General features: G+C 40.6%; 3 protein-coding genes and 2 pseudogenes across 5 annotated transcripts; 4 read left to right on the top strand and 1 right to left on the bottom strand.

Moving 5' to 3' along the window:
- Positions 1-55,262: 55,262 nt before the first annotated feature.
- Positions 55,263-166,851, top strand: MTMR8 (myotubularin related protein 8). The gene is made up of 14 exons (XM_001097351.4): positions 55,263-55,347; positions 87,820-87,942; positions 91,053-91,215; positions 92,464-92,621; positions 97,314-97,442; positions 98,614-98,748; positions 102,376-102,508; positions 103,840-103,949; positions 110,248-110,373; positions 111,505-111,554; positions 113,879-114,079; positions 117,037-117,165; positions 160,000-160,126; positions 162,031-166,851. The coding sequence occupies exons 1-14, from the start codon at positions 55,324-55,326 to the stop codon at positions 162,553-162,555; spliced, it is 2,133 nt and encodes a 710-aa protein (XP_001097351.1). The 5' UTR covers positions 55,263-55,323; the 3' UTR covers positions 162,556-166,851.
- Positions 72,785-73,786, bottom strand: LOC708140 (small ribosomal subunit protein uS2 pseudogene; annotated as a pseudogene). Its single transcript, XR_013413231.1, has one exon. The product of XR_013413231.1 is annotated as a small ribosomal subunit protein uS2 pseudogene (transcript).
- Positions 133,884-137,917, top strand: LOC144338784 (importin subunit alpha-3 pseudogene; annotated as a pseudogene).
- A 37,749-nt stretch (positions 166,852-204,600) lies between the features above and the next one.
- ASB12 (ankyrin repeat and SOCS box containing 12) lies at positions 204,601-211,059 on the top strand. The gene is made up of 3 exons (XM_001097027.5): positions 204,601-204,776; positions 209,584-210,430; positions 210,788-211,059. Exons 2-3 carry the CDS (start codon positions 209,608-209,610, stop codon positions 210,919-210,921), a joined length of 957 nt encoding a protein of 318 aa, XP_001097027.2. The 5' UTR covers positions 204,601-204,776; positions 209,584-209,607; the 3' UTR covers positions 210,922-211,059.
- A 15,675-nt stretch (positions 211,060-226,734) lies between these two features.
- AMER1 (APC membrane recruitment protein 1) lies at positions 226,735-248,571 on the top strand. Of its 2 annotated transcripts, none has more exons than XM_077989674.1 (2): positions 226,735-226,905; positions 240,350-248,571. In XM_077989674.1, exon 2 carries the CDS (start codon positions 240,448-240,450, stop codon positions 243,850-243,852), a length of 3,405 nt encoding a protein of 1,134 aa, XP_077845800.1. In that variant the 5' UTR covers positions 226,735-226,905; positions 240,350-240,447; the 3' UTR covers positions 243,853-248,571. The 2 variants fall into 2 exon arrangements, with proteins under 2 accessions (XP_077845800.1, XP_001096922.3); XM_001096922.5 differs by lacking the exon at positions 226,735-226,905 and adding an exon at positions 227,386-227,614.
- The last annotated feature ends 39,787 nt before the right edge of the window (positions 248,572-288,358 follow it).

Raw genomic sequence — 288,358 nt, 5'->3', positions numbered from 1 at the left:
AATAGTTTCCAAATCCTGGAGAAATCAGATAGAGAGAAAAAATATGCTCCAAATTTTGTTCATAGGAGCACACTAAATTGGTAAAAGTTGTCAATAGCTCTAAAGAAAAGTTTCAAGACTAGAAAACAAAACAAAGGATCAGCAACATTTTTAGTGAAAAGTCAAAAAGATTAGTCCAGTCCATGCCACTAATTCCTGTTTTGCTTGATATTCACAAAAATTTTAGCTTCTCCATGAATCCTGAAAGTGTTTCCTCTATTCTCATGTCATAATCTCCAAACTTATCAGAAACCTGCATTCAAGAGCACTTGTTAAGAACTTTATAGCTAATTATAAAATCACCTTCTAAAGAGGACAAAACAACATGACAATTGTCCATGGATAACAAAAATTTTAGGGCAACCATACTCAAAGATACAACTGAAAAGGAAATGTGTTACTTCTGTGACACACAATAATTCTAACATAACAATTATGATTATTACTGATAATGAACACTAAATCATATCAGAATTACAGGAGTTTCCCATAATTTTGGAAAACATACCAATAACATATTTATACAAATACACCCCAAAGAAAACCAAACACAATTTCATATTTGACAATGCTTCCTGTATACTTTTTGCGCCAAATAAGCCAAATTATGTCATTTTTGAACTTTAGGGAACCTAATATCTTAAAGAATTAATTAGGTCCACAAATACATAATTTATCATTTCATTTTGGAAACCTTGTCAAATATAAAAGGTTTAAAACACTTGATATTACAAAATAGAATAACAGGTCATTGTAAAATACGTCATTCTAAATGAATTACCAAAGTGATAACTCAAGGGTTTGAAAAAAAAAAAAAAAGGGAAAAACCGTTATTTGTTGTGAGAGGAGACTTGATTTTCAAAATAACTCCTAATAATAACAGCATGAAGCCAAATAAATTTGTTTCTCAAAATTTTACAAATGATCTATAGCATTTTAATTTTTGACCATCAGATATACCCTCCATAAGCCTTTATAACTTTTATTAAGGACTTGGTTAATGCTTCAAGAAAACCTTGTTAATCTGACACAGGGGCCCATATGCTGGTCTTGCATCAGTGTGTCTTTGAAATCAATGATTAATTTATAGAGAAACTGAATTTATTTTCTCTTTCAAAATCAGCCCTTACAATCTCCCATGTCCAACTTTTCCATGATAGTCTCTGGGCCTTGAGTTGACACAGCTTCAATTTTTGGCCTGTATCTCAGGGATACAGTTTATTTTGATTGGTATCTTCTATGGGGCCTGAAGATGAGACTTTAGTTGCTCTCAGTGTTTAAGATCTAGCAAGACTTGGTGCCCTTTTTACACCCAGGAGTCAAAGCCCTGTAACTCAATGTCACAAGGACATTAAAAGCACATACAGGAAGATACATGAATGTAATAACATTAATGTAAAAAAAAATTAAATCTCAGTTTTTTATCCCTAAGCAAACAAACTTAATAATAATGGCATAGAAATTATTTTGATAAAACATACAATTTATTAGGCCAGTTACCAAAAGGCAAAATGAAAGACCTTCTGCAGTGCAGAGAATATTATGTTGGATGAAAACATTTCCTTTAGACCTTTAAGAAAATGTACCTTTTAAAACGGGAGTGAGAGAAAGCTGAAAAACAGTGAGATGCAATAAAAGTTGAACTTTGGGTTAAAAGAAATTAATATATCTTATAATTTATAATGAGTAAATCAACCTCTTAAGAAAATTTCATTGTTCTAACAAAAAATTTAGTGTATAAGTGTTTTCGTTTTACATCAAGCCCAATCTCTAAAAGAGCATTATATTTTTTCTTTAGTTATATACAACTTGACCATATAAAAGGTTTTTTTTTTTTAATCCTCTTTTATGACTTACACAGACCACTCATGACAGGCTGGAACTTTCAGGTTTGTCCTGAATATCACTCTTTCTAAAACAACTAGTCATTTTATTTTAGGTCTGAATTTTCTATACAAGATTCTTTCTCATATAAAATTATTTCTCGTTAAACTTTCTTACCACAGAAAACCTCTATTTTTATAACTTTCTTTACATCTCTTATTTCCTGCTTCCTTTTCCTTGTTTTATATATAACCTTTAAATAAGCTTCAAACTACACAAAACTTTTCATCTTTTAAAAAAGTACACACTTTTTTTAGCAAGAATGTTTTCCTACAATATATTTTTATTGGAAAATACTCAAATAATGCAATGTCTACTATTTAATTTCATATAGCTTTGTATTCTAAATTATGAGAAGTGGGGGGCGGAGCAAGATGGCCGAATAGGAACAGCTCCAGTCTCCAACTCCCAGCGCGAGCGACACAGAAGACTGGTGATTTCTGCATTTTCAACTGAGGTACTGGGTTCATCTCACTGGGGAGTGCCAGACGATCGGTGCTGGTCAGCTGCTGCAGCCCGACCAGCGAGAGCTGAAGCAGGGCGAGGCATTGCCTCACCTGGGAAGCGCAAGGGGGAAGGGAATCCCTTTTCCTAGCCAGGGGAACTGAGACACACAACACCTGGAAAATCGGGTAACTCCCACACCAATACTGCGCTTTAAGCAAACAGGCACACCAGGAGATCATATCCCACACCTGGCCGGGAGGGTCCCACACCCACGGAGCCTCCATCATTGCTAGCATAGCAGTCTGTGATCTCGCGGCAAGGCAGCAGCGAGGCTGCGGGAGGGGCACCCGCCATTGCTGAGGCTTAAGTAGGTAAACAAAGCTGCTGGGAAGCTCAAACTGGGTGGAGCTCACAGCAGCTCAAGGAAACCTGCCTGTCTCTGTAGACTCCACCTCTGGGGACAGGGCAATAACAAACGCAGCCGAAACCTCTGCAGATGCAAACGACTCTGTCTGACAGCTTTGAAGAGAGCAGTGGATCTCCCAACACGGAGGTTGAGATCTGAGAAGGGACAGACTCCCTGCTCAAGTGGGTCCCTGAACCCTGAGTAGCCTAACTGGGAGACATCCCCCACTAGGGGCAGTCTGACACCCCACACCTCACAGGGTGGAGTACACCCCTGAAAGGAAGCTTCCAAAGCAAGAATCAGACAGGTACACTCGCTGTTCAGAAATATTCTATCTTCTGCAGCCTCTGCTGCTGATACCCAGGCAAACAGGGTCTGGAGTGGACCTCAAGCAATCTCCAACAGACCTACAGCTGAGGGTCCTGATTGTTAGAAGGAAAACTATCAAACAGGAAGGACACCTACACCAAAACCCCATCAGTACATCACCATCATCAAAGACCAGAGGCAGATAAAACCACAAAGATGGGGAAAAAGCAGGGCAGAGGAGCTGGAAATTCAAAAAATAAGAGCGCATCTCCCCCGGCAAAGGAGCGCAGCTCATCGCCAGCAACGGATCAAAGCTGGACGGAGAATGACTTTGACGAGATGAGAGAAGAAGGCTTCAGTCCATCAAATTTCTCAGAGCTAAAGGAGGAATTACGTACCCAGCACAAAGAAACTAAAAATCTTGAAAAAAAGGTGGAAGAATTGATGGCTAGAGTATTTAATGCAGAGAAGGTCATAAACGAAATGAAAGAGATGAAAACCATGACACGAGAAATACGTGACAAATGCACAAGCTTCAGTAACCGACTCGATCGACTGGAAGAAAGAGTATCTGCGATTGAGGATCAAATGAATGAAATGAAGCAAGAAGAGAAACCAACAGAAAAAAGAAGAAAAAGAAATGAACAAAGCCTGCAGGAAGTATGGGATTATGTAAAAAGACCAAATCTACGTCTGATTGGGGTGCCTGAAAGTGAGGGGGAAAATGGAACCAAGTTGGAAAACACTCTTCAGGATATCATCCAGGAGAACTTCCCCAACCTAGTAGGGCAGGCCAACATTCAAATCCAGGAAATACAGAGAACGCCACAAAGATATTCCTCGAGAAGAGCAACTCCAAGACACATAATTGCCAGATTCACCAAAGTTGAAATGAAGGAAAAAATCTTAAGGGCAGCCAGAGAGAAAGGTCGGGTTACCCACAAAGGGAAGCCCATCAGACTAACAGCAGATCTCTCAGCAGAAACTCTACAAGCCAGAAGAGAGTGGGGGCCAATATTCAACATTCTTCAAGAAAAGAATTTTAAACCCAGAATTTCATATCCAGCCAAACTAAGTTTCATAAGTGAAGGAGAAATAAAATCCTTTACAGATAAGCAAATGCTTAGAGATTTTGTCACCACTAGGCCGGCCTTACAAGAGACCCTGAAGGAAGCACTAAACATGGAAAGGAACAACCGGTACCAGCCATTGCAAAAATATGCCAAAATGTAAAGACCATCGAGGCTAGGAAGAAACTGCATCAACTAACGAGCAAAATAACCAGTTAATATCATAATGACAGGATCAAGTTCACACATAACAATCTTAACCTTAAATGCAAATGGACTAAATGCTCCAATTAAAAGACACAGACTGGCAAACTGGATAAAGAGTCAAGACCCATCAGTCTGCTGTATTCAGGAGACCCATCTCACACGCAGAGACATAAATAGGCTCAAAATAAAGGGATGGAGGAAGATTTACCAAGCAAATGGAGAACAAAAAAAAGCAGGGGTTGCAATACTAGTCTCTGATAAAACAGACTTTAAACCATCAAAGATCAAAAGAGACAAAGAAGGCCATTACATAATGGTAAAGGGATCAATTGAACAGGAAGAGCTAACTATCCTAAATATATATGCACCCAATACAGGAGCACCCAGATTCATCAAGCAAGTCCTTAGAGACTTACAAAGAGACTTAGACTCCCATACAATAATAATGGGAGACTTCAACACTCCACTGTCAACATTAGACAGATCAACGAGACAGAAAGTTAACAAGGATATCCAGGAATTGAACTCATCTCTGCAGCAAGCAGACCTAATAGACATCTATAGAACTCTCCACCCCAAATCAACAGAATATACATTCTTCTCAGCACCACATCGTACTTACTCCAAAATCGACCACGTAATTGGAAGTAAAACACTCCTCAGCAAATGTACAAGAACAGAAATTATAACAAACTGTCTCTCAGACCACAGTGCAATCAAACTAGAACTCAGGACTAAGAAACTCAATCCAAACCGCTCAACTACATGGAAACTGAACAACCTGCTCCTGAATGACTACTGGGTACATAACGAAATGAAGGCAGAAATAAAGATGTTCTTTGAAACCAATGAGAACAAAGATACAACATACCAGAATCTCTGGGACACATTTAAAGCAGTGTGTAGAGGGAAATTTATAGCACTAAACGCCCACAAGAGAAAGCAGGAAAGATCTAAAATTGACACTCTAACATCACAATTAAAAGAACTAGAGAAGCAAGAGCAAACACATTCAAAAGCTAGCAGAAGGCAAGAAATAACTAAGATCAGAGCAGAACTGAAGGAGATAGAGACACAAAAAACTCTCCAAAAAATCAATGAATCCAGGAGTTGGTTTTTTGAAAAGATCAACAAAATTGACAGACCACTAGCAAGACTAATAAAGAAGAAAAGAGAGAAGAATCAAATAGATGCAATTAAAAATGATAAAGGGGATATCACCACCAACCCCACAGAAATACAAACTACCATCAGAGAATACTATAAACACCTCTACGCAAATAAACTGGAAAATCTAGAAGAAATGGATAATTTCCTGGACACTTACACTCTTCCAAGACTAAACCAGGAAGAAGTTGAATCCCTGAATAGACCAATAGCAGGCTTTGAAATTGAGGCAATAATTAATAGCCTACCAACCAAAAAAAGTCCAGGACCAGATGGATTCACAGCTGTATTCTACCAGAGGTACAAGGAGGAGTTGGTACCATTACTTCTGAAACTATTCCAATCAATAAAAAAGAGGGAATCCTCCCTAACTCATTCTATAAGGCCAACATCATCCTGATACCAAAGCCTGGCAGAGACACAACAAAAAAAGAGAATTTTAGACCAATATCCCTGATGAACATCGATGCAAAAATCCTCAATAAAATACTGGCAAACCGGATTCAGCAACACATCAAAAAGCTTATCCACCATGATCAAGTGGGCTTCATCCCTGGGATGCAAGGCTGTTTCAACATTCGCAAATCAATAAACATAATCCAGCATATAAAGAGAACCAAAGACAAGAACCGCATGATTATCTCAATAGATGCAGAAAAGGCTTTTGAAAAATTCAACAGCCCTTCATGCTAAAAACGCTCAATGAATTCGGTATTGATGGAATGTACCTCAAAATAATAAGAGCTATTTATGACAAACCCACAGCCAATATCATACTGAATGGGAAAAAACTGGAAAAATTCCCTTTGAAAACTGGCACAAGACAGGGATGCCCTCTCTCACCACTCCTATTCAACATAGTGTTGGAAGTTCTGGCTAGGGCAATTAGGCAAGAGAAAGAAATCAAGGGTATTCAGTTAGGAAAAGAAGAAGTCAAATTGTCCCTCTTTGCAGATGACATGATTGTATACTTAGAAAACCCCATTGTCTCAGCCCAAAATCTCCTTAAGCTGATAAGCAACTTCAGCAAAGTCTCAGGATACAAAATTAATGTGCAAAAATCACAAGCATTCTTATACACCAGTAACAGACAAACAGAGAGCCAAATCATGAAGGAACTTCCATTCACAATTGCTTCAAAGAGAATCAAATACCTAGGAATCCAACTTACAAGGGATGTAAAGGACCTCTTCAAGGAGAACTACAAACCACTGCTCAGTGAAATAAAAGAGGACACAGACAAATGGAAGAACATACCATGCTCATGGATAGGAAGAAACAATATCGTGAAAATGGCCATACTGCCCAAGGTAATTTATAGATTCAATGTCATCCCCATCAAGCTACCAATGAGTTTCTTCACAGAATTGGAAAAAACTGCTTTAAAGTTCATATGGAACCAAAAAAGAGCCAGCATCTCCAAGACAATCCTAAGTCAAAAGAACAAAGCTGGAGGCATCACGCTACCTGACTTGAAACTATACTACAAGGCTCCAGTAACCAAAACAGCATGGTACTGGTACCAAAACAGAGATATAGACCAATGGAACAGAACAGAGCCCTCAGAAATAATACCACACATCTACAGCCATCTGATCTTTGACAAACCTGAGAGAAACCAGAAATGGGGAAAGGATTCCCTATTTAATAAATGGTGCTGGGAAAATTGGCTAGCCATAAGTAGAAAGCTGAAACTGGATCCTTTCCTTACTCCTTATATGAAAATTAATTCAAGATGGATTAGAGACTTAAATGTTAGACCTAATACCATAAAAATCCTCGAGGAAAACCTGGGTAGTACCATTCAGCACATAGGCATGGGCAAAGACTTCATGTCTAAAACACCAAAAGCAATGGCAGCAAAAGCCAAAATTGACAAATGGGATCTCATTAAACTAAAGAGCTTCTGCACAGCAAAAGAAACTACCATCAGAGTGAACAGGCAACCTACAGAATGGGAGAAAATTTTTGCAATCTACTCATCTGACAAAGGGCTAATATCCAGAACCTACAAAGAACTCAAACAAATTTACAAGAAAAAAACAAACAACCCCATCAAAAAGTCCACAAAGGATATGAACAGACATTTCTCAAAAGAAGACATTCATACAGCCAACAGACACATGAAAAAATGCTCATCATCACTGGCCATCAGAGAAATGCAAATCAAAACCACAATGAGATACCATCTCACACCAGTTAGAATGGCGATCATTAAAAAGGCAGGAAACAACAGGTGCTGGAGAGGCTGTGGAGAAATAGCAACACTTTTACACTGTTGGTGGGATTGTAAACTAGTTCAACCATTATGGAAAACAGTATGGCGATTCCTCAAGGATCTAGAACTAGATGTACCATATGACCCAGCCATCCCATTACTGGGTATATACCCAAAGGATTATAAATTATGCTGCTATAAAGACACATGCACACGTATGTTTATTGCAGCACTATTCACAATAGCAAAGACTTGGAATCAACCCAAATGTCCATCAGTGACAGATTGGATTAAGAAAATGTGGCACATATATACCATGGAATACTATGCAGCCATAAAAAAGGATGAGTTTGTGTCCTTTGTAGGGACATGGATGCAGCTGGAAACCATCATTCTTAGCAAACTATCACAAGAACAGAAAACCAAACACCGCATGTTCTCACTCATAGGTGGGAACTGAACAGTGAGATCACTTGGACTCAGGAAGGGAAACATCACACACCGGGGCCTATCATGGGGAGGGGGGAGGGGGGAGGGATTGCATTGGGAGTTATACCTGATGTAAATGACGAGTTGATGGGTGCAGCACACCAACATGGCACAAGTATACATATGTAACAAACCTGCACGTTATGCACATGTACCCTACAACTTAAAGTATAATAATAAATAAATTTAAAAAAATAAATAAATAAAAAATAAATCATGAGAAGTTTGTCTACAAGTATTTATCCCATTACATTTACTTATTTTATTTTAATTGTTTACCTACATTATTTATGAAAACTGTGATAGTCGTCATTTAAAGTTATTGAACCGCCATTGCAAAATTATAACTGAGACAGAGAAAAAGATTTCACCTAACTGACTCTATCTTTCTTTTAACCTCCAAGCTGTCCTTGTTCATTCTTGGGCATAGGCTGAACTAACTTTGGGAGGAACTTAGTAAACCTGCTTATTGCCAGTGAACTAGACTGTCTAAAACCACAGGATTAGAAGTGATAATAATCTTACTAAATTCAAGATGCAACTTTTTTCATTAAACCAATATCAGTCTTATAAACCAATGTCACTCTTATTTATTAAAATTACACAAGCAAAGATTATTCTGTTTAAGGTTGGGTTTATAATTTTGTAATCCCTATGCCAAATTTTGACAACTTGCAGTATTTGGCAGGAATAAGTATGAAATTGCTTGATTAATAAATGTAAACAAAAGGTATGCTGGCAATTCTTAAGACATTTCTAATATTACTTTACCAATAATTTTAAAGCTAGCTTATTTAATAAAGATTTAACTTAAGTTACATAAACTTGAAAAAGCATTTGACTAATCTTTTCTTTTTTCTTGGCAAAGTATTTGATTCAAGTGCTTTTATTTTCTTAAGCCAATTCATTAGAGCTCTTCATATATTTTCAGTAGTGAAACACTTTGTACACAAAACATAAATACATAGATGTATTAGGCATGCTGATAGAAGTACATCTTATAGATTTCCAAAACCTCCTCTTTTTTTCCTGTTTTAAACTTGCAAACTCTTGATACCTTGTTTCCTTACCCTGGCAGTTGTCAGCTACATAGCCCTAAATCTGCATATTAAAGGAAACAATTCTGGTGAAAATCAGATAGCAAAATTTACATTATAAGGTACAAAGACACTGTCTGGTGAGCTAGAGGGAAATGAAAAGGGATTTAATTGCCAATTGAACATAAAATTATAGTAGTCTATTACACACACATATGCATACACATATACATACACACATAAACACACACAAAGATACTGTAGCTTTTACTTCAGTGCTTTAGCCATGAGATAAATACAAATTCACTAGCTTGTAAAAAAAAAAAATGTTAGATCCAAACAGTGGTTTTCATTTAAGTAGAAAATAACAGCAGATTTAAAGTAGGCAGAAAAGAAAAATAGGGAAAATTGGGACCTACAAACTCTATAGTCTGCAGGTCAGCCTTGGGACTCTTTTACTTTAATGTAAATATGCACCAAAACCATATTACTTCTATTTTACTCTGGCAAGTAGAGTTGCCATAAAACCTACAGAGTGCTCAAAAGGGGGTCATTCTCCTTATTTTCAGATTATTCATTTCCCACTTTTTTTTTTTTTCTTAGAAGGAGAAACTGAGCTATGGCCTAGGGGTTTTGTGTTGTGGATCAATATGTGCTGCTTGTGGGCAGGACTCCACAGTTGGTCACAGCTGAGTCAATTCCACCCTCTTACATGTCTCAGTTTCACTCCAGAGGTCTATAACCTCTTGTAGCAAGATGAGCCACAGACAAAACTCCTCAGACACCGAGTTAAAGAAGGAAGGGGTTAATTCGGCCAGGGGCATTGGCAAGACTCCTGTCTCAAGAGCCGAGCTCCCCAAGTGAGCAATTCCTGTCCCTTTTAAGGGCTCACAACTCTAAGGGGGTGTGTGTGACAGGGTCGTGATTGATTGAACAAGCAGGGGGTATGTGACTGGGGGCTGCATGCACTGGTAATTAGATCGGAACGAAACAGGATAGGGATTTTCACAGTGCTTTTCTATACAATGTCTGTAATCTATAGACAACATAACTGATTAGGTCAGGGGTCAATCTTTAACTACCAGGCCCAGGGTGTGGCGCCAGGCTGCCTGCTTGTGGATTTCATTTCTGCCTTTTAGTTTTGAATTTTTTTTTCTTTGGAGGCAGAAATTGGGCATAAGACAATATGAGGAGTGGTCTCCTCCCTTATTCCCCACTTTGAGACTCTCACTCAATAGTGGGAGTTCTCACTTTCATTTTTGCTCTCATGTCTTCTTGCAAGACAGATCGATAGTGATTCATATAGTACACTTGTGCTGAAGCATTTTGGTGAACTAAGGTAGTGATGAAGCTTTTATCATTTGAAGAAGTAAAGTAGCAAACAAGGGAGCAGAAAGCAGGTTCCTATTACTAGTATAACTCTTATAAGAATTTTAAATCCTCCTAGCATTGGGAACCATTTTCTAAACATGGCCCCAGGATCAAATCCATGCCACACTTGCATGGGCACATGTGCCAGCTTTGTCATATCTCTAACTATATCTTCAACTACTTGCCCTTGATTATCTACATGTAGGCAGCAATTAGTAAGGTTAAATTTCCTACAGACCTCTCCTTCAGGTGCTAGCAAGTAGTGGAGAGCTAATCTATTTTGATAGATAGCATTTCTCATCTGAGTTTCTTGCTGGCCAGAATTGTCAAGGCTCTGCCAGTTTTATTAGTGATTATTTCTAAGACAGCTTGTAACCATATGATTTGGTTGATCATGTAAATAGGGGTCCGGTGTCCTCACGAGCCATCTTGTGCCTCAGTAGCAGGCCCATAATATTGTATGATTCTCTCAGGGGGCCATTTATCATTTTTTCAATTTCCTATAGCTATGCTTCTCTTTTCGGGGGAAGCATAGACAGGGAAGCCCAGGAGTTTGCCTGTTTTTATGGGCAGTAGGAAGAAAGATGGTTTAATAGTGCCAATAACACAACTACCTGCCTACTAGTCAGGTAATTTGGCATAAACTCTATGCCTACATATCCAGTATAATCCAGTTGGGGCTGTCCAGTCCCTGTGGGACTCCAGATGGGTCCACACAGTTTGCAACTTTGGGAATTTAGTAAATGGATTTCTCTCTGTGTGATTTGAACTCCACCAAGTGACTGTTTTTGTGGTACCATTATACAGTTTCTGTCTCAGACAACTATGTTGTCCTGCAGGGTGCGTGAATTCTTTTCCTTCTCTACTACGCAGTATTGTCCAATAATTGAGGCTTTTAGGACCCAGAAATTATCGGGGTGATTCTTTTGAGCCAGGAATTCATCAGGAACTGGGTCTGTAGGTACTAATTCTCAGGCTTCCCATGGCCTTTGATCTCCTATTACAGTTCCTCTACCTACATAACATGAAGTGACATTGAGAGACTGGGCTACATGCTCAACTAATTGCAAAAACAAATTTCTTGTTTTTCCTGGAATTTCTGGTACTGGCATATTTAGTTCATCATAGAAAGCTTGAAACACTGACTCAGGAGAGCATTTATAAACTTCTCCTTGAACCAAGATATTTACTCTAGGATCCAGTCTGGCCCATCGATTCCTAAGACCACATGCTCCTCTTTTTTCCAGCGAGGATCAAAGGGATTGGTTATTACTAGCTCTAAGGGGTTACATTGTCCCTTAGTACAGGAAGGGCCATTTTTTCTTTCATTTTTTCTTTTCTGAAGGTGGATCCTTTTCAGTTTTTTTTTTAATCCAACTGGCCTAAATGACACAAGACCAGTATTTACATTTATTTCTAGAAAGTCCTAATTTATGACAGGTGTACTTATTTTTTGCCATATAACCTCTTTTCTAATTAAGAGAACCACACCTTATTCCCAACTTATTAGTATTAATGACAGCACAGGCATCAAATTTTAAGGTGACTTGTTTGGGCACCCCTTTTTCTTCTGTTTTGGCTAACATGTTACTTGTATCATTTATGAGTCCCCACCAGTCCTCAGTCCTTAATCTTATTTTAAAGACTGTGGTCATGGGAGGCTCAGATGGGTCATAACAGACATCAGGTTGGTCATTTCCTGGGTTACATACTTTGTATAGAATAACATTATACAAACAAGTTCTTTTTAGAGTTCCAGTACACTTACAATAACCATAAAATAATGGGACCATAGCAACCTTTTGTCCTACCTCAGTGACTTCATGTATACACTGGGAACAGTCCTCAGTCTGAGGAAGGTCAGTTGAAGTCCTTACTGTAAAAGTCTAAATTTTAAGGAAAATGATTCCCGCAATGAATTTTCTCATGCTTTGGCCATGCGTGGACCAGTCAGCTTCCGGGTGTGACTGGAGTAGGGCTTGTCGTCTTCTTCAGAGTCACTTTGCAGGGGTTGGTGAAGCTGCTCCCGTCATGTACCACTCACAGTCTAATGATGTTTAAGGATAGTCTCGGAAGATAGCCCTGCTAGAATAAACTGAGTCCAACACCTCTACACAGTTATGTTTAACTGGGCTCTCTGATACCAGGAGCAAGGTGGTGGGGTTTAGGGTGTTGCAAACTTCAATGGTTATGTGGGGATTTTCACATAGCAAGCTTTGGTACTTGGTTAATCTAGTGTTTGTTAACCAATGATGTCCTTTGGTAGTCATTAAAGTTACCACAGCATGGGGAGCCTTTATATTCAGGTTTTGCCTAAGGGTTAGTTTTTCTGCTTCTTGTGCTAACAGGGCTGTTGCTGCTGGGGCCCTTAGACCTGGGGGCCAGTCTTTGGAAACCCTGTCTAGTTGTTTTGAGAGATAGGCCACTGGCCTTGGCCAGGGCCCCACATTCTGGGTTAAAACTCCAACTGCCATTTTTTTTTCTTTCTGATACATAGAGTGTAAAGAATTTTGTCAGGTCAGGTAGCCTTGGGGCTGGGGCCGACATGAGTTTTTCTTTTAACTCATGAAAAGTTTATTGCTTTTGGTTGTAATAGATGTAGTTTATCTAATCTACATTTTTATTAACTGTCACTTACCAAAATATTGACTCAAATCCTGCGGCTATCTGATTTCAAGCTTTAAATTGATCTGGTATTTCTCATGGGACTCCAATTGCGCATAAATAGACATAAGAGTCGAAAGACCCATGAGGGGCTTCTCTCGCTTTACAATGTCTTATTTTTTTTTCCTTCCAGTTGATGAAATGCCAAGATGAAAGGGATAGCCAATTGGACTAAAATACAAGTGCCACTCCAGTTATTTGACAGAGTGCCCAGTAAAGGTCCACCACAATACCACCACACATCCGCTTGGGGATGAACACAGGCTGACTGATTGATAAGCTCTTGACAATACTTAAGCTCACTGCATCCTTTCAGGTCTCCAAGGAATGCTAAGTTTCCTCCCTGTCATGAGAGACACGAAGTGAACTTAGTGTTGGGAGACAGAGGCTGGATGGCCCTCAGGGGCTGACCCACAGGGTGCTGGATTTTGGGATATAGCAGAGAGAACTTGGCACGACTTATTACTCCAGGCTGTAGAATCCTGGAAAAGAGCTACCATGCAGCCCACACCTGGTCGACTGGAGGACCACCTTAGTGGAAAGGGGACAATTTGGGTCTCTGGCCTGCCATGTGCACAAGCATAAAAATTGCTTTTGTTTAACGTGCAGATGGAATATTTGATTCATTTTAACCAGGCATTTGCATCTTGGTGTCTTGCCTTAATTGCTGAAGTTTTTTTAAGTCTTTAACTTCTATGATCCTCTAGTAAAATGAATGTATGGTTTTAGAAAATTACAAAAACTGGTTGGGGCAGTCCATCCTTGCTCTTTAGTGGTCCACAGAACCTTGGACTAACTATGGCATGAAAGCTCTACATCGGGGGGCAAGACTTCTGGTTGGCACTGGGGTCTTTATCAAAATCTCCCTGGATTAAATGGTCCTAGTTTACTAAGGCCCAGTCTGAGGAGAATCAAGAGGGACAGAAGTACTTTTCTGAAGTAGAAAGCTGTCTTTGACTTAGTAAGTCCTCACAGAGTATAACAAGGCAAGTATTAAATGCAATAGTTTGAGGCAAAATGACTTGGTTATGTTAATAAGTAGATGGTCAGCAATAGAATGAGGAAAGAAGAAAGAGTAAGAGAATAGATGAAGGGTTAAATTTTTCTTAGCTTTAGTTTGGTAGGGTTTTCCCTGGGACTATGGCCCACAACTCTGGAGGGGGTGGCGCTTTCTTGACTCGGGTGTGATGAGTCCATCCTTTTTTTTTTTTTTTTTTTTTTTTTTCTGTATGAACAGCAGTCTTGGTGATTAGCAGCACAAGGTAGGGTCCTACCCAGACTGGCCCAAGTTTTTCTTCTTTTCACCCTTTGATGAGAATGTGATCTTCAGGCTGGTGCAGGCTTATCAGAAATTCTAGGGGTGGTACATGTGCTAAAAGACTTTTTGTTTTTGAGAGAAAGGAAAGTGGAAGATAAACCAAGTATATAATTTTTAAGAAATTGACCTTTTGTTTTAAATGTAGGGACCTTGGGAGTGGACTTATAGTCCTTAGTGCCTGAGAAATTTCCTTTAGCACCTATTTTTATTAGTTTTTAAACCAAAGAAAGCCAAATACCATTGTACATTTAACAATGCTTCTCGTATGACTTTTATACCAGATAAGCTAAATTTTATCTTTATATTAGTGTGTTATTAATGTTAAACCTAATTTTAAAAAATTTGTAGACATATTTATCTAATTTTTAATGTTTGACCATAAGGTAAGATTTTATAGACTCTTTTTAACCTTTTATAATTTTTGCTAAAGAACAGGTTGGTGCTTTAAGAAAAACCTGTTGAACTAAACTAGTTCAACCATTATGGAAAACAGTATGGCGATTCCTCAAGGATCTAGAACTAGATGTACCATATGACCCAGCCATCCCATTACTGGGGATATACCCAAAGGATTATAAATCATGCTGCTATAAAGACACATGCACATGTATGTTTATTGCGGCACTATTCACAATAGCAAAGACTTGGAATCAACCCAAATGTCCATCAGTAACAGACTGGATTAAGAAAATGTGGCACATATACACCATGGAATACTATGCAGCCATAAAAAAGGATGAGTTTGTGTCCTTTGTAGGGACATGGATGCAGCTGGAAACCGTCATTCTTAGCAAACTATCACAAGAACAGAAAACCAAACACCGCATGTTCTCACTCATAGGTGGGAACTGAACAATGAGATCACTTGGACTCGGGAAGGGGAACATCACACACCAGGGCCTATCATGGGGAGGGGGGAGGGGGGAGGGATTGCATTTGGAGTTATACCTGATGTAAATGACGAGTTGATGGGTGCTGACGAGTTGATGGGTGCAGCACACCAACATGGCACAAGTATACATATGTAACAAACCTGCACGTTATGCACATGTACCCTAGAACTTAAAGTATAATAATAATAATAAATAAAAATAAATAAATAAATAAATAAATAAGTCAAAAAATAACAGATGCTGGTGAAGTTGCAGAGAAAAAGGAACACTTATACACTGTTGGTGTGAGTATAAATTAGTTCAACCATTGTGGAAAGCAGTATGTTGATTTCTCAGAAACCTAAAAGCAGAACTACCATTTGACCCAGCAATTCCATGACTCTATATATATCCAAAGGAATATGAATTTTTCTGTCATAAAGACACATGTTCATTGTAGCACTATTCACAATAGCAAAGACATGTAATCAGCATAATGCCCATCAATGGTAGACTGCATAAAGAAAATGTGCCACATATACACCGTGGAATACTGTGCAACCATAAAAAAGAACAAGATCCTGTCCTTTGCAGGAACATGGATGGAGCTGGAGGCCATCAATCTTAGCAAACTAACTCAGAGACAGAAAACCAAATACCACATGTTCTCACTTGTGTGTGGGAGCTAAGTGATAAGAACACATGGACACAAAGAGGGGAACAACAGACACCGGGGCCCACCTGAGGATGAGGGTGGGAGGAGGGAGATGAGTAGAAAAAATAACTATTGGGTACTAGACCTAGTACCTGGGTAATAATCTGTACAGCCAACCCTTGTGATACGAGTTTACCTATATAGCAAACCCTCACATTTACCCCTGAACCTAAAATAAAAGTTAAAAAAAAAAAAAAAGAAAATCCTGTTATGGTTTTACTTTAATGTAGAGTTCACAGAAAAACTGGATGATACTTCTTTAACTTTAGCTAATATGTTTACACACAGAATTTTCTTTAAAATTAACATTTTAAAACTTGCTTAAACCTTCAAAACAATAATTTTGTAAACTTTTTAATGTAGGTAAAAATGTAGATTCTTATGCCTCCTTATAATCCTTTTACCAAAGGTATATTTTACTTTTCTTATACACCTTGCACATAAACTTTTTTTTTCAATAGTTTTACATTCAGGAGGCCTAGTTACTTTTAAATTATACAACTTTTTGCATAAATTCTTTTTTATAACATTTTTCTCTTTCATGACTTTCACAAACAATTCTTTGACATGCCTCAACTTTCTGACTTATTACAAATATTTCTTTCTTTAAACAACCAGTTAGTTTATTTCCCGACAAGAATTGCCATATAATAAATACTCTTTTTATATAAATTGCGCCCCCTCCCCCCTTTTTTTCCATTTTTTTTTTCCTTAGGATACTTCTGAACTGGTGAGGTGTGTTCACAATGAGGTTTCCTCTAAAAATTATTTTTTTTTTACTTTTTTTTTCTTAGCAAAGCCATTGCCGCTACAGATTGAATGCATTTGGGCCATCTGCAGGTTACTGGGTTAAGGATTTTTGATAGCAAGGCCTCAGCGCTTTTGGGATATGTCCTTGTTTACACTGACAACAAAGTGGTATTGGAGTGTTATAGGGTTACGGAGAATAACTTCAATTATCAATTATAGGTTTTTAATTTACCTTGGCTTTTAAAGGGATAGGGTACACTTTTTTTTCTTAACTACTTGTATATATATATCTCTCTCTTTTTCCTTGATTCCCTCTTTGTCTGTCTCTTCCTCTCTGTCTCTTCCTCTCTCTATTTGCCATTTTTTCCTCTCTGTCTCTTTATTTTCTCTCTCTCTGCTGGTCTTTCCTTGCCTCTGCCAGCCGCTTATGCTGCTGTTCTCTCAACCACTGTGTGTTGGGGGTGGGGGGTCTAAAACCAGCTGTAACCAAGTGTCTATGTACAGGAACTGGTCTGGGTTCCCTGGCTTACTACCTTGGCCATACCTTTGAAACAAGGGGCCTGTCCAAGCTTCCTTCTAATGGCCAACCTGCCTCTAAGGCTGGCCAGTCTATCTTACACAACGTTTTAAGTTTTCCTAGTGTCATAGTACTCCACAGTCTCCTTTAAATTCTTTTTTGAAATTTTTCAACATAATTCCTAGTACGGTGGGCTTATTTGTGCCTGACCTACACTTCTTTGAGATGAAACACCATGTTCACACCACACGCACACCATAAAACAAAGAATGGGTTAAAAGGGCACACACACACTTTAGCAGTTTGCAACAAACCAAAATCAAAACCAAAATCAGAGTATCCAGAAACCCAAGCCAGGTCAAAACCAAAACCAAAGTATCAAGCAATCCAAGTCAAGTCAAAAACAAAACCCAAAGTGCCGGTATAGGCACACTGTGGGTGATCAGGTCATGCTTCCACTCAAATGGAGTGGGCAAGTTCCCAAGACAAGTCCTGTCAAGCAATTCAAACCAAGTCAAAACCAAAACCAAAGTGCCGATAAAGGCACACCATGGGTGATCCAGCCATGCTTCCACTCAAATGGAGTGGGCAAGTTCCCAAGACTGGTCCTGTCAAGCAATTCAAACCAAGTCAAAACCAAAACCAAAGTACTGATAAAGGCACACCATGGGTGATCAGGCCATACTTCCACTCAAATGGAGTGGGCAAGTTTCAAAGACTAGTTTTACCAAGTTTTAGATGTCCAGACTCCAAGTGCCGGTTCCTTCCCAGTGTTCAGCCACTGCCTTGATCCTCCATGGGGACCTGACACACACCGCTCTGGCAAGGCATCCCACCAGGGCAAATGCCTACCTGTGAGTACTTTCAGGATCCACGTAGCTCAGGCTGATCGGAATCCCCCGCAGGGATGTTCCACAGGGCAGGCTGAAGCTGCCTAAGGAGCTACCTCAACCATCCAGCAATCATCTCACTTATGGTCAGGGAACCAAGAAATGTAGCAGGACTGTTTGGGTGAAGGAAAAGGGACAAGATGGAGGAAGGTGAACAAGATGGAGCAGTCCCTGTTGTTTCCGGGTTCTTCATCACAGATTTTCCTGCGCCCGGGAAAATAACCAAATCAACTGAGCATGTGCAGAATGACGTCAAGCCGGGGACACCGAAATTCAAGAAGCCACTCCTACACAAATGCCCCGAACTCCTCCCCTTCCAGCTCCCAGGCATAAAAGTCCGCCGCCGGCCGGAGCCAGGGTGACTTCTTCAGTCCCCGCATTTGTGGACCGGAGAACATCACCCGAGAGCGCCGGTGCGACTTCCCTGGCCCCCCACACCTGAGGACCAGAGAACTTCGCCTGAGAGTGTGTGTATATTTGCAATAAAAGACTGCCACTTTCTTATGTACTTTGGCCTCATGTTTAATTACTTAGCCTCAACCATCCAGCAGTCATCTCACTTACGGTCAGGGAACCAAGAAATGTAGCAGGACGAGCTGCAGACAAAACTCCTCAGACACCTAGTTAAAGAAGGAAGGGGTTTATTCGGCCAGGGGCATTGGCAAGACTCCTGTCTCAAGAGTCGAGCTCCCCAAGTGAGCAATTCCTGTCCCTTTTAAGGGCTCACAACTCTAAGGGGGTGTGTGTGACAGGATCGTGATTGATCGATCAAGCAGGGGGTACATGACTAGGGGCTGCATGCCCCAGTAATTAGATTGGAACAAAGCAGGGTAGGGATTTTCACAGTGCTTTTCTATGTAATGTCTGTAATCTATAGACAACATAACTGATTAGGTCAGGGGTCAATCTTTAACTACCAGGCCCAGGGTGTGGTACGGGGCTGTCTGCTTGTGGATTTCATTTCTGCCTTTTAGTTTTGAATTTTTGTTTCTTTGGAGGCAGAAGTTGGGCATAAGACAATATGAGGGGTGGTCTCCTCCCTTACTCTGAGAGGGCTCAAAATGCCAGATGATCAACACTTATATGCGTTTTCCAGATGAGACATTTTTAAAATTAATTTTTCTTGGGGATTTCCCTACAGGGTCACTGTATGTCATGGGGGTCAACCTCCTAGAAACTCCAACAAGGCTCCTGATCACCCAAGGGTGCCTTTCAGCTGGGAAGAACAAATGCCCTTTCTCTTTGGAGCTGCGAAAATCTCAGCCTATCATTAACGTATGAAAACAACAGTTCAGTTCCTCATGCAAATGTGCACAGACAAATTGAATTAAGATTAATTCTGAGAGAAAAATCACTAGAGAAGACCCTTTAGAATGCATTTCTGAACAAGAATTAGGATCCTTAAACAACAACTTCCTAGGAGAGAAAAGGGGAAAAAAAAAAAACCCAGCTAAGACCACTTCCTGTAAACTGTGCTCAGTCACCCAAAACTTTGTAGCTATTGTGTGCCATCATACATGCCAAGGTCAAATCCTCTCACAATGCAAAAACCGAAAAGGTCAGGTCATGTAATACAGGAAAACAGAGGTTTAAGCCTAAAAATAATCTGAATTCTTCAAAGGGGTTCAAGTCATTAGAAGCCCTTTCTAGATTTTTTGGTACTGCAGATGGCAAAGGTGGAAAGAGGTATAGGGTGAAAGAAAAGTAAATTAAAATGACAATTATGGAATTATTTTAAGACAGGAAGCAAACACCGAAACCAAACACATGGTTTTTTGTTTTCTCCTTTTTTTTTTTTTTTTCTTTTGCAGCTGCAAGGGATTTTAGCCAAACTAGACAGGACTTTTTACGCACAATTTGGAATTCTCACTCGGATTTGACCAAGTCAGGCAGAGTTGGTCAAATCTGATGGGAGAAACACTGGAACAAACAACAACAAAACCCAACTATATGATCACTGAGTGCTCTAATGGTAAAGAGAAATTAAGATCAACTGGTTGTTAAACTTAACTTTAGCCAAGACAACCCCCAATTCAATTACTTACCTAGGGATGGGTCTCAGGCTGAAGACTGCACTCTACCACCTGAGAAGCAGAAAAAGAACCCTCATCTTCCCTGTTGGAAGTGAGCTCAAACTCCATAAAGGAGTTAACTGCCTTCCATTGTCATGGAAGCAGGAAAAACTTGTCTTTTTTGTGTTGGAAGCAAGTAACACTCCAAAAAGGAAGTGGAGTTGTACTGCAAAATAAACTTTAGATCTTGACCAAATCTGAGGAGAACAGGGGTTCTCTGGAGGGTGTTCTCTCAGACCTCAGCAAAATTTCCTATTGGTTTGAGCCATAAAGTTAGCTCATGCTGGTACCAAGCACTGATAGGAGATTTGTCAAAGGTCAGGGGCATCTCCACTCCAAATCCCTTCATGGTAACCAAATGTGAACCTGAAAATTTGAGACAGGGCTCAGTTAATTTAGAAAGCTTATTTTACCAAGGTTGAAGATGTGTTCCCGTGACAAAGCCTCCAAAGGAGGCAATCAGATATGCATTTGTCTCAGTGAGCAGCAGAGGGATGACTTTAAAGAGAAAGGGAGTCAGGTTTGCCCTAAGCAGTTCCCAGCTTGAGTTTTCCTTTTAGCTTAGTGATTTTGGGTGCCGAAGATACTTTCCTTTCACAAACTTTTTTTTTTTTTTTTTTTTTTTTTTGAGACAAGGCCTCTCTCTGTCAATCAGCTGGAGTGCAGTGGCACAATTAGCCCACTATAACTTCAAACTCCTGTGCTCCAAGGATTCTCCTGCCTCAGCTTCCTGAGTAACTGGGACTGCAGGTGTGTGTCACCATACCCGGCTAATTTTAAATTTTCTTTGGTAGAGATGGGGGTATCAATATGTTGCTCAGGCTGGTCTCGAACTCCTAGGCTCAAGCCATCCTTCTGCCTCAGCCTCCCAAAGTGTTGGGATTACAGACATGAGCCACCACACCCAGCTAAATCGTGCTTTGTCATTAACAAATGGCCATTCTGTTTCCCTCTAGGCCACAAGGATGAGGCTGTTTGCTGCTGCTCCTCAGAGGTGTCCCAACACTTTACACAAAAGGCAGCACTTCATTCTATCCCTCCCCTATCACCTCAATATCAATTAAAGCCTTTGCTGTAATTGGAGCTTTAAATCCAAGGTTTCTAGATTCTGTTGTCAACCACACGGGAGTTTAGTCTGCCTCCTTCCCCCTACCTGATACTGTAAACAAAAAACGAAATTTTAAGCCCTGCCCTACTCATCTGAATTTCCACCTCCTCTTGGCTAAGGGTATTTCAGAGTTAACCTAAAAATCTAGCTCAGGCCATGATGGAAGAGGGGATTGGACATGCCTCATTATACCCCTCCAGCATTAACATTAACACAGACCTTAAGTATAATTAAAAAAAATTACAATCTATTTTCCCTGGAGTCTGCTACCTGAAGGCTTCATCTGTATGATAAAACCTTGGTCTCCATAACCCCTTATCTTAACCCAGATATTCCTATCTACTGATAATAACTCTTTCAGCCAATCAGAATATGTTTAAATCTATCTATGACTTGGAAGCCTCTGCTTCAAGTTATCCTACCCTTCCAGATCAAACCAATGTAAATCTTACATGTAGTAATTGTTGTCTCATGTCTCCCTAAATTGTACAAAAGCAAGCTGTACCCCAACTACATTAGGCACATGTTGTCAGGTCCTCCTGAGGTTATGTCATGGGTGCATCCTTAAACTTGACAAACTTTCTTAGCTGACTGAGACTTGACTCCAATATTTTGGATTTACAATACCTAGAGCATTTTTACATTTTCCAAAGTACTTCGTTTCCATTCATTCATTTTATCCCCATACCAACCCTGCAGGGACGAACATTTTCATATTCTAGGTGAAGAACCAGAGGCTAGGAGAGGTGATGTGGCTAGGATTTGGATTTCAAGCCTTTTCACTCAGTTGTAAATGCCATTGTAGACAATTTGATGTGAAAACAAACATATAAATAAGTGAATATGCAACTTGTAGAACTCTTAATTAGCAAAGAGTATGTATCTTTAGTGGGGTAATGTGTAAGTATTAGCAGCAGCGAATCCATATGCGTCTGCAGCAACCTCAATTCTTGCCTCCTCAGAAGAAATAATTCAACTGAGGGGTAAAAAAGACAGAAGAAGAGACAAAGGCAAGTTTTATAGCAGGAGTGAAAGTTTATTAAAATGTTTTAGGGCAGGAATAAAAGGAAGTGAAATACCCTCAAAGAGGGCTGAGTGGGTGACCTGAGAGATCAAGTGTGTGCAGTTTGACCTTTGACTTGGGTCTTTATATGTTGGCATGCTTCCAGAGGGTTTTGTTTCTTCTTCCCTAATTCTTCCCATGAAGTGGGCTGTCCACATACACAGTAGCCTGCCAGCACTTGGGAGGGGTCACATGTGCAGCAGATTTACTAAAGTTGTACGCATGCTCACTTGTGGCATTTTTCCCGTATAAGTCAAGTGTTCCTAGAAGAAGTTCATCTGCCATTTTGCCTGTTAGTGCACATGCTTGAGCCCACTCACGCAACTCCTGAGATGTTATTGAAAAGCTGCTGATCACCAAGTTCAGATGTTCTTATCTATTGGGAGACTGTCTTTTCCTGGTGCTGGCTATGATCAATTATTATTTTAGAGAGACAGTTATCAATCGCTTGACCATCACCTGATGGTTGCCTGACATTCTTGGTTGGAAAAAGGGGCCCTCTCCTGCCCTGCTTTTGAGATACCTGTTTTATATTATTTTCATGTCTGACACTAATAGCTCCATCTGGACTCACCAACCACTCCTGTGGCCCCACCCAGAAACAACTCTGTGCAAGAGGACAGCTTTGACATTCTATGATTTCACCTCCAACCTAACCAATAAGCACTCCCCATACCCTCGCCTTCTGCCAACCAAACTGTATTTGAAAATCCCCTAACCTCCCAGACTTCGATGAGATTAATTTGAGTAATTACCCCATCTCCTGTGTGGTATGGCTGACTTCCCATCAATTAAACTTCATTTACTGCAATTCCATGGTCTTTGTTTGTGCAGCAAGTAGAAAGAACTCGTCTGGTGGTTACAGACATGGACTTGAGATCGTTAAAGAATGAAGGGAGGAGCAGAGACAGGCAATCAGAAAGAATCAATTCTTAGAACACCATGGGAGAAACTGAAATGCATGTCCTGGAAACAGTGAGGAGTTTGATGTGGCTGGACTGCAGAATGCTACAGAGAAAAAGTGGGTGCCAAGGCAGCAGAGGAAGGTAAGAGCAGCTTCTGAAGGGACCTGAATTCCATTATGGGCACCCAAAACACCATGGGTTAATGGTGGATGGAGAGAGGAGATGGGTCCTCTCAGTGAGACTCAAGCTTTTCTATTCTGGCCTTTACCCCTCCTATTACAGCCTTCCCTGATACTTTTTAGACATAGGATAGCCTCATCGGTTTCTCTTCATATTCAGTTCAAGCTTATTTGTACAAACAACATTCAGTCTCCAGCGAACGAATTCACAATAGAAACAGGCTAGGGCCATTTTCTGGTCCAGTAGTGAAGTACTTCTTTCTTGCTGGAAAAGGCAGAATTTCTCCTGGGTGGCCACCACCTGGGCTCCTTTCCCTTTCCCAGCCTACCAGCTGTGAGCCTCAGTCAGCCTTAGGCCCAATTAAGTTTCTTGTTCAATGGGGCATCTGGTTGCTTTAGCTTGAGCTCTAATGATTTGGCTGGGCCCCTCCAGTGAACTGGCAAGGTCCGTTTTCTTCAGTGGCTCTATTTTTGTCTCTTTGAGAGATCCAGGCTTCAAATACTAATGTAGAAGTCTCAATTATCTTAAGAATTCATCTTCCTGTCTCTCCAGCTCACCTCCCTCTCCCTCCAGGGATCTGTGTCATGCCATATTGATGCTCTGTCCAAGATGAGGACTCTAGTGAAGGCACTTTCACATTAAATTATTTCTCCGGCTCATTGTCTCACCACTGTTTTGAGCTCTTTTCTTAACAACACCAGTGTGAAAAAATCTTAGGGGTTTAGTTAACTAGGAGCTCAATATGAGTCAGAAGTGTGATGTGGCTGCCAAAAAAATTAATACAATTTAATCAGAAAACAGGGCCCAGAAGGAAAGTGGCAAGAGCTTTACGCTGATTTGCTGCTCCACCCTGGGAGGCAGTGCCTGCTGCTTCACCGCCATGATTAAGGATGCTGCAGATGGAAAGAAAAAAGGGCACTGTCCTGGGAGACTGCAATGACACTGGCCTCCTGTTGGTTTCTCACCAGACCAAGAATGCGCCTGCCTTAAAGGGCTTTGAATAGGCCGTTCTCTATGCCTAAAACACTTCCTGCAGTTTTTGACATGGCTCACTCCCTTACTTCCTTAAGCCTGTGTACAGATACATTTTCTCCAGAGAGGCTGCCTCAAACCCCCTATTTAAAATAGTTCCTCCCATCATTGTCTATCTTCTCTTATACTGCATTATCTTTATAGCACTTATAATCTTCTAATTCAAATTATCTGTTTATCCCAGTAGAACGTACGCTTATCATAGGGTTTTGTGTGTTTTGTCCACTGTTGTGTCTACAACAATACTTGACAAATATTGAAGCCAGCTGGAAATTTACCTAGGAAGCCTCTTTTTAGGCTTTCTTGACATTTTCACTAATCACTTAGCCAATGCCTGAATTGGTATGTATTGGATAAATTGATGAATGTATTGGCAATGATGTTGCAGGGGGGTTTAAACATTGGATGGGGATTTGCCTACACCCACACCACCCAGTACGGTAGTTATTAGATACATGTGACTATTGAGCACTTGGAATGAGGCTTGTCTGAGTTGTGATGTGTTGCAAACGTAAAATATACACCAGATTTTGAAGCTTCGGCATAAAAACATGTAAAATATTTCTGTAATCATGTTTTTATTGATTATATATTTAAATAATAATTTGAATGTACTAGGTTAAATAAAATATATTCCTAAATTTAAGTTCACCTGCTTCTTTTTTCTTTTTAAATGTGTCCACTAGAAAATTTAGAATTATGTATGTAACCAGCATCATATCTGTATTAAGTAGCACTGCTTTGGAGATTTTGACCACCTCCATGTTTAAACTGTGACCTTTACAAGCTTGTGTGTGTGTGTGTGTGGTAGAGGTAGTTCTTTGTAATTTACACAGAAGAGGGTTCTTCATAATCACTGCTACTAGGGACTGGTGACAGCAGGGTCAAATAAGTACTATGATTTATTACTCTACCTCATCTTTCTCACTTGTGCCATTTGTCATCTAAGCTTGTCACAGAGCTGATAGCCACAAGCCAGAATAAATAGCTACATTTTTTTAACCTTCTTTCTTACTCCTGCCCACCTATGTTTCCCTGATGGTGACATTAAAGCACACGTAAATGGCACAAAGGTGAGCTACAAATTGGAAGAAGAATATCTAGCCACAAGCACTCCGAACCATCCACACCCTGCAAAATCTGCCACTTCAGAAAATATATCTCTGCCTCATGAGTAATTTTATGCCTGTAACCAACTCCTGCAGCAGATCCTTATGCTGGGTTATCCCAAAAAGGCAATAGAAAAGTAAGAGACGTTTTCTAATTACCCTCTAGGAAATTAGAAAGTTGGGAACTAAAGCTCATGTGTGGGTGAAAAGTTAAACAAGAATAAAGAACAGTCATCCAAGAAATGATGGGAAAAAAGTGATTAAGAGGCAAACAAATGACCCAGAAAGTTGGTGCTCTAGGAGTTCAAATAAGGGATAGCTCCAAGGGCTAAGACAGTCAGAGAAAGCTTTTTGGAGGGGGTAGTACTTGAGCTATTCCTTGAAGAACTTGTGTGATGTTTCAAGATCCAGGATTTCCAGAGCTTGAAGGACCTTACATGACATAGTGCACTTCTCATTGTACAGATAAGAAAACTGAGGCCCAGAGAGAAATAAAATCACAGGAAAATGTTAAGATTAGTACTAAGATTTTTTTCATGTTTCTCGACTTCAAACTATACCACAGGGCTACCATAACCAAAAGAACATGATACCAGGACAAATACAGACAAATAGACCAATGGAACAGAATAGAGAGCCCAGAAATAAGGCCACACACTTATGGCCATCTGATCTGTTATGAAATCAATGAAGAAAAGCAATGAAGAAAAGACTGCATATTCAGTAAATAATGCTGGGATAACTGACTAGCCATATGCAGCAGATTAAAACTGGACGCTTTCTTACACCATATGCAAAAATTAACTCAAGATAGATGAAAGACTTAAATGTAGAACCCAAAAGTATAAAAACCCTGGAAGACAACTTAGGCAATACCATTTTGAACATAGAAACTGGCAAAGATTGCATGACAAAAACACCAAAAGCAATCACAACGAAAGCAAAAATTGACAAATATCTCATTAAACTTAAGATATTCTGCACAGCAAAAAAAAAAAAAAAACACTATTAGCAGAGTAAAGAGACAACCTACAGAATGGGAGAAAAATTTCATGAACTATGCATCTGATAAAGGTCCAATATCCAGCATCTACAAGGAACTTAAACAAATTTACAATAAAAAATACCAAACAACTCCATTGAAAGGTGGGTAATGGACATGAACATAGACTTTTCATATGCATATGATTGAGAAGCATATGAAAAAAATCCCGATACCACTGATCATTAGAGAAATGCAGCTTGAAACCATGATGAGATACCATCTCACACCAGTCAGAATGGCTATTATAAACATTTCAAAATAACAGATGCTGGCTAGGTTGTAGAGAAAAAGGAATGCTTATAAACCACTGGTGGGAGTGTAAATTAGTTCAGTCATTGTGGAAAGCAGTGTGGCAATTCTTTAAATAGGTAAAAACAGAACTACCATTATTCCCAGCCATTCTATTACTGGGCATATACCCAAAGGAACATAAATAATTCTACCATAATACATATGCATGTGTATGTTCATTGCAACACTATTTACAATAGCAAAGACATGTAATCAACCCAAACACCCATCAATAGCAGATTAGGTAGAGAAACTGTGGTACATATACACCATGGAATACTATGCAGCCATAAAAAGAATACAATCCTGTTTTTTGCAGGAACGTAGTTGGAGCTAGAGGACATTATCCTTAGCAAACTAACACAGAAACAGAAAATTAAATACCGCATGTTTTCACTTATAAGTGGGAGCTAAGTGATGAGAGCACATGTGCACATAGAGGGGAACAACACACTGGGGCCTATCAGGGAGTGGAAGGTGAGAGGAGGGGTAGTATCAGAAAAAAATAACTATTTGGGGGTTTGCCAACATGGTTAACTAAAAGCAGCTAGTGTGCACAGCTCTCAAAGAGAGGAATGCAAGGGGCGACTAGATATAGTAACGTTAACTGAAACATCCAGGTGCATGCACTGGGACTAATCAAGAGAACAACTCGGCTGGGAGTGGTGGCTCATGCCTGTAATCCCAGCACTGTGGCAGATGGAGGCGGGTGGATCACCAGGTCAGTTGGAGACCAGCCTGGCCAAGATGGTGAAACCTCATCTCTACTAAAAATACAAAAATTAGCCAGGCATGGTTGCAGGCCTGTAATCTCAGCTACTCAGAGGCTGAGGCAGGAGAATCGCTTGAATCCGGGAGGTGGAGGTTGCAGTGAGCTGAGATTGCACTACTGCACTCTAGCCTGGGCAACAGAGCAAGACTCTGTCTCAAAAAAAAAAAAAAAAAAAAAAGAGAAAAGAAAAGAAAAAAGAAAACAACTTGACCCACAGGGAATGGAGAAACACAAGGCAAGATGACAGCCTACCCAGAAGTGACATAGAACCAGAAGAACCTCCCCCATTCAGAAAAGCAGTGAGTAATTGTGCAACCCCAGAAACCTATGCTTCTCCCATGGATCTCTGCAAACCTAGGGTCAGAAGATCTCCTTGGAAGCCACTCCATTAAGGCCTTCAGTCTGATACACACAGCTACATGGAGTGTCAGCAGGGCAGCCACTCAGGCACACATAGAGATCTGGGAGCCTTAGATACCCAGGGTTTCTGGACTTCTCAGCAAAAGTAGCTGCAACTCCAGTAGAGCCAGAAGTTAAACCCCTGTACATACCACTAGGAAAGGAGTTGAGACCAAGGGCCTGAGTAGCAACAGTTTTCAGGTCCCACTTTCATGGCACCTCACAAGATAAGACCCACTGGCTTGGAATCCCAGCCAGCCACTGGTAGGAGTGATGCAACTCCCTGAAACAGAGCTCCCAGGGGGAGAGGCAGGACACCATCTTTGCTATTTGGGCTACTTAGCCATTTCAGCCTTAGGACTTTGGAGAGTCCAAGCCACCTGGGGACACAACCGGTTCCCCAGCACACCACAGCTGCTCTATGAAAACGTGACCAGACTGCTTGTTAAAGCAGGTCCCCAACCCTGTTCCTTATCGCTGGGTGGGACCTCCCAACCAAGGTCTCCAGCCGTCCCCGCCAGTTGTCTCTGGCTTGCAGAGATTTCAAACCTCCCTGGGATGAAGCTTCCAGTGGGAGGGACAGGACACTATTTTTACTGTTTGAGTAATTTAGCCATTCCAGCCTTAGGACTTTGAAGAGTCCAAGATGAACTGGGGCTAACACAGACCCCCAGCACAGCACAGGTGTTCTATGAAAATGTGGCCAGACTGCTTTTTAAAGTTCCCCATCTTGTTCCTCATCACTGGGTGGGACCTCCCAACTAAGGTCTCTAGCTACCCCCAGTGGTGTTCTCCAGCTGACAGAGGTTTCAAACCTCCCTGGAATGAAGCTCCAAGAGTAAGGAGTGGGCTGCCATCTTTGCTGTTTGGGTGACTTAGCTGTTTCAGTCTTTGGACTTTGGAGAGTCCAAGGTGTCCGAGGGCTGGAGCAGAGTCCCAGCACAGCACAGCTCCTCTATGAAAATGTGACCAGACTGCTTTTTAAAGCAGGTTCCTGATCTCATTCCTCTTCACTGGGTGAGACCTCCCAACCAAGTTCTCCAGCTACACCTGCTAGTGTTCTCTAGCCAGGAAAGGTTTCCAATCACCCTGGGATAGAGCTCCCAGAAGAAGGGGTGGGCCACCATCTTTGCTGTTTGGGTGACTTAGCTGTTCCAGCCTTTGGGCTTTGGAGTCTCTGATATGACCAGGGGCTGAAGCAGACCCCTAGTATAGCACAGTTACCCCCACAGAAATGTAGCCAGACTGGTTTTTAAAAGCGGGTCCTTGATCCCATTCTTTCTCACTGGGTAAGATCTTTCAACTGGGGTCTCCAGCCACCTCCTACAAGTGTGTTCAAGCCAGCAGCAGGTGCATACCTCCCTGGGACTGAGCTTGCAGAGGGAGGAGCAGGCTGTTGTCTTTACTATTTTACAGCCTTCACTGTTGATATACCTCTATGTACTGGAAAATACACTAGCATACCATAGCAGCTCTATGGAAAATTGGCCAGACTGTTACGTGAGTGCCCATTTCTATAACTCCTCATCAGGCAGGTCCTCCAGGCCTGGGTCTCCAACCAGTCCCCACCAGAGCTGTGGAGCCAGTAGCAGCTCTGCAACTTCCTGGACAGAGTCTCCAGGGGCAACTGAAAGCCTTTCTGCCACCACCTATGCAGTGGAATTGCCCTTGCTATCCTCGGACTAATGAAGGTGCTAAGAACCTAAGTCCACACCTGCAATAAGCTGTAGTTGAGCCAAGGAGAGAAGGCCAGTCCATCTCCCACAGGTCTCACCCACCCCCACTACTTGTCACCAGACAGGAAACCCCCAGTTTGGGCACAGAACACAGACCCTCTATCCTCGGCTGATTGCAGTGAGTGATGATTTACCTGCATCTCTCTGGGGTGGTGTCTCCAGGACACAAGCAAAAGACTCTTAGCTATAACCACCACTAAGGTCCCTTCCTCTGCTGCCTCCAGGTTTGGAAAGGAACATAAGCACTGATATCACCCCAGAGCTGCAGTGGGCAGCCCTGGAGCGCCATGCTACAATCTACAGCCAGCACACAAGGGGGAGAGGAATCCATACTTTCAGAGCATTCAGAAGGAACATGGCTGCAACGGTGAGGAAACTTAGGGAAAGCACACAACTGAGCAAAAGTCTATCAACTGACCAATACACCTAAGTGCCACCCCAAAGCTTCAACACCAGAAATACCTTGCTAACATATCCCCCACTGAAACCAAAGACAATAAATCAGCTTCAAATAAAGATGCTTCACAAAGAATCAGCCCTGTGAAAACATCCAGAAAAGAAGTCTATTGACTGGAATTAATCAACACTACAATTAAATGAACACACACACACACATACACACACACACACACACACACACACACACACACACACAGAGAGAGAGAAATGAGAAAGAACTCCAGTAACTCAAATGGAAAGAGTGTTGTATGTCCTCCAAGCAACTGCACCAGTTCTCCAAGAAGAATTCTTAACTAGACTGAGCTGGCTAAAATAACAGAACTATAATTGAGAATATGGATGAGAACAAAGATTATCAAGATTCAGGAGAATGGAAAAATGCAATCCAAGGAAACTAATAACCACCATAAAATGTTACAGGAGGTGAAGGACAAAGTAGCCAGGATAAAAAAGAACCTAATGGATCTGACAGTGCTGAATAACACAATACGAGAGTTTCACGATGCAGTCACGAGTATTAACAGCAGAATAAACCAAGCTGAGAGAAAAATCTCAGAACTTGAAGACTGGCTCCCTGAAAGAAGACAGTTAGACAAAAAAAATTTTTTTTAAAGGAATGAACAAAACCTTCAAGAAGTACAGGATTATGTAAAGAGGCCAAATCTGAGAATCATTAGCATACCTGAAAAGGAAGGGAAGAAAGCAAGCAACTTGAAAACATATTTCAAAATATCATCTGTGAAAACTTCCTCAACCTTGTGAGAGAGGCCAATAGCCAAATTCAGAAAATACAGAGAACTCCTGCAAGATTCTACACAAGAAGGCCATCACCAAGACACGCAATCCTCAGATTTTTCAAGGCCAAAATGAAAAAAAGAATGTTAAAGGAAGCTAGAGAGAAAGGGAAGTTTACCTACAAAGAAAACCCCATCAGGCTAACAGCAGACTTCTCAGATGAAATACTCCAATTCAGAAGAGACTGGGGGCCTATATTCAATATTCTTAAAGCCAGCATAGTAACCAGGTAACAACACAATGACAGGGTCAAATCCAAACATATCAATACTAACCTTGAATGTCAACAGGATAAATGCCCCCACAAAGTGGCAAGCTGGATAAAAACAGCAAGACCCAAAGGTATGCTGTCTTTAAGAGACCCATCACACATGTAATGACACCCATAAGCTCAAAATAAAAAGATGGAGGAAAATCTATGAAGCAAATGGAAAACAGAAAAAAACAAGAGTTGCAATCCTAATTTCAGACAAAACAGAGTTTAAAACAACAAAGATCAAAAAGCAAAGAAGGGCATTACATAAAAGTATAGGGTTCAATTCAACAAGAAAGCCTAACTATCATACATATATATATAATATATATAAATATATAAAATATATATATAATATATATATGAAGCAAGAATGAGTCAACCCTAAAACTAACAGAAGACAAGAAATAACCTAAATCAGAAATGAACTGAAGGAAATTGAAACACACACAAAAAAATTCTAAATATATATATACACACACATATTTAGGATAGTTAGGCTTTCTCGTTGAATATATATATATATGTCCAACACAGAAGCACCCAGATTCATAAAGCAAGTATTTAGAGACCTGTAAAGAGAAATAGATTCCCACACAATAATAGTGGGATACTTCAACATTCCACTGCCAATATTAGATAGATCACTGAGGCAGAAAATTAACAAAGATAAACAGGACCTGAACTCAAATGTATTAGTCCATTCTTACACTGCTATAAAGACACACCTGAGACTGGGTAATTCATAAAGAAAAGAGCTTTAATGGACTCAGAGTTCCACATGGCTTGGGAGGCCTCAGGAAACTTATAATCATGGCAAAAGATGAAGGGGAAGCAAGGCACATCTTCACATGGCCAGAGCAGGAGGAAGAGAGAAAGCAAACGGGGACATGCTACACACTTTCAAATTACCAGATCTTGTGAGAACTCTATCATGAGAACAGCAAGGGGAAGTCCACTCTCCATGATTCAATCACCTTCCACCAGGCCCCTCCTCCAACACTGGGAAATACAATCCAACATGAGATTTGTGTGGGAACACAGAGCCAAATCATATCATTCTGCCCCTGGCTCCTCCCAAATCTCATGTCCTTCTCATATTTGAAAACACAATCATGCCTTCCCAACAGTCCCCCAAAATCTTAACTCATTCCAGCATTAACTCAAAAGTCCAAGTCCAAAGTCCCATCTGAGACAAAGCAAGTCCTTTGTGCTTATGAGCCTGTAAATTAAAAAACAAGTTAGTTACTTCCATGATACAATGGAGGTACAGGCATTGGGTAAATGTTCCTGTTTCAAAAGAGAGCAATTGGCCAAAACAAAGGGGCCAAAGGCCCCATGCAAATTTGAAACTCAGCAGGGCAATCATTAAATCTCAAAGCTCCAAAATAATCTCATTTGACTTCATGTCTCATATCCTCGCCACGCTGATGCAAGGGGTGCGCTTCCAAGGCCTTGGGCATCAACATTAGACCAGATGAATCTGATAGACCTCTACAGAACTCTCCAATTAAGAACAGCAGAATACATACTCTTCTCATTGCCACATGGCACATAATCTAAAATTGACCACCTACTTAGACATCAAGCAATCCTCAGCAAATGCAAAAGAACCTAAATTATATCAAACACTCTCTCAGACCACAGAACAATCAAAATAGAAGTCAAGACTAAGATATTGCTAAAAACCATGCAATTATATAAAAATTAAACAACATGTTCCAGAATGGCTCTTGGGTAAATAATGAAATTAAGGAAGAAATCAAGAAGTTTTTGGAAATTAATGAAAACAAAGATACAACATACTACTATCTCTGGGAAACAGCTAAGGTAGTATTAAAAGGAACATTCATAGCACTAAATGTCCACATCAAAAAGTTAGAAAGATCTAAAATTAACAACCTAGCATCACAACTAAAAGCACTAGAGGCGCAAGAATGAATCAACCCCAAAGCTAAAAGAAGACAAGAAATAACCTAAATCGGGGGGGCGGAGCAAGATGGCCGAATAGGAACAGCTCCAGTCTCCAACTCCCAGTGCGAACGACACAGAAGACCAGTGATTTCTGCATTTTCAACTGAGGTACTGGGTTCATCTCACTGGGGAGTGCCAGATGATCGGTGCTGGTCAGCTGCTGCAGCCCGACCAGCGAGAGCTGAAGCAGGGCGAGGCATTGCCTCACCTGGGAAGCACAAGGGGGAAGGGAATCCCTTTTCCTAGCCAGGGGAACTGAGACACACAACACCTGGAAAATCGGGTAACTCCCACCCCAATACTGTGCTTTAAGCAAACAGGCACACCAGGAGATCATATCCCACACCTGGCCGGGAGGGTCCCACACCCACGGAGCCTCCCTCATTGCTAGCACAGCAGTCTGTGATCTCGCGGCAAGGCAGCAGCGAGGCTGCGGGAGGGGCACCCGCCATTGCTGAGGCTTAAGTAGGTAAACAAAGCTGCTGGGAAGCTCGAACTGGGTGGAGCTCACAGCAGCTCAAGGAAACCTGCCTGTCTCTGTAGACTCCACCTCTGGGGACAGGGCAATAACAAACGCAGCCGAAACCTCTGCAGATGCAAACGACTCTGTCTGACAGCTTTGAAGAGAGCAGTGGATCTCCCAACACGGAGGTTGAGATCTGAGAAGGGACAGACTCCCTGCTCAAGTGGGTCCCTGACCCCTGAGTAGCCTAACGGGGAGACATCCCCCACTGGGGCAGTCTGACACCCCACACCTCACAGGGTGGAGTACACCCCTGAGAGGAAGCTTCCAAAGCAAGAATCAGACAGGTACACTCGCTGTTCAGAAATATTCTATCTTCTGCAGCCTCTGCTGCTGATACCCAGGCAAACAGGGTCTGGAGTGGACCTCAAGCAATCTCCAACAGACCTACAGCTGAGGGTCCTGACTGTTAGAAGGAAAACTATCAAACAGGAAGGACACCTACACCAAAATCCCATCAGTACATCACCATCATCAAAGACCAGAGGCAGATAAAACCACAAAGATGGGGAAAAAGCAGGGCAGAGGAGCTGGAAATTCAAAAAATAAGAGCGCATCTCCCCCGGCAAAGGAGCGCAGCTCATCGCCAGCAACGGATCAAAGCTGGTCGGAGAATGACTTTGACGAGTTGAGAGAAGAAGGCTTCAGTCCATCAAATTTCTCAGAGCTAAAGAAGGAATTACGTACCCAGCGCAAAGAAACTAAAAATCTTGAAAAAAAGGTGGAAGAATTGATGGCTAGAGTATTTAATGCAGAGAAGGTCATAAACGAAATGAAAGAGATGAAAACCATGACACGAGAAATACGTGACAAATGCACAAGCTTCAGTAACCGACTCGATCGACTGGAAGAAAGAGTATCTGCGATTGAGGATCAAATGAATGAAATGAAGCAAGAAGAGAAACCAAAAGAAAAAAGAAGAAAAAGAAATGAACAAAGCCTGCAAGAAGTATGGGATTATGTAAAAAGACCAAATCTACGTCTGATAGGTGTGCCTGAAAGTGAGGGGGAAAATGGAACCAAGTTGGAAAACACTCTTCAGGATATCATCCAGGAGAACTTCCCCAACCTAGTAGGGCAGGCCAACATTCAAATCCAGGAAATACAGAGAACGCCACAAAGATACTCCTCGAGAAGAGCAACTCCAAGACACATAATTGCCAGATTCACCAAAGTTGAAATGAAGGAAAAAATCTTAAGGGCAGCCAGAGAGAAAGGTCGGGTTACCCACAAAGGGAAACCCATCAGACTAACAGCAGATCTCTCGGCAGAAACTCTCCAAGCCAGAAGAGAGTGGGGGCCAATATTCAACATTCTTTTTTTTTTTTTTTTTTTTTTTGAGACGGAGTCTCGCTCTGTCGCCCAGGCTGGAGTGCAGTGGCGCAATCTCGGCTCACTGCAAGCTCCACCTCCCGGGTTCATGCCATTCCCCTGCCTCAGCCTCCCGAGTAGCTGGGACTACAGGCGCCCGCCCCTGCGCCTGGCTAATTTTTTCTATTTTTAGTAGAGACGGGGTTTCACCATGGTCTCGATCTCCTGACCTTGTGATCCGCCCACCTCGGCCTCCCAAAGTGCTGGGATTACAGGCGTGAGCCACAACCCCGGCCACATTCTTAAAGAAAAGAATTTTAAACCCAGAATTTCATATCCAGCCAAACTAAGTTTCATAAGTGAAGGAGAAATAAAATCCTTTACCGATAAGCAAATGCTTAGAGATTTTGTCACCACTAGGCCTGCCTTACAAGAGACCCTGAAGGAAGCACTAAACATGGAAAGGAACAACCGGTACCAGCCATTGCAAAAACATGCCAAAATGTAAAGACCATCGAGGCTAGGAAGAAACTGCATCAACTAACGAGCAAAATAACCAGTTAATATCATAATGGCAGGATCAAGTTCACACATAACAATCTTAACCATAAATGTAAATGGACTAAATGCTCCAATTAAAAGACACAGACTGGCAAACTGGATAAAGAGTCAAGACCCATCAGTCTGCTGTATTCAGGAGACCCATCTCACACGCAGAGACATAAATAGGCTCAAAATAAAGGGATGGAGGAAGATTTACCAAGCAAATGGAGAACCAAAAAAAGCAGGGGTTGCAATACTAGTCTCTGATAAAACAGACTTTAAATCATCAAAGATCCAAAGAGACAAAGAAGGCCATTACATAATGGTAAAGGGATCAATTCAACAGGAAGAGCTAACTATCCTAAATATATATGCACCCAATACAGGAGCACCCAGATTCATCAAGCAAGTCCTTAGAGACTTACAAAGAGACTTAGACTCCCATACAATAATAATGGGAGACTTCAACACTCCACTGTCAACATCAGACAGATCAACGAGACAGAAAGTTAACAAGGATATCCAGGAATTGAACTCATCTCTGCAGCAAGCAGACCTAATAGACATCTATAGAACTCTCCACCCCAAATCAACAGAATATACATTCTTCTCAGCACCACATCGTACTTACTCCAAAATCGACCACGTAATTGGAAGTAAAACACTCCTCAGCAAATGTACAAGAACAGAAATTATAACAAACTGTCTCTCAGACCACAGTGCAATCAAACTAGAACTCAGGACTAAGAAACTCAATCCAAACCGCTCAACTACATGGAAACTGAACAATCTGCTCCTGAATGACTACTGGGTACATAACGAAATGAAGACACAAATAAAGATGTTCTTTGAAACCAATGAGAACAAAGATACAACATACCAGAATCTCTGGGACACATTTAAAGCAGTGTGTAGAGGGAAATTTATAGCACTAAATGCCCACAAGAGAAAGCAGGAAAGATCTAAAATTGACACTCTAACATCGCAATTAAAAGAACTAGAGAAGCAAGAGCAAACACATTTGAAAGCTAGCAGAAGGCTAGAAATAACTAAGATCAGAGCAGAACTGAAGGAGATAGAGACACAAAAAATTCTCCAAAAAATCAATGAATCCAGGAGTTGGTTTTTTGAAAAGATCAACAAAATTGACAGACCACTAGCAAGACTAATAAAGAAGAAAAGAGAGAAGAATCAAATCGACACAATTAAAAATGATAAAGGGGATATCACCACCGACCCCACAGAAATACAAACTACCATCAGAGAATACTATAAACACCTCTACGCAAATAAACTGGAAAATCTAGAAGAAATGGATAATTTCCTGGACACTTACACTCTTCCAAGACTAAACCAGGAAGAAGTTGAATCCTTGAATAGACCAATAGCAGGCTCTGAAATTGAGGCAACAATTAATAGCCTACCAACCAAAAAAAGTCCAGGACCAGATGGATTCACAGCTGAATTCTACCAGAGGTACAAGGAGGAGTTGGTACCATTCCTTCTGAAACTATTCCAATCAATAGAAAAAGAGGGAATCCTCCCTAACTCATTTTATGAGGCCAACATCATCCTGATACCAAAGCCTCGCAGAGACACAACAAAAAAAGAGAATTTTAGACCAATATCCCTGATGAACATTGATACAAAAATCCTCAATAAAATACTGGCAAACCGGATTCAGCAACACATCAAAAAGCTTATCCACCATGATCAAATGGGCTTCATCCCTGGGACGCAAGGCTGGTTCAACATTCGCAAATCAATAAACATAATCCAGCATATAAACGGAACCAAAGACAAGAAACACATGATTATCTCAATTGATGCAGAAAAGGCTTTTGACAAAATTCAACAGCCCTTCATGCTAAAAACGCTCAATAAATTCGGTATTGATGGAACGTACCTCAAAATAAGAAGAGCTATTTATGACAAACCCACAGCCAATATCATACTGAATGGGCAAAAACTGGAAAAATTCCCTTTGAAAACTGGCACAAGACAGGGATGCCCTCTCTCACCACTCCTATTCAACATAGTGTTGGAAGTTCTGGCTAGGGCAATTAGGCAAGAGAAAGAAATCAAGGGTATTCAGTTAGGAAAAGAAGAAGTCAAATTGTCCCTCTTTGCAGATGACATGATTGTATACTTAGAAAACCCCATTGTCTCAGCCCAAAATCTCCTTAAGCTGATAAGCAACTTCAGCAAAGTCTCAGGATACAAAATTAATGTGCAAAAATCACAAGCATTCTTATACACCAGTAACAGACAAACAGAGAGCCAAATCAGGAATGAACTTCCATTCACAATTGCTTCAAAGAGAATAAAATACCTAGGAATCCAACTTACAAGGGATGAAAAGGACCTCTTCCACGAGAACTACAAACCACTGCTCAGTGAAATAAAAGAGGACACAATGAAATGGAAGAACATACCATGCTCATGGATAGGAAGAATCAATATCGTGAAAATGGTCATACTGCCCAAGGTAATTTATAGATTCAATGCCATCCCCATCAAGCTACCAATGAGTTTCTTCACAGAATTGGAAAAAACTGCTTTAAAGTTCATATGGAACCAAAAAAGAGCCCGCATCTCCAAGACAATCCTAAGTCAAAAGAACAAAGCTGGAGGCATCACGCTCCCTGACTTCAAACTATACTACAAGGCTACAGTAACCAAAACAGCATGGTACTGGTACCAAAACAGAGATATAGACCAATGGAACAGAACAGAGTCCTCAGAAATAATACCACACATCTACAGCCATCTGATCTTTGACAAACCTGAGAGAAACAAGAAATGGGGAAAGGATTCCCTATTTAATAAATGGTGCTGGGAAAATTGGCTAGCCATAAGTAGAAAGCTGAAACTGGATCCTTTCCTTACTCCCTATACGAAAATTAATTCAAGATGGATTAGAGACTTAAATGTTAGACCTAATACCATAAAAACCCTAGAGGAAAACCTAGGTAGTACCATTCAGGACATAGGCATGGGCAAAGACTTCATGTCTAAAACACCAAAAGCAATGGCAGCAAAAGCCAAAATTGACAAATGGGATCTCATTAAACTAAAGAGCTTCTGCACAGCAAAAGAAACTACCATCAGATTGAACAGGCAACCTACAGAATGGGAGAAAATTTTTGCAATCTACTCATCTGACAAAGGGCTAATATCCAGAACCTACAAAGAATTCAAACAAATTTACAAGAAAAAAACAAACAACCCCATCAAAAAGTGGGCAAAGGATATGAACAGACATTTCTCAAAAGAAGACATTCATACAGCCAACAGACACATGAAAAAATGCTCATCATCACTGGCCATCAGAGAAATGCAAATCAAAACCACAATGAGATACCATCTCACACCAGTTAGAATGGCGATCATTAAAATGTCAGGAAACAACAGGTGCTGGAGAGGAGGTGGAGAAATAGGAACACTTTTACACTGTTGGTGGGATTGTAAACTAGTTCAACCATTATGGAAAACAGTATGGCGATTCCTCAAGGATCTAGAACTAGATGTACCATATGACCCAGCCATCCCATTACTGGGTATATACCCAAAGGATTATAAATTATGCTGCTATAAAGACACATGCACACGTATGTTTATTGCAGCACTATTCACAATAGCAAAGACTTGGAATCAACCCAAATGTCCATCAGTGACAGATTGGATTAAGAAAATGTGGCACATATACACCATGGAATACTATGCAGCCATAAAAAAGGATGAGTTTGTGTCCTTTGTAGGGACATGGATGCAGCTGGAAACCATCATTCTTAGCAAACTATCACAAGAACAGAAAACCAAACACCGCATGTTCTCACTCATAGGTGGGAACTGAACAGTGAGATCACTTGGACTTAGGAAGGGGAACATCACACACCGGGGCCTATCATGGGGAGGGGGGAAGGGGGAGGGATTGCATTGGGAGTTATATCTGATGTAAATGAAGAGTTGATGGGTGCAGCACACCAACATGGCACAAGTATACATATGTAACAAACCTGCACGTTATGCACATGTACCCTACAACTTAAAGTATAATAATAATAAATAAATTTTAAAAAAAAAGAAATAACCTAAATCAGAAATGAACTGAAGGAAATTGAAACACACACACACAAATTCTAAAGATCAATAAATTCAGGAGTTTTTAAAAAATTAACGAAATATATATGCCACTTGGTAGAGTAATTAGGAATAAAAGAGAGAAGAGCCAAATAAACACAATTAGAAATGACAAGGGGAATGTTATCACTGACCCCAAAGAAATAAAAGTAATCATCAGAAACTACTGTGAACTCTTCTATGCACACAAACTAGACACCTAGAAGAGACACAGATACATTCCTGGACACACACACACACCCTCCCAAGACTGAGCCAGGAAGAGATATGTTTCCTGAAGAGATTGAAAATGTGCCCCACAATTGAATCAGTAATAAATAGCCTACCAACCAAAAAAAGCCCAGAACCTGATGAAATCACAGCCAAATTCTACTAGATGTACAAGGAAGAGATGACACCATTCCTACTGAAACTATGCAAAAAATTGAGAAGGTTACACTCCTCTCCAACTCATTCTTTGAGGCCAGCATCATCCTGATACCAAAAACTGGCAGAGACGCAATAAAAAAGAAAAAAAACAAAAACTTTAGGTCAATATCCCTGATGAACATCAATGCAAATATCCTGAACAAAATACTTGAAAATCGAATCCAGTGGCACATCACAAAGCTAATCCACCATAATCAAGTAGACTTTATCCCTGAGATGCAAGGTTGGATCAACATAGGCAGGTCAATAAATGTGATTCATCACATAAACAGAGTTAGAGGCAAAACCCCACGATTATCTCAATAGGTGCAGAAAAGCCTGTTGATAAAATTCAACACACTTTCAGGTTAAAAATTGTCAATACACCAGTTATTGAAGCAACATATCTCAAAGTAATAAGAGTCATCAAGGACATACCAACAGCCAATATCACACTGAATGGTCAAAAACTGGAAGCATTGCCTCTGGAAAACCAGCACAATATAAGGATGCCCTCTTTCACCACTCCTATTCAACATTGTATTGGAAGTTCTAGCCAGAGCAGTCAGGCAAGAGAAAGAAAAAAAGGGCATCCAAATAAGAAGAGAAGAAGTGAAACCATCCCTGCTTGCAGATGACATGATTCCATGTCTAGAAAATCACATAGTCTTGGCCCAAAAGCTCCTTCGGCTGATAAACAACTTCAGCAAAGTTTCAGGATGCAAAATCAATGTACAAAAATCTCTAGCATTCCTATACAACCACAATAACCCAGCCAAGAGCCAAAACAGGAAGAAAATTCCATTCACAGTAGCCATGAAAATAATAAAATATTTAGAAATACAGCTAACCAGGGAGGTAAAAGTGAACCCAGAAATATAGCTGCATATCTATTACCATCTGATCAAAGCTGACAAAAAGAAGCTATGAGGAAAAGACTCCTGATTCAATAAATGGTGCTGGGTTACCTATCTAGCCATATGCAGAAGGTAGAAACTGAACCCCTTCCTTACAACACATACAAAAAACAACACAAGATGGATTAAAGATTTAAATGAAGAACCCCAAACTTTGAAATCCCTGGAAGACAACCTACATATCCTGGACATAGGAATGGACAATGATTTCATGACACAGACATCAAAAGCAACCATATAAAAAGCAAAAAATGACAAATGGGATGTAATTAAACTTAACAGCATCTGCACAGCAAAAGAAACTATCAACAGAGTAAACAGACAACCTACTGAATGAAAGCAAATATTTGCGAATTAGGCATTCGAGAAAGGTCTAATATCCAGTTTCTGTAAGGAACTTAAGTAAATTTATAAGAGAAAAACAAGCAACCACGTTAAAAAGTGGGCAAACAACAAGGACAGACACTTTTCAAAAGAAGACATACATGCGGCCAACAACCACATATAAAAAAAGCTGAACATCACTGATCGTTACAGAATGATTTGCAAATCAAAACCACAATGAGATACCATCTCACACCAGTCAGAACGGCTATTACTAAAAAGCCAAAAAAATAACAGATGCTGGTGAGTTTGTGGAGAAAAGGGAACACTTATACACTGCTGGTGGGAGTATAAATTGGTTCAACTATTGTGGAAAGCAGTATGGTGATTCCTCAAAGAGCTAAAAGTGGAAGTACCATTTGACTCAGCAATCCCATTGTTGGTTATATACCCAGAGGAATTTAAATCATCCTGCCATACAGACACATGTATGAGAATCTTTATTGCAGCACTATTCACAATAACAAAGACATGGGATCAATCTAAATGCCTATTAATGACAGACTGGTTAAAGAAAATGTGGTTCATATATACCATGGAATACTATGCATTCATAGGAAAGAAGATTATGTCATTGCGGGAACATGGATGGAGATGAAGGCTATTATTCTTAGCAAACTAATGCAGAAACAGAAAACCAAATACTGCACGTTCTCACTTATAAGTGGGAGCTAAATGAAGAGAACTCATGAACATAAAGAAGGGAACAACAGACTCTGGATTCTACTTGAGAGTAGAGGGTGGGAGGAGGGAGAGGAACAGAAAATGTAACTATTGTGTACTGGGCTTAATACATGTGTGATGAAAGGATACTAGGCTTAGTACCCAGATGACAAAATAATCTGTGCAACAATCCCCCATAGCCTCAAATTTATTTATATAACACACCTGCATGTGTACCCCTGAACCTAAAATAAGTTAAATTTTTTTTAAAAAAACAAAAGAACTAAGGATTTTGGGTTCCCAGTCCACTGCTCTGCTTACCAGGTGTTGAGAAGTGGGGTGATATGGTTTAGATCTGTGTCCCCAGAAAAACTCATGTGGAATTGTAGTCCCCAATGTTGGATGTGGGCCCTGGTGAGATGCAATTGGATCATGGGGGTGGATTTCTCATTAATGTTTTAGCGCCATCCCCCTTGGTATTGTCCTCATGACAGTGAGTGAGTTTTCATAAGATCTGGTCACATAAAAGTGTGTGGCACCTCTCCCGTTACTCTCGCTTGTTCTTGCTCTGGCCTTGTGAACTGCCTGTTTCCCCTTTGCCTTTCACCATGATTGTAAGTTTCTGGTTGCTTCCACAGAAGCTGAGCAGATGCCAGAACCATGCCTCCTGTGCAGCCTATGGAGCCATGAGTGAATTTAACCTCTTTCCTTGATCAATTACCCACTCTCAGGTATTTCTTTTCTTTTCTTTTCTTTTTTTATACTTTAAGTTCTAGGGTACATGTGCACAACGGGCAGGTTTGACACATAGGTATACACGTGCCATGTTAGTTTGCTGCACCCGTCAACTCGTCATTTACATTAGGTATTTCTCCCAATGCTATCCCTCCCCCAGTTCCACACCCCCCAACAGGCCCCAGTGTGTGATGTTCCCCATCCTGTGTCCAAGTGTTGTCATTGTTCAATTCCCACCTGTGAGTGAGAACGTGCAGTGTTTGGTTTTCTGTCTTTGTGATAGTTTGCTGAGAATGATGGTTTCCAGCTTCATCCATGTCCCTGCAAAGGACACGAACTCATCCTTTTTTATGGCTGCATAGTATTCCATGGTATATATGTGCCACATTTTCTTAATCCAATCTATCATTGATGGACATTTGGGCTGGTTCCAAGTCTTTGCTATTGCGAATAGTGCCACGATAAACATACATGTGCATGTGTCTTTACAGTAGCATGATTTATAATCCTTTGGGTATATACCCAGTAATGGGGTAGCTGGGTCAAATGGTATTTCTAGTTCTAGATTGTTGAGGAATTGCCACACTGTCTTCCACAATGGTTGAACTAATTTATAGTCCCACCAACAGTGTAAAAGCATTCCTATTTCTCCAAGTCCTCTCCAACATCTGTTGTTTCCTGATTTTTATTGCCATTCTAACTGGCATGAGATGGTATCTCATTGTGGTTTTGATTTGCATTTCTCTGATGACCAGTGATGATGAGCATTTTTTTCATGTCTATTGGCTGCATAAATGTCTTCTTTTGAGAAGTGTCTGTTCATATCCTTTGTCCACTTTTTGATGGGATTGCTTGTTTTTTTCTCATAAATTTGTTTAAGTTTTTTGTAGATTCTGGATATTAGCCCTTTGTCAGATGGGTAGACTGCAAAAGTTTTCTCCCATTCTGTAGGTTGTCTGTTCACTCGAATGGTAATTTCTTTTGCCGTGCAGAAGCTCTTTAATTAGACCCCATTTGTCTATTCTGGCTTTTGTCGCAGTTGCTTTTGGTGTTTTAGTCATGAAGTCCTTGCCCATACCTATGTCCTGAATGGTATTGCCTAGGTTTTCTTCTCACGTTTTTATGGTTTTAGGTCTAACATTTAAGTCTTTAATTCATCTTGAATTAATTTTTGTGTAAGGTGTAAGGAATGGATCCAGTTTCAGCTTTCTACATATGGCTAGCCAGTTTTCCCAGCACCATTTATTAAATAGGGAATCCTTTCTCCATTTCTTGTTTTTGTCAGGTTTGTCAAAAATCAGATGGTTGTAGATGTGTGGTGCTATTTCTGAGGACTCTGTTCTGTTCCATTGGTTTATCTCTCTGTTTTGATACCAGTACCATGCTGTTTTGGTTACTGTAGCCTTGTAGTATAGTTTGAAGTCAGGGAGCGTGATGCCTCCAGCTTTGTTCTTTTGACTTTGGATTGTCTTGGCAATGCGGGCTCTTTTTTGGTTCCATATGAACTTTAAAGTAGTTTTTTTCCAATTCTGTGAAGAAAGTCATTGATATCTTGATGGGGATGGCATTGAATCTATAAATTACCTTGAGCAGTATGGCCATTTTCAAGATATTGATTCTTCTTATCCATGAGCATGGAATGTTCTTCCATTTGTTTATATCCTCTTTTATTTTGTTGTGCAGTGGTTTGTAGTTGTCCTTGAAGAGGTCCTTCACATCCCTTGTAAGTTGGATTCCTAGGTATTTTATTCTCTTTGTAGCAATTGTGAATGTGAGTTCACTCATGATTTGGCTGTCTGTTTGTCTGCTATTGGTATATAGGAATGCTTGTGATTTTTGCACATTGATTTTTGTATCCTGAGTTTCAAGTATTTCTTTATAGTAATGCAAGAACAGACTAATACAGAAAATTGGCAGCAGGAGTGGGGCATTGCTATAAAAATACTTGAACATGTGGAAGCAGCTTTGGAATTGGTTAAGAGGCCAAGAGTTTGGAGGGCTCAGAAGAAAACAGAAAGATGAGGGAAAGTTTGGAACTTCCTAGAGATTGGCCAAATGATTCTGACCAAAATGCTGATAGTAATATGTAAGTCCAGGTTGATGAGGTCTCAGATGAAAATAAGGAACTTATTTGGAACTGGAGCAAAGGTTACTTTTTATGCCTAAGAAATGAACTTGGCTGTATTGTTTTCCCATCCTCGGGATTTCTGGAACTTTGAACTTTAGAGTGACAATTTAGGGTATCTGGTAGAAAAAAATTCTAGCCAGCAAAGTGTTCAAGATGTGTCCTGGTTACTTCTAACATCCTATCATCATATGTGTGAGTGAAGAAATGATCTAAAGTCAGAACTTATATGTAAAGGTGAAGCAGAGTGTAAAGCAGATTAAAAAATTTGCAGCCTGGCCATGTGGTAGAAAAGAAAAGCCAATTTTCATGGAAGTAATTGAAGCAGGCTACAGAAATTTGCATAAGTAAAAAGGAGCCAAGTGCTAATAGCCAACACAATGGGGAAAAGGCCTCAAAGACATTTCAGAGACCTTTGCAGCAGTCCCTCTCATCACAGGCCCAGAGGACTAGGAGAACTACATGATTTTGTATGCCAGGTCTACAGCCCCCAATGCTCTACTTAACCTTAGGACACTGCTTTCTGCATTCTGGCCACTCTAGCTCCAGCTCAAAAATGCCCAGGCACAGCTCAGGGCTGCAGCTTTGGAGGGTACAAGCCATAACCTTGGTGGCTTCCACGTAGTGTTAAGCCTCCTGCTGCACAGAGTGAAAGAGTTAGGGCTAGGAAGCCTTTGCCTAGATTTCAGAAGATGTTCAAAACAGCCTAGGTGCCCAGGCAGAAGATTCCTGCAGGGTTGGAACCCCCACAAAGAACCTCTACTAGGGCAATGCAGAGGGGATATGTGGCATTGGAGCCCCCACACAGAGTACCCACTGTGGCTTCGCCTAGTGGAGCTGTGAGAGGAGGGTCACAATCTTCCAGTCCCAGAATGGTTGGTCCGTTATCAACTTGCACTCTGCACCTTTAAAAGCCACAGGCACTCAAACCAGCCCATGAAAGCATCTGTGGAGGCTTAACCCTGCAAAGCCACAGGGGTGGAGCTGCTCAAGTCCTTGGGAGCCCACTTCTCACACCAGTATGCCCTGGATTTGGAACCTAGAGTCAAAGAATATTACTTTGGAACTTTAAGATTTACTGACTGCCCTACTGGGTTTCAAACTCGCATGGGGCCTGTAGACCCTTTCTTTTGGCCAATTTCTCCCTTTTGGAATAAGAATATTTACCCAATTCTTATATCCCCATTGCATCTTGTAAGTAAATAACTTGTTTTTGATTTTACAGGCTCATAGGTGGAAGGGACTTCCCTTGTCTCAGATGAGACTTTGAACTTTGAGTTAATGCTGGAATGAGTTAAGACTTTGGGGGACATGTGGGAAGGCATAATTGTATTTCACAATGTTAAATGAATATGAGATTTGGGGGCCAGGAGTGGAATGATATTGTTTGGATCTGTGTCCCTACCAAATCTGATGCCAAATTGTAATCCTTAATGTTTGATGTGGGGCCTAGTGGGTGGTGATTGGATGATGGGGCTGGATTTCTCCTGAATGGTTGATCACCGTTTCTCTCAATATTGTCCTTACAATAGTCAGCGAGTTCTCATGCGATATGGTCATTTAAAAGTGTGTTGCACCTCTGCGCTCAAACTTTTTTGCTCCTGCTTCAACCATGTGAAGTGTCTGCTACCCCTTTGCCTTCTGTCATGATTGCAAGTTTTCTTAGTTCTCTCTACAAGCCAAGCAGGTGCCAGCATCATGCTTCCTCTACAGCCTGTGGAACCATGAGCCAATTAATCCTCTTTCTCTCATAAATTACCCAGTCTCACATATTTATTTATAGAAATGCAAGAATAGACTAATACAGAAGAGGTAGTATTCCAGGGGCACACAATTTTTAAATAATGGACCAGATCCCAAACCCTTGAAGAAACTACTCACTCTCCAACCCATACCTCTTCCCAACACAAACACACACACACACACCCCTCCAAACCTGGTCTGGAATCTTCTATTTTCCTGAAGAACATATTAATTTAGTAGGTGAAACACATAACACTGAATTCAAACTACAGGTCAAACACCAATTATTTTTTATTTAGTTATAAATGGGCCACATGCTGCTGAATGGCCTCTCTGATATAACCTGCCATCTCAAAAGCTTCGAAGTTGAGAGGCCCTCCTTCTGTTCCTTTTCGTCCAATCACCACAAGACATACAGACTCAATCTGAACTACCGTCACTGCCCTGCTGCCCTGACTCTGGCCTTTGGTGCGCAGGTCCATGGTGTTGTTGCCTTCAGTGTACAGATTGTCCCGAATCAACAAGCATTTGGTTCCTGCAAGGGTGACTCCTTGGAGAAACAACTTCTCTCTCCCCTCTCTTGCCAGTAAAATCTGAATTTCTTCCTGGGTCAACTGGAACAAGTTGCCTTCAGAGTAAGATGCTAATAACCAGGGTGGGGAATTGGTGATAATTGCTGCATCACAGCACGTACCAGTTGGTAGAAAGAGAGTGAGGCAGTCCTGCCAGACCTCTTCACTGATATCCTGTATCCACTGCATGATTCAGGTAAGCTGTCTCTAGCAAGTTGGTCTTCAAAGGAAACTTGTTAGCACTTGGCTCAAGAAGTCTGATAAGCTGAGACTGAAATAAACTAAAAATACAGTCTATTTCTCATGGCCTTTCCCCAGAAGCAAGGTAGAGGAGGTCTTGGTGACTTGAATAAAGTTGTGCCTCAGTTGCTATCTGCTGTGATTTATCAAGTTATCTCAAGAATAGGAGTGAGGTCACAAAGGTTCTGTGACTTTTTAAAGAGTCATAATCAACTACATCATTGGTGATCTCTTCCAGTACCTTTCTGAGGCTGTATCTATAGCTATAAAGATAGTGGGTGCAAAGTGTACTTACTTACTTCCCTGGTGTACCATGGGAAAAATACCAACCCCCAACAGTAGGAAAGGCTTTAGTAGAACATAACTGAGTTGAAGGCTTAGATGTGAAATAGGACAGGTGAGAGTTACTGCAGCAATTAGTATCTCATATGTTGGTTAATCTTACTGAGACCTGAGCTTTAGGTACAAAGTCAAAAAGCCCACAGGATTGTCAGTTCACAACTTCTTTTGAGATGATCACAATAGCTTCTTACTTGGTTTCCTTGCCTCCAGACTTCTTTCCTTTAGTTTACCCTCTGACCTACATTAGCTGTTAGTCATTCATTTGGTTATTTATCAAACATTTACTATTTGCCAAGAACTTGTCTAGGCAGTAGGGTACAGTAGTGAACAGAACAGAGACAAACTGCTGCCCTCATGGAGCTGACATTCTACAGGGAAGAAACAAATAATAGATGCTACTAGTATCTCTTTCAATGAAAATATTTTTATTAGCCTAGTAGTTTTTTCTTCCAGATTTTCTCTCTTATTGCCAGGCTTTCTCTACTCCTATGGGGGTACATTCTGACTTGTGGTTCTTCTGTAACCTTTGGCAAGTCAGTGTGTGCATCAGTTTACTCTGAAATGACACCAACTTGCATTAAAAAGGGAATGTTATGAGAAATCACTAATATTAATGGTGGGAAAAATTTGAGCTACTACTAAAAATATTTGTTTTTTTTTAATTCAACAAATATTTATTGAGTACCTACTATGGGTTAGGACTATTCCAGACTTTGGAAATCCAACAGTGAACAAAAAGTCCCTGCCCTCATAGAGATGACATACTAGAGAGAGAGGTAATAAATGACAAATACATCTATAATATATCAGGTAGTATTGATAACTATGAAGGAAAAAAGTTAGGAGTGTAGAGAATGTTGGAGAAGAATTAGTGATAGTTTTATTTTATATATGGTGTTCAGGTAGGTAAGGATTGATACAGAGACATTTGATCAGAGACCTGAAAGAGATGAAGGAGTAAACATATAAATATCTGAGGGAAAAGCATTCCAGGCAAAGGAAATAACAAACATAAAGGCCCTGAGGCAGAAGTATGTCTGGTATATTTAAGAAACAGCAAGGAAACCAATATGACTTGAGGAGACAGAAAAAAGAGTGATAGAAGATATAATAGATATAATAAGAGTTGTACTGGGCTTAGATATTATGTAGGGATTTACAGAATATGGTTAATATTTGGCTTTTACTCTAAGATGGGGAGCTAGTAGACAGTTTTAAACCAAGGAATTATACCATTCTAGATTCTAGATTCTAGTCCCATAGAAGATGCTATGTAGATTATAGGTTCTAGGGGTACCAAGGCCAAAACATGCAGACCAGCTAGAGGCTGTGGCAGCAATCCAGGCAAGAGATAACAGAGGCTTGGGGCCAGGCACAGTGGCTCATGCTTATAATTCCAGTACTTTGTGAGGTGGAGGTGGGAGGATTGCTGGAGACCAGGAGTTGGAAACCAGCCTAGGCAACATAGAAAGACATCGTCTCTACTAAAAAAAATTAAAAAGAAAAAAATTTAGCCAGGTATGGTGGTACACCTGTAGTCCCAGCTACTTGGGAGGCTGAGACAGGAGGATCACTTGGGCCTGGGAGTTGGAGGCTGCAGTGAGCTATGATCACACCACTGCACTCCAGCCTGGGTGACAGAGACATTGTCTCAAAAAATAATAAAATAAAATAAAATAAAATAGAGGCTTGGGCCAGGATACAGGAGTGAGAAGTGATTGAATTAGGAGACAATTTTGAAGGGAGAACTCATGGGATTTGATGATGAATCAGGTATGGGATATGAGAGAAAGGATGCCTCCAAGACTCTTGTCCTGAATGACTGTGCTATGTTTTAATGTTTGTGTCTCCTTCAAAATTCGTATTGAACCTTTATCCCCAATGCAACAGTATTAAGAACTAATGATTAAGGAGCATTTAGAAGGTAATTAGGCCATGAGGGCTGTAGTCTTATGGATAGGATTAGTGCCTTATAAAAGGGCTGGATGGAACTAGCCATGTGTGTATCTCCTGCTATGTGAGTATACAGCGTTCATCTCTCCAGAGAGCATTTAAGATGCCATCTTGGAAGTAAAGACAGCCCTTCTTACCAGACACTGAAGCTACTGGCTCCTTAAGCTTGATTTGCCAGCCTTCAGAACTGTGATAAGTACATTTCTGTTCTGTACAAATTATCCAGTCTAGAGTATTTGGTTTTAGCAGCACAAATGCACCAGGATAAACTGGAAGGATAAAGTTGCAATTTCCTGAGATGAGTAATACTGTGTAAAGAGCAGGCTTGAGGATTCAGGTAGAAATCAAAAATTCTTTAATCCATCTTGAATTAATTTTTGTATAAGGTGTAAGGAAGGGATCCAGTTTCAGTTTTTTACATATGGCTAGCCAGTTTTCCCAGCACCATTTATTAAATAGGGAATCCTTTCCCTGTTTCTTATTTTTGTGCGGTTCGTCAAAGATCAGATGGTTGTAGACATGTGGTATTATTTTTGAGGGCTTTGTTCTGTTCCATTGGTCTATATCTCTGTTTTGGTACCAGTACCACGTTGTTTTGGTTACTGTAGCCTTGTAGTATAGTTTGAAGTCAGGTAGCATGATGCCTCCAGCTTTGTTCTTTTGGCTTAGGATTGTCTTAAATGTTAGACCTAAAACCATAAAAACTCTACAAAAAAACCTAGGCAATACCATTCAGGACATAGGCATGGGCAAAGACTTCATGTCTAAAACACCAAAAGCAATGGCAACAAAAGCCAAAATTGACAAATGGGACCTAATTAAACTAAAGAGCTTCTGCACAGCTAAAGAAACTACCATCAGAGTGAACAGGCAACCTAGGAATGGCAGAAAATTTTTGCAATCTACTCATCTGACAAAGGGCTAATATCCAGAATCTACAAAGAACTCAAACAAATTTACAAGAAAACAAACAAATAACCCCATCAAAAAGTGGGCGAAGGATATGAACAGATGCTTTTCAAAAGAAGACATTTATGCAGCCAACAGACACATGAAAAAATACTTATCATCACTGGTCATCAGAGAAATGCAAATCAAAACCATAATGAGATACCATCTCACACCAGTTAGAATGGCGATCATTAAAAAATCAAGAAACAATAGGTGCTGGAGAGGATGTGGAGAAATAGGAACACTTTTACACTGTTGGTGGGACTGTAAATTAGTTCAACCATTGTGGAAGACAGTGTGGCGATTCCTCAAGGATCTAGAACTAGAAACACCGTATGACCCAGCCATCCCATTACTGGGTATATACCCAAAGGATTATAAATCATGCTGCTATAAAGACATATGCACACGTATGTTCATTAAGGCACTATTCACAATAGCAAAGACTTGGAATCAACCCAAATGTCCATCAGTGACAGACTGGATTAAGAAAATGTGGCACATATACACCATAGAATACTATGCAGCCATATAAAAGGATGAGTTCACGTCCTTTGTAGGGACATGGATGAAGCTGGAAACCATCATTGTCAGCAAACTATAGCAAGAACAGAAAACTGAACACCGCATGTTGTCTCTCATAGGTGGGAATTGCACAATGGGAACACTTGGACACAGGAAGGGGAACATCACATACTGAGGCCTGTCGTGGGGTTGGGGGAGGGGGGAGGGATAGCATTAGGAGATACATCTAATATAAATGATGAGTTAATGGGTACAGCACACCAACATGGCACATGTATACATATGTAACAAACTTGCACGTTGTGCACATGTACCCTAGAACTTAAAGTATAATAATAATAAAATAAAGTAAAATAAAAGAGTCAAAAAATCTGTTTTGGATGTAATAAGTTTGAGATGTCTTTAAGATATCTAAGGAGACATGTCAGTAGGCTGCTGAATATTATGTAAGTTTTGAGTTCAGAGGACAGATAAAGATTAGAGATAAAATTTTGGGAGTTGTCCACAAATAGATGCTATTTAAAGCCATGGCACTGGATGACAGCACCCAAGGAATAAGAGTAAATAAAGAAGAGGATAATTCTGAGCTCTGGCAGCATTACAACATATAGAGATAGGTAAAATGAAGTGAAACAGCAAAAGAGATTGGGAATGAGAAGTCAGTGACGTAGGAGAGAGAGTGGTATCCCTATCCCTGGAGCCAAGTGAACAAAATGTATTCAATGAGAAGGGAGTGATCAAATACTGCTGAGAGGACAAAAAGAGATCTGAGGATGACCAATGGACTTTGCAATGGGGAGAATATTGGTGACCTTGACAAGAATAGTTTGGTGGAGTGGTGGAAGAAATGCCTGATTAGAGAGATTTAAAGTGAAAATAGGACAGGAATAGAAGAGAATGGATTTAGATAAATCTTTTGAAGAGTTCTGCTATAAAGTATAAGAGGAATGGGAGGATGGCAGGTTGGGGACAGAAATGTGGGTCCAAAAAGATTTTTTTTAAGATTGGAAATTCTATGGCATGCTTTCATGCTGATGGCAGTGATCCAGTAAAGTGGAAACATTTAGTAATAAAGGCAAGGAAACAATTGAGCAGGATAAAGAGAATGAAATTGAGTGGACAAGTGGAAGGGTTGCCTTCGGGATGCTGAGGAAGAGTTCGTTAATTGAAGACAGATTATATGAGCTCACATGCAAGGCATCAAGCAAATTTGGTTGTGGGATGATGTGGAAGTTCCCTTCTTATAGTTTCTATTTTATCAGCAAACTAGGAAGCAAGGTAAGCATTTGAGAGAGAAAACAGAGATATTTGATGATAAAGTTGAGGAAAGGAAGGAACCTATCAATATTCATTGTGTCTTTACAATGTTCCCGGAACCTCACATACATTACATTTTGAGTTCCCACAAGAAATTTATGAGAATAGGTTTATAGATGAGAAAACTAAGGCACAGAGAGTTTGTGTAATTTGCCCAGGGCCATGTATTATTAGCATATTGCTAAGCCAAAATTTGAACCTGGTCTGACTAGAGTCCACACACCCTTTCCATTATCCTAAACAGCATCGAAATAAGGTTTTGAGTCTGAGTAACAGGGTATATGGTGGTGCAATTAGTAGGGATAGGAAAAAATTGAGAAAGAGCAAGTGGTAGAGGTAGGAAAATGCAAGGGGGTTGTGAGAGAGTGTGAAAGATGAGTTTGTTTTGGGCCAGGATGCCTTTAATGTGCTAGCAGGAACACGCAAGTAGAACTTTCAGAGGGCAATTGGAAGTTCTAAATTTGAACTCACGAAAAAGGTCATGGTACTTGAGATATGAAGTTGGGAATCCCCTACTGAGGGTGCATTAGCCCCTTTTCACACTGCTATAAATAAATACCTGAGACTGGGTAATTTATAAAGAAAAGAGGTTTAATTGGCTCACTGTTCTGCAGGCTGTACAGGAAGCATAGTAGCTTCTGGTTCTGGGGAGGCCTCAGGAAACTTCCAGTCATGGTGGAAGGCAAATGGGGAGTGAGGCACTTCACATGGCCAGAGCAGGAGGAAAGTGGGCAGGGGATGGTGCCACACACTTCTTAGCCATAAGATCTCGTGAGAACTCACTCACTATGGCAATAACAATACCAAAGAGGCTGGTGTTAAACCATTCAGAACAAACCACCCCCATGATCCAATCACCTCTCACCAAGTCCCACTTCCAACATTAGGGATTCCAATTAGCCATGAGATTTGGTGGGGACACAGATCCAGGCCATATCCGGGAGTAAGGGTTTAACTTGTGGAAGAGATCACGATAACCAAAAGAAAGAAAACAGAAGAGGAATGAGGGTAGAAGCCAGGAAAATGGCTTTAAAAAAGGAGAAAGGAGCTGGGAAGGAGTCAGAGAAGGAACAGCTGGGGATGCAGGCAGTGAGTTTGCTTTATAATAAAGGTCAAGAGAAGAAAGAATGTCAAAAAGGAATATGAATCAATAGTTTTAAATGCTGTAAGACAAACAGAAAATTAGCACTGAGAAGAGCTGTTTGGAATCAGCAGCTGGAATTGAGGATGATGTGAAAGAGCCAATTGAGTGGAGTGGTAGGGAGGAGTGAGTTTGTTATGGAGAAGTGAAGGTGATGATAAGTAGACTATTCTTTTGAGATATTTGGCAGTGAAAGGGCTGAAAATGATGGAACGATGGTACAAGGGAGAATAGTGTCATGGATCGAGGGAAGGGCCTTCAGGCTAGAGAAAAAGGCAGAATATGATAAACGGATAGTTTTGCTAGCAAATGTTATAAGAACTCAAAGAAGAACAAAATTATTTTGTAGGGGCAGTGAGACTGCAAACCATAACACTGCAATAGTAGAGCTAGAAATTACCCTGAGATAGTGGACAATACCCTCACTGTAACCTTGGTCAACTTAAGACTCAGAGAGGTGGAGTGATTTCCCCAAGGTCACATAGCAAGTTAGTGGCAGACCTGAGAGGAGTAGAACCCAGATTTCCCAACTCTCAGATTGTTCTTTTTCCCATCACAAGTCTGACTTGGAGCACACCACTGAGGGTCTGCACCTATTTACCCCTCATCTGATAACTGGTCAAGTGGGCCCTTCCTTGGTCCTCTTCCCATATCTATGATGGCAAAAGTGATGAGGTTACTGTAGTATTTCAGATTTTAACTAGGTTGATGGCAGCAGACACATAAAGGAGAGACACAGAGGAGGATATACCTTTCCATATTTCAAAAAATATTCTCTGGTGACTTCCCCAAGGTCTCACATCTAGGAAGCTCTTCAGAAACCCAATTGCCAGCATGGGGCAGCCTGTGTTACCACTGCAGGATGCTATCATTGTAATATTAGAGTAAAGGACTGACATCCGTGTTCAGAGCCCTTATAGCATCAAGGAGTGTGAGAAGGGTGGCAGTACTCGAATCTGGGACTTAAAGACTGGGCCAAACGTTGAACCTGAACCAGAATAATCAATTCCCCGAAGAAAAGGGCACTTGCCAGGAAGCAAGATGGCGGAAACGGCTGCGGTCAAAGTGTCGCGATAGGAGCTGCCGCCGAGGATCAGGTGACGAGAGTTTGAGATACGACCGGGAGGGCGGGGTAGAAACCCGGGTTGGGCCAGGGGGTGGCTAGAGCGGTGGCGGCGGCATCCGGAGTAGCACTGAGATCTTCCGGTGGCGGGAACTGCGGTCATGGATCATATTACGGTACCCAAGGTAAGGAGAAGAGTTAAGCGAGGCTGACAGCTGCGAGCTTCCTCTTGGTGCTCACCTGGGAGCCCAGACACACCTCCTCAGCCTTCTCAGCCGTTTTTGACGCGTCTTTCCCGTGCGGGGTCCTGGGTTCCCTTTCTGGGTCCACACCCCTTTTCAACCAAACACCCCTTCTCAGGATCCGCTTGCGGGCGTCGGCGGCCGGGAAAGAGGTGGTCTGCGCCCCCGCGCCCGGTGCACACCAGTTCTGGCCCTCTGACTCCAGCTCCTCCCTAGCCTTGACCTCACACCCACCCTTATCTCAGCTTTTTATACTAGCCGCACTTGTAACCGCCATTCGCGAATACCCCATATGGCACTGCCTCCTGCAGAGTTACTTCCTTTATCCAGCGTTTCTTCACCATCCTCTTGGCTCCTCCAGCCACTAACCTTCCCCAGGGGCTGCCCAGACCCCCACTCTCGCCCCAGCTCCACGGCATGCCTGTGAGGGTTTGTGGGGCTACAGCATCTCTTCGGCCAAAGCTGGGCAATAGAAAATGAAGGGGACTAGGGCAGAGTGGATCTGGCCCTGCTCAGCCGGTAGGAGAAACCCAAGAGGTTTATCTAGCCAGTTGTCGCCTGTTTTTAGCCAGCCCCGAGTTAAAGTTGCTTCTGCTACTTTTTCCTCTCATCTTTCCAGTTCCTACTCCCTCCTTTCCCAACACCAGCCCCTTTCTGTTTCAAATCCACTTCCCTTCCTTCTCCTCTTTGGGGCTGGGGAACAGTAAAAAGTTCACAACTAGTCTGTCGTTATTTTTTCCTGTTGATCGTAACACACGTGGCCCAGGCTAATTAAAGTCCTGGTAAAAAATCCAGCGTGTTTTTAATGGAAAGAACATGGATTTTGAAGCCAGAAGACTTGAATTAAAGTGCTGCCCACTGCACCCCCACCAACTACTAGCTAATGACTTTGGACAAATTTAACCTCTCTGAGCCTTAGCTTTGATAGGGGTTTTCTCTGCGTCCCTACCCAAATCTCATCTTGTAGCTTCCATAATTCTCACGTGTTGTGGGAGGGACCCGGTGGGAGATGGTTGAATCATGGGGGCAGGGCTTTCACGCGCTGTTCTTGTGATAGTGAATGGGTCTCATGAGATCTGATGGTTTTAAAAACGGGAGTTTCTCTGCACAGGCTCTCTCTTTGCCTGCTGCCATCCACGTAAGATGTGACTTGCTCCTCCTTGCCTTCTGCCATAATTGTGAGGCTTCCCCAGCCATGTGGAACTGTTAAGTCCAATAAACCTGCAATAAATTGCCCAGTTTCGGGTATGTCTTTATCAGCAGCCTGAAAACGGACTGATACACCTACCAAATGAGGATAATGAAATTTGCCTGACTCACTTCACAAGATGGGTGTGGGATTAAATAAGAGGATGTGTGTGAAAGAGTTTTTGTAACTAGTAATGTTTTGCCCACTTTTTAGCATAAGACCTTGATGCTGCCTGATGGGCAAAGCACAAACTCCAACCTTCAACCTCTTTTTCTGACTCCCTCCTCTTCAGGGCCTTTCTCTGTGGAGGATAACCACATCCCGTGTAACAGCCAGCCTTGCCTTTTTCTGTGTCCCTTTGTTTCCAGATCATGTCATTTGTACGAGGTGCTCTGACATGGTATAAGAAGGTGGTACCATTAAAAGAAAGGAACTTCTGTTGTCCAGACTCCCTTTTCTCCCAACCTACCTAAACTCTAGTTCAAAATCAGCTCACTTGAATACTCCTTTTTTCTCTCTTTTGACAACTGGGGGAGATGGGGAGGCAGAACTGCCCTTGTCCTTGAGTGTTAAAATATTAAAATTCCCCTGTTAAGGATTGAAACTATAAACTGGGCTTGCTGTATGAAAATTGGAAGGGAGAAGAAACCATTAATGGGCCCATATGAAAATTATAATAGCAACTAATACATATTGAATATTTAACTATGTGGCAGGCCCTGTGTTAGATATTTTACATGAAATATGCCTTCAATCCTTACATTAACCTATTAGGAGATACTATTATTATTCCCATGTTACAGATAAGGAAACTGAGATCCATAGATGTGGAATGCTTGCCTAATAAATAAAGATAGGTGTGCTCAGACTGGCGCTGGGATAGGGTTTGTGCTCAAGAAAACTTAAATTTGCATCACGGTCAGAATCCATTTGTACTGCATGGATAGTGTCATTAGTCTTGAAATATAAATAAAAACTCCAAATGAAGACTTGATTCTTTAAACAGAATTAGTATTTGTTTTGTTGCCTGGCAGGGCTGTGAGTGCCCACAGGTGGTATGCTGCTGTGAATCTGTTTTTTCCTCAGTTTTTAGAAAGGATTAGGGTTGCATTAATGGCTCGGGATTAAAATGGCCTCCCTTTTGTTAACTCACTGTTTCCACAAAAGAGAGAAACATCTGCCTTGTCCATCTCAGGTCAAAGGGATAACTTTGAGTTTGTCAGTTATTAGTTGTGCATGTCAAGTACAAAAGTGACTTTTATTTTTGGCTCTTGCTTGAGTCTTTTTCTCTACTCAGAAAGACTATAAAGAATTTATTGAAGTACAGTACACGTAAAGAAAAGTGTATAGATTGGAAGTATTCATTATGCTATAAACTTATATACTCGACGCACCTGTGCAACCACTACTGAGATTAAAAAGAACAACAACAACTGCCCCCCACCAAAAGAACATTACCAGGAGTCTGCTTCATGCCCCCTTCCAGTCAATACCCCTCCTAAGGGTAAACCACTATACTGACCTGTAACAGGATGCGTTCATTTTACCTTTTTGTTGTACTTAATATAAATGGATTAATACAGTCTCTTTTGTGTTTGACTTCTTTTACTCAACATTGTTTGAAAGATTTATCCATATTATTTTTTGAAGTTATAAGTCATTCTCATTGCTATATTATGTTTTGTTAACATGCCACATGCGATTTATCCATTCTTCTGTTGATGGGGAATTTCCAGTTCTGCCTATTACCAGTAGTACATTTTGACAGATTTAAATATATATTTTTGTTGGTATATGCCATAGGAGAGGAATATCTGGGTCATAGAACATGCACATGTTCAGCTAGACACTACCAATTTTACATTCCCACCACCTATGTATGAGAACAGATCTATCTTTCTAAGATATAGTTTAGGGTTCAACAACTATTTTTGGAGCATCTCAGACCTACCCTAAAGTTTGGTGACTCTCTTGTCTGAATCAGAATTTGTTCTATGTATTTTTCCCTACCCTCATTACATCTGTGTCAGTTGGCACCCAGAATTCTTAATTACTTTTCTTTCCTGGGATGGAACCTTAATAATAAGGCTTTATGCAATTAACATTTATTGAGCTTCAACTGATTTGACAATTTGCTGTGGTTTAAGAGTGCGTACGTTGGAGCCAGACTGTCTGAAATAAAATCTCAACTCTGCTACTTAACTAGCTTTGTGATTTTGGCAAATATGTAATCTCTCTTGCCTCAGTTTCTTCATCTATAAGACGGTGTTAAAAATAGTACCTATTTCACAGGGTTGTTATAAGAATTAAATAAATTAGTATCTGTAAAGTGCTTAGAACAGTGTCTGGCACATGGTAGATGCTTAATTTAGCTACCAGTTACTATTATCATTATTAAATATTGTATGCAGAATCCCACATTGGGAGTTAAGGATACATAATTGGATATAGATATGGCAACTGCCCTCCGGGATCTCTTAATCAAGTAAGGTGATGAGATGCCAAGCATAAGGTCCAAAAATGAAAGACACTGAGAAATATGTCCATTCTGTCTTGTGATCTAATGGGAGCAGCCTGACAGGCAGGGAGAAGCTCTTCCAAGTTTACAGCCTCTTAGACCTCAGTAACTACTCTAGAGAATAGCGTTATGTGTTTAATTCATGAATCTCTTTAATCAAGGACAAGGATAATTTAGTCAAAAATCTGTTTTCTGGACTCTCCTTCACATAAATAATTGCTAGCTCATTAAGGAATGTTTTAACACAAAAAAGTAATTTCTACATTTGTATGGGTAAAAAAAAAGACAGTGAAGGTTTTATAGATTGTAAAGGACCTTGAATGTTACACTGAGGAATTTGAACTTGTAAATAGCCAAAGAGCTACTAAAGCTTTATAAGTCTAGAAATGGAAAAGTTAGAAAGGATCTTTTAAAAGATTATCTAAATGAGGAATGGGGATGAAGTTTCTTTTCGGAATGATGGAAATGTTCTAAAATTACACTGTGATGATGGTTGTGTAACTCCAAATTTACTAAAACTATTTGAATTGTATACTTAAAAGAGTGAATTTGACTGGGCCCGGTTGGCTCAAGCCTGTAATCCCAACATTTTGGGAACCCCAGGTGGGAGGATCTCTTGAGCCCAGGAGTTTGAGACCAGCCTGGGTGACATAGTGAAACCCCCATCTGTACAAAAAATTAAAGAAAAAATTAGCTGAGTGTGGTGGCTTGCACCTGTGGTCTCAGCTACTCAAGAGGCTGAGGTGGGGGATGGCTTAAATCTGGGAGGTTGAGGCTGCAATGAGCTCTGATAGTGCCTCTTCACTCCAGCCTAGGCAACAGAGTGACACCCTGTTTCACAAAAAAGGGTGAATTTTATGGTATGTAAATTATAGTTCAATAAAGTTGCTAATACATAAGTTAATTAATAAATAAGGATTGTGTTGTGATGGTCCAAGCCTCTCATTTCACAGATGTGAAAACTGAGTCCCAGAGAGCTAGAGTTTTTTATCCAAGGTTAAACATCTAGCAAGTAGCAGAGGTAGCATTGTCTTTTAGTTGTTTGAATGCATAGCTTGTTCAGACTGTAATAAATTGTGGAGTTATCACAGAAACAACATCCAAAATAATTGGAGTGCCAGATGGGTACAGAATGTTATCTTGGGTAGTAATAATAAAAAATAATAATACTTTGTAGTATGTTAATAACACTTTGTAGCACTTTGTAGTACTACACAGGAGATTACAATTTGTATGAAGCTTTCTTAAAAGTAGATACTTTTTGCCTTTACTTCCAGGAAACTAAGACCAAATATTCAGTCATGTTAACTACCTTAGCCCTTGTACTTAGCATAATTGCTTCCTCCCCCTCTTCATGGCTTTGGTTTTCTATTCTAATAACCTAATTGTAGATATGTCTTTTATTATAAACAACCTGAAATGCATTTAGACAAGAGGCAGCGTCAAAATAAAGAAAGATAAAACTGGGTAAAGAAGTGTTTTTCGGGAGGCTGAGGCAGGAGAATGGCGTGAACCCAGGAGGCGGAGCTTGCAGTGAGCCGAGATCCCGCCACTGCACTCCAGCCTGGGTGACAGAGCAAGACTCCGTCTCAAAAAAAAAAAAAAAAAAAAAAAAAAAGAAGTGTTTTTCATTATGAAAGAAATGAGATTTCTAGAGGTGAGAATTGTGCTCCCCTTCCAATTCCCAAAATTGCAAATCCAGTTGGCTTCACTGTGATCCTTCCAGTCTAGGAAATAGTGTGATATAATGGAAAAAGCATGGACAAAGCTGGATTTGAATTCAAGCTATATTATTTATTAGCTCTGAGTTCTTGGGCAAATCACTTAAACACCCTGAGTCTGTTGGGACTATGATGAAGATTAAGATAAGGTATGATGAGGGCCTGGCACATTATAAGTGCTCTATAACTGTGTTTTTTCCTCCCTCCATCAGAGCCAAACAATAGTAGAGGCTTTAGTATACATTAGTTGTGGGAGGTCTCAAAGATCAGCCTGTCTCAGGGAGATTTGCCTGAGCATCCAGAAAGACTCTTGGTACTACATTGCAAGGAAAGAGACTACCTAGGAAGCCCTGGTGGCAGTGGTCTGGAATTTTAGACACTGTTTTGTAGGCATTGGAATAATTTTCCTCGCCACCAAAACCCACTTCTTCAACCTCACTTTGTACTTGGGAAACCCCAACTAAGCAGTTACTCCTAGAAACCACTGGGATTTGTTTTAGGGTTGTGTCTTTTTAGATATCATTTTCTGTTTTTTGTGGTAAAATACTTAAGTGGTTTAGAGAGATTTTTTGCTAAATTCTAAAGACATTTTCATCATTCGAGACACCAATACTAGACAGAGAGTTAGGAGACCTGAATTCTGGCCCCAGTTCTGATACTGACATGCTATGTGACCTTAGACTGCCTTTTTACCTCTCTAGGCTTCACTTTCTTCATCAGTAAAATAATATTTAACCTTTATAGAGCAATTGCTATGTGCCAGGTACTATTCTAAGTGCTTTACACTTAGAATTAATAAATATTACATACTTATATACTAATTTAACCCTTGCAACAATACTGTTATCCTCATTTTAAATATAAAGAAAGCATCCAGAAAGCTTAAGCAACTTGCCCAGAGCTGGAAATGTGAAGCCAAACAGTCTGTGACCCAAGTTTGTGCTCTTTACCCATGTACTATAGTGCTTCAATAAAATGAGCTGAGTGGGTATACTAGCATTTCCTAAACTATGTTCCTGATGAACACTAGTCCCACAAGATAATTTGTTTTAAAAAATGATTCTAAGGTAAAATATATTAACACAACAATTAACACAACAAACACTGTGGAGATTCATAGTGAATGTTCACCTATTACAGACTCTGAGAAGCCCTGCAATAAACCTGTTTGTGTTTGTTTCACCCAGTGTTCCCCTATGCTGACCACAGAACTGTGTGTGTACATGTGTGTACATGCCTGTTAACATCCTGTGGAACTAGGATTCATAGAAAATGCCTTAAGAATGCTGGTATCAATCGGAAGGTTCATTCTAACTCTTGAGTGCTTTCAGCATTTAAAAATGATAGATGTGGGGACCACAAGATGCAGGATTCCTTTCCAAGTCTGAAATTTGCTTTAGTTGGAGGGACACGGAGAAGTAGGGTGTGGACAGGCATAAGTTCAAAGCTATTCTGGATTATATTTTTAACACTTACCTTCAATGACCTTGTACGTCTTGACACAAAAGTATTCCACCATTCCCCTTCCTTCCTCCTGTTACATATTTTCTCACTTACTACTTTAAAGAAGAGACCTAAATTAGAGAGGCTTGTCATGAAAGCCTATCCTTTTTAATACGTACAGGACACAGCGGTTGTTTTCATGATGAATGCTCTCTGCTGTTGGAGGCAGTGACACAAGGGGCAGGACTTACTTGGGACATGGGTGTGACTGATGAATATGATTACACTGGTTGGTATTCTAGAGCCAGGTGTCACTTCTTTTATTTATTGTTGCAGTGCATCTAAGTTGTTACCAATACTTGTAGCAAATCAGGACAGTAGATGGATTCAGACCTCTGAAGTACACCTGATTTCCTCTCTTCCTCCCTTCCTAGAAAGGAAATGAGAAAAACAAACAAACATGGATTATGGTTCACAGCTTCTCCAAGAGCAAAGATCTTATAAATGTCAGAGTGCTCTATCTACAGCTCAGGAGTGGAGAAATAACAAAACAGTTGGGTGGCCTACCTGGGAATTAAAATCTGTACCATACTTAGTGGTGGTCAGCCTCTTTTCTCCCCTTTTCTTTCTTTTTTCATCTTTCTCTGTCTCCTCTTTACTCTCCCTCTCTTCTCGTTTTTCTTCTCTCTCCTCCCTCCTTTCCTCTCTCCTCCCTTCTCTTTTTACCTTCTCTCTTGCATCCCCTTCTCTCCCATTCCTTTTTGTCTTTTCTTTCTCTCTTCCCCTCACCCCCAACCCCACACACATATTGTGTGAGACCTCAGTTTCTGCCAGGTAAAAGCACTACAGGTAGAGGAACCCTCTTATAACATTGTGTCAGAAACAGATGGGGCTCTGCTGCCCTTGAGTAGAAAGAGGGAGGGTCTGAGTAACTTCAAGTCTCCTAGAAGGTCCTACCTACTAATAGGCACAGGATTCCTGCCTTGGGGAGACACTATATAGGAAGTCTAGCCTGGATTTCAATAATTTTCCCCTCCCTTCAGACTTCCTCAAAGACTGCTCTCCAAGCGTCGCACAGCACTCTTTGTACTTGCATAATGTAGCCTTTTGGTAGGTAGTGCCCTGGGCCTTAGCGGGAATTTCTTCTGAGTGGCCAGTTTTTCCTCTTGTTGAGCGTCTCCTACCATTCAGGACTGCATAAGGATCTCTGGGACAGTCAGGGGAAAGCTAAAGATGCTTTGTTTTTTTTCAATTCCTACTACTCATCCCTTAACCATTTTTTCCCCTGAAGTGTGACTTCTTTTCCTGAGTGTTATTGAGTGAGCCCCTGTGCAATTGACACTGATTTGTTTTTCTTTCAATCTAATCACACTACACTTTGTCTAGCAAGGGCAAGCCTAGTTTCTTTCTTTCCTTTTCTGAGACAGTGCCTTGCTCTGTCACCTGAGCTGCAGTGCAGTGGCATGAACTTGGCTCACTGCAGCCTCAACTTCCCAGGCTTAAGCGATCCTTCCCACCACAGCCTTCTGAGTGGCTGGGACTACAGGAGCGTGTCCCCACACGTGGCTAATTTTTAAACTTTTTTTTTTTTTTTTTGCAGATATGAGGTCTCACTATGTTGCCCAGGCTGGTCTTGAACTCCTGGGCCCAAGCAATCCTGCTTGGGCCTCCCAGAGTTCTGGGATTACAGGTGAAAGCCATTGTACCTGGCCCCTTTTGACTTAGTTGGCTGAACTGATGACATGCTTTCACCAAACTATTTCTGTCATGTTTACATATCCTTCTGCATTGAGATTAGCACAGTACCTCCTTGCAGCTTCCCCATTACGTAAGGAAATGGTATGTACTCATGGTTCTCTTGCTGTAGTTCTTTGCAGCTTTTCCCATAAGTATTTTCCATGGGGGTAGGGGGAGCGTTCTGCCTATTCTGTGCCTGAAGGTCCCTGTGAGTTCTTTTTTCCCCTCTCATCCCCATGTGGGTTTTTGGTTTTCAAGTGCCCCCTGAATTCTGAGAGTTATTTTGCATTTATCTTACACTGGTCCCTCTGGCTTTTCACTTAACTTTTTAATCCTTCTCTGGCCTTGTCCCACCTTGCTCCCTCCTTTCTATAGCTGGCCCCTTGTAGCTGACTTCACTTGCCTCTTCTTCTTCAGCCACCCTTTAGCCACCTTCTATATTGTGAAAAGACAAAATTACAACAAAATTTAGTTATAGATCTAATTCATGAATTGGGGAACCTCCATTTTACAAAGTAGAATGAATGTTCCCACTGGGCATTAGCAGAACAGTGTATTTTGTAAGGTGGGAACCAGAAAACAATAGAAGAAAAAAACTAATCAGTTAACATGAGGTTACTTCAGGTTACTTTTTTTTTTTTTTGTCAGGGTTAAAGCAGAGAAGACTTATTAAGCTGATTCAGGTAGATTGGAGTCTCCTGTTTTCAGGAAAAACTGGTCCGTTTGGGGATCTATATGTTTCCTTAAAATTTCAGTTTGATTATGAGACATTTAACTTGAGTGACTCTCTGTTGGTTTGGTCTGGCCTCTTGGGACCAAGTGCAGGAGCTCTGTCTAAAACAATGGCCTCTGATGTGATTAGGATCTTTGTCCCCACCACATCTCAAGTTGAATTGTAATCCCCAGTGTTGGAGACGGGGCCTAGTGAGAGGTAATTGGATCATGGGGATGGACTTCTCATGAATGGTTTAGCACCATCCTTCTGGTGCTGTTCTCATGATAGTGAGTGAATTATGAGATCTGGTTGTTTAAAAGTATGTGGCACCTCACGGCCTACCCTTGCTCTTGCTCTGCCATGTGAGATGCCTGCTCTCCCTTCACCTTCCACCACGGTTATAAGCTTCCTTTGCTGGATAAATTTGCATAACTAAAAAGGAGGCAAGTACTGATAGCCAAGACAATGGGAAAAAGACCTCAGAGGCATTTCAGAGACCTTAATGGCAGCCCCTCCCATCACAGGCCCAGAGACTTAGGAGGAAGAATAGTTTTGTGGGTCAAGCCAAAGGCCCTGCAGCCCTGGGCATCCTTAAGACATTGGTTCTCAAATCCAGGCTACTCTGGCTCCAGCCTCGGCACAAAGGGGCCCAGGTGTAGCTCGGATTCTAGCACCAGAGGGTTCAAACCGTAAGCCTTGGTGGCTTTCACATGGTATTAGGCCTGCAGGGACACAGATTGCAAAAGAGGAAGCTTGGGGGCCTCTGCCTATATTTCAGAGGTTGTATGAAAATGCCTGGGTACCCAGGCAGAAGCCTGCTACAGGGGCGGAACCCTCACAGAGAACCTCTACGAGGGCAGTATGGAGGAGAAATGTAGGGTTGGAGCCCACACACAGAGTCTCCACCAGGGCCCTACCTGGTGGAGCAGTGAGAAGGAGGCCACCACCTTCTAGACCACAGAATAGTAGATCCACTGGTAGCTTGTACCCTGCACCTGAAAAACCTGGAGGCATTCACCTACAACCTGTGAGAGCAGCTGCAGGGTCTGAACAATGCAAAATCACAGGGGCAGAGATGCCGAAGGCCTTCAGAGTCCGCCCCTTACAGCAATGTACCCTGGATGTGGGACATGGAGTCAAAGGATGTTACTTACTTTGGAATTTTAAGTTTTAATGACTGCCCTGCTGGGTTTCGTACTTGCATGAAACCTATAGCTCCTTTCTTTTGGCAGCTTTCTCCCTTTTGGAATGGAAATGTTTACCCAATGCTTATAACCCCATTGTATCTTGGAAGTAACTAACTTGTTTTTGATTTTACAGGCTAGAAAGTAGAAGGAACTTACCTTGTTTCAGATGAGACTTTGGACTTTTGAGTTAATGCTGGAATGAGTTAAGACTTTCTGGGGACGATTGGGAAGACATGGTTGTATTTTCCAATGTGAGTAGGACATTAGATTTGGGGGACCGGGGCAGGCTCATATAGTTTGGATCTGTCCCCACCAAACCTCATGTTTAATTATAATCTTCGGTGTTGGAGGTGGGGAGTGGTAGGAGGTGATTGGATGATGGGAGTGCATCTCTCATGAGTGGTTTAGTACCATCCTTCTGGTGCTGTTCTCATAATAGTGAGTGAGTTCTCATGAAATCTGGTCATTTGGAAGTGTATGGCTCCTTCCCCCCATTTTGCTCCTTCTCTCGCCGTGTGAATGCCTGCTCCCTCTTCACCTTCCACCATGATTGTGAGTTTCCTGAGGCCTCCCCAGAAGCTGAGTACATGCCAACATCATGCTTACTGTACAGCCTGCAGAACCATGAGCCAAATTATATATAATAAATTATGTATGTATAATAATATACATAATTTCTGATTTTGATTTTAAATATATCATATATATAATTTTTGGTTTTGGAATTATATATATATAATTATAAGTTATATAATATATATAATACTGCCTCCAGTAATTTTGTTAAAATATATGTATATCTATCTATATATCTAATTGTATTTATATGCCTCCAGGAAGGATGGATCTATGCTGGAAAATGAATGCCTTCCTAGCTTGTACATGAAAATAAGACTTCTTGGGATTGGAAAACAGTTTTAAGAATGACTTTGAAGGATAGAATCCTAGGGGCAGATGATCAAAAGAGATCTTTTTTCTTTGAAGCGTATGGATTAAAATGAAATATAACATGTAAAGCTCAATACTTGGTGTATAGTAACTTCTCTCTTTTGTTATTATAGTTGTTGTTGTTGTTTCTGTATTTAAGGGTGAACCTTGGAACCTAGCCCTGGAAAATAAGAGGATTAATGGGATGAATGTGGTTCTCATCCTTGACTGCATACTAGAATAACCTGGGGAACTTTTTCAGACTCTTGAGATCATTTATGTTAGAATATCTAGGGGTGAGACCCAAGAATCAGTATTTCTTGAAGTTCTCCAGTTCCAATATTCAGCTAAGCAGGAGAGCCATTGCACTAAATTTGTTGTTGCTTTTAAAAATAATTCCGGATCAATGGATTTTTCCATGTCCTTAATTTTTCTCAAATAAAAATTGTATTTAGATGAAGTTTGGATTAATTCAGTGGTTCTCAACAATGGCTACACAATAGATGGAGCTTAAAAAATTTAAATGCCTCACTTCAGACCAATTAAGTTAACCTTTGAGGGTAGAGCCTGAATATGTTTTTTTAAATCTCCCCTGGCATATAGCCCAGGTAGTACCACTGGTTTAACTGAAAGAAGGTTTGTGTTGTAAGGCTAAGTCACTGCAGAGTTTAATTGCTACAGCCATAACATAATTATTTAGTGGAACTCTGAAATGTGTGAGCATTTCTGGGTAACACTGTTCTGGAATAATTATCTCTTGTGGTTTACAAAGTGAAGTCAGACACATATTCATTTGGTGTTTGCAATAACCTCAGTGGCAGGCATGATTGGGAAATTGGCATAGTGCAGTGAAGTCAGTTCCCTGGTTTAACTGAAAGGAGGTTTGTGTTTGTGAGGCTAAGCCACGGATGTTATCTGTAGGTTTTGTGTAGATGTTATTTATCAAGTTGAGGAAATGCACCTCTGTTCCTAGTTTGTTGAGAGGTTTTTATCATTAATGGGGATTGGATTTTGTCAAATGCTTTTCTGCATCTAGTGGTATGACTCTGTGATTTTTTTCCTTTTTAGCTTGTTGATGTAATGGATTACATTAATTGATTTTTAAATGTTGAACCAACATTACATATCTGGAATAAATCCCACTTGGTTGTGGTGTATCATTATTATTTATTTATTTATTTATTTATTTTGAGATGGAATCTCGCTGTGTCACCCAGGCTGGAGTGCGGTGGTGCGATCTCGGTTCACTGCAAGCTCCGCCTCCCGGGTTCACGCCATTCTCCTGCCTTAGCCTCCCCAGCAGCTGGGACTACAGGCGCCCACCACCATGCCCGGCTAATTTTTTGTATTTTTGGTAGAGACGGGGTTTCACTGTGTTAGCCAGGATGGTCTCGATCTCCTGACCTCGTGATCCATCTGCCTCGGCCTCCCAAAGTGCTGGGATTACAGGCGTGAGCCACCACGCCCGGCCTCATTATTTTTATACATTGTTGGATTCAATTTACTAATTGTTACGGGATGGATTGTGTCCCCCAAAAAGTTCATATGTTGAAGTCCTAACCTCCCATACCTCAGAATATGACTTTTTTTGAGATGGGGACTTTACAGAGGTAATCAAGTTAAAATGATGTCATTAGGGTGAGCCCTAACCCAATGTGACTGGGTTATAAGGAGAAATTTGGACACAGGCATGCATATTGGGAAGCTGATGTGAAAAGACAGAGGGAGAAGATGTCTATCTATAAGCCAAGGGGAAAGGACTGGATTAGATCCTTCCCTTACATCTTTCAGAAGAAATCGGTTCTGCTGACACCTTGATTCTGGTTGTCTGGACTTCAGAACTGTGAGGTAATAAATTTTTCTTGTTTAAGCTGCCCAGTTTCTGGTACTTTGTTATGGCAGCCCTACCTAACTAATACACCATTATATTGTTGAGGATATTTGCATCTATATTCATGAAAAATATTAGTCTGTACTTTTCCTTTCTAGTAATGTATTTTCTGGTTTTGGAATTAGGGTAATGCTGGCCTTATAGAATGAGTTAGGAAGTATTCTCTCTGCTTCTATTTTGAAGAGATGGTAGATAATTGCTATAATTGTGTTCTTAATTGTTTGGTGAAATTCACCAGTGAAACCATCTGGACCTAAACCTTTCTGTTTTAGAAGATTACTAATTTTGGATTTTGTTTCTCTAATAGATATGGACCACTCAGATGATCTGTTTCTCCTTGTATGAGTTTTGGTAGACTGTGTCTTTTGATGTATTGGTCCATTTCACCTAGATTATCAAATTTGCAGACATATAGTTATTTATAATATTGTTTCATTATCCTTTTAATGTACATGGGATCAGTAGTGATGACCCCTCTTTCATTTCTGATGTTATTTGTGTCTTCACTCTCTTTCTCAGGTAGCCTGGCTAGCATCTTACCAATTTCTTGATCTTTTCAAAGAGCCAGCTTTGGGTTTTGTTGATTTTCTCTATTGATTTCCTGTTATCAATTTCATTGATTTCTACTCTATAATATTTCAGAAGTTTACTTTGTATTAAATTTGCTCTTATATTTTTTAGTTTTCTAAAGTAGAAGCTTAGATTATTGACTTTAGATTTTTCTTTGTTCTAATATATGCATTCAGTGCTATAGATGTTCTTCTAAGCACTGCTTTTGCTATATCCTTCAAATTTTTTTAAGGTGTGTTTTCTTTTACTTTGAAATGTTTTAAAAACATTTTTCTTGCAACTTGTTTGATCCATGTGTTATTTAGAACTGCGTTGTTACATTCACGTGTCAGGCTGGGCACAGTGGCTCATGCCTGAGACCCTAGCATTTTGGGAGGCCAAAGCAGGGGGATCGTTTGAGGCCAGAAGTTTGAGACCAGCCTGGGAAACATAGTAAGAACTCTTCTCTACAAAAAGTTAAAAAATTACCTTGGCATGGTGATCCATGCCTGTAATCCCAGCTACTTGGGAGGTTGAGATTGGAGGATCACTTGAGTCCAGTAGGTTGAGGCTGCAGTGAGCCATGATCGTATTAAAAAATATGTTCTTAGAGAACTGACCCCTCTATTTTTATATAATTCTTGTTGTTTTAGTCTGTTCAGGCTGCTATAACAAAAATACTATAGATTTAGTGTGTTAGTTGTTTCTCACATTGCTGTAAGGAACTACTTGAGACTGGGTAATTTATGAAGAAAAGAAGTTTAATTGACTCACAGATCCACAGACTGTACAAGAAGCATGGCTGGGAAGGACTCAGGAAATTTACAATCATGGCAGAAGATGAAGGGGAAGCAAGCACATCTTCACATGGCGGAATAGGAGAGAGAGAGAGCAAAAGGGGAAGTGCTACACACTTTTAAACAATGAGATCTCGTGAGAACTCACTGTCATGAGAACAGCAAGGGGGAAGTCTGTCCCCATGATCCAATTACTCTCACCAGGCCCTTCTTCCAACATTGGGGATTACAATTCGACATGATATTTGGGTGGGGACCCAGAGCCAAACCATATCATTCCACCCTGGCCCGTCCCAAATCTTATGTCCTTCTCACATTTCAAAACACAATCATGCCTTTTTAACAGTTCCCCAGAGTCTTACTTCATTCTAGCATTAATTCAAAAGTTCAGGTCCAGAGTATCATCTGAGATAAGACATATCTCGTGTACTTATGAGCCTGTAAAATAAAAAAAGCAAGTTAGTTGCTTCCAAGATACAATGGAGGTACAGGCTTTGGGTAAATACTCCCATTCCAAAGGAGATATACTCACCAAAACTAAGAGGCTACAGTCTCCATGCAAGTTTGAAACCCAGCAGGGTAGTCATTAAATATTAAAGCTCCAATATAATCTCCTTTGACTCTATTTCTCACATCCAGGCCACAGTGATGCAAGGGGTGGATTCAGAAGACCTTGGGCATCTTTGCATTGTGGCTCTGCAGGGTACAGCCCCCTTGGCTGCTTTCACAGACTGGTGTAGAGTGCTTGCAGCTTTTGCAGGTGCACAGTGCAAGCTGTGGGTGGATCTACCATTCTAGGGTCTGGAGGATGGTGGCCTTCTTCTCACAGCTCCGCTAGGCAGTCCCCCAGTGGAGACTCTTTGTGAGGACTCCAATCCCACATTTCCCCTCCACACTACCCTAGTAGAGGTTCTTCATGAAGGCTCTGGCTCCACAGCAGACTTTTGCCTGGACATCCAGGCATCTCCATACATCCTCTGAAATCTAGGTGGAGGCTGCTAGGCCTTATCTCTTGCCCTCTGAGCACCTGCAGGCTTAACACCATGTGGAAGCTGCCAAGGCTTGCAGTCTCTGGAGCAGCATCCTGAGACATATCTGGGGTCCTTTTAGCCATGGATAGAGCTGGAGTGGCTGGGACACAGTAGTGTCCCCAGGTTGCACAGGGCAGCAGGGCCCTGGGCCCAGACCATAAAACCTTGATTCACTCCTGGGCCTCTGGACCTGTGATGGGAGGGGCTGCTGTGAAGGTCTCTGAAATGCCTTTGAGGTATTTTCTCCATTGTTTTGGCTATTAACATCTGGCTATTCTTCACTTATGCAAATTGCTGCATCCAGTTTGAATTCCTCCCCTGAAAATGGGTTTTCTTTTCTACCACATGACCAGGCTGCAAGTTTTCTAAGCTTTTATGCTGTGCTTCCCTTTTAAATATAAGTTAGAGTTTCAGATTATCTTTTTGCTCACATATATGAGAATATGCTATTAGAGGCAGCCAGAGCACATCTTCAACACTTTGCTGCTTAGAAATTTCTTCCTCCAGATACCCTCAATCATCACTCTCAAGTTCAGAGTTCCACAGATTCCTGGAGCAGGGGCACAATGCCGCTAGTCTCTTTGCTAAAGCATAGTAAGAGTGACTTTTACTCCAGTTCCCAATATGTTCTTCATCTCCATCTGAGACCACCTCAGCCTGGACTTTATTGTCCATATCACTATCAACATTTTGGTCACCATTCAACAACTCTAGAAAGTTCCAAACTTTTATCTTCCTGTCTTCTTGTGAGCCCTCCAAACTTTTCCACCCAAAGCCTATTACCCAGTTTCAAAGCTGCTTCCACATTTTCAGTTATCTTTTTAGCAATGTTCCTCTTTTGTGGTACCAATTTTCTGTATTAGTCTGTTCTTGCATTGCTATAAGGAACTACCTGAGACTGGGTAATTTATGAAGAAAAGAGGTTTAATTGACTCACAGCTCTACAGGCTGTATGTACAGGAAGCATGGCTGGAGAAGCCTCAGGAAACTTACAATCATGGTGGAAGCAAAGGGGAAGTAGGCACATGTTCACATGGTGGAACAGGAAAGAGTGAAGGGGAAGTGCTACACACTTTTAAACAACCAGATTGTGTGAGAACTCACTATCATGAGAACAGCAAGGGGGAAGTCCACCCTTACGATCCAGTCACCTCCCACCAGGCTGTCCTCCAACACCGAGAATTACAATTCAACATGAGATTTGGGTGGGGACACAGAGTCAAACCATATCACTCAGTGAAACAATAGAATTTATTGCTCACAGTTCTGGAGGATGTGAAGTCCAAGATAAGATGCATGCAGATTTGGTATCTGGTGAGGTCCTACTTCCTGGCTCATAGACAGTGGTCTTTTTGCTGCCTCCTCACATGGCAGAAGGGGCAAACAGGCTCCTTTAAGCCTCTTTCATAAGAGTACTAATCCCAGTTGTGAGCAGAGAACTCTCATGAGCTCATCACCACCTAAATACTCCACCTGTTAATACTATTGCATTGGCAGGAGTTAGATTTCAACATATGAATTTTTGAGGGACACCAGCATTTGGACTATTCCACCTCTCTTCATTCCTGATAACTTTCCTTGCTCTGAAGTCTTTTATGTCTTGTATTAATATATGTACTTCAACTTCTTCTTTTTTTTTTTTTTTTAGAAACTGATGTTTATTTTCCATCAGCCATTTTTCCATGTTGCTTAAGAGCCTGTGCAAGAACAGCTTAAGACCATTCAGTGGTTGCTCCTACCCATTCAGTGGCCTGAGCAGTGGGAGCTGCAGACCAGTCTTCCGTGGCAGGCTGAGCACTCCAGTCTTCAGTAGGGAACTGCTGAATAGGCACAGAGGGCACCTGCACACCTTCAGACCAGTCTGCAACCTCAGGCTGAGTAGCAGTGAACTCAGGAGCTGGAGCAGTCCATTCTCCCTGAAATACCTCCTTGGTCACTGCCTTTTCAGCAGCAGCCTGCTCTTCTTTTTCAATCTCTTCAGGATCTCTGTAGAAGTAGAGATCAGGCATGACCTCCCACGGGTGTTCACGGGAAATGGTGCCACGCACGTGCAGAACTTCCTGAGCCAGCATCCACCACATCAAACCCACTGAGTGAGCTCCCTTGTTATTGCATGGGATGGCAGTGTCCACATAGCGCAGAGGAGAATCTCTCTTACACAGAGCAATGGTAGGTAGGTTAACATAAGATGCCTCCGTGAGAGGCTGGTGGTCAGCCCTGGGGTCAGTAACCACAAGAAGCCGTGGCTCCCAGAAGGCTGCCTGAATCTGGTTAGTGAAGGTTCCAGGAGTGAAGTGGCCAGCAATTGGAGTGGCTCCAGTGGCAGCAGCAAATTTCAGCACAGCCCTCTGGCCAGTATTCCTGGAGGATATAACACTGACATCAGCAGGGTTTTCAATGGCAATAATGGCACGAGCCACCAGCAGAAGCTTCTCCCAGGTCCTCTTCAGATTTATTATGTAGAGGCCATCACTTTTGCTTTTATAGATGTACTGTTCCATCTGGAAGTCAAGATTGGTGCCACCTAAGTGGGTTCCTGCTGCAAGGAACTTAAGGACATCCTCCTCCTTCATTTGCAGGACATCAAGGGGTCCGGACATTGTGAAAGTTTCCTTTTAAGTTATGACGGGAATCCAGAACAACGCCGTATGGACCCCTCTGTAGGTAGCGCGGAAAGGCTCAACTTCTTTTGATTAGTGTAAGCATGGTATATCTTTCTCCATTCCTTTACTTTTTTTTTTTTTTTTTCTTTCTATTGAGACAGTCTCTCTCTGTCACCCAGGGTGGAGTGCATTAGTGTGCTCTCAGCTCACTGTAGTCTCTGCCTCCCATGCTCAGGCAATCCTCCCACCTCCTCAGTCTCCTGATTAGCTGGGACTACAGGCACCCACCACCATGCCTGGCTAATTTTTGTAGAGATGGGTTTTGCCGTGTTTCCCAGGCTGGTCTCAAACTCCTGGGCTCAAATGATCCTCCTGCCTTGGCCTCTCAAAGTGCTGGGATTACAAGTGTGAGCCACCACAGCTGGCCATTCCTTTACTTTTTTTTTTTTTTTTTGGATTAAAACAATAGAAATTTGTTCCTTCACCGTTCAGGAGCCCAGGAGTCTGAAATTCACGTGTTGGCAGGGTTGCCCTCTCTCTGGAGGCTTTAAGGGAGAATCCTTCCTTATTGCCTCCTCCAGTTTCTGGTAGCTGTCAGAATTCCTGGTGGCTGTATCCATCGCTCCAATCTCTGCCTCCATTTCACATGGCCTTCTCTGTGTGCCGTCTCCTCTCTGTCTGTTATAAGGACACTTATCATTGGATTTACAGCCCGCCTTGGCAGTCCTGGATGATTTCATCTTAGATCCTTAACTTACTTACATCTGCAAAGACCCCTTTTCCAAATAGGGTCACATTCACAGGGTCCAGGTATTAGAAAAAAGACCTGTCTTTCAGGAGGCTGCCGTTCAACCCACTATAGGTGTTCAGCAACCTTTTCCACTTCTCTTTAACTACTTTCATTCCACGCTTGGCTGAGTATAATCCTTATTCTGTTTCCTAAATACTGATAGTACTTCCTTGACTGATTTGTGAGCACTAACTCTGTTGGTCCTTTAGGGTAAAGAGCGTGCTTAGGCATCTTTAATTCTATAACATTTGACACAGTACCTGGCATATAGTAGATTCTCAGTGAATGTTTGTTAAATGGATGGTTGTAGGGAGGGATCATGCCTTGTTTATTTCATTTTCCCTTAAAATGCCTAACTCCATACTTTGAAAATAGTAGATACTCAAGAATCTTGAATTAAAGAAAGAATACTTTGAATATTCAGTTCTAGCTGTCTCCCAGGGGAATCTTTCTGAAACCTGGACCTCTGGTTGCCCTAGTACTCTGCTCATGCACCTGTTTTGACATTGACCACAGGGTGTCTTTTGTTATGTTATGTTGAGTTGGGTTCATGTTTGCATTTCTTCAACAAATTATAAACTCCCAAGAGTTTATAAGTTATAATTTACAATGTCTCATACATTCTACTTTTATTTTGCATAGGATGTTTTAGCACAGAATCTGGTACATAGTAGGCATTCAAAAAAGTATTATTGAATTAAATCTAGCTTTAGTTGTTTGTATTTTTGCTGGTGTCTGACTCTGTGGTAGAGTGAACATCAAGATATCTGGCTGAAAGAAAACTTCCTGAGTCCATTTGGCTTTTTTTCTTTGAGCCCAGTGCTGTACCATCTTACTACAAGATCAGTATTCTTCAGATTCAGTTACTTTGGCAGGAAGTTCCCATTATTACTACCTGGTCTTCTAATCTGTCCCTGCCCAAATATAATGTGGTGTGCTTAGATTCGGGTATCTTGGCATCTTCCCCTAGCCTCCATGCCTTGACTACATTTTTGTTACTTTTCTCTTTTAGAGGGTGGGCCATAGGGGTGGAAGACTTTTTTCAGTTCCCTTTCTCTCCCCAAGCACACACGGTTAATAAGTCTGTGGCAGTATAGTATAATGGCGTATTAGTTCATTCTCACACTGCTATAAAGAAATAACCGAAGACTGGGTAGTTTATAAAGAAAAGAGGTTTAATTGACTCATAGTTCTGCAAACTGTGCAAGTAGTATGGCTGAAGACGCCTCAGGAAATTTTCAATCGTGGCAGAAGGTGAAGGGGAAGCAGGCTTATTTTCACATGGCTGGAGCAGGAGAGAGAGAGAGAGAGGGATATACTACACACTTTTAAACAACCAGATCTCCTGAGAACTCACTATCATGAGAACAGCCAGGGGGAAATCTGCTCTCATGATCCAATCACCTCCCACCAGGCCCCTCCTTTAACATTGTGGATTACAATTCAACATAGGATTTGGGAAGGGACACAAATCCAAACCATATCAAATGGTTAAGAGTTTGGGTTCTTGCTTCTCACTGCCTGCCTTTACCTCACCACTTAACCACCCATGTGGTCTTCGATAAGTTAATTTACCTCTCTGAGACCCAGTTTCCACATATATGAAATGGGATTAACAATATCATCTATCTTAAATAGTTATTATGAGGATTAAATGAGATAACACATGTAGAGTATAGCACAGTGTTTATCATCTCTCTTTGTTCCCACTTTTGGCTTGGACATACTCCCTAGATTGGTGTTATTGGTGTCTGTGGATTGATTGGCCCAGCCCTGTTAGAGTTATTTGTCTGACAGTGAAGTACTCTTTTCCTTTAAGTGCATACGTATGCATTTTAATTTGTCATTGAAAAACATTACAGAAATTGCACTCTTGACCATTTATCCCAGAGAAATGAAAACCTGTTTTCATGCGGAAACTTGTGCACTAATGTTCATAGCAGCTTTATTCATAATAGCCCAAAACTGGAAACTACCCATATGTCCCTTCAGTGAGTAAATGGTTAGATAACTTGTGATATGTCCATACAGTTGCAATACTGCTAATCAATGAAAAGAGGTAAACTATTGATATATGCAAACACCTGGATGAATCTTAAGAGAATTATGCTGGGTGAATAAGGCCAGTCTCAAAAGGTTACATACTGAATGGTTCTGTCTGTATAATATTCTTTAAAAATTAATTGTAGAGATGAAGAACAGATTAGTGTTTGCCAAGGGTTCGATGGAGAAGGGATGGGTGTGACTTTAAAGAAATAGCAGAAGGGAGTTTTGTGGTATGTATGTATGTATGTATCATGACTGTGGTGATTGTTACACAAAGCTGTACATGTGATATAATTGCATATAGCCATACACACACAATTTATAACTGTACATAGTATACATGTATAACTACATATATAACTGGTATAATCTGAGTAAGATCTGTGGATTGTACCAATATCATTTTCCTGGTTTGGATGGCTTACTATAGTTATTGTAAGATGTTAAATTTTGGGAGACTGGGCAAAAGGTCCTTAGGACCTTCCCGTAAATTTTTTTTTTTTTTACAATTTCCTATGAATCTATAATTATTTCATAATAAAAAATAAGGTTTAAAAATCTTAACATTAAGGATTACACCAAATCCTGTCATTCTACATTTAGGCTACCGTTTTCATTCCATTATGTTCTCATTCAGTCTTTGTATGCATACCGACATTGTTTAACATATTTATAATAGTTTTACTTAACTTTTAAATTTATTATTATGTTAAGTATTTTTATAAAGTTCTTGAAAGATTTTTAACAGCACCAAATTTCAGATCTAATTAATTTTTTGGACACTTAATATGTGAAAGGCACCTATCTAGAAACCTTAGTATTATATATCTACTTAATAGTCAATTTTAATATAATGTTCTTAAATTTACCAAATCCTTTCCCCTATTATTGGACATATAGGTATTTCTAGTTTTCTCCTATTATTGGCAGAATCTCAGGGAATATTCTCATGTGTATAAATTTGATTTTCTGAGGATAAACTTCTAAGAGTAGGGATATTGGGTCAAAGGATACTGGTTCATACTTATATGTTCTTGACAGTTTTTCCATATTACTTTCTAAAAGTGATATAGCATTGCAATCAGCAATGTATAAGGATAGACTTCAGAGGATAAACTGCTAAGAATGGGGTATTGGGTCAAAGGATACTGGTTCATACTTACATGTTCTTGACAGTTTTTCCGTATTGCTTTCTAAAAGTGATATAGCATTGCAATCAGCAATGTATAAGCATAGCAGTTTTACCACAACCATGCAGTATTTGATGTTTTGCAAATTTAATACGTATAAAATAGTAGCTCCATGTCATTTAAATTTAGCATTTCTGTCATTACTAGTGAAATTTAACTCATCACATTTTTATGTTCTCATATGTGAATTATCTGTTCATGTTCTTTGGCTCCTTCATCTGTTGAGCTTGTAATGCTTTTCTTATAAATGTAAATAAGGTATTTATACTTTAGAAGAATAATAAGGAGAATATTTTTGATATTGATTGATTTGTTAATTGATTGAGATAGGGTCTTGCTGTCTCACTTAGGCTGGTGTGGAGTGGCATGGTGCAATCACAGCCTCAAACTCCTGAGTTCAAGTGATCCTTCTGACTCAGCCGCCCAAGTAACTGGGATTACAGGCATGCACCACCATGTCTGGCTAATTATTTTTATTGTTTTTTGTAGAGACGAGTTCTTGCTATGTCACCCAGGATAGTGTTGAACTCCTGGGCTCAAGCAATCCTCCCACTTTGGCTTCCCAAAGTGCTGGGATTACAGGCTTGATCCACCATATCTGGTCTGTCTTGGATATTGAGGATCCCTAATTAGACCACATTTACAGTTACAGTCATGCATCACTTTACCATGGGGATATGTTCTGAGAAGTGCTTCACTAGGCAATTTTGTCATTGTGTGAACAACATAGAGTGTACTTACACAAACCTACTACACACCTAGGCTATATGGTATATAATCTATTGCTCCCACCATCATTGTATTTGTGGTACATCGTTGACTGAAATGTTGTTATGTGGTACTTGACTGTATAAAAGAAAGCATCAAGGCCTCAGTAGATAAATGAATATCCTGTTCTTAAATGTCTTCAGGGAAAAAGCTGATGCCATTTTTGTGTTATCCCTTTTAGCTATATGTAATTTGCCTACATAATTTGTCACACCGATAGACTTTGGGCTAATGACTTGTGGATGTCAACAAGAGAATATATGAAATGAAAAGATCATTAGGCTGGCGACTTTATGTTCACAGGCATCTTGCCTTTCCTTTTTTTGTGTGTATGTAAATGAAAATCATGACACCTAAGGGTATGGACATACATGTTAATAGCATGAGTTCTGAACCACTCATTCACCTCTGAGTTAAAGAGGCCAACATCATACAACACCGTTTAAATATCTAAGATTGTTTCTCATGTTTCTGAAAAGAAAAGGTGGTATTTTAGTTTGTTTTGTTCTATTTTTCTAACCTCAGGTATATTGCATTGAGTTCATCACGTACTCCTCAATTCTTGGTACTTATCATCATTAGTCCATGAAAAGCTACCTCTCATTTTTATTTAATTAGCCTGTTTTTTCCCCATTCCACTCCCCCATCACAGGCAAGCATTCTAATATGATTAATGTGATTTGAATTAGAATGTGTCTTTCAAAACATGATAGTTGTTTTATACACATGAATTTTTAGTTTATATAGTGATGCCTTCTGTATGTCATTCTCTTTCTTACTTTTTTCACTGTCATATTTATTTTGCTGTATGTATGTCTAACCCATTGCTTCTAATAGCTGCATAATATCCCACCACATTTAACCTTCTGAATTGGCCTGTTATTACATTGCAATAAAGAAATACCTGAGACTGGATAATTTTTTTTAAGTTATACTTTAAGTTCTGGGGTACATGTGGACAATGTGCAGGTTTGTTACATAGGTATACATGTGCCATGTTGGTTTGCTACACCCATCAACTCGTCATTTACATTAGGTGTTTTTCCTAATGCTATCCTTTCCCCTGCCCCCTACCCCATGACGGGCCCCCATGTGTGATGCTCCCTGCCCTGTGTCCAGGTGTTCACATTGTTCAATTCCCACCTGTGAGTGAGTACATGCAGTGTTTGGTTTTCTGTCCTTGTGATAGTTTGCTGAGAATGATGGTTTCCAGCTTCATCCATGTCCCTTCAAAGGACATGGACTCATCCTTTTTTTATGGCTGCATAGTATTCCATGGTATATATGTGCCACATTTTCTTAATCCCATCTATCATTGATGGACATTTGGGTTGGTTCCAAGCTTTTGCTATTGTGAATAGTGCTGCAGTAAACACACGTGTGCATGTGTCTTTATAGTAGCATGATTTATAATCCTTTGAGTATATAGCGAGTAATGGGATTGCTGGGTCAAATGGTATTTCTAGTTCTAGATCCTTAAGGAATCGCCACACTGTCTTCCACAATGGTTGAACTAGTTTACACTCCCATCAACAGTGTAAAGGCATTCCTATTTCTCCATATCCTCTCTAGCATCTGTGGTTTCATGACTTTTTAGTGATTGCCGTTCTAACTGGTGTGACATGGTATCTCATTGTGTTTTTGATTTGCATTTCTCTGATGACCAGTGATGATGAGCATTTTTTCATGTGTCTGTTGGCTGCATAAATATCTTCTTTTGAGAAATGTCTGTTCATTCCCCTTGCCCACTTTATGATGGGGTTGCTTGTTTTTTTCTTGTAAATTTCTTTAAGTTCTTTGTAGATTCTGGATATTAGCCCTTTGTCAGATGAGTAGATTGCAAAAATTTTCTCCCATTCTGTAGGTTGCCTATTCACTCTGATGGTAGTTTCTTTTGCCATGCAGAAGCTCTTTAGTTTAATCAGGTCCCATTTGTCTATTTTGGCTTTTGTTGCCATTGCTTTTGTTGTTTTAGTCATGAAGTCCTTGCCCCTGCCTATATCCTAAGTGGTATTGCCTAGGTTTTCTTCTAGGGTTTGTATGGTTTTAGGTCTAACATTTAAGTCTTTAATCCATCTTGAATTAATTTTTATATAAGGTGTAAGGAAGGGATCCAGTTTCAGCTTTCTACGTATCCTTAGGCATTTTTCCCAGCACCATTTATTAAATAGGGAATTTCTTTCCCCATTGCTTGTTTTTGTTAGGTTGGTTAAAGATCAGACGGCTGTAGATGTGTGGTGTTATTTCTGAGGTCTCTGTTCTGTTTCTTTGGTCTATCTCTGTTTTGGTGTTAGTGCCATGCTGTTTTGGTTACTGTAGCCTTGTAGTATTGTTTGGAGTCTGGTAGCCTGATGCCTCCAGCTTTGTTCTTTCTGCCTCGGATTGTCTTGGCAATGCGGACTCTGTTTTGTTTCGATTTGAACTTTAAAGTAGTTTTTTCCAATTCTGTGAAGAAAGTCATTGGTATCTTGATGGGGATGGCATTGAATCTGTAAGTTACTTTGGGCAGTATGGCCATTTTCACTATATTGATTCTATCCGTGAGCATGGAATGTTCTTCCATTTGTTTGTATCCTGTTTTATTTCGTTGACCAGTGGTTTGTACTTGTCCTTGAAGAGGTCCTTTACATCCCTTGCCTGATTGCCCTAGCCAGAACTTCCAACACTATGTTGAATAGGAGTGGTGAGAGAGGGCATCCCTGTCTTGTGCCAGTTTTCAAATAGGATGCTTCCAGTTTTTGCCCATTAAGTATGATATTGGCTGTCGGTTTGTCATAAATAGCTCTTATTATTTTGAGATACAACCCATCAATACCTAGTTTATTGAGAGTTTTTAGCATGAAGGACTGTTGAATTTTGTTGAAGGCCTTTTCTGCATCTATTGAGATAATCATGTGATTTTTGTCTGTTTATATGATGGATTATGTTTATTGATTTGCGTATGTTGAACAAGCCTTGCATCCCAGGGATGAAGCTGAATTGATCATGATGGATAAACTTTTTGATGTGCTGCTGGATTCGGTTTTCCAGTATTTTATTGAGGATTTTTGCATCGATGTTCATCAGGGATATTGGTCTACAATTTTCTTTTTTTGTCATGTCTCTGCCAGGCTTTGGTATCAGGATGATGCTGGCCTCATAAAATGAGTTAGGGAGGATTCCCTCTTTTTCTATTGATTGAAATAGTTTCAGAACGAATGGTACCAGCTCCTCCTTGTACCTCTGGTAGAATTCGACTGTGAATCCGTCAGGTCCTCGACTGTTTTTGGTTGGTAGGCTATTAATTATTGCCTCAGTTTAGAGCCTGTTATTGGTCTATTCAGGGATTCAACTTCTTTCTGGTTTAGTCTTGGGAGGGTGTATGTGTCCAGGAATTTATCCGTTTCTTCTATATTCTCTAGTTTATTTGCATAGAGGTGTTAATAGTATTCTCTGATGGTAGTTTGTATTTCTGTGGGGTCGGTGGTGATATCCCCTTTATCATTTTTTATTGCGTCTATTTGATTCTTTTCTCTTTTCTTCTTTATTAGTCTTGCTAGTGGTCTGTCAATTTTGTTGATCTTTTCAAAAAACCAACTCCTGGATTCATTGATGTTTTGGAGGGTTTTTTGTGTCTCTATCTCCTTCAGTTCTGCTCTGACCTTAGTTATTTCTTGCCTTCTGATAGCTTTTGAATGTGTTTGCTCTTGCTTCTCTAGTTCTTTTAATTGTGATGTTAGAGTGTCAATTTTAGATCTTTCCTGCTTTCTCTTGTGTGCATTTAGTGCTATAAATTTCCCTCTACACACTGCTTTAAATGTGTCCCAGAGATTCTGGTATGTTGTATCTTTGTTCTCATTGTTTTCAAAGAACTTCTTTATTTCTGCCTTCATTTCATTATGTACCCAGTAGTCATTCAGGAGCAGATTATTCAGTTTCCATGAAGTTGAGCGGTTTTGAGTTTCTTAGTCCTGAGTTCTAGTTTGGTTGCACTATGGTCTGAGAGACAGTTTGTTATAATTTCTGTTCTTGTACATTTGCTGAGGAGTGCTTTACTTCCAATTATGTGGTCAATTTTGCGATCCTTTGGAGGAGAAGAGATGCTCTGGATTTTAGAATTTTCAGCTTTTCTGCTCTGGTTTCTCCCCATCTTTGTGGTTTTATCTACCTTTGGTCTTTGATACTAGTTACCTACAGATGGGATTTTGGTGTGGACATCATTTTTGTTGATGATGATGCTAACGCTATTCCTTTCTGTTTGTTAGTTTTCCTTTTAATAGTCAGGTCCCTCAGCTGGAGGTCTGCTGGAGTTTGCTGGAGGTCCACTCCAGACCCTGTTTGCCTGCGTATCACCAGCGGAGTCTGCAGAACAGCAAATATTGCAGAACAGCAAATATTGCTGGCTGATCCTTCTTCTGTAAGCTTCATCCCAGAGGGTCACCTACCTGTATGAGGTGTCATTTGGCCCCTACTGGGAGGTGTCTACCACTTAGGCTAAACAGGGTTCAGGAACCCACTTGAGGATGCAGTCTGTCCTTTCTCAGAGTTCAAACACCGTGCTTAGAGAACCATTGTTCTCTTCAGAGTGGTCAGACAGGGATGTTTAAGTCTGCAGACGTTTCTGCTGCCTTTTGTTCAGCTTTGCTCTGTCCCCCGAGAGTTGGGCTCTAGAGAAGCAGCAGGCCTTGCAGAGTTGCAGTGGGCTTCACCACGTTTGGGCTTCCTGGCAGCTTTGTTTACCTACTCAAGTCTCAGCAATGGCAGACACCCCTCCCACTGCCAGGCTGCTGCCTTGCAGGTTGATCTCAGACTGCTGCGCTAGAAGTCAGCAAGGCTCTGTGGGCGTGGGACCCACTGAGCTAGGCATGGGATATAATCTCCTAGTGTGCCGTTTGCTTATACTGCTGGAAAAGTGCAGTATTTGGGCAGGAGTGTCGCGATTTTCTAGGTACAGTCTGTCATGGCTTCCCTTAGCTAGGAAATGGAAATCTCCCACCCCTTGCACTTCCTGGGTTAGGCGATGCCCCACCCTGCTTTGACTTGCCCTCCATGAGCTGCTCCTACTGTCCAACCAGTCCCAATTAGATGAACCAGGTACCTCAGTTGGAAATGCAGAAATCACTGTCTTCTGTGTCGATCACACTGGGAGCTGTAGACTGTAGCTGTTCCTAATCAGCCATCTTAGAACGGAAGAGACTGGGTAATTTTTAAAGAAAAGAGGTTTAATTGACTCACAGTTCTGCAGTCTGTAGAGAAACCATAACACAGGCATCCGCCTCTGGGTAGGCCTCAGACAGCTTACAATCATGGCATAAATTGTAGGTGAGGAGCAGGCATCTCACATGTTTGGAGCAGGACCAAAAGAGTGAGAGGTGCCACACACCTTTAAACAACCAGATCTCACAAGAATTCACTCATTATCATGAGGACAGTACCAAAGGATGGGGCTAAACCATTCATGAGGAATTCACCCCCATGATCCATTCACTTCCCACCAGGCCCCACCGCCAGCATTGGGTATTATATTTCAACATGAGATTTGGGTCGGGACAAGTATCCAGACTATGTTACCTGACTATTCTCAAAGTGATGGACATATTCATCCTTACATGTCCTCTTGTAGACCTACATGAACATTTCTTTGGGCCCATTTTCAGGAATAGAATTGCTGAGTCGTAGGAAACATATATGTATATTTTTTTGATTAAGTAGTTCCAGATTGCCCTTCTGAATGACCCCACCTGTCTGTAACCCCCTGGTTATAGTGGATGAGGATTCCTATATGCCTTCAACCCTACCAACACTTGGCATTTTCTTGCTTTCTAGTTTTTGCAAATCTTGTAGTCTTAAAGCAATATCTTATTTTAATTTAACTTTATTTTATTCCCAATGTTTTGAGCTTCTTTTCATGGTTGTATGCTTCTGGGATTGTCTCTTACGCAACTTGCCTGTTCTTATGCTTCATATATTTTCTTTTGGGGCCTCTTTTTCTTGTTGAGTTACAAAAGTCCCTTGTATATTCTAGATAATAATTCCTTGTTAGTTTTAGGAGTTGCACCTATTTTCTCCCATTCTGTTATTAATTTTTAAAAAGTCTTTCCCTGTTCATAGATCCAAGGTACTCTGCATTTTCCAATAACTTTATAGTTTTATGTAAAAGTTACATATAGATGCATCTAGAATCTAGTTTTGTATATGGTGTTAGGTAGGGATATGGCTTTATCTTACTGCGTGTACTAATACTGTTTCCCCAACACATCTAGTAAATACTCTTTTGTCTGTCAATTTGTAGTGCCATGTTTATGCTCTGTTAGACTCCCATTTTTCACATCAGTCTGATTTTGAGCTCTGGTCCTTTTCCATTGGTTTATTTTTCTGTTTTTGCAATAGTACTAGAGGTTTTTGTTGTTGTTGGTGGTGGTGGTGGTGGTGGTTTTTTTTCCCCACAGCTTGGAGTATGTTTTAATACCTAGTAGAGCAAATCTTACCCTCTTTACTTTGTTTTAAGTTTGATTTAGCAATTTGTGGGGTTTTGTTCTTCTATGTAAATTTAGAATAAGTTTATTAGAAAATCCACTTTGAAATATGATTGAAATTGTATTGAATTTATAGATTAATTTGAGGGATAATTGCCATTTTTATTATATTAAGTTGTCCTATCCAAGAGCATAGACATTATTTCTTTAGATTGTATTCTATATCCTTCATTAGACTTTTAAAGTTTACTCTGTAAAGGTCTTGTATATGCTTGGTTAATTAAGCTAATTTCTAGATTCTATATAATTTTTGTTGCCATCATGAATGGTATTTTTATGTTTTCTAAGTGGTCATTGCTGGTGTAGGAAAATGTTATTGACTTTTGTAGGTTGATATTATATTTGGTATCCTTGTTGAACTCTTTTATATTAGCTCTGAGAGTTTGGTTGATTCTTTTCTTTCATTTTTTTTTTTCTGGTTGAATGATTACCTTCTCTGTAAGTGGTGCCAAATATAGAACTTCCCTTCTGATCCTTGCATTTCTTAATTCCACGCCCCCTTTCCTCATAGTATTTAGCCACGATATTTAAAACAGTAGCAGTGATAGAGTCAAGTTTGTCGTGTTCATGATTTTAAATTAATGCAGTTAGTTTCTTCATTATTCATAACATTCTTTGTAGGTTTTTTGTATATAATTTTTACCAAGTTAAGGATGTTTACTTTTATTCCTTGTTCACTAAGGATTATCATTATAAATAGAATTAAGCTATATTAAATGCTGCTTTTTCTGTATCAATTGAGATAAAGCATATAATTTTTCTGTTTAGTCTTGCTGATATATTACATTGACATTTTCTGATGTTGAACTCCCCATGCTTTCTTGTGATAAACTGCACTTGATCAAAATGTATTTTTAAAAATATACTGTTGGATTCATTAACATTATTTAGCATTTTTTGTGTCTATATTTCATAAATGAAATAGCCCTAAACTTTCTTACTTTATAATTGTCTTTATTTGATTTTAGAATCAAGATTAAATTGCCCTCATAAAATGGACTGAGTAACTTTATTTTTTTTCCAGTGACCGGAGTCGATTGGATAAGGTAGTAATTAATTATATTTTGGAAGTTCAGTAGAATAAACCTATAACGTCATCTGGACCTGAGGGTTTTGTTAGGGAAAATCTTTGACTACCATTGCCATTTTATTTTTTTCTTGATATTTAAAAATATTTCTTGTAAGTTTTCCAATTTATTAGCATATTGTTTTTCATAATACTCATAGTTTTAACTTTTTATGTTTTCCCTTTTTCATTCTGTATTTTATTTGCATCTTTTCTCTTTTTTAGCAACGATCTATCCTATTAACCTTTTGACATAATTAAATTCTGGTTTGTTAATCTTTTCTGTTCAGGCTGTGTGTGTGTATCTGTGGAGGAGGAGGATTCTCTGGTTTTAAATTTCTGTCCTTTACCATCTTATTTCTCTGTAATTTTGCTATTTCCATTACATTGCCTGTTTAACTAGTATGTCGTTAACCTTTCTCATTTCATGATAAACTTACTGCTGTACATTTACTACTTAGTTCTTGTTTAACTCCGTCCTACAAATTTTTATTTGTGTTTTTATTATCATTCACTTTTAAATCTTTTTTAGTTTCCTTTCTTTTTTCTTTTTAACTCAAGGTTAATTTAATAATAAGCTATTGTGTTTTCAAACATTTGTTAAATTTTGGCTATTATTTTGTTATTAATTTCCAGTGCTATTGCATTGTGGTTGGAGAGCCTAAACTGTATGATATTCAACGTTTGGAATTTATTGATGTTTCATTTACGGCTGTAATCATGGTCTCTTTTTGGAATTTTTTTTTTGTTGTTGTCTTGAATGTTCGATTTGTTGGATATAGAGTTCTACTCGGTATATAATAGCTTGAGTTTTTTAGTTGTAATGTGTAAGTGTTCTGTATCTTCATTTGATTTTTTTTTTTGGTCTGCTTGACCTATCAGTTCCTAAGAAGAGTATTAAAGTATCCATATGCACTTGTTCCTTTTCTCTTTGCAGTTCTGCTAGTTGCTTGATATACTTTGAGACTGTATTATACAATATGTTTATATTTATGATGGCTATATCTTCTTGTCCTATTGATTTTTGTCATGTAAATTCTATTTAGTCAGATATTGAGACTGCTACCTCAGCTTTATTTTAGTTTATATTTGCCTGGCATATCTTATTATTTTCAGTTTGTCTGTGACTCTAAAGTATATCTCTTCTAGTATGAATATTGTTGAATCTTTTGTTTTAGTCTGTGTCTTTCTTTTAATTGGTAAGTTTAATTCATGTACATTTATTGCAATTACTTTTATATTGGGATTTAATTCTGGCATTTCTTTTTATGTGTTTTATTTATGGTACTCCTTTTTTTGTTTTGTTTTGTTTTGTTTTTCTCCTTTTCTGTTTTATTCTATTCTTGCCCTGTAATGTAAGATCTATCTTCATGTTATTTACCCTTACTGATTTTTTTACACATACAATAGCTGTACCTTCTTCCAACAAGATAAGTACCTCAGCAAGCTCTCAGGTTCTATATAGTTTCCAGTTATACATACCTCATCTTGTAAACTTTGTCTAGAATTTTTATCTTTTCTAGAATACAGGTTTTCCTCTCACTTTCATAGTTTTTCCAGTGCTGATTTCAGAAAAGGTAATACGGATCATACTAGTTTGCCACCTTGGTAGGAACTGGAAAAACTCAAGTTTTGTAGCAAATTAACAGCATTTATCTTGCTTTGAATGGCCCCACTTCAATCACAGGTGGTGAGTTGGTAACTTAATCAGTATTTTTTACTCCAATAACAGGTAGAAAATGTGAAATTGGTGGATCGTTATGTGAGTAAGAAACCAGCTAATGGGATTCTTTATCTTACTGCAACCCACCTGATCTATGTGGAGGCTTCTGGTGCAGCCCGGAAAGAAACATGGGTATGTTCATGAGAAGAAGTATCAAAGGGTCTTAAAGAGTTGTGCATACATGCTGTCTATATGGTAGTTTCTTGAAATTTCAAGTATAATTTTTAAATTGCTGTAAAACCTTTTCTTCAAAGGACCTATTGTAATAATCTTTTTGTGGTCTGAATTGTATTACTCCTCTTTTTTCAAGTTATTGACTCTGGTCATCGTAGTCATTTTATTCTACATTGTAATATTCCTGGGGATTAGCTAAATTATTTTTAGGTAGAATAGTTTCTGCTAACTTCCTGAACTATGTTTGTAAGCATCTTGAAGTAATTTAAAGCCTGCTATCCATAAAATGTAGTTCAAGAACCAGCAGTATCTGTAGCATATGGGAACTTGATAAAAATGCAGAATGTTAAACATAAGATTTTGAATTTATAAAAAGGGCTCAGGTTATGCTGATGCTAAGGCCTTATTGACTTTACCTTGGGCAGCACTAATTTAGACCATCTCTCTGTCCTAAGACAGGATTTTACCTAGGTGTATATATATATATATATATATATATATATATATATATATATATATATATGTGTGTGTGTGTGTGTGTGTGTGCATGCACAGGCATGTGTGTGTGTTTATTTTTACACCTGTAAGTAATGTTTTCTAATTACTTCAGCACCCCAACATTACTTTATGCCTTACCCATCCTAAAGATCATAATTTAATCTTAATCATTAGATTTATGCTTAGACCTCTTCATTTATAAGAAGTACAACATGCTTCTTTTATACAGCATAGCTTAGTGATTAAAGCTTTAGAGCCAGTCTGCTCAGGTTAAAATCCCGGCTTCAACATTTACTAATTTTGTAACCTTGGGCGAGTTGTTTAACTTTTCTGTGTCTCGCTTCCTTCATCTGTAAAATAGAGATAAAATAATACCTTGAATATTTTTAAAGAGTTTTAAAAAGTCAAGATACAAGAATTATAAAGTGAATGTTTATAAGTGCTTATAACAATGCCTGAAACATGGTAAATACTATCATAAAAGTATAAAATAAATTGAATTGAGTATGTATATGAAAAAAGTATCTTAATACCTCCTTTTAAAACTGAACTTTCCCCATATGTATCTTGCTTTTTGTGCTGTGATGATAAGAATGTCAAAAGAGGAGTGAGAGCTGGGCTAGACTAAGCTCTGATGCTAACTGGCTGCGTAACCTTAGGCAAGTGATTCTTACTCTCTGGGCTTGTTTCTTCATCTGTAAAATGAGGTGGTTAGATTATATAATTAGTAAGGATTCTTGCAGTTCTAACAGTTTAGGAACCAGTTCTTTAGTACTGTGCCATGAGCCTATCTCCTATCTACCTGCATTTATAGACAGTACAGATGTCTCCAGATTTGTTCCTTTTGGGTATGATTTCAAATCCAGGGGACTGTATCTGGAATGGAGGACTTACACTATTTCTGATGTCAAAGGAGGCTTATTTACCCAATTAGGGAAGTTCTTCCCAGACTTAGTCTGCCTACCTTCCCCCGACCCTTCCCAGTTTCACCACAATTGTTTGCCTGGGCCCTGATCTCGATTATCAGTATTGTACTACCAAAACACACATCTCTCATGTTGACTGGAAGATCTTTGATTTTCTTGAGGTTGAATATATTAATTCATATTACATTTTGTAATACCTCCAGAACTGCCATGGCAGGACTTGAGTGTGACAAAACAGTTAAGATAAAAATTAATCATACCTGTGATCCCAGCAGTTTGGGAGGCTAAGGAAGAAGGATCGCTTGAGGCCAGGAGATTGAGATCAGCTTGGGCAACAAAGCAATACCTAGTCTCTACAAAAGTTAAAAAATTAGCCAGGCATGGTAGCACACAACTGTATTCCTAACTTACTTAGGAGGGTGAGGCAAGATGATCTCCTTTGAGCCCAGGAGGTTGAGGTTGCAATGAGTCATGATTAAGCCACTGCACTCTAGCCTAGGCAACAGAGCAAGACCCTGCCTTAAAAAAATAGAAAATTTATCCTAGGAATATCTGAATCATTTCCACACTTGCTCCATTCTTAGATGGTGGATATGATTGAAAGAGTTCATTGAAGAGATGACTTTTCCAAATAAATTAGGGACTGGGACATTGAGGTGGTGGGAGAGCAGAAAAGGCACTATTGATTGCAAGACCATTCCAGGCACAGGACAGGGAGTCTAGATAATGGAAAGAGCACATCCAGGCTCCATAGTTGCAGAAACATCAGATAGGGATAGGAGGAGAACATCAAAGATCAAAATGCAAAACCATGATTCTATGGCTTTTTGAATCAATTAAGAGATAATTAATATTATTTGGACACATTTTGTTTCATCAGTTCCCTTTCCGTGCATTTCTTTGCTGGCATCAGCATGAACAGAAGTAATCATCCTACATTCTTTGCTTTACTGTCACTAGAGTTTAAAATGTAGAGGAATAGTTCCTCCCTAACATTTCTAGTTAAATCCTTATTCCAGAACTAGAGTTTTTAGAATTCCCAGAGAAGAATCCTGGCCTTATATGGACTGCTATGGTTCAAATTCTGTTTGTGCCACTTCTTGGCTATATGATATCTGAAGAGGAATTCACTTCTCAGAGCTTTGTTTTTTTTCATTCCTGAAATAGGATGATTACACGTCAAATGGCTCTTCTTAAATAGCTAATGGTCATGGACTACTTTGTTTATAATAAAGCACAATACCAGCTATTAATAACTATCTTAATTAGTAATTTGATATAAGAAAAGAAATTCTTATTTTCCTCTGTAACAATTATTCTGTGATTGTGAACTCTCTCACAGCATGCTAAAAGTCATCTATTCTGAGCTGATCCACCAAAATTGTCCCACGACTTGGTAATCTTGTATCCTTAAGGAGAGAGAAGTTTTCTAACACTGCAGTCTGCTTCTTGTTGCTTTACCACTATTATGCTTTAGTTCTATTTGAGAGAACCCCAGTTGTGTCTTACAAAGAATGGTTGTAGGCTATAGATGTAGCCTACAGATCTGGTCATGCTGTTACCATTACGGAGAGTCAGGAATACTGATAGTGATAGAGATATTGCACATCTGTATGTATACGCTGCTTCTTTTATGTTTTTCAGATTGCACTCCATCACATTGCCACCGTGGAGAAGTTACCCATCACTAGCCTGGGCTGTCCCCTGACCCTCCGCTGCAAGAATTTCCGGGTGGCCCACTTTGTTTTAGACTCTGACCTTGTGTGCCATGAGGTTTATATTTCACTGCTCAAGCTTTCTCAGCCAGGTGGTTGTGATAGTATTTTTATATAAAACCATTTTAATGTTTTTCCAAAATGGCATAATGGAAAGATCAGGGCTATGGAGTCAGAGGAGTGTTTGGATCTGGACTCTACCCCTTATTAGCTCCATTATATTTGGACAAGTTATATAACCTCTGAACTCATTTTCTTTACCTGTAAAAGTAAGGAGAGTAAAAGCTCTCCAATGGGGGTTGTTTTGAGCCTTGAATACCTTCATGTATTAGTATATAGTAGATGTTTAGTAGATATTTTCTTCTCTCTCCCTCCCTCCTTTTAAGTATCAACTTGTGAATGTTTCCTCAGTTCAGGAAGGAAGACTGCTGTGGAACAAAATTTGTTTCCTGTTGTCCTGCAGACTTTTTGTTTGGCCCACGATGTCCACCCCTACTTTTAATTCCATCTAGAAGACTAAGGCAGTTCATCAAAGTCCTCATTAATGTAGGACTTAATGCTTCCTCCAGCTTCACCCTTTCATTCCCCATCCCCCACCCCTGGCAATTAACCGTCAGCTTCCTCTGATTTTAGTCTTTGATTTTAATCATGCTCTTACATTTTCTCCCCTATTTTTCCCCTATTCCCCCAAAATAATTCCTCAATATTTGCTGATTTTTATGGATAAAGTTACCTGCTGGATGACCCAGCATTTTACAAGTCTCTGATAGGCTCCATTCATCTCTGGAGAAGTTGTTGCCACATAAATTGGTCAAATGAGTTATTTGATTGGATGCTGTATCTTGTGAAGGGAGGAAGCAGGACTGACAGAGAAAAGAGAGGAAGTGGCCATTTATAAGTCAGAAGTTGCTGTTGGCCTGACAAGTAGAATGCAAAAACATTGTTGAAGATGTGTGCAACATGTTACAATAAGCAGTACTGTTAGGACATGGGAGCCCAGTTAAAAACTTTTGGTAAGGACTCTTGTCCTAACATGTGAAACCCTGAAGCCTCAGTTCAGTCAATTATCCAGCATTCTTTTTTTTATAGGAAGCCAGGCAGAAAGATCCCACTTTGTATTGATACCACAAAAAATTAAAACATTTTTTAAAAGAACCCAAACAGTATTCCAGTTTTTATTCCTTACATAAAGGCAAACTTGCACGCATCACAGTCTTTTTCTGGGACTGTTTGACAAACATTCCCTTTGGGAAAAGGAAATCTAGCATTTATTTGCATTGTTTGATGATTTTTAGGTTTCATTCATCATTTTGTTTTCCATGCCTATCTCTCTTCTCCAGCATTACCTGAAGACCTTTATGCTTTTTCTTATAATCCCAAATCCTCAAAAGAGATGAGGGAAAGTGGATGGAAACTGATTGAAGCAATATCAGACTTTGGGCGTATGGGAATACCCAACAGATACTGGACCATAACAGATGCCAACAGAAACTATGAGGTAATTTTGTCCTTGTTGTTTGCCTTTTGGTGCATTCAATTAAAATGGCAGAATATCAGGAAACAAGATTTTGAAAAAAGAGAGAAATGATTCATAATCCTTCTCTCCTTTCCATTCAACATTCAGCCATTCAACAAACATTTATTGAGTACCTACTGTGCAATAGGGACTGAGTAAGAGATCTCATGGCCTAAAGCATAAGGTGCTATGTGAGCATAGGTGCAGGGCATGAAAATCAACCTAGGAAGCCAGAAACAGCCTGATGCTTTGCGGAGTAGCCTGTGAAGGCTAATTTACTTTTAACATTTTTTATTTTTAATTGTTATGGATATATAATAGTTGTACATATTTATAGGGTACATGTGATGTTTTTATATAGGCATACAATATGTAATGATCAGATCAGGGTAACTGGGGTATCCATCACCACAAGCATTTATCATTTATTTGTGTTAGGAACATTCCAATTCCATTTTCAGTTATTTTATTATTATTATCTGTAGTTGTCCTGTTTTGCTGCTGAATACTAGATCTTATTCCTTCTATCTAACTGTATTTTTGTACCCATTGAGGATCCTCTTTTTATCACCCCACTCCACTACCCTTACCAACCTTTGGTAACCATCATCTATCCATGAGTTCATTTTTATTTTTTTGCTCGTTCAATATGTGAGTGAGGTTATGCAATATTTGTCTTTCTATGCTTTGTTAATTTCACTTAATATAATGTCCCCCAGTTCCATCCATGTTGTTGCAAATGACAGGATTACATTTTTTTGTGGCTGAGTAATATTCCATTGTGCATATATACCACAGTTTTCTTTTCTTTCTTTTTGAGACAAGGCCTCACTCTGTTGCCCAGGGTAGAGTGTAGTGGCATGATCATAGCTCACTGTAGCCTCAATCTCTGGGCTCAAGTGGTCCTCGCATCTCACCCTCCCATGTAGCCAGGACCACAAGCATCCACCCCCATGCCTGGCGAATTTGTTTCATTTTTTGTAGAGATGGGGGTTTTGAACTTTTGGGCTCAAGCGATCCTCCCTCCTTGGCCTCTCAAAGTGCTGAGATTATAGGTGTGAACCACCACGCCTGGCCAGTAGTGGCTATATGATTTACCTTCCTACCAATTGTGTATGAAGATTTCATTTTCTCCATATCCTCACCAGTATCCATTATTGCCTTTTTGATAAAAGCCATTTTAACAGGTGAAATGATAACTTATTGTAGTTTTGGTTTTCATCTTTATTATGATTATTGATGTTGAATGTTTTTTCATATACTTGTTGGTCATTTGTATGTCCTCTTTTGAGAAATGTCTATTCAGATACTTTCTCCATATTTAATTGGATTATTTGTTTTCATTCTTTTGAGTTGCTTGGGCTCCTTATATTTTCTGGTTATTAATCCCTTGTCAGATGGGTAATCTGCAAATATTTTCTCCTATTCTGTGGGTTATCTTTTCGCTTTGTTGGTTGTTTCCTTTGCCATGGAGATTTCTAGCTCAGTGTTATCCCACTTGTCCATTTTTGCTTTGGTTGGTTGCATATGCTTTTGAGGTCTTACTCGAGAAGTCTTTGCCCAGACCAATATCCTGAAGTGTTTCTCTGCGTATGGATGTCCAGTTTTCCCAGAACCATTTATTGAAGAGACTCCTTTCCCCCAAATATGTGTTCTTGGTGCCTTTGTTGAAAATGAGTGAACTGTAAATGTGTGGATTATTTCTGAGTTTCTCTCCTAATTTATACAGGGGGAGAAGGAAGGAGGTCAGGAAGTGAAACCATATCATAAAGGGCTTCATGGCCAAATTAAGGAATTTGAACTTTATCATGAAGACAGTTGTGAGTCACAAGAGTATTTACGCTTAAAAGGAACATATGTATATTTGTGTTTTAGAAAGATAACTGTTATTAGTGTGGAGAATTTGTTTGCTGGAGCTAAGAATGCAGAAGAATGATATGTGAAGTTATGAGAACCTGAACTAAGGCAATGGCTGCATATGGAGAGAAGGAGATGGTTTTGAAAGATATTTAGGTGGTAGAATTGAAAGCAACTGGTGACAGATCAAATGTGACTAGAAAAGTGGAGGAATTTAATATGCATCCCAGCTTTCCTGGTTTCTGGCTGTGATGACCAATGAGTAGTGGTGATGTTAACAAAGATAAGGACCACAAGAAGAGGGACAGATGGTATCTTGAATTTTACACTTGATTTCAAGGTGATTAAACAGATATCAAGTATTTGATTTCAAACATTTGGGTCTGGATCTCAAGAAAGAGCTCTGGGCCAAATATGGACATCTGGGAATGTGTTGGAGGTCCCAAAGACTGTTCCTCAGGTTTTGTGATTTACTAGGAAAATTCATAGGACTCGGCGTATAGTCATACTTATGACTGTGATTTATTACAGTGAAAGGATACAAAGCAAAAATCGGCAAAGGGAAAAGGTTCAGGGGAGAAAGTCAACAAAACTGGAACAAGCTTCCAGAGTCCTCTCTCAGCAGAGTGACATAGGACACACTGAATTCCTCCAGCAGAAATTGTGACAACACTTATGAAATGTTATCTACCAGGATGCTCATTAGAGGCAAAGTGCTCAGGGCTTCTATTGGGACCTGCCCACATAGGCAAGTTCTGCCTAGTGTATGCCAGAAGTCCAGATGTCCAGAAGGAAAGCAGGTATTCAGAATAAGCCACATTGTACAAACAGTTTTAAACACAATGCAAGTAGGCCTTTCTAAGGGTAGTCTGATGGTTAATATTGTCAATTTGATTGGATTGAAGTATGCAAAGTATTGTTTCTGGGTGTGTCTATGAGGGTGTTACTAGAGGGGAGATTAACCTTTGAGTCAGTGGACTGGGCGAGGCAGACCCACCCTTAATCTGGGTGGGCACCATTCCCTCAGCTGCCAGTGCAGCTAGAAAAAGCAGGCAGAAGAAGGTGGAATGAGCAGACTTGCTGAATCTTCCGGTCTTCATCTTTCTCCCATGCTAAATTCCTCCTGCCCGTGAATATCAGACTTCAAGTACTTCGGCTTTTGGATTCTTGGACTTACACTAGTGGTTTGCCAGGGGCTCTCAGGCCTTCTGCCACAGACTGAAGGCTGCTCTGTCGGCTTCCCTACTTTAGAGGTTTTGGGTCTCGGACTGATCCACTACTGGTTTTCTTGCTCCTCAACTTTCTGACGGCCTACCGTGGGACTTTACCTTTTGATCGTGTGAGTCAATTCTCCTTAATAAACTGCCTTTCATATATACATATATCCTATTAATTCTCTCCCTCTAGAGAACCCTGACTAATACAGGTAGCAATCAGGCCTGCTAGGATAATTTTTCTGCAGAGAGAGTCGTTGGTGTTTAAGTGATATCCCTGAATTGTTCATCTTTAACAGTGTTTTTACTATCATAGTAAGACTGTAATTGCAATGACTTTCTGGTAACATAGCTTTGAATGTCTACTAGGTATGGGGATTGATGAGCTGTGACTTCGCAGGGTCATCTGTGAGGTGACTTGTTAGGGTCATGCTTGAGAGGAGTGAGTAGAGATTGGAAGTAAAATCTGTCCACCTCAAATGTGTGTCTGAGTCTTCCAAAGAAGGTCTGAAATATTCTTGTTGGTATTTTTGATGTGTATAACCTTCTAAGCTGAACGGGGAGCTCCATTTATTTTTCTTTGTATGACTGTCTTCTCCAAAGTTTAAGTCCGGGTAAGGGGGTGGGTAGAAAACATTTTTAAATGGTCTATATTCTGGGGACATTGACTTTAATGAGTTACATAGAGCATTCTTGATCTTATCTACCTTTAACTTTTTTTTTTTTTTTTTTTTGCCAGTTCAGTTTATATTTGTTTCATGTGTTGTTAAATGTTTAGGGGTGTTCTTTACTTAGGGGAGTGATTAGAATTAATTTTGCAATGTCAGGTCTGTGGTGTTATAATATTTTGTCACTGTCTCTTTGGAAATATGTATTTTGGTAACCACTAAAAGCTGATAAACTTGAGAAAATATATCAGTCTTTTCATAGAGTAAGTCACACCTAAAATGTCAACACCTCCAACCCCTAGACTAGTGGTTTAAAGGCCATTCGGATATGAATACTAGGAACCTAGTATGCAGTTTACATATATAACTTTTTCCCTTGCTAGCAACAGGCTGGAATTCGCAATCACTCAAGCATTAGCTAGCTGGTATTTAATCATCTATTCCTCAGAAATAGAAATGAAAATATCCTTGGTATAAAAGCTTTTCCAAGTATGCTGTTATTTTCTAGAAAGGAAGGGATTGAGACATATAAAAACAAAATGTACTTTTAGAATTAGAATAACAAAAATCATAGAAACACATATAAAACCCCATCTTGAAATTCCTGCCTGTGCCCATCAGAGCAAAAACAATAACTGTAAACAAGTAAATTAATATGAACAGATGCAAATATGAAGCAGACAGGTGAAGGAGGAGAAAATATGATGTACTCTTTCATAAACTGCCTACTAGATTCCTAGTATTCATATCTGGATGGCCTTTAAAACACTAGTCTGGGGGTAGAGCTGTTGCATTTTAGGTATGACTTACTCTATGAAAAGACTGACATATTTTCTCAAGTTTATCAGCTTTTAGTGGTTACCAAAATACGTATTTCCAAAGAGAGAGTTATATATAAATATATATTTATATATATTGTGTTTATTTTCTTTTAGATATGCAGCACCTACCCTCCTGAAATAGTGGTTCCTAAATCTGTTACCTTGGGAACGGTGGTTGGAAGTTCAAAGTTCAGAAGTAAAGAACGTGTCCCTGTGCTCTCCTACCTCTACAAAGAGAACAATGTGAGTTAAGCAAATTTCTCTAATGAGAATTATACTTGGCTCTGGAAGACCTGTTTTAAGTTTCATGCTGCCACTTAGTAGCTGTGTGACCTCAAGCAAGTTCCTTAACTTCTCTGGACTTTCATACTTCTGAAGTTTTTTGAGAGGATCTCAGGAGGGAATAATATATATGTACCTTGTAAATTGTAAATTGTAAAATGTTATGCAGATATTAAGTGGCATTTTAGTGTGTTTATTTGTTTTTTTTTTTTTCCTTTTCTATGGGATCCAGCTTGGTGGAAAGTTGTGAAATGACCGGAAATTAGTTGTATACAGGATTTTTTGGGACTGTGGCCTCCCGGTAGAATACAGATATCCTTGATACTTTCTTACTGCTTTTCATGTAATTTCAGGTAGTAGTAAGAAAGCACTTGACTTCTCTGTGTTTCAGTCCCCTTACTTATGTAGGAAGTGATAATATTTATCACCTCTTGTAATCACTCTGAGATCTGGGGTTAGACAAATAGGCAAGTTGTCAAGTGGGCAGCCATTCAAGTGCTAAAGAGTATAGTAATGCAATTGGGTGTCATACTATTGAAGTGAGTCGACCCCTTAAAAACCACATCAAAGTGTAATCAATTTCATTAACTAATCATTACCAGACATTCATGTTAAATAGTTACGTTGGTTTTGTGTTAAAGTGGCTTGAAATAAACCACCCTTCTGATTTGGCATTAACTTCTGAAACTAGTGAACCCTGTTCTCTTAAGACGCTGTAGATCTTTGCTCTATCTTGAATTCTGCTGCCTCTGCAAGCTTATGGTTTATGTGGGCAATATCACTGGGACTGTAAAAAGTGAGGCAGTTTCAGAAAAATAGCCCATTATGTATCGAGAATAGAATTTCACTAAGGAAATACTCAACGATGTGATTTTCTTTCTTTCTTTTTTTTTTTTCTGTAGTCTGATTTGCCAAGACTGGGTTGGTAATTAGAGCCACATGCCCAGAGTAGGCAGGAGGTTAAGCGCAATGTCAGTGGAGAATGACTTTAGAGTCACATTTCTCTTTGCTTTGGACACTATCTTAAGTTGGCTTAGCCTCTCCCTCTACTCATGGAACCTGGCCAGGGTCAAGGAAGATTTTTGACCATTTGTGTATATAATCACTCAACTGACACACTTTTTCCTTACAGGCTGCCATTTGCCGCTGTAGCCAGCCTCTCTCTGGATTTTATACTCGCTGTGTAGATGATGAGCTCTTGTTGGAGGCCATTAGCCAAACAAACCCAGGGAGCCAGTTTATGTATGTTGTAGACACAAGACCAAAGGTATCTATTTGTCAGTGATGTCTTTGATATTTCTGCCTCTTGCAGTCTTCCTCCTCATATATTGAGACATGCAGTGTTATTGGGGAAGTTAGGTTTGTGTATGTGTGTTTATTACTTCGGACATTGTGTAAAATCATTTGGGGCTCCTTTTATAAGGTGGTCACTGACAAGTGAGGTTATGTGAGGGTAATTCGAACAACCCGGCTTTGCCACCGCAGTGTGACGTCATTTGGGGCTCCTTTTATAAGGTGGTCACTGACAAGTGAGGTTATGAGAGGGTAATTCGAACAACCCGGCTTTGCCACCGCAGTGTGACGTCATTTGGGGCTCCTTTTATAAGGTGGTCACTGACAAGTGAGGTTATGAGAGGGTAATTCGAACAACCCGGCTTTGCCACCTCAGTGTGACGTCCTGCATAGAAGGCTTATTAGCATCCCTCATCTTTTTTACCAAGTCTATTCCTTAACCAGAATTTTCAGTATTCCCATTCTGGGGTCCAAATTTACTGTCCGAGAAAGAGCTTCAACTTAGACATTGGAAACTTACTACAACCAGCGTATTTTTTTTCTGTAAATGTGTTAGGTCACAGTAGTTTAATAATACTTTGGTTCTCCCAAAGCACCAGGGTTCACAAATTTTACTGCTATACGATTAACAAAAAATCTTTAGCTCATGTGGCAGTAATTCTTTTTTAGCATCTAGCACTGTTAGCTGGTTAAATTTTTTCCAGTTTACTACAGTGCAGTTTAAATCTTGGTCCCAGAGAATAAAAAAGACCAAGTTCATAAATTTGCCATGGATTTTGGCAGTGGACATGGATAGACCTAGTCAAATCCTTTGATCTTTCCAATAATTTAATACTGCATGATTTGTTGCAATGTGTTTTCTCAGGCTTTGTCTCTTTCAAATATGAACGTTGCTGAATAGAGTGTCCTCATATTAACCTAAGTATCAGCTTACACTCCTCTCTGCATTAATTCCTTAACCTTCAACGTTTTGTCTAGCTCTATATGGGCTGTAGAAGAACTCATTGTGTCCCACAAAGAATAGATTCCCTATTCTTAAATGTTGTCCTTTTTACAAACAGCCCCAGAAAAAAATGATTTTGCTTATAATTTGGTATGTAAAGTGTGGCTGACTAAAAGGTTTCATTGCTGATTCTAGTGATTACTAAATTGGTGATTTTCATCTAAGCCTAAGCCAGATGGTGGTGACTTAAGAGTTGAGCAGTTGGATGTGCATGAAACCAGATAGTTGCCTTAGACAGCTTTCTGCCCCATCTTTGTGATCCCTCAGTGGCTATTCTCCAGAGCTACCTAGGACTGACTGAGCTCAGGAGAGAAAATAATTTCCCTTTCTGCTCAGGTCCATCCTTCAGTTTCTCAGAAGCTTGCTGTCTTGTTTCAACCATAACCACATCTGAAATTCCGCGATTGTAAAGAGTTTGATCGCGTCTGTATCTTTAAACATTAAATAATCTTAAAATAGTAAAGAGAAATATACCAAGCTTTGAAGGAACAAAACAGTTGGTGCCTTTTGTTCAAATCTAACACCCAAAAGCCCCTTTTATGTTCCATTTTCCTCTCTCCAATTTGAGCAAATTGAGACAGGCCTAGAAATATCTGGCATTCCCTCTCTTCTGGATGGCTAGATCTGTACTTTTAGTAGGAACTATATTATACTGACAAAATTTTGTTCTAGGAGTCAGTCAAACCTGTGGTCAAATCCTGCTTTCAGCCTTTATTCATATCATCTTGGGCAAATTGGTTCATCTCTCTGAGCCTGTTTTCTTTTGGGGATAATATTAGTACCCACTTTGAGAGGCTGTAATGAGGATTAAATGAGATAATGTACATAAAGGATTTAGCACAGTGTCACGCATAGTAGGAGCTCAGTAAATATTACATTACAATAAATATTACATCTGACATTCTGCAATTGGAAAGAGTTTAATCGCGTCTGTATCTTTAAAGATTAAATAATCTTAAAATAGTAAAGAGAACTACAGCAGGCTTTTGAAGAAACAAAAGGGTTCTTGCCTTTTGTTCAAATCCAACACCAAAAAGCCCCTTTTAACAGGTTCCATTTTCCTCTCAGTTTGCCACCTGAATATTAAATAGGTATCTGTTACTCAGATCTGCCAGACATATTTTTAAAGAGTGAATACTGGTATGAGGTAACTCGTTATCTGCATTAGGTGGCCTACCCAGACCTGGGTAGTGACTACTGTAATTATTATTATTACTGTTATTTTTGCTGAGGCATCACTCATAAACATCCTTGCTACTAGGTGACTATTGCTTATGCTTCCACAGGTGTTCCTTTGACATTTGTCATTAATTTAATGAAAGCTCAGTAACACTATCAATGTGATAAAAGATCAAAATTACCATCACATTTCCCCTTTTAACAGATGTCTTGCATTGTAAACAGAATATGTTTAGCACACTGACTTTTTTCCTCTGCATGTTTTAACTTGAATAGTTTGTGCTTTGAGATTTTTGTATTCTTTTAATACAAAAATTATACCCTGTCCACATACATGCTTCTCCTGCCTTCTGAAATGCACCATATTGGGAGATGAGAAAATAGGCCCAGAAAATAGAAAATCACTTAATTAGTAAGATGGTCATTATCATAGACAGTCTCTTGGCTTCCTTCTAGTTAGTCTATTCATATCTCCGCAAGTCTCATTTACTCCCTACCTCACCCAGCATTCTTCGTATGACCTAGATATTTTCTGATTACCACAAGCTGAACATAGTGTTAAAACAATTGGTGGTGTCTCCATTTCAATTTTGTCAGTGAGTAAAAGTCATTTATCTCATGCAGTCACATTTTAGACATTTTTCTAGAACAGCTATTTAAAACTAATTGGGCTTTTGTGGTGGTTTATGCCTATAATCCCAGCACTTTGGGAGGCCAAGGCAAGAGAATTACATGAGTCCAGAAGTTCAAGGCTAGCATGGGGAACAGCAAGACTGCATCTTTACAAAAAAAAAATTGTAAAAAAAATTAGCCCAGCATGGTAGTGCACGCCTGTAGTCTTAGCTGTTCAGGAGGCTGAGGCAAAAGGATTGCTTGAGCCCAGGAGTTCGAGGCTGGAGGGAACTCTGTGATTGTGCTGCTGCACTCCAGCCTTAATGACAGGTGAGACTCTGTCTCTTAAAAAATAAATACAATTAATTCATCCTAAAGCTCTTAAGCTTCTTTCTAGAGCTTCTCAGTTGTAAATATTTTTGAACTTTTGCATGTTTCTCAGTATAAAACCCTTTCAGCTGAGAAAACATTTGTGGTAGGCAGCTCAAAATTATTATTTCAGTTTTTTAGATCAGATATCCTCATAGCTGCTATATCCTTTATCTCTTAAGAAAGGTTTTCATAATGAAACAAAACACTATGTCTCCCTATTTTTCCCCTATATGAGTCTGTTACTAAAAGTACCTGATGTAAAAACTAGTGAAATTCTCTCCATTCCAGAATGCATCTCATCTGATTTAACTTCTTTTTAATTGGGATTAAAAAGAATTATGATTTTAAACTGTTCAGAATGAGGCATTGAGATTGATGAACTCCATTCTTTCATCATCTGACCTATCTGCTCTATTATGTTATCCACTATTGCAGTTGAATGCCATGGCCAACCGAGCAGCTGGGAAGGGATATGAAAATGAAGACAACTATGCCAACATTCGCTTCAGATTCATGGGCATTGAGAACATCCATGTAATGCGGAACAGTCTGCAGAAACTCTTGGAAGGTACAGGGATTTCACCTTGGCTAGGCAAGCGGCCATAGCTTTGCATTATTATGTAAGCAGAAAGCATGCCTGATTTGAGGTGGAATATAAAAGCAAGCAGGTGAGCAGAGTCAGTAAGTGGTTAGGTGTTTAACTGTCGTACAAATCTAGCTTACATAGTACTGAATTACAGCAGTGTTGGTCTGGAAAAAGGAGTAAGATGTTCATTTTCATAATTCGATAAAGTTCATCTGGGTCTGGTCTAGTTGGTATGAAAATTATTTCTCTCCGTAGAAATACAGAGGTTGATTTTCAGGGATAGGCAAACCAACATAAGTATTAAATAAATTTGGGGTTGATTTTATCATCCTCAAGGTAAGAAATTACCTTATTTAATTTGGTATAAGGATTTAGTCTGATTTCATCACTATGCTGATGAAGCTGAATTTAGACCTCAAAAAATAAAGTTGATATCAGACAGTTTTGGTGATCTGTTATCGACTACAAAATGATTAGGGTCAGAAAGGAGGCAAGGTGGGATTGGGGCCTTACAAGACTCTTGGGTGTAGAACATTTCTCCTAAAACCACTACCCAGATTCCATGATGTTCTATGTCACTTCAGGCAGAGATAGTGAAAACCTGCCGTCTTTAGTGAACTCCCCGTTCTTCCTCTCCTTTCTTCAATTTCTTACTTGTGTAGTCTGCCATGACCTCCCCTTTACATCACCCTTGCCAGATCTCATCTGCTCAGTCTGCATCCCTTTTAAAATATTAATGTCCCTCTTCCTTAGGTCTCTTACTCCTTTCTTTTTTGCCCCAGAATATGTTATGGAAAAGGACTTTGTTTTACAGATTTTTAAGGCAAAAGATTTCCCTCTGCTGGCTAATTATTGCAGAGTGCATAAAAATTAACTGGTAATTTTTTTTTCAACGTGTTGACAGAACAGGGCTACAGGGAGTAGATGGGGATGTGGGAGTAGAGACAGATGCTGAGGGCCTTCAGAGGTTGCATAAGTGGGTGGGATTAGGATAGGGATCAAATATGTTTTCTAATCAGGGGAGGTATGTTTTCCTGTAGATGCTAATTCAGTCTTCTGGCTCTCTTCTTGAGAGATTTCTAAGGGCTTGAGAGTGGGTTCTACAGCGTAATAAAGCAGGGGCCCAGGCTAAGAGATCTGGTAGGCTTTAGACCTAGTTCTGTCCCTGACTCACTGTGTGGTTTCTAACTAATCATTTAACCTTTCTGCCTCAGCTTCCTCACTTACAATATGGAGATCCACTTTCTCCCCTTTCTTAATGAATAAATCGAGTTGATCGTGAATTTCAATCTCTGCTTCCTTTTCTACCTTAGTTTGTGAATTGAAAACTCCAACAATGAGTGAATTTCTTAGCGGCCTGGAGAGCTCAGGGTGGTTAAGACACATTAAAGCTATTATGGATGCTGGAATTTTCATTACAAAGGTAATAATCAGGACTTTTAAAATTGCACTGACTTTAATTATGAGATATGTTGAAGTAGTAGTGTGCCATGGAAAGAATATTGAAAAGAAAATCTAGTTTCTAGATTTAGCTCTGCCACTAATTCACTGTGTGCCCTTGGGCAAGTCTCCTTTCTTCTCTGGGTCTCAGTGTCTCCATCTTTAAACAAGGTGGTTGAACTAAAATCTAATGATGTAACTTTCAGGCGGCCACAGAATTCTTTGGGAATATTATTAACCCTCTCCCCAGCTGGAAAAATGAACATATGATGGTACATACAGAAAATGAACCTCAATTTCAGAGGGTCCACAGAACCCTGGACTTCACATTAAAAACTCTTAGGTGATCTCTAATCGATAAGTGATAATAATTGATCTCTGGCTCAGTTATTCTATGATATATTTTTGTGTTGATACTAAGGTATTAAGTACAAGAGTGTGTGTGAAATAAATGCAGAGCTTACGTATCTATGAGTTTTCAGAACTCTGAATACAAAGACCTATTTTTTTAAATGTCTTTGTATAGATCTGCCTCCAAATGCAGTCTAGGTAGGCTTTGTCACCCTGTATTTATGCTGACCCATTTATTTTCTGATCTCTAGGACCCTAGGCTCTGTAGCCTTTGTTAAGTGGTTTGTTTTCTTACAAAAAACAAAAACAAAATTCAGTGTATATTTTCTCATTTTGACATTTTGTTTTTATGTATTTCTACATGAGAACTCTCCCTCTTCATCCCACCCCCATTATTTGTTAAAAGTAAAGGAGATAATGACTTTTCATCCATCTGCTATGATTTTCTCAGTTGAAGGCAATGTTATATATAGCTTCTGGCTTAAAAGGTTTGAAGATTGTATGCAATTAACTGCCTTAAATATCCAAGCCCTAATGCTTTTTGCTTTCCTAGTCCTGTTGCCTGCACTTTTCATTGTTATTGATGTTCACTATGTGACCCTGTCAGTTGTTTCAAGCGCACTATTCTAACTATTCTTTGTTCTGTTCCTTTTTCATAGATTCTATATCCATATATCTATAGTCCCTTTCTGAAACCAAGTTTATTAGACCAAAGAGAGTGAGGATGGATAAGAGGGAGATCTGATAGGCAGTACAGCCTTATAAATATTGGTTGAATTAAAATGAATGAACCAAAAAGATAGGCTTGGATTGCACAGTGTTTCTGTGTTCCCTATCTCTATTACCACCTATCCAGTATCCCAAGCTTGAGAACCTCAGTCAGCCTTGAATTCTACCTCTTCTCCTCCATCTGGCTATTGCCAAGTCCCATGTGTTCTGCTTCAAAAGTGTTTCTCAAATCTGTCCTTTCTTCCCAGTCTCCACTGCTACTTCTCTAGTTAAGATAGCCACAACACATTGCCCGCAGTATAATAACCTCGTAACTGCTTTACTTGTCTCTAGTAGTTACTCTTTAGTTTGGGAACCAAATTGCTACTAAAGTTATTTTTCTTGAACATGTCTGATCATGTCACTTTAAACTCAAAATCCTCCATTGGTTATCAATTCTATTGCCAATAAGAACTCATAAGCTTGACATTCAGAGTCTTTCACAATGTCACCCCAACTTGGCTGTAGTGGACCTCTTGCTATTCTCTAACATACTATGTTACTTCTTTTTCTCTCTCTTTTTTAAATGTTTATTATATTTACTTGTTTTCTCATTACAAAAGCAGTACATGTATATTATCAAAGAAGTAAACATTTCAGAAATATATAACATAAAATGTAAACATTCCCCATAGTTTGTCCCACAGTGCACACACATCACTGATAGTAGTTTAATGTTTATGTCCCTCGATCAGCACTGTCCATTTGAATTTTTTGTGATGATGGAAATATTCTCTATCTGTACTGTCTAATACAGTACCACTACATGTGGAAATTGAGCACTTAAAATGTGGCTAGTGAGACTGAGGAACTGAATTTATGACTTTATTTAGTTTTAACAAATTCAAATTTAAGTAGATATAGGTGGCTAGTGACTACCATATTAGACAGTGCCGTTGTAGAATTTTTCAACGTATAGAGTTACACATATTAATACTTTGTGAAATGAGCTCATACTGTGCATACTGGGTTTTTTTGTTTTGTTTTGTTTTTGTTTTTGTTTTTGTTTTTTTTGAGACAGAGTTTTGCTCTCGTTGCCTGGGCTGGAGTGCAGTGGTTTGATCTCGGTTCACTGCAACCTCCGTCTACCGGGTTCAAGGGATTCTTCTGCCTCAGCCTCCTGAGTAGCTGAGACCACAGGAGCATGCCACCACGCCTGACTAATTTTTGTATTTTTAGCAGGAACGGGGTTTTGCCATGTTGGCCAGGCTGGTCTTCAACTCCTGACCTCAGGTGATCCACCAGCCTCGGCCTCCCAAAGTGCTGGGATGACAGGTGTAAGCTACCATACCCGTCCCATACTGTTCTTTAATTGACCTTTTATACTTATACTATTTAATGAGCATTTGTTAAGACAGTTCAGTCAGTACTACGTCATTCTTTTCAGCAACTATGTTATATTCCATTGTAGTAATTTACCATAGTCCCCTGTTGATGGAGAATTTAGTTGTTCCTAATTTTTCGCTAATGCAGATATTGCTGCATCAAATATTCTTAAACATGTATCTTTATAGAAGTGGATTTTCTGAGTCAAAGAGTATGAATGTTTCAAATTTTAATAGATGTGGCCGAATTGCCCTCCAAGTAGGTAATACCAGTTTCCATTCCTATCAACAGTGCCTGTTTTTCCATTTTGGCAGCAATGGTTATCATCAATCTTTTTGATCTTTGCCAGTGTGATAGGTGATACATTTTATATTATGTTTTAATTTGTATTTCTTTAATAATTAGTGAAATCCAGCATCTTTTTCTGTCCACCAGTGACTTTGGACTCCGTTTGGAGCCCTAAACAAAGAACATGGTTGCTGCCATCATGCTCTGCCTACTACCTGAGGTGTCTGCTTAATTGAGAAGTCAAAAAGGTTGAAAAACTTTTTTCCAGATCTCTTTAACTCCTTTTTTACCTGCAACCTGACTACTTTTCTAGGAATACCATTTTTTCTTGTACCCCATTACAAAGATTATTCATTGTCCCGCATCATATGAACCACATGACCAAGGGCAGTTTCACTATTCTTGCTCCTTACAAAAGCCCCTCCTCCTTTCAGATCTATTTCATTTAGCTATACCACCCTATACACCTCCTAGTTACTCTTCCCCCTCCATTAAGGATGTTGGGAACAGCCTTGCCACCTTCTTTTCCATCCTGGTTCTTCCCGTCATCTGAAGAGATTTGAATGTCAATGTACAATTTATCAAACATTCTGCACTTATAGTTCTTTGGACTTTTTATAATTCCAGCTTTCACATCCTTAATCCAGCTAGCATAGTTCTTCTATCTCATGGAAACCTCTGCACTTTTAACTCCTCTTTTTCCAAACTTCTTTTTTCTTCCCTGTATACCAAGACCGGATAGTATAGCACTTCGTCCATTCCACCTTGTCTCTTATCCTTCCACTCTATCTGCCCTGCTAGCCACGGTCATTCTCTGCTCTTACACCCTGACCTCTAAGCATTGCTGCAAATAAATATATCCCATAGATATGTTAGTTGGTACTATCACAGGTTTATGCTTGATAGTCTTAGCTGAGGTCCTGTAGTTGCAGGGCCACGGAACAGTTATTTTATGTGTATTTGGTTGGCTTCCAGTCCTGTTTCACCAAGCAGATATTCCTTGTACCTTGCTTTCAAACTGGCTACATCATGGTAACTTCCCCTCTATAAGCCCATATTGAAACATGTCCTTCATGGAAAAATGTATGTAATACCTCTTCTCACTATTATCCTTACCAAATTCTTCACTATCTCAGAGGGCATGGTGCCCCATCTTCTGTGTAAGGATACTCACTCCACCTATATTTGAAATTCCATCTCTTCCTACTTTAAGGAACCAACTCTATCGGTTAAACCCTCTTTGTCTTACATTTTCAACCTATTATTTTCGACTGGCTTCTTCCCTCAGTAGTATGCTCAAATGGTTTCTCATTCCTAAAGAAAAAGTACTTTTTCAGTCTTCTAGCTATTGCCCTCTTTCCTCTTGGTTATAACCTTCTGAAAAGTAGTTAGTCTTTCCTATTAGTACTTCATCTCCCTTCACCTTTCAGCCCACTGTGATCCAATTTTCATATATTGCTCTTCCAGAGGTCTTATGACCTTTGATTTGTCGTATCTAAGACTCACTTGTTAGTCTTCACTCTATTTTGACCTTTCTGTTGCATTTGGCACTGTTCACTCCTTTTCACTTTGAACCCTTTTTATAGTCCTGACTTTTATCCAACTACTCCCTCCTGGATCTTTTTTTTTTTTTTTTTTTTAACCTTTTGGGCTTTTTTGAACAGGCTGACTCTTATGATAATCCTCCTTCCTCTACATGCCCTTTAAGGGTCACTGCTTTTTAAGGTCTTTTCTTTTGTCACATTTGGTCTCTGCCTGGACAGCGTCAACTATGCACACAGTGTACAGTGTATACTACTGTCTCTATTCAGATAGTGGTGAAATCTATGCTCTGGCTCAGATCTTTCCCTCTTCTGATCTTTAAACCCACATATCCAGTTGTCCCACTGGACTTTCCATTAGATGTCCCTGAACTACCTCAAACTCACCATGGCCAAAACAGAAATCTTACATATCCCCACTACTACCTAAAACTTTCTTTTGTGTTCATTATTTAGTCTAATGGCACTACCATCCACCTGGTTGCTAAACCACACATTTCAGAGTTATCTTTAAGTTTTCCTTCTCTTTCATCCCATGTCTAGTCTCTCACTCTGTCCTGTCAAAATGTTCATAATTAAAATCCCTCTTCTGTTTTTCAGCTCCACTGCTACTACGTTACCTCAGGCCTATATGGACTTCCACGATTTTAGTAGCTCCCTAACTGGTCTTCCTATATCCAAACTCATGTCCTCTCAATCCATTCTCCTTACTGCCACCACAGGGATCTTTCAACGATGTACATCTGATCATGGCACTCCTCTGCTATCAACTCCCTATTGCCATCAGATAAAATGTATACCTGATTTGTCTGACCCTTGTCCTCCTAGCCGGCTCTATCACTCCTTGTTCTCTCACTTCCAGCTTAGCCTGAGCCATTAAGTGTTCTTCCTCTATGTCATGCCTCCTTGCAGTGTACACTCTGTTACATCATTCTCCAGCCTGAAATGTCCTTTCCTCCTGGTCCATCTGATAAATTCCTATTCATCTTTCCAGACCCACCTTAGTTGTCTCCTCCTCCCTGGTTATCTTTTGTGCCTTTGTTATACCTGGCATGGATTTTTACCTTTTATTTTTCATTGGTTTGCAGCCATGCATGTAAGTGTTTGTCTCTTTTGTATTCCCAGTGCACATCATAGTGCCTCTTGTACAGTCACTCAATTATTGGCTAGGTGTATGGATGAATGAATGAATGAGTGAATTAATGTCCTTCTTCACCTAAGGAAATCCTAGTCTTTCTTCAAGGGTCGAGCTTCCCTGGCTCCTGCAAAAGAATATTGTTACTATACATTACTGTATATTACCAGTAGTTTTTCCATTGTATTTTAATTATTTATTTATCTTCGGTCACCCTGACTAGTTTGTGGGTTCCTTGAAAACAGAAACTGAGTCTTATTTTTGTATTTCTAATACCTGGCACATAGAGGCGCAAAATTGTTAGAATGAATAAGTGAATGGTCAATATGTACCATTGCCAAAATTTCCCAGGTTGAGTAACTGCCCAGATTTTTACATCATTCTGATTGCATTTATATAATCGCTTATTAAAGTGACCTAAGACAGGCGAGCACCTCCATCTTATGTTGAAAGCATTTGTGTTAGTAAGACTAAAACAGCTAGAGGAGATTGTTGTCAGATCTGGGACTAGAATGCAGAGCTGTCTGTGTTTTTGAGTGTGAATTCTTCCTCCAGTACACCTATTCCTCTGAGAATTGATCCTTGGTTTCTTCAGAAGCTTAGTGAATTTAGAAATCCCCTCATTTTTCTTTTTGCCCTGCATTATGGGTTAGTTTTGATATTCTTTTCCTATTTGGTAAGCTGTCCCTCTCTTGCACTCCATTGTTTTCCTTTTCATTCCCCATAGAAGATGCTAACTTTATGAGAAAAAATTAATGTAGCCCATAAGACCAGGTTCTCTGTGCTTTAGGGACTGTATTTGGCAACTCTTTAACCCAACAAGCTATGCAAGGGTTGCTTATGGTACTTTTTTTTGCCTCTTGTCTTCACAGGCAGTGAAGGTAGAAAAGGCCAGTGTCTTAGTCCATTGTTCTGATGGGTGGGACCGCACAGCACAAGTCTGCTCGGTGGCTAGCATCCTCCTAGATCCATTTTATAGGACATTCAAAGGACTCATGGTAAGAGAGCACGCTACTGTATTTTACTTTGTGTAAGAGACAGATTGCGACAAAATAAAAAGAACTCTCAAACAACTTTTTTTTTTTTTTTTGCCAGAATTAACTCTAAGTCTACAAAAATAGCTTTTTCAATTTAGCTTCTTTTCATTAAATTTAGGTGTGTACTATCTGTATACTTTCTTTTGTATGTTCAACATACTTCTTACCTATCAGAACATAAGTTATATGTAATAGACTACTGTACAGAGTAGGAAAAGCTCAAAAAGTTTGCAAAACTTAATGGATGACTGTTAAATAGGCTGTCCAAGGGGCTCATCATCTTTAACATGTCAGCTGTTTGAATGTCAGACTCATGATTGTTTTCTAGTGCTGAATCTAAGGCCTCTTAGTTGATCTTTCTAAGAAACAGGACTCACCATAGTGGTTTATTCTCATTTCTTTGGAAAGCTTTTTCTTTTTCTTTTTTTTTGAGATGGAGTCATGCTCTGTCACCCAGGCTGGAGTGCAGTGGTGCAATATTGGCTCACTACAACCTCCGCCTCTTGGGTTCAAGTGATTCTTGTGCCATAGCCTCCCAAGTAGCTGGGATTTCAGATGTGCACCACCAAGCTCGGCTAATTTTTGTATTTTTAGTAGTGACTGGGTTTCGTCACATTGGCCAGGCTGGTCTCAAACTCCTGGCCTCATGTGATCTGCCCTCCTCAGCCTCCCAGAATGCTGGGATTACAGGTGTAAGCCACCATGCCTGGCTGGAAATTTTTTTTTGATGGTTAAAAATGGTTTTGTTACTAATATAAAGCTAAGAGCTGCCTTTGGATTTCTGTTTTTCAAAGTTTGAGTTTAATATCGTGCTTGTCAGGATTGCATTTAGTTATGGCTCAGTGGCTTGTCACACATCATGTGAAAGCCAAAGGAAATTTGACTCTGGATATGTCTGAGAGCATCTGAAATTTGAAGGCACCCTGTATAGGCCTATGAATGAAATCTAAGTTACTTAGTTATCATTTAGGAAATTAACTATTTTATGATCAGTTCAACCATTTCAGCAAAGTGTTTTGACATTCTTGTGTGCATAATTAATTCATTTTATGATTTTCCTAATGCAAACTCTTTCTTTTGTATAAAATGAAGATCTTGATAGAGAAGGAATGGATATCCATGGGCCACAAGTTTTCCCAAAGGTAAAAATATACTCATTTTGAAGGAAGAGGCTGAGGATAGTTCATTAGGGTGAAGTATGTCAAAACCTCAGTATGTACATGTAAAAGAAGGAAGAGGAAGTTGAACATTGCATAAATCTCTTTTCATCAAGAAACAAGTATTCTAGATACTATGCTAGGGCACTAAGGTGACAAAAGTAACCAGAATATTATCCCTGTTTTTAAGGAGTACAAGTAATTATATCAAATTGTTAAATATTTCAAGGAAGAAAAAGGCATCACAGGCTACAGAAGGAAAAGTGCTTAACATTGCACGAAGAGGTCAGGGTAGGCTTCCAGGAGTACACAGCATTTAAGGATGAGTTTTTGGAAATGAGAAGAAATATAATAGGAAGAACAAGGGAATGAGGAGGTCATTCAGAGGGACTAATATCAAGATAATGCACCTTAAAAGGTGCACCTTTTAAAAGATAAAAGGTGCAGATTTGTTCTTTTTTAAGGGGTGAGGATAAGGGCTTATATTTATCTGTTGTCTGCCATAAACCAAACTGCTTCACTAAGGCTTTATCTGTGTTATCAGAACAATCGATAAATATTTGTCAAATGCCTAACAATGTGCTGTATATTATATCAGACACTAAGCTGATTCCAAAGGCAAATAAAATTTGAGATTTGACTGGGCACAGTGGCTCATGCCTGTAATCCTAGCACTTTGGGAGGCCAAAGCGGGTGAATCGCCTGAGGTCAGGAGTTTGAGACCAGCCTGGCCAACATGGTGAAACCCCTTCTCTACTAGAAAAACAAAAATTTAGCCAGACATGGTGGCGAGTGCCTGTATCCCGACTCCTTGGGAGGCCGAGGTAGGAGAACCGCTTGAACCTGGGAGGTGGAGGTTGCAGTGAGCCAAGGCCACACCATTGCACTCCAGCCTGGGTGACAAGAGCAAAACTCTGTCTAAAAAAAAAAAAAAAAAAAAAAAAAAAAATTTGAGTTTTACCCCAAGGAGATTATAATTCAGGTCTTATTTTCCCCCATTGATATGTGTTCATTTAATTTCATTTGGTTGCCACTCTCTAGCCATCTGGGTCCATGTATTTATTCTTCCTTCACCCACAAACTTTGGACCAGTCATTATGTTAGGTATTGAGAAGACGGAGTTGAATCAGATATAGTCCCTATCTCTTCTTTGAAAGAAAAGAAAAATCAGTGATGACAGTGTAGTATGGTAAGTGCTTAAGACAGAGGAAAACATAAACTAAGGAAGTTTACCCATTCTGGGGCAAAGAAGGCTTCCTGTAATAGCTGACATTTTAACTGAGATTTAAAGTATGAGTAGATGTTATTTAGAAAGGGAGAAAGCATTCTAGCTACTGATGTGTTTTAAACCATAAAGGCATTAAACAGGATTATGTGTTTGAGGAGCTGCAAGCAATTCAGTGTGACTGGGTCAAAGGGTGTGTAGGGAGAATAGAGGAAATGAGGCCAGGGAAGCGGAGCCAGAGGAGAAGATCATTCAGAGCCCTGGTTTTTTTTTTTTTTTTTTTTTTTTTTTTTTAAAAAAAAAAAAGCTAAAACACTTGAGTGTTTTGTGTACATAGTAAAGCTATATTGGAGGACTTTGGACAAGGCAGTGACATGATGTTTAGATCTATATTTTACAAATATCCCTCTGACAGCATGCAGAAGATTGAAATTGGTGGCAAGGGGCTGAATTAGTAGGCTACCAGAATTGATGAGGGCCTGAAAAAAGACAGAAGCAATGGGATAGATACAAGGGTATTCAGGAAGTAGAACTCACCAGAAGATGGGAGGAAACATTAAACAGTTCTGGGATGAGGTTTCATTCATGTACTTTAATAAATGTTTCTTAAATACTAATTTTGTGCCAGACACTATGCAGTAAACAATATAGATGTGGTCATTGCTCACATAGAGCTAAATGTAGCTATTTAAATTAAATTAATTAAAATTAAATACAATTAAAAATTCAGTTCCTCAGTCACAGTATCCACATTTCAAGTGCTTAACAGTTAGTGGCTGCTATATTGGACAACACAACTGTATAAATTTTCCATCATTGCAGAAAGTTCTATTGGAAAGAGGGTGTATAAAAAAATAGACTAGATGACCAAAGGGTTTAGAGTATGGATGACAGTGAAGGACACCAGCAGCTAAGAGGTCTGCTGGGATTAACTAGCTTTGAAATTCTGGCTGGCATTTTGGTATGAGGTGTTTCCTTGCTGCTGCCAACAGAGACAAAAGATGACCCTCCTACAGCCTATTCCCAACAGTGTAATCCTTAATGCTAACTAGTATCTTCCTTTACCTTTATTTGCATCTCTCAGGTGTGGCCACCTCGATGGGGACTCTAAAGAAGTGTCCCCTATCTTCACCCAGTTCCTAGACTGTATCTGGCAATTAATGGAACAGTTTCCCTGTGCCTTTGAGTTTAATGAAAACTTCCTGCTAGAGATTCATGACCATGTTTTCTCCTGCCAGTTTGGAAACTTCCTTGGTAACTGCCAGAAGGATCGGGAAGATCTAAGGTGAATTTACTTTGTGAGAAGACACTGAACAGGGAGAAGGGGGTCAATGCAAAAAGAATGTACCTACCACCCTGAATTTGACATAGCAGTCAAGAAAGGGGAGGAGATAACAATAATAAAAAGAACTTTTGAAGCATAAAGCACTCAATGTTTGCACAGAGATCTCTCAGAACCCTGAGATTTCTCATCTGTAAAATAGGGATAATAATGCCTACTTTTTAGAGCAATCATGAGGATCCAATAAAATAATGGATGTACAAGGCCTTTGCAAATAATTAATTGCTGTGCAGGTACAAGTAGTCATTATCTACAGTCCTTTCTCACTCATATCAGAGATCACAAACTAGCAGCTCGTAGGCTGAACCCAACCCAACAGGCATGATTTGTTTAGTCTGTGGAGTATTTTTTTAAACTCCTAATTAGTTGCCAACATTTTTGTTTATTTCCATAGGTGTTTGGGGAACAGGTGGTATTTGGTTACATGAATAAGTTCTTTAGTGGTAATTTGTGAGACTTTGGTTCACCCATCTCCTGAGCAGTATACACTGAATCCAATTTGTAGTCTTTTATCCCTCACCCACTTCCTACCCTTTCCCCCTGAGTTCCCAAAGTCCATTGTGTCATTCTTATGCCTAGTTGCTAACATTTAAATATCAGTAGATTTCACATAAAAATCCAGTTATTTTAGAATGTTTTTTATAAATATTCTGAAAAATCAGGAGCTTTGGCAACACTAGACTGTGTTTTCTCATGATAATAATAAGCTAGAGGTGAATAGTAGCTGTTCCATTTGGATGAGGCAAACTCACTCTTGTTGACTGCAGTTCTTACCATTCTCTATAGTTTATTCTTAGCCCATTTCTAATGTTATCTGCCTAGTTCTAGCAGGCAATTGAGTTTGCACCCCTCTCTTAAACTAACATCTTGGCAATATATGAGACATAAGTACTTTTTGAAATTGACAAGGTAGAGCTCCTATGAACAGTATCTTCGTTATTTTAGAGACAGAGAAAAAGAAATAGAAAAGTAGCTGTTTCACAACTCACTCCTATTTCACAGCTGTTGGCTGAGTTAGTAGTTAGCCCAACCCACAGGGCCCTTTATAGCATAGCCAGGATGACATTACTTCTCTGTGATTTGGTTTTCCTGTCAACATAGAGAACAATAATAAGTCTTTCTGCTTCAACATTTGTATTTATTTGGTAGTGTCTCTCTTGATGCCATGCATGTTTCTCTCTCTCTCTCTCTTTACAACTAGACCTTTGTCACTTTCTCCCCAAATTCTTTTAAGGTATTCATTCTGTCTTTGTTTACCTATGCATTAAAACCGAGAATCTTTTCCATAATCTTTTTCCTTCTCTTAAAATCAAGTCAATATATGTGGTATTTTTCACACAAATCTGGATATCCATTTAAAAAACATAACAGTTGAACATTTTAACATATTTTAAAATAGTGATTACTTAAAATAAGCAGAAGTGTCATTCATTCATGAACGGAAAAGCACGGGCTTTAGAATCAGGCAGACTTGGGTTCAAACTTTGGCTTTGTTACCTACTAACTATGTGACCTTGAACAAAATAATATTTAGTTTCATTTTCTCGGTAATTTTGGGCTAAAATATCTCAAAAGGTTTTATTGGGAAAATTTAAGGAGGTATTTTAGGTAAAGAGTTTGGAACAGTGTTTGAACACATAGTAAATACTCAACAAATTAGTTACTTTACCAACGGAATTTTTTTTTCTGTTATAAACCAACAGCAAATGAGAAAGATGGATATACAGAGCCTTTGGCCTCACTGGAATGCTCTGACAATTGTAAAAGTTACAAGACCACAATTTTAGGTCTTACTGCTTATATCACTCTTCATTTCTCCTTTAGCTTCCTTTGACATGGTGTGTGTGCAAATGACCTTCTCATGAATGGTTATACAGCAGCTCTCTTTGGGAACCAGTGGATCTCATGTATTTTGAGGTGTTAACTAAGGGACTTGCTTACTGGTTAAGCAGGCTCCCCATGGTCTCAACTAAAGTATAAGAATCAGTTCTGTAATATAAATGCCATAGTCTTTAGTTGCCCACCTGGGATAGCTCATGAACATTTTCTAGTATAAATTTCCAATTGTCTTTCACTATGTTAAACCTTCTGAAGGGAGGAGAAGCTGGCTTTAAGTAAAATGAAAAATAGAAGAGCCACAAATTCACCCCGTAGAACCTATCTCTTAACTTACCAGACTTTTAAAAGCAATTCCAGAATTTTAAAACCAGAAAAGTCATTAGTTCATAAAATCCTTGATTTGGAAGATAACTTAGAGGTCACATTTAACAGTGAGGAAATAGGCCCAGAAAAAAACTCGGGATTTTCTTAAGATCACACAGCTGTTCCACACAGAGACTGGACTTAGAATCTCCTGTTCTCCAATATGGAACTCTTTCTAGCCTCTCATTTATTTTAAAGATGGATAAATTGAAGCCCAGATAATTTGTTACTCCATCAACACTTTTTTTTTTTTTTTTTTTTGAGACGGAGTCTCACGCTGTTGCCCAGGCTGGAGTGCAGTGAGTGGCGCGATCTCGGCTCACTGCAAGCTCCGCCTCCCGGGTTCCCGCCATTCTCCTGCCTCAGCCTCCTGAGTAGCTGGGACTACAGGCGCCCGCCACCGCGCCCGGCTAATTTTTTGTATTTTTAGTAGAGACGGGGTTTCACTGTGGTCTCGATCTCCTGACCTTGTGATCCGCCCGCCTCGGCCTCCCAAAGTGCTGGGATTACAGGCTTGAGCCACCGCGCCCGGCCCATCAACACTTTTTATCTACTTATTTTTCTTCTGTCATATCCTGTCCTCCTTTCTTGAGTTGGGTTACTTGTTAGTAAAATTTGCTGCTTATCAGTTCAACAGGACTATTGAGATTACTTGCTTACTGCTTTTAATTTTTTGGCTTGTTTTTCTTTTCTAACAGAGTCTATGAGAAAACACATTCTGTGTGGCCTTTCTTGGTTCAGAGGAAACCAGACTTCAGGAACCCTCTCTATAAAGGCTTCACTATGTATGGGGTACTCAATCCTAGTACTGTGCCCTACAACATTAAGTAAGTTCTTAAGTTTTTCCCTCCTTTCTTATAGCAGGTCCCAGGGTCTCAGCTTCCTTGCTTCTCCTTAGATAGCTGCCATCATCTGTACAAGCCTGGCTATGGAGTAGGATACTCTGTCCTCATATCACCCATACCTTGCTGCTTCTGAAAACAAGAGCCCAATTCCTTTTGGTTTTCAGGGCTTTGCTGTTACCTGCTTAGGGAAATAGATAAGAAATTGTAGTTGATTTGTAGGAATACAGCCAGTCAAGATAACATTTGTTTGATTCATTTACTCTTCCTCTGTATCTTCTACTTTTCTGTCCCTTACCCAATAAAGAAAAGAAAAATAAAGGAAACCAGGAGAGTGCTGGTAATGTTTGTTATATTTTTCCAAAGCTTCTGCAGGCTGAAGCACTCACAAAGAGTGCAAAGCAGACATTAATATATTTATTAGCTCTAATAGCTCATTTTGTGGATTCTTTAGGATTTTGTAAATGTAAGATCATGTCATCTCTGAATAGAGAGTTTTATTTATTCAGTTGCAATTTGGATGTCTTTTATTTCCTTGCCTAATTGCTCTGGCTAGAACTTCCAGTACAGTGTTGGGTAAAAGTAGTGAAAAGAGGCACCTGTGTCCTGTTCCTGATTTTTTTTTAGGGGGAAAGCTTTCAGTCTTTCACTATTGAGTATTGATGTTAGCTGTAGGTTTTTCACAAATTTCCTTTTTCATGTTTCGGATGTTCTCTTCTGTTTCCAGTTGAGTGCTCATTGTATTTTTTTTTTTTTTTGCTATTATTATATTTTAAATTTTAATTGACACAATAATTGTACTACATATGGGATATAGAGTGATTATGCTGTATTTGCCTTTGTGTGCCCGGCTTATTTCGTTTAACATAATTTCTCCAAGCTCATCTGTGTTGCTGTGAATGACAGCTTTTCTTTCTTTTATATTGCTAAAATAATATTTCCTCGTGTGTATATATCACATTCTCCTTCTCAATCCATCCGTTTATGAACATTTAGGTTGATTTCATATCTTGGCTATTGTGAATAGTGCTGCAATAAACATGGGAGTGCACATACCTCTTCGACACAATGACTTCATTTTCTTTGGATATATACTCAGTAGTGGGATTGCCAGATAGATCATAGGGCAGTTCTATTTTTATATTTTTAGGAAGTCCATAATGTTTTTCATAATGAATGTATGATTTACATTTCCACTGATAGTATGTGAGCATTCCCTTTTTTCCACATCTTTGTCAGCGCTTGATATGTTTTGTCTTTTTGTGAATAGCCATTCAAACTTGGCGAAATGATATCTCATTGTGGTTTTGATTTGCATTTTCATAATGATTGGTGATGTTGCATTTTTTTCATATACCTATTGGCCATTTGTCTTCTTTTGATAAGTATCTATTCAGATCTTTTGCCCATTCTAAAATCAGATTGTTTGCTTTGCTATTTAGTTGAGTTTCTTATATATTCTGGTTATTAATCCTTTTTAGAAGGATAGTTTGCAAATATTTTCTTCCATTCTGTGGGTTGTCTCTTCACTTTGTTGATTGTTTCCTTTACTGTGCAGCAGAAGCTTTTTAGTTTGATGTAATCCCATTTGTCTACTTTTGCTTTTGTTACCTGTGCTTTTAGAGTCATAGCCAAAAAATCGTTGCCTACTCCAATATTATGAAGTGTTTTCCCTATGTTTTCTTCTAGTAGTTTCATAGCTTTCAGTCTTTCATTTAAGTTTTTAATCCATTTTGAGTTGATATTTGTATGTGATGAGAGATATGTACCTAGTTCCTTTCTTCTGCATATGGGTATCCTTTTTTTTTTTTTCCAACACCATTTACTGAAGACTGTACTTTCCCCAATGTTTGTTCTTCACACCTTTGCCTGTATATGCATTTGTTTTTCTAGGGTATCTATTCCATTGGTCTATGTGTCTATTTTTAGATCAGTACCATGCTATTTTGCTTACTATAGCTTTGTAATACATTTTGAAATCAGATAGTGTGATATCTTCAGCTTTCTTTCTTTCTTCCCCCCCGCCCCCCCACACGTTTGCATCAGCTATTCGGGATCTTTTGTGGTTCCATACGAATTTTAGGATTGTTTTTTCTATTTCTGTGAAGAATGCCATTGATATTCTCATTAGGGATTACATTGAATCTGTAGATCACTTTGGATAGTGTAGACACTTTAACAATATTAATTCTTCCAGTCCATGAAGATGGGATATCCTTCTGTTTATTTGTGTCCTCTTCAATTTTCTCCACCAATGTTTTATAGTTTTCAGTGTGAAGATCTTTCACCTCCTCTGTTAAACTTATTCCTAGGTATATGTTTTTTGTAACTATTGTAAGTGGGATTGTTTTCATGATTTCTTTTTCGGATAGTTTACTATTGATGTATAAAAATACTGCTGATTTTTGTATCTTGCAACTTTACTGAATTTGTTTATTAGCTCTAGCAGTTTTTTGGTGGAGTCTTTTGGGTTTTCTGTATACGGTGAACCCTTAAACAACACGGATTTGAAATGTGTGAGTCCATTTATATGTGGATTTTCTTCCACCTCTGCAACCACTGAGTCAGCAAGACAACCCTTCTTTTTCCTCTTCCTCCGCCTACTCAACGCAAAGATGACAAAGATGTAGATGTTTATGATGATCTACATTCACTTAATTAATAGTAGATGTATTTTCTCTTTCTTATGATTTTCTTAATATTTTTTTCTTTAGCTTAACTTATAAGAATACACTATATAATACATATAACATACAAAATAGGTGTTAATCAATGATTTATGTTATTGATCAGGCTTCTGGTCAACAGTGGGCTACCAGTAGTTAAGTTTATTGGTAAGTGAGAACTTATACATTGATTTTCCAGTGTGCAAGGGTCTGACAATTCTAACACTGGTATTGTTTGAGGGTCAACTGTATGCACTCATGTCATCTGCAACCAGGGATAGTTTAACTGCCTTTCCAATTTGGATAACTTTCATTTCTTTTTCTTACCTAATTGCTGTGGCTAGGAATTCAAATGCTGAGTAGAACAGAAGTGGTAAAAGTAGGCATTGTTGTCTTGTTCCTGATCTTAAGGAAAAGCTTCCAACTTTTCCCTGTTCAATATGGTGTTAGCTGTGGGTTTGTCATATATGACTTTTATTTGTAGTGAGGTACATACTTTCTATACATAATATGTTGTTTTTATCATGAAGGGATATTGAATTTTGTCAAATGCCTTTTCTTCATCTATTGAAATGATCACATGGTTTTTGTCCTTCATTCCATTTAGTGTTCTGTGTCACATTTATTGATTGGCATATGTTGAGCCATTCTTGCATCCCTGGGATGAGTTCCACTTGATCATAGTGAATAATCTTTTTAATGTGCTGTTGAATTCTGTTTGATAGTATTTTGTTGATGATTTTTGCATTTGTGTTCATCAGGGATATTCTTTTTCAATTGTGTCCTTGCCAGGCTTTGCTATCAGGGTAATGCTGTCCTTATAAAATGAGTTTAGAAATATTGTCTCCTCTTCAATTGCGTCAACTAATTTGAGGAAAATTGGTATTCGTTCTTTAAATGTTTGATAGAATTCAGCAGTGAAGCCATCGAGTCCTGGGCTTTTCTTTGATGGGAGATTTTTATTACTGTTTCGATTTCATTACTCACTATTGGTCTGTTCAGATTTTCTATTTCTTCTTTTTTTTCTGTAGAAAACTTATTTTTTCTTTTTTTTTTTTTATTATACGTTAAGTTCTAGGGTACGTGTGCACAACGTGCAGGTTTGTTACATATGTATACAGGTGCCATGTTGGTGTGCTGCACCCATTAACTCATCAATTGCATTAGGTATATCTCCTAATGCTATCCCTCCCCCCTCCCCCCACCCCATGACAGGCTCCAGTGTGTGATGTTCCCCTTCCTGTGTCCAAGTGTTCTCATTGTTCAATTCCCACCTATGAGTGACAACATGCGGTGTTTGGTTTATTGTCCTTGCAATAGTTTGCTCAGAATGATGGTTTCCAGTTTCATCCATGTCCCTACAAGGACACAAACTCATCCTTTTTTATGGCTGCATAGTATTCCATGGTGTGTATGTGCCACATTTTCTTAATCCAGTCAATCATTGATGGACATTTGGGTTGGTTCCAAGTCTTTGCTATCGTGAACAGTGCTGCAGTAAACATACGTGTGCATGAGTCTTTATAGCAGCACGATTTATAATCATTTGGGTATATGCCCAGTAATGGGGTGGCTGGATCCAATGGTATTTCTAGTTCTAGATCCTTGAGGAATCACCACACTGTCTTCCACAATGGTTGAACTAGTTTACAGTCCCACTGACAGTGTAAAACTGTTCCTATTTCTCCACATCCTCTCCAGCACCTGTTGTTTCCTGACTTTTTAATGATCGCCATTCTAACTGGTGTGAGATGGTATCTCATTGTGGTTTTGATTTGCATTTCTCTGATGACCAGTGATGATGAGCATTTCTTCATGTGTGTGTTGGCTGCATAAATGTCTTTTGAGAAATGTCTCTTCATATCCTTTGCCCACTTTCTGATGGGGTTGTTGTCCTTTACATCCCTTGTAAGTTGGATTCCTAGGTATTTTATTATCTTTGAAAGTTGTATATGACCAGGAATTTAGCCATTTTTTATAGGTTATCTGGGTTTTCTGGCATTGAATTGTTCCTGTTACTATCTTGTGATGCTTTTTATTTCTGTGTCATCAATTGTAGTATCTCTCTTTTTTTAAATCTGATTTTATTTGAGTCTTCTCTGTTTTTTCTTAGGTCAGCTAAAGGCATCTCAATTTTATCTTTTCAAAAAAACTACTCTTTGTTTCATTGATCTATTTTAAGTCTCTCTTTTCTTTTCTTTTTTTTTTTTTTTTTGCGACAGGGTCCGGCTCTGTCACCCAGGCTGCAGTGCAATGGCACAATCATGTTTGACTGCAGCCTTGACCTCCTGGGCTCAGGTGATCCTCCTGCCTCAGCCCCCCTGAGTATCTGGGACTACAGGTGCATGCCACCACATCTGGCTAGTTTTTTAATTTCTTTGTAGAGTTGGGGGTCTCACTATGTTGTCCAGGCTGGTCTTGAACTCCTGGCCTCAAGCAGTCCTCCCTCTTGGCCTCCCAAAGTGCTGGGATTACAAGTGTGAGCCACCAGGTCCGTCCTCTTTCTTCTCTTCTCTTTTCTTTATTTTCTTTCTTTCTTGAGATAGGATCTCACTCTGTTGACCAAGCTGGAATACAGTAATGCAATCATAGCTCATTGTAGCCTCAAAATCCTGAGCTCACATGATCCTCCTGCTTCAGCTTCCCAAGTGGCTGGGACTACTGGTACATGCAACCACACCTGGCTAATCTTAATTTTTTGTAGAGATGGGGTCTTGCTTTGTTGCCCAGGCTGGTGTAAACTCCTGGCTTCAAGTGATCCTTCCACTTTGGCCTCCCCAAAAGTGCTGGAATTATAGGCATGAGCTACTGTGCCTGGGCTCTTTCATTTATTTCTACTCTTTATTATTTCTTTGCTTTTACTAGTTATAGGTTTACTTGGGTTTTAAAATGTTTAATTCCTTTGGTGCATTGTTAGGTTTTTATTTGTGATCTTTTTTCGTTTTCAATGTAGACATTTATTGGTATAATATTTCCTTTTAGAACTGCATTAGCTGTGTCCCAAGAATTTTGGTATGTTGTATTTCAATTTTCATTTCTCTCAAGAAATTTTTAAACTTCCTTTTAATGTCTTCATTGACCTGTTGGTGATATAAGAGCACGTTGTTTAATTTTCATGTATTTGTGAATTTTCAGAAGTTTCTGTTGTTACTGATTTCTAGTTTTACACCATTCTGGTAAAAAAATATACTGGAAATTATTTTGATTTTCTTAAATTTGTTAAGGCTTGTTCTACAGGCTACCTGTAGAACAGGTAGATCTGTCCTAGAGAAAGTTTCATGTTCTGTTGAGAAGAGTGTTTATTCTGCAAACATTTGGTCAAATATGCTGTAAATGTTTGCTAGGTTCATTTGATTTAGTGTGTCATTTAAGTGTGATGTTTCTTTATTTTCTGTCTGGATGATCTGTCCATTGCCGAAAGTGACATGCTGAAGTCTCCTTATATTATTTTATTGCAGTCTATTCCCTTAGATCTATAATAATTGCTTCATTTATTTGGGTACTCTGGTTTTAGGTGTATACATATTAAAAATTTTCGTATCATCTTGTCGAAATAACTCCTTTGCATTATATAATGACCTTCTTTTCTCTTTTTATAGCTTTTGCCTTAAAGTCTATTTTATCTGTTATGATTATAGCTACTCCTGCTCTTTCTTGGTTTCCATTTGCATGGAATATCACTTTCCATCTCTTCACTTTCAGTGTGCATGTCACTCTGGGCAGGTACCCCCTGGAATTGGTATGCCTGGCTGATAAGTATGTAGGCAGCAGAGGTCTGCCAGTTTGGGGCGGGGCTCCATGGAAGCAACATTTCTGGCTGGTATACCATTGTCACATGGGGGCCAAATCACCATCTTGGGGCAGGGGCACCTGGAAGCAATATGCCTGGCTAGTGAGTGCACGGGGTTGCACATGGACAGTGAACCTGGCTGGTGAGTGTGCTGACTGCGCACATCACTGGGCAGTACTCAGTTTCTTTACTGGGCAAGATTACCTATTCCTCTAGGGACAGAGTACCACTTGCCTTTGTGCTGGAGCAGTGGACCTAGACTCTGAGAGGCTAGGGTTGGTTGCTGCAGTCACCAAAATGTGCAAGACAGAGCCTTTCCTAGGCAGCTTGTTCTCAGAGGATAGAGTGCTGTGACAGCTTGGCTGGGGAATGGTGCACCACCATTAAGGTGGTGTAATGGCAGTGCAGCTTCAGCAATGAAAAGATGCAGTTATTGCTGGCTCCTGGAGCAGGATACACGCTAGCTGTGGCTCTGGTTTCAAGACGGCACTGTATAGCTGCAGCTTGGGTTATGGTGAGAGAAAGATGTACAGTGAGTAATGAAATTGAAACCATAATAGAAAGTCTCCAATCAAAGAAAAGCCCAGGACTCGATGGCCTCACTGCTGAATTCTACCAAACATTTAAAGAACGAATACCAATTCTTCTCAAACTAGTCAACAAAATTGAAGAGGAGACAGTACCTCCAAACTCATTCTATAAAAACAGCATACCCTAATACAAAAACCAGACAAGGACATAACAGTAAAAGGAATATCCCCGGCCAATACCCCTGATGAACACGAACGCAAAAGTCCTCAACAAAATACTTGCAAACAGGGCCTAGTCATGGTGGCTCACACCTGTAATCCCATTACTTTGGGAGGCTAATGTGGAGGATCACTTGAGCCCAGGAGTTTGAGACCAGTCTGGGCAACATAGTGAGACCTCATCTCTACAAAAAAATAAATAAAAATAAAAAAATGAGGCAGGAGTATGGCTGAAGCCTAGGAGATCAAGGTTGCAGTGAGGTATGATTGCACCACTGTGCTCCCACCTGGGTCACAGAGCAAGACCCTGCCTCAAAAAAAAAAAAAAAAAAAAAAAATACTAACAGAATTCAACAGCACATTAAAAAGATGATTCACTATGATCAAGTGGAATTCATCCCAGGGATACAAGAATGGCTCAACATGTGCAAATCAATAAATGTGATACAGAATGCTGTGGAATGGAGGACAAAACCATATGATCATTTCAACAGGTAAAGAAAGAGTAGTTGACAAAATTTAATATCTCTTCATGATAAAAACTTAGCAAATTATATATGGAAAATATGTACCTCAGTACAATAAAGGCCATATATGACAAACCCACAGGTAACAACAGGGAAAAATTTAAAGCTTACCTACTTGGAGTTTATTGAGCTTTGTAGTTATCTAGATTCATCAAATTTGTGACATACTCTCTCATTATGTCTTGGAATATTCTTTCCCTCCTTTCTATCACTCTTATCCTTTTAGGACTCTCTCTATGCACTTATTGGTCTGCTTAATAATCTTCTACAGGCCCCTGAGGCTCTTGTCATCATTTTTCTTTCTGTCTCACAGACAGGGTAACCCCAGTGGACCTATCTTCAGGTTCATTAATTCATTCTTTTACCTGCTGAAATCTGTTGTTTAACTATTCTAGTGAGTTTTTCATTTCAATTATTGTACTTGTCATATCCAAAATTTCTGTTTTGTTTTGTTTTTATTATTTCTGTCTCTTTATTGATGCTATCTATTTGGTGAGATACTATTCTCCAGGTTTCCCTTAGTTGTTTTTCTATGGTTTCCTTTAGCTGTTTGAGCATATTTAAAACAGTTGATTTAAATTTGTTGACTAGCTAGTATCTGGGTTTTCTCATAAACAGTTTCTATTAATTGTTTCTCTTATGAATGGGGCATATGTTTTTGTTTTTTTTTTCTTAATGCCTCATGATTTTTTTTGTTGTTATTGTTGAAAACTAGGTAGTTTCAATATTATAATGTAGTGGAAATCAGATTTTTACCTCTCTATAGGGTTTTTTGTTGCGCCTTTTGTTGTGGGTTGTAATTGTTAGTTTCGTAGTTTTTCTAAACTATGTTTTTAAAGACTGTGTTATTTGCCACATGTAGTCAGTGAATTCTCTGTCAGTTAGCTTAGTTCTCAGATAGTGATTTCACAGAGATTTCCTTAAATTCCAGAAAAATAACAATAGTTATTCTAGCCTTTGCAGGTTGGCTTTTTGTTGATGTATTATCTTCAATGCTTAGCTGGGCCACTTGTATCTTAGCCATGTCCTGCTTCTGTGGAGCCTAAAAGTAAGCCACAGGTGAAAGCTTAGGGTCTCCTCACATATTTTCTGAGAATAGGTCCAGCCCTTGGCATGTGTCTGACCTCCTACATTCCCTGGTATTTGCAAGAGCTTTCCAGAGCAATTTTTTTTCTTATGTATCTGCTTCCCCAGCCTTTTTCTTCCCAGGCTTTTTATTCTGTCTGCTGCTTGCTCCATCTATTATCCCTTGCCTCAGGTGGCTGTGGCTAGTATATTTGCCTTTAAGCGCTTTCAACAAATATCATGAAAAAGGCCACTCCAGCTCTGAGAAAGTTCCAAGATGGACAAAATAAAGTCAAGGTCCTGAGCCTATACCTTAGGGATCTACCAGGCAGGCCAAAATATATAACCATAGTTTTCTGAGATCAAGATTTATATTGCTTCCCTTGCAGCAGCAAGCCACATCAGTAATGTAGTCTACCATCTCCAAGGCCGTCACTAAGCTGGGGAATAGGGGATGGCAGAGAGGGAAGTCGACATGTTGTAGCACCCTCTTACCAAAATTTATTAGTCTCTTTTTTTAACTAAGTATTTTCCTGGTTTTTGTAGTTGGTGTAAGTTTATTTAAATTAGATTCTAGAATTTGAAAATGTTTATTCTTACAGTTTCTTCCTGCTTAATTATTGCTTTCATGGAGGTATGGAGTTCCCTACTCCACCATTTTTGGTGTTATCACCAGTGATAGGTATTTTTCATTGCCACCAATTATTCTTTTTAGCTTTGAGTATTCCAAATGGGAACTTCGCAGTGAAGTGAAGGTATTTTACATGTACTTATTGACAACTGTAGTGCCAGAAATTCTGCATTTCCTTAAGATATAAAAACCAGATTTAGGCTGGGCGTGGTGGCTCATGCCTGTAATCCCAGCACTTTGGAAGGCCTGAGGTCTGGAGTTCGAGACCAGCCTGACCAGTATGGTGAAACCCCGTCTCTACTAAAAATACAAAAATAACCCCAGCTACGTGGGAGGCTGAGGCTGGAGAATTGCTTGAACCCAGGAGACGGAGGTTGCAGTGAGCCAAGATCGCGCCACTGCACTCCAGGCTGGGTGATAGAGGGAGACTCCATCTCAGAAAAACAAACAAAACAAAACAAAAAAACAGATTTAGGGGAAGATGGAGTCAACATATTTTTCCTACTCCCCCCACTAAGTAAAACTAAAGCCCATGGACATTATGAAACAAATATTAACCCATCATGAAAAATTCAGAGTAGAAGGCAGATTGGCTAGAGTCCACATGACCTAAGGAACAACACGATGGTGAGTTTCTTGGGTTTTCTTTTTGCCTCATATAACCCAGACTTGGAGATAAAGAAGCTGACAACCCAGAAATAACATGGGAACAGAAAAAAAACCACAAATAGAAGTCATCTCTTTCTAGCCAAAGGACCAGAAAAGAGCCTAGTAAGACAGAAAACTTGAGAAAATAACTGCTCTGTGTCAAACACTACAGAAAACACTATGGCTCTACTTAGTCAGAAAAGGCCATGTCAGGAGTCTAGATTTCTGGCCTCATCGAGCTATCACAAAATACCCAAATGGCCCCCTGCCAGGGTGGTGTCAGAAAAGGCCAAGTGAGGAGTTGGAATTTAAATCCCTAAAAGAGACACTTCTGTCCCTGAGGTGTCAGTGGAGACCATATGGAAAGTCTGGACTTCCACTAAGTGGTAATCCCTCCCCACTTGGATATGATCAGAAGAAGCCTAGTGGAGAGTCTGGACTTTCACCTAGCATTAATATGGCCATGCCCTGTGTTGTCATTGGAGGTCACATGGGGAAAAGCAATGAGCCACTTTTATCCAATGCAGCTAGGGTGTTATTAGCATAGACCAAGTGGGAAGCCTGAATCCCCACTTCTACCCAGTGGTACTATGGGGCATCTCCCCAACTTAAGTGTCAGTGGAAACTAAATGGAGAACCTTGACTTATATTCCCACCTGGCAATAATGAGGAGGCACTCCTCCTTCTTTATTGTCTCCTGCCAAAACAGTGTTATAGTAAGCCTGCTAAAACAGCAGATCTAAATGCAATCCAGAGTCTCGTCACAAAATTCCCCAAATATTTAGGTTTCAGTTGAAAATCAGTCATCAGACCAAGAACAAGGAAACTATCAACTTGAATGAAAAAAGGTAGTCAATGGATGCCATCATTATGATGCCTCAAGAAACAATTGCAAACATGATTGAAACAAATGAAAAAAGTCTCAGCAAAGAAATTCGAGATATAAAGGAGAACCAAATGAAAATTATTCAAATGAATAATATAGAAATGAAGAAAACTAAATGGATCAGCTCAACAGGAGAGTGGAAGGGAAAGAGGAACAAATACATGAGCTCGAGATATAAAAATAGATACTACGGGGGGGGGGCGGAGCACGATGGCCGAATAGGAACAGCTCCAGTCTCCAGCTCCCAGTGCAAGCGACACAGAAGACAGGTGATTTCTGCATTTTCAACTGAGGTACTGGGTTCATCTCATTAGGGAGTGCCGGACAATCGGTGCTGGTCATCTGCTGCAGCCCGACCAGCGAGAGCTGAAGCAGGGCAAGACATCGCCTCACCTGGGAAGTGCAAGCGGGAAGGGAATCCCTTTCCCTAGCCAGGGGAACTGAGACACACAACACCTGGAAAATTGGGTAACTCCCATCCCAATACTGCGCTTTACCAAGGGTCTTAGCAAACGGGCACACCAGGAGATTATATTCCACACGTGGCCGGGAGGGTCCCATGCCCACGGAGCCTCCCTCATTGCTAGCACAGCAGTCTGCGATCTAAGGGCAAGACAGCAGCGAGGCTGGGGGAGGGGTGCCCACCATTGCTGAGGCTTAAGTAGGTAAACCAAGCCGCTGGGAAGCTCCAAGTGGGTGGACCCCACAGCAGCTCAAGGAGGCCTGCCAGTATCTGTAGACCCCACCTCTGGGGACAGGGCACAGCTAAACAACCACAACAACAACAAAAAGCAGCTGAAACCTCTGCAGACGCAAACGACTCTGTCTGACAGCTTTGAAGAGAGCAGTGGATCTCCCAACATGGAGGTTGAGATCTGAGAAGGGACAGACTGCCTGTTCAAGTGGGTCCCTGACCCCTGAGTAGCCTAACTGGGAGACATCCCCCACTAGGGGCAGACCGACACCCCACACCTCACACGATGGAGTACACCCCTGAGAGGAAGCTTCCAAAGCAAGAATCAGACAGGTACACTCGCTGTTTAGCAATATTCTATCTTCTGCAGCCTCTGCTGCTGATACCCAGGCAAACAGGGTCTGGAATGGACCTCAAGCAATCTCCAACAGACCTATAGCTGAGGGTCCTGACCGTTAGAAGGAAAACTAACAAACAGGAAGGACACTCACACCAAAATCCCATCAGTATGTCACCATCATCAAAGACCAAAGGCAGATAAAACCACAAAGACGGGGAAAAAGCAGGGCAGAAAAGCTGGAAATTCAAAAAATCAGAGCACATCTCCCCCTCCAAAGGAACGCAGCTCATCGCCAGCAACAGATCAAAGCTGGAAGGAGAATGACTTTGACGAGATGAGAGAAGAAGGCTTCTGTCCATCAAACTTCTCAGAGCTAATGGAGGAATTACGTACCCAGCACAAAGAAACTAAAAACCTTGAAAAAAGAGTGGAAGAATTGATAACTAGAATAATTAATGCAGAGAAGGACATAAACGAACTGACAGAGATGAAAACCATGACACGAGAAATACGTGACAAATGCATAAGCTTCAGTAACCGACTTGATCAACTGGAAGAAAGAGTATCAGCGATTGAGGATCAACTGAATGAAATGAAGCGAGAAGAGAAATCTAAAGAAAAAAGAAGAAAAAGAAATGAACAAAGCCTGCAAGAAGTATGGGATTATGTGAAAAGACCAAATCTACGTCTGATTGGGGTGCCTGAAAGTGAGGGGGAAAATGGAGCCAAGTTGGAAAACACTCTTCAGGATATCATCCAGGAGAACTTCCCCAACCTAGTAGGGCAGGCCAACATTCAAATTCAGGAAATACAGAGAACGCCACAAAGATACTCCTCGAGAAGAGCAACTCCAAGACACATAATTGTCAGATTCACCAAAGTTGAAATGAAGGAAAAAATCTTAAGGGCAGCCAGAGAGAAAGGTCGGGTTACCCACGAAGGGAAGCCCATCAGACTAACAGCAGATCTCTCGGCAGAAACTCTACAAACCAGAAGAGATTAGGGGCCAATATTCAACATTCTTAAAGAAAAGAATTTTCAACCCAGAATTTCATATCCAGCCAAACTAAGTTTCATAAGTGAAGGAGAAATAAAATCCTTTACAGACAAGCAAATGCTTAGAGATTTTGTCACCACCAGGCCTGCCTTACAAGAGACCCTGAAGGAAGCACTCAACATGGAAAAGAACAACCGGTACCAGCCATTGCAAAAACATGCCAAAATGTAAAGACCATCGAGGCTAGGAAGAAACTGCATCAACTAACGAGCAAAATACCTATTTAATATCATAATGGCAGGATGAAGTTCACACATAACAATCTTAACCTTAAATGTAAATGGACTAAATGCTCCAATTAAAAGACACAGACTGGCAAACTGGATAGTCAAGACCCATCAGTTTGCTGTATTCAGGAGACCCATCTCACGTGCAGAGACATACATAGACTCAAAATAAAGGGATGGAGGAAGATTTACCAAGCAAATGGAGAACAAAAAAAAAAGCATAGATTGCAATACTAGACTCTGATAAAACAGACTTTAAACCATCAAAGATCAAAAGAGACAAAGAAGGCCATTCCAGAATGGTAAAGGGATCAATTCAACAGGAAGAGCTAACTATCCTAAATATATATGCACCCAATACAGGAGCACCCAGATTCATAAAGCAAGTCCTTAGAGACTTACAAAGAGACTTAGACTCCCATACAATAATAATGGGAGACTTCAACACCCCACTGTCCACATTAGACAGATAAATGAGACAGAAAATTAACAAGGATATCCAGGAATTGAACTCATCTCTGCACTAAGCAGACCTAATAGACATCTACAGAACTCTTCACCCCAAATCAAAAGAATATACATTCTTCTCAGCACCACATCACACTTATTCCAAAATTGACCATATAGTTGGAAGTAAAGCACTCCTCAGCAAATGTACAAGAACAGAAATTATAACAAACTGTACTCTCAGACCACAGTGCAATCAAACTAGAACTCAGGACTAAGAAACTCAATCAAAACCTCTCAACTACATGGAAACTGAACAACCTGCTCCTGAATGACTACTGGGTACAAAACGAAATGAAGGCAGAAATAAAGATGTTCTTTGAAACCAATGAGAACAAAGATACCACATACCAGAATCTCTGGGACACATTTAAAGCAGTGTGTAGAGGGAAATTTATAGTACTAAATACCCACAAGAGAAAGCTGGAAAGATCTAAAATTGAGACTCTAACATCACAATTAAAAGAACTAGAGAAGCAAGAGCAAACACATTCAAAAGCTAGCAGAAGGCAAGAAATAACTAAGATCAGAGCAGAACTGAAGGAGATAGAGACACAAAAAACCCTCCAAAAAATCAATGAATCCAGGAGCTGGTTTTTTGAAAAGATCAACAAAATTGATAGACCGCTAGCAAGACTAATGAAGAAAAGAGAGAAGAATCAAATAGATGCAATAAAAAATGATAAAGGGGATATCACCACCGACCCCACAGAAATACAAACTACCATCAGAGAATACTATAAACATCTCTACACAAATAAACTAGAAAATCTAGAAGAAATAGATAATTTCCTGGACACTTACACTCTCCGAAGACTAAACCAGGAAGAAGCTGAATCCCTGAATAGACCAATAGCAGGCTCTGAAATTGAGGCAATAATTAATAGCCTACCAATCAAAAAAGTCTAGGACCAGATGGATTCACAGCTGAATTCTACCAGAGGTACAAGGAGAAGTTGGTACCGTTCCTTCTGAAACTATTCCAATCAATAGAAAAAGAGGGAATCCTCCTAACTCATTTTATGAGGCCAACATCATCCTGATACCAAAGCCTGGCAGAGACACAACAAAAAAAGAGAATTTTAGACCAATATCCCTGATGAACATCGATGCAAAAATCCTCAATAAGATACTGGCAAACAGAAAACCAAACACTGCATGTTCTCACTCATAGGTGAGAATTGAACAATGAGATCACTTGGACTCGGGAAGGGGAACATCACACACTAGGGACTATTATGGGGAGGGGGGAGGGGGGAGGGATGGCACTGGGAGTTATACCTGATGTAAATGATGAGTTGATGGGTGCTGACGAGTTGATGGGTGCAGCACACCAACATGGCACAAGTATACATACGTAACAAACCTGCACGTTGTGCACATGTACCCTAGAACTTAAAGTATGATAATAATAAGAAAAAAGAAAGAAAGAAAAAAAAAATAGGTACTACCCAGTCTGGGAGAAAACTGACTGGAAAAAATAAATAAATAAACAGAAACATAGAGGTCTGTGGGACAATAATGAAAGTTCTAACACTTGTATAGTTGGAAACTTTGAAGGATAGAGGAAAGATGGAAGACCTTAAAAAGCACTCAAATAAATAATGGCTGATAATATTCCAGTATGGCAAAAGGCTTATATGTATAGATTCAAGAAGCTGAGTGAACATCAAACAGGATAAAGCCCAAGTAAATTTACATAAAATACATCATAGCAAAACTTATGAAAACTAAAATATTCTTTTTTTTTTTTTTTTTTTTTTTTTTGAGACAGAGTCTCACTCTGTCACCCAGTCTGGAGTGCAGTGGCATGATCTTGGCTCACTGCAGCCTCTGTCTCTCAAGTTCAAGTGATCCTCCCACCTCAGTCTCCCGAATAGCTGGGACTACAGGCACACATCACCATGCCTGGCTAATTTTTTGTCCTTTTAGTAGAGACGGGATATTGCTATATTGTCCAGGCTGGTCTCGAACTCCTCACCTCAAGTGATCCACCTGCCTTGGCCTCCCAGAGTGCTATGATTATAGCCGTGAGCCACTGCACCTGGCCTAACAAACTATTGAAAGCAGCAGGAGAGAAATGACACCTTACTTAGAGGGGAAAAACAATTTAAATGACAGTGGATTTCTCATCAGAAATTGTGGAAGCCAGAAGGAAGTTGCACATCTTTAAGTGCCAAAATAATAACAATAATAATAGTAATAAAATAACAATGCAAAATCTTATAACTGGTGAAAATAGTCTTTTTTTTGAGACTGGGCCTCGCTCTGTCACCCAGGCTGGTGTGCAGTGGTGCGATCATGGCTCACTGCAGCCTTGACCTCCCAGGCTCAAGTGATCCTCCCACCTCAGCCTCCTGAGTAGCTGGGACAACAGGCATGCACCATCATGCCCACCTAATTTTTGTATTTTCTGCAGAGTCGGGGTTTTGCCACATTGTCCAGGCTGGTCTTGAACTCCTGAGCTCGAGTGATCTGCCCACCTCAGACTCCCAAAGTACTGGTATTACAGGTGTGAGCCACTGCATCTAGCCCAAAAATATTCTTTAGGAATGAAGGGGAAGTGATGATATTCTCAGATGAAATAAAACGTGTTTGTCACCAACAGACCTACCCTAAAAGGAAGACTTAAGGAAATTATCTAAAGAGAATGGAAATATAAAAGAAGGAAGCTTGGAACATCAGAAAAGAAGAAAGAAGAATGGAAAGAATAGAAATATGTATAAATACAATAGACTTTCCATCTCTTCTTGAATTGTCTCAAATGTATGACAGTGGAAGCAAAAATTATAATGCTATCTGATATGATTCTAAATATGTAGAGAGGAAATGTTTAAGATAATTATATTATAAATAGGGGAGGGAAAAGGAATGTAAAAGGAAGGAGGATTTGTAGACTTCATTCAAACTTATAAAATGCTGACACCAGTACGTCATGATACACGGGCACACAGAGAAAGTATGTATAGGCACGCATATAATATACTGCCTAGAGAAACCACTGAAAGACCTATACAAAGAGATACACTCAAAAACACTTTAGATTAATCAAAATAAAATTGTAAAAAAGTAACCCACAGGAAGGCATGACAAAAAAACAGAAATGACAGATTGAACAAGCAAAAACAATAACATGGGGAATTAAGCTCTAACATATAATAATCTTAAATGTAAATGATCTTAATACACCAATTAAATGACAAAAGTAAGCAGAGTGGATAAAAAATATATGCTGTCTACAAGTTTTACACTTCAATTATAATAAAATAGACAAATTGAAAGTATCTATTGAGATAATCATGTGGTTTTTGTCTTTGGTTCTGTTTATATGTGGGTTACGTTTATTGATTTGCATATGTTGAACCAGCCTTGCATCCCAGGGATGAAGCCCAATGATCATGGTGGATAAGCTTTTTGATGTGCTGCTGCATTCAGTTTGCCAGTGTTTTATTGAGGATTTTTGCATCGATGTTCATCAGGGATATTGGTCTAAAATTCTCTTTTTTTGTTGTGTCTCTGCGAGGCTTTGGTATCAGGATGATGTTGGCCTCATAAAATGAGTTAGGGAGGATTCCCTCTTTTTCTATTGATTGGAATAGTTTCAGAAGGAATGGTACCAGCTCCTCCTTGTACCTCCGGTAGAATTTGGCTGTGAATCTGTCTGGTCCTGGACTTTTATTGGTTGGTAGGCTATTAATTATTGCCTCAATTTCAGAGCCTGTTATTCGTCTGTTCAGGGATTCAACTTCTTCCTGGTTTAGTCTTGGGAGAGTGTAAGTGTCCAAGAAATTATCCATTTCTTCTAGATTTTCTAGTTTATTTGCGTAGAGGTGTTTATAGTATTCTCTGATGGTAGTTTCTATTTCTGTGGGGTCGGTGGTGATATCCCCTTTATCATATTTTATTGCATCTATTTGATTCTTCTCTCTTTTCTTCTTTATTAGTCTTGCTAGCGGTCTGTCAATTTTGTTGATCTTTTCAAAAAACCAGCTCCTGGATTCATTGATTTTTTTTGGAGGGTTTTTTATGTCTCTATCTCCTTCAGTTCTGCTCTGATCTTAGTTATTTCTTGCCTTCTGCTAGCTTTTGAATGTGTTTGCTCTTGCTTCTCTAGTTCTTTTAATTGTGATGTTAGGGTGTCAATTTTAAATCTTTCCAGCTTTCTCTTGTGGGTATTTAGTACTATAAATTTCCCTCTACACACTGCTTTAAATGTGTCCCAGAAATTCTGGTATGTTGTATCTTTGTTCTCATTGGTTTCAAAGAACATCTTTATTTCTGCCTTCATTTCATTATGTACCTAGTAGTCATTCAGGAACAGGTTGTTCAGTTTCCACATAGTTGAATGGTTTTGATTGAGTTTCTTAGTCCTGAGTTCTAGTTTGATTGCACTGTGGTCTGAGAGACAGTTTGTTATAATTTCTGTTCTGTACATTTGCTGAGGAGTGCTTTACTTCCAACTATGTGGTCAATTTTGGAATAAGTGTGATGTGGTGCTGAGAAGAATGTATATTCTGTTGATTTGGGGTGGAGAGTTCTGTAGATGTCTATTAGGTCCGCTTGGTGCAGAGATGAGTTCAATTCTTGGATATCCTTGTTAACTTTCTGTCTCGTTGATCTGTCTAATGTTGACTGTGGGGTGTTGAAGTCTCTCATTATTATTGTATGGGAGTCTAAGTCTCTTTGTAAGTCTCTAAGGACTTGCTTTAGAATCTGGGTGCTCCTGTATTGGGCGCATGCATATTTAGGATAGTTAGCTCTTCCTATTGAATTGATCCCTTTACCATTATGTAATGGCCTTCTTTGTCTCTTTTGATCTTTGATGGTTTAAAGTCTGTTTTATCAGAGACTAGTATTGCAACCCCAGCTTTTTTTTGTTTTCCATTTGCTTGGTAGATCTTCCTCCATCCCTTTATTTTGAGCCTATGTGTGTCTCTGTGTGTGAGATGGGTCTCCTGAATACAGCAAACTGATGGGTCTTGACTCTTTATCCAGTTTGCCAGTCTGTGTCTTTTAATTGGACCATTTAGTCCATTTACATTTAAATATACAATCATGTCATCTGCAAACAGGGACAATTTGAGTTCCATTTTCCTATTCATTAGTAAAATGAATATCCTTTATTTCTTTCTCTTGCCTGATTGCCCTGGCCAGCACTTCCAACACTATGTTGAATAGGAGTGGTGAGAGAGGGCATCGTTGTCTTGTGCTGGTTTTCAAAGGGAATGCTTCTTAAGCTGATAAGCAAATTCAGCAAAGTCTCAGGAGGCAAAATTAATGTGCAGAAATCACAAGCATTCCTATATACCAATAACAAACAACCACAGCCAAATCATGAGTGAATTCCCATTCACAGTTGCTACAAAGAGAATAAAATACCTCAGAATCCAACTTACAAGGGATGTGAAGGACCTCTTCAAGGACAACTACAAACCACTGCTCAACGAAATAAAAGAGGACACAAACAAATGGAAGAACATTCCATGCTCACCGATAGGAAGAATCAATATCGTGAAAATGGCCATACTGCCCAAGGTAATTTATAGATTCAGTGCCATCCTCATCAAGCTACCAATGACTTTCTTCACAGATTTGGAAAAAACTACTTTAAAGTTCATATGGAATCAAAAAAGAGCCCCCATTGCCAAGACAATCCTAAGTCAAAAGAACAAAGCTGGAGGCATCACGCTACCTGACTTCAAACTATACTAAAAGGATACAGTAACCAAAACAGCATGGTACTGGTACCAAAACAGAGATATAAACTAATGGAACAGAACAGAGTCCTCAGAAATAACACCACACATCTAGAACCATCTGATCTTTGACAAACCTGAGAAAAACAAGAAATGGGGAAAGGATTCCCTACTTAATAAATGGTGCTGAGAAAACTGGCTAGCCATATGTAGAAAGCTGAAGCTGCATCCTTTCCTTACACCTTATATAAAAATTAGTTCAAGATTGATTAAAGACTTAAATGTTAGACCTAAAACCATAAAAACCCTAGAAGAAAATCTAGGCAATACCATTCAGGACATAGGCATAGTCAAGGACTTCATGACTAAAACACCAAAAGCAATGGCATCAAAAGCCAAAATAGACAAATGGGATCTAATTAAACTAAAGAGCTTATGCACAACAAAAGAAACTACCATCAGAGTGAACAGGCAACCTACAGAATGGGAGAGCATTTTTGCAATCTACTCATCTGACAAAGGGCTAATATCCAGAATCTACAAACTCAAGCAAATTTACAAGAAAAAAACAACCCCATCAAAACATGGGGAAAGCATATGAACAGACACTTCTGGCAATTAACAAATACAGATAGTAATAGACTCTGGAATAGTTCCTCATTTGGTTCCTCTGTTCAGCCACCAAGTAGTTCAGACTGCTGCACCTCAAGCTGTGGGCAACTTGGCCACTGGAATTGAAGAGCAAACAGAAGTAGTTTTGAATTATGATGCTCTTTCATACTTGTGGGCAATCCTGACACATCCCAAAGAGAAAATTAATAAAGAGGCAGTATGGTTCCTCTGTAACATTACTGCAGGTAATCAGCAGCAGATATAGGCAGTAATTGATGCCAATATTGTACCAAGAATAATAAACCTTTTGGATAAGGGGATATTGGCACTCAGAAGCTGACTGTAAAAGATGTACAAGTTGTACAAGTAGTACAGGATGGACTAAGTAATATATTAAAAATGGCTAAAAATGAGGCAGAATCCATAGCCAATCTTATAGAAAAATGTGGAGGACTGGAGAAAATTGAAAAACTTCAAAATCATGAAAATGGAAACATCTACAAATTGACCTATGAAATCATTGCTCAGTTCTCTTCAAATGATGTTGATAAAGATCTTAGCCTTGATCCAGAGGCAATTCAAGGTGGAACATTTGGTTTCAGTTTATCTGCCAGTATACCAGTAGAACGGTTCCAGTTTTAGAACAGTATTGTGGAAGTTAGGTGCAATTTTATATATATTATATATATAAATGTATATAAAATATTATATATATGTGTGTATATGTATGTTTGATCCATCAAGCTTAGCTCATGGGATCTGCTTCTGCATTAAATTGGGAAAGAAAATGTGAAGATTTCATTTGGAATCACAGAAAATACCCAAATGTGGTCAAGATGGTGAATGGGTATGAGTGAGAATGAGTGGCAAAATGTAATGAAAACTTTACATGAATGCTTATTTAGGCTGTTCATAGTAAAAAGGGCTACAGGTCACAGATGTTCAGTGACTGAGAAAGAACATTGACTTACTCTATATAAACTGAGGGGAAAGTGTAGTACTATTATCTTCAAGGCTTGTAAGCAGAAAAGATAATTGGATGCCCGTATAAGTAAAAGGAAAATGAGCCTAGGCCTTGCTATGAAGCAGTGTCTGAATGGAAAATGTTGAATGAATATCTGGCTCAGTGATGGACAGTCAGGATCATCTTTAAAATCTGGGGCTCTCATTCATGAATTAGACTCCTAGTCCTGGAGTGACTATGTACAGGAGTGTGGTAGTGGTGCTGTATATGAACACATGCAAGCTTGTTTTGCCTTCAGGTGGCTGATAACCTAGTAAATCGTCAAAATGTGATCATGAGTATTAATGTACACTGGACATAAAAACAAATACTGGATCAGCAGCAGACATTTGTTTACTCTGCAACTTATGTTTTCTATTTCCCCTTACCCCTTTTCCTCCCCACCCCTACAAGTTTTTATTTACTTTACCTAGTATGACTTTCTTCTTAGTTGACTCTCAAGTCAGAAAACATTTCAGGAAGGTTTTCCTGTGCATTTGCACTGAATGAATGTTTGATGTTATGAAAGCCTTTCCTTATCAAAGCTAATTTGTGTATATTTTTGCGTGAAAAAAAATCATAACTTTTTCTCAAAAGAGACTGTGCTGCAGTACACAAGTTGCCATAATAGTATAAAACAGTAAAATGTACTTAAAAGGCCATGCTTTTCACTTTCCGGGAGAACATAAAGATCTTTGCATGAGGTAAATCTACAGCATAATTCATTTTCGGATTTTGTTGGGTCCTGTAGAGAAGAAAAAAGTTTCAGTTGTGGTAGAATACCATGCTGTATTTAAATGTTATTTGTTTTCAAATTTTGTTTTATATGAGAATGAGGTGGAAACTTCTAAAATGGAATTTGTCACATATGTACTGCTTCATAAAGACTGATCAAGTGGTTTTTATAAATTGAATAATACCTCAGTTTCGAGGTTACGTACAGTAAATGTGATGTAATTTGTACAGTAAGAGCTCTTTATAAGATGGCTCATTTTAGGAAATCCTGCGCCTTCCCCTTTGAGCACAAGTATTGTGTGAACCGCAGTTTGCTATAAGAAATATATCACATTAACCACCATTAGCCTCTATATATACTTTGTGTTTAAAAATCAACTAGTAATTCTGAAACACTGTAGAATGGATAAAAATTGTTTTGTGAGCATAACTCTGTTGAATTAGAGTATTTTTTGCAGCATGTCTTGTCATCAGAAATATAATTCAAGTTTAAAACTAGTAACAGCAGAAAACTAGCTTATGAAATTTATCCAAGTTGAGTGCAAGCTAGGCTGTCTTGGGGAAATAAACATTAAAACTTAAAAAAAAGAAAAATGTTCAACATCATTAGCCAATTTGGTAAATGCAAATTAAAAGCTCAATCAGGTATTACTACACATTTATCAGGATGGTTAAAATTTAAAAAACATGGTGACAGTACAAAGTGCTGTCAAAGATATCGAAAAGCTGAATTTTTCCTGCCTTCCTGGTGGGGATTATAGTGACTTTGAAGGATTTTACCTCTGATAAGAATCATGAGATGGCATTAACACACAGCAAACTTGAAGTGATCCTTTGACAGGTTTGCACCTGGGAAAATCCTTCACAGCACGAGGCCATCCAGACTCTCTGGTATAGGCCTGAGGGCATAACCCATAAGGGGAGGAGGGCTAAGGAACTCATGAAGGAGAGGGGGCTGACATATCTATTAATATATGATGTTGCTAGGCAGCACAGCGAGGAGTCTGTGGGTCAGGAAACTCTGAAGACCAGCAGCAGCTTGGGGTCTTTATTGCCCTACAGTTTTTCTTGTCTATGGGTAGTAGATGTTTTGTGAAGTTTTGTAGTGTATGTAAAGCAGGCAGGCTCTAATGCCTAAAAATATACTTATGTGGGCTATATTTAAAACAATTGGATGTGTAAAATTTTCAGATTGGTACCATCAGGCTTTTCAGCTAATGGGTTCCTAACCTATGATGAAGAAGTAAACAGCATAGGGTCCATATACAGAGGCTATCTGTGGTTCATTTATATAACAGTCTGTCCTCTGGCCCCATGGTATTTTTTGCTTGTTTTGCTTTTTGTAAAATATACATAACATAAAATTTACCATTTTAATCATTTTAAGTGTACAGTGTAATCAGCAATCAGAAGTTGTGTATCTACCATCATTATCCATTTCCAGAACTCTTTCATCATCCCAAACAGAAACTCCATAGTATCACAAAATAACTCTCCATTTTCCCCTCCCAGCAGCCCCTGGCAACCTCTATTCTACTTTCTATCTTTATGAATTTACCTATTCTAGGTAGCTCATGTAAGTGAAGTCATACAATATTTGTTTTTGTATGTGTTTGTGTCTGGCTTATGTCACTTAGCATAGTATTTTCAGGGTCCATCCATGTTGTAGCATGTATCAGAACTTCATTCCTTTTTGAGGCTGAAAAATACTCTATTGTATGGATATAGCACATTTTGTTTATTCATCCATTGATGGACAACTGGGTTGCTTCCATCTTTTGGCTTTGGTCAATAATTTGTCTATGAACATTGGTATTAAACTGTCTGTTTGATTTCCTGCTTCAAGTTCTTGGGGATATATACCTAAAAGTGGATTGTTGGATCATATGGTAATTTTATATTTAACTTTTTAAATGACTTCCAAGTTGTTTTCCACAGTGGCTGTGCCATTTTACATTCCTACCAGCAATGCACAGAGGCTCCATTTTTTCTGTATCCTCACCAATAATTGTATTTTTCCTTTTTTTTAGATAGTATCCATCCTAGTGGGTATGAAGTAGTATCTCATAGTTTTGATTTGCATTTTCCTTGTGACTAGTGGCATTGAGCATATTTTCATGTGCTTATTGTCCATTTGTATATCTTCTTTGGAGAAATATCTATTGAAGTCCATTGCCCATTTTTGAATTGGGTTGTTTGATTTTGTGGTTGAGTTTTAGGAATTCTCTATATATTCGTTATATCAATCCCTTACCATATATATGATTTGCAAATATTTTCTCCCATTCTCTGATTGCCTTTTTATTCTCTTTATAGTATCTTTTGGTGCACAAAATTTTGATAAAGTACAGTTTATCCATTTATTCTTTGTTTCCTGTGCTTTTAGTGTCATATTGAGGAAATCATTGCCAACTTCCATGTCATGAAGATTTCCCTCTATGTTCTCTTCTAAGAATTTTACAGTTTTAGTCTTCTAAATCTTCTTGTGGGAAAAAAAAAGAATTTTACAGTTTTAGTTCTTGCATTTAGGTTTACCTCCAGAGAATCTAGGAAACAATTTGTGTGTGTGTGTGTGTGTGTGAGAGAGTGTATGTGTGTGTGTGTCAGAAACATCTCATTTTAAGTTTTATCTGAGGTACACTAACAGGAGAGCCAAAGTGATAGCATCCTTTAGTTTATCTAGTACCTCATTGCTCCAGGTTCTCACTGAAAAATGAGACTTACAGGTGACTCAGTAGCAAATATTGGAGGTGAGGAGTGTGTTGGAGCCAGAATATAAACATTCCTATCAAATGTTGGATCTTCTTTACCAGTGTGCGAGGTTGGAGCACTAGGAGCTTGTCTTACCAGATTGAGAATAGTTCAGCCTTCTGAGTTCCAAAGGTAACCCCGAGATTTAATAGAGAGGTCTTGTACCTTATGTGGGGCAGTTTCCTATCTGCTGTAGACGATATTTATGTTCTCCCAAATTCATATGTTGAAATCGTAACTCCCAATGTGATGGTATTAGGAGTTGGGACCGAGAAGGCAAAGCCCTCATAAATGGGATTAGTTCCCTTATAAATGAGACCCCAGAGACATTGTTTGCTCCTTCTGCCATGTGAGGACACAGCAAAAAGACAACCATCTATGAAGCAGGAAGAGGACCTTCACCAGATGCCAAATCTGCTGTCATCTTGATCTTGCACTTCCTAGCCTCCATGACTGTGAGGAATAAATTTCTATTGTTTATAAGTCACCCAATCCATGGTATTGTGTTATAGCAGCCTAAGGGGACTGAGACACCATCCCCTCTCATTGAAGTGTTTGCTCGCAGTTGTGATAGCCTCTGAGACAGAATCTTGGCAAGGTTTAGTAAGGAGAATTTTATCAATATAATGCCAAAGCTGAATTTCTGGTAGAAATATGGGGCAGGCATCTAAGTCATGTCTGCACATGTTTGATCACAGGGCTATTTGAGTATTCCATAAGTCGCTGGGAAAAAAATACACTCTTCACCCTCAAAAGTGAAGACAAATTGTGATTAGCTCTTCTACAAAATATTTCCCAATTGGAGCATGTTAGGCAAGTATATAACTCCGTACAATTTATCTATGTTGTTTTGAATGTCGTCCATTAAGGTGATGATATCTGGTAGAAGTGCTCCAATAAAAAGGTGCTCTTATTTAACTCTCTGTAGTTAACCTCTCTTTATTAATAGTGGCTTTACACATAGGCTTTACCAGGGAATTGACAGGTGAGATGGTAAGAATCAGTACATGTTATTTAACTAAGCTATGATGGCCTATAATCTTTCAGGGTCTTGCCTTAGCTTGTTCTGTGCCATATTTACCACCTGCACTGGTAGGGGAAAGTTAATTGGTTCCTACCAGGTAGTGCCACCAATACCATAAAAGCATTAGGTTCTGTGGAGTTACTAGCTGATTGAAGAAGTCTATTCAAATAATGGGAAAAGGGATAGTCTCAGGGGTACAACCAGATTCAAAGCATCTTTTAGCAGAACTGGATCAGTTTTAATAGTTAAGTAAATAATTGCTCCTTTACATAATCATCCTCCTGGACAGGGTGAGGGTTGAGGGGATTCCTTTAAAGCATGAGTGATTCTTAGGATTGGGGAGATTTGGGCACCCATGTCCAACAAAGCCAGCCAATGTTGTGGAGCCAAACTACAGTTAATATGGTAAAAGGGTGATTGTCTGCTGGAAGTAGCCACCTTCTGCAACCACCAGATCCCTATGTGGGGGTGGGTCCCTGCCACTGAAGGAGATCAGGAGCAGGTTTCCCAAATGAGACTGACTTTGAATACCTGCTGCAGATTGTAATCTAACCCTAGTAAATGTTAATACTTGTTTCACCAATGTATGAGAGAACATCCGATTTGGGCCCCTTTGTCCATTAGAGTCCAATGTAACCCCTTTTGTTTATCTCAGGGCTCAAGCTAAACCATGGACCTGGCTCTACGTGGTTTGCTTGGTCTAGAAGGGTGCAGCATAACTGTTGGTAGTAATTTTGATTTAGGCTAGATGGAGTTATATTCATAAAATTAACAGGCAACACTTGAGTTTGTCTTTCATGTATTTCTACTAAATCGAGTGAAGCTATGAACTCTTAAATTGTTTTAGCATTAGCCATTATTGCCCAAAAGGAGGACTTACACTTGTCAGGAACCCTCCTGAGAAATAAGTAGTTAGATGTGGGACTGAATTCAGTTTCCTCTGGACTTGCCAAGTCATCGTGCTGCAGGTCATCTGTTGCCTGATAAACCCACCTCAACATCCCCAGCTGATGGAGGAGATCTTTAGCCTTGGTTAACATTTTCCATTGACAGTCTTCCCAGGCCTTTATAAGGCCTAATATAGGATGGGAAGCCCACCAAGCCATAAAAATCCACATCAACAAGGTATATGTGGACTGAGGCACAAAGCCTCTTTTGAGGGTCATTCCTACCTTCCATGCTTATTATGTGGGATCCTTTAGCAGTGACACCATTGTTTTCCATCTTGTACTATGGCAGCCAATTGTTTAATTCCCTTATTAGGTGGAGTTTGCTCCCTGCCAGATATATTCTGTATATATAGTCAGACAGCCCCTTTTTCGTTCAGTTCCTGGGTCAGGTCCTTAAGGAGAGACTGGATGTAAGGGCAAGAAAGAGGATGCATTTTCTGCTCCAAAAGAGAAGTGGCCATCTTCTTTTGTTTTTCTGTTTTATGACTTTGCTGGTGGTTACTGGCAAAGCAGAGGGTAAATGGCCCTAGTCCCTAGCATGATGACACCATGCTGCTGCTTTCTTCTTTAGAGGTCACCAATTCTCTTCCCCAGGATCTTCCCTTCCAACTCATCTCCTGCAGGAGTTTGAGTTTCTGCCTCCTCTCTGGGCAAACCCTGGTGAAAAGCAACCAACAGCGAGGTCCAACATGCACCTACTTTATGGTTTGGAGCATCCCTTGAGTAGGATAGTCACTTCCTTTGGTGTCCTGGGATATAACTTTCCTTGATTTAGTCACTGAAATAATGCTTTAGTCGGCTCAGCCAAAAGATGGAGAGCTCAGTATACTTCCAACAGAGGACTGGAATGAGAGTATCAAAAGCATTATTGTCATGATAGCAGAGGACTACTAGCTGCTTGCAAGTGTCTCTCCCAGTTGTACTTAGGAGACCACATCAGACTGACATCTCTGCCTTATCAGCTTGTTTGCCTGCCATAGCAGTGTCCAGGGACTCTCATCTCAGAGTATTCTCATCACATATTACCAGTCTGGCCATGGGGAACTCTCCCACTATAGACCATTATGGGATCTGGGGTAACCCACATGTGATCCATAGGTATGTACTTTCCCTTTTTCTATTCAGGCCCACAAGTGCCGACCTAGTGCTTTTCTAGTGGGAGACCCAGGTGAGCAGACTGCCCTTCCCTGGGCAGCTTGGTGCCTCTCTCTCAAAAGTCAGTTCTGATGGCGAGGATTTACTCAAATACTGGCACTGCCTCTTCTCCAGTCTCATGAGGCATGGGGGAGACCATAGAAAATGTAGAGTGCGGCCGGGCGCGGTGGCTCAAGCCTGTAATCCCAGCACTTTGGGAGGCCGAGACGGGCGGATCATGAGGTCAGGAGATCGAGACCATCCTGGATAACCCAGTGAAACTCCGTCTCTACTAAAAAATACAAAAAAAAGTTAGCCGGGCGAGGTGGCGGGTGCCTGTAGTCCCAGCTACGCGGGAGGCTGAGGCAGGAGAATGGCGTGAACCCGGGAGGCAGAGCTTGCAGTGAGCTGAGATCCGGCCACTGTACTCCAGCCTGGGCGACAGAGCCAGACTCCGTCTCAAAAAAAAAAAAAAAAAAAAAAAAAGAAAATGTAGAGTGCAATTCAGTACAGAAGAATGCCATGCCAAAGTTATGCGAAGGTGTTCCAAATTCTGAGTCCCAAGTACTTAAGGTCATCCAGGGTTGTTTTGACATTAATCCTCCTATTGACTTGGTAGGTCCCATATTGATTTCCTGGTCATCACTAAAATTCCATCCTTGTTGCCACTTGTAATGAGTTGAGGGATTTCAGGACTGATCAAGGAGAAAACGAAAAGATATGACCGCCGTAGCACACAACAAGCTTTTTGAGGGGGGCGGGTGTAGGGTGTTCAGCAGGCATGTTTGCATGAGTGTGGAGGCCAGCACTCAGAAGGGGAGAAAGGCAAGAAAACTTCTCTTCAAGAAAGAGGAATATCAGAGGGGTTTACATGTCTAGATCACTAGGCAGCATGTCAGGAAGTTGCTGGGTCAGAGGGTTCTGAAGGGCAACAGTGATGTGAGGTCTTTATTACTCCAGGGTTAATCTTATCTTTGGTTAGCAGATGTTGGGTGCAGTTTTGTGGGGTATGCAAGACAGGAAGGCTCTAAAGGGTTAAAAAATGCTTACTTTGGCTATTTAAAACAATTGGATGTGTAAAAATTTGATTTTGGTACTGGTAGGCTTTTGAGCGAATGGGTTCCCAGCCTGCTCAGAAAAAATAAACAACATAAGGTCCATATGCAGAGGCTACCTTTGGCTCATTTATGTAATAGAAATATGAAATAGTATGGAGCCACTTTGAAAAAGTTTGTCAGTTTTCTAAAAAACTGAACATGCAAATGCCATATGCCCCAACAATTGCACAAATTGTACTCTTGGCCATATATGCCGGAAAAAAATCAAACTTTCTGTTTATATGAAAACCTCTACATGAATATTTATAGCATTTTTATTCATATACTCAAAAACTGAAGACAGCCCAGATGTCCTTCAACAGGTAAATGGTTAAACAAACTGTGGTCCATCTGTACCATGGAATACTGCTCAGCAATAAAGAACAAACTAAATATATGCAGCACCTTGCAGAGAATATGTTAAATGAAAAATGCCAATTTCAAAATGCTATCTACTGTATAGTTTCATTTACATAAATTTCTTTACAAAATTAAAGAAATAGAGAACAAATTAATGGTTACGAAGGGCTAAGGACAGAGTCCACACTCTGAGGGGGTGGTGGATATGAGGGGGAGGTGGGTGTGGCTACTAAAGGAGAACAGGAGTTTGTCTAGTGGAATTGTTGGTATCTTGACTATCAGTTTCAGTATCCTGGTTGGGATATTGTACTGCAGTTACCCATTGGGGAAACTGAGTAAAGAGTCCATGGGAACGCTATTATTTCTTTTTAAATTTACTTTTAAGTGTAGTAAAATACACTTAAAATTTACCTTTTTGACCATTGTTAGGTGTTAGTTCACTTTTTTAGGTTTTAGGTTAGTTCCATTTTTAGGTTTTAGTTCAGTAGTGTTAGGTCAATCTTTAGAACTTTTTCATCTGAAACCCTACCCATTGAACAAATCATTTCAACTGAAACCCGATCCATTAAACAAATCATGCCACCTAGTCCCTGGCAACCACCAATCTACTTTCTATCTCTGAACTTGACTAATCCAGCTACCTCATATAAGAGGAATCATACGATGTTTTTCCTTTTGTATCTGGCTTATTTTACTTAGCATAATGTCCCCAAAAGTCATCCATATTGTAGCATGTGTCACAATTTCCTTCCTCTTTAAGGCTGAGTAATATTTAATTGGTTGTATATACCGTATTTTTTTTTTAATCATCTGGCAGTGGACATTGGGTTGCTTCCTCCTTTTGGCTTTTGTGAATAATACTGAATGGAACATGTTTGTAAAAGTATCTTGAGTCCTTGCTTCCAATTTTTTTTTTTTTAAATTTTTTTTTGCAATGGAGTCTCGCTCTGTCACCCAGGCTGGAATGCAGTGGCACAGTTATAGCACACTGTAACTTGTAATTCCTGGGCTCAAGTGATCTTCCCACCTCAGCCTCCCGAGTAGCTAGGACTACATACATGTGCCACCACGCCCAGCTAATTATTTTATTTTTGTAGAGACAGGGTCTTGCTATGTTGTTCAGGCTCCTACTCTTTTGATATGTATCCAGAAGTGGAATCGCTGGATTATACGTTAAATCTGTTTTTACATTGTTGAGGAAGCACCATAGTGTTTTAAATAGTGGCTGCATCATTTTATATTCCCATCATCAGTGGACAAGGTTTCCAATTTTTCCACATCCTCACCAACACTTGTTATTCTTTGTGCTTTGTTCCTTTTATTTGGATAGTAGCCGTTCTAATGGGTGTGAGGTGATATATCATTGTGGTTTTGATTTTCATTTCTCTATTAGTGTTGTTGAACATCTTTTTGTGTGTGTCTTGTCCATTTTAATTTCTTTGGAGAAATGACTATTAAAGTCCTTTGCACACTTTATAATTTTGTTGTTGTAGGAGTTTTTAATATATTCTGGATAATAACTCCTTACTAGATACATGATTTTCAAATATTTTCTCCCATTCTGCAGGTTTCCTTTTCACTCTTCTGATAGTGTATTTTGATACACGAAAGTTTAATTTTGATGTAGCCCAATTTATCCATTTTTATTTTGTTACCTATGCTTTTGGTCTTATATCTGTGATATAAGATTGCTGAATTCAGTGTCATGACGTTTTATCCTGTGTTCAATGTAAATAATTTTACAATGTTCACTCTTACCTTTAGGTCTTTTATATACTTTGAGTTAATTTTTGTTTATGATGTAAAGTAAGGGTTCAACTTCATTCTTTTTTATTTTGTCTCTGTTTTTCTAATTTTATTTTATTTTAGGTTCCAGGATGCATGTACATAATGTGCAGGTTTGTTATATAGGTAAAGATGTGTCATGGTGGTTTGCTGCACCTATCAACCTGTCATCTAGGTATTAAGCCCCACATGCTTTAGCTATTAGTTCTGATGCTCTCCCTACCCCTGCCCTTGCTGACAGGCCTTGGTGTGTGTTTTTTCCCTCCCTGTGTCCATGTGTGCTCATTGTTCAGCTCCCACTTATGAGTGAGAACATGCGGTATTTGGTTTTCTGTTCCTGTGTTAGTTTGCTGAGGATGATGGCTTCCAGCTTCATCCATGTTACTGCAAAGGACATGATTTCATTCCTTTTATGGCTGCATAGTATGCTATGGTGTGTATGTACCACATTTTCTTTATCCAGCCTATCATTGTTGGGCATGTGGGTTGGTTCCAAGTCTTAGCTATTGTGAATAGTGCTGCAATAAACATACGTGTGTATATATCTTTATAATATAATTATTTATATTCCCTTGGGTATATACCCAGTGATGGCATTGCTGGTTCAAATGGTATTTCTGGCTCTAGATCCTTGAGGAATCTTCACCCTGTCTTCCACAATGGTTGAACTGATTTACATTCCCAACAACAGTATAAAAGTGTTCCTATTTCTCCCCAGCCTTGCCAGCATCTGTTGTTTCTTGACTTTTTAGTAATCACCATTCTGACTGGCGTGAGATGGTATCTCATTGTGGTTTTGATTTGTGTTTCTCTAATGATCAGTGATGTTGAGCTTTCTTTCATATGTTTGTTGGCCACATAAATATCTTTTTTTTTTTTTTAAGTGTCTGTTTGTGTCCTTTGCCCACTTTTTGATGGAGTTGTTTTTTTCCTTGTAAATTTGTTTAAATTCCTTGTAAATTCTGGATATTAGAACTTTGTCAGATGGGTAGATTGCAAAAATTTTCTCCCATTTTGTAGGTTGTCTGTTCACTCTGATGATAGTTTCTTTTGCCGTTCAGAGGCTCTTTGGTTTAATTAGATCCCATTTGTCAATTTTAGTTTTTGTTGCAACTGCTTTTGGCAATTTCATCATAAAGTCTTTGCCCATGCCTATTTTCTGAATGATATTGCCTAGATTTTCTTCTAGGGTTTTTATGGTCTTGTGTTTTACATTTAAGTCTTTAATCCATCTTGAGTTAATTTTTGTATAAGGTATAAGGAAGGGCTCCAGTTTCAGTTTTCTGCAAATGGCTAGCCAGTTTTCCCAGCACCTTTTATTAAATAGGGAATCCTTTCTCCATTACTCGCTTTTGTCAGGTTTGTCGAAGATCAGATGGTAGTAGATGTGTGGTGTTATTTATGAGATCTCTATTCTGTTTCATTGGTCTATGTGTCTGTTTTGGTACCAGTACCATGCTGTTTTGGTTACTGTATAGCCTTGTAGTATAGTTTGAAGTCAACTAGTGTGATGCCTCTAGCTTTGTTCTTTTTGCTTAGGATTGTCTTGGCTATATGGGCTGTTTTTTTTTTATTTCATATGAATTTTTAAGTAGTTATTTCTAATTCTATGAAAAATGTCAATAGTAGTTTGATGGGAATAGCATTGAATCTCTAAATTACTTTGGGCAGTATGGCCATTTTCATGATACTGATTCTTCCTATCCATGAGGATGAAATGTTTTTCCATTTGTTCATGTCCTCTTTCATTTCCTTGAGCAGTGGTTTCTAGTTCTCCTTGAAGAGGGCCTTCACATCCCTTGTTAGCTGTATTCCTAGGAATTGTATTCTCTTTGTAGCAATTGTGAATGGAAGTTCATTCATGATTTGACTCTCAGCTTGTCTATTTTTTGGTGGTGGTATAGCAATGCTTGAGATTTTTGCACATTGATTTTGTATCCTGAGACTTTGCTGAAGTTGCTTATCAGCTTAAGGAGCTTTTAGACTGAGACGATGGTGTTTTCTGGATATAGGATCATGTCATCTGCAAACAGAGACAATTTGACTTCCTCTCTTCCTATTTGAATACCCTTTATTTCGTTATCTTGCCTGATTTCCCTGGCCAGAACTTCCAATACTATGTTGAATAGGAGTAGTGAGAGGGGGCATCCTTGTCTTGTGCCTGTATTCAAAGGGAATGCTTCCAGCTTTTGCCCATTCAGTATGATATTGGCTGTGGGTTTGTCATAAATAACTCGTATTATTTTGAGATACGTTCCATCAATACCTAGTTTATTGAGAGTTTTTAACATGAAGGACGTTGAATTTTATTGAAGGCCTTTTCTGCATCTATTGAGATAATTATGTGGTTTTTGTCATTGATTCTGTTTATGTGATGAATTACGTTTATTGATTTGTGTATGTTGAACCAGCCTTGCCTCTGAGAGATAAAGCCGACTTGATTGTGGTGGATAATCTTTTTGATGTGCTACTGGATTCAGTTTGCCAGTATTTTATTGAGGATTTTTGCATCAATGTTCATCAGGGATATTGGCCTGAAGTTTTCTTTCTTTGTTGTGTCTCTGCCAGGTTTTGCTATCAGGATGATGCTGGCCTCATAAAGTGAGTTAAGGAGAAGTCACTCCTTTTCAATTGTTTGGAATAGTTTCAGAAGGAATGGTACCATTTCCTCTTTGTACCTCTAGTAGAATTTGGCTGTGAATTCATCTGGTCCTGGGCTTTTTTTAGTTGGTAGCCTATTTATTACTGCTGCAATTTCAGAACTTGTTATTTGTCTGTTCAATAATTCAACTTCTTCCTGGTTTAGTCTTGTGAGGGTGTATGTGTCCAGGAATTTATTCATTTCTATTTCATTCTTTTGCATGTGGATATAAAGTTTTCCCAGCACCTATTTCTTTGAAAGACTGTCCTTTCTGCATTGAATTATTTTGGCACTGTTATCAAAAATCATTTCATTGTATATGCAATGGTTTATTTCTGGGTTCTCTGTTCTATTCCATTGGTCCATATGTGTGTCTTCATGCCAGTACCATATTGTATTGATTACTGTAGCTTAATAATATGTTTTGAAGTCAAGAAGTGTGTGACCTGCAACTTTGTCTTATTTTTCAAGATTGTTTTTGCTATTCAGAGTGACTTGCAATTCCATATAAATTTTAGGATGTATTTTTTCCATTTCTATAAAAAACCACCATTGTGATTTTGATGGAAACTGCATTAAATCTGTAAATCCCTTTGGGTAGTATTGACATCTTAACAATATTAAGTCTTTCAATTCATGAACAGGGAATGTCTTTCTATTCATTTGTATCATCTTTAATTTCTTTCAACAATGTTTTGTAGTTTATTGTGTATAAGTCTCTTACCTGCATGCTTAGGTTTAGTGAAAGCAGGCTTTCTTGTCTTATTCCCAATCTTAAAGGTAAAGCTTTCAGTCTTTCAACATTGAGTATGATGTTTACTGTGTGTTTGTAATATATACACTTTATTGTGTTCAGATAAATCCCTCCCATACCTAAATTACTGAGTTTTTATTATGAAAGAGGATTGAATTTTGCCACATTTTTTCTGCATCTATTGAGGTAATCATGTAATTTTTATCTTTCATTCTGTTAATGTGGTGTCTCATATTAATTACTTTGCACATGTTGAATTATCCTTGCATTGCAGGGATAAATTGTGCTTGATGGTGGTATACGTTCCTTTTGATGTCCTGTTGAATTCAGTTTGCTAGTATTTTCATGAAGATTTTTGCATCTATATTCAATATCAGCAATATTAGCCTATAATTTTCTTTGGTATAAGGGTAACTCTGGCTAACATAAAATGAGTTTGGAAGCATGCCCTCCTTTTTGATTTATTGAAATAATTTGAGAAGTGTTGGGGGGGAGGGGCGGTTGTGGGCACAGCTTCATCAGACTTAAATATTCCTGCCTGCCAGCTCTGAAGAGAGCAATGGATCTCCCAGTACAGTGCTTGAGCTCTGCTAAGGGACAGACTGCTTCCTCAGGTGGGTCCATGACCCCCATGCCTCCTGACTGGGAGATACCTCCCAGCAGGAGTCAACAGACATCTCATACAGGAGAGCCCTGGCTGGCATCTGGCAGGTGCCCCTCTGGGACAAAGCTTCCAGAGGAAGGAACAGGCAGCAATCTTTGCTATTCTGCAGACTCCACTGGTGATAACCAGGCAAATAGGGTCTGGAGTGGACCTCCAGCAAACTCCAGCAGACCTGCAACAGAGGGGCCTGACTGTTAGAAGGAAAACTAACAAACAGAAAGAAATAGCATCAACATTGGCTGTTCACAGTGGCTCATGCCTGTAATCCCAGTACTTTGGAAGGCTGAGGCAGGTGGATCACAAGGTCAGGAGTTCAAGACCAGCCTGATGAACATGGTTTAACCCTGTCTCTACTAAAATACAAAAAATTAGCTAGACGTGGTGGCGCCCACCTGTAGTCCCAGCTACTCAGGAGACTGAAGCAGGGGAATCACTTGAACCCAGGAGGCAGAGGTTGCAGTGAGCTGAGATCTCACCATTGTACTCCAGCCTGGAGGACAGAGTGAGACTCCGTCAAAAAAAAAAAAAAAAACAGAACAGCAAAAGAAATATCATCAACATTAACAAAAAGGACATCCACAGAGGAAACCCCATCTGAAGCTCACCAGCTTCAAAAACCAAAGGTAGATAAATTCACAAAGATGAGGAAAAACCAGCGCAAAAAGGCTGAAAATTCCATAAGCCAGAACACCTCTTCTCCTCCAAAGGATCACAACTCCTTGCCAGCAAGGGAATAAAATGGGAGGGAGAATGAGTTTGATGAATTGACAGAAGTAGGCTTCAGAAGATGGGTAACAACAAACTCCTCTGAGCTAAAGGAGCATATTCTAACTCAATTCAAGGAAGCTAAGAACCTTGAAAAAAAGTTAAATGAATTACTAACTAGAATAACCAGTTTAAGGAAGAACATAAATGACCTGATGGAGCTGAAAAACACAGCACGAGAACTTCATGAAGCATACAGAAGTATCAGTAGCTGAACTGACCAAGCGGAAGAAAAGATATCAGAGATTGAAGATCAACTTAATGAAATAAAGCATGAAGACAAGATTAGAGAATAAACAATGAAAAGAAACGAACAAAGCCTCCAAGAAATATGGGACTATGTGAAAAGACCAAACCTACATTTGATTCGTGTACCTGAAAGTGATGAGGAGAATGGAACCAAGTTGGAAAACACTCTTTAGGATGTTATCCAGGAGAACTTACCCAACCTAGCAAGACAGGCCAACATTCAAATTCAGGAAATACAGAGAACACCACAAAGATACTCCTCGAGAAGAACAACACCAAGACACATAATCGTCAGATTCACCAAGGTTGAAATGAAGGAAAAAATGTTAAGGGAGAGAAAGGTCGAGTTACCCACAAAGGGAAGCCCATCAGGCTAACAGCGTATCTCGCTGCAGAAACCCTACAAGCCAGAAGAGAGTGGGGGCCAATATTCAGCATTCTTAAAGAATTTTCAACCCAGAATCTCATATCCAGCCAAACTAAGCTTCATAAGTGAAAGAGAAATAAACTCCTTTACAGACAAGCAAATGCTGAGAGATTTTGTCACCACCAGGCCTCCCCTACAAGAGCTCCTGAAAGAAGCACTAAACATGGAAAGGAACAACCAGTACCAGCCACTGCAAAAACATGCCAAATGGTAAAGACCATCGACACTATGAAGAAATCACATCAACTGACAGGCAAAATAACCAGCTAGCATCATAATGACAGGATCAAATTCATACATAATAATATTAATCTTAAAGTAAATGGGCTAAATGCCCCCAATTAAAAGACGCAGACTGGCAAATTGGATAAAGAGTCAAGAGCCATTGGTGTGCTGTATTCAGGAGACCCATCTCACATGCAAAGACACACATAGGCTCAAAATAAAGGAATGGAGGAATATATACCAAGCAAATGGAAAGCAAAAAATAAAAAATAAATTTTAAAAAAAGCAGTCTTAAAACAACAAAGGTCAAAAAAGAAGACAAAGGAGGGCATTACATGATGGTAAAGGGATCAATGCAACAAGAAGAACTAACTATCCTAAATTTATATGCACCCAATACAGGAGCACCTAGATTCATAAAGCAAGTTCTTAGAGACCTACAAAGAGACTTAGACTCCCATACAATAATAGCAGGAGACTTTAATACCCCACTGTCAATATTAGATGGAGCAATGAGACTTGAACTCAGTTCTAGACGAAGCCGAACTAATAGACATCTACAGAACTCTCCAACACAAATCAACAGAATATACATTCTTCTCAGCACCACGTTGCACTTATTCTAAAATTGACCACATAATTGGAAGTAAAACACTCCTCAGCAAATGCAAAAGAACGGAAATCATAACAAACAGTTTCTCAGACCACTGTGCAATCAATTTAGAACTCAGGATTAAGAAACTCACTCAAAACTGCACAACTACATGGAAACTGAACAACCTGCTCCTGAATGACTACTGGGTAATTAATGAAATTAAAGCAGAAATTAATAAGTTCTTTGAAACCAATGAGAACGAAGACACAACATACCAGAATCTCTGGGACACAGCTAAACCTGCCTTTAGAGGGAAATTTGTAGCACTAAATGCCCACAGGAGAAAGCAGGAAAGATCTAAAATCACCACCCTAACATCACAATTAAAAGAACTAGAGAAGCAAGAGCAAACAAATTCTGGCAGAAGACAAGAAGTAACTAAGATCAGATCAGAACTGAAGGAGATAGAGACATGAAAAACCCTTCAAAAAAATTAATGAGTCCAGGAGCTGGTTTTTTCAAAAGATCAACAAAATAGATAGACTACTAGCCAGACTAATAAAGAAGAAAAGAGAGAAGAATCAAATAGACACAATTTAAAAAGCATTAATTCTTTAAATATTTGGGAGAATTCTTCAGTGAAGCCTCTAGCCCTGGGCTTTTCTTTGCTGGGAGGTTTTTGATTCCTGATTCAATTTCTTTAGTCAATATTAGTCTGTTCAGTTTTTCTTTGTGATTCAGTCTTGGTAGGTTGTATGTTTCTAAGGATTTATCCATTTATTCTAGGTTATCCAATTTATTGGTACATTGTTGTCTTTATGATCTTTTAAATTTTTGTTACATCAGTTGTAATGTCTCCTTTTTCATTTCTGATTTTATTTATTTATTAGTCTAGCTAAAGTTTTATCAATTTTGGAATTTTTTTTCTGAAAAATAAACACCTCTTAGTTTCTTTGTTTGTTTGTTTGTTTGTTTGTTTTACAGAGACTCACTCTGCTGGCCTGGCTGCAGACAGGACAAGGCTCAAGCAGTCCTTCAAACTCAGCTCCCAAGTTGCTGGGACTACAAGCATGTGCTGTTTTCTAAATTTTTTTGTAGAGGTGGGGTTTCTCTGTGTAGTCCAGGCTGGTCTTGAACTTCTGGCCTCAAACAATTCTCCTGCCTTGGCCTCCCAAGGTGCTGGGATTATAAGAGTGAGCCACTGCATCTGGCCTCACCTCTTAGCTTCTTTGATTTTATATTCACTAGTTCTTTTATTTCTTCTTTAGTCTTTATTATTCCTTCCTCCACTACTTTTGGGCTAGTTTGTTCTTTTCCTAGTTCCTGAGATATAAAGTTAGGTTTTTCATTTTAGATCTTTCTTCTTTTTTAGTATCACGATAAATTATCACTATAATTTATCACTATAAATTTCTCTTTTTATTAATATTTTTAATTGGCCAGTCATAATTGTATATATTTCAGGTGTACAGTGTGATGTTTTGATATATTAATAAAATGAGGAATGATTAAATCAAGCTAATTAACATATCTATCACCTCATTTAGCCATCATTTTTTGTGGTGAGACAGTTGAAATTTACTCTCTTCAATTTTGAAATATACAATACATTATTGTCAACCATGGTCAGCATGCTGGGCAGAAGACCTCAAAAACTCATTCCTTTTATCTAACTGCATCTTTCTACCCTTTGGCCAGCATCTCCCCATTCTCTCCTATCTCAACCTCTGATAACCACAATTTTACTCTCTGTTTCTATGAGTTTGATTGTTCTAGCTTCCACGTATAAGTGAGAACAGAGTTTTTGTCTTTCTGTGTCTGGCTTATTTCACTTACATAGTGTCCTCCAGTTCCATCTATGTTGTCACAAATGACAGCATTTATTTCTTTTTTAAGGTAGAATAGTATTCCATTATGTATATATATCACATTTTCTTTATTCAGTCATCTATTGATGGACTCTTAGGTTGAGTCCATATCTTGACTTTTGTGAATAATGCCAGAATGAACATGAGAGTGCAGATATTTCTTCAAAATACTGATTTCAGTTCCTCTACCCAGAAGTGGGATTGCTGGATCATATGGTACTTCCATTTTTAATTTTTTGTCGAACCTCCATACCGTTTTCTGTAATAGCTGAGCTTATAAATTTCCTTCTTAGTACTGCCTTTGCTGCATCCTACATATTTTGGTATGTTGTGGTTTTGTTTGTTTCAAGATAATTTCCAATTTCCCTTTTGATTTCTTCTTTGACCCACTGGTTGTTTAAGAGTGTGTTTTTTTAATTTCCATATATTTTTTAACTTTCCAGGTTTCCTTTATGCTATTGATTTCTAGTTTCATTCCATTGTGAACAGAAAAAAATACTTGGTATGATTTTAATCTTCTTAAATTTGATAAGCTCTATTTTATGACCTAACATGTGACCTACCTTGAAGAATGTTACATGTACTTTTGAAAAGAATGTGTATTGTACTGTTACTGGGTTGAATATTCTGTATATCTATTAGGTCCATTTGTTCCATAGAGTTGTTCAAGTCTGCTATTTGTTTTTTGATTTCTTTCTCTGATTTTTCTATCCATAATTGAAAGTAGAGTATCGAAGTAATCTATTACTGTATTTTTGTCTGTTTCTCCCATCAGTTCCATCAGTGTTTGCTTTACATATTTAGGTACTCTGATGTTGAATGCATATATATTTATAATTGTTATATTTTCCTGGTGTATTGATTCTTCCATAATTATATAAAATTCTTCATTGTCTCAGTGACATTTTTTGACTTAAAGTTCATTTTGTCTGATATTACTATTGCCACACGTGCATTTTTTCTTTTTCTAAGTTACAATTTGCATGGAATATCTTTTTTTATCTCTTCACTTTCAGTCTATGTGTACCCTTAAATCTAAAGTGAGTCTCTTATAGACAGCATATAATAGGATGTTTTTCTTAAACTATTCAGTCTTTCTGTGTATTTTTATTGAGGAGTTTAATCTATGAATATATTTCAAGTAATTATTGATAGGGGATGATTTACTGTTGCCATTTTGTTCATTGTTTTCTGTTTGCCTTGTAGGGATTTTGTTGTTGTTCCTCTTTTCATTTCTTGCTCTCTTCCTTTATGTTTTGTTTGTTTTGTTTGTTTGTTTGTTTAGTTTATGCTTTGATTTGTTTCACTTTTTTTTTTTTTTTTAACTTCTGTAGGTATTTCCTTTGTAGCTACCATGGGGCTTACATAAAATATCTAACAGTCTAACACTCTTGTCTTAAGCAAGTAACAACTTAACTTCAATTATGCACACATTACACGTTTTCTTCTTCTCCCTTATGTTATTCATGTCAAAGTTTACATCTATTTATATTGTATATTCATTGGCATACTTTATAATTATGTTAATACTTTTTAAAAACTTTATACTACAATTAAAAGTGACTTACCCACAATCATTACAGTAATATAGTATTCTTTATTAGTTTATATACTTACCTTCACCAACAACTTTTATACTTTTTTATGCTACTGTGTTGCTATTTAGCATTCTTTCATTTTTGTTTTCATTTTCATTTCCCTTTCAATCTAAAGAGAAGACTTCCCTTTAGATTTCCTGTGAGGCAGGTCTAGTGGTAATGAACTCCCTTAGCTTTTGTTTGTCTGGGAAAGTCGTGTTCTCTCTTTAGTTTTTGAAGAACAGTTTTGCTACATATATCATTATTGGTTCATAGTTTTAGTTTTCCTTCAGCTCTTTGAATATATTATCCCACTCTCTACTCTATTCTGACCTGAAAGGTTTTTTTGCTGAGATGTCTGCTGATGGTCCTAATGGATTTTCCTGCATATGACAAGTTGGTTTTATCTTACTGCTTTCAAAATTCTGTTTTTGACTTTTGACAATTTGATTATCATATGTCTCAGTGTGGATTTCTTTAGATTCATCGTATTTGGGTCATTTTGGCTTCCTAGATCTGGATATCCATTTCCTACCCCAGATTTAGAGAGTTTTCAGTCATTATTTCTTTAAATAAGATTTCTAGTCCTTCCTATCTTCTCTTGGGACTCCCATAATGCATATATTGGTCTGCTAATTAATGGTGTCCCATAGGTCCCTTAAGCTATTTTATTTATTTTTTTATTCTTTTTGCTTTGTGTCCCTCTGACTGGATAATGACAAATAATCTGTGTTTGAGTCTGCTTAGTCTTTTTTCTGCTTGCTCTAGTCTGTTGTTGAACTCCTCTATTGGATTCTTTACTTCAGTTATTGTATTCTTCAGCTTTAAGACATCTGCCTATTCTTTTACATTTTCTGTCTCTTTGTTGAAATTTTCACTTTGTTTATGGATTGTTCTCCTGAGCTTGTTGAGATTTTCCATGAGGGATACTTTGAGTTCTATGTCGGGTCATTCATATATTTTCATTAGAGTCACTTTCTGGAGTTTTAGCTTCTTTCTTTGTTCAGATTGTGTTACCCTTTTTCTCCACATTAGAAAAATCCACCATCACTCCCAGTCATATGAATTGGCCTTGTATAGGAGAAGACATTCACCAGCCAACCAAGCCAGAGCTTCTGTGGGCCTTTCAACCCATTGTCCTAGTTTAAACTGCTGTCTTTGTTATTAGTGTCCCCCAGGCATCCAGAGTATGTCCAGTTTCATCAATGCTCCTAGGCAGGTGGCACAAAAGCCATTCCCTTGGTAGATCCTGGAGAATTTAGAATGCTGGGTGCATGTTCCAACTTTTCCCCTTCCCAGGGAGAAGCTGGGAACTGGGATTTTCCCCCTACCCTGTGTTGAGCCAGGTACAGGAGCTGTGGTACATGCCTACATGCTAGTTGAAACTGCCACTTTCTTCTCTGTAGCCCTCCGGACACTATCACATGCCAGACCCTTTCAACTCTTTGAAATAGGTGAGAAAGAAGCCGGTCTTTCAGGTGGCACCTGGAGAAGTTGGGATGTTAGATGTGCAGTCCAGCTTCTTCCATTCTGAGGTAGAAGCTGGGAATGGGGGTTTCCTCCTGATCCTGTGGCACTGTGCTGGGAGTAGGGATTATGATGAGTGGATGTTTCTGCTTTTTCTACAGATGTTTTATTTACAATCTGGTTGGTTTCATACTTATCCAGGCTGCAGAAGCCTCTCCGTGAGTTGCTGGATTTCTCATAAAGGGAATTGATCCTTGTGTTGCAATTAAATTAGTGTATCCATTGGGGGAAGGAGAGTCCAGGACTTCCTATTCTGCCATCTTGGTGATGTCACTCCTCTCCCTTATTATTTCATAAAACTACATGTGAGTCTATAATTATCTCAAAGTAAAAGCATAATTTGATTGTTTAAAAGAACCTCAAGTTTGCTAAAGTCTAAAGTGTCTCCTTCACCTGAGATTTTTCTGCTGGTATCTTTACTCTTTCCAATTATGAGCATGTCCATTCTTTTTAATGTCATCAAATTACAGTACTCATGAGATCTTCCCACCTACTAGGCTAATATTTTCTTGGCACAAGGAAAACATTGGTAATCAATCACTCCCGCTAAACTAACCCACTTCCCCCCCCCCCACCCTTTTTGTCTATTTGAGGTTCTGGTGTGGGATGTATAACCGCTTTGACAAAGGGCTGCAGGCCAAGCAGAGTATACTAGAGAACCTCCTGGAAATTAAGAAACAGAGAGCAATGCTGGAGACAGATGTGCATGAACTAGAAAAGGTGAGGAGAAAAGTCCCAAAGAGAGATCTTCTTGCCCATTCTGGGTAGGTCCAGCCTGCTTGGAGTTGAATTGATACTTGTGGAAAGCTCCCTGACTGGCTTTTTTATACTCTTTGGCTTTTCATGTGTCCCGTGTCTACAAAGCTTTCAGCATAACTCCTTTTCTTACTTCCCAAAATGTGGTAAATATGTCACTCAACTAGATAAACAAGTAAAGTTGTTCTCTTTATCTCTTTTTGGATCTGGATGGAATGAGTAGGAGGAACAAGAGGGAATGACTAGGGAAATCACATAGCATTTGTTATCCATCAAGAGAATAAATATAACATCTTGGGTATACTGATAAGAACAGTGCAATTGCTGTTTTCCAATTAAAAATCTTATAAAAGAAGGTTCTTATTTCCTTCCCATGTAGACTGGAAACTCAGCTTATTGAGTGACCATGTTGGACACTTGTTTTTTAATTACAGGTTACAGAACTCAAAAATTATTTCTTGTTGATTTCATAAACTGAGCTGCTTATGAAATGTAGGGATCCCTAAGGGTTTGTTTGAAGGACAGGGGAAAGGTACCTCTTAGAAAAGAATTATTGGAAATGGTGTGCTATTTAGGAACTGGATGTGAACCCACTTTAAGCCAGATAAGGCATAGCTTTTCTGCTTCCTGTAAGTAAACAAATGTCATTTTATTGTGAAAATAAATGTGTTGTGATTACATCAGATCCCAACCTTTTTAATGTCCTCTTGGGAGGCAACAGCCAGTTACTTGGTTCCATTTGAAAAAAAGGTGGGAGGGCGAACTAAAGCATAACTTAAAATCGTAGGAAGCATGCATCCCCGAGAAGGCCCAGTCTTCAGTAGATTAGATGTAGTAGAGAAACTTCTTCTTAGGGCTCCTCTTTTAGCTACTAGCAGATTCTTCCACAAGGCCCTCAGGGAAGGTGCCCTATTCTTGACCCAGCCCTCTCACTTATCCCTGCCTGACTCCTGAGAGAGAATCAGATTCATTTCACATAGACTCAGATCACTCTGGAAAGACTTCTTTTTGAAGTGTGTATGTGTTGTTATGTATGTGTGTTATTAACTTTCTTTTTTTAATACAGAGCAGAAAAACAAAAATGGCTGATAGTATCACCCAGATAACCCTGTTTACTTTTTTTAAAAGACAATATAAGTGTAAAGTTAGAAAATACAGAATATAATAAGGTACAAAATGAAAATTTAAAAGACTCCCCCCATCACCTTCAGAAAAATGTATGCATTTTTCTGAAGAGAAGGTCCATAATTTTCATCACGTTTTCAATGGGGACTTATGACCCCAAAGAATCACTGTTGTAAAGTATCAGTGAATCATTATATTATCTCTGAAAGTGAAAATATCTGTTAGAGGTAGCATGAGGTAGATGACAGGTCATAGACTTTGGCATTAGGTAGATGCAGGGTCAGATCCTAGTTGTTTACTTCGTACATATGCAAATTTGGGTGACTTACTTAACTTCTCTCAGCCTCAGTTTCTTCATCTGTAAAATATAGCTAATACCTAAACTAATAGGTTTATTATAAGGATAAACAGAAATACTGTGTGTAAAGTGCCTAGCACATAGAAGTATTCAATAAATATTAGTGATCTATTCCCCCGCCCTCTCCCCATCCCATGAACAAAATTGCACTTATCATAAAAGAGGACTTTTATAGATATAAGACCTTTGAGATTCTTCAATGGTAGGGCTTCTAAAGTACTATGGCATGTGATGAGGGAAAGATGTTGTGGGGGAGGGGTCGAGCAAAAGGTCATTTGCTACCATTATAAGTGACAGCAATAGGATCTCTGCAGATCAAGGTGATGTTTGCCTAGTTTTTCTCCTGTTTCTAATTCTTCTTAACCCTTTCTTGCTCCTGAGGCAGAAACTAAAAGCCCGTGATGAGCCACCAGAAGAGATCTGTACCTGCACTCAATTAGGAAACTTATTATCCCAGCATCTGGGAAGTCCTTTGACCAATCCTCTTGGCTTCATGGGTATCGATGGAGACCTGAATACCTTGATGGAGAATGGCACCCTCTCCAGGGAAGGAGGCCTCCGAGCTCAGATGGATCAAGTAAAAAGCCAGTGTGCAGACCTCCACCATAACCATTGTGAGATTGTGAGCAGCCTTAGGGCCATAAATATCTCTGGGGATGTGGGCATCTCTGGAGGGACAGGCATCTCTGAGGCCATGGGCATCTCTGGAGACATGAGCACCTTTGAGACTATGGGCTTCTCCGAAGACTTAGGAATCTGTGGGGCCATGGATATCTCTGAGGCCACTGACATATCTGGAAACATGGGTATTTCTGAGGCCAGGGGTTTCTCTGGGGACATGGGCATCTTGGGGGACACAGGCATCTCCAAGGCCAGCACCAAGGAGGCAGACTACTCCAAGCATCAGTGAGTTAGTTACTCATCTTCCATGCTAGGTATACCTACAGCAGCTACAATGATTCTTGTCCCAGAGAGGGCTATGCTGCTTTTCCAATTGGTTTAAGTGAGCGAAGCCAAGGCATCCCTCTCCCCACTTAAGTCTGGAAGGGAATTACTTTACTGATTAAGTGACCAATATGTTCATATTAAGCAGTACAGAGTGTAGGCAAGAGAAAGAATATGTTATTGTTCTAAAATGGGATTTAACTATAGAAATGTTGCCTCTCAGGTGAGACACATATTAAGCTGGTTCTACTGTCTGTTTTCCTTAATGATCGACCGCCCCTATTTTCTATCCTAACTGCTGTAATGTGAGAGTGAAGTGGAAATATTGTTACAGTGGTCAATAATGACCCTTTTGAGGGTATGGAGAGATGGTATACAGTAGGTAACTGAATTGCAGAATATATTAAAAGAAAATCTTACTTTCAGGTATGCTTAGTCATGGGATATTAGCTAACATTATTGCCAATGGAGACATATAATGTTTTCCTGAAAAGGAAATCAAAATGATGCTTAATTGTTAGCATGAGTGCATGAGTGCTTGGTGGTTTGAAATATATAAGGAAAGTTTTCTTAAGTTACAACACATGCTTTCCCCAACCCACACGCCAGCTAGGTCTTGTTATAATACTTAGCCAATTCCCTTTTTCATAGATAGTCCATAGGTAAATTTGAATCCACTACAGTCTAAAATTATAAATTTCAAATTAATGGGGTTTGAATTAGTAACATTAATTGCATCAGTTCAGGAAGTAACTGAAAATCTCAGTGCTTCAGACTCAGACTGAGACATGGTCTGTGTGCCCATCTGGTTTTGTGGAAAATAGGACCCTTTTTAGGTCTTTTTATGAAGACAAATGGTTTTGCTTATCTAGATATCTCATGAGGTTTGTGGATTTTTTAGACACAATTGGCACTACTTTTAAATCTGGTAGGTTTATCACCTTGTGCTAATGTACAGTTTTGAAAAAAGTCCATTCTGATAGCAGATCCAGATACTCCTGGGGAAAGGGATGTATTTTTATTTAAACACCAGCTTTTCTCCTAGGGGTTGATATACTTGATGGGTTTTTCATCTGTCCTATTGGATATTCAGTCATGATTTTGCTACTTCCACATACTGAGAGTAGGATAGGCCTCAGTCAGTTTAGGTCATGCTCTGTATATTCTCAGCAATTCCAGAACTCTTAATACCAACAGAATCCAGGTCCTCACCCAAAATATCTGTTCCAAATACTCTATATTTGGCTTAAGCTAAAAAATTAGATGACTTAAAGAGGCATCCCTTGATTATCACATCCAGTTGTGCACGTAGAAATATCTAAAGGATTACCTCATTAGGTGCTTTTCTTTGAGAGAAAGAGGAACCTTTTAAGGGTTTAATTTAAATGTAGGAGAGGAGTGCCAGGATAGCTCCTTGATTTCTTATCCCTAGCTAAACTGTAGACCCAAAATATCCTCTTTAGTGGAAGAACTCTAAATCATCTTGGTTGTCTTTTTTTATATGTAAACAGGAGTCATTTTTCTATTTACTTCCTCTTGGTAAATTTTTAATTTTTTGTTTTTAAAGAACTCTTAATTTATTTGGGTCTTCCCCATTAATAAATAAAGGCCATATTTTACTTACATGTTCTTGATAGCTACCTTGATCCTATAATTTTAAAGCATCAAGATGATTTCCTTTTTTTATCTCGCTGGTCCTCCTCTTTCCATGATTTAGTCCTTGCTTTATATAACCTAAATCATCAGATATTGCCAGTTGTCATTTGACTTCTTTTGGAAAAAAAAAATGGGGTTTGTGCACACCATTTTGATCTGGAGGCTACATCTACTCCTGGCTTTGTGAAGGAAGTTGCCAAAAAGGATGACGGTACCAATCTGCCACCAGTGAGCCATTCTGGATCTTGCTCCCAGATCTTTCTCCCATATCTCAATCTGCATTTTGCAGTTTATTAATTAGCATGATGTTCTGGATAGAGTGTGTTTTCAGAGAAGAAAGTAAAAAGGTAAATGACAAGATGTAGTAGTTTTTGCAAATTCTATAAAAGACTGAAGAGTCTTGATTTATTCCTAAAGATCTGTACAGGTACAGTACATAGTACCTAATCTTATTTCTTAGATCAAAAACAAAATTAATCAATAGTGAAAGGAAGGTCTTTTCAATATAATTCTATACTAGAAGTAGTAAACCACAACTCTGGTATTTCCAAAGGTGAAAACAGCATTTTTAAAAGACTGGATTATTTTGTTAATTATCTAAGGCCATGGGATTGATTTCAGTCTCAAAATCTGTGAGGCCAGTTTGTTTGGTCTTTGATATATTTATTCCCTAACATGCCACATTATTACTTACATATAAAATATACAGAACTTAAAAAAAAAAGACTGCATGAAAATCACCTATTTATTCTCAACACAAAACACCTTTTGGTTTTACAGTTGGATTTAAAAATCTGAGAAGAGCCTGGCCGCAAAGGAAGAAAGAGAAACAGGAGAACCTAGGCCAAGCGTAGTAGCTCACGCCTGTAATCCCAGCATTTTGGGAGGCCGAGGCGGGTGGATCACCTGAGGTCAGGAGTTGGAGACCAGCTTGGCCAACATGGTGAAACCTTGTCTCTATTAAAATATAAAAATTAGCCAGGCGTGGTGGTGGATGCCCGTAATCCCAGCCACTTAGGAGGCTGAGGCACAAGAAGCGCTGAACCCCAGAGGCGGAGGTTGCAGTGAGTCGAGACCACGCTACTGCACTCCAGCCTGGGTGACAGGAGCAAAACTCTATCACACACACACACACACACACACACACACACACACACACACACACACACACAAAAGAAACAAGAGAACCTAAATCTTCTCTAAGACCTCTCTCACTGCTAAGACTGTTTCCTCATCATAGTCACTGATCACTGAAAGACCGTCTAAAATAATGGTGCCTGAGGGTTCACACCCTTGTCATTCATCTTCTCACTTCAGTCCATGCTTTTTTACCTATGTCCCATCTGCAAAGTAATCCTAAAAGATATATATATATACAGGCTGTTGTTAAACCAGGAGTATAAGTCACCTTTTTATAAAGTTAACCTAAGACTTTTCAATGCCGAAGAGGGAGCTATAGTGTTGGAAAGGTAGCATATTTCCAAAGCCATTTCAGAAAATCAATCTTGGCCTAAGTTAGAGTGAACTATTTGCATTCTCTGCGTAAGTTAGAGTGAACTATTCCATTCTTTCTCTGCTATACCCATGATACCCCATCCTAACCTAGACACCTAGCTAATTTTGTTTTCCTGATGTGAAAAATACTCTAATTCAAAAAATAACCCTCCATCAACTTTCAAAGACAACATAGAAGAAAGTAGGCAGGTTTTATCTATTATTTATACCTTTCTAAATCCAAATTAGATTTGATCTGGCTTCATCAAAACCAATAAAAATATAAAAGAACCATTAAAATAAGAATTAATACAAGTAACAGTTGGGTAAAATATGTGTTCCAGAAAAATTAAGGTAAAGATGATTGCTGCAATTGCAGTTAATATTAGAAAATAAGACAAAAGAAGAAATGTAAGGAGTTACATGGATTGCATTACTTAAGACAAGGTTTGTACCAGCTCGTTAGAAAAAAAAAGTTTTAAGGTATTGTCTTTCAACAATTCTTATATCTTAATATTCTTGACATCCGATTATCTACTAAGCAGTTATATGTCACAGTTGTTTTATGCAATGTTTTCCATATGGCTGTACCTTTACCATTAAACTTCAAAATTCAACAACAGAGTATTAAGTCATGCAGTGAGAAGGCCGTAACTTGGGATCTGTAGCTTTCCAGTGATCTAATTTAATACATGGAACAAGTTGATATAGTCTTGATAATTACTTTAGCCCTCAGGTGATTGGTCCTTGGCTAATTAGTTGTCTTAGAAGGTTGGGTAACTTCAGCTGGAGAGGAATATTTGAGAGGCAGGTCATTGTTGAAGACCTGAATGGCAAAAGAGAGTTGGAAAAGTCATTTCTCCCACAGTGACAAAATCCCAAAATTTTTAATATGTTCCAATAATACCAGCTACTACTCTACACTTTCCCCAGGAATGAGATTGGAAATTTATGGATTCAGATGCTGTACTTTTAGATGTTCTGCAGTGGTTTGGTTGGAACAAGAGATGAGACATTAGAAAATGTTACCTGAACTATGTATTAGGGAAAAGATTTTGTTTATCCATATCTTTTGTTTCCCTTTGCCATGAAAACTCTATCTAAATAAAACCTGTTCACCATGGAAAAAAAAAAAAGAAGAAGAACAAAGCGTTCAAGATAGGAAAATAAATAAATAAATAAATAAATAAATAAATAAATAAATAAATAATTAAAATCTGAGAAGAAAAAGATGGAATCCAGGTATTTATACACTATTAAAAGCAGATTAGCTATCTATAGGTAGGAGCCCAGCAATAGTGAGGAGACTCTTGAAGGTAAGTTGCCAGGAGTACTAGAAAAGATGATCTATTAATGGCTTTCACTTCATACTCTGATATAGCACCTATCCTGTGAAAGAAATGTGACTCCCTTCCCCCACTGTCCTACCTTTCCAGTTCCCCAAGCAGAAATTCCATTCTCATGTGACTACTCTACTTAAATAGGAAGGCATTTAACCACCTGCCACTGTCATCCACTAATCTGACCTCTGCCTGCTTTCTACACAAGTTTCACAGGCCTGGGGTTACTGCTTATCTTTTCTAAGCATGAGGCAGGCTCTGTCCCTGTGCTTGTGGCCATGCTCAGAGTCTACCATGGCCACCGTTTTAAAAATGCATTAATTATTTACTTAGTTTATGGAATGACAGATTTATCACAGTAATAAATAAAACAATTTTAAATAACAAACTTAAATAACAGCTAACAGTTTGACTTTTTAAAGAAGAAATTCACTAATAAGGTTTGCTCTATGAAAGAAAACCTGAAACTCTATATAGAACTAATTAAAAGAATCTAAAGCTTATGGTGAATATATTAGACATGTGTATCTTTGGAAAGTACCCTTAGAAATTATGTTCATTTACCAGCAAGTCAGTTGTCATTGCCTGCCAACATACATGAAACACCTTTTGTCTGAGATACCCCTCACACTTCACTGGAAGTGAGACCTTTCTCAGAACACTTCCAGCCAAAAAGGAATCCAAGTCTTTTTAAGAGGTGCTTTTCAAACCTAATTGGTAACTATTTAAGCTTGGCCTTAATTTAGTAGAAAGAGAAGTTTAATAACTAAAGATGATCATGTTAGTTCTTTGTTACATACTGGCTTTTATTAAACACCCAACTCTTCTTGATGCTAATTAGGCTTTGATATACTATTGGGAAATCTTTCTATGAGCGTATTTTATTAAGTGTACTTTTTCTAAACAATTGTGTAGGGTAACGTAAATTACCTTTACATTAAAATATCCCTCTCAAAAGGGGCTTACTGTACTCCAGATTGGTTTATACCTAGGAAGATAATTCTCACTTTATTACTTTCCAATGTTTATGATTTAGTGATCTCTAAACTAAATTTTTACCTCACCTTCAGGCATCTCACTCTCAGAATTGTTTGTATGATACAGGCAGATATGATTCCAACCAAGTCTGATTGCTTTATTCTAAGTGCCAAATCAAAACCTTCCTTTTGATGTACACATTTAAAAACAAAAAGAGAAGGCTTAAGCCTTACATGCTGTTCCTATGTTTTTGTTTTTGTTTTTGTTTTAATATACTGTGAAGAAATGGTTGAGGTGTCAGGCAGTAACAGACAAATGGAAAGATGTGAGGTCATAACGGACTCTTGTTTTCTCGTCCTTTTAAAGGCAGTTGTGATTTCAGAGTATTTGATGGTGGCATAGAAACTTTTCCAAAGCAAAAAACAAAAACGCAAAATGTGCTTTTCAAGCCCTATAAAACATCTTCTCTGATTCCCTGCCTTCCCCTGAAATAGGAAGTACTAGTATTGTCACCAGTCTTGGCAGCCCATGTCTCCTTTACATGTCAATGCAAGTAAAAGCATGTTACATTCTCTGTGATTTGTGACTGTTTTCACAAAAGAGAAGTGTGCTTTGAAAACAGCTGTCTCATTTAGACCCATGAGTCTTGCAGAAACTGAACAAACATATGCTGAGAAGTTGGCATGTGTGAAACCAATGGCTTCCATGTTAAGTCTGGTGTCCTGTCTCTTGGTGCTTTTTGAAGCATTGGGGGTAACCTGAAAGCTTTTTTCTCTTCCACAGCTTTGTTAACCTTTCAACCATTTTCATGGTTTCATACTTAACTTTTTAGAGGGCTCTACATCAGCCCTTACAGAATCCCGGTTGTGGAGAAGGAGGTGGGAAGGGTCGGGGGAAGAGAATAATACAGAAACATACCTGGCCAGTTCAACAAAAAGAGTATATACCTATCCATGATTACCAGCATTCCAGTTATTTAAAATTTCATGTGCTCCTTGAGATTAAATTGTTCACAATAAGGTCCAAAAGTCTTTTCCAAGTGGTACTGAGACTACTATATTTTCTTTTTAAGGCTTTTACACTGGTAGAAACTCTCCTTAAGAATGCTATGAGTTGTGTATTTTCTTTGTCAACATTTTTCTGTTGTGATATGTAGTCCTGGGTTTTCTCTTCTTCTAGAGAGTGAAGGATGATGGGTGGTATTCTCTCCCCTTAACATGTCCCTGAGGCAGATCAGTCCTTAGCTTTCTTTTGCTTCTTTTGCTGAAGCAACATTGGATTTCTCACCTGTCAGGTGAGAAACATGCACCAAAATCATAAATAATCATTGTTCAAAGACCCTTATCTTCTGGTCCCACTTCACATGCATTTGGCCATACCAGTTCACATAAAGTGTCTCCAAGTCTCCACTTCACTTGCATTTGCAGACAGGGTGGTTTCTTCATTTTGTGAATGCCAATGAGAATGCAGAGCACATATTCTACTTCTGAAACAGAGCATGTTGTATATTATAGTTTGACAATGCCTGTGGCATAGGAACAGCTAACAAGTTCAGTCCTTTTGGAATATAGCTCATAGTGTAGCTGTGTGTGTGTGTGTGTGTGTGTGTGTGTGTGTGTGTGTACTAGAACTTTAGTATCATCTGGTCTCATAGGTTATTTGGGCATTCAGATGAAGAGGATTTGTCCAAGAAATTAGAAACTCTTTTAGTGCTAAGCCTCTTACTTTGATATTGTCCAGCTAAGTTTAATGAGTACTTTGGGACATGCCAAGCCAGAGATACAAACCAAAGTGAAGCAATTGGCCTTTTCTCTGGGATATATTATCAGGCAGCTTTAAAAGTAAGATTCAAGTATATGACCAGTGTTATCTGTAATACATTAATGTCAGCCACATACCTGCATGAAGATATGCAACTGATGTATAATTCAGAATTGAACTATATAGGTTCTTTGAGAACCTGACTTTTTATTAGCTCCAGGTTTACAGACTGACACTGTCACAGCAGCTCAAGTCTGAACTTGCCAAGGTACAACAGCGTGAATGATTGACTTTAATCCCCTGTTATGTGTTATCTTAAGCCTGTCACACCACTGCGATATGGATGTGTGACCCAGTGACGATGTTCACTGCCAGTTGTTTTGTCCAGTGCCACAGAGCCCATTGGCCCTCTACTGCAGTTATGTTACAGTTTGTAAATGTTTGGACGATACAGTGTTTTTTATCCAAAATTAAAAACCTTCAGTCTTTTGCATGTGTGAGGTTCCTGTGTATTAGCTACAAATAAAAGAAAAGATGGCATACCTCCAAAAATGGTACACTGACCTAGCCTCAACAGATGAACCACTTTACAAAGACAGAATCTGCACATAGGTTAAAATACTCTGTTGATGTTAAAATAAGACAAGAAAGGTATCCGGGCACCTGGTTCTGAAGAGCACTGTCAGTGACCAGCTGTGAGGGCAAGACTGACACCAACTTAACTCACAAAAGAGTGCTGACAGTATATCAGTTTGTCCGTTCACATTGGGGACAGACCTGTTTACGGACCAAGCTCTTCATCCCCTTTCAGGGCCTTCTCTCCTGCCCCCACCACCCCCTCTCCCAGCAACCTCACTCATGAATTTGGAGGTTATTCCTCCAGGCCTCAAAAGAGCTTCCCTCTCTGGGGACTACGTGATCTGGGCCTCCAGTGGGTGGAACACAGAGGGACCTGGGTTCTAGTCCTGTCTCTGCCATTCACTAGCCCAGTGGTTTTGGGCAAGTCATTTTCTCTCTCTCAGCCTCAGACGTCTTATCTATAAAATGGGAATGATAATTGTACCTACCACACAGGGTCGTTATGCAAGTTAACAGAGCTAACATGTAAAGTACCACCTGGTAAAGTCCCTGGCACATAAAAAAGTCAAAAAGCATTAGTCAGCCTCGTCCTACCTTCAGCCCTGATGCTGCTGATTACACTGACAAGTTCTCACTCTTATGCCTCTTTTTTCACCTCCATTCAGCCCCTTCCTACTCTTCACATAATGTCTATGTACAGTCAGATTCCAATATATATTATGCTGAATTAACCAACAAATCTTTGTTCATTGTATAATGTTTTTAAAATATAGACAACCAAAAAAGAACACATCATAATTTTTCTATGCAGAGAGAAATCTACATGCAGAGAACAAAATAGGACTGTACTGTTCACTCTTATGTAATAGTCTCACTTAATTTTGAACATCTTTCCATTTCTATAAATAGAGGTTTATTTTGCTATTTTAACGGCCACATAGTATCTCACTATATGAGCTATAGTTTATTCAATCAGGCTCCTATTGTCAAACACGCTACAGCCTTCTTCTATATCAAATTTCAATCTTGCCTTTCTGAGCTATACCCTATTTTCCTTGGTTAGAATTCAGCAACCTGCTTTCTAATTTGAGGTAACCACCTTCCCTGAGGTGACCTATACAGATGGGTAATTTCATCTATTCTGGTAGGAGTTTTGTTTTTTTTTTTTTTAACAAACAAACTCTGTATTAGTGCTTTCTCCCATTGCTATAAAGAAATACCTGAGAGTAGGTAATCTATCAAGAAAAGAGGTTTAATTGGCTCACAGGTCTGCAGGCTGTCCAGGAAGCATGATGCTGGCATCTGCTTGGCTTCTGAGGAGGCCTTGGGAAAACTTACAATCAGAGCATAAGGCAAAGTGGAAGTGAGGCATCTCACATGGCAGGAGCAGGAGCAGGAGAGTGAAGAGGAAGGTGCTACACACTTTTAAACAACCAGATCCCACAAGAACTCACTATCAGGAGAACAACACCAAGTGGATGATGCTAAACCATTAATGAAGGATCTCCACCTCCAGTACTGGGCTTACAATTGAACATGAGATTTGGGTTAGAACACAGATCCAAACCATATCAAACTCTAAGGGTAATTTGAGCTCCAAATTTTCATGGTACTATGTATAGAACATAAGCCTGATCTTGGAATTTATTCACTCTGTAGTCCCAAGGTAATGCACTGTGTTAGCTGTGGCTGAGGGTGTGGCAAGCTGGGCACTCTGAAATCAACTATGTTCACAGCCTCCTGTCATTCAGTAAAGGCTTAGTTTCACAGGAGAGATGGTGTCAAAGGAAGCCCCTAAATGAGAAAGCGCTTCTGGATTTGTCAGCCCTCTGACTTACTGTGCTTCCTTATTTGCAAAACAGGAATAATGTCTACCCTGCCAGACTCATGCTGTGATTATGACAACCAAGGGAAATTGTTACTGCAAAAGCACTTTGCAAATTTGGAAGTACTTTTCAAATACAAATTGGTATGATTAGTTTCAATCTTCAAATCGTGTCCAACTGAACTAGAACTACCTCTAGAAGTAAGGAACAAAATCAAGAATGAATGGAGTATGCTTTTGGCCTTTCAGGGGAAAATGCTACTTGGGTATATGTAAGGCACAGCACATTTGAAAGGCTACCTTGTTTCTCTAGGCCTCTGTTACCTTATATTTAAGACAGGTGGTTTGAACTAGATGATTTCTAGGAAAAGACTGAATACCTATTGAGTGGTTCATCCGTGCCCGGTCTTGGGCTGGGAGCTTTAAATATATTTTGTGTGGATGACATAACTGAAGTCCTGTTCAAAGTCAACAAGCTAGTATGGAGGCTACTGAAACATAAGACTGACTAAAATATTGTCTATCTTGAGAATTTCATACTCTAAAACCCTATTGGTTGATTGGACTTCCAGTACAGACAAGACAGTGTAGATTCATTTCTCACTATTCCTTCCCACTAAGTACAACCATAAGGCCCGGAAATAACACAAGTGGCAACCAAAGGAGAACTCTGAAAGGTGGTATGAAGGAGAGCTGTTTTGGGATCCCAGGGCTAGAGTAAAAACACAGCAGCAAGATGTTTTATGTCCTGTCACCCAACAAAGTGGCAGTCCAGGCTGGGTATTTCTTGACCCCCAACCTAACAAGAGAAGGCAGCCCAGGTAGGCTTATTCCTCCCCTAGATCAAGCAGGATTCCCTCCAACAAGAGGTGAGCCTGACAGCATCATCGAGAGGGATTAATCAAGACATCAAGACCTCCCTCATTCCCCACTAACAATAAGCAGCCAGACAAAGGGCTCTCCGTCTCTACCCTTCCCTACTCAGAGACATGGGCAGCAGGAGACATCAGCAAAAGAGGCCCTGCCACAAGTGCTCATCCCAGGACGACTACTTCATCTCCACAGGCAGATGGGGACCCTGTCAAAACCAGGGACTAGGCAGGGAAGCCTCTTTGTCATTGCAAGCCTGAAAGTTCCATGACCAACTAAGAGACCCTGGGCAACAGGCCTAGGGAAACCATGTCTGCTCCCCTCAGGCAGCACAAGCAGAAAACAGGAGGAGCCCCAGTGGCAGCAGACAAACCAATCAGACCAAAACAGCACCAAAAAGCTTTCAAAAACCAAACTTCACTGGAATGATAGCTGACAAAAGTAGGAGAGGATCTGCATGCTAAAGCTAAACGAGATGAGTGCCTGCTAAAATAGAAAGTTTAAATAGAGTCTCCTAACATAATAAACAAAATGTCCAGGATATAATAGAAGACTCACAATTTAAGTAAGAAAAGACAATCAAGTAACGTCAACACTGAGATAAATCAGATGTTGGAATTACTAGGATTTTAAAACTGCCATCATAAAAAGGATTCAAAAAGGAATAAAAAATCATTTGAAACAGGTGAAAAATTGGAAAATTTCAGCAAAGAAATAAAAGTTATTTTTAAACAGAACTAAATGAGGCTAGGCGCTGTGACTCACACCTATAATCCCAGCACTTTGGGAGGCCAAGGCGGGTGGATCACCTGAGATCAGGAGTTAGAGACCAGCCTGACCAATATGGTGAAACCCCATCTCTACTAAAAGTACGAAAATTAGCTGGGTGTGATGGTGTGCACCTGTAGTCCCAGCTACTCAGGAGGCTGAGACAGGAGATTTGCTTGAACCCGAGAGGCAGATGTTGCAGTGAGCCAAGATCATGCCACTGCTCTCCAGCCTGGGCGACAGAACAAGACTCCATCAAAACACACACACACAGACACACACACAAATGAAAGTGGGGCATGGTCCCAGCACTTTGGGAGGCCGAGGCGGGTAGATTGCTTGAGCCCAGGAGTTTGAGACCAGCCTGAGCAACATGGCAAAACCCCCCTTCTCTACAGAAAATACAAAAATTAACTGGGCATGTTGGTGTGAGCCTGTAGTCCTAGCTACTCAGGAAGCTGTGGTGGGAGGATCACTTGAGCTGAGGAGGTTGAGGCTACAGTGAGCTGTGATATCGCATCACTACACTCCAGCCTGGGTGACAGAGTGAGGCCTTGACTCAAAAAACAAACAAAAAAAGAACCAACTGAAATGGAAAGGTGAAAGATACAATAATGTTACAGTAGGTAACTAATCAGGTATGAGCAGGGCAGAACAGGGCTCCCCACCACACACACACCAGGAGTGTTGGGTGACCTTCAGCTGATGGTCAGGTGGTTAACAGTTTCTCTAAAGTAATAATTGTTCATAGCCAGTGCCAGGGAAAGGCATTCTCCTAATAGATAGAAAACACCTAAAACTGATCAGCAGCTTCCCAATAAGATCCTGGAAGTATGGCAGCATATAAAGCCCCAAGTCAAGAGGTCAAGCTGTGCACTTGGTTTCTCAAGTCGCCCACTTGGCTGTCTTCTAAGTTGTACTTTCCTTCTTTCCTTTCCTTTTTTTCCTTACTGTTCTAAAGCTTTTTAAATAAACTTCCACTCCTGCTCTGAAACTTGCCTTAGTCTCTTCTGCTTTGTGCCCCTCAGTCAAATTATTTCTACTGAGGAGGACTGAAGTTGCTGCAGACCCATTCGAATATGCCACTGGTAACTTGGGATAACTTGGATCTCCTCCACCAGTAACAATAACAGAAGAGAAACAAAAAACTCACTGGATGAGCTCCTAGTGGAATGGAGATAACAGATAAGAGAATCAGTGAACTTGAGGATATATAAATTGAATTTACCCAGTCTTATAAAAGGAGAAAACAAAACAAAACAAAAAATCAAGCATGAGGGACTTGTGTAATAAAAAATAATTAAATTTAAATTTAAAAACCATTCATATATTTGAAGTTCAAGACAGGAGAAAGAGCAGGGCTGAAATAATGGCTGAAAATTTTCCAAATTCAGTGAAAGATATAAACCTATAGATACAAGAAGCTGAGCAAACCCTAAAGGGAGTAAACCACCAAAAGACTCATATCAGGATACATGATAATTAAACTTCTGACAACTAAAAAGAAAGAAAATTATTGAAAACAGCCAGAGAAAAATGATGTATTATTGACAGGAGAATGTCAAATGAAAGTGGATTTCTCATGTGAAACTGGAAGCCAGAAAACAAAAATGGGACAAAAGTGTTTAACTGCTGACAGGAAACAAACAAAAAACTTATCAGCTTCAAATTGCATTATCAGTGAAACTATCTTTCAGGAATAAATGGGAAATAAAGATATCCTCAGTTGAAGGAAAACTAAAATAATTTGTTGCTTGCAGACCTACTCTTAGAGATTGGCTAAATGAAATTCTTCAAACAGAAAGGAAATAAAGAAGGAAAAAAATCAGGAAAGAAGAGGAACAATAGAGAAGAAATATGGGTATGTACAATGACTTATTCTCCTAAGTTTTATAGATCAAACTTGATTATTAAAACAAATTGTAACACCATCTGGTATGCAAGGCAATGGCATTTTAAAAGTGAATAAATAAAGGGACCTAAATGGATGTAAGGTTTCCACACTTCACAGAGTGGTAAAATGTTAATACACAGAGGCTAAGTCACATAGATATGTTTTAATACCCTGAGTAACCACTACAAAACTATACAAAGACATACATTCAGAAGCACTATAAATAAATCTAAATGAAATCCTTAAAAGTTCAAGTAATGCACAGGACATTGAGAACAAGAACCAAAGGAAATGAGTAGAAAACAAATACTAAAATGTCTGACTTACATGCTAAAATACCACCAACTACCTTAAATGTATATGGTCTAAATACACCAATCAAAAGACAGATGAGAAGAGTAGACATCATTTCAAATTTAACAACACAGATTAAAAGTAAGAGTGGGAAAACATTGCCTATAGTAATATCTAATAAAATATACTTTAGAGCAAAAAAATTATTAGAGGGACATAACATAATTATTATAGGATCACTCTATCAGAGTGGCATAATAATCTTAAATGTGTACAAACTAGAATCTCAAAACACATAAAAGAAAAACTAGTGAAATGAGAGAGAGAAACCCACAATTATATCTGGGGACTCCAACATCCACCTCTCACCAGTTTATAAAACTACTAGGTAGAAAATCATCAAGAATGTAGAACTGAAAGGCCAGGCATGCTGGCTCACACCTGTGATCCCAGCACTTTGAGAAGTCAAGGCGAGAGGATTGTCTGTGGCCAGGAGCCAGGAGTTTGAGACCAGTCTGGGCAACATAGCAAGACCCTGTCTACAAAAAGTAACAGAATTTGCTGGGTATGGTGGCACGTGCCTGTAGTTCCAGCTAGTTGGGAGGCTGAGGTGGGAGGATCACATGAGCCCAGGAGTTTGAGGCTGCAGTGAACTATGATCATACCAGTGCTTTCCAGCCTGAGTGACAGAGACCCTGTCTCTTAAAGAATATAAAAGTGAAAAATACAGTCACCCAACACAATCTAACTGACATATATTGAGTGCTATACTCAACAGCAGTATAGATATTCAAGCTCAGATAGAGCATATACCAAAAAAAAAAAAAAAAAAAAAAAAAAAAAAAAACACCCATATCCTGGCCCTAAAACAAGCCTCAACAAATTGAAAGTAAGCATAATCATTACAGACTGCATTATGACCACAATGTAAAACAACTAGAAATTAAAAATGAAAAGATAGTAACAAAACTCGCTGAACACTTTGACAACACATTTCTAAATAATCCATGGGACAAAGAGGAAGTCTCAAAATTTAAAAGCACACCATAAACTTTCCTCTGTCCAGTCTAGCATGTAAAGAGTTTGGAATTCATCACTCCCATCCGAATAGCAATAAAAGAGCTAACAATCTGAAAATTAACAACTTTTCTCAAATCTGTCAGAGAACTGAGTTCACAGGACAAACTGCTGCCCTCAAAATTAGAGGCAGACAGGTAAATACAGAAGAACCACAATTTATCAAACAGAGCAGAAATCCGTGAGCAGAACGCTGCAATAGGAATCAGTACAAGAGTAGGGAAAACAAATTGAACAATTATTGGAGGCTCAGTGTGGACAAATTTAAGGGTTAATAACAACAACAAAAAAAAACAAAAAAAAAAAAAAAAAAAAACAAAAAAAAAAACAAAAAAAAAACAAAGAAACCCTCCAGGAGACCATCTTAGGGATGACTCCATTGTTTTGTGAGCATTTTCACCAGGAGCACTACCAGATTCTGACAGTGGAAAAGAAAAAGCCATTTTGAAAGTAACCATTTTGAGATACACCGAGCTTTCTGTTCTTCTTAAGAAGAGCTGACATCAAACTACTTCACTGGAACATAACGGCTTGAGTTTTGCCACAGTCTAATCAAACTGGGAGAAGAGTAATACCCACCTCCAGTCCTCTCTAGCCTTCCACATGTGGGGGAGGAAAATACGTAGCTTTTCTGTCTCAAAAAAGCGGGTGGAGAAGTATAAAAAGCATTTCTGAAAGTCACAGCCCTGGGGCACAAGCCCACTAAAACACTGTGACCCTATCATGGGACAATAGAACATCTCTACTTCCTCCATATCTTACCGCCACATCAGTTAGGCTCTTGCATAATAACAGGGTAATATATCTGAAAGAATTTAGAAGAATTATGATTAATATACTTAGGGGACCAATGAAGAAAATGCAAGAACATGAGAAGGAAAAATAAATGCTACAAATCAAATATAATGTAATAGAAATGAAGAATGGCTTGGATGGGCTCACCAATAGACTATTAGACTGAACATGGCCAAGGAAAAAGAAAATCAGTGAGTTTAAAGAAATGTCAATAGAACCCTCCTAAACTGAAATGAAACCAGAAAAAAAGTGAAAAAGACATAACAATATCCAAGAAATGTGGGACAATTAGAAAATGTGTAACATAACTTTATGTAGTGTAGCATAACATTACATAAAGATGTAATGGCAATACCAGAAGAAGGAGAAAGAGAAAAATGAAGAGAAGAAAAATTTGAAGCAATAATGACTGAGAATTTCCCAAAAGTAATGATAGACACCAAACCACAGATCTAGGAAGCTCAAAGAACTCCAAGAAGAATAAATACCCAAAACTCCATACCTAGGCATATCATATTCAAACTGCAGAAAATCAAAGACAAAGAAAAAATCTTGAAAGGAGCTTTAGAGGGGGAAGAAAACTTAAATTTAGAGTAGCAAGGATAAGAATTACATTGGACTGCTCAGAGCCATGCCAGAAGGAAGGTAGTGAATCAAAAAGTTAAAGTATCAAAAGTAGAAAAGCCCCAATCTAGAAATTTGTGTCCAATGAAATTATGCTTCAAAAGTTAAAAGCTTAAAGAAAAATGGTGAACTAGGAAAATTCAAACCATCTTTCCCCCATTAAAAAACATTAAAAAGGAACTACTAAAAATTATATAGCTGTATAGGAGTTCTGGAAATCAGTCAGTGATTAATAGAAACCAAGCAAATGCCCAATGAAGAAAAAGTCACATTCAAAAAGCTAGGAAATTTCATGGCATTGTTACTTACTTTTGACCCACACCTTCCCTAGTGTTATATGCTTTTGGGGAAGAGGTGGCTCAGTCCCCAGCTCTCCTTCAAACCAGAGAGAGAAGAGTAGAACTAATTTTCCATGTTCTAACCTGTCTGAGGGCAACCTGGTGGATTGATTTCTGTCACCTAAACTGGAGCTTAGATGGCCAAAAGTGATACGGTTCAGATCTCAAGCTAAGAAAAGTCATTAGAAGCAGTGAGTACAGCTCATGAAAACCACAGGGGGACTATAGACCCATAGACCCCAAGATCAGGAGATTATTGGTAGGGGAAAACAATTTAACTGCCATGTCCCCAAAAAGAAGCCACAGTGAGACTCAGGGAAACTAAGACACATAAAAGTTGACTATATGTGGGGAAATTGGAGAAAAAGAGCTCAGTGAAAATACAGGCTGAGAAAAGGCCTTCTAAGGCTGGGATTGCCTGGGCCAATCCCAAGGACAAAAATATACCCTGCTAATTAATAAAAGTCTATACCTGCAAGGAGCTAGTCTGCAAAGACCAGAAAAATACTGCTTTTTTTTTTTTTTTTCAAATGCCTAATTTTCAAAAAATATATAGCAAGGCATAGAAAAAAAACACAAAAGCCTAGTCTATTTATAGAAACAAAATAAATCTACAGAAATCATCCAAAAAGAGACATAGGCATCAAATGTACTAGATAAAGACTTTAACACACTTCTTTAAATATGTAAAAAGAACTAAAGGAAATCAAGAAAACAGTATGTGAGCAAAATTTAAAAAATCAATGAAAGATAGAATTTTTTTTAAAAAAGTCGTGGGCTAAAAAATAAACTCCTTTGAAATACTTGCTAGAGTGGTTCAACATCAGACTCTAATAGACAGAAGGAATCAGAACTTGGAGACAGATCATTTAAAGTTGTCAAATCTGAGGAGCAAAAATTTTAAAAGAATGAAGAAAAGTGAATAGAGTCTAATGGATTAATGAGACACCATTAAGGAGACCAAAAAAAAAAAAAAATGCATCATAAAATTTCCAGAAGAAAAAGGAAAAGGGTCAAGGAGGTTATTTGAAGAAATAATGTCCGAAACCCTCCCAAATTTGAGGAAAGAAATGAATATGTAAATATAAGAAGTTCAACAAATTCCATGTAGGATTTAGCCAAAGAGACTCACACCAAGACACATTATTATCAAATTATTGGATGAGAAAAATCTTGAAAGAAGGAAGAGAAAAGCAATTTATCACATAAAAGATATTCTCAATAAGACCATCAGTTTGTTTCTCAGCAGAAACCTTCAAGACCAGAAAACAGAAAATTCATACATTTAAAGTGCTGAAAGAAAAAAAAAAAAAGTACTCTGAAAATTGAGAATTCTGTATCTGGCAAAACTGTCCTTCAAGATTGAGAGTGATAGGCCAAAGATGGCCAACTAGACACAGCCAGGAGGAACATCTACGACTGAGAGACTGGAACATCAGGAAGACTGGCAAATTCCAAGCAAATCTTCAGAGGGAAGGCATTAAGAGTAGATGGAGGAAAGGAGCAGATGCTGGGCTGAAGGGGTAGGTATCTGGGAACCCTGCAAGGGAATACAAAGCACTGGGACTCATTCCTCATGGGGATGAGCAATGGGGGGAATAGGCAAGAAGCAGCCTGCTCCCATTATGGACCTCTGAAATCTGGGCAGCAGGAAATGCCATGACCCCCATGGACACTTAAGCTGGCAGGGAGTACTTCTTAGAGATGTGCTAGGACCTGGACTCCAGCTTGCACAGAGCCCAGAGGGTTTGGTGTGGGAATATCTGCATGGGAGCAATGCCAGGGATGCCCATCCTCCTAGGCTTCCCATGCTTTTCTAGGATACTTTGGTCATAGAATGAATGTCAGACCTGGACAGAACAGGGCTGTCTTGCTTGTGAAATGAGGCCAGTTCAATCTGAGTGCCCACCTGTCTGTTGCCCTCTCCCAGGACCCCAGCCTGACTGCACCTGCTGGCAGTGCAGCCTTGGATGCCCAACCAAGGTGCTTCCTAGGGACCCTCATTATATCTCCTTCACCAGCAGACCGTGCCTCACCACAGGAGGTCCCCAGCAGAGCATCCACTGACAGAGTACACCATTCCCCCACACACCCTCCCCATTACAGCCTTCCCCACACCACTTTGCCAGGACACTCTTGCTCATGGCCACCCTGCAACTGCTTTGCTGGTGCACATGTACAAGTGGACCTCACCTCCTCTCCTCTGTCAGTGTGCAAGTATGCATGCACCCCACCACTGCTGCCAGTGTGAGTGTAACCCATTGCCCCACCACCACCACTAATGTTTCAGCATTCAGCTGTGCAACAATTTCGTGTGAATGTGCACACACACTGGTGATCACAACTCTCCCACGCTGCCACTACAACTGGTATGAATAAGTGCTGAATGCTGGCAGCTCCATACCCTGACACTGTCAACAGTGCAAATGCACACATGGAGGCCAGCAGCACCACATCCACCAGTGCCCCACTGCCACTGCCACCAGCATGAGTGCAAGAACAGGCACTGGCAACCTTTCCCGTGCCTATGGCCCACCGCCAGCAGGAGTATGCACAGGAATGCTTCAACCTCGCTTCTACCAGTATCCCACCCCAGCCAATGTACATGCACTCCACCATGCTGCCACAGCTACTGGCACATTCAAGCAGCCACAGCTTGTGCTGTCACTGCCCCAATGAAGTGCTTTGGTTGGCACCAGCCATTAGAGTGTTGTGCCCAGTGGAGTGGGAACGCCTCAGCCCCCTCCAGCACAGCAGGCTTCTAACTGCAAGGAGCTGGAGAAGAAAGCCAGGTGCCTAGTACTTCCCCCCAGAGTCAGAGCATACAGATCAGGAGCGCTGAGCTGAGCCTGGGCCCCATACAATCTTCCACAAATGAAGACAGTCAAACCGACCTTATACCACAATCAAACTCTCAAGGGCATCAAAGAAGATAATAGCAAAAACACCAAAAGGATAGCAGCTTCAAAGATCAAGAAAACAGTCTACACAGATAAGAAATAAACAGTGCAAAAACTGTGGCAACTCCAAAACCCAGAGTGTCTTACCTCCAAATGACTGCACTAGTTCCACAACAGTGGTTCCTAACAAGGCTGTAATGACAAAAATAGAATTCAGAATATGGAGAGAAATGAAGATCATCAACATTCAGAAGAAAGTGGAACCCCAATTCAAGGAATCTAAGGAACACAATAAAATGATACAGGAGATAAAAGACAAAATGGCCATTTTAAGAAACAACCAAATTGATCTGATAAAGCAGAAAGCTCCAAGAATTTCAGAATACCATTACAGGTATTAACAGCAAAAATAGACCAAGCTGAGGAACAAATCTCAGAGCTTGAAGACTGGTTCTACAAAATAACCCAGACAACAACCACAACAACAAAATGAAAACGCAAGAATGAATGAAAGCTCTGAGAAAGATGGTATTATGTAGACACCAAATCTATGAATCATTGGTGTCCCTGGGAGAGAGGGAGAAATAGCAAGCAATGTGGACAACATATTTAAGGATATCATTCAAGAAAATTTCCCCAACATTGCTAGAGGCCAACAGTCAAATTCAGAAAATGCAGAGAACCCCTGAAGATACTATACAAGATGATCATCCCCAGGACACATAGATCTTCCAAGGTCAAAATTAAAGAAACCATATTAAAGGCAGCCAAAGAGAAGGGACAGGTCACCTACAAAGGGAACCCCATTAGGAAAACAAAGGACATTTCAGCAAAAAACCCTATAAGTCAGAAGAGAATTAGTGCCTATATACAGCATCTTTAATGAAAAATTTCAATCAAGAATATCATATCCAGCCATACTAAGCTTCATAAGCAAAGGAGAAATAGGATCCTTCTCAGACAAGCAAATGCTATGGGAATTTGTTAGCTCCAGACTTGCCTTACAAGAGGCCCTGAAGGGAGTACTAAATATGGAAAGGGAAGACTGTTACCAGCCACCTCAAAAACAGACTTAAATGCATAGACCATGCACTTGGTCTATGACACTAAGAAGTGACCACACAATCAAGTCTGCATAATAACCAGCTAACGACTTGATGACAGGACCAAATCCACACATATCAATATTAACCTTGAATGTAAACAGGATAAGTGCTTTAATTAAAAGGCACAGAGTGACACATTGGATAAAGGAGGCAAGGCCAACAGTATGCTGTCTTCAAGACACCCATCCACATGCAATGACACCTATAGGCTCAAAGTAAAGGGATGAAGAAAAATCTACTAAGCAAACAGAAAACAGAAAGAAGTAGGGGTTGTTATTCTACTGTTAGTCAAAACAGACTTAAACCAACAATGGTCAAAAATCAAACAAAGAAGGGCATTACATAATGGTAAAGGATTCAATTTAAAAAGAAGACCCACCCTTCATAAATATATGCACAAACACAGGAGCACCCAGATTCATAAAGCAGGTTCTTAGAGACCTATGAAGAGACTTAGATAACCACACGATAATAGTAGGAGACTTCAACAACCCACTGACGATATTAGACAGGTCATCAAGGCAGAAAGTTAACAAAGATATTTGTGACCTGAACTCGACACTTGACCAAATGGACCTAACAGACATCTACAGAAATCTACCCCCCAAAACAACAGAATATGCATTATTCTCAGAAGCACATGGCACATACTCTAAAGTCAACCACATAATCGGCCATAAAACGATCCTCAACAAATTCAAAAAACCCCAATATCTTACCAAACACACTCTTGGACCACAGCACAATAAAAATAGAAACCAATACTAAGAAAATCACTCAAAACTATACAATCACATAGAAATCAAACAACCTGCTCCTGAATGACTTTTGGGTAAATAATGAAATTAGGGCACAAATTAACAAATTATTTGAAACTACTAAGAACAAAGATACAACATTCCTTCTTAACACTGCTTTAGCTTTGTTCAATTTGGTGACACAGCAAAAGCAGTGTTAAGAAGGAAGTTTATAGCACTAAACACCCACATGAAAAAGGTAGAAACATCTCAAATTAACAACCCAACATCACACCTAGAGAAACTACAAAAACAAGGTAAATCCAAAGATAAAAGAAGACAAGAAATAGCCAAAATCAGAGCAGAAGTGAAAGATACTGAGATGAAAAAAAAAAATCAATGAATCCATGAATTGATTCATTAAAAGAATAAATAAGATTGATGGACTGATAACTAGACTAATAAGCAAAAGGGAAAAGATCCAAATAAACATAATCAGAAATGACAAAGGGCACATTACCACCAACCCCAGAGAAATACAAAATCCTCAAAGACTGCCACAAACACCTCTATGTAAACAAACTAGAAAACTTAGACAAAATAGATAAATGTCTGAAAAAATACAACTTCTCAAGATTGAACCATGAAGACATTGAATCCCTGAACAGGCCAATAATGAATTATAAAACTGACTCAGCAATAAAAAGCCTGCCACCCAGGACCAGGCAGATTCACAGCTGTATTCTACCAAGTGTATAAAGGAGAGCTGGTACCAGCATTCTTACTGAAACTATTCCAAAAAGTTGAGGAAGAGTGATTCCTCCCTAACTCATTCTTTGAAGCCAGCATTATTCTGACTGCAAAACCTGGCAAAGACACAACAACAACAAAAAAAAACTTTAGGCAACGTCCTTGATGAACATATATGCAAAAATCCTCAACAAAATGCTACCAAACTGAATCAAGCAGCACATCAAAAAGGTAATCTACCACAATCAAGTAAGCTCTATCCCTGAGATGCAAGGTTGATTCAAGATATACAAATGAATAAATGTGATTAATTACATAAACATCTATTTTTAAAACCACATAATTATCTCACTAAATGAAGAAAACACTTTTGATAAAATGCAGTATCATTTCATGTTAAAAACCCCAAGGAAGTAGACATTGAAGGAACATACCTCAAACCAGTAAAAGCTATCTATGACATAGCAGTAGCCCAAATCATACTGAATGGGCAGAACTTGGAATAATTCCACTTGAGAACTGGAACAAGACAAGGATGTCCACTATCACCACTCCTATTCAACATAGTACTGGAAGTACGAGCCAGATAAGTCAGGCAAGAGAAAGGAATAAAAGGCATCCAAATAGAGAGGAAATCAAACAATCTCTGTTTGCAGATAATATAATGCTGTACCTAGAATATAATACTAGATATAATGCTATTCCACAGTCTCTTCCCGAAAGCTGCTTAAGCTGACGAACAACTTGATCTGACACACAATTTCAGCAGTTTCAGGATACAAAATTAACATAGAAAAATTAGTAGCATTCCTATACAACAACAACCATGCTGAGAGCCAAATCAAGAATGCAATCTCATTCACAATAGCCACAAAAAAAAAAAATAAAATATCTTGGAATACAGCTAACCAGGGAGGTGAAAGAACTATACAATGAGAATTATAAAACACTGCTCAAAGAAATCAGAGATGAGACAAACAAATGGAAAAACATTCCATCCATGTTCACAGACAGGATGAGTCAATATTTTTTAAATGTCCATACTTCCCAAACCAATTTGCAGATTCAATGCTATTCCTGTCAAACTAACAACGAAATTCTTCACAGAATTAGAAAAACTATTTTGAAGTTTATACCAAAAGAGAACCCAAATACCTAACGCAATCCTAAGCAAAAACAAATAAAAAAACAACAAACAAAACCAAATCTGGAGGTATCACGTTACCCAATTTCAAACTATACTACAAAGCTACACTAACCAAAACACAAAATAGCATATTACAAAAAACAAATCAGACATAGAAAACTGGAACAGAATAGAGAACCCCAAAATAATGCTGCAGGCCTACAACCATATAGTCTTCAACAAAGTTGAGAAAAACAGGTAATGGGAAAAGGAGTTCCTGTTCAACAAAAAGTGCTAGGATAACTGGCTGGCCATATTCAGAAGACTGCAATGGGATGCCTTCCATACACCATATACAAAAATCAACTCAAAATGGATTAAATACTTACATATAATACCTAAGACTATAAAAATCTTGGAAGACAACCTAAGAAATAACATTCTGGACATAAGGTCTTGTAAAGAATTCATGATGAGCATGCCAAAAGCAATAGCAACAAAAACAAAAATTGACAAATGGGATCTAACTAAACTAAAGAGCTTCTCCCCAGCTAAAGAAACTATCAACATAGTAAATTGACAACCTGCGGAATGGGAGAAAATATTTACAAACTATGCATCGAACTAAGGTCTAATATCCAGAATCTGCAAGAAACTTAAACGAATTTACAAGTTAAAAAAATATTAAAAAGTAGCAAAGACAGACACTTTAAAAAAAAAAAGATATACACACAGCCAACAAGCATATGAAAAAGTGCTCGACATTGCTAATCACAAACCTGCCCATGTACCCCTGAACCTAAAATAAAAGTTAAAATAATCATAAATGAAAGAGAAGACATTAAAACTGGTATCACATATAAAACAAGATTATAAGAGACTATTATGAATAATTATATGCCAAAAAATGGATAACCTAAAAGAAATGGATCAAGTCCTAGACACATACAACCTACCAAGACTGAATCATGATGAAATAGAAAACCTGAACAGACCAATAATGAGTAACCAGATTTATTCAGTAACTAAAAGTCCCTCAGCAAAGAAAACCCAGTACTGGGTGGCTTCACTGCCTATTTCTGCCAAACACATAAAGAAAAACTAGCACCAGTTTTCTTCAAAGTATTGCAAAAGTTGTTGAAGAGGATATTCTCCCTAACTCATTCTACAGGGCCAGCATTACCTTGATACCAAAACCAGATAAAGATACAACAGAAAACGAAAACTATAGGCCAATATTCCTGATGAACATAGCTGAAAAAAATTCTCAACAAAAGAGCAAATTGAATCCAACAGGACAAGAAAAAGATAATACATCATTATTAATTGGGATTTAATCCAGGGATGAAAGGATGGTTCAACATACACAAATCAGTAAACATGATAAAACACATCAACACAATTAAGAACAAAAGCCATATGATTATCTCATCAGGTACAGAAAAAAACATTTGATAAAATTCATCATTCCTACATGATAAAAACTCTCAACAATGTAGGCATAGCAGGAGCATACCCTAACATAATGAAGGCATATATGAAAAATCCACAGCTAACATCATACCAGATGGGGAAAAGCTAAAAATATTTCCCATAAAAACTAAAACAATACAAGGATACCAACTTCTACCACTCTCATTTAACATAGCACTGGAAATTCTAGGCAGAGCAGTGAGGCAAGAGAAAGAAATAAAAGACATTTGAATTGGAAAAGAGGAAGTCAAAAATTTCTTCTTTTCAGATGACATGACTTTATATTTAGAAAACCTTGAAGAGTCCACTAAAGAATTCTTAGAACTGATAAACTCAGTAAAGTCCCAGAATACAAAATCAACATACAAAAATCAGCAGTGTTTCTATATACCTATTATGAATTAGCTGAAAAAAATAAATCAAGAAGAAAATCCTATTTACACTAGCTACAAAAAAAAAAAAAAAAAAAACCTAGGAATAAATGATAAATGTAACCAAGGAGGTGAAGGACCTCTTCAAGGAAACTACAAAATACCAATGAAGCAAAACGGAAGAGGACACAAACTAGTGATGCTCAGGAATAAGAGTTAATATTGTTAAGGTAATTATACTACCCAAAGCAATCTACAGATTCAATACAGTCCCTATCAAAATATCAATGACATCTTTCACAGAAATGGAAAAAAATCAATCCCAACATTCTTATAGAAGCAAAAAAGGGCCCAAATAGCCAAAGCAATCATGTGCAAAAATAACAAAGCAGGAGGTATCACATTACCAAATTTGAAAATATATTACACAGCTATGGCAACCAAAACAGCATAGTACTGATTTAAAAACAGACACATTGACCAATGGAAAAGAATAGAGAACCCAGAAATATTGCCTAGAAGAAAACCTAGGCAATACCATTCAGGACATAGGCATGGGCAAGGACTTCATGTCTAAAACACCAAAACAATGGCAACAAAAGCCAAAATTGACAAATGGGATCTAATTAAACTAAAGTAAAGAGCTTCTGCACAGCAAAAGGAACTACCATCAGAGTGGACAGATAACCTACAGAATGGGAGAAAATTTTTGTAATCTACCCATCTGACAAAGGGCTAATATCCAAAATCTACAAAGAACTCAAACAAATTTACAAGAAAACAAACAAATAACCCCATCAAAAAGTGGGCAAAGGATATGAACAGATGCTTCTCAAAAGAAGACATTTATGCAGCCAACAGACACATGAAAAAATACTTATCATCACTGGTCATCAGAGAAATGCAAATCAAAACCACAATGAGATACCATCTCACACCAGTTAGAATGGCGATCATTAAAAAATCAAGAAACAGTAGGTGCTGGAGAGGATGTGGAGAAATAGGAACACTTTTACACTGTTGGTGGGACTGTAAATTAGTTCAACCATTGTGGAAGACAGTGTGGCGATTCCTCAAGGATCTAGAACTAGAAACACCGTATGACCCAGCCATCCCATTACTGGGTATATACCCAAAGGATTATAAATCATGCTGCTATAAAGACACATGCACACGTATGTTCATTGAGGCACTATTCACAATAGCAAAGACTTGGAATCAACCCAAATGTCCATCAGTGACAGACTGGATTAAGAAAATGTGGCACATACACACCATGGAATACTATGCAGCCATAAAAAAGGATGAGTTTGTGTCCTTTGTAGGGACACGGATGCAACTGGAAACCATCATTCTCAGCAAACTGTCACAAGAACAGAAAACCAAACACCAAACGTTCTCACTCATAGGTGGGAATTGAACAATGAGAACACTTGGACACAGGAAGAGGAACATCACACACCAGGGCCTGTTGTGGAGTGGGGGTGGAGGGAGGGATAGCATTAGGAGATATACCTAATGTAAATGACGAGTTGATGGGTTCAGCACACCAACATGGCACATGTATACATATGTAACAAACGTGCATGTTGTGCACATGTACCCTAGAACTTAAAGTATAATTTTAAAAAATTCTCAACATCACTAATCATTAGAGAAATGCAAATCAAAACCATAATAAGATATTATTTTACCCCAGTCAGAATGGCTATTATTAAAAATATGAAAAAATCATATGCAGAGAAAACAGAACTCTTATACACTGTTGGTGGGAATGTAAATTAGTACAGACACTATGGAAAGAAGTAGAGAGAGATCTCAAAAAAAAAAGTAAAATTATCATTCAATCCCACTACTATGTATCTATCCAAAGGGAAAGAAATATATCAAGTAATACATGCACTCCATCAATATGTCTATCAATGAATGAATGGATAAAGAAAATGTGGTATGTATACACAATGGAATACAACTTAGCTATATGAGAGAATGAAGTCATTTGCAGCAAGATGGATGGAACTAGCAGTCATTATCTTAAAAGAAATTAGCCAGGTACAAAAATACAAATATCACATGTTCTCACTCATATGTGGAAGCTAAAAAGTTTGATTACATGGAAGTAGAGAGGGAAAAGATAGATAACAGAGACTGATGCCTTAGTCCATTTGCATTACCATACATGAAGCTAGGTAATTTATTTTAAAAAATAGGTTTATTGGGTTCCTGGTTCTGCAAGCTGTACAAAAAGCATAGCACCAACATCTGCTTCTAGTGAAAGTTTCAGGGAGTTTCCAATCGTGGTGCAAAGTGAAGTGGAGCAGGCAACACATGATCAGGGATGAGGAGGAAAGAGAGGGTGAGGAGCAGTCTCATACTCTTTTAAACAACCAACTCTACCATGAACTGATAGAGTAACAACTCATTCATTACCATGGGGATGGAACCAAGCCATTCATGAAGGTTCCATCCCCATAACTCAAACACCTCCCATTAGGAACTCCCTCCAACATTGGAGATCAAATTTCAACGTGAGATTGGAAAGGACAAATATCCAAACTATATCAACTGGAAAGGGTGAATGGGAGAATTGAGGAGGATGAAGAGAAGTGGGTTAATGAGTACAAACACAGTTGGATTGAAGGAATATATCCAATATTTGATAGCAGAGTAGGGTGAGTACAGTTAACAAAACTATATTATACTCACGTGATGGAAACCCTAAACACCCTGAACTGATCACCACACAGTATATATATGTAACAAAATTTCACATGTACCCTATACATTTGTATAAATTTTTAAAAAGTGTGATTTTCACATAGTGATAGACATATGGACCAGTGACGTAGAACTGAGAGTCTGAACAAACCAACACATCTATGGCCATTTCTTTCTTTCTTTCTTTCTTTTTTTTTTTTTTGGACAAAGCTTCCAGGTATATTCAATGAGTGAAAAAAAAAAAAAGAAAAAAAGAAGTTTCTTCAACAAATGATACTAGAAAAACTGAATTTGCATATGCAAAGTAACAAAGTTGGATGTTTACCCCACAACATAAACAAAAATTAATTCAAATGGATCAATGACCCAGGTATAATAGATAAAACTGTAAAACTATTGTTAAAAAAAAAAAAGGTGTATATCTTCATGTCCTTGGGTTTAGCAACGCATTTGTAGAGGACACAAGAAGCACAAACCACAAAGCAGTTAATAGATAAATTGAACTTCATTAAAATTAAATAATTTTATGTATCAAAGCTCATTATTAAGAAAGTGAAAGAGACATTATCAAGATGGCTGACTAGACGTGTCTCATGCTCTTTTCATTCACAAAGAAAGACCTTAGCAATAAAAAACCACACTTAAGAGAACGCTGTAATTCCAGCAAGGAAATGATAAAAACATTCTCAAATATTGAAACTTGGGATGGCAGCACAGAAAGAGAACCAAATAAAGTGAAAAGACAACCCACAAAATGGTGGGAAATATTTGATGACTTTTATCTAATAAGGGTTTAGTGTCTCAGATATATGAACTCCTAAACTCGACAACAAATAGACAAAAACCTAATTTAAAAATGGGAAAAGTACACAGCTAACATCATACTCAATGATTAAAGATTGAAAGCATTTCATGTAAGGTCAGGAATAAGACAAAGATATTCATTCTCACCATTTCTATTCAAAACAGTACTGGAAGTCCGAGGCAGAGCTATAGTAATTAAAACAATGTAGTACTAACATTAAAACAATGTAGTACTAGCATAAAAACAGACATGCAGACCAATGGAAGAAAATAGAAATCCAGAAATAAATCCTCATGTATATGGTTAAATTATCTTCCACAAATGCTAAGGCCACTCAATGGGGAAAAGGAGAGTCTTTTCAAAAAATGGTTCTGACAAAACTGGATATTCACATACAAAAGAACCCTTATCTTATATACAAAAATTAACTCAAAATGAATTAAAGACCTAAATGTAAGACCCCAAAATATAAAAATCCCAGAAGAAAACATAGGCCAAAACTTCATGACATGGGATTTGGAAGTGATTTCATGGCTATGACATGAAATGCACAGGCAACAGAAGCAAAAATAGACAAATGGTAATACATCAAACTTAAAAATTGTGTTCATCGAAAATTAATAACAGAGTGAAAAGGCAACTTATGGAATGGCAGAAAACATTTACAAATTATATATCTGATAAAGGGTTAATACCCAGAATAATAAAGAACTCCTACAAAAAAAACAACAATGAAACAAACCAAATAAATAAATTTAAAATGTGCAAAGAACTTGAATAGACATTTCTCCAAAGGTAATATACAAATGGCAAAAAAGCACATGAAAAAAAATGCTCAATATCATTAATCATTAGGGAAATACACATCAAAACCACGATGAGATATTATCTTGCACCCATTAGAAGGGCTACTATAAAATAAAAATCAGAATATAACAAATGTTGGCAAAGATGTAGAGAAATCTGAACCCTTGTGCATTATTGATGGGATTTTAAAATGGTGCAACCGATATAGAAAACAACATGGCAGTTTCTAAAACCTTTAAAATAGGGCTTCCACACGATCCAGCAATCCCACTTCTGTGGGTATATACCGAAGAGAATTGAATGAAAGCAGGAACTCAACTACATGCTTGTAGACCAATGTTCATAGTAGCATTATTAATGAAAGCCAAAAGGTGGGAGCAACCCAAGCATCCAGTGATGGATGAATGAACAAAATGTGACATATACATACAATAGAATATTATTCAGCTTTAAAATGGAAGAAAATTCTGTAACATACTATGATATGGTTTGGATTTTTGTCACCACCCAAATCTTATGTTGAATTGTAATCCCCAGTTGTGATGGTTAATATTGAGTGTCAACTTGATTGGGTTGAAGGACTCAAAGTATTGATCCTGGGTGTGTGTGTGAGGGTGTTGACAAAGGAGATTAACATTTCTATCAGTGGACTGGGGAAGGCAGACCCACCACCCTTAATCTGGTGGGCATAATTGAATCAACTGACAATAAATCTAAAGTAGGCAGAAAAATGTGAAAATGCGACACTGATCTAGCCTCCCAGCCTACGTCTTCCTCCCATGCTGGATGCTTTCTGCCCTTGAACATAGGACTTCATGTTCTTCAGTTTTGGAACTCAGACTGGTTCTCCTTGCTCAACCTGCAAATGGCCTATTGTGAGATCTTGTGATTGTGTGACTTAATAAAATCTGCTATATATATGCACACATATATGTACATATACACATATATACACATATATATGTGTATATATATGTCTCTGTGTGTGTATGTATGTGTGTGTGTATATATATATACACACATATATATACACATATATTCCATTACTTCTGTCCCTCTGGAGAACCCTAATACAGATTTTGGTACCAGAAGTGGGGAGGTTCTGGAGTTGGCTGCTTCATATGATTAAAACCAAAAATACTAAGTACTCTACTTCTAATATTATGGAAAACACTGATAGTTCTTGCCTTGAACTGTTTAGATAGTTTTGCAAAATAAATGCATTTGACACTCCTGAATCATTGCTTCTGAGAGGCAAGGAGTTTAGTGACTCTATACAAAATACCTTTGACCATATGTGGAGAACCAAGGAACATAATGAAGCTGGTTGGTTGTCCCTAAGTTCAGTAGCAAAAGTGATGAAAGAAAATAATGAACTCAGGGATTCTATCTCCCGGCTTCAGAAGCAGATACAGAGCCTTAAATCTGCTAGGATTGCCCTGAGTGGGAGTCTTATCTTCTGTAGAGAAAGAGCAGAAATTGTGGAAAAATACACACAAGCTCTTATCAGTTGAGTAGCTGACCTGGAACGAAAGGTGCATGCACAGCCTTGCCAGGTGTCTACTGTTAACGTGAGGGCATTGATTTGGAAAACAATAGGACCCTGCAACTTGGATTGGGGACATATGGGAAGACCCTGATGAAGCTTGGGACACTGAGTTTGTAAACTCTGATGAACATTTTTGCCAGAAGAAACAGCTTCCCCCTCCTCAGTAGTGGCAACACCCCCTCCCTAACCTATACTGCCATGAGCCATTCCACCTTTGTCTGAGGATATAAACGCTGTGCTGCCTGAGGCAACAGTGATGGCCTCCCCTGAGGCAGTTACCAGGCAAGGTAATGTTCATTCTCCTCAGGAGTCACCCCCAACACCCCTGTTTGCTACTAGACCAATAACTAGACTCAAGTCCCACTTGGCCCCTACAGATGAGGTTGAGAGTGTGACCCATGAGGAGGTGTGCTACATTTGAAAAGAAAGAGAGTTGTCTAATTTATATAAATGGAAATCTGGAGAACAGGCATGGGAATGGATATTAAGGGTGTGGGATGATGGCAGAAGGAGCAGAGTTTGATCAGACTGAATTTATTTATTCACGCCCACTAAGTAAGGACTCTGCATTTAATTTTGCAGCTTGGGGAGTTAAAAAAGGTTATAATAGTTTATTTGCTTGGTTAGCTGAAATATGGATTAGAAGATGGCCCACTGTGAGCGAACTTGAAATGCCTGATCTCCCTTGGTTTAATGTAGAGGAAGGGATCTAAAGGCTTAGGGAGATTGGGACAGTGGAGTGGATTAGTCATTTCAGACTTACTCATCCCAGCTTGGAGGATCCAGAAAATATACCCTTGACCAATGCCTTGAGAAATAGATTTGTGAGGGCAGCACCTGCATCTTTGAGGAGCCCTGTAATTGCTGTTCTCTGTATGTCAGATCTAACAGTGGGAACCACAGTTACTCAAGTACAAAATGTAAATACAGTAGGAATAATTGGATCTCAAGGTGGCAGGGGCCAAGTAGTGGCACTCAATTGTTAAAGGTAAGGTGGGTGTAGCTACCATAATGGACAGCAGAGGCAAAGCAGCAATCAGAATAGTTTAACTCGTGTAGAGCTCTGGCATAGGCTAATTAATTACCGTATTCCTAGAAGTGAAATTGATAGGAAGCCTACTGAATTCTTACATAATTTATACAAGTAGAAAATTTCTAGGTGGAATGGATAAAAGACTAATATGAATTATAAAGACAGAGAATCATGGCCCCTCAATCAATTTCCAGACTTCAGCCAGTTTACAGACCCAGAATGCCTTGAATGAAGGGGAGGTTGGGACCCTTTAGGAAGGACTGCACTACATTACCAAAATTTATGTTGTTAGGCTTTCTCCCATTCTTCTCCCAAGGAGATCTTGGGCCTTTTACCACAGGAATTGTGCACTGGGGAAAGGGAAATTATCAGACATTTCAGGGACTACTGGACACTGGCTCTGAGCTGATGTGGATTCCAGGGGACCCAAAGCATCACTGTGGTCCTCCAGTTAAAGTATGGACTTACGGAGATGAAGTAATTAATGGAGTTTTAGCTCAAGTCTGACTTGCAGTGGGTCTAGTGGGTCCTTGGACTCATCCTGTGGTCATTTCCCCAGTGCTAGAATGCATAATTGGCATAGACATAATTAGCAGCTGGCAGAACTCCAACACTGGCTTCCTGACTGGTACGGTGAGGACTATTATAGTGGGAAAGGCCAAATGGAAGCCATTAGAGCTGGTTCTACCTAGAAAAATAGTAAATCAAAAACAATATCTCATCCCTGGAGGGATTGTGGAGATTAGTGCCACTATCAAAGACTTGAAAGATACAGGGGTGGTGATTCCCAACACTTGCCTATTCAACTCTCCCATTTGGCTGTGCAGAAGACAGACGGACCTTGGAGAATGACGGTGGATTACTGTAAGCTTAACTAAGTGGTGACTCCAATTGCAGCTGCTGTACCAGATGCGGTTTCATTGCTTGAGCAAATTAACACATCTCCTGGTACCTGGTATGCAGCCACTGATTTGGCAAATGCCTTTTTCTCCATTCCTGTCCATAAGTCCTATCTGAAGCAATTTACCTTCAGCTGGCAAGGCCAGCAGTATACCTTCACTGTCTTACCTCAGGGGTATATCAACTCTCCGGCTTTGTGTCATGATCTTACTCGGAGAGACCTTGATCGCTTTTTGCTTCCACAAGATATCACACTTATCCATTACATTGATGACATTATGCTGATTAGATCCAGTGAGTAAGAAGTAGCAAACACATTGGACTTATTGGTGAGACATTTATGTGCTGGAGGATGGGAAATAAATCCAACTAAAACTCAGGGACCTTCTACCTCAGTAAAATTTCTAGGGATCCAGTGGTGTGGGGCCTGATGACATATTCCTTCTAAGGTGAAGAATAAGTTTCTGCATTTGGCCCCTCCTACAGTCAAGCAAGAGGCATAACACCTCATGGGCCTATTTGAATTTTAGAGGCAACACATTCCATATTTGAGTGTGTTACTCTGGCCCATTTATTGAGTGACCTGAAAGGCTGCCAGCTTGAGTAGGGTCCAGAACAGGAGAAGGCTCTGCAATAAGTCCAGGGTGCTGTGTAACCTGTTCTGCCACTTGGGCCATATGACCCAGCAGATCCAGTGATGCTTGAGGTGTCAGTGGCAGGTAGGGATGCTGTTTGGAGTCTTTGGCGGCACCCATAGATGAATTACAGCAGACGCCTCTAGGATTTTGGAGCAAGACCCTGCCATCTTCTGCAAATAACCACTCTCCTATTGAGAGACAGCTCTTGGCTTTTTACTGGGCTTTGGTGGAGCTTTTTACTTGGGCTTTTTACTGGGTTTTTTACTGGGCTTTCAGTTTCCACAACTGAACGTTTGACTATGGGTCATCAAGTCTCCATGTGACCTGAACTGCCTCTCGTGAACTGGGTGCTTTCTGACCCATCTAGCCATAAAGTGAGTCATGCACAGAAGCATTTCATCGTCAAATGGAAGTGGTATATACATGATTGGGCTCGAGCAGGTCCCGAAGGCACATCTAAGTTACATGAGGAAGTGGCTCAAATGCCCATGGTTTCTACTCTTGCCACCCTGCCTTCCACCCTCAGCCTGCACTGATGGCCTCATGGGGAGTTCCCTATGATCAGTTGACAGATGAAGAGAAGACTAGGGCCTGGTTCCCAGATGGTTCTGCACGATATGCAGGCAACACCCAAAACTGGACAGCTGCAGCACTACAGCCCTTTTCTAGGAAATCACTGAAGGACAATAGTGAAGGTAAATCTTCCCAGTGGGCAGAACTTCGAGCGGTGCACCTCATTGTGCACTTTGTATGGAAGGAGAAATAGCCAGATGTGTGATTATATACTGACTCATAGGCTGTAGCCAATGGTTTGGCTGGATGGTCAGGGAATTGGAAAAAGCATAATTAGAAAATTGGTGACAAAGAAATTTAGGGAAGAGGTATGTGGATGGACCTCTCTGAGTGGTCAAAAACTGTGAAGATATTTGAATTCTACATGAGTGGTCACCAATGGGTGACTTCACTAGAGGAGGATTTTAATAATCAAGTGGATAGGATGACCTGTTCTGTAGACATCACTCAGCCTCTTTCCCTAGCCACCCCTGTTATTGCCCAATGGGCCCATGAACAAAGTGGCCATGGTGGCAGGCATTGAGGTTACACATGGGGTCAGCAACATGGATTTTCGCTCATCAAGGCTGACCTGGCTATGGCCACCGCTGAGTGCCCAGTTTGCCAGCAGCAGAGACCAACACTGATCCCTCGATATGGCACCATTCCTCGAGGTGATCAGCCAGCTACCTGTTGGCACGTTGATTATATTGGACCTCTTCCATCATGGAAGGGGCAGAGGTTTGTCCTCACTGGAATAGACACATACTCTGGATATGGGTTTTCCTATCCTGCACTCAATGCTTCTCCCAAGACTACCATCCGAGGACTCACAGAATGCCTTATCCAACGTCATGGTATTCCACATAGCATTGCCATTGCCCCTGACCAAGGCACTCACTTTACAGCTACAGAAGTGTGGCAGTGGGCTCATGCTTATGGAATGCACTGGTCTTTTCATGTTCTCCATCATCCTGAAGCAGCCGGATTGATCGAATGGTAGAATGGCCTTTTGAAATCACAAGTACAATGCTAACTAAGTGACAATACTTTGCAGAGGTGGGGCAGAGTTCTCAAGAAGGCTGTGTACATTCTGAATCAGCATCCAGTATATGGTTCTGTTTTTCCCAGAGCCAGGATTCATGGGTCCAGGAATCAAGGGGTGGAAGTGGAAGTGGCACCACTCACCATTACCTCTCTTGCTCCACTAGGAAAATTTTTGCTTCATGTTCCTGCGATATAATGTTCTGCTGGCCTAAAGAACTTAGTACCAGAGGGAGAAAGGCTGCCACCAGAACACATGAAAACGATTCCATTAAACTGGAAGTTAAGATTGCCACCTGGACACTTTGGGTTCCTCCTACCTCTAAGTCAACAGGTTAAGAAGAGAGTTGCAGTGTTGGCTTGGGTGATTGACTCAGACTATCAAGATGAAATCAGTCACTACTCCATAATGGAGGTAAGGAAGAATCATTGAATACAGGAGATCCATTAGGGTGTCTCTTAGTATTGCCATACCCTGTGATTAAGGTCAATGGGAAACTACAACAGCCCAATCCAGGCAGGACTACAAATGGTCCCGACCCCTCAGGAATGAAGGTTTAGGTCACCCCACCAGGAAAAAAACCACCACCTGCTGAGGTGCTTGCTGAAGGAAAAGGGAATGTAGAATGGGCAGTAGAAGGTAGTCATCAATACCACCTATGACCACGTGACCAGCTGCAGCTAGAAAGACTGTAACTGTCATGAGTATTTCTTCCTTCTTTTGCTAAAAACATGTTTGTGCATGTATACATTTGTACTAAGAAAATACCTTCATTATATTTCCTTTTCCTCTATCATGTGATATAAGCTTTATTGACATCATATCAGCATTTAAGTATTGTTAACTTTACACAATCATATTTGGGTTGGGGATTGGCGCATTTCTGGTCATAGGAAGAATAGTTGTATTATGTTAGGCATAATTATGACCTTATTATTGTCTTTATTTCAAAATTATGTATGATCTCAAGAGATGTGTATGTGTTCACGTTGACAAGGGGTGGACTTGTGATGGTTAATACTGAGTGTCAACTTGATTGGATTGAAGGATGCAAAGTATTGATCCTGGGTGTGTGTGTGAGGGTGTTGCCAAAGGAGATTAACATTTGAGTCAGTGGGCTGGGGAAGGCAGACCCATCCTTAATCTGGTGGGCACAATCTAATCAGCTGCCAGCAAATATAAAACAGGCAGAAAAACGTGAAAATGTGAGACTGGCCTGGTTTCTCAGCCTACATCTTCCTCCCATGTTGGATCCTTTCTGCCCTCGAACATCAGACTCCAAGTTCTTCAGTTTTGGAACTCAGACTGACTCTCCTTGCTCCTCAACCTGCAGACAGCCTATTGTGTGAATCTTGTGATTGTGTGAGTTAATACTTAGTAATAATCTCTCTCTCTCTCTCTCTCTCTATATATATATATATATATACACACATATATATACACACACACATATACAGCATATATATTTTTATATATATATGTTCTATATATATATGTATTTATGAATATATATTCAATTACTTGTGTCCCTCTAGATAACCCTGGCTAATACACCAGTGTTAGAGGAGGGGCCTAGTGGGAAGTGATTGGATCATGGGGTGGATTTCCCTTTTTCTGTTCCCATGATAGTGAGTGAGTTCTCATGAGATCTTATCATTTAAAAGTGTGTACCACCTACCCTTTTGTTTTCTTCCTGCTACTCTGGACATGTAAGATGTGACTCCTTCCTCTTTGCCTTCTGGCATGATTGTAAGTTTCCTGAGGCCTCCCCAGCCATGCTTCCTGTACAGTCTGTGGAACTGTGAGTCAATTAAACCTTTTTTCTTTATAAATTACCCAGTCTCATGTAGTTCTTTAGAGCAATGTGAGAACGGACTAATACATACTACTAATGAAAACTTTGATGAACCTTGAGGACATCTGCTAAGTGAAGTAAGTCAGTCATGAAAAGACAAATATCACATGGTTGCATTTATATTACATATTTACAGGAGTCAAATTCATAGAAATAAAAAGTAAAATAGTGCTTTCCAGGGGTTGGGGGAAAGGAGAGTTGGAGAGTTGTTTAATGAATATAGAGTTTCAATTTTGCAAGTGGGAAAAAGTTCTGGAGATCTGTTGCACCAACATGTAAATATACTTAACACTACTGAACTGTATACTTTAAAATGGTTGAAATGGTAAATTTTATGTTATCTGTTTTTATCACAATTTTTAAATAAAAGTGTTGCATTATAGGTACTTGATTTGGCGTGAATGCACAGGCTTTGGCCAAGGAAGGAAATAAGTTGGAGGCAGCTCATGAGAGCCTATATTTTATAAGAGCCTATAGTTTACACAGTATTCAAAGCTTGTTTTTCTGACCATTCTATTACATAATTAGTGTTTGGTAGTTACTAACATTTAAATTTGACATTTAGAACTAGTGCTTTTAGTGTGTTTAATGGACCACTTCTTTGACACTTAGATGCACACAGGTCTGCATTCTGTGTGCAATACAACAGCAGTGCAATGTCATAAACTGAATGGTTGCATTCCAGAGGACAGTCACCTAGGAGTAGACGTAAGTGCCCTCTGAGTAGGGCAGACAGATAAATACTATTTTTTGATAACTGAGACTTTGTCAAACAGCTCTTTGTGTACCTACCTTTGCTTTCTCAAGTATAAACCAGCTAATAAACATGAGTATGTTCTAAAATTTTAAAAAATGGCAAAGTACTTGAATAGACATATTTCCAAAGACGATGTATAAATGACCAATGAGCACATTAAAAGAGGCCAACATCATTAGTAATTAGAGAAATGAAAACCAAAACCACAAGATACCACCTCACACCTACTGAGATGGCTATAATAAAAACAAGGAAAATGACAAATATTGGCTAGGATATGAAAAATTTGGAACTCATACATTGCTGGTGGGAATATAAAATGGTGCACCTGTAATGGAAAAACAGTGTGTCTCTTTTCCTCAAAAAAATTATAAAGCTACTATATAACCCTGCAGTTCTACTCCTAGATATATACACAAGATAAATGTATGAAGACAAGTTCATACAAAAACTTACACATGAATGTTCATAGTAGTATTCATAATAGCCCCAAAGAAAAAACAATCTGAGCGTCCATCAAAGGATTATTGGATAAACAAAATATGGTACATACATACAATGGAACGCTATTCAGCCTTAAAAATGAATGAAGTTCTGATATATGCTGCATCATGGATGAAGCTTGCAAGCATTATTCTATGTGAAATAAGCTACACACACACACACACTCACACACACAACCAAATTATTGTATTATTTCACTCACATGAAGTACCTAGAATAGGTGAATTCATAGAGACAGAAAGTTATAAGATGCTGAAAGGAGGGGGGGAATGGGGAATTTTTATTTTAAGTTTCTGTTTGAGATGATTTAAAAAAAAACTCTGGAAACGGATAATGATGGTGTTTGCACAGCACCGTGAATGTAGTTAGTGTCACTGAATTGTACACTTATAAATGGTTAAATCGGTAATATATATGTGTGTGTGTATATATATAGCCATAATAAAATAATTAATTACAAATAAGAATACTAGGAATAACTTTACCATCATAAATTCAACAACTTTTAAAAAATGGACCAATTTTTCAAAAACCACAAACTATCAAAACTTTAAAAGAGGTGAAATAGGTTATATGAATAACTCTATACCCATTAAAGAAATGCAGTTTATTATTTAAAGGTTTTAGAAAAAGAAATCTCTAGGTCCAGGCAGTTTCACTGGACAAGTCTACCAAAAATTTAAAGAAGAATTAACACCAATTTTACACAATTTCTTTCAGCAATAGAAAAAGAGAAAACATTTCCCTACTCATTTTGTGAGGCCATTATTACTCTGATACTAAAACCGAAGACAGAACAAAAAAAGAAAACTATAAACCAATATTTCTCATCAAGTCAGATGCAAAATTCCTCACCAAAAGTATTAGCAAACCGAATCCCACAATGCATAAAAAAGAATTATACGCCATTACCAAATGTGGCTAATTTCAAGAATGCAAGTCTGGTTCAACATTTGAAACTAACAGACATAATCCACTAGTCAAGAGATTAAAGAAAGAAAAATGAAATGATCACATCAGCTGATGGAGAAAAAAAAGCATTTAACAAAATGTAACATTCATTCCTGATAAACTCAGAAAACTATGAAGAGAATTTCATAAGCTTGATAAAGGGCATCTTTGAAACAAGTACAATTAACATCATACCTAATTGTGAACAACTGAATACTAATTCTCTAAGACTGGGAAAAGGCAAACATGTCCTCTCTCACAACTCTTTATCAACATAGTCCTGGATGTTCTGGCTATTGTATTAAGGCAAAGAAAACAAATAAGGCATACAGATTGGAAAAGGAAAAATAAAATTGCCCTCATTTGCAGATGGCATGATTGGCTATGTAGAAAATCCCAATAAACTTACCAAAAAACAAAAACAAAAGTAAACAATCAACAATTACAAAATCTTTCCTGTAACTAAGGAGTTCAGTTAGGATACAAGATCAACACACACACACAAAATCACATTTCTTTTTTTAAAATCTAATTTAATTTTACTTTAAGTTCCAGGATACACGTGCAGAATATGCAGGTTTATTACATGTGCCATGGTGGTTTGCTGCACCTATCAACTCATTATCTAGGTTTGAAACCCCACATGCATTAGATATTTGTCCTCATGCTCTCCCTCCCCTTGCCACCCACCTCCTAGCAGGCCCCAGTGTGTGTTGTTCCCCTCCCTGTGTCCCTGTGTTCTCATTGTTCAACTCCCACTTATGAGTGAGAACATACAGTGTTTGGTTTTCTGTTCCTGTGTTTGCTGAGGATTTGGCTTCTAGCTTCATCCATGTCCCTGCAAAGGACATGATCTCACTCTTTTTTATGGCTGCATAGTATTCCATGGTGTATATGTACCACATTTTCTTTATCCAGTCTATCACTGATGAGCATTTGTGTTGGTTCCATGTCTTTGCTATTGTGAATAGTGCTGCAATAAACATACGAGTGCATGTGAACCAACTGCATTTCCAAGAAGAAACAAACATTTGGAACAGAAGAACCAAATACATGGAAACCCAAATCAAAATCCAATGCCATGTACATTTGCACCACAGAAATTGAAATATTTAGGTATTTTCTTAACAAAACATACAATCCATATGTTGAAAAGTACAAAATGCTGATAAAAGAAATCAAAGAAGACCTAAATAAATGTAAAAACACACCATGTGCATACACTGGAAGACTCAGTATAACAAAGCACTCAATTCTCCCCAAACTGATATATAGATTTAACACAATTTCTATCAAAATCTCAAAGAGGTTTTTTGTAGGCATAGATAAGCTTATTCTAAAATTTATATAAAGAGATGCAGGTACTAAAATAGCTCAAACAATCTTGAAATGAAATAGTAAAGCTGAAGGAGTCACTCTACCCTACTATATAACTACAATGATAAGGACCTGTACACAGATGTTCATAGCAGTTTTATTCATAGTAGACAAATAGTAAATAGGACCCACATGTCCTTCAATCAGTCAATAATTAAACAAATTATGCTACATACCTACTATAAATCATATTTAGTAATAAAAATAAACAAACTTGATACATACAGCAACTTGAATTAATTTCAAGGACATACTGAGTGAAAAAGCTAATTCCAAATGTTTATATAATGTATGGTTTCATTCATATAAGTTTGAAATTATAGATATGAAGAACAGATTAGAGGTTTCCAGAGGTTAGGGACTAAGGTGGGAAGAATGGAAAGGAAGTAGGAAGGAAGTAGATATGGCTATAAAAGGCAATGTGAAATATCCTAATTGAGATAGAACTATTCTGTGTATTGCCTAAGGTGGTATACACAAGCTACATGTAATAAAATTGTATAGAATTAAATGTACACACACAGACAGGAAAAAGTAAAAGTAAACCTGGGGAGATTTAAATAAGATAAGTGGATTGTATCAATGCCAATGTCATACTTGAGATATTGTACTATAGTATTGCAAGATGTTAGCATTGGGAGAAACTCAGTAAAGTGTACTTGGAATCTGTATTAATTCCACAACCACATGTGAATTACAATTATCTCAACAAAAACTTACATTAAAAAATCCTGCAAATCTTTTTTTTCAAGAATAACACCTTACTCTATCATCTTGAGGATCATAATAGCTTATTTGTTGACTGCAAATGGGCTTGCACGAGGCCTCAGACAAAGTCCACTGGCTCAAGCTAAGCTGAAACTGGTATGCTTTTTGATGTTTCTGATCTTCAGAGTCACTGATCACACTAGGACATTCCAACATTTCCCAGAGGAGTGATCTGGTCTTCTGTGAGCTCCCTGGCACTATCAATGTGCAAGCAGATTGCTTGACCACTTCATGAGTGAGGTAGACAAGACTGGGGAGGGAACTAAATAGATACCAGATTGAAAGAAAGATGAAGGAGCTGAGGCTGTTTTCCCTGAAACAAGGTGACATGGAGGATATAATACCTGGGTTCAGATCCCTAGAGGGCTGTTTTGGGGGCAGAAAAAGTGAGAGCTGAGTTTTTGACAAAGTTCCCAGTGCTGGACACATTAAACTAATGGTGATGCTTTAGGGTGAGGAGAGTGGGAGGTTGTGGGCATTTTCTTCAGGCTGAGCCTGGTGGGTTGCTGGACTGGGAAGGTCTTTATGAATGACCAAGCCCTTCTTAAGCTTTAGAAAAGCTGAGTGAGAACACATTCTGTTATGGAGGCTTCTCCTTCCCACCCTCCTCCTCACTCTGAGCAGTGGGGGAAGGGGAGGGGCAATGAGTTGGAGGATATGCAGAGAGGCTCAGTTCAGAAGAGGAAAAAAAAAATGTGTGCTAGGCTGAGGCTGGGCCTTCTCAGTGCTTCCTGGTGGAGGTGTGGGAACACCCACAGCTCAGGGGCCTCACCCTGTCTCCCATTTGAGTGGCAGGGAGGGATATAGGAGGACAGGCTGGGAGCAGGAACCCTAGCCTCGCCAGGCACCTGTCTATCTGTCAGTCAGTCCTTCCAGGACTTCCCCGCAGGCGAGCCCCTCCTCTTACTGAAATCGCTCCCAGAATGGCACTGGTAAGATAACACGGCCTGGGAAGAGGGGGTGGAGGGTAGCCTAAAATTAGCCCCTTGGACCAAGACTAGGGGCTGACTCCTAGTCTTTCAGCGGCATTGTTAACGGTGGGAACCGAGAGCCCCAGCTGCTCCAGGCTGGGGCCGTAGAGGCTCCCTAAGGAGGGGACACCAAGGCCCCAATGTTTCACAGACGGGTGGGGGCAGCGACCCCGGGCAGCACGGCCTCAGGCTGAAGCCCGGTGAGTACCTGGAGCCGAGGACTGGTTTGAGAACAGTGACCACTGCGGGCCGCAGACCTGTGATCACCCACTACCCGTTGTAGGCTGTTTCCGCTGGGTCTGGGACCTGGTGGGAGTTGGGGCAGGCGCTTGGGAGGTCGTTAGGGTAACCCACCAGGAGGAGGGAGGAGGGATATAATGCCAGCTCCCTGCCTTGTGTGTCCCAAGAGGATATGTCTGCCTAGGACCTCGAGTCTAAACAGACCTGCTTCTTGAGAGCAATTGAGATTATACACTACAGGAAGTGTGGAGATTTGTCTTTGTGTCCCTGTGTGGTGGTGTTGGCTAGTCTGTGTGTATGGGTGCCTTGGAGTGGGTTTAAGGGCATAAGGGCAGAACTCCTAAGGGTGGGAGAAGGAAGGTAAGGCTTAAAAACGTTCTACTAATGCCTGAAGGAGTGCTCTAGGGTGCACAGAAACCAATCACTTTCCTGTAGGAGTACTTAACCTGTATTCACAGACACCAAGAGGACCTTAGATAGAATTCAAGAGGTCCAGAAACTTGGATGAGTAGACAATTACCTTTTTTTCCCCTAACCTCTAACTAAAATTTACTATTTCCTTCAAGGATGAATGCAGGTAGCAAATGGCAGTAGCATAACCAGTTCCTGTAACTTGGTTACCAGAAGAAACCACAGATATTTCATATCATATTACAGTTGTGGCAGATATCTTGAAATGTCATTTATTACCACTTAGAAATTGTTACTAGACCTTTTAATTTAATGTGTTACTAAAGAACATCTCTTACTATATCATGCATTTAATAATATTTTGACAGTCGCATTTTATTATAATTGGTTTCCTTTAATTTTATGTGTTTTATGTAGTAAAAACCATTCTGAAAGGCGTTTACAGACTTCACTAGTTTGTCACAGGAACCAGTATCACAAAAAAAGGTTTAAAATTCCTACATCTTTAGGATCAGGAAGGAGCTCCGTGCACATAGGAGGCACATAATAACTATTTGATTAATAAACTACAGCAAAGTGAGGTTAGACAACAGGCTAGCTGGATTTTCTTGTCCTTATCTAACGGAGGCACAGTTCACTCCAGTGCCAAAGCCAGCTGGAGAGCATGGCTTGGTCTCCCTCTGGAGGCTCATTATATGAGCACTGCTGTGGGCTCTTGGTATGACCTTTGCAAGAGCTTCGGCATTTTCCTCTGCCACTCCCTGCCACATTATCTCCCCAGACCCTAGTCCCCAAAATAAAATACTAAGGAGGGAATTCCTATCAGTTTTCAGAAGAAATTATTTGTAAAAGAACCTTCCATTACTGAAGACCCTGGAATTCATCATGACACTGAAAAGCTGAAGATCCTGGGAGCTGCAATGTGACTCTGCTGGAGTCAAGGGAGGGGGTTATGTGTTTGTGTTTCATCTTGTAACAGAAAGAACAGGAGGAGGAGTAGAGAAACCTGGATTCTGTTTCTGACTCTGCTCTTGCCTTGATGTAAGGCATATGGCAAACCCCTTACCCTCTCTGGACTCAGTTTCCTCCATCCAAAAAATGGGGATAATATTACCTATTTTGTTACATGAAATTGCTTTGAAAAGTACAGGATTATAAGTGTGTTCTGAGTTCTTGTTCATGAGACAACTAGCAATAACAACCATGTGACCTTACTAAAGTCCCTGCTCTGCTCTGAACCTTGGTTTCCCCATCTCTAAATTGAAAAAATTAAATTAAGTTATCTACAACGTCCATTGCAGCTCTGAGGTTCTAGAACATTAAGTAGGGAGCAATAGCCATAGAAAATGGAGACATAAGTAATAATCATCCTCATAGTAAAAATAGTTACCGAGAACTACTTTCAGGCACTATTCTAAGCACTTACTATGTACTAACTCATTTAATCCTAACAACCTTCCAAGGCAGGTACTATTGTTATTTTGTCTTTACAGATTAAGAAATTGGCACAGAGAGATTAAGTGACCTGCCCTAAGTCACACAGCTACTAAATGCTAGAGCTGGGGTAGAAGCAGAACTCCCATGTTTTGCCACTACCACATACGGCCTCTTTATCTGCACTGGGGGCAAACAAAGACCCATATAGGAGTTACAATTCTCTGGAGGAATTAACTTGGCAGAAGGAGTTGCTTGTGGCAGAAAGAAACATGGTGTATATGGAGAGCCATCATTTCTTGTCTCTTGTCACTGGATCTCAGGGTATAAGTCAAGGAGTAGTAGGAAGTGAGGCTGGAGAGATTGGCCAAGATTTGTTCATGAAGGACCTCTGAGCTGGGCTAAAGTATCTGGGCTGTAGCTGGAAAGAAAGGGGAGCCATTAAAGTATTTAAAACAGATGATTGGCAGAGATCAGATATGTATTTTAAAATTACCACTTTATCAACAATGTTGAGAAAATAATGAAAAGAGAAACTACCTATGAGACCACTATAACTGCTGAGGCAAAAGGCAGTGGGGGCCTAGATAAAGCATGGTTAATGAGAATGGTCCCTGAAGAGGACAGATGGTCTGGAGAGGTCTTTAGTAGTTAAAATCCACAGGACTTAATGGGATTTGATGAGAGTGAGATAAAGACACAAGAGGATTGACAGGAGTCTTAGTTTTTGGTTTGGTTGACCAGGTAGATGGTGAGGAAATGATATATGGATCAAGTTTCATCATGGTGGTAGTGGTGGTGATGTGATACTTTGAAGTGCTTGAAGAAACTCAGTAGATACATGCCTGGAGCTAAAGAGAGAGCTGGGGGCTTGGACAGAGAGGTTTAAAATAATCAGAATAAAGGTGAGCGTGACTGGAGAGAAGAGGATGGAGAAGAGAACATAAATATTTCAGGGGAGAATGAGAAAGGAGAAAAATCAGGAGAGTATGCTGGCAAGGAAGCTGATGGAGGAGTTTGTAGGGAGGAGTGGTCTGTAGGGATAGATATTCCAGAAAAGTCAGGGAAGAAAAGATCTTCAAGACATCCACTGGATTTAACCACAAAGATGACCTTTTGAAGAGTTTTCTTGGTGTGTGTTTGAGGGTGGGTGAAGCCAGACTACAGAGATTGGATAAGTGAATGGAAGGTGGTGAAGTACATAGTAGAAAACTCTTTGGATATATTTGGTTAAGAAGGGAGAGATGAAGAGAAAGATAGCTAGAGTGAGACAAAGGACCATAGAAGTTTATTGTTTGGTCTCCTAAGATGGTTGAGGGGGAGGAGCCAGTGTGAGGAGGCTGAAGGTACAGAGTATGTAGTAGCCCTCTTACTCCTAACAACTTCATGAGAAAGGGACTTTCATTTCTGTCTTATAGATGAGGAAACTGAGTCCCAAAGAAGGGAAGAGACTTACCCAAGATTACTCAGCTAGGAACTGAGAGTGCTGAGCTGCAAATCTGGGTCTGCTGGATTTCTAAACTCCTGTCCTTCCCATTGCACCCCAAGAATAAATAAATAATAAGACCATATATGGAGCTGATGCTGGTGGGTGGGGAGGGGCCTAAAGTTTAGGGTGACCCTACCCACCCACCTCATAATTTTCTTTCTATGAGGTAGGTACCTGAGGTCCCAGACTAACAAAGAGGGGTGGGGGTAGACAGTGAATAAAAGGAGGTATGAGGCCCTGAGACCTCGGCTGCAGGGTATGGGAGAGTAGGGAAACTTAAGCTCTGAGAAACCTGCCAGCTCACCCTGATGACATTACAAACTGAGGTGGGTGACCTTGACACTGAAGCACTAGGAATAGGACTGGTAAGGTCAGAGGTTAGGTTGAGTCAGACATTGAGCCATGAGTGGTTTTGTAGGGCCTGAGGATTGTGGGAAGAGAAGAGTTGAAGGTTGAGTCAAAGGCTCTAGGCTGGGTCAGACAGAGAGGATGGAAAAAGGGTTAAACCAGAGGAATGGGGAGGCAGCGTTGGCAATCAAAGGGACTCCTGGATTAAATTGGCCCTGGGGGAGAATCTAGTTGTAATCAGAGGGGAAATTTGCCCTGGGAACCGCGACTGTTTCCTGCCATCTGTCTTCATTTTACTTGAAATATGTTCTTTGTAATGCCACCTCTTCATTTAATCAGTAAATATCATTCGATACCAATTTCCTGAATACTTCTGTTCCTGAAATGTGGGGCCTTCATCTGAGGGAAGGTTACAGAACACTCGGGTGAGGGAGCTTTAGTCATATATGAGGGGCTGTGAAGAGTTAAACTATCTGAAAATGGAGTTAAGGGCTTGCCCCAAAAGACTGATGTCAGAAAGCTCAGGGATGACAGCTTGACACCACAAAGTATGGTTCTATTGGCCTAGCCAGTGCCAGGCCAGAGCCACCTTACTAATCCACACATTCTGATCTGAGAAAAATGCATCTACCAAATTTCCAGCCATGATATAGCCCTACTAGGGGTAGAGGAATACAAGATGAATACAGGGTCCTTGCCCTGGAGTTTATACACTAAGGGAATATAGATAAGCGGAAATGTGGTTTGAAAGTTCATAGCTGAAGTTTAGTTGTGATCCTTCAGAATCCCTGAGCAGGAAGAAGAGATTAGGGAAGGCTTCCTAGAAGTAGGAGTTTGAGGGGTAGGCAGAAGAGTATATGCAAAGGCATCAAACTATAAAATGCCCTGACCTGTTTTGGCAGTGTCTTTGGGGCCTGAAATAAGACAGTGGGATTGGGAGTGAGAAGTAGGAGACCCATGAATGAGTAGCCTGATGGTGAAGGGCAGGGGGCAAGGGGTTGAAATGGAGGCAGATTTCAAGGAGGGTGTGTGGTCAGGCTTTTGATGGGTACCCTCATTCTCTCCCACTTGTTTGTCACCCACAGATCTGGCATTTCCTTGTGCTCATAATGAGAATAGTTCTCCAGTTAGCCAAGATGAACCTCATGGACATCACCAAGATCTTCTCCCTCCTGCAGCCCGACAAGGAGGAGGAGGACACGGACACGGAGGAGAAGCAGGCTCTCAATCAAGCAGTGTATGACAACGACTCCTATACCTTGGACCAGCTTTTGCGCCAGGAGCGTTACAAACGTTTCATCAACAGCAGGAGTGGCTGGGGCGTTCCTGGGACACCCTTGCGCTTGGCTGCTTCTTATGGCCACTTGAGCTGTTTGCAGGTCCTCTTAGCACATGGCGCTGATGTTGACAGCTTGGATGTCAAGGCGCAGACGCCACTTTTCACTGCTGTCAGTCATGGCCATCTGGACTGTGTACGTGTGCTTTTGGAAGCTGGTGCCTGCCCTGGTGGTAGCATCTACAACAACTGCTCTCCCGTGCTCACAGCTGCCCGTGATGGTGCTGTTGCTATCCTGCAGGAGCTCCTAGGCCATGGTGCAGAGGCCAACGTCAAAGCTAAACTACCAGTCTGGGCATCAAACATAGCTTCATGTTCTGGCCCCCTCTATTTGGCCGCAGTCTACGGGCACCTTGACTGTTTCCGCCTGCTTTTGCTCCACGGGGCAGACCCTGACTACAACTGCACTGACCAGGGCCTATTGGCTCGTGTCCCACGACCCCGCACCCTCCTTGAAATCTGCCTACACCATAATTGTGAGCCAGAGTACATCCAGCTGTTAATAGATTTTGGTGCTAATATCTACCTTCCATCTCTATCCCTTGACCTGACCTCACAAGATGATAAAGGCATTGCATTGCTGCTACAGGCCCGAGGTGAGTGGTGAACAGGCCAGCCTTGGGTCACGAGGCTTGGAGATCTCAGGGCCCCAAATCACTGTAAAAGCCAATCCTCTGAGATTCAATGGAGAAAACTCCATTTTCCTCCCTCTCCCGTGGCCCCAGTAGAGAAGAGGTTATGTATTCCATGTTAGAGAAAGGTCACTAAGATAAGGTTGGGTGGGGGTGGGGAGCACTAGCCCAATTTCTGGTTCTGGCTCTGCCAATGACTGTTTTATTTCTTGGAAAGGATAGAGCATTAGGGCTGTAGTAGCCAGGGGAGGGTGGATGTAGGCTTGTGTGGGAGAATTATGCTGATAATTGCTCCTCATGACCTGTTTCTTCTTGCTGTAGCCACTCCACGGTCACTTCTATCACAGGCCCGTTTAGTCATCCGCAGAGCCCTGTGCCAGGCTGGCCAGCCACAAGCCATCAACCAGCTGGATATTCCTCCCATGTTGATTAGCTATCTAAAACACCAACTGTAATCTTGCAGTCTCCCCAGGAACTTATGATGCCTCCAAAAACCACCTGGGGACTCAGGTAGCTGGAGGGCATTACAGCCTCATCCACTTACCTGGAGTTGCTCTCCTGTATTATCCTCCACAATAAAATTATCCAGAAAATAAGTCCCAGTGTCTGTTGTGTCTGGTGTGTGTGGGCATGGATGGGGGCGTGGGCATTATTGAGGGAAGGGGTATGATTGGCCATGGGGAAGGATAGCAAATGGTCTGGTATCTGATAGGCACAGGAGTCTGTAAGAGCAAAAGAGGAAAATAACCCAATGGCCTATACCTCCACACCAAGATCCTTTAGAGAGTTTTGGGAGCTGTGTTGCCCTGGAAGCAAGGTCCTGAATAATACAAGTGGGTAGAAGCGTAGCATCAGCTTGCCCAGCCCTGTGCCTCCCTTCAATTCTCTGGCTGCTGCAAGACACCTTTTCATTGGCTGTCCCCTAGTCTCATATTACTTTGAGTCAAGTGACTGAGGAGCCTCCCATTCACTCACCTTGAATCATAGGCTGCATTTCCGCTAGTCCAGTTTATGTTCAAGATCTACCTGGGTAAGCAAACTATCAAATATTTATGACAGAGTATCTAATGTGAAAAATAATTTGGTTACATAGGTGATAGGCTGGGAATTCAAGTAAGACAAGCAGATAACCTAGAGATTAGCAAGTGCAGGAAGCCAGCATAATTTCTAGGCTTCAGGGGTAAGGGAGGAGGGACAGGGGTCATCTGATTGAAAGTGAAATCACAGGCCTGCCCATGATTTGGGTGGTGAAGAATGGAGGGACCATGGGAGGAGGTAGTATGACCTAAACCAGGAGCTGGAATCACACAGCAGAATTGGAAGTATGCTGATAGCAGGAACCACAGAGCAGACACAGCAGGGGCACCACCCAAGGCAGAGAAGGCAGAGGCTAAGTAACCTGGCTTCTCCATTTTCCCTGCCTTCCCACCAGTGCCTTCTATTGGTTAAACCCAGCAAGAAGGTAGTTGACTTGGGAGCCTGGGAAACACAGCCTGTAGGGGTCAGACCCCCTATAATGTGGAGAACAGGGGAAGGAGGCAAACAGACCCTGGACCAGCGAGGATATCCACTTAAATCCAGGGAAATTCATTTTACTAAATTTTAATCCCCCCACAGGACCTTCTTGTATTTCTCCTGCACAACAACTGTGGGTGAGAACATGGGTGAGCAGTGAAAGGGACACAAGATTAATGGGTAGAGGAGGAGAGCCCAGATAATCTGTACCCAGGAAGCACTTTACATATTTAGAGCCCCTCCTGGGAGCTGCTTTGATGGTCTCCTACATCATGCTCCCCTATCACTGGGAAAGGGAGACAGAGCACGGAGTCTTAATCTGATTTGCCCCCTACTTCTCTCACCTCCCCCATTCTCCCTAGCTACTGCTGCCTGAGAGACTTTAGGAAAAAAGGTGAGAAAATTGGATATCTATCTCCATGCTCCCACCCCACCCAGCTTTCAGATTTTCGTTCTTAGGCACTTTGGGAAACAGTGCAACTGTTTTTCTCCAAGGAGCATGAGAACTAAAGAACTCAGGGCTTCAGGGTAGGCATCCTCAGCTCTCTTCTATCTTTCTTTCAATCTGGGCTCCTAAGTGGTAGTTTGTGCAAAACCTCACCCCTAGCCCTGCCTGTGATTCTCTTAGGGCCCTTGGGGATTGAGTCAACCTCAGCAGCCCTATCTGCTATAGTTCCCCAGGAAAGTACACCCTTCGAATGGGGTCTGGACAAGGTGGCCTCCTCCATGGCATCTGGGACACAGATTCTGGTTGACTCATGAAGGCACATGGACACTTTAGGCATTTCAAAGTTCATGCGCTTGAGGAGGTTATAGGAATGTACAAAATTCTAGGTAAAGAGGAAGGGCCAAAACTCTTAGCTTCAATTTCCCAGAGGAGGGAATTGAGAACCCAACTAAGGTAAGTGCCCATGTTATTATTTATGGTCCAGCTCTTCAGAACATTCCTAGCTGTTCTTTCTCCGCTTGCCTGTGCTGTTAGTGAGAAGAGACAACTTTAAGACCTGGTGCCTTAAGATTTTATCCTCCCCAGGCCTCATCATTCCCATCCAGAAAATGGGCCAGGAGTTGGAATTAATCACCTCAAATTCTGATGATGACTTTTCCAAGGCAATTTTGCCTAGGAAGTATGAGGAGAAAGCAGAGATGCTATTACTGTACCTAGAATGAAATCTTCCTCTTGGCCTTTAGTGTCTTGTCCAGGTGAAAGCTCAGTTTCCTCAATCTCCCTTACCCCCAGCACAGTCACTAGCTTTCAGAAGGCCAAATCTTAACTACTTCAGGTAAGCTAGGCCCCTTATCTCCCTTTTATCTCTCCTCCTGACCTCCCTTTCCTTTCTGCCTTTCTTCCTTCCCCTCTCCCTCCTTTCTTCCCTCCTGCTATCATCTTAATGTGGTACTTCCCAAATTCATATGTTGGAACCTAATCCCTAGTGTGACAGTATTAGGTGGTGAGGCCTTTGGGAAGTGATTAAATCATGAAGGCTCCAGTTTCATGAATGGGATTAGTGACCTTATAAAAGAGGCCCCAAAGACACCCCTCACCCCTTTCACCATATGTAAGGACACAGCAAGAAGATGCTGTTAATAAACTAGAAAGTGGGCCCTCACCGGACACCAAATCTGCTGGCACCTTGATCTTGGACTTTCTAGCCCCCCAAACTGAGAGAAATAAATTTCTGTTGTTTATAAATTGCCCAGTCTAAGGCATTCTGTTATAGCAGTGCAAGCCGACTAAGACACCTCCCTTTCTTCCTTCCTGACATTGCCATTATCCTAGATCTTGGTTCTGCTTTCTACATGCCACTATCAGTCTGCACACTCTCCTGCAATGGGAAAATTATTTTGCTTTATTCAAAAAGATGGCCCCCAAGGACTAGATCCAAAGTGTAAAATGGCCCATGGGACTCCAGAAACCAGAGAGATCTCCATTCAGCTACTAACTTGACAGAAAGCCTGATGGAGAAGGGGTATTTGATATTTGCTTTGAAAAGTGGAAAAAAATTTAGTCAGCAGAGAGGAAGCAAAAGGTATTAGTGGAGGGAACTCAATGAGCAAAAGCATAGAAGTGGGAAAATGCAGGGCAGCTTGGTTTCAGTTCAGTGAATTTGAACAGGAGCTAGGTTGTGGACTAGACCGAAGAGAGCCATGAATACCTTAGTTTTTTAGAGTTGAAGGTTTCAGTTCTTAGAATGGGACACTTACAGTCGCAGGAATGACTTCGTGAGCATATGGAGAACATGTTCCCTGATTTCCCAGGACATATCTGCTAGCATTAACTAAACCACTGTCTTGTGTGCACATATCAAATTACTACTTACAAGTTATTTGCACACCTATAATTTCATTTACTTCTTGGAACAATTCTGTGAAGTAAGCAGAACAGTTTTTGTACAGATGTCGCAACTAAAGCCCAGAGAAGGGAGGGGACTTGACACAGTGAGGCAGTGGCAGAGCCAGGACTGAACCCACAAGACTCCTGATACCCAAGCCACTGTCCTTTCCCAAGATGCTGCTTTGCCTCACGTGTGAATGTTAGCGCTAAGGCAGGGTGGTGCATGGAGTTTGCAAGCTCTGACTTCATTTTGCAGGCCTGGGTCCCCGCCCTCCCGCTGACAGAGCTTGGCACTAAGGAGTGATGTAGCGAGGTAGGAAAAGGTGGCAGCCCCAGTGACTGGGGATAAGCTAAAGGGGCTGGGGTAAGCCTGCAGTGAGGGGCTGGGCATATGGGAAGATCAGAGGCCTCCCTCTCCCTGCCCAGGGCTCAGAGGGGCCCCAATCCTACTTTACTGGTAATTTCCAAACTCTAAAGGGGTTTCATTTTTCCCTCAACCCTGAGGAAACCCTGTTCCTAAACAGTCAAGCCAATGACCATCTGCTTCATCCTGGTATCTTCTGAGCTCTATCCACCTATAGGCACAGAAGACATTAGCTTCCAGCTACTAGACTACTTGCCAGCTCCTACTTTGCCAGTCTCCAAGTAGGCTGCTTCTTCCCAGGAGAAAAGCAGAGGCTAGGCTAGTGGCAGAATCTGGTCCACTGATACCTCCAATGCTCTGGCTTGCAGTTCCTTCACCTCCTTGACTCTCACACCACCCCTCACTCTCCATTTTAGTATCCTTGGCCTTACCTGGAAATGCAGGTTCCCCTTTCTAGTCAGATTTGCTTGCTTTCCCAGAAGTTACATTCCTGGAACTCTATGGTTTGATTCCACAGAATCAATTCAACAGATATTTATTGAGTACCTATTCTGTGTCAGGAACTGCATTTCAGGAACCACATAACCTAATTTATCTGCATTTCCCCTTTCCCCTGTCTTCCCTTCCCTCACTGTCCATCTTTGACTCTGTCTTCAATCACTTCATTCTCCACACTAACTTTGGATCAAGCCATTGTCCTCTCCTAAGCCTGGTCTAAGGAATACCATAGAAGAAATAGAAATGACTAATCATCATAGAAATCTAAAGAATCGATAGAAGAGTGATGGTCACCAGAGGCTGAGGGACTTTGGGGGAAAAAAAAAAGGGAGATTATTCATCAAAGGGTACAAAGTTTCAGATAAACAGGATGTGATGGTTAATATTGAGTGTCAACTTGATTGGATTGAAGGATGCAAAGTATCGTTCCTGGGTGTTTCTGTGAGGTTGTTGCCAAAAAAGATTATTAAAATCTGAGTCAGTGGACTGGGAGAGGCAGACCCAGCCTCACACAGTCTGGTTGGGCACAATCTAATCAGCTGCCTGCTCAGCTAGAATAAAGCAGGCAGAAGAACATGGAAAGAATAGACTGCCTGAGCCTTCCAGCCTTCATCATTCTCCTGTGCTGGATGCTTCCTGCCCTCAATCATCAAACTCCAAGTTCTTCAGCTTTTGGACTCTTGAACTTACACCAGTGGTTTGCCAGGGTCTCTCAGGCCTTCAGCCACTGACTGAAGGCGGCAATGTTGGCTTCCCTACATTTGTGGTGTTGCGACTCAGACTGGTTTTCTTTCTCCTCAGCTTCCACAAGGTCTACTGTGGGACTTCACCTTGTGATTGTGGGAGTCAATAATATTCCTTAATAAACTCCCTTTTATATATACATATATCCTATTAGTTCTGTCCCTCTAGAGAACCCTATTACAGAGTTTGGTACCAGATGTGGGGTGGTTCTAGAGAAACAGAATGTTAAGGATGGAGTTCTTTAGGTGGTTTGGGAGTTTCTGGAGTTGGCTGCTTAATATGATTAGGCCCCCAAATGCTAAGGACTCTACTTCTAATAGTATGGAGAAGATTGATAATCCTTGGGGTGAACTGTTTGGAGAGTTATGCAAAAATAAACACATTTGATACTCCTGATTCACTGCTTGTGAGAGGCAAGGAGTTTAGTGACTATACATAACACCTTTGACCATATGTGGAGAACGAAGTAATATAATAATGTTGGTTGGTTGCTCCTAAGTTAATTGGACAAAATGATGAAAGAAAATGATGAACTGAGGGTTTGTAACTCCCAGCTCCAGAAGTACATACTGATCCTCAAATCTTCTAAGATTGCCTTGAGTGAGAGTCTTATCTCCTATAGAGAAACAGCTGAAATTGTGTAAAGTCAGACACAAGTTCTTGTCATGCGAGTGGCTGACCTGCAATGAAAGGTGCATGCACAGCCTCACCAGGTGTCTACTGTTAAAGTGAGGACATTGATTAGAAAAGAGTGGGACCCTGCAATTTGGAATGAGGACATGCGGGAGGACACTGATGAGGCTGCAGGCACTGAGCCCCTAAATTGTGATGAGCAATTTTTTGCCAGAGAAAACAGCCTCCCTACCCCCAGTGGTGGCAAGATACCCTCCCTACCCACGCTGCCATCAGCCTTTCCACCTTTGTCTGAGGAGATTAACCATGAACTGCCTGAGGCAACAGTAATGTCCTGCCTTGAGGCAGTTGCCAGGCAAGACAATGCTGATTCTCCCAGGACCCACCTGCAATACCACTGTTTGCTTCTAGACCTATAACTAGACTTAAGTCCCGGCAGACCCTAGAGATGAGGTTTAGAGTGTGACACACAAGGAGGTGCACTACACACTCCAAAAGAACTGCTTGTGTTTTCCAATTTATATAAGCAGAAATCTGGAGAACAGGCATGAGGATGGATATTAACGGTGTGGGATAAGGGTAGAAGGAACATAAAGTTGGATCAGGCTGAATTTATTGATCTGGGCCCACTAAGCAGGGATCCTGCATTTAATGTTGCAGCTTGGGGAGTTAATAAACATTCTAATAGTTTATTTGCTTGGTTAGCTGAAATATGGATCAAAAGATGGCCTACTGTGAGCAAGCTGGAAATGCCTGATCTCCCTTGTTTTACTATAGAGGAAGGGATCCAAAGGCTTAGGGGGATTGGAATGCTAGAGTGGATTAATCACTTTAGACCTACTCAACCCAGCTGGGAGGATCCAGAAGACACACCCTTCACCAGTAGTTTGTGAAACAGATTTGTGATGGGAGCACCTGCATCCTTGAAGAGCTCTGTGATTGCTCTTCTCTGTATGCCAGAACTTACACTGGGAACTGCAGTAACTTAGAAAAAATTAAATGCAGTGGGAATAATTGGATCCTGAGGTGGCAGGGATCAAGTGGCGACTTTCAACCGTCAAAGGCAAGATGGGTGTAGTTACCATAATGGACAGCAGAGGCAAAGCAGCCATCATAATAGTCTGACTTGTGCAGAGCTCTGGCTCTGCGTGGAAACACGGTGTTCCTGGAAGTGAAATTGATAGAAAGCCTACTGCATTCTTTCTTAATTTGTATGAGCAGAAAACTTCGAGGTCAAGTGGACAAAAGACTAATTTGAATTGTAAAATACAGAATCACAGCCCCTCAATCAATTTCCGTACTTGAACCAGTTTACAGACCCAGAACCCCTTGAATGAAGGGGAAGCCAAATCCCCTTGAAGAAAGACCCAACTACAATACCAACAATTTATGCTGTTAATCTTTCTCCCATCCTTCCCCAAGGAGACCTCCAGCCTTTTACCAGAATAATTGCATCGGGGAAAGGGGAATGATCAGATTTTTGGGGGACTACTGGACACTGGCTCTGAGCTGCATTGATTCCAGGGGGCCCAAAACGTCATTGTGGTTCTCCAGTTAAAGTAGGGGCTTATGGAGGTCAGGTAATTAATAGAGTTTTAGGCCAGGTCTGACTTACAGTGGGTCCCCAGACTCATCCTATGGTCATCTTCCCAGTGCATGAATGCATAATTGGCATAGACATACTTAGCAGCTGGCAGAATCCCCACATTGGTTCCTTGGGTGATAGGGTGAGGGCTGTAAATCAAAAACAATATCACATCCCTGGAGAGATTGCAGAGATTAGTGCTACCACTAAGAACTTAAAAGATGCAGGGATGGTGATCCCCACCACAACCCCATTCAACTCTCTTAATTGGCCTCTACAGAAGACAGATGAATCTTGGAGACTGACAGCAAATTGTCATAAGCTTAGCCAAATGGTGACTCCAATTGCAGCTGCTATACCAGATGCGGTTTCATTGCTTGAGCAAATTAACACATCTCCTGGCACCTGGTATGCAGCCACTGATTTAGCAAATGCCTTTTTCTTCATTCTTGTCCATAAGGACCATATGAAGCAATTTGCCTTTAGCTGGCAAAGCCAGAAATATACCTTCACTGTCTTACCTCAGGGGTATACCTACTCTCCAGCTTCATGCCATAATCTTGTTCACAGAGATCTTGATCACATTTCCGCTCCACAAAATATCACACTGGTCCATTACATTGATGACATTATGCTGATTAGATCCACTGAGCAAGAAGTAGCAAACACACTAGACTTATTGGTGAGACATTTGCATGCCAGGGGATGGGAAATAAATCCAACTAAAATTCAGGGAACTTCTACCTCAGTAAAATTCCTAGGGGTCCAGTGGTGTGGGGTCTGTTAGGATATTCCTTCTAAGGTGAAGGATAAGTTGCTGCATTTGGCCCCTCCTACAACCAAGAAAGAGGCACGATGCCTAGTGGACCTATTTGGATTTTGGAGGCAAAACAGTCCTCATTTGAGTGTGTTACTCTGGCCCATTTATTGAGTGACCTGAAAAGCTGACAGTTTCAAGTGGGGTCCAGAACAGGAGAAGGCTCTGAAATAGGTCCAGGCTGCTGTGCAAGCTGCTCTGCCACTTGGGCCATATGACCCAACAGATCCAATGATGCTCGAGGTGTCAGTGGCAGATAGAGATGCTGTTTGGAGCCTTTGACAGGCCCCCACAGGTGAGCCACAGTGGAGGCCTCCAGGATTTTGGAGCAAGGCCCTGCCATCTTCTACAGATAACTACTCTGCTTTTGAAAGACAGCTCCTGGCCTGTTACTGGGCTTTGGTGGAAACTGAACGTTTGACTCTGGGTCATCAAGTCACCATGCGACCTGAACTGCCTGTCATGAACTGGGTGCTTTCTGACCCATCTAGCCATAAAGTGGGGCATGCATAGTAGCATTCCATCATCAAATGAAAGTGGTAGTATATACATGATTGGGCTTGAGCAGGTCCTGAGGGCACAAGTAAGTTACATGAAGAAATGACTCAAATGTCCAGGGTCCCCACTCCTGCCACCCTGCCTTCTCTCCTCGAGCCTGCACCAGTGGCCTCATGGGGAGTTTCTTATGATCAGTTAACAGAGGAAGAGAAAACTAGGGCCTGATTCACAGACGGTTCTGCATGATATGCAGGCACCACCCAAAAGTGAACAGCTGCAGCGCCTTTCTAGGACAGCACTGAAGGACAGCGGTAAAGGGAAATTTTCCCAGTGGGCAGATCTTGGAGCAGTGCACCTGATTACGCACTTTGCTTGGAAGGAGGAATGGCCAGATGTGCGATTTTTTACTGTTTCATGAGCTATAGCCAATAATTTGGTTAAATGGTCAGGGACTTGGAATAAGCATGATTGGAAAATTGGTGACAAAGAAATTTGAGGAAGAGGTATGTGAATGGACCTCTCCAAGTGGTCTAAAATTAAGAAGATATTTTTATCTCATGTGAGTGCTCACCAAAGGGTGACCCCAGCAGAGGAGGATTTTAATAATCAAGTGGATAGGATGACTCATTCTGTGGATGCCACTCAGCCTCTTTCCCCAGCCACCACTGTCATAGCCCAATGAGCCTATGAACAAAGTGTCCATGGTGCCAAGGATGGAGGTTATGCATAGGCTCTGCAATAAGAACTTCCACTCACCAAGGCTGACCTGGCTACAGTCACCACTGAGTGCCCAATTTGCCAGCAGCAGAGACCAACAATGAGCCCTCCATATGACACCATTCCTCTGGGTGATCAGCCAGCTACTTTGTGGCAGGTTGATTATATTGCACCTCTTCCATCATGGAAAGGGCAGTGGTTTGTCCTCCACAGGACAGACACTTATTCTGCATATGGGTTTGCATATCCTGTGTGCAATGATTCTGCAAAGACTACCATCTGTGGGCTCACAGAATGTCTTATCCACGGTCATGGTATTCCACACAGCATTGCCTCTGACCAAGGCACTCACTTTATGGCTAAAGAAGTGCAGCAGTGGGCTCATGCTCATGGAATTTACTCTTCTTACCATGTTGCCCATCATCCTGAAGCAGTTGGAATGATAGAACGGTGGAATGGCCTTTTGAAGTCACAAGTACAATGCAAACTAGGTGACAATACTTTGCAGGGCTGGGGCAAAATTCTCCAGAATGCTGTGTATGCTCTAAATCAGTGTCCAGTATATGGTACTGTTCCTCTCATAGCCAGGATTCACAGGTCCAGTCATCAATGGGTGGCACCACTCACCATTACCCCTAATGACCCACTAACAAAATTTTTGCTTCCTGTTCATTACTTTCTACTGGCCCAGAGGTCTTAGTTCCAGAAGGAGGAATACTGCCACCAGGAGGCACAACAATGACTCCATTAAACTGGAAGTTAAGATTGCCACCTGGACACTTTGGGCTCCTCCTACCTCTAAGTCAACAGGCTAAGAAGGGAGTTCCAACGTTGGCTGGTGTGAACGACCTGGACCATCAAGATGAAATCAATCTACTACTCCACAGTGGAGGTAAGGAAGAGTATGTGTGGAATATGGGAGGTCCCTTCGGGCATCTCTTAGTATTACCATATCCTGTGATTAAGGCCAATGAGAAACTACAACAACACAATCCAGGCAGGACTACAAAGAGCCAGACACTTCAGGAATGGAAGTTTGAGTCACTCCATCAGGTAAAAAACCACGACCTGCTGAGGTGCTTGCTGAAGGCAAAGGGGATGCCAAATGGGTATTAGAAGATTATAGTCATCAATAACAGCTCAGATCAGTTGCAGAAATAAGGACTGTAATTGTCATGTGTATTTCCTCCTTATTTCATTAAGAACATGTTTGTGCAAGTATACACTTGTACTAAGAGAATATCCATTTTATTTCCTTTCTTTTTCCTTCATCATGTGACATAAGATTTATTGACTTCCTATCAGCATTTAAGTGTTGTTATCTTTATGTAATAGCATTTAGGCTAAGGACTAGTCAGCTTCCGGTTGTACAAAGGATAGCTGTATTATGTTAGGCTTAATTTTGACCTTATTATTGTCTTTATTTAAAGATTATATATGATTTCAGGAGATGTGTATGGGTTCAAGTCGACAAGGGGTGGGCTTATCATGGTTAAAATCGAGTGTCCACTTGATCAGATTGAAGAATGCAAAGTATTGTTCCTGGGTGTGTCTGTGAGGGTGTTGCCAAAGGAGATTAACATTTGAGTCAGTGGACTGGGAGAGGCAGACCCACCCTCAATCTGGGTGGGCACCATCTAATCAGCTGCCAGCTGGGCTAGAATATAGCAGGCAGAACGTGGAAGGAATAGACTGGCTGAATCTTCCAGCCTTCATCATTCTCCTGTGCTGGATGTTTGCTGCCCTAGAACATCGGACTCCAAGTTCTTCAACTTTTGGACTCTTGGATTTACACCAGTGGTTTGCCAGGTGCTCTCGGGCCTTCACCACTGACTGAAGGCTGCAATGTCAGCTTCCCTACCTTTGAGGTGTTGCAACTTGGACTGGCTTCCTTGCTCCTCAGCTTGCACAAGGCCTATTGTGGCACTTCACCTTGTGATCATGTGAATTAATTCTCCTTAATAAATTCCCTTTCATATATACATATATCCTATTAGTCTTATCCCTCTAGAGAACACTGACTAATACACAGGAGAAATAGGTTTTGAGATCAATTGCACAGTAGGGTGACTACAGTCAATAAGAATGCATGATCTATTTCAAAGTAACTAAGAGAGTAAATTTCAAATGTCTCACCATAAAACAATGACAGGTAAACAAGGTGATGGATATGTTAATTAGCTTGATTTAATCATGCCACATTTTATACATATATTAAAACATCATATTATATCCCATAAGTGCATACAATTATGATTTGTCAATCAAAAATAAAAATAACTCTAAAGAGTTGATTTCCATCAAGCACTTATATGTTCCAGGCAGTGTCCTCAGTAATTACTTCACATGGATTAACTCATTTATTTCAATGGCTTTGTTTTACTCATGCCCATTTTATAGATGAGGAAACTGAGGTGCAGTGAAGTTAAGTAGGCTAAGTGAAGTTGCTCTAGGTCACATAGCTAGGAAGCAGGATGTCACAAAACTACAGAGTGGGGTGGCTATACATTCCTGGGTGACAGCCTAGCTGGACCTTTACCAACTAGCCCATTGTCTGCAGTGGCTATTTCAAACCTTGTCCAATATTGACAGACTTCCTTGAACCTCCCTCCAGAACTGCTTTTCCTCTCACTGTCAACTAGGAATTTTGCATCCTTCCTCCCAGAGCAGGTACAGGTCATAAGGAGTGACATCTTCAACCTTCCATAACAACAAACTCTGCTGAATCCACCCATTTTTCCCTCTTGTCTTGATCCCTCGTCCCAGCAAAGGTTAATTCATCTGTAAGGGCTCTGGATTCCATCCCCCACTCCCACCTGCAGCCCCCACCCATCAATTATCTTGTTTCCTGTATCTTCTACTTGATTGATTTCTTTTCCTCTCAGCACATAAACAAACTCACATCCTTCCATCTTGTAAAAACAAACCTGAACACCAGGGCCCCCTCTAGCTACCACATCTTTGTGGTCAAACTTCTAGAACAAGGAAGCTGTATACATTCTCCCTTTTCTCACAGACCATTCTCTTGACACCCCAGCGCAGTCTGGTGTATATCTACAACTCTGTCCTGAACTGGCCTTGCCCATATCACCAGTGACTTGCCCATCCAGTGGCATCTTTTCTGCCTGTATCTTGCTGGGTTTCTGGGCAGCATCTGACACATACATTCTTGGTAACTCTGTCTTGTATAAAATCCCAGTACTTTACTTGGCTTCTAGGAGAGCCAATTCTCTTTCCTCTGGTTTCACATTGCCAATCCCTCTTTCTCAGGGCTTTGTGGGCTTCTATTCCTCACTCTTCTCTTTCCCTCACATCATTCATCTAAGTTATCAACACCAAGTCCAGCCAGTTCTATCTTCCAAATACATCCAGAGTCCAATCAGTTTCCACCACCTCCACTGCCTCTATTCTGATATGGATCACTATCAGAGCCTCCTTCCTGGCCTCTCTGCTTCTTCCTTTGTTGCTATAGCACGCTAAATGCTTTACTGAGGTCATGTAATTCCTCAGCTCAAAATCCTGCAAAATCTAAAGTATTTAAAATGACTCACAAAACTATACATTGTGTTTCCCTATGTCCTCTCTGACCTCCTCTCCTACCACTTTCCTCCTCACTCACTGTGTTCCAGGTGCACTGGCTTGCCTAGATGCTCCTCTAATATTTCAGCATGTCACCATCTCAGGGACTTTGTATTAACTGGCCTCTCTACCTGGAATGCTCTTCCTCCAGATATCCTCATGGTTTGTTCTCTCAGTTCCTCTAGGTCTTTGCTAGAATATCACCTTCTCCAACTTCCTTGTTTAAAACAGCACCCCTCAGTACCCCCTGTACCCATTCCCTGCTCTATTTTTCTCCATCGCATTATTTTTCAAGAGACAAGGTCTCACTATGTTGCCCAGTCTGCCGTGCAGTGGCTGTTTGTACGCGCAATCCCACTACTGATCAAGATGGAAGCTTTCATGTGCTCCGTTTCTGATCTCGGTCAGTTCATATCTCCTTAGGCAGCCTGGTGGTCCCCTGCTCCTGGGAGGTCACCATGTTGAGGCTGAACTTAGTGCAGACACCCTATCAGCATACTGCACTACAGCCCAGAACTCCTGGACTTAAGCTATCCTCCTGCTTCAGCCTCCCAAGTAGCTGGGACTACAGGCATGTGCCACTGCCCCAGGATCTCCATCACATTTATTGCCATCTGACCTATTGTATACTTTATGTACTTATTTGTTCATTGTCTATCCCTCACAGAGCTTCCATTTTCATGATAAGAAACAGAAAATTCAAAAATGACTCTAAAATAAATAACAATAAGAAATATACCAAGAGGTGGTAAATGCTATGGATAAGAAACAAAGGCCAATTAAAGAATTGGAGAGTGAAGGGGGTGGAAATGGGAATTGCTATTTTATACAACAACTGTTCAGTGAAGGTGTCACTATTAATGACATTTGAGCAGCCACCTGAAGGAAATGAGGTGCAAACTGCCAATATTCAGAGGACAAACACTGTAGGCAGAAGGAACAGCCAGTGCAAAGACCCTGAGGTGGGATTTCTGACAAGTCAAATTCAGTATGTCCTAAACAGAATCATTACATTTTCCTAATTGTGTTCTTATATTCCTCAGTTCAGTTGATGACAACACCATCCAGCAGTCCCTTGCCCAAGCAAGAAACTCAGGAGTTTTCTTCCTCTTCCACTAGACTGGTTGCCCTTCAGACCAGAAGCTGTGTGTAGTCCATCATTCTGGGTAATGAGTGTGTCACTTAACACAGGGCCTGGCACAAAGGAGATGCCCAATGAGTGGTAACATCACACTTTACTGGTGGATGCTGGCACTTAAGCTTGATATTAGGCCTGAAATGCCTCATTTGACTATGTTCAGTAAATACATGCTCATGACAAGTTTGTGCCAAACTCTCTGTTGAGTGCCGAGGATATGAAGATGAACAAAATATTCTGCCCTGGAAAACTGGGTCTAGGTCTGCACAATAAAGTGAATCTGTGCATAAGAAATCATAGGCTCATGTGTGTTTATATTAAAAACTGGTTTCGGCTGGGCGTGGTGGCTCATGCCTGTAATCCCAGCACTTTGGGAGGCCAAGGCGGGTGGATCACGAGGTCAGGAGATAGAGACCATCCTGGTGTGACAGAATGTTTGGTGACTGGGCAGAAGGCATAGAAGACTAGTCCCTGTGACAGGAGAAGCACAATAGTGCCTGGGACTATTTCAAGCCTGCCACCTGACTACTTTGCACACCTCCTCTCTCCCTGCTTCCACAACTGAGACTGCTCTGGCCCTTTGTTTCCGTGGACCCCAGGTTTGCAAACTGCCTTCTCCAAATCATAATCTTGGTCTAATTCAGAGAATCAAGGTTCTGAGTGAAATGCGAGCAAGTGGCAGTGACCAGAGGCACGAGGTAGGGAGGAAGTCTATAATGGAGATTCTGGAAAACAAAATAAACTTCCAAATCAGGCCTACAAATGAGAATCAGGACTTTGCAAAGCAGGAAAGCATAGCCCCAGGGAAACTTTTATAGTCCAGCCATTCAGATGGGAAAAAAAGTTACATAATGAGCCAGCAGCAGCTCCCTACTCCTCACCATTTATTTAGACTCGGTACTAGGAAGGGAGTCTGATGTTCAATATTGATTTTTGTTGGCAATGTATAGAATGTCATGGAAGGTCATGGAACATCTATATTTCCTATAATATTCCGTGGAAGGTCATGGAATACTATAGAAAAAAAATGAGTTGAACTCTCAGATCTCAAAGATATCAAGAGAGCCTGATGATGCTTACCCTCTCCTTGTGGAGGCGGGGTGATGGACTGGCCCAGAGAAAAAAAAAAACTAATTGGCCAAGGTGTCCAGCAAGTCTGAGGTAGAGCTAGAGTCAGATCCCTAGCAGCCATGTCAGTTCCTGTGCTCTACACATGCAGAGGCAGAAGTCCACCTCTTACCAGTTCAGCAGCTGGATCTTTTCAAGACTGTCAGGACCCAGAAGCAGCAGAGAACACTCCTGCAATGCAAAAATAGCACGCATTGTTCTCTAATCCTTCTCTCTATCCTCAACTTTAATCCACCCACCTCCCTTTTTAGACACGCACAGAGTTTTAGGGCTGGGCCTTCTGGATATTCTTGAACTAGAGGTGGAACTAGATTCTTTGTTGCCTCCGCTCACCTGGCCCTGGCAGCCACTGATGCCACTTAATGTCCTTAGGCTAGAGACCCAAGTTCGGCTGGCTCCCTGCCACATCCCACACACAGTAGCAGACAAGGCTGGTACAGGCCTCCTCATTTTGTCCTCAGCCTGACCTCCGGTTTGGGCCCAGACAAGATTTTCCTCTCGATATTTAGACTTTTCAGGAAAAAAGGCCTGCACAAAGCCAGGCTCACAAAGGATAGGGGGAAGGGGGACTCTGAAGACCTTGGGGATTCCCTCCACATTCCATAGAAGGTGGGAAATTTGGGTGAGGGTCAATCTATGGAAAACAGGTATCATCTCAGAGAAGAAAAGTGAAAGCAATCCTGGAAGGGGAGCCCGGGGCTCTGTATTCCAAATTGGCCCATGTCGCAGGCCGGCTGGGTAACTGTGGGGAGGGGCTTTCCCTACTCGGGGCAGCAGAGGGCCCGTCGGTAACGGGTGGAAGTTGGCCTCTATGGTCTTAGGGGCACCGGTGTGCCAGAGAGGCGGAGGAAGTTAGGGCGCAGGCGCTGCAGCTGGCTTTCCTGGCAGGTGAGTCCCTCCTCTGGGTGGCCTGGCGGCGCGATCCGCAGGGCCTTGTCTCTACGACTAAGGAAGGGCCGGCGGAGGTGCTAAGGGTTTCTGCAGTCTCCCCAGGTTCCTCAACCTCTCTGCCTCGTTACTCCCCGCCGGCCTCTAGCTCAGGAATAAACGGCCTGCTGGCGTCCAGGGCACACGCGAATGCACAGCGGCCACGGAAATGGCAGTGCGTGAAAACCGAAACCGAGCTCCAGGGATCCGGCGAGCCCCATCCGGGCAGGACCGGCTCCTTGAAGCCACGGTGCAGCCACGCCACTACCAGCCCGGCATGGGGGCGGGAGTGGGGAGCCCCAGCCAGTGGTTCCGCACCCTCTCCGCCCCCTGCCAACACCACGCCTGCACTTATTTGCATTTAAAGAGAAACGCACCAAGGAAAACAGTGGGCGGGCCGGGGCACGCCTTCCCACCATAGCGATTGGACCATACGCCTGCCAATCAAGACGCAGATGCCCCACCCGGTGGCCTTGGAGTACTGGGGGAGGGGGTATGGGGGAGCTTCCCAAAGCCTGGGGAAGGGGAGTCAGTGCTGGAGGTGACTGGAGCCGCGGCGGCGGCGGCAGCAGCTGCGGTGGCGGCGCTCTCAGCCGCGGCAGCCGAGGCTGCAGCCCGGCCCAGGGCGGCTCAGCGGACAATAACCAGGCTAGGAACCTGACCCGGCCGGGTAAGCGTTGCGTACAGCCAGGAGCCTCCGCCTGCCCGCGGTCGGGTGCATTCCCGCGTGCTCTGCTCCTACGAACTGGAGAAGGGCGCTAAGGACTGGGCGGGTCGGAGTCCCGGTCGCTCGCCCTTCTCCTTTGGAACCCGGTTTGCGGAGTGTCCGGTGGAGAGGCCGAGCGGCCTTGAGTCCCCTGGGCACAAGCGACCACGGCTGGGGAGAGGGGGGAGGTTGGGGAGGGAGGGTAGGAAGGCAGGCTAGCCTGGGCCATGCCTCCCGGCTTTCGGGGGGGCGGGGATGGGCCCGCACGTGCTGCCGCACAGTCCCGGGAAGGGCGCCGCCAGCCAGCACCCCAAGCCATGCATTTGTAGGCCGGGAGCTCTGCAGCTTTGTTTTAGCACATTTGCTGGAACAGCTGTGTAACGCGGGTACCGCTCACCCCTCACCCTGGCTGCCTGGCTGCCGCCCCTCCCCTCCCCTGTGCATCTCCAGCCTCTCCCTCCTTTCTGCGGACTCAAGCTGGCGTGCTGGCTTGGGCCCGACGGAAACCGGCTTTGGCGTGGATTAGGACATCCACAGACTGCCCCCTCCCCAGAGGAGCTCAGTGGGGCCTGTGGGCTGAGCTCAGTCGCACACTTCCCTTCAGAACCTTGGCCTTGCGGCCCCAACTAGCCGCGCCCCTCCTCCTGGGCCTCCCGGCGCATCTGGCGCCCGCCCCCGCGGTCGGGCAGGCTGGCTGGCAGCCGGGCTCTTGCTGGTCCTTGGGTTAGAGCAGCGGCGCAAGCTAGTCCTTGAGTTAGAGCTGCAAGGCCGCTTTGTCTCCCGCCTCGCCTCACCTCCGTTTCCCTTGGAGGATACTGGCCGCGTTTTTCTCTCCAGCCTCCCGTTTAAAAATAGCGATAGGCACGGTGTTTTGGGGGCATTTCCTTGCCTGAGGCCGAAGGAGCCCTCATTGTAGTACGGAACGTATCATACCGTCTCTGTGTGTACAGGAGAGCTATCGAGGTGGCTAACCCCTCCAACTTCGCAGTTACTTAACATACCCAGCTCTCTAGGCCACTGTCATTGTCTCCTGGAGACACTTCTGACACTGGTGACCGCCCGAACGCTGGACTTTGCTTGGCTCCCCCAGTGGTGAGGGGCTGCGCCGGCTACATGCGTCACAGCCCAAGCGCCTAGGCAGCAGCTGGACTGGTCCCTCAGAGCTGGTCTCCGTTTGGCCAGGCTCCTCTTGGCAAGGGCTGCGGGGTCAAGGCGAGCCTTGTTCAACGCACAAATACCTCTCTCTGCGGCTCTGCCTGCCTGCCTGCTGCAGCGGCGTGGGCATGGGCAAGGCGGAGGGCACTGCACTGTTGGACTGCCTGCCCCACCAGGATTCCAGCAGAGCCCCCTCCCCCAGTGCGGCTCCCCTCATTCGGCCCCACCCACTGCACAGTCACTGCACCATGGTGCACCTCTGGCAGTGGGCTCTCTAGGCCTTTTTGAGGAATAGGACAGAGAAAGCCACTGAGGGACTTGGTAGGCTCTTCTTGGACCTTTGATTAATCTCTGGTGTGGAGAGTCATGTGGGCTGCAGGGCCCAAGCAAAGCTTGGGCACTTTGAGGAGGGGCAATGAGACCCAGTAAATTCCTCACTTGGAGGAAGGCTAGCTCTGGATCTTTATGACAGGAGCCAGGACCACAGATATCACACTACAGCCACCTCCTCCCACCTTGATTAGGCCCCAACACAAACCTCTACTTGCAGCTGGGCATCTCTAGCCCAGGGCTGGACCTGCCCTCTGCCTTGTCTTAGGCCAACAGGCACCTAATGTATCTGCTCTATGTAACTCCCTTGCCCACACCCAAACCCACTCAGCCTACACCTGTCCAAATCTTCTTCCTTCTCAGACCCCAGTTCTGGGCCTACCTTTTCCTTGGTGCCTTTCCTGCCTGGCTCTTGCCCACCCATGATGACTTCTTTCTTCTTGGAACTCCTCCAGGGCTGCCTCCTTCTCCTGGGCATATTCAGGCTTAAATTATAATAGGATGCAGACTATAATTAAGTTGGCCTGCCTCTGTTTTGTCTGATATCATGGATGTCTGGGTTCTCTCAGAACCCTTTGGAGGAGTAAATAAAACCTGGACCTCAGCCACAACCCTCTCAAAGCCAAGCAGTGCAGAGCAGTTAACGATTGTTCCGGAAGGACTTGCTTTCTTTGTAGAGTTTTTGAGTAGACCTTTACCTTTCCAACTTGTGCTTGCCCTGATTCATATGAAAGTGACTAGAGAAATGGTAGTCAAGGCTCAGATATGTATTGTATTGAATGTGCCTAATGAGGATGGATTAGAAGGGGGATGATTGCAACTACAAGAAAAAAAAAATAATGATATATCCTCTCCCAACAACAGGCTCAGGATTTGGAATGCTCAGATCCCAGACCATGCATATCTTTGGTTGCTGATTCATGAGCCTAGAGACAAACTATGTGAAGAGAGATGAAAGATCTGTATAAGCAGGGGGATCATCCTTGGAAGCTGCCAGAAAGTAGAGGGGTTTGGTAGGCAAAGGGTAAGCAGACCCAGGAATGGGAGGAGAGAAAGCGATTGACAGGCAGGGTGAGGGGAGTGAATGAGTCTATTCTGGTTGAGATGGTGTGGCTCAGAGGTAGAGAAGAGATTGAGGCTCAGTGATGGGGTTTCCCAGATGACAGGCTGTGGAATGGGAATCTGATCCTTTTAGGGGAAGGGGGCATCAAAGAGTAGAGAATTGGCAGGGAGTTGCTATTTTTGTATATAAATATGCTGTAATACAAACAAGGTTTTTGAATGAGTGGTAGAATGGGATCTTAAAAAGGGATCAGAAGCATGCTGCAAAGTCAGCCAGTTAAGAGGCCACCTTTGGATCTGGAAGTAGAGCTGTGGGCAGGCTACCTCCAAAGGAAAGTTTTACTATGTCAGCCTCCCTTTGGCATTGCAGGGGAAAGGGCAGGAAGAGGTGGGAAGTGGGGCCTAAATACCAACATGGTTGGGACCGAGAAGTGTTCCCCAGGCCTCTGCTGAACACCTTCCTCTCAGATAGGCAGTCCTTGGGGAGCACCAGTTTGAACTGCTGTGCTTACAGATGAGAATCCTGAGCCTTGGAAAGCATCAGGGGCTTGCTTAAGGTCACACAGCTATTTAAGGATAGGCTCCTGCTTCCTGTGCAGTGGCTCTTTCCACTGTGTCCCATGGAACCAGCAGCTTCCAATCAATGCAGATTTCATTAACCATCCCCTTCATCTTACCTCCCTCATTCCCGAAGAGGAAATGGGGACTGAGTTAACTTGGGAGCTTCATAAGGGGAACCTTTCACTCGTTTCATGTCTCTTTTGCCTCTTGGTCTTGGTCTACAGCTTTGCCAGGACTGAACATGTCAAAAGGAGAGGAGATAGTTGGAAGAATTTGGCAGTCTAATGATCCCCTCCTAGTATAGTGGAGGTGTTAAAAATTCCTTAAGGGCCAGGCATGGTGGCTCACACCTGCAATTCCAGTACTTTGGGAGGCCTAGCCGGGTGGATCACTTGACCCCAGGAGTTTGAGACCAGCCCTGGCAACATGGCAAAACCTCATCTCTACAAAAAATACAAAAAATTAACCGGGTGTGGTGGTGTGCACCTGTAGTCCCAGCTACATGGAAGGCTGAGGCAGGAGGATCTCTTGGGCCTGAGACATCAAGGCTGCAATGAGCCGTGGTCACGCCACTGCACTCCAGACTGGGCAGCAGAGCAAGACCATGTCTCAAAGAAACAAAATTCCCTCAAGAACTGTTACATCTCCACTCGTAGACAGTGTGTATGGGAGAAACAACCCTGCTCCACTGGGAAACAGCAGCAAGCCTGGCAGGTAGAACCAAGAGGGAGAAGGGGTTTCCAGCCCCCTTGCTTAACAGATAGGCTATCTGAGGCTAGAAGAATGTGCAACGTTATTTCAATTTCCCTACCTGAATCCTGTCTGGGAAGATACAGTGTGGGTGATAAAGGGTTAAGCCCCTGAGGCAGTATTTCATAGCCTTTCTGTGTCACTCATTCCTGGGTCACCTGCCTCATTGCCCAGTTCTTCTCAGGGCTAATCTGAGCCTGTCATGCTGTAGTTAAACCTTGCGTGTGTGTGTGTGTGTGTGTGTGTGTGTGTGTGTGTGTTGGGGGAAGGAGCTGCGAATAGCTGGCCTCCATTGCTCTTCTGCTTAACAATCTATTGGAGATTTCATAGGCATTAAACTCTCTCTCCACCCCCCAACTTCTGTTCTCTGAATTAAATAATCTCAGAGTCTTCCGTCTCCTCTGCTTTGTCTTATTTTTCAAACCTGTGCATGTGTAAGTGTTATTTCTAGCAAAGGCAGGCAGGGAAATCAGAACCACTACAGAGGTACAGGTGCTAGCCCAGTAAGAGTACGTTGCTCCCTCCACCTCCCCTTTTGGAATCAGGGGAAAATATGAACAATGGAGAAATGACCTGAGAGGCTTGGTGTGGTCATAGGCAGGCATACTGGTGCTGCAGTGGCCTTTGTGATCCTTTGATCTGTATTTTGAAATAGAGATTTCACTGCTGGAGCAGGGTTGTTTCTCCCATACACACTGTCTACGAGTGGAGATGTAACAGTTCTTGAGGGAATTTTGTTTCTTTGAGACATGGTCTTGCTCTGCGGCCCAGTCTGGAGTGCAGTGGCGTGGCCATGGCTCATTGCAGCCTTGATATCTCAGGCCCAAGAGATCCTCCTGCCTCAGCCTTCCATGTAGCTGGGACTACAGGTGCACACCACCACACCCAGTTAATTTTTTGTATTTTTTGTAGAGATGAGGTTTTGCCATGTTGCCAGGGCTGGTCTCGAACTCCTGGGGTTAAGTGATCCACCTGGCTAGGCCTCCCAAAGTGCCGGAATTGCAGGTGTGAGCCACCATGCCTGGCCCTTAAGGAATTTTTAACACCTCCACTATACTAGGAGGGGATCATTAGACTGCCAAATTCTTCCAACTACCTCCTCTCCTTTTGAAATATTCAGTCCTGGCAAAGCTGCAGACCAAGACCAAGAGGCAAAAGAGACATGAAACGAGTGAAAGGTTCCCCTTATGAAGCTCCCAAGTTTCATCTCCTACAGTTTTTCCCCCTGCTGGGCTTCCAAGTGGATACTAATCCTCCATCCCTAGTGAGCATGCCTCAAGCCTCCCTCCCCATCTGCTCAGTCCTTCTTGCTGGGGGCTGTGGCTCTTTTCAGGGGAATGAGGAATGGCATGACCAGTTCTGGGCCCCCTCCTTTCTGGATATGTTGGAAATATTCACAGGCCAGACTCAGTGCATTTTGAAAGAGCAAAATGTTGAGGGGTGGTGCAAGGAATGAGGCTGGGCCACAGTGCACCTCTGTCCTGAAGTGGTGAACTAGGTCCAACCAGCTAGGTAACCAGGCCTACCAGTAAGACCGAGGACCCCCAAAGCCAATCCAGTGCCCCCTGCTATGCCTTCTGACTCAGCAACCATTAGAAAACTGGGCACAGGACCACTCCTCCCCCAGCCTCTCAGGGCAACCTGGAGCAAGCAGACTGCCTGGTCCAATCTCCCATTTCTAGATGAAGAAACTGAGGTCCAGAACAGGGAAAGGATTTGCTCAAGTTTACTTAGAAGTCCAAAGCTCCTGGTCCCCAATTCAGTTCCAGAGTTCTTCCTCAAATTACACTCTCCTAGTCCCCTCCCAAGCCTCAGTTTCCTCACTTAGCCTCTCATACAGGGCATGGTTAGTAGAAGGGAGTGGACACATAGGAAAGTCAGAGGTATCTGTTGTTCACTTGACCCAGCTGCTCCTCTGTAGGCTTTCCTTGGCTGCTCTGTCACATCTGTTTCTCTGGAGTTAACTCCTCTCCTGTTCTTCATTTGAACAGGGGTTGGGGAAGGGTTGGCGCCTGTCTGATCTCACTCTAGCTGGGCTAGTACTGACTTAGTGGAAGCCTATGCAGGCAGGCATGGTACCCACTTCAGATACACTTCTCTCTAAGAAAGTTTGGGAGCCTGAGATGGGAGTGGCAAGTAAGTGGCTCCCAAAGCCCCTGTCATTCAAGGCAAGCTGGGCAGGGAGGGGACCTCAAGAGCCTGAGGACAAAGCTGGGGCACTGAGAGGACTCACCAGGAAAGCCCATTTCTAGGGAGAGGTGGTATCTGGGTGACCACATCTCCCAGACTGGGCAAACCTCTGTGTATTTGGAGCTGGGGCCAAGAGGCAGAGAAACAAGGCTGAGAAACTTGCAAGGGGCACTCAGGGAGAGCAAGCCTTGAACGTCAGACATAGGGGTTTGGCCCTTATCCTATAGGCAGTGCAGAATAATTTGGTAAGTGGAGGAGTGATGTGCTGAAATAGGAGTTGTAAGAAAATGAACCTGGCAACAATGTACAGGATGAATGAGATGGGAGAGGGGAGCCAGGGGGTGTTGCGACAGGGAAGGACTAGAGGGAGCTCAGCTAAGAGGCTTGTGTCATCTTCGGAGAATGTGGAGTGACAATTGAGGAGCTGGAGGGGAAAAGGTGCCTGCAAGTGGCCTCATCACAAGAGCCCTTTATTGAATATCTGCTTAGTATGTAGTTACCAGTTTGCTTTTACACTGGTCATCTCTAATCCTTACCACAATCCTGCATGGTACATAGCATTTTCTTCATTTTGCCGATAAGGCATTTGAGTGTCAGAGAGGTTAGGTCACTTTCTCAAACCACACAGCCTATAGAAGGTGAGACTGGCATTCCAGTTCCGGACCAAGAAACTTCAGCCGAATTCGAATTCAGTTGAATCAGCATTGTTTGAGCTCTTGCTATGTGCTAGATGTAGTGACTGTAAGATGAAGGAGGGTCCATTTGAGAGAGATGAATGAACAGACCAAAGCCTGTCAGGATGAATTACACAAAGCTCAGTATGTGAACAAGTCAGTTGAGGGGGGCTGGTGGGGGAATAGGGACAGGAGAGAGAAGTCCCAGTTTGGGGTCTTGCTGAATCTGGAGTTGGTGAGATGCCCCCTGGGCAGGAGGTGCCCCTCAGCAAGAAGGCTGCAAATTAGGGGAGGAGTGAATGAAGGGGTAGCTGAGGGGGCTCTGCCAGCTGCCCCTACAACTCCATCAGAGGGTACCAAGCCAAGCAGCCCTTCCTTCAGGCTCTGACCAAATAGCTTTGAGAGCAGTACTTGGCTATGGGTGTTAGAAATGGATCATTCAAGTTCCAGATGATCTGATAAGTCATTTTCTTTAAATAGCTCAAATTCTGCATCTTTGTCCATATTGGCAGGTTTCTGGTTTTTGGGCCACTCAAACCTATCTCTTAAGGAAAAGGGGAGTAGAGTGACATGTCCTGTAGTTTGAGAGGAGTGGTGGTAGGGTTGCTGATGAGGAGAGCAGCCACAGGCTGGGTTGTTGGCCCCTAGATTCTAACGTCACCAGGCTTTCTAGAATGTGTTTGGTAGGATCCAAACAGTGGCAACCAGTGAGGACTGGAAATGTGGCAAAGAAGGCTTAGCAGGGCTGGTACAGAGGTGGGATGGGAGTGGGAGATTATAGTTCTTGCTGGTGTGAGGGGAACCTTTGCAGTTCTCTCGCTCAGTCTTCCTCCTTTGATTGGTAGCCTGCACGGTGCAGCAGAATGGCATGAAATTGAGACTCAACAGTTCTGGGAGCTAGTGTGGCTCTGTCACCATTTCACTATGTGACCTTGGACAAGTCTTTTCCCAACTCTAGGCACAGTTTCCTTCTCTGTGACAAGGAGTTGCCATCCCCCACCAGGCCTGAATAATGGGGTGGCTGAGGAGGGCAAATGCGGGGTGTGGGAGTAGGAAGTGCTTTGTAAAGTGGTAAATACCCTGAGAGTGAAGAATATCTGTTGATTTGCATTTCCTTTGATGTTGGTACTTTTAGCTGAGTTTGACCTGGGCTAGAGAACCTGGCTAGTTGAAAGTCCCACATAATCCTGGGCTGCTAGCCAGTAGCTAGCTGACTCTTTTAGGTTCCTAAATATCGAAAGTTGGCTAAATGAGCAAGTAAAGCCTCCTATGACATGACCATACAGTTATCCTCATTTACCATTTGCCATTTGGGGAAACTGAGCCCCAAAGAAGTTTGGTGACTTACCCACAGAGCCCTAGGGAGCACCCTACTGAACCTGAGATGATTTTACTTCTAGAAATTGTTCTACCATAGTTTGAATAAAATATGAATAAAAGTTAGTTACTATAATGTTTTGAGCTTCTGCTATGTAATGCACTTGATTTGGTACATTATGTGGGCTGGTTTTACTTCTTACAATAGCCTTAAGAGGTAAGCACTCTCAGTGGCCTCATTTTGCAGTTAAGGAAACTGAGGCATAAACATGGGAAAAAAAACTTTCTGGATTTCCCCTAGCTGGGCAGAGTTGATTCCAGCGCAGAACTGGCCAGCTCTCTGGAGGGCCATCCTCACTATTTTTTCTTTAACCAACCCTCCCCAACATACAGAAGGGCAGGTGGGCCTGAAGTGGGCTTGCTTTCAGGAAAACTGCTTGGAACAGGCCTGAGGAACTATGGCTGGTCAAGGCCATGTCTCTGGAGCTACTGCATAAATCCACATGCTTCTGTTTCTTTCCCAATTCAGCCCTCTCTAAGTTGGCCAAGCTGGCCCCAGGAAGCTGATTTGGAGCAGAATGTGCAAGGCTCATGTTGCAGCTGTCCCTTCTCCTTGAGAAGGGTCTCTAGGGCGGGTATGTGGTTGGCCTCCTGCCTATGTTTTAAGTGGAGAGGAGAAGGAAGAAGCTCTTCCTTTGTAGCCAGCCTTCCACTGGCCCCAGAATGGCCTAAATCTGGCTCAGGGAGCTGGAATGGCCCCAGCACTTTCTACCACAGTCTGCTTTCTGCCATGATAGCAGCAACTGCAGCAGGCAGCCCCTGCAAGGGACCACAGAGTGGCTTGGGAGGGTTCTCTTAACCCCTAACCCACCTGAAACTCAGCCACACTGGTTAAGGAACATGAGGGTTGTGGGGCCCTGCATGTGGCAGTGTCACTTTCTTGGCAGGACCCCCAGGGAAAGCCAGTCCCAGCCTAGGGGATCTGCAGAGTCTGTCGTTTGCTGTCTCCTTTACTTTCTGCCCCACCTGACTCTCCTGGTGAACTCTTGTGGTCCTAAGTAAAGGCAGCATAACCCATTGAGGAAGGATAGCTTTGGCACCTGTTTTGATAGCAAAGAGGATGGAGAAGAGGCCTAGGGCAGAGGTAGCTAGGTGGGGCTGGGCTAGGGAGCTACCAGCTAGACCCTGCTACCTTCCTTCCCAGTGTTCTGGGTGACATAGGCGGAGACACTGTGAATGGCTGTAGGGGTACATGGCTCTGGGAGAGAGAACGCAGAGTACTAGTTTAAGGCTGGTACCTGCCAGCAAAGATGACCCTGGACTTGGTTAGGAGAAGGGCCTGAACTGGAGGGAGAGAAACTCCATCCCAGGGACACCCTGCCTAATTCATCTATCTCCCACAACACACACGGAGGACTTTTCAAACCTCTTAGCAGAGGAGTTTGTGTAGATACACACACCTCTTTAAAATCCCCTTATATCTGTCTCCCTCTCAGCGTGGACCAAGGCAGCAAGTCCCTGAGCTTCCCACAGTGAGTGAATAGCTTTCCCAAATGAACAGCCTTTAACACATGGCCAGTCGCTTCCTAAGACACTGGGATCTGACCTAGAAGGAGTAATAATAACAGTAATGACAGTCTTTCTCATTTGCACTGTACTATACAGTTTATGAAGTGCTTTTTTTGTGCCTATTATCACATCAAATCGTCACACCACTGTAGTGGGCAGGTAGAAGGATAGGTAGAGGAGCTGTTTTGATCTCAAAATAGCTCACAAGTACCTGAGTTTCAGCAGGCTACATTGGCACATTCAGGGTCCCTTGGCAGATGGGAGGCTGACATGGCCTGGACCCCAGCCCTGTGGTCCATGGCTCCTTCCACAACAAACTGCAGCTCCCTGTGGCAGGAAAGGGGACAATACAGAGAGAGGTGGGTGGGCTGGCCTCTACCCCACAGAGCATAGGAGCAAGGGCAAGGGAAAGCCCAAAGAGACTGTCCTCCAACTGGGGCATCAAGGCTCCGGAAAGCAGCCTTCTTTGTGATTCAATTTGCCTAATCACTCTGTTCCCAGGAACTCCAGCCCCAAACCCAGCAGGACAAGTCAGCCTGTGATTCACAAGGATGTCTAGGTCCATAAGGTTTTTCACTTGACTCTGAGGTTTTCCTTGAGGCCCAGCCTTACTGTCCAAGAAGTGTCTTTCTCCCTTTCACATTTATCTTTGAATATGTTTACAAGGTATAAAGAATGATACTCCACCAACCAGCTTAAGAAATAACGGGCTATTCTTTAAGGCAGCAATCCCCAACCTTTTTGGAACCAGGGACCTGTTTTGTGGAAGACAGTTTTTCCACGGATGGAGAGGGGGAAGGTTTTGGGATAAAACTGTTCCATCTCAGATCATCAGGCATTTGTTAGATTCTCATAAGGAGAGTGCAACCTAGATCCTTGCATGTGCAGTTTGCAATAGGGTTCACGCTGCTATGAGAATCTGCCTCTGCTGATCTGACAGAAGGCGGACCTCAGGTAATGCTCACCTCGCTCTCCTGCATGCTAGTCACTTCCTGTTGTGTGGTCCAGTTTCTAACAGACTGTTACATGTAGGACTCTCCCTGTTAGCCTAGGAGCTCCCTAGAAGCAAAGGCTGGGAGTTCTCCCTTCTTGGCCTGCCCTGCAGCACTGAATTCCAGAGAGGAATAGAATTTCACAAACAACTCCAGTACTGCCACCCCAACTCCCCTATCCCCAACACCGTGACGATAACCTTACCAGTAATTTTAAGGCTGAGGTAAAAATGTGCTGTGGAAAGTGGGGCATTCAGACATGATAGGACTCCTATTCCCACCAGACCCAGGGACAGAAAACTGGGTGATTGTGTGTTTAGGTATGATTGTGTGTGTATTTGGAAGTGGGAGGGGGCGCTGTCTATTGTGGGACTATCAGTTGCAGGGCTGAGTTGGAATAGTGTGATGTCAAAATATGTCACAGAAAAATCTCTAACCTGAGCAAATGGCAATGCAGATCTCTGTGGAGAGAGGTTCAGATGAACTTTCCTTTTCACCTGCTCTTTTCTTTTCTGGATAACCAGCTGTTATCTTCCTCCAGTTTTAATATTCAGTTATGTAGAGTGTTCTTTATCACACTGATGATTCAAGTGTCAAGCCAAGCAAGGCAGCAGGCACAAAATTAATGTTTGCCAGACAGAAGCAGGAGCTCCAAGGCTAGAGTGTAGCTGCCAGCCTCTTTCCACGCTCATTGCTGGTCCACAGTCTTCCACTTCAGGTGAATGTGTGAATCTTATTACTGTGGCAAGCAATCACAGGCCTGGTGTACTGTCCAGCTGTTCCTGAACCAAGGGTGCTTGCTTCTCTCCCCCTCTCTTCCTCTTCCTTCCCTCCCTTTCCCCTTCCCCTCTCTCCTCTCCTCCCAGATCCCCCATCTGCTGGTGCCACTCTACAGAGAGGGGACACACTGGTGAGGGACTTCCCAGGGAGGGGTCATTGGGTTTTAGCAGGCTGGTCACTGAGCTAGCCGATGACCAGAGGTACAGAGGTATATTGTGGTAGGTAGTGGCTAGGTCTTGTTTTTATTCCGTCTTTGTTGGTATTTGGGCATTTGGAGGATTGAGAGCCTTAACCAGAAGGGTGTGGCTTGCACCAGATTTATTTATTTAAAAAGCTATTGGGAACCTATCTCACACACCAGGAATATGAATCACGTAGGGCCTTCAAGAAGTTCCCTTCCTAGATAGAGAACTAGATGGGGACAAAAATAATAAGAGGAGGAGAGTAGAGGAGAAACAGTCTACCTCATGGTTCTCAAGGGGAATTTGGGGTTCCATTGATGACCACATTAAAATATCTTCCCAACAGGACAGCCAATAGAGGGTCTGGCTTAGACCCACCCTCATATCACCTCTCTGAGGGAGAGATGTTGGTAGGCCTCTTGGATGGCGATATTGAAGCCCAGAGAGTACCTTTCTTGAGGCTCCCATTTCATTGTCTTAGCAGGTCCTAGATTGCATACCTAGTTTTCGGATCTGTGAGGCTCCTGTTCTGAGATTCTGAAGCCTGAGCATGGTTCTGTAGGCAATTTAGGAAGCTATGGATGGGAGGTGAAACTTCAGGTCCACTTTTCAGTCTCAGATGAAATGTCAGTGAGAGCCCAGACTAATGTGAAACTGAAGCTTGACTCCAACAGAACCCTGTGAGGACTCAATAGACTGTTTTGCCAGATACTTTTCAAAAATTCTGTGATATTGGAGCCAACATCCCTTTTTCCTTTCTTGTCTCTCCCTATCCTCATCCCCTTTGATAATTGATAATACCTCCCGCAACCAATAGCACCACTAGGCCTTTCACACAACTGCAGGTCCCCCTGCCAGTGGTCCCCTGAGCTTAGGATGGTCTGAAGGGAGTGGACCCAGCAAGAAGGTAGTGGGTGAAGGCTTCTTGTTGCTCAGTGTAGAGTTTTGCTGCCTTGGGGCCCAGAGGGAGCTGGCCCAGCAAGCCAAGCATATCGAGTGGATTAAGATTTACCCCACATTTCCCCTTACTTTCTTTCTCGTTCCGCTCAAGCCTGATGTCCGGTGAAAGCAAACCCAGCCTGGATGCTTGCTCACTAGTATCTGTCTCTCTGTCTTTGTCTCTCCTATCTCCTCCAGACCGCACTGTGATGCTTCCTGACTGATAATGTTATAACAGTGCCTGGAAGCCTGAGGCTGAATTTCCAGCTGGACGTACCTCAGTTGTCCCCATCATCATGGAGACCCAAAAGGATGAAGCTGCTCAGGCCAAGGGAGCTGCAGCCTCTGGGAGTACCCATGAACAAACGACAGAAAAAGGAGCCAAGAACAAGGCAGCTAAGGCGATAGAAGGACCAACATCAGAGCCATCCTCATCCGGCCCAGGTAGGCTGAAGAAAACTGCCATGAAACTCTTTGGTGGCAAGAAGGGTATCTGTACTCTGCCTAGTTTCTTTGGAGGGGGACGGAGCAAAGGTTCTGGGAAAGGCAGCTCCAAGAAAGGTCTCAGCAAGAGCAAGACCCACGATGGCCTGAGTGAAGCAGCCCATGGCCCTGAAGATGTTGTCAGTGAAGGAACTGGCTTCTCCCTGCCTTTGCCTGAATTACCCTGCCGATTTCCCAGCTCTCAGAGCGCCCATGGGGCTTTGGAGACAGGCTCCAGATGTAAGACGTCTGTGGCTGGAGCCACAGAGAAAGCTGTGGCTGAGAAGGTTCCATCTATGCCCAAGCCAAAGAAAGGCCTAAGAGGCTTTTTTAGCAGTATCCGCCGTCACCGGAAGAGCAAGGTCACTGGGGCTGAGCAAAGTGAGCCAGGGGCCAAGGGGCCTGAGAGGGTCAAAGCCAGGCCTCATGAGCACGTGAGCTCAGCCCCTCGGGTGCCCTGCCCTGAGGAGACCTTCCAAGCCCCTAGAAAGGAAAATGCTAACCCCCAAGATGCCCCTGGGCCAAAAGTTTCTCCAACACCAGAGCCTTCTCCACCAACTACTGAGACAATGGCCTGTAAAGATCCAGAAAAACCCATGGAGGTCTGTGCCTCAGCACATGTGCAACCCAAACCTGCCCCTGAATCCAGTAGCCTAGAGGAACCCCATAGCCCAGAAACAGGGGAGAAGGTAGTAGCAGGAGAGGTAAACCCACCCAATGGCCCTGTGGGGGACCAGCTGAGCCTCTTGTTTGGGGATGTGACATCCCTGAAAAGCTTTGACTCATTGACAGGTTGTGGTGACATTATAGCAGAACAGGACATGGACAGTATGACAGACAGCATGGCCTCTGGGGGCCAGAGAGCAAACCGAGATGGGACCAAGCGAAGTTCCTGCCTGGTGACCTACCAGGGAGGTGGGGAGGAGATGGCCTTGCCAGATGATGACGAGGAGGAGGAAGAGGAAGAAGAGGTAGAATTAGAGGAGGAAGAAGAGGAGGTTAAGGAGGAGGAAGAAGATGATGACTTAGAATATCTGTGGGCAACTGCTCAGATGTATCCAAGGCCCAATATGAACCTGGGCTACCATCCCACCACATCCCCAGGCCACCACGGCTACATGCTCCTTGACCCAGTTAGGTCTTATCCTGGCCTAGCCCCTGGGGAACTTTTGACTCCTCAGAGTGACCAGCAAGAATCCGCCCCCAATAGTGATGAAGGTTATTATGACTCCACCACACCTGGATTTGAGGATGATTCAGGTGAGGCCCTGGGGCTTGTCCACAGGGATTGTCTACCCCGAGACAGTTACAGTGGAGATGCCCTATATGAGTTCTATGAGCCAGATGACAGCCTTGAGAACTCTCCACCTGGAGATGACTGCCTTTATGACCTCCATGGTCGAAGCTCTGAGATGTTTGACCCCTTCTTAAACTTTGAGCCCTTTTCTTCCTCCCGGCCACCTGGGGCAATGGAGACAGAGGAAGAACGGCTAGTGACCATCCAGAAACAGTTGTTGTATTGGGAGCTTCGGCGGGAGCAGCTTGAGGCCCAGGAGGCACGTGCCCAAGAAGCTCATGCCAGGGAGGCCCACACCAGGGAGGCCTATACTCGAGAGTCTCATGGCAGGGAAGCCTATGCCAGGGAGGTCCACACTTGGGAAGCTCGTGGCAGGGAGGCCAGAACCCGAGAAACCCAGGCCCGAGAGGCTCGTTCTAGAGAGACTCAAGTCCGAGAGGCCCAGGCCCGGCAGGAGAAGCCCGTCTTAGAGTATCAGATGAGGCCCTTAGGCCCATCAGTGATGGGCCTGGCAGCAGGGCTATCAGGGACCTCTCAGATTTCCCACCGGGGAATTACCTCAGCTTTTCCCACCACTGCGAGCAGTGAGCCAGACTGGAGGGACTTCCGTCCTCTTGAGAAGCGTTATGAAGGAACCTGCTCCAAGAAAGATCAAAGTACCTGCCTAATGCAGCTCTTCCAGAGTGATGCCATGTTTGAGCCAGATATGCAAGAAGCAAATTTTGGAGGATCTCCCAGGAGGGCCTACCCTACTTATTCACCCCCTGAAGATCCAGAGGAAGAGGAGGTTGAGAAGGAAGGGAATGCCACTGTGAGTTTCTCACAGGCCCTGGTAGAGTTCACCAGCAATGGAAACCTCTTTTCCAGCATGTCCTGCAGCTCTGACTCTGACTCATCTTTCACTCAAAACCTCCCTGAGCTGCCTCCCATGGTGACCTTTGACATCGCTGATGTGGAACGGGATGGGGAAGGCAAGTGTGAAGAGAATCCTGAGTTCCACAATGATGAAGATCTTGCAGCCTCCTTGGAAGCCTTTGAGCTGGGCTACTATCACAAACATGCCTTCAACAACTACCATAGTCGATTCTACCAAGGCCTGCCCTGGGGTGTGAGCAGCCTCCCTCGATACTTGGGACTGCCTGGCCTGCACCCTCGACCTCCACCTGCTGCTATGGCCCTCAACAGGAGAAGCCGCTCTCTCGACACTGCAGAGACCCTGGAGATGGAGCTCTCCAATTCCCACTTGGCCCAGGGCTACCTGGAGTCTGATGAGCTGCAGGCCCAGCAGGAAGATTCAGATGAAGAAGACGAAGAGGAGGAAGAAGGGGAATGGAGCCGAGACAGTCCCCTTTCCCTCTATACTGAACCCCCAGGGGCCTATGATTGGCCTGCTTGGGCTCCCTGCCCTATTCCAGTGGGGCCAAGTCCTGCCTGGGTAAGCCCTAACCAGTTGGACAGACCTTCCAGCCAGTCTCCATATGAGCAGGCAACCTGTTGCATACCTCCTATGACCACGTCAATGTCACTATCAGTGCCAGAGTCAAGGGCACCTGGGGAATCCAGGCCTCAGCTAGCTCGACCCTCACACCTACACCTGCCCATGGGCCCTTGCTATAACCTCCAGCCACAGGCCTCCCAGAGTGTGAGGGCCAGGCCTCGAGATGTGCTGCTGCCTGTTGATGAGCCCAGTTGCTCTTCCAGTTCTGGAGGCTTCAGCCCCAGCCCTCTACCACAGGCCAAGCCTGTGGGCATCACCCATGGCATTCCTCAGCTGCCCAGGGTCCAGCCTGAGCACCCCCAGCCTCAGCCCACTCACTATGGACCTTCCAGCCTTGACCTGTCAAAGGAGAGGTCCGAGCAAGGTGCCTCTCTTGCCACCAGCTACTCCTCCACTGCCGTGAATGGAAACCTAGCCAAGTAGTTATCATCAGTTCTGGAGTAGGGGCACGGGGCCTGAGCATGTGAATGGGGATCAGGGGTTGGGCAGAGGGGTGGGGGGTGGGGTTGCTGTTTAACTTGAAAACCCTTTGGGCCAAGGAAAACTCCTATGAGGTTTCACCTTGGTTTTCCCACTTCCCTCTTCTGCCATCTATGGCCACGTTCAACTCAAGTGCATCTGCCCAGGGAGGCTGCTGCTGCTACTGCACTCCAGTTTTTGCTTTTGAGGTTTCTTCTTGTGACCCCATGCCGGGTTTGGGATGCTGTAATTTTGTGCCTATTCCAGTTGCCAAGTTAGTGATTATATATATATGTATATATATATACACACACACACACATATATATGTATATATACACCCACACCCACACACACACACACACGCACACACATATTTAGCATGCATCCTTGACACAGGCTAAACCTTTAGCGCTTCCTGCCCATTTCCCCCAGTGAATGATGAACCACTGATTAGCAGCCAAGTCTGCATTGCCTCCCACTTGGGGAAGTGGGGCTTATTTGCTATTAGCAATGTGAAATTATGGTACAGATCCTCCCCACCCCTATTCCTTCTAGCCTTGGCATAGCTGCCATCATTATATCAGATGACTATAAGCTATTCATCCCAGCTAGCTGTCCTTAGGATCAAGTAGCATGTGTCTCACAGCCTATCACTGTGGACTTCGGCATCATGACCAGATGGGGGCCTTTTAACCTGTCCTGCCATAGCTTGGGTTAAAGACAAAAACGCTAATCCCCTTGATGGAGCGATAAAATTCATCGATTTGCAAACAGAAGACAAAACAAAGTTCTGTTGTGGACACTGCCATAGAGTCTTGAGCTCTGGAATGATAGGATTTTTTTTTTTCTTTCTTTTAAGCCTGTGACTACCTGAGTTGCAGAAACTTTTGAATTTTTGTTCTTTTTTCCTCTAAAGGAAGTTTTCATAATCTCATCACAAGGAACTTGGTCTTTTAATTGAGATAAGGGAAGAGAAACAACCTAAATTAGGCTTGACTATAGGGGCTGGGGTTTTTGTGGGGTGTAGGGGAAAGATAGAAAATGAGGGTCCTTTTATCACAGCCAGCAAGAGAGGGGATTTCAGACTTTGCAGAGCTTGAGGTATCTCAGTTTCTTAAAAGGGAAAACTACTCCCTTCTCAAGCCTCCCAACACAAAAAGTTCCTTAAGCCTTGCCCACCCCATCATTTGAACTCTGCAATAAGGCCCCAGCTTTGCACTCCCAAGACAGGATACCAAAGGCATCTCAGCTGCTGTTCTGGGCCCTTTAAAGAGCTTTTATCTTCCAATTAGCCAAGTCCTCAGCATCATCAAAGGACAGGGCTTCTTGGCAGTTGCAGCCCTTTATGGAATGAATGGCACCCTCCCTTCTCCTGCATCCATGCAGTTTTCATGTTAAACTAGGTTGGAAATACTGGTGGGGAAGAGCTTGCTGTCAGGAAGCCACTGGAACAGGCTAATCTTGCCAAGCCCAACCTCTCATTAGTCACCTATAGGAGAGGGTTCCTTTTACATGTCTTTATTGGAAATGGCGTATGGAACATTTTTTGCTTGGCTGTGTTCACTCAAATTATGATTATTGCACCCCCACCCCCACATCCCACCATCTCCATGCCTGTTGAGAGAAGTCAACAGGGTTCTTGCCATTCCTGAGATACAGCATTTTAGCTTGGAAACAGATGCTGTTTGCCCTCTAAGTCAAGGTGACTTTGTGGGCAAACTGTTTCTTGGCCAGGGGATGTGTCCATGCTGGTCTTTGTCACCATTTCTCAGATTGGGGTTGGCCGTTACTCACAAATAGCAGACCTGGCTGGTAGAAGCTGCACCCCTGGAAGCACCACATGAATTTGCATGGCACTAACACCACCACTCAAGGGACCCAGACCAGCTCTTCAAGTTGACTTTGGCTACAGATACATTGTGAAGAAATGTGTCTGTTGTGGAGCTGGAGAATGAAAGAGGGTGAGGAAGGCCCTCCTTACCCCAAGCACAGCATTCCAAGAGAGAAGTGCCCAAATTCCAACTTTCTGGCCTCTTACCAAAGCTGCTCTGGGATGGTGGGGCTGAAATTGGCCTGGCTGTTTGGCAGGAAGTAAACACTCACCAAATGCCTTTACAACAGGGAAAAACCCACCTCTTGCCTCTTCTTTCAGGGCAGCTTGAGCTCCTGTCTACATGTGGACTGTGCCAGCCACAGCAGGCAGTAGAGCCATCACCAGCCTCCGGACCCTGCTGGAGAAGGGCCACCAGCCTATCTGGGAAGAGAAAAAGGAGGTGGTCAACCTTTGGCTAAGGGCTGAGAGCTGCCCTCAGGGTCAGGAAGGCAGCATGAGGCATTGTCTCTGAGGGGCAGTGGCATAGCCCTGACACACTTTGATGGGTTTGGAAGGTCACACACCACAGAGTAGGGCCTGGGGCTGAGTGAGAGTTCATGGTTTGGACAGCCTTGCTGCCTGCAAGTCCCTTCACTGCCCTAGCCAGCCCAGGGATAGGATCCTTACCACCTGAAGTGGGGCAGCCAAGATATGTGGCTGCAGAAGCAGGTTCCTTTGAATCTCTAGCGCTAAGCAGTTTATGGCTGAAATCCAACTGCAGCTTAGAGGAGGAAGGAAGACCTGTCTGGGCACCCATGGTGATGACAGCACAAGGTGACACTGGGAGAGCCAGCCAAGCTTCAGGCCTGTTTCCAAACACAGACCAGTGCTGACTTGGTTGGCAGCAAATACGCCCCAGACCACTAAAACTGTTGATATCATGTCCACACCTCCAAGACTATGACTAAATGAACACCATGTCTCCATTGCAAGGTCCTAGAATAACGCTTTTGGATGTGACTTTAAGGGAAAATGGGACTTAGTGAAAGCAGCTGCCTTAATCTTGTTACCCAGTAGGCCTAGTGCCAGACAGCTGTGATCCTGAGAATTCCCAGATGAGACTGATCCTTGGAGAACCAGTGAATGTGGATAGAGAAGGCTACCTAGTAGGCCTCTCCCAGGGCCAGGATGCCAGTTTCTTGGTGCTTTAGCGTCTCCAAGGAAGCACTGCCTTGGGGCCCAGTTCAAGCCAGCCCTACCTATCTGGCCTCAACTTGGGTACCAGGCCACAAGACTGCCCGGATAATGGGTTCAGTAAACACCAGTCTCTCTCCCTCCTTAGTCCTATGACAAGAAGGGAAGTAGCTTCACACACTCAGGAGGCTGGGTATGTACCCTTCATCCTGCTGCCAGCAGCTTTCCTTACCTGTGCCAGTGCCACCACCCCACCTGCCCTCAGCCCCCAGGCCCAGTTGCTAGAGGGAGGCATGGGGTTTAGCAGGGAGACTTCAAGTTTACCCATGTGTATGTTGCATTCAAGTTGTTTTTAATATATATATATATATCAAAAGTCAATTATCTATTTTTATATTGTTTGCATTTTATATTCATGGAAAACAATGTTTATCAATTGTTCTTTTCTGATTTATTTTTAAGCGGTGCTGTTTACAGTTTTAAACAAAACAAAGATGACACAAAAATTGCTGCTGCTTGTGCAGAGGGCTGGCATCTCAACTGCCTAGGGCCCTCCCTCTTTCCCCTCTTCCTACGTTAGCTGTATCACACTGTCCATTCCCTCCCCTCATGATAGGAACAGCAGAAGATGCCCAGGTACTGAAGACAAACGCCAGGTGACTCAGGCGTGTGGGACCTGGTAGACAGCTTGTCATTTTCTGGCTTTATTTTATGTTTTTCTTTCTTTTGAACCCTCCTTCCCCATGTCTAGACCTTCTGAGAGTACTCATGTGCCTTTTTTTTTTTTCCTCTTTATGTTTTGTGCTTTTGTTTTGAAATCAGAGTGCCCATGTTGTGCTATTTGTCTTGTTGAGTTTCTCCAAAGGAGCATTTTGGGGACATTCTCCACCCAATGGGGAAGGCGGGGGGTTTCAGCCATGTCCCTTTTCCCCGAGAAGCTGTGGGAGACAGATGACAATGATGCTTGCACTATCAGGAATTTACCATCTCGTTGAGGAAACCTTTGCATAGGACTTCCTAGGAGCTCAGTTGATTGTGACATTTGCCCAGAAGAGGCTTTGGGGAACTCCTTCACCCCTCTTGCTGCTTTGGGGGAATATCCTCCCCTACCACCATTCCCCCTCCCCTGCCCTGCTCCAGCTCACACGTGGATGGTACTTTGGGGAACAGTGACTTTCAGGGTGATGGCTTGCTGGCCTGATCCCCAACTTTCCAATCCTATAGTCACTCCAAAGAAGAAAATCCACATGGTATGTATATGTGTGAGGGTTGGGTCTATTGAGAGGTGGGACTTTAATTATTGTTATTATTATTGGTGCTTATTTTTCCTGCTGTATATGGGGGTGGGGGTGGGGGAATAAAACAGGAATGTATATTTAGGTCATGTTAAATAAAATGGCTGGAGGAAGGAGGGAAGAAATTAGGAACTGCAGTACATCATCACCCCAGGTGTAAGAGTTATTTCTCTCCCAGTGCAGAAAGGGGAGTGTGGCCCCTGGCTGTACCTGAGCTTCCTCTTCTCCATCCCTGAGACATCACAGAATCACCTGGGTTCTGACCTCTCCACTTCTAGCTCTCACTGACATCTGGATATCTGGATGCACTGCCTGTTTGTAACAACATCTTTGCTGAATGCTAATAAACTTCTGGGTTCAAGAGGGAACCCCTCAGTCACTAATGTGCATTCTTGTGGTTTGTTCCACAGTAGCGTGCCTGTAACCCATGGTTGTTGAGATTGCCCTTGGAGAGAAATTGAGAAACCAAGGAGGTGGTGGGTGGAGGTGGAATGGGGAGAACCTAGCAGGGGAAACAGAAGCCAGGGCTGAAATTGAAAGTAGAGGAAATTGCAGTTTTTCATCCAAGCCATGCCTTACATCCCAGTCAGATGCCATATTGGTAAACTCTATCACACCTTCTATGCCCTAAGACCTGCCTCTGAAGTCCCTGTGCACTGCCAGGGGCTGGCTAGCACTTCTAAAATTAGCCTCAATTTCTGCAAGTATGCGATCTCCCTACCAGCCAGGAGACAAAGATGTGTACCTCCTGCTGATGGCTCAATCAAAAGGTTATGTCTAATGGTGGGACCAGCAGGCCAAGCTGCAGGAATGGCATCTTTTATCCAGGCCTATGGGCAGAGATGCTGGCCAGATAGCTGCCTGCCCCACCTATTCAGCTGTTGGGCTGGGTGGGGGAATGTGGCTTCTGCCACTTATTGCAGGGCATCTTATCCAGTGAGCACCAGTGGTATACCACAGCAACAATCAGTCACCTTGGGGACATGTGCTGATTTCCAGGCCTGTCCTAGCCTAGGTAGGAATCACTTGCCACTTTCTGTTACCACACAAATGCCTACCTGTGCCACCAACCAAGAGAAGGTGATTGTGCTCATGGCTTTGGTTTCTCTAATCCAGATTCTTGCCCTTGGTCCCTGGCAAGCAAGGGCATCTGGCACCTGCTGTAGATGCATTCCTGAGTTCCCCCCAACTGCAATCTCTAAGCAAGCCACTGTTGCTTGAAAGTGCTGTGGGCAGTGCTGCCATGGATATAATTGAAGGGATTCTTAGGGCCCCTTCCCAGAGCAACAAAGAAGCTTGGTGGCCCTCGGTATTTCATGAATCAAGCAAAGCCAATTAAAAGCAAATTAGCAAGACAAAAAAAGAGAAACTTATGGGAGGGGAGTTGATATTTCATAGAAATTGGATTAACTCTCCTGGGCTGTCCAGGGAAGGAAGGAGCAGGCATGGTTGCTAAAGGAACTTTTGGAGCAAGAACCTCTGGGAAAGTCCATAAAATCTCATTATATCCATTAGAAATTCATAGGGGTCCTGGAGTCTGAGAGGCCTGGGTTTCTGCCCAATTTTTGCCCCCAGTTAATCAACTGGGCCGTGGGCAAATCTCATCTTTGGCAAATCTTGGGCTAGATTTTACTTGACTAGTTCCCATATGTAAGTCAGAAGACTGGGCTACCTCAAATGACTCAGGACGTTTTCAACTGCCTAAGTGCAAGATTTCTCACCCTGATTCTGACTCAGGTGGCCTGGGAGGGAGTATTTATTGTTTTACCCACATGATGCTGGTGTGTTGAACCTGCTGGACAAGAGCTCTTCCTGTTCTGCCATGACCACTTTGCTGTGGTCCCCTGAGGAGTGCTTTGCAGTGCTTTTTGGGGTGGGGGGCCAGAGGGGTGGGTGGTGTTAATGGAGGGAATTTCTTAAGAATTTCCTTTTATCATCAAGAAATTCACTTTGGTCAGCTCCAGCACTGTTCTATGGCCTGCTTGAGGGCTGGGGTTGTGCCTAGCAAGTGGTCTGCCCTTGTTCCCAGTTAATGTTTAAAGCAGGCGTAAATCCAACAGATAAGAGAGCTTTTTGTAAGCCTTTTGGAAACTGCTGTGGGCAAGCTGCTAGTTTCCCACTGCCCCACTCCCAAGGAGGTTGACTGGGCTGTGGGCCCTACTGATCATGTTCTTCCTTTGCTTAACAACTCCTAGGCTTTAGCTGAGCTGCCTGGCTTCTGGGAGCCAAAACTAGCCAGTAAGAGCAAGTGACCGGAGGGTGACATTTTGTAGTTTGCAAACTCCTTCCATCTTTGTTATCTTCTAAATGGCCCTACAAAGTAGATGAAAAGAGCAGGTAATTTCATCCCCACTTTGTAGATGAATAAATAGAGTCATGGAGAAGTAGAGTGACTTGTTCATGGTTATACAGAATACTGACTGCAAGTCAGTGTGGAAAAGATGGTAGGGCAGGCTGGGTTAGAAGAGGTGTTAGAAGAGAAAGTTTACTGCTAATAATTCTCCAGGCACAGAATGAATAATATCATTGATATGTGCGGGACACTAAACACTACATTTTCTTGTGTAATCTTCAACTTAACCCTATGACGTTGACATTTGTTGTTATCCCTATTTTCAGATGAGAAAACTGAGACTCAGAGAGGTTAAGACCCTTTCCAAAATTCACCCAACTAGCTCACTGGACTCCAAATCTTGTGCTTTTACCGTTGCACTTTTAGTGAAGCTGTCAGCTGAACATTAGGGGTAACTCACAGCAATGGTCCCGGCAGCTGGCCTCAGGTCAGAGCATCCAAAAGCTGAAAGGGACTGCTAGCTGCCTCCCTATCCCACTGTGCCCAGCCCAGCCTCCAAGCTCCAAGGCCCCCACCCCCAGTCAGCAGGGGAGCTTGGTGGCTGTGGCCCTGGTGGAGTCCAGGGTGGGACTCCCATCCCCCTCCCAACCCCCAGCCTTGGATCTCTGAGAATTGTTTCCCTCCAGGTGAGCTCAACACTACTCTCACTTAAATCTTCTAATAAGTGGCCTGGGAAAGATGATGAATGGCAGAGTGAGTCAATAGACATGAGCACTTAGATGCCTGGAGACAGGGCCTCCCACCACTCAGCTTTCACCGCTCAGACCTTTATCATCAATTGGAGCGCTGCCTCATGAGGAGCTACTTAATTGTAAATCACTTAATAGCCACAGTGGGAAATAGTCTCTTTCTTTGGGGGAATAATGGCTATCTGATGGGCTCTTGAAGGCTGCTCTTTGTTCCCTCAGTTTCTCTCCTACTTTCCCACTTGCTCCCTCTGGATGCCCCAGAACATTTTCTCTGCTCCTTCCAGCCCGTGGGGCACTTCATGCAGCTTTCCAAGGGCTCCTGTGCAGCACCCATCACCAACAGGAAGTGGATGCTCTAAGTAATGTTATGTCCTTTAAAAGGCCGAAAACGGGATGGGCATCCATCTGCATCTTCAGACTCAGATGTGTTAGGGCAAGAAACAGCCATTGTTTGTTTTCTTTGAAGTAACTGAATTCTGACCCCAGACTCCCCATCCAAACAGGGAAGTGGGAAATTCCATGTCAGTCATGACTGGGAGTCCCCACTCCCTCAAGGGTGGCACTGGAATCCAGGGACTATTTGTGGTTCTCAAAAACCAGGTCAAGGGCAACTAATCTCCCATCTGTTCCAGTCGTCACTGACACCCTCATTTTTTACACTAATAGTAGGGGAAGGAAAGCTAAGAGCCCCGAGATCTTAGGTTCTTCCTCCCTCTGAGCACCTTAGGACTATGTCCACCCTCTCCTTGAGGAGGAGGTTCTACAGCTAAGGGTTCCTACAGTCCCAGACTCAGGAACTCTCCCTTCCCAGCTGGGGCTGGGAATGGTAGGAATCTTTCTTCTTTTCTCTCTCTGGGCTCTCAGAAGTCTCTTCCATCTTTCCTTTGCCTGTAGGATATTATGTCTTCACTGTGGTTTGGGGGGTTTTATAAAAGAATGATAGATTTAGTGGCTTCAGTCTGCTTCTTCTTTCTACACTCCAAAATCCCTCTTTTAAGAGGTCTGTCAAGGGCCTGATTACCTCCATGAAGCAGAAAAATGGGGAATGGGGACATAGGGAGACAACATACACAAACATAAATATTTCTAGAAATTACTCTGCCACAGAAAACTTTCTCATTGGCGAAAAAAGTGATTTCACTATCCTAGAACTCAAGACCCCAAGATTTTAGTCATTGCTCTTCCTATAACTCTTGGGAACTTGGGTGATTTCTCAGTCTCAGTTTCCTCACTGTAAATGTTGGGGGCAGGGGTTGGAGAATATAGAATTTCAAGCTGCAGTTCTTTTCTCACCCTGCCCCTTTTGATGCTTGAAGTCCCCTCGTACACCATGTGTCCTCTGCCTGCTCACTGCAGCTGGCATAGACTCCTGGAGAAGTTTTAATACCTGAGATGCCCCTTCTTATATTGAGCTGGAATTGGCCTAGTTTAGTTCTTGCGTGCCACACAGATCTTGTCTGCTATCTACCCCATCATAGCCCTTCCAGATCTGAAGGCAGAGGTGGTATTCTTTGGATCAATAAATATTATTGAGTGCCTGTTTTGTGTCAGACTCTGTTCTCCATGCCAAGCATATGGAAGTGAACAAGAGAGATAAAACCCTTACCTTCACAGAGCTTACTTTTTTGTGAGAGTAGGGAGGCAGAAAATAAAATAAAATAGTGTGTCAAATGATGATAGGTACAAAGGAGAAAAATTAAGTAGGGGAGGAGAGACAGGGGTTGCAATTTAAAATAGAGTGGTTAAAGAAGACTCACTGAGCAGGTCACATTTGAGAGAAGAGCTAAGGCTCTGAGGTGAGAGCATATAATGTATTGGAGGAACAAACATGAGCCCAGTATGGCTGAAGTAGAGTGAGTGAGGGGGACAATGCTAGGAGACGATATCATAGAGGTAGTGTTGGGGCTAGGGGGATGAAACAGGGCCTTGTAGACAATTGTAAATACATTGTAAAGACTCCTGAGGTGGGAGCAGTGACATGAGCTGACTCAAGTCACCTGTAGAGGTGTCTTTTCTATGCCTAACTAGCTTCAGCTCTGTCTTAGTCCATTTGGCCTGTTATAACATAGCTTATAAACAAATGAAATTTATATCTCACAGTTCTGGAGGCTAGGTAGCACAAGATTAAAGTGCCAGCAGATTCAGTGTCTAGTGAGGCCCACTTCCTCATAGATGGTGCCACTTCTTGCTTTTTTTCCCTCAGATGGAGTCTCATTCTGTTACCCAGGCCAGAGTACAGTGGTGTGATCTCATCTTACTGCAACCTCCACCTCCTGGTTTTAAGTGATTCTACTGCATCAGCCTCCTGAGTAGCTGAGATTACAGGTTTGCACCACCACACCCAGCTAATTTTTGTATTTTTATTAGAGATGGGGTTTTGCCATGTTGGCCAGGCTGCTCTCGAACTCCTGACCTCAGGTGATCTGCCCACCTCGGCCTCCCAAAGCGCTGGGATTACAGGCGTGAGCCACCATGCCCAGCTGGTGCCTTCTTGCTTTGTCCTAACATGGTAGAAGGAGCAAACAGCTTCCTTGGGCCTTTTTTATAAGGTCATTAATCCCATTCATAAGAACAGAACCCTCATGACCTATCACCTCCAAAAGGCCTCACTTACTAATACATTGGGGGCCAGGTTTCAACATATGAATTTGGGGATTACACAAACATTCAGACCATAACAAGTAAGCTCCTTTTAGTCCTTCCTTATGTGCCTTGGGTCTTAGCCCCCTCCCCAGCCTTCTTGCTCCCTCTTAGATATACCCCAGTGTGTTGGTGCCCCCTTCAAGCATGGGTCCCCGAATAGGATATGATCTCTCAGGGACTGCCTAACCTAGGCAGGGAGGTATGGGGTCATTATTTCCTTGATGTTCTCTAGCATACTTTTAACACTGACTTTTTTTTTTTTTGAGACAGGGTCTCACTCTGTCACCCAGGCTGGAGAGCAGTGGCCCAATCTTGGCTTACTGCAACCTCCACCTTCCAGGTTCAAGCAATCCTCCCACCTCAGACTCAAGTAGCTGGGACTACAGGCACAGGCCACTACGCCAGGCTAATTTTTTGTATTTTTGGTAGAGCTGGGCTTTCACCATGTTGCCCAGGCTGGTCTCCAACTATTGGACTCAAGCTCTCTGCCCACCTCAGCCTCTCAAAGTGCTGCAATTAGAGGCATGAGCCGCTGTGCCTGGCCTAATGCTGACATTCTTTGAGGAAGAATGAATAAGGTTTAAAAATTCACCATCATAGAGCAGGTAATTCTATATTTTCGTATGCTAAGGTGAACAATTTGGACAAATTTACCGAAGCTCTTTGCCATGATTCCTGGATACCTGTAAGAGTCTAAGTGATATTATGAATTTTGGAGTCAAACAGACCCAAGACCATGACCTACCTGCTGTACAACCTTCGTAAATGAGACCTTCTTTAAGCCTCAGCATCTTAATCTATAAAATAGAAGAAATAATCTGCACCTCATCATGGGAGATAGCAATAATGTGTATAAAGCCTCTCTGTCTACTGCCTGCCCCATGCAGGCCCTGCACATATGGTGGTCAATCTTGACTATCATTGTGTCTCCTATCCTTGGCACATAGGCAGCCTCATTTTGGATCTTTGGTAGGACCCTGTAGTTGGAGAGAATTTGGTCAAAATGATCACATTTTTGTAGGGCTCAGCAGATGGAGATGTAAGAGTGTGGACCTCGTGTGCTTCTCCCATTGAGTTATGTGAGTGTCTATTGGTGGCTAGACCCGGGGTCTCAGGAGACCCAGGGCTGTCAGCATTCAGGCTCAAAGTTTAATGTTCCTTTTCTGAGGGAAGGTTGAAATGGAGACTTCAAACGAAGTCAGTGGCAAGTGTTTATTTGACCTGCAATTGAAAGCCCAGGGACCTGCATCACATTGTACCTGAAAAACCAGGCTAAGATGCGAACTGCTTAATCAGAATTAAAATCATCATGTAAGTAAGGAACCTAAAGTGGGCATCAGAAGTCCAATGCCAAGGGGGGAAGCAAGTGCATAACAATGGGACCAAACAGGTGAGCAGGAAGGAGATGACAGTTGCTGGTGCTTGGTGCCAAGGCTGGGCTTTTATGAGTCTCCAGTAGCTTTGTGTGTGAGCGAATGAGCCATATCTGCATACAGGTTGCAAACAGGGGATCCACCAAGATGCTTTCCTAAGGGTCCGTTGAGCACTACTTTCAGGGTAGTCCAGACATAAAGCCAAGTATTTGTAGGATATCTCTGGTTCCACCTTTATGGCTGGGCTTAGTGGTAGGCCAGTCTGAGAAGTAACCCTGTTCACTTGGAAGTTGAAATAACTGGGACAGGCCTGTGTTGGGAGCAGCCAGAGTAACAGGCAAGTCTTTGAGAACCTGGATAGGTCTGAGTCTGTTTTCTTAGCTGCTAAACAGGACCAGTAATGCCCAGTGATCCTCCCTCTCACCAGCCCTGTGATCCAGTGGAGGCCATTCTCATTTCCCCCACTGAACAACGCTGTAGACACGGGATATTAAATTAATTTTCGAAAATTGTAAAAGGATATAGAAATTCAAGGTGGTAGTATTATGCGAATACTCTGGCACTGGTTGTCCTCTGCCCTCTATGAATTCATCTCTGTCACGAGGCTTGGGCCCTGAGGGGATGAATACCCTGTTCTCAATGATGTGCTTATTTCACATTGCATGCCTATGTCAAAACATGTTAAGAACCCCATAAGTATATACACCTACTGTGTACCCACAATTTTTTTAAATAATAGAAAAATTTTTTTAAAAAATCCTGCCAGTAGCGAGACCAACACTGTGATAGGCTAGTCATTGGACACAGTAAGTTTAGAGTTTTATTTTTGACTTGTGAGTGGGGTTTTTTTTTTTTAGGAATATGAAAAATTGGCATACTTAGAGGAATTCACTCTCTTGCTGCTCCCAACTCCTCAATTTCAATCTTTTGATATTCCTCTCTTTCTCACTCTCATTCTCAGTACCAAGACTGACTATGTTCTTGGCTTAGCCAGAGGACCATGCAGGGTACAGATGGTCTCATGTAGCTTCCTTCTTGGCTGGCTTTATTCATGGCAGCCACTATTCAGAATAATTGTGGGCAGGTGGTGGAAACTGTTTGCAGCATCCCAGGTTTAGGCTCATGAGTCAAAAAGTATCTTCACCACAACCTGAGATAGAGCTGAGCTCCAATGAGTACAGTCCAATGGCAGTAGGAGTGTTCACTTATCCTCCTGGGAGTTAGATAAAAGACTTGCCTTTCTGGTTCTTGCCTGCTCATCTTTGTGACCTTGGGCACTTCCCTCACTGCTCTAGAGCTCAGCTTCCTCAGCCATTAGGTAAGAATACGGATCTCTGCCATGTCCCCCTCCTGTGCAATGCTTATAAAGAGTATTTTGAAAACTGTAAAGGAAGAAGACAAAATGATTGTCATTATTACTGGCATTATCTGTGCAGCTTGGATTCTCAGGGAGGAGGCTGCATCTCCGAAGTAATAAATTTTTACTGCCCTCATGCTAAGTCTGAGATCCTGCGCTAGGTGCTATAGATATGGAAACAAACAGTGATGTGCCAGGGTCAGCTGGTAACAGCTCTCAAGAGCCAATTGTGCACATCTCTTCTTAACTCTACATTCAGTGACATCACATTAGTTGACTGAAATTGGCTATGGTGGGAGTAATTTCCACAATGGAAATCAGAAGACACTATAAATCAGGGCTTTTATTTTTTTTTCCCCAGAGATCCAGACCTGTCTCAGCCACAAGGGAGCTGCCAATCTAGCAGTGGTGTGTGTGTGTGTGTGTGTGTGTGTGTGTATGTGTGTGTGTCTGTGTGTGCATGCATGCTAGCATCTGTGTGTGAAGGCATATGCATACAGGTTGGTAAAATAAGCAGGCACATGACTACAATAGATAAGAGTATTAAGTTGAACCATGAGATATTGCTATTTGTGTCAATCAAAACTAGCCTAGTATTGACAACTGCATATGGTTAAACCTAATTGAGTATTTATAGCAGAAGGGAGTACCTGGAATAGAAGAGAATTTCCCAAGGTCCCTCCAATGATCTGAGGCTGAGCTGGAGTTAGGCTCCAGGACTCATGGTTCCTTGTCTTAACCCTGAAGGCTTCATCATCACTCTTTTGTCCTCTGATTCTTTGTCAAAATGGACAAGGCTCTGACGTGGGAACTGTAGTACCGATGGAGTAGGTGATCCACAGTCTTCTTTTGTCTCTTTGTCTCCTCTGAGTTAAAGGTTAGAATCCAGCGGATATTCTTATGTCTTAGACTCATTGTCCCAACACACTTTTTTTTTTCATTCTCTCTGCCTCCCTCCCTCCACCCTACCCTCACCACTCTGCCTGTGTCTTGCATTCTGAGACTGTCAGAGATTAGAGCATGTCCAGAAGAAAGCAAAGGAAAATGAATATAGCAGTTGGAAATAGAATCCATGAGGAAAGTTGAAAGTAATTTTGCCTTGAGAAAAGAAGTCTGCCTGTCTACCTGTCAACAGAATAGGCTTTATGTCTCAAAATAATTGCTATATAGAGGATCTATACTGCCTTTTCCATTTCATGAAGCCAGAAGAATTCAACATTCCAGCCTTCCAGGCTCCTAAACTGAGAGTTATCATTGACTCCTTTCTCTCACTCAGTCTCCATTTCTAATCAGTACAAGAATTCTGCTGATTCTACCTCTTAAATATCTCTTGAATCTGTCCCTTCTTCTTCATCTCAGCTGCCATGGTCCTAGGTCAGGCCGTTATTCCTAGCCTCCACTGCGCTCCATGCTTCTCAACTACTGCCACCAGAATGTTCTTTAAGTATCACCCAACTGTTCAGACCATGCCTTTTGTGAGGTCACTATTGCCTATGAAATTAAGAATGACTTCTTCAGGCTGACATTAAAAGCCTTTTCTCTTATGGCTCCAACCTCCTTTGCAGCCCTAACTCCCACCTCTTGATATACTGGATACTTCAGCTGTTTCCTTGGTAGGCCCCCACTGTTACCACCACAGGGCCTTTGTACATGCTGTTCCCTCCATCTAGACTTCCATCACTTTTGCCCATTGGAAATCGTGGGCCACTTCCTCCTGAATTCCACATCATGATGGGCTCATTTGCTCTCCTAAACACTATAGTCATTCATTTGTCTCTTTCTGTTGGCACGTGACTTAGCATAGTCGTAAGAGCAGCAGCTTTTCAGCTAGACTGCTTAGGTCCCAATCCTGACTTTGCTACCTATTAGCTATGTGACATTGAACAAGTTGCTTAAGTTTACTTGATCATCCTTAAAATGGGCAACATATAAATATTTCCCTCAGAAGCTGCACAAGTTAATAAATGTTTGAAACTGAATATTTATTAACTATAAGCTAAAATATGTTAAATAGTAAATGCATCTATTAGAATTGTTTATACTCTTGTCTCATCTTTTCCACTAGACCATAGTTCCTTGATGATAGAAATCACATATTGCTCATTGTTTGTGACAATTAATAAGGATTTTTTGAAATGCTTCACAGGAACTTCTGGTCTACAAAAGATAGTTTCTCCCTGCTCTTCCTCTCAAAGTACAACTATAAACTCTGAAAATAGTGCAAGACACCACCAAAACTTGAAAAAGTGATAAGAAGAAAGCAAGCTGGGATGGGACCACAGGATTGAAGGAATAGCACAACTGCAGGGCATCATGGATCACTCATCCAAGAGAAGTAGGCAACCACAACCTGGCATTTCCTAATTGTCAACCTAGCATCAGAAGGCAGCCCAGGAAGGCTCAACCTTCCCCAAGATAGAATAGGTATCCCAACATCGGGTGATCCTGGCAGCATAGTCAAAGGGGGTTGATTGGGAGCCCCACTGACAATAAGCAAGTAAAGGAACCACTTCCTTTCCCTAACAGGCCTGAGACTCTCCTTTCCCATTGAGACACATAAGGTGACTAGGTGGCATCAGCAGGGTTGTCCCATCAAAATAAGCAGCCCTGCTTGGGAAGTGCTCATTCTCCCTGCAGGACAATGACTCTTTTGCCCTAACCTAGATTTGCCAGGTGGTTTGGCCTAGGGAACACTCCTCCCACCCCTCAGGCAGCATCAGCAGAAGCAAGTTGGGGCCCCAGAAACACCAAATAAATTAAGCAGATTAAAATAGCAGCATAATCATAAGGAAAATTGAATTGTCATTGGAACCACGGCCCACAAAAGTAGACCAGGACCTGCCTCCTAAAATAAACAAGATGACTCCCTGCTAGAATAAAACATTTATATAGAAGCAGAGCCCCCTAACATAATATACAAAATGTCTAGGATACAATAAAAAAAAAAATCACTCATTATAACAAGAGCCAGAAAAATCAAACGTTAATGCCTTCTGTGAAGAAATCAGTTGGAGCTGGGTGCAGTGGCTCATGCTGATAATCCCAGTAATTTGAGAGGCTGAGGCGGGTGGATCACCTGAGGTCAGGAGTTCAAGACCAACCTGGCCAACGTGGCGAAACCCCGTCTCTACTAAAAATACAAAAACATTCACCAGGCATGATGGCAGGCACCCATAATCCCAGCTACTTGGGAAGCTGAAGCAGGAGAATCACTGGAACCTGGGAGCAGAGGTTGCAGTTAGCAGAGATCATGCCACTGCACTCCAGCTCTGTCTCAAAAAAATAAAAAGAAAAAAAGAAAAAGAAAAGACATAAATTGGGATTTTAATAGGGACTACATCAATCTGTAGATAATTTGAAGGAGTCTGTTTTGCCTGATACTAGTATAGCCACTCTACTTCTCTTTTGGTTATTATTTGCATGATATACATTTTTGCAACTATTTACTTTCAGCCCATTTGTGTCTTTGATTCTAAATCATGTCTCTCATAGGAAGTATGTGCATCATGTTGTTTTTATCAAATGTCTCAGTATTTTCCTTTTAAATGAACAATTTAAGTTCATTTACATTTAAACTAGTTATGGATAAGGTAGGATTTCTGCCCGCCAGTTAGCTATTTGTTTTGTATCTTCCTTTTAAATGGGCAATATAAGTTCATTTACTTTTAACACAATTATAGATAAGGTAGGATTTCTGCCGGCCAGTTAGCTATTTGTTTTGTACCTTCCTTTTAAATGGACGATTTAAGTTCATTTACTTTTAACTTAATTATGGATAAGGTAGGATTTCTGCCTGCCAGTTTGCTATTTGTTTTCAAGTTTCTTAGGTCTTTTTGTTCCTCTATTACTGCATTCCTTTGAGTTAAATAGATATTTTCCTGTGTACCATTTTCATTCTCTTATTGTTTCTTTTACCACATTTCTTGGTTTTATTTTTTTAGTGGTTTCCCTGAGGATTATAAATAACATCTTAATATATAACAATTTAATTTGGATTGATACCAACTTTATTTCAATAATATACAAAAACACTGCTTTTATCTCACTGTGTCCCCCCATCTTTATGCCGTTATTGTCACAAGTTACATCTTTACACGTTGTGTACCCACTAACATAGATTCATAATTGTTGCTTTATGTAGTTGTATTTTAAGTCACATGGTAGTAAAATTTATATTGTCTTTTATGTTTGCCTATATAAAACTCTAGAATATCTATTGGTCCTTTTGATAATTTCTATCACTTTATTGATATTTGGTGAGAAATCAGTTTCATGCTTTCTGTTAATTCTTTAGATATGGTTTAAAGGAAATAATAAAGAACTAAAGGAGTTCTTTGAACATATTTAAAATAATTGATTTAAAGTAATGTCTAGTAAGTCCCATGTCTGAGTTCTCACAGGGACAGTTTCTAATTGTTTGCTTTTTATCATGTGTGTGGACCATAATTTCCTATGCTTTTGCTCATCTCATAATTTTAAAACTTAAAACACTGTAATTTAAGTGATATAATATGGCAACTCTGGACGGCAGATTTTCCCTGCTTCCCAGGGTTTGCTGTTGTTGATGCTTATTGTAATTGTTGTTTTTGTTTCTTTTGCAGATTTTATGAACGAATTCTGTAAAGTTCATATACTTTGTGTGTGACCACTAAAGTCTCCGCTTAGTTAGCTTAATGGTCAGCTAACAATTGCACAGTTATTTCCTTAAATGCTTGGAACCAATACATCTCCTAGTCTTTGCTGAGGGGTACTTTGTTGGGGTATTCATCCAAGCAGTTTACAACTCTATACTTAGTCAGGTAGTTTACATGTTTACCTTGGCTTTCTCTTCTTATTTGTGCACAGCTTCAAGGTTAGCCAGAAGTGACAGCTTAGAGCCTTCTCAAGTCTTTCTGAGTATACGCACATTCCTAGGTACACGTATGGTCTTCCAGATTCTTAGGAATATGTTGGACCTTTTCAAAGTTTGTATGTACATCTTATTGTTCCGCTTTTCCTGTTTATATTTTGGTTAGTCTGCTGTTTACCCAATATTATCAATTGTCTTAGGCAGCTGCAAATGTAAAACTGCTGCCTGTAATTATTTTCAACAAACATCCCCCCCGCCCCCTGCCAAGATAGAGGGCTTTTATCACTGGGAAAACTCCAAGTCAGGCTTGTAAGGGAGTTCCTCCAGGAAACCACCAGACAGGTCAGATAATGACAATTCTTTGGGAGTAAGATTTTTAAAGGGCTGCAGCTCCATTCTGCTTTCTCCAAGGGCTGATAAGATGCTGAAGAAAGTAGGCTGTTATTTTTCAAAGTTACTGCTTAACTGGATAGTGGAGAATGGGACTAGGGCAAGTTGAAACACAACAAATCTCACTGCTCTTACCAAGATTCAGTCGTATTTCTTGAGTAAACACCACCCAGCTTCTGCGAGCCTTTGGCTAACTTCCAGTGTTCTGAAAAAGTCGATTCTGACTATTTTTTACCGGGTTTTATGTTGCTTTAATGGATGGGAAAATTTTTGGAGGTTTTTACTCTGAAAGGACTTCACCAATGGTATCATATGCAATTGCTTTTTAAATTGGTTAAGAAACAAATATGTAATTATATTGTCTGTTATCATTATCTATATAATTGCATTTACTGGAGCTGTTTTTTTTTTTTTTTCAGGTGTATCAGTATATTCAAATTACTGTCTGGTGTCACTTTTTTCAGCTTGAAGAACGTCCATTAGCATTTCTTGTAAAGCATGTCTTCTAGCAATGAATTCTCTGTTTTTGTTTATCTAGGAATCTTTCCTTCAACTTTGAAGGATACCTTTGCCATATATATGATTCTTGATGGGCAGGAATTTTTTGTTTCTTTCTGTACTTAGACTCAGCCATCCCACTGCTTCCATTGTTTCTGATGAGAAGGTAAAGGTTGATCTTCTTGTGGTTTCTTGCACATGCTGAGTCATTTTTTTCTTGTTGTTTTCAATATTCTTTCTTTGTCTTTGGTTTTGGCAGTTTGATTATGATATGCCTAGGTGTGAAGTTTGTTGAGTTCATCCTACGTAAAGTTCATTGAGCATCCTGGATGTGTAAATTAATGTTTTTCATCAAAATTGGGATGACTTCAGCTATTATTTCTTCAAATATTCTTTCTCTCCCTTTCTTTCTACCCTTGCCTTCTGGGACTTCCATCGTTTATTCCTTTGTTATGCCTATGTGCCACAAGCCTGTTTATTCTTCATTCTTTTTCTTTCTTTTCCTCAGACTAGATAATCACAAATGACCTATCTTCAAGCTCGCTGATTCTTTCTTCTGCCATATCAAATCTTTCACTGAGCACATCTAATTAATTTTTAATTTCAGTTATCTAACTTTTCAATTCCAGAAATTTTATTTGGTTCTTTATTATACATTCATTCTCGTTATTGATTGTCCTTATTTAGTGAGACGTTATTCATGTACTTTTCTTTAGCGAAAGTTCTTTAGAAATGTTTTCTTTAGTTCTTTGAACATAATATAAAAAGAGCTCATTTTAAGTCTTTGTTTAGTAAGTCCAAAGTCCTTCCTCGGGGCCAGTTTCTATTGAATGCTTCCCCCACTGTATATCAATCATGCTTGTTTCTTGGCATGTGTCGAAAATTTTACTTTTTAGGTAATATAATGTGGCAACTCTGGAATCAGATTCTGCCGGGTGTGTGTTTGTTGTCACTTGTTACTATTTGCTTGATTAGTGACTTTCCTCAACTAACTCTATAACGTCTGTATTCTTTAACCTGTGTGCCTCTGAAGTTTCTGTTTGGTTAGCTGAGTGGTTGACTAATAACTGGATAGAGATATTCTTAAATGCTTGGAACCAGTAAGTTTCTCAGCTCTTGCCAAGTAGCTTAGTGTATATGTTGGAACAAGTATTCAGCATTCAGGCAAGCAGTTTAAAACTCTGCCTTAATTTGTGCAGAGCCAAAAAGTCAGCCGGAAGTGAGAAATTAGGGCATTTTCATGTATGTTCACTCAAAGAATAGAATATAAGTACATGCAATAGAAAAACAATCACAAAAATCAACAAAACGAAACAAAAGGTTTGTTCTCAAAAAAAAAAAAAAAGGTTTGTCCTTTGAAAAGATCAAGAAATTTGGCAAACCTGTACATTAAGTGATCTAGAAAAAAAGAAAGAACCTCAAATTACTAAAATCAGAAATAAAGGAGGGGACATTACTAGTGATTTTAAATAAATAAAAGGATTATAAATGAGTACTATGAACATCTGTATGCAACAATTTAGATAACCTAGAGGAAATCTCCATGAAGACACAAACTACTGAAAATGACACAAGAAAAAAAAGAGAAGATGTAAATAGATCTATCACAAGTAAAGTGATTGAATATTATTCTAAAATTTTGAAAAGTCAAGGATGAGATAACTTTATTAGTGACTTGTACCAAAAGTTTAAAGAAAAATTAGCACCAATCTCTTACAACTCTTCCAAAATAAGTGGAAAAGGAGGGAGCACTTCCCAACTCATTCTGTTGGGCCAAAATTACTCTGTTACCAAAAGTAAACAAAGCAAAGGTATCATAAGAAAATAAAACTACAGACTAATGTTCTTTGTGAATATAGATGTAAAAATCCTCAACAAAAATACTGGCAGACAAATATCCAGAAGCTTACAAAAGATTACACACTATGACCAAAGTGAGATTTATTCCAGAAATGAGAGATTGATTTTACATATGAAAAATCAATCAATGCAATACACCATATGATAAAAGACCAAAACTGCAATGATCATGTCATCATGTCAATAGACACACACAAAAAAATCATTTGACAAAATCCAACATCCTTTCATGATAAAAACATTCAAAAACTAGGAATAGAAAGGAACTTCCTCAACCTAAGTAAGGGCATCTACAAAAATCACTCAGCTAACATAATTCTTAATGTTTAAATACTGAAAGCTTTCCTCCTAAAATCATTAACCAGCAAGGATGTCCACTTGTGCCACTTCTATTCAACACTGTATTTGAGAATCTAGCGAGAACTATTAGACAAAAAAAAGGTGTCAATATTCAAAAGGAAGAAGTGAAATATTTCTATTGGCAGATGACACCATCTTATATATAGAAAATCCTTAGGAATTCACCCAGAGTTGAGAGTCGATAAATCAACTCAGCAGTGTTGCAGGTTACAAGCTCAATATACAAAAATCAATTGCACACACTATGTACTAACAGTGAACAATATGGAAATAAACATTTTAAAATTCCATGTATAATAGTATCAAAAATAAAATACCTGTGAATAAATTTAACAAAAGAAGTGTAAAACTTGTATCCTGAAACTAAAAAAAAAAAAAATGTTGATGGAATTTAAAGGCATAAAAAAATTGGAAAGCAATCCCATGTTCATGAATTGGAAGACTTAATATTATTAAGATAATATTAATCCCCAAACTAATCTACAGATTGCATATGGTCTCTATTAAAATTGCAGTTAAGTGTGGTTTTTTTTTATCTTTTTTAGTTTGTTTTGTTTTGCAGAAATTCACAAGTTGATTGTAAAACTCATATGAAAATGCAAGCAATCTAAAAGCCAAAAAGTGCTTGAAAGAGAAAAACAAATTTGGAAAAGTAATATTCTCAATTTCAGATATTACTATAAAGCTACAGTAATCAAGAATGTGTGATTCTGATATAAATATGGATGGATAGATAGATAGATAGATATAGATATAGATAAATGGAATAAAACAGAAAGTCTACGTTATTGGTTGATTGATTTTTGACAAGGATGTCAAGACAATTCGATCCTTTTCCTAGCCAGGGGAACTGAGACACACAACACCTGGAAAATCGGGTAACTCCCAACCCAATACTGCGCTTTAAGCAAACAGGCACACCAGGAGATCATATCCCACACCTGGCCGGGAGGGTCCCACACCCACGGAGCCTCCCTCATTGCTAGCACAGCAGTCTGTGATCTACCAGCAAGGCAGCAGCGAGGCTGGGGGAGGGGCACCCGCCATTGCTGAGGCTTAAGTAGGTAAACAAAGCTGCTGGGAAGCTCGAACTGGGTGGAGCTCACAGCAGCTCAAGGAAACCTGCCTGTCTCTGTAGACTCCACCTCTGGGGACAGGGCAATAACAAAGGCAGCCAAAACCTCTGCAGACGCAAACGACTCTGTCTGACAGCTTTGAAGAGAGCAGTGGATCTCCCAACACGGAGGTTGAGATCTGAGAAGGGACAGACTCCCTGCTCAAGTGGGTCCCTGAACCCTGAGTAGCCTAACTGGGAGACATCCCCCACTAGGGGCAGTCTGACACCCCACACCTCACAGGGTGGAGTACACCCCTGAGAGGAAGCTTCCAAAGCAAGAATCAGACAGGTACACTCGCTGTTCAGAAATATTCTATCTTCTGCTGCCTCTGCGGCTGATACCCAGGCAAACAGGGTCTGGAGTGGACATCAAGCAATCTCCAACAGACCTACAGCTGAGGGTCCTGACTGTTACAAGGAAAACTATCAAACAGGAAGGACACCTACACCAAAACCCCATCAGTACATCACCATCATCAAAGATCAGAGGCAGATAAAACCACAAAGATGGGGAAAAAGCAGGGCAGAAAAGCTGGAAATTCAAAAAATAAGAGCGCATCTCCCCCGGCAAAGGAGCGCAGCTCATCGCCAGCAACGGATCAAAGCTGGATGGAGAATGACTTTGACGAGATGAGAGAAGAAGGCTTCAGTCCATCAAATTTCTCAGAGCTAAAGGAGGAATTACGTACCCAGCGCAAAGAAACTAAAAATCTTGAAAAAAAAGTGGAAGAATTGATGGCTAGAGTAATTAATGCAGAGAAGGTCATAAACGAAATGAAAGAGATGAAAACCATGACACGAGAAATACGGGACAAATGCACAAGCTTCAGTAACCGACTCGATCAACTGGAAGAAAGAGTATCTGCGATTGAGGATCAAATGAATGAAATGAAGCGAGAAGAGAAACCAAAAGAAAAAAGAAGAAAAAGAAATGAACAAAGCCTGCAAGAAGTATGGGATTAGGTAAAAAGACCAAATCTACGTCTGATTGGGGTGCCTGAAAGTGAGGGGGAAAATGGAACCAAGTTGGAAAACACTCTACAGGATATCATCCAGGAGAACTTCCCCAACCTAGTAGGGCAGGCCAACATTCAAATTCAGGAAATACAGAGAACGCCACAAAGATACTCCTCGAGAAGAGCAACTCCAAGACACATAATTGCCAGATTCACCAAAGTTGAAATGAAGGAAAAAATCTTAAGGGCAGCCAGAGAGAAAGGTCGGGTTACCCACAAAGGGAAGCCCATCAGACTAACAGCAGATCTCTCAGCAGAAACTCTCCAAGCCAGAAGAGAGTGGGGGCCAATATTCAACATTCTTCAAGAAAAGAATTTTAAACCCAGAATTTCATATCCAGCCAAACTAAGTTTTATAAGTGAAGGGGAAATAAAATCCTTTACAGATAAGCAAATGCTTAGAGATTTTGTCACCACTAGGCCTGCCTTACAAGAGACCCTGAAGGAAGCACTAAACATGGAAAGGAACAACCGGTACCAGCCATTGCAAAAACATGCCAAAATGTAAAGACCATCGAGGCTAGGAAGAAACTGCATCAACTAACGAGCAAAATAACCAGTTAATATCATAATGGCAGGATCAAGTTCACACATAACAATCTTAACCTTAAATGTAAATGGACTAAATGCTCCAATTAAAAGACACAGACTGGCAAACTGGATAAAGAGTCGAGACCCATCAGTCTGCTGTATTCAGGAGACCCATCTCACACGCAGAGACATACATAGGCTCAAAATAAAGGGATGGAGGAAGATTTACCAAGCAAATGGAGAACAAAAAAAAGCAGGGGTTGCAATACTAGTCTCTGATAAAACAGACTTTAAACCATCAAAGATCAAAAGAGACAAAGAAGGATATTACATAATGGTAAAGGGATCAATTCAACAGGAAGAGCTAACTATCCTAAATATATATGCACCCAATACAGGAGCACCCAGATTCATAAAGCAAGTCCTTAGAGACTTACAAAGAGACTTAGACTCCCATACAATAATAATGGGAGACTTCAACACTCCACTGTCTACATTAGACAGATCAACGAGACAGAAAGTTAACAAAGATATCCAGGAATTGAACTCATCTCTGCAGCAAGCAGACCTAATAGACATCTATAGAACTCTCCACCCCAAATCAACAGAATATACATTCTTCTCAGCACCACATCGTACTTACTCCAAAATCGACCACGTAATTGGAAGTAAAGCACTCCTCAGCAAATGTACAAGAACAGAAATTATAACAAACTGTCTCTCAGACCACAGTGCAATCAAACTAGAACTCAGGACTAAGAAACTCAATCAAAACCGCTCAACTACATGGAAACTGAACAACCTGCTCCTGAATGACTACTGGGTACATAACGAAATGAAGGCAGAAATAAAGATGTTCTTTGAAACCAATGAGAACAAAGATACAACATACCAGAATCTCTGGGACACATTTAAAGCAGTGTGTAGAGGGAAATTTATAGCACTAAATGCCCACAAGAGAAAGCTGGAAAGATCTAAAATTGACACTCTAACGTCACAATTAAAAGAACTAGAGAAGCAAGAGCAAACACATTCGAAAGCTAGCAGAAGGCTAGAAATAACTAAGATCAGAGCAGAACTGAAGGAGATAGAGACACAAAAAACTCTCCAAAAAATCAATGAATCCAGGAGTTGGTTTTTTGAAAAGATCAACAAAATTGACAGACCACTAGCAAGACTAATAAAGAAGAAAAGAGAGAAGAATCAAATCGACGCAATTAAAAATGATAAAGGGGATATTACCACCGACCCCACAGAAATACAAACTACCATCAGAGAATACTATAAACACCTCTACGCAAAGAAACTGGAAAATCTAGAAGAAATGGATAATTTCCTGGACACTTACAATCTTCCAAGACTAAACCAGGAAGAAGTTGAATCCCTGAATAGACCAATAGCAGGCTCTGAAATTGAGGCAATAATTAATAGCCTACCAACCAAAAAAAGTCCAGGACCAGATGGATTCACAGCTGAATTCTACCAGAGGTACAAGGAGGAGTTGGTACCATTCCTTCTGAAACTATTCCAATCAATAGAAAAAGAGGGAATCCTCCCTAACTCATTTTATGAGGCCAACATCATCCTGATACCAAAGCCTGGCAGAGACAAAACAAAAAAAGAGAATTTTAGAGCAATATCCCTGATGAACATCGATGCAAAAATCCTCAATAAAATACTGGCAAACCGGATTCAGCAACACATCAAAAAGCTTATCCACCATGATCAAGTGGGCTTCATCCCTGGGGTGCAAGGCTGGTTCAACATTCGCAAATCAATAAACATAATCCAGCATATAAACAGAACCAAAGACAAGAACCACATGATTATCTCAATAGATGCAGAAAAGGCTTTTGACAAAATTCAACAGCCCTTCATGCTAAAAACGCTCAATAAATTCGGTATTGATGGAACGTACCTCAAAATAATAAGAGCTATTTATGACAAACCCACAGCCAATATCATACTGAATGGGCAAAAACTGGAAAAATTCCCTTTGAAAACTGGTGCAAGACAGGGATGCCCTCTCTCACCACTCCTATTCAACATAGTGTTGGAAGTTCTGGCTAGGGCAATCAGGCAAGAGAAAGAAATCAAGGGTATTCAGTTAGGAAAAGAGAAGTCAAACTGTCCCTGTTTGCAGATGACATGATTGTATATTTAGAAAACCCCATTGTCTCAGCCCAAAATCTCCTTAAGCTGATAAGCAACTTCAGCAAAGTCTCAGGATACAAAATTAATGTGCAAAAATCACAAGCATTCTTATACACCAGTAACAGACAAACAGAGAGCCAAATCAGGAATGAACTTCCATTCACAATTGCTTCAAAGAGAATCAAATACCTAGGAATCCAACTTACAAGGGATGTAAAGGACCTCTTCAAGGAGAACTACAAACTACTGCTCAGTGAAATAAAAGAGGACAGAAACAAATGGAAGAACATACCATGCTCATGGATAGGAAGAATCAATATCGTGAAAATGGCCATACTGCCCAAGGTAATTTATAGATTCAATGCCATCCCCATCAAGCTACCAATGAGTTTCTTCACAGAATTGGAAAAAACTGCTTTAAAGTTCATATGGAACCAAAAAAGAGCCCGCATCTCCAAGACAATCCTAAGTCAAAAGAACAAAGCTGGAGGCATCACGCTACCTGACTTCAAACTATACTACAAGGCTACAGTAACCAAAACAGCATGGTACTGGTACCAAAACAGAGATATAGACCAATGGAACAGAACAGAGTCCTCAGAAATAATACCACACATCTACAGCCATCTGATCTTTGACAAACCTGAGAGAAACAAGAAATGGGGAAAGGATTCCCTATTTAATAAATGGTGCTGGGAAAATTGGCTAGCCATAAGTAGAAAGCTGAAACTGGATCCTTTCCTTACTCCTTATACGAAAATTAATTCAAGATGGATTAGAGACTTAAATGTTAGACCTAATACCATAAAAATCCTAGAGGAAAACCTAGGTAGTACCATTCAGGACATAGGCATGGGCAAAGACTTCATGTCTAAAACACCAAAAGCAACGGCAGCAAAAGCCAAAATTGACAAATGGGATCTCATTAAATTAAAGAGCTTCTGCACAGCAAAAGAAACTACCATCGGAGTGAACAGGCAACCTACAGAATGGGAGAAAATTTTTGCAATCTACTCATCTGACAAAGGGCTAATATCCAGAACCTACAAAGAACTCAAACAAATTTACAAGAAAAAAACAAACAACCCCATCAAAAAGTGGGCAAAGGATATGAACAGACATTTCGCAAAAGAAGACATTCATACAGCCAACAGACACATGAAAAAATGCTCATCATCACTGGCCATCAGAGAAATGCAAATCAAAACCACAATGAGATACCATCTCACACCAGTTAGAATGGCGATCATTAAAAAGTCAGGAAACAACAGGTGCTGGAGAGGATGTGGAGGAATAGGAACACTTTTACACTGTTGGTGGGATTGTAAACTAGTTAAACCATTATGGAAAACAGTATGGCGATTCCTCAAGGATCTAGAACTAGATGTACCATATGACCCAGCCATCCCATTACTGGGTATATACCCAAAGGATTATAAATTATGCTGCTATAAAGACACATGCACACGTATGTTTATTGTAGCACTATTCACAATAGCAAAGACTTGGAATCAACCCAAATGTCCATCAGTGACAGACTGGATTAAGAAAATGTGGCACATATACACCATGGAATCCTATGCAGCCATCAAAAAGGATGAGTTTGCGTCCTTTGTAGGGACATGGATGCAGCTGGAAACCATCATTCTTAGCAAACTATCACAAGAACAGAAAACCAAACACCGCATGTTCTCACTCATAGGTGGGAAATGAACAATGAGATCACTTGGACTCAGGAAGGGGAACATCACACACTGGGGCTATCATGGGGAGGGGGGAGGGGGGAGGGATTGCATTGGGAGTTATACCTGATGTAAATGATGAGTTGATGGGTGCAGCACACCAACATGGCACAAGTATACATATGTAACTAACCTGCACGTTATGCCCATGTACCCTACAACTTAAAGTACAATAATAATAAATAAATTAAAAAAAAAAAAGACAATTCAATGAGTGAAAATAATCTTTTCAACAAATGGTGCTATATCAACTGGATTTCCACATACAAAAGAATGAGTTTGGACACTTACATCATACCATATACAAAAATTAACTCGAAATAAATCAGAAGCATACATGTAAAAGCTAAAACTGTAAAATTCTTATAAGAAAACATAGGAATAGTGCGAGATGGTATCTCATTGTGGTTTGATTAAGAAAATGTGGCACATATACACCATGGAATACTATGCAGCCATAAAAAAGGATGAGTTTGAGTCCTTTGTAGGGACTTGGATGCAGCTGGAATCCATCATTCTTAGCAAACTATCACAAGAACAGAAAACCAAACACCGCATGTTCTCACTCATAGGTGGGAACTGAACAATGAGATCACTCGGACTCAGGAAGGGGAACATCACACACCGGGGCCTATCATGGGGAGGGGGGAGGGGGGAGGGATTGCATTGGGAGTTATACCTGATGTAAATGACGAGTTGATGGGTGCAGCACAGCAACATGGCACAAGTATACATATGTAACAAACCTGCACGTTATGCACATGTACACTACAACTTAAAGTATAATAATAATAAATAAATTAAAAAAAAAAAAAAAGAAAACATAGGAATAAATCTTTATGAACTTAGGTTGGTCTATATATATATATATAACACCAAAAAGAGCAAGCAGCAAAACACAACCAAAAATAGATTAACTGAACTTCATCAAAATTTAAAATGTGCATTAAAAAACACCGTAAAGACAGAGAAAGACAATACACAAATGGGAAAAAATATTTATAAATCACATGTCTGATTTACAGTCTAGTATTCAGAGTATCTGAAGAACTTTGAAAGTCATCAATAACAAGATAAATAATAAAATGTTTTAAATGGACAGAAAATTTGAATAGACGTTTCTCCAAAAAAGATATACAAATGGCCAATAAGCAATAATAAAATATGTTCAGCATATTTATTCATTAGGAAACTGCAAATCTAGCCTTCAATGCAGTATTATTTCACACTCACAATTATGGCTATAATGTTTTTAAAACAGAAAATAAAAACTGTTGGTAAGGATGTGGACATATTAGAACTGTCATATATTGCTGATGAGAATGTAAATAGTGCAGCTTCTGTGGACAACAGTTTTGCTGTCCCTCAAATAGCTCCAAACATAGTATTTGGTAGTGTTACTATAAGACTCAGGATTTCCAATCCTAAGTATTCACCCAGGATAATTGGAAACATATGTCCCCATGAAAACTTGGACCCAAATACTCATAGCACCATTGTTAATGATAACCAGAAAGTGGAAACAACAGTATGTCCATAAACTGATGAATGGATAAACAATATATGGTTTATCTATGCAATGGAATTTTATTCAGCCATAAAAAGAAATAAAGTCCCAATACATGCTACATAATGGATAAACCTTGAAAATATTATGCTAAGTAAAAGAAACCAGAAACAAAAGGCCACATACGATGTGATTCTGTTTATATGAAATGCCCAGAATAGGCAAATTTAGAGACAGAAAGCAGATTAGTGACTGAAAAGGGTTAGGCATAGGAAAGGATGGAGAGTGACTGGTAATGGGTAAGAAGTTTCTTTTGGGGGTTATGAATATAACTGGACTTAGTGGTGATGCTTGCACATCTCTGTGAATATCTGAAAATCTACTGACATGTACTCTTTAAAATGGTGAATTCTATAATATGCAAATTAAAAAACAATTACATAAAACAATGACATAAAATTTATTTTGGGATCTATAACATATAGAAATGCAATATATTTGACAATAACAATATAAAGAGAGAGTAGGAATTAAGCTATATGGAGGTGAGGAAACAGAGTAGAGGACAACTCAAATCTACAGAAAGAAATAGAGACAACCAGAAATGGTAAATACGAAGTCTAATTAAAAAAAAAAAAAACTAGAAATATGTGTGTTCTTCTTTATTCTCTTTGTTTCTCGAAAAATATATAAAACTGGCCAGGCACGGTGGCTCAGCCTGTAATCCCAGCACTTTGGGAGGCCGAGGCGGGAGGATCACCTGAGGTCAGGAGCTCAAGACCAGGCTGACCAACATGGAAAAACCCTGTCTCTACTAAAAATACAAAATTAACCGGACGTGGTGGCACATGCCTGTAATCCCAGCTACTGGGAAGGCTGAGGCAGGAGAATCGCTTGAACCCAGGAGGTGGAGGTTGCAGTGAGCCGAGATCGCACCATTGCACTCCAACCTGGGCAACAAGAGTTAAACTCCGTCTCAAAAAAAAGAAAAAAAAAAACATTAAATTATATGAAATGAAAATTATAAAAAAGTATTGTTTGAAAACTTATATAGGTATAATATTTATAATAGTAATAACATGAAAAAGGGGGAAGAGAGCTACACAGGAGTAAAGTTTCTATACCTTACTAGAAATAATTTTATATAAATCTAAAGTAGCTTGTGATTCACTATGATTCATATTGTAACTCCTGGAGCAATCATTCATAAAATAATTTTAAAAATTATGGTTAAAAATTAAAGAAATTAATATTTTACACTAAAAAATATCAATTTATGACATATGGACACGGTGAAGGAGGAAGAGAGGAAATATATAGTCATGGAGGACATAGAAAACAAAAGCCAGACATGGTGGCTCACACCTGTAATGCCAGCATTTTGGGAGTCCAAGGCAGGAGAATCACTTGGGGCCAGGAGTTTGAGGCCAGCCTGGGCAACATAGCGAGACCCTATCTCTACAGAAAAATGTTTTGAAATAAAATTAAATAAAATGGCAGACATAAATCTAATCATATCAATAGTAACATAATATGTGAATGGATTAAATAATCCAATCAAAAGACAGTGATCATCAGACACAATCAGACTTCATGCTCTCTACAGGAAGCACAATTTAAATTCAAAGATACAAATAGGTTGAAAGTAAAAGGGAAGAAAAAGATATACTATACAAACAGCAATCATGTGAGAACATGAGTGGCTTTTTTTTTTTTTTTTTTTTTTTTGAGATGGAGACTCATGTTCTGTCGCCCAGGCTGCAGTGCATTGGCACCATCTCGGCTCACTGCAACCTCTGCCTCCTGGGATCAAATGATTCTCCCACCTCAGCCTCCTGAGTAGCTGGGATTACAGGCACCCACCACAATGACTGGTTAATTTTTGTATTTTTTAGTAGAGCTGGGGTTTCACCATGTTGATCAGGCTGGTTTGGAACTCCTGACCTCAAGTGATCCGCCCGCCTTGGCCTCCCAAAGTGCTGGGATTATAGGCATAAGCCACTGCACCTGGCCAAAAACATGAGTGGCTTTATCAATATGAGACAAAATAGACACTGAGGCAAAAACTGTTAACATATATAAAGATGGCCATTTTAGAATAGTAAAGATAGCAGAATAACAGAATATATCAATGATATAGAAGAACTGACCAACATTATAAATCAACTATACAATATCTGTATAACACTCTATCCAACTACAGCAGAATAGACATTCTTTTCAAGTGCACATGCAACATCCTCCAGGATAGATCACATGCTAGGTCGTAAAACAAGCCTCCGTAGATTTAGGAGGATTGAAATCATGCACTTCATGCTCTCTGAGAAAAACAAACAAACAAACAAACAAAAACCTCAGTTTCTCCCACTATACTCTTTCAAGGTGCTTCTGACAGCAGATGTAAGTGCACATCGAGCAAGCCAGCAATTCTGCAGCAGACACCAGCTGGATATCCTCCAACCCAGTTCAATTCCAACACTATCTACCCGGAGATAGCATCAGATCCCACAGGTTGAGGGCTCAGTCCCACAAGGCTGCTCCCTGCTTCTAATGCCAATTACAAGGCCCAGGTTGTTTCACCTGTGCTTCTGACTGATGGGCTATAAGTTGAGGTTCCCATGATTCCCTACTCATGTTTGATCAATTTACTAGAGTGGATCACAGAACTCAGGTAAACATTTATTTACGCTTACTGATTTATTTTAAAGAATATTACAAAGGAAGATGCATAGGGTGGGGGTACAGGATTACATGTGCGAATTGTCCAAATCCTTCCTTGGTGCACCACCTTCCAGAAATCTCCATGTGTTCAGGTATTGGGAAGCTCTTCGAATCCACTCTTTTTTGAGATTTTATGGATGCTTCATTACATAGTCATGATTGATGAAATCATTGGCCGTTGGTGATCAGCTTCATCTTCAGCCCTTGTCTCCTCCTTGGAGGTTAGGGGGTGGGGCTCAAAGTTCCAGCCCTCTAATTCTGCCTTTGTCTTTCTGGTGACCAGCATCCATCCTGAAGCTACCTAGAGGCTACAGCCATCAGTCAACTCATTGTTTTTTCTTTTTTTAGAGATTATGTCTCACTATGTTGCCCAGGTTGGTCTCAAACTCCGGAGCTCAAGCAATCCACCCACCTGGCCTCTCAAAGTGCTGGAATTACAGGCATGCACTACCATGCCTCCTGTGGTCAACTCATTAGCATACAAAAAGATACTTATCCCTTTGAAGATTCCAAGGATTTAGGGAGTTGTATGCTGGGAATGGGGACAAGTACCAAATATATATTTCACAGTATAAGACTCTCTGATCACAATGAAATAAAATTAAAAATCAACAGCAGAAGAAAATTTGAGTTCATAAGTATGTGGAATTTATAAAACACACTTCTAAATAATTAATGGTGCAAAGAAGAGACTACTCAAAAATTAACAGTTTAAGATGAATAAAAGCACCAACGTAACACACCAAAACTTGACATGCAGCTAAAGTAGTTCTTGAAAATTTATAGCTATAAATGCCTATATTACAAAAGAAGAATTATCTTAAACCAATTACCTAACCCAAAGTAAAGCCAAAGTGAGCAGAAAGAAGAAAATAATAAAGATTATAATTAAATTTGACTGAAATTAAGGCTAGTGAGGCAGAAATAATTTGATAAAACTTTATTGGAAGCCAAATGTGAGGATCAATCTGGAAGACACACCGTCAACGCTGGGGGGTGTTCTGAAATCTGTCACTAAGTGAGAGGATTTTATAGAAGTTTAAAAGAAGGGAGAGGGACTCCTCATAATGGAGTTGTCCTCTTTTCATTGGAGGATACAATACAGAAGTTATAATCATTGGTTACAGATTATATCATAGAGGCTAAATATGTCTAGATGCAAGGCAATCCAGTGGAAATTCATGCTTCAGTTAACCTTAAAATAAATCAGCATCCAATTTAGTGTCCGTAGGTTACACATTGATCAATACATCAAAAATCTGAGAAATTTACAGTAACATTATTTACTCAGAGAGAGAATGTTGCCCTTGAGTCACGAGACTTCCCCAAGGTGGATTAATTTGGAAGACTGGTTTCTGTCAAATGTGACCTGAAAGTTGTGTAAACCAAAAAGTATCTGAGACAGGTCTCAATCAATTTATGTTTATTTTGCCAAGGTTAAGGACATGCCTGGGAGACAAGTCTGTGCCTTTATCCAAGATGATTTTGGGGGCTTGGATATTTAAAGGAGAAAAGCAGGCTAGAAGGGAAAGAGGGAGGCTATGGTCACATTATTGAATCCGCATGTTGCAAGAGAAGAGGAGCAGGTAGGGGAATAGTCAGTTATGTATTACTCCCATGCTCAGTAAATCAGCACTTTACATAAAGATAAGGTGAACATATAGTGGAAATATTTAAACTTTTACCTGTAGCTATCTGCTTAGGAACAAAAGGAAAGGCAATTTCTTGCATGACTCAGCTTTTAGCTTATTTATTTATTTATTTTCCTTTTGGCATAGTGAATTGGGGTCCTGAGTTTTTATTTTCTTTTCACAGTTATCACTAAAATAAATGAAATAGAAAATAGAAAAAAATATAGAGAAAATCAACAAACCCAAAAGTTGTTTCTTTTAAAAGTTTGATAAAGTTGACAAACTTTTAGCTAGACTGACAAATAAAAAAGAAGATTAAAATTACTAAAATCAAGAGATATTACTCCTACTAACTATATAGAAATAAAAATTATAAAGGAATCCTGGGAACATTTATATGTCAATAAATAATATAAATAAAATGGACAAAAATTCCTAGAAAGATATAAACTACTGTAACTGACTCAAGAAGAAACAAAAAGTCTACTTAGAACTATTAAAAGGAAAAAGATTGAATAAGTAATCAAGAAACTTCCCATAAAGAAAAACCCAGTATTGGAGGCTGGGGAGAGTAGGGAGGAGGGGAAAATGGGGAGAGGCTGGGTAAAGGATACATTGCAGGTAGATAGGAAAAATGAGTTCTAGTGTTCATTAATTTTTCCTGTGTGTTAGCAGCAATTGTTAGATATTTCCAGATATTTAAAACTATCCCTTCAGTAAATTTTATTTATTTAAAGGCAATACCCTGAAGCCTCCAAAATAAAACAAGTACAGGTTATTCAGTAAAACTTCCTGGAGGGATAACCAATTTCTTCTCCATGAATATTCTGTGATCTGCAGTTCTCACAGTGGGAATAATAGCACTAGAAAGGGTGATTGAAAACTTTTTCACAAGTCATTAAATTATAAGTTACTTCTGTTGGAAGGCCAACAAATTAGTCTGAATTAATTAAGTAAAGTTATCATGGGTAATTGTATAGCCCTTTCTTTCCTCTCAGCCAAGGGGAATTGTGCTATGGCATTTTTTTTTATTGCATTTATATAAATACTACAGGACAAACAGAACAGTCTGTGACTAGGCTAAGATAAAAAGCCACCTGGCTTTCTGAAACAGACCTCACCGAATTCTTGGACATGTTTCCATTGCCTGAGTCTGGACTTATGGCAAAGACTAATAATCATTTTGTTTCTGACAATTGCCTATGTTACAGTTGGCCAATATATCCTGTCCAGAGTCTTAAATGCTACTAAGCAGCTATTGTCAAGTCAGGTGTTTCAAAATCTCATCCTATGACAGAAGTAGTAGAAAGGATTAACCCCAGATAAACTACAAACAATATTGGATGGACGCCCTATAGATTGTAATCAAAATCTTGCAGTGGTTAATATCTGGGTACTCTGGATTCATGTGCTGTGGCCCAACTTCATCTGTCCTTATCCAAATGAGAGAATTAAAAAAAAAAAAAAAAAAAAAGAGCAATCTCTAACATTTAAGGCTGGCCTCACACTCACAGCTAAATAATATTATTTTCATAGACGATATTAATAATCTCACAAAATACCAACTTCAGACAAGGTTACTATGAGACCATTATATAATGAGACAAGTCAAGGTCACTTCATACTTCTGTCTAAGCACAGGCAAAAATCAGCTTGCTATGCTATCTGTACCAAGCACCCCTCCTTGGCCAAAATGAGTGATTGCTACTTCTTTACCAATTACACCTTTATCCTTGCTCTAGTTTCCCTCCCTATAGAAAACAGTTATTAAAATGTGCAATCATAAAATTGTCCTCCATTTCGATAGCATATGATCTAGAGCAAACCTCCACTTCTTTAGATACACTTTCAAATCATCCAACGAAAACCCAAATCCTACAGTAAGTTTTTTTCTTATACCTCTTACTGAGACACCCCCTGGTTCCCCATGGTGTGTGTTCTCTCTTTCTGCAGTAAGTAATAAACCCAAACATAGGTGTATTCCCTGGTGGTCTTTGGCTGAAGGATTTCAACAGTGGGTTCAAGATTTCTTTCTAGAGTGATGAAAATGTTCTAAATTAGATTATGATGAAGATTGCACAACTCTAAATATACAGAATCATTGAATTCTATACTTTAAACAGGTGAACTTCATGGTATGTAAATTGTACGTCAATGAAGCTGTTAAAATGTATAATATAGTAATATATGTCTATTATTATTGATGCATTAGTCTATTAACACAATTACAAAGTGGTGATGAGCTTTAATAATACTTCGCTATTTTTGCCACAACTGTAGTATGATACAAATATATCTCTGCTTCTAATACTACTGTGGTTTGGTGCCAACATTCATCACTGAAGGAAACGGCAATTTTCAGTCAGAGCTTAGTAAAAATAAAGACATATTCTTTTCCATTAAAATTAACTCCTGAATTTTAAATTTGAACCTCAGGCTAAAATCTCCTGTGCTAGAGGGAAATTTAAATAACAAAAGAGTCCAACCTCCTCATGTTAGAAAAGGAGGAACTCAGGCTGAATCAGGGGCAGCACTTGGCCAAAGTCACAAAGGAAGCTAAGCAACTGGGTCACCTGTATCCCCTGACTCTCCGTTCAAAGCTTGGTTCCCTAGTTCCACTATGCCCTTTTGATGACTTAGTAATTTTTTATCTGAAAGTAAAATCTGAACCAACTTTCAGCAACAGGGTGATGAAGTTTCAGGTCGTGATGCTGCCATGTCTATCCTCTCTGAGCCGCTCTAGGCTTGGCCAGAATACAGTGTGGATGGTCTCATGTTGATTCCTCTCTGGCTAGCTGGACCTATGGCAGGCACCACACCGATGAAGTTGGTCTACAGCTTCCCAGCATCTTTCTCAGGAATCAGGGAGTGTCTTCCCTGAAGCTTTGGATGGGAATCCCATAGCCCTGCATTGTAAAAGTGCCTGCGTACTGCCCGCCTAGCAGTTAGGGCAAAATTCTGACTTTCTTGTTCTCCTGGGCCTGCATTGCTATTTCTTTCTCTGGACTTCAGTTTCCTCATCTATCAATAAAATGGATGTGGTGTGTCCTTCCCTCCCTCCCTCCTTAGCCACCAGGTTTACTGTGAGGAGCAAAAAGAGAATGTGTACAGAATCACATAGAAAATATAATGTGCTCAGAAAATGCTAGAGACTATAATATTGAAACCAACCACCACCACCTGACCTCAGTTTTCTTCTTAAAAGCCTTTACTCTGAAAATTAGGGTTCAGACAACTCTTTCTTGCTCCTCCCATTGTGACTCAGGGGAAGTCACATAACTGTGCCTCAGTTTGTCATCCCTAAAGTTGAGGTGATCTTTACAGTACCTGCCTTAACGTTGGGATGATAACAACAGCAACTGCCTTAAAGGATTGCTGTAATGAGAAGATGGATTACTATCTGTAAATAATTCAGAATAATCCCTGTCACAGACACTGTGCTCAATAAAAATTTGTTATTTATTTTACAGAAATCAGAGGATAAGTGTCTGTCTGTGCTGGGGGGATGGGATTTTTCACTAGTATTATTTTATTTGATTGCAATAGCCATTCTAGGAGACAGAAAGAATATTGGTGGGGGCAGGGGTGGGAGGGGGGCAGCATTAATAACATGAGTGTTCTGTACATTGCGTCTCTCCCAGCCTCAAACTGTGGATCGAATTTCACATTATTTTACGAGATAGAAGCTACACTCAAAAAAAAAAAATTGTCTTCAACCTCCATCGTATTTTAAGGGTCATACTAGTGTTAAATATGCAACCTGATATCAATTACTTGCCTCACAAAATTAGTAAAAAAAAAAAAAAAAAAAGTGAATAGATTAGAAATTAAGATCCCTAGACCTCAATCTGATATCTGGTGTCTGTATCTTACTGTGTGACTTTGGGCTCCTTTCTTCCCTTTTTGGGACCCTTGTTTCCTGTCTGAGCAATGGAAGAGGAGAAAGCCTTTCAGTTCTAAGGTTCTGTGATCTCATCTCATTCTCCCCTTGACTGTTTTTTTTTTTTTTTTTTTGGCCCTGAGTAAACCTTTCATCTTAATCTGTATAGTATTGCTACAAAGAAATATCTGAAGCTGGGTAATTTATAAAGAAAAAAGATTTATTTGGCTCATGATTCTGATGTCTTGAAAAGTTAAAGATTACGCATCTGATGAGGGCCTCAGGCTGCTTCCACTCATGGCTGATGGTGAAAGGGAGCTGACACATGCAGAGATCACATGGGAAGAAAGGAAGAAATGGGCGGGGGTGCCAGACTGTTGTTTTTTTTTGGTTCTGTTTTTTTTTTTTTTTCTATGATTCTGTTTATATGCCTTTCAAAATCAGACATGATTAATTTTTTGTCTATAAATCAGGACAGTGATCACTTTGGAAGGGTAAGTAGAGACTGATACAGGAAGGAGGGAGCTTTTACAGTCCTGATAATGTTCTATTTTTTGATGTAGAATGCCAGTTACATAAACATGTTCAACTTTTGAAACTTTGTTGAGCTGAACACTTACGAATTATATTCATTTTTAAAAAATAATTTCAACTTTTACTTGAGATTCAGGAGGTACATGTCCAGGTTTGTTACCTGGGTATAATGTGTGATGCTGAGGTTCAGGATATGATTAATCGCCTCACCCAGGCACTGAGCATAGTACCCAACAGTTAGTTTTTCAACTCATTCCCTCTCCCTCCCTTCAATTCTTTTTTTTTTTTTTTAATTATACTATAAGTTCTAGGGTACATGTGCACAACGTGCAAGTTTGTTACCTAGGTATATATGTGCCATGTTGGTTTACTGCACCCATCAACTTGTGATTTACATTAAGTATTTCTCCTAATACTATCCTGCCAACAGCGCCCCACCCATGACCATCCCCGGTGTGTGATGTTCCCTGCCCTGTGTCCATGTGTTATTGTTGCTCAACTCCCACCTATGAGTGAGAACATGCAGTGTTTGGTATTCTGTCCTTGTGATAGTTTGCTTATAATGATGGTTTCCAGCCTCATCCATGTCCCTGCAAAGCACATGAACTCATCTTACTCATCTTTTTTTTTTTTATGGATGCATAGTATTCCAAGGTGTATATGTGCCACATTTTCTTAATCCAGTCTATCATTGATGGATATTTGGGTTGGTTCCAAGTCTTTGCTATTGTGAATAGAGCCACAATAAACATATGTGTGTGTGTGTCTTTATAGTAGCATGATTTACAATCCTTTGGGTATATACCTAGTAATGGGAGTGCTGGGTCAAATGGTATTTCTAGTTCTAGATCCTTGAGGAATCACTAAACTGTCTTGCACAATGGTTGAACTAATTTACACTCCCACCAACAGTGTAAAAGCATTCCTATTTCTCCACATCCTCTCCAGCATCTGTTGTTTCCTGACTTTTTAATGATTGCCATTCTAACTGGCATGAGATGGTATCTCATTGTGGTTTTGATTTGCATTTTTCTGATGATCAGTGATGATGAGCATTTTTTCATATGTCTGTTACCTGCATAAATGTCTTCTTTTGAGAAGTGTCTGTTCATATCCATTGCCCACTTTTTGATGGGGTTTTTTTTTTTTTTTTCTTGTAAATTTGTTTAAGTTCTTTTTAGATTCTGGATATTAGCCCTTAGTCAAATGGGTAGATTGCAAACATTGTCTCCCATTCTGTAGGTTGCCTGTTCACTCTGATGATAATTTCTTTTACTGTGCAGAAGCTCTTTAGTTTAATAAAATCCCATTTGTCTATTTTGGCTTTTGTTGCCATTGCTTTTGGTGTTTTAGTCATGAAGACTTTGTAGATGCCTATGTCCTGAATGGTACTGCCTAGATTTTCTTCTAGGGCTTTTATGGTGTTAGGTCTTATATTTAAGTCTTTAATCCATCTTAAGGTTAATTTGTGTATATGGTGTAAGGAAGGGATCCAGTTTCAGCTTTCTACATATAATTAGCCAGTTTTCCCAGCACCTTTTATTAAATAGGGAATAATTTCCCCATTGCTTGTTTTTGTCAGGTTTGTCAAAGATCAGATGGTTCTAGATGTGTGTTGTTTTCCTAATTGAATACCCTTTTCCTAATTGAATACCCTTTATTTCTTTCTCCTGCCTGATTGCCCCACCCAGAGCTTCCAATACTATGTTGAATAGGAGTGGTGAGAGAGGGCATCCTTGTCTTGTGCCAGTTTTCAAAGGGAATGCTTCTAGTTTTTGCCCATTCAGTATGATATTGGCTGTGGGTTTGTCATAAATAGCTCTTAGTATTTTAAGATACGTTCCATCAATACTTAGTTTATTGAGAGTTTTTAGCATGAAGTTTGTTGAATTTTTTTGAATGGCTTTTCTGCATCTATTGAGATAATAATGTGGTTTTTGTCATTGGTTATGTTTATGTGGTGGATTACGTTTATTGATTTGCATATGTTGAACCAGGCTTGCATCCCAGGAAGCCGAGTTGATCGTGGTGGATAAGATTTTTGATGTGCTGCTGGATTCGATTTTCCAGTATTTTATTGAGGATTTTTGCATCGATGTTCATCAGGGATATTGGTCTAAAATTCTTTTTGTTTTGTCTCTACCAGACTTTCGTATCAGGATGACGCTAGCCTCATAAAATGAGTTAGGGAGGATTTCCTCTTTTTCTATTGATTGGAATAGTTTCAGAAGGAATGGTACCAGCTCCTCTTTGTACCGCTGGTAGAATTCAGCTGTGAATCCATCAGGTCCTGGACTTTTTTTTGGTTGGTAGGCTATTAATTATTGCCTCAATTTCAGAACCTGTTATTGGTCTATTCAGAGATTCAACTTCTTTCTAGTTTAGTCTTGTGAGGGTGTAAGTTTCCAGGAAATTATTCATTTCTTCTAGATTTTCTAGTTTATTTGCATAGAGGTGTTTATAGTATTGTCTAATGGTAGTTTGTATTTCTGTGGGATCGTTGGTGATATCCCCTTTATCATTTTTTATTAGATTCTTTTTGATTCTTCTCTCGTTTCTTCTTTATTAGTCTTGCTTGCGGTTTATGTATTTTGTTGATTTTTTCAAAAAACCAGCTGCTGGATTCATTGATTTATTTTGAAGGGATTTTTTGTGTCTCTATCTTCCTCAGTTCTGCTCTGACCTTAGTCATTTCTTGCCTTCTGCTCGCTTTTGAATTTGCTTGCTCTTGCTTCTCTAGTTCTTTTAATTGTGATGTTAGGGTGTCAATTTTAGATCTTTCCTGCTTTCTCTTGTGGTCATTTAGTGCTATAAATTTCCCTCTACACACTGCTTTAAATGTATCCCAGAGATTCTGGTGCATTGTGTCTTTCTTCTCATTGGTTTTACCATCTTTATTTCTGCCTTAATTTCATTATTTACCCAATAGTCATTCAGGAGCAGGTTGTTCAGCTTCCATGTAGTTGTGTGGTTTTGAGTGAGTTTATTAATCCTGAATTCTAATTTGATTGCACTGTGGTCTATCAGTTTGTTGTGATTTCTGTTCTTTTACATTTGCTGAGAAGTATCTTACTACCAATTATATTGTCAATTTTAGAATAAGCGTGACGCGGTGCTGAGAAGAATGTATATTCTGTTGATTTGGGGTGTAGAGTTCTCTAGAAGTGTATTAGGTCCACATGGTCCAGAGCTGAGTTTAAGTCCTGGATATCCTTGTTAACCTTCTGTCTTGTTGATCTGTCTAATATTGACAATGGGGTGTTAAAGTCTCCTATTATTATTGTGTGGGAGTCTAAGTCTCTTTGTAGGTCTCTAGGGACTTGCTTAATGAATCTGGGTGCTCTCATATTGGGTGCATATACATTTAAGATAGGTAGCTCTTCTTGTTAAATTGATCCCTTTACCATTATGTAGTGGCCTTCTTTGTCTTTTTTGGTCTTTGTTGGTTTAAAGTCTGTTTAATCAGGACTAGGATTACAACCCCTGCTTTTTTTTTTTTTTTTTTTTTTTTTTTTTTTTTTTTTTTTTTTTTTTTTGCTTTTGATTTGTTTGTTAGATCTTCCTCCATCCCTTTATTTTGAGCCTATATGTGTCTTTGCATGTGAGATGGGTCTCCTGAATATAGCACACCGATGAGTCTTGACTCTTTTTTTTTCTTTTTAATTAAACTTTAAGTTCTAGGGTACATGTGTACAATGTGCAGGTTTGTTACATATGTATACATGTGCCATGTTGGTGTGCTGCACCCATTAACTCGTTATTTACATTAGGTATATCTCCTAATGCTATCCCTCCCCTCTACCCAGCCCCACAACAGGCCCCAGTGTGTGATGTTCCCCTTCCTGTGTCCAAGTGTTCTCGTTGTTCAATTCCCACCTATGACTGAGAACATGTGGTATTTTGTTTTCTGTTCTTGCAATAGTTTGCTGAGAATGATGGTTTCCAGCTTCATCCAGGTCCCTACAAAGGACATGAACTCATCCTTTTTTATGGCTGCATAGTATTCTATGGTGTATATGTGCCACATTCTTAATTCAGTCTATCATTGATGGACATTTGGGTTGGTTCCAAGTCTTTGCTATTGTGAATAGTGCCACAATAAACATACGTGGGCATATGTCTTTATAGCAGCATAATTTATAATCCTTTGGGTATATACCCAGTCATGGGATGGCTGTGTCAAATGATATTTCTAGTTCCAGATCCTTGAGGAATCGCCACACTGTCTTCCACAGTGGTTGAAGTAGTTTACGTCCCACCAGCAGTGTAAAAGTGTTCCTATTTCTTCACATCCTCTCCAGCACTTGTTGTTTCCTGATCTTTTAATGATTACCATTCTAACTGGTGTGAGATGGTATCTCATTGTGGTTTTGATTTGCATTTCTCTGATGACCAGTGATGATGAGCATTTTTTCATATGTCTATTGGCTGCATAGATGTCTTCTTTTGAGAAGTGTCTGTTTATATTCTTTGCCCAATTTTTAAGGGGGTGTTTTTTTCTTGTAAACTTGTTTGAATTATTTGTAGATTCTGGATATTAGGCCTTTGTCAGATGAGTAGATTGCAAAAATTTTCTCCCATTCTGTAGGTTGCCTGTTCACTCTGATGGTAGTTTCTTTTGCTATGCAGAAGCTCTTTAATTTAATTAAATACCATTTGTCAATTTTGGCTTTTGTTGTCATTGCTTTTGGTGTTTTAGACATGAAGTTCTTGCCCATTCCTGTGTACTGAATGGTATTGCCTAGGTTTTCTTCGAGGGTTTCTATGGTTTTAGTTCTAACATTTAAGTCTCTAATCCATCCTGAATTAATTCTTGTATAAGGTGTAAGGAAGGGATCCCGTTTCAGCTTTCTACATATGGCCAGCCAGTTTTCCCAGCACCATTTATTAAATAGGGAATCCTTTCCCCATTTCTTTTTTTTTTTTTTTCAGTTTTGTCAAAGAACTAATGGTTGTAGATGTCTGAAATCATTTCTGAGGGCTCTGTTCTGTTCCATTGGTCTATATCTCTGTTTTGATAGCAGTACCATGCTGTTTTGCATACTGTAGCCTTGTAGTATAGTTTGAAGTCAGGTAGCATGATGCCTCCAGCTTTGTTCTTTTGGCTTAGGAGTGTCTTGGCAATGTGGGCTCTTTTTTGGTTCCATGCGAACTTTAAAGTAGTTTTTTCCAATTCTGTGAAGAAATTCATTGGTAGCTTAATGGTGATGGCATTGAATCTATAAATTACCTTGGACAGTATGGCCATTTTCACGATATTGATTCTTCCTGTCCATGAGCATGGAATGTTCTTCCATTTGTTTGTGTCCTCTTTTATTTCATTAAGCAGTGGTTTGTGGTTCTCCTTGAAGAGGTACTTCACATCCCTTGTCAGTTGGATTCCTAGGTATTTTATTCTCTTTAAAGCAATTGTGAATGGGAGTTCACTTATGATTTGACTCTCTGTTTTTCTGTTATTGGTGTATAAGAATGCTAGTGACTTTTGTACATTGATTTTGTATCCTGAGACTTTGCTGAAGTTTCTTATCAGCTTAAGGAGATTTTGGGCTGAGACAATGGGGTTTTCTAAATATACAATCATGTCTTCTGCAAACAGGGACAATTTGACTTCCTCTTTTCCTAATTGAATACCCTTTATTTCTTTCTTATGCTTGATTGCCCTAGCCAGAACTTCCAACACTATGTTGAATAGGAGTGGTGAGAGAGGGCATCCCTGTCTTGTGCCAGTTTTCAAGGGGATGCTTCCAGTTTTTGCCCATTCAGTATGATATTGGCTGTGGATTTTTCAGAAATAGCTCTTATTATTTTGAGGTATGTTCCATCAATACCAATTATTTTTGAGAGTTTTATCATGAAGGGCTGTTGAATTTTGTCAAAGGCCTTTTCTGCATCTATTGAGATATTCATGTGGTTTTTGTTTTTGGTTCTGTTTATATGCTGGATTACATTTATAGATTTGCATATGTTGAACCAGCCTTGCATCCCAGGGATGAAATCTACTTTATCATAGTGGATAAGCTTTTTGATGTGATGCTGGATGCGGTTTGCCAGTAGTTTTTTGAGGATTTCTGCATCCATGTTCATCAGGGATATTGGTCTAAAATGTTCTTTTGTTGTTGTGTCTCTGCCAGGCTTTGTTATCAGGATGATGTTGGCCTCATAAAATGAGTTAGGGAGGATTCCCTCTTTTTCCATTGATTGGAATAATTAAAAAAAAAAATGGTACCTGTTCTTCCTTGTACCTCTGGTAGAATTTGGCTGTGAATCTACGCTTTGTAGTTTATTTGTGTAGAGGTGTTTATAGTATTCTCTGATGGTAGTTTGTATTTCTGTGGGGTCGGTGGTGATATCCCCTTTATCATTTTTTATTGTGTCTATTTTATTCTTCTCCCTTTTCCTCTTTCTTAGTCTTGTTAATGGTCTATCAGTTTTGTTGATCTTTTCAAAAAACCAGCTCCTGGATTCATTGATTTTTTTGAAGGATTTTTTTTTTTGTCTCTATCTCCTTCAGTTCTGCTCTGATCTTAGTTATTTCTTGCCTTCTGCTAGCTTTTGAATCTGTTTGCTCTTGTTTCTCTAGTTCTTTTAATTGTGATGTTAGGGTGGCAATTTTAGATCTTTCCTGCTTCTTTCCCTAGTGGGCATTTAGTGCTATAAATTTCCCTCTACTCACTGCTTTATATGTGTCCCAGAGATTCTGGAATATTATCCAAAAACATCTTTATTTCTGTCTTCATTTCGTTATGTACCCAGTAATCATTCAGGAGCAGGTTGTTCAGTTTCCATGTAGTTGAGCGGTTTTCAGTGAGTTTCATAATCCTGAGTTCTCATTTGATTGCACTGTTGTCTGAGAGACAGTTTGTTATAATTTCTGTTCTTGTACATTTGCTGAGGAGTGTTTTACTTCCAATTATGTGGTCAATTTTGGAATATGTGTGATGTGGTGCTGAGAAGAATGTAT

Source organism: Macaca mulatta, chromosome X (genome assembly GCF_049350105.2).
Source record: "Macaca mulatta isolate MMU2019108-1 chromosome X, T2T-MMU8v2.0, whole genome shotgun sequence".
In the NCBI taxonomy this organism is placed as follows: Eukaryota; Metazoa; Chordata; class Mammalia; order Primates; family Cercopithecidae; genus Macaca; species Macaca mulatta.
This window is presented reverse-complemented; position numbering and strand designations above follow the sequence as displayed.

What these genes read in the sequence shown, in the direction of transcription:
- AMER1 (XM_077989674.1), top strand. Translation starts at nt 240,448, where the DNA reads ATGGAGACCCAAAAGGATGAAGCTGCTCAGGCCAAGGGAGCTGCAGCC.
- ASB12 (XM_001097027.5), top strand. Translation starts at nt 209,608, where the DNA reads ATGAGAATAGTTCTCCAGTTAGCCAAGATGAACCTCATGGACATCACC. An exon ending in ATTGCTGCTACAGGCCCGAG is followed by an intron (nt 210,431 to 210,787) that starts GTGAGTGGTGAA and finishes TTCTTGCTGTAG; the next exon opens with CCACTCCACGGTCACTTCTA.
- MTMR8 (XM_001097351.4), top strand. Translation starts at nt 55,324, where the DNA reads ATGGATCATATTACGGTACCCAAG. An exon ending in ATGCCAACAGAAACTATGAG is followed by an intron (nt 92,622 to 97,313) that starts GTAATTTTGTCC and finishes ATTTTCTTTTAG; the next exon opens with ATATGCAGCACCTACCCTCC. An exon ending in TCTGCAGAAACTCTTGGAAG is followed by an intron (nt 102,509 to 103,839) that starts GTACAGGGATTT and finishes TTTCTACCTTAG; the next exon opens with TTTGTGAATTGAAAACTCCA.